The sequence below is a fragment of the Camelus bactrianus genome, chromosome 14 (genome assembly GCF_048773025.1).
Source record: "Camelus bactrianus isolate YW-2024 breed Bactrian camel chromosome 14, ASM4877302v1, whole genome shotgun sequence".
In the NCBI taxonomy this organism is placed as follows: domain Eukaryota; kingdom Metazoa; phylum Chordata; class Mammalia; order Artiodactyla; family Camelidae; genus Camelus; species Camelus bactrianus.
This window is the reverse complement of record NC_133552.1, coordinates 11,625,081-11,913,438: the sequence shown is the minus strand read 5'-3', so window position 1 is coordinate 11,913,438 and position 288,358 is coordinate 11,625,081. Positions and strand designations below refer to the sequence as shown.

At 40.1% G+C, this 288,358-nt stretch overlaps 4 protein-coding genes across 8 annotated transcripts; 2 read left to right on the top strand and 2 right to left on the bottom strand.

Annotated features, from left to right (window-relative positions):
• Nucleotides 1-33,841: 33,841 nt before the first annotated feature.
• Nucleotides 33,842-45,068, bottom strand: NHLRC3 (NHL repeat containing 3). Of its 5 annotated transcripts, none has more exons than XM_045514095.2 (7): nucleotides 44,989-45,068; nucleotides 44,407-44,565; nucleotides 43,960-44,107; nucleotides 41,363-41,563; nucleotides 39,478-39,569; nucleotides 36,762-36,874; nucleotides 33,842-36,106 (listed from the first exon to the last, which is right to left on the bottom strand). In XM_045514095.2, exons 2-7 carry the CDS (start codon nucleotides 44,482-44,484, stop codon nucleotides 35,797-35,799), a joined length of 942 nt encoding a protein of 313 aa, XP_045370051.2. In that variant the 5' UTR covers nucleotides 44,485-44,565; nucleotides 44,989-45,068; the 3' UTR covers nucleotides 33,842-35,796. The 5 variants fall into 5 exon arrangements, with proteins under 5 accessions (XP_045370051.2, XP_045370050.2, XP_010949766.2 ...); XM_045514094.2 differs by having other exon boundaries at nucleotides 41,363-41,509; nucleotides 44,759-45,057; XM_010951464.3 differs by having other exon boundaries at nucleotides 44,759-45,056.
• A 278-nt stretch (nucleotides 45,069-45,346) lies between these two features.
• PROSER1 (proline and serine rich 1) lies at nucleotides 45,347-72,354 on the top strand. Its single transcript, XM_074378092.1, has 13 exons — nucleotides 45,347-46,219; nucleotides 49,370-49,435; nucleotides 51,759-51,827; nucleotides 53,836-53,930; nucleotides 54,890-54,983; nucleotides 56,849-56,959; nucleotides 58,408-58,491; nucleotides 59,941-60,019; nucleotides 60,624-60,719; nucleotides 64,702-64,746; nucleotides 67,954-69,751; nucleotides 70,219-70,369; nucleotides 70,970-72,354. Exons 1-13 carry the CDS (start codon nucleotides 46,175-46,177, stop codon nucleotides 71,090-71,092), a joined length of 2,856 nt encoding a protein of 951 aa, XP_074234193.1. The 5' UTR covers nucleotides 45,347-46,174; the 3' UTR covers nucleotides 71,093-72,354.
• A 152-nt stretch (nucleotides 72,355-72,506) lies between these two features.
• Nucleotides 72,507-100,611, top strand: STOML3 (stomatin like 3). Its single transcript, XM_010951467.3, has 7 exons — nucleotides 72,507-81,009; nucleotides 91,616-91,719; nucleotides 91,801-91,873; nucleotides 94,706-94,788; nucleotides 96,251-96,454; nucleotides 98,068-98,202; nucleotides 99,546-100,611. Exons 1-7 carry the CDS (start codon nucleotides 80,958-80,960, stop codon nucleotides 99,768-99,770), a joined length of 876 nt encoding a protein of 291 aa, XP_010949769.2. The 5' UTR covers nucleotides 72,507-80,957; the 3' UTR covers nucleotides 99,771-100,611.
• A 6,234-nt stretch (nucleotides 100,612-106,845) lies between these two features.
• FREM2 (FRAS1 related extracellular matrix 2) lies at nucleotides 106,846-243,868 on the bottom strand. Its single transcript, XM_074378091.1, has 24 exons — nucleotides 238,390-243,868; nucleotides 233,546-233,635; nucleotides 182,665-182,811; nucleotides 178,023-178,253; nucleotides 165,716-165,841; nucleotides 164,386-164,637; nucleotides 140,193-140,342; nucleotides 138,308-138,517; nucleotides 136,882-137,079; nucleotides 135,936-136,100; nucleotides 135,186-135,368; nucleotides 132,147-132,277; nucleotides 130,390-130,548; nucleotides 128,973-129,276; nucleotides 126,905-127,036; nucleotides 125,443-125,774; nucleotides 120,875-121,067; nucleotides 118,823-118,927; nucleotides 117,340-117,467; nucleotides 117,103-117,237; nucleotides 116,199-116,325; nucleotides 115,132-115,319; nucleotides 114,772-114,918; nucleotides 106,846-113,338 (listed from the first exon to the last, which is right to left on the bottom strand). The coding sequence occupies exons 1-24, from the start codon at nucleotides 243,566-243,568 to the stop codon at nucleotides 112,829-112,831; spliced, it is 9,522 nt and encodes a 3,173-aa protein (XP_074234192.1). The 5' UTR covers nucleotides 243,569-243,868; the 3' UTR covers nucleotides 106,846-112,828.
• Between the last annotated feature and the right edge of the window lie 44,490 nt (nucleotides 243,869-288,358).

Sequence of the window (288,358 nt, the reverse complement as noted above, 5' to 3'; positions counted from 1 at the left end):
GAATGGATTTTCGTGATCATTTCCTAGAAGACTGATCACATGCCACTTCAGCAAAAAATAGGCTAACCCTGGATGCACCTGACAGCTGTAAATGCTCATCTGGTCCAACATTCACTTTAAAGATGAGGAGACTGAGGTCCACAGAAGCTGGATGTTTTCATGCCAATGAATGATGAGTCTGAACATTTTATTTGCACAAAGGGAGATAATTAAAACTATAAAATAGCTTTTACTGGGACATTTAAGATTGGAACATTTGGGGGATTGGAAATTTTTCATCTGTATGCAAACATATACAAACATTTGTGGTGTATGACAGAAAAGGTCCGGAATACACAGACTTATGTGGGTGCACTGAGCAGAATGCTTGAAAAGAGAATGGTCCAAAAATCTAGGCTGTATCATCATGATTGTTGAAGACTACCGTCTTGTACCTACTGAGAGGTGGGAGAATGAAGTAGTTAAGAGGGGGACTTGGGATCCATCCTACTTGGGTCCAATTAGCAGTTCTGCCTCTCGTATCAGTTGTGTGTCCTTGGGCACATAACTTTTGCTCTCTGTACCTCAGTGTCCATATCTGTGTAATGGGATAATAAAAGTTGGTATCTACCTCATACAGGTAGCACTAAATGAATTAATTAAATGTAAAGTGTTTCGAAGGGTGCCTATCCATAATAAGCACGACAAAATAGTAGCATTCTTCTAATGTTTCAAACCCTCACAGTGATGCTGATTGAGGGACTCCAGTTTTCAATTTTAAAGCACTCAGCATCTTATGTGCCGGCAGAATGGAATTTCAGGGAATGGGGCCACAGAGGCAGAGCCCAGGGTTGGGGCTTCCCATGGATGGTCCCTTGGGGCAAAATTGTGCTCCCCAGTGATCTTTTACATTCCTGATTTTATCCTTTTCTTTGAAAAACTCATTTCTAATTCAGTTCTGCTCAAATCTGCTTTTAAAAGTAACCAAACTGATCATTAATGTTCCTTGCTAGGGTCACGGGACAATTTTCCACTGTAACACATGGTAACTGAAACCAACATTCTCATCTTTTGTTCTGAAGAATCTCTCTTCTAACGTGCCCACTGCTTTGTGGTCCTTTTTTTCTCACACAGGCAGCTCCCGACCCCAGCCAGCCAGTATAAATACACCACTTTGCTCTCTCCATATTCCATGTATATTTTAAACAAACCTTTTTTTTCTATAAGCAAAAACTATAATTTTAATAGCTGTGGAGTTACCTGTTTGATAATGACTTTCAGTATCGTCAAATTAAGACCTTTACCAATCTCTGGCAAGATTATGGGATCCTTCTAACCCACTCCACTGCTCAAAATATTTAATTCAAAACAAAAAGAATATTACACGGTTAAAACTCATACAACAAAGTGCAACAAAATTTGGATTTTTTCCCCATGAAGACTAGTTTAGTGGTATTTTGAAATATCACATAGGAAGTTTTATAAGTATAAGTTTTCCCATTTTGGATACACCTTCTGGGAAATTTGTAGCCAAATTTCCCTTTATAGAGCTAAAACTTAACCAGGCTGGCATTAAATTTTCCCTTCTTGTGCAAACTAAGAGAAATCAGCAAATGGAGACTGACACTGACTTTACTAAAGTAGATCACACAATGAATTTCTATGAAAGATAAATTTCTCATTATTGCAACTGTTGGATTAGATCATGCCTGCAGAGTTCCTATGAGAAATTACTACACAAAATTATGCCGACTTGCTGTTTAATATTACTTAAAAAAATTCCAGAGAGGATCTGTCCATTGTTCTAGCCTTAGAGGAGGTAGTGAGGTGTTCAGTAGACTTTACCACATCCAATCACTTATACTCCAACAGCAGTCATACAATGGGTCCAAATATCTACTCCATCTGGATACAAGTGTTTTGTTATGTCAGATCATTTGTGTATGCATCCTAAACATTTGGAGGTAGCTTTCTCCTTGGACACTTGAAACAAAAGGAGACATTCTCCCAGTAGAGGGCTGAAACCAATGTGGTAGTACATGTGCTGGGCATAAGGTTCTGTGACAGTGTTTAGAGTAAAAACTAAATGGACATGAACAGTAGCCCTTTGACTGGTGGCTGGGTCTCTGGGTGTCCAGAACCTCCTGCTTCATTTATTTTTTTAATTTTACTTTTTAGATAGGTCCAGTTGGACTCGTGAACAGAAGGCATGATCTAGTTTTGGCAAGTACCTAAACGGATGATTCACTGGTGCCTTGGCAGGGACTGAGGATGCTTTTTGCTGGAATGGTAGCTGAGAGATGGTAAAGCAGGAGGAAGACTGTGAGATCAGACAAAGATGAAGGAGGAGGAGGAAGAGGATGAGGAGAGGGAAGGGGAGGTGGGAAGGGGATAAAGGAGAAATAGGAGCAGAACGAAGAGGAGAAAAACTTACAGAGAAGGAAGAAGATCTACTGAGTATAAGTTATGAGCCAGATACTCTTGCTACATAAGCTCTTCCTAAAGTCTCTGAGAGAGATGCATTTTTAGCCCCAATTTTATAGAAGAGGCACCAGGGGCTGAAAGTTCGTGAATTTTCACGGGGTCACACTGTGATTTTTCACAGTGATGTTCTTTTTATCTCTGCCTTGGTGACGGACTCCCTGACTTCTTCAGGTAGATTTCTCCTCCCTTCTCTAGGCTCAAAAGCACTTTGGGCACTGACCACACTGCTGGAGGTAGTGGATTATGTTCCTTCCCCCGTGACTGTGCGCACTCAGCGGGCAGGAAGGGTTTCATTCATCCTCCAGTGCTGAGCAGAGAGTAAATGAGCCATAAGCAGGGCAGAGATGAAAGAGAGCTCTGTCAAGTCCAGCAGTCATGTGATGGCTTGCTTGAAAAATTTAACGGTACTCTAACGGAGACTTAACTCATTCTTTATTATGAAAGACCTGCCTTTAATGAATCAAAGAACTAGTTTTGACCTTTTTAACTTAAAAAACAACTGTGTTAGAAAACGCTTTCCCCAAACTTTAAAATATAGTATATCTCTTTACTTTTTATTAAAAAAGTTACTTTTACTATTTTATGTAAACATAAGTAAATCAATTCACCTATTGGACTAAATTCTTACTAATGTTCTGTGCAGCCAATTTAGTTAAAACCACTGAACTTACTTTGCAGATGGCCCAAGGCAGGGAAATGTGCCTTCTCTGTCTCATCTAGAGAAGTATACTGAACCTCAGGTGCCACAATCTGTTGAAATAATATGTTTGTACAAGAGATTATAGAAAATGCCTGCATTTCTTTCCTAGGGCTTCCATAACAAAATACCAAGCCTGGGTGGCTGAATAACAGAAACTTATTTTCTCATAGTTCTGGAGGCCAGAAGTCCAAGATCAAGTTCTAGAGTCCAAGATGGAGGGGTTGGCAGGGCTGGTTTCTTCTGAGGCCTCCCTCCTTGGCTTGTCTTCTTCGACCTGTGTCCTCCATGGCCTTCCCTCTGTATCTTAATTAGGTCTGGGTCCTAATCTCCTCTTCTTATAAGAACACCAATCATATTGGATTAGGGTCCACCCTAATGACCTCATTTAAATTAAGCACCTCTTTAAAAGCCCTATCTCCAAACATAATCATATTCTGAGGCACTAGGGGTTAGAGCTTCAGCATACAAATCCGGTGGGGGTGTGGGGTGGGTGGTGGGAATTCAGCCCACAGTAGTGCTCAATGTCATGTCCATAGCTAACATCCCCTCCAAGGGATGGTTCCCGCAAGAGGAAGCTACAACAGGGCTGAATGTCTCCACCCAGCAGGGCATCCCAGCATCGCCCCCAGGGCACCCTGTGTTGGGTTGCTAGGTTGGCTGAGGTCTGCAAGACGAGATGGAACTTACCTGGATATCCCAAATCTAGATGCGCCTTCTTAAAAGGAATTCAGGGATTCGGTGCAGTGACGCGTCATGTTCTTTTGTGAGTTTGTTCTCCAAACGTATCCCAGTCCCCTGAGCACCAGAGGTTGCATCTATGAATGTAATTGGCAAAACGGTACCTAATAAGCTATTTTATCTTCTTAGAGCTATGAGAAAAATACAGTAATCTGCCCAGCAACGAGCCATGTCCAGGAATTACTGGGCAGCGGCCACTGCTGTGGGGCTTCGCGTCTGTGCTAACAGGGGCACAACCTCCCTGCGCACAGAGAGCCCAGTTCCCCGCGGCACCTGATGCGCAGTATCTCTAATTAGCGACCAGAGGCAGTGTGCAGTATTCTGAAAGCCCTGCTCTGTAGAACTGTCCCCTGAAATGATGGCGTTGTCCTCTGTCTGTCTATGAGTGGTGTCATTAACAAGTTAAAACAAGCCTCTTTTGGCAGATGTTTTTGTTTCACGACTAAGAGGCGGGAGCTCTGTGGATGGCGCTGCGTTTTTATGAGCATCTCTAACTCACGGGCGGAGGCACCGCCGCCCGCCCCTCCCGCCAGGCACAGACAGGCCTACACGGACACGCTCCTGTTGGCCCAAAGCCCTTGCGTCACTGAAATGCCCCACGTGAGGAGAGAGGGGACAAAGGTACCCCTCCCGGCTGGCTGCCGGCTGCTTTCAGCCCTCCCTGGAGGGGCTGGGGGCGAGGGGGACGCACTCACCGGAAGCGACACGATCTACTCATTGCCGCTTCTTGTCCCAGCCTTCGGAAGAGTGAAATCGCCACCAAAATGACCAAAGGTGCTTTGCCACGTCTCCCTCGGGCTTCGCAGCGACTTCTTTTACGGCTGCGGAGATGGTTAGAAGCCTGGTCTCGCCTGGGGTTTCTTCCGCTTTCCATTTCTTCAAAGGAAAACAGAATCTGAGAACTTTCTCAAATGGATTCCAAGTTTAAAACACAGACAAGGTTTGGGAAGAAAAATATATTGACCGGGGGGAAAAAAAAAAGAAGAATTACCCTGAACACTGATTTCCTCCCCAAATTTGTTTGCACATTACTCAGATTTTTCTTGGAATGATGGCAGAATTAGACTAATTTTCAAACATGCATACATTGAAGCCCATGTCTCCCTCCCTACTTATGCTGATTGAAGAGGGTGTCACTGACAACTAACTTCAATCACTTCTGGGGAATAGTTTTATGTTTTTAATGTTCAAAAAATGACATTTTTATTTTAAAATTAATAATATGTCACTTAGGATGCACTTAGAATACAAAGCAAACCAATATACGGATTGGTCTATCAACACTTCTAAGTGGTGCTTTAGAATTATGAATTAAATTGAATTGAGCTCAGTGCAGTCAGAACAGCCGTTGCAAACTCTAAAAATCTCTAAATTACCGTACATTGGAGTAGGGAGTAGTCAGTACTTCACTCACAGTAGTTGGTGAATGATGCTCAAGAGAACGGTGCCTCAAGTTGGCCAGAAACCTGGTGTGAGTGACAGTCAGAGACTGATGGGCAGGAAGCAGTGGCAGCTTTTCCTCTGCCCTTGGGACCTTAGGGAAGTTACCTTAACTCTTCTGCTGCTCTTCCTACTTGACAATATTTTTTCCTATTTTGTATAATTCCTTCCATATACAGCACAATGAAGTCACTTGAGGTGTAGATAGCATCCCTCAGATTTAGAGCTGGTGTAGTCTTCCTCCTGACTATGGACCCTTTTTTCTAGGCAGGTCTATAGAAGAACCACAGGCATCCCCAAACCTGCATCTTCAGAACCAAACTCATTCTCCTCTCTCCCCTGTACCTCACTCTTCTTGTCTCTTAACCTAATAGCTCTATTATACACTCTGAAGTCATCCTGTCTGCTCTGTGTCCCTTGGCTGCAGGCAGTCACTGCATCCTTCTCAAACCCTTCCCTCTCTCTCACACCTACTGCTGCTGACTGGGTTAAAGCGTGTAGTACTTTATTTTGTTTGTGTATTTGTTGAGCTTTTGTGAGAATTGGGCACTAATATTAATAGATTCACACCTTCATTTCATAAACTTTTAGTTACCAGGTATTGCCACAAATGCGGCAGGAACTGTGCTCAGCAATGAGGATTCAGAGATTGCAGACACTAGGCTGACCCTATAGATGTGGAGAAAGGGTTACACAAAGGGAAGATGGGGCAAACCCGTGCATGGTATTTGAGTCTAACTGGTAGATGGGAAGTCGTAGGGGTGCAGAGCCAGGAGGCAGGCTTTGGTGATGTTGGTGTCTGAGTAGAAGTTTGAAGGCTAAGTAGACATTATCAAGGCAAAGAAGTTAAGAAGCATCTTATGAGCAAGAGGAATGGTGTGGACACAGGTCTGGCCATAGAGAAATCACAGTAAGCCTTTACAGCTGTGAGTAGCTCAGCAGCCCTGAAGGATAAGATACGAAGAAAGTGGTATGAGTATCATAAGGGGCATTGAGAGATTTTTATAAGATACGATGGTCTTAGAATGTGTCTTTGAATTCATAGTCCTCTCCCCAAAAGATAGAGCATAATTTTCCTCCTTTCCCTTCTAATGAATAGAACATGGCACAAAATGATGCTAGTGACCCCTGAGGCTGGGTCACCAAGTGGTTAGCTTCTGCAGGACTCTCTCTCTCCTGGATCACTGCTGTAGGGGGAGCCAGTAGCCATGCTGTGAGGATGCTCAAGCAGCCTGTGGGAAGGGCCGTGCAGGGAGGAGCTGGAGCCTCCTGCTGACATCACCTAGCCAGCCACCGGAGAGAGCCACCCTGGAGGCAGATCTGCCAGCCCCAATCAAGCCAACATCTTGATTGCCATCTCTTGAAAGACCTCGAAAGAGAAACCTCCAGCTAAGCCATGCCTGAATTCCTAACCCACAGAAACAATGAGATTAAAAATGTTTGGTATTGTTTTAAGCTGCTATGTTTTAGGATGATTTGTTACGCAGCAAGAGATAACTAATAAAAGGGAGGGCTGATGTGATCAGACTAACATAACAAAAAATGTAATGGTGTTGAGTGATGAAGAAATGACTGATGAGGAGACAGAACGAGACAGTTAGATTAAGTGGCTGTCGCAGTGATTAAGTAGAGACGTGATAAAGACCTGCCTTAAGGTCTTGGCTTTAGGGTCTAAGAGGGAACAATGTTGAGCGATTTAGGCAGGACAAAGCAACATTTAGTGACTGATTAGCAGTGAGATGTGAAGTAAAGGAAAGCACTAAAGATTTGATTCATATTCTTCCCTTAGCAACCAAGGGGATGGTGGCACCATTCCTGAAGATGGAGAACAAAGGAGGAGAAAAAGATTAGTGGAAAGAATAGAGCTTTCATTTTGAACATACTGAGTTCGAAGTGCCTGTGGAAAATCAAAATGAAAATGTCTTACTAGTTATATGGACATGAGAATCTGGACCTCAGGAAAGGTGAATAGACTGAAATGAAATTTGGAATCACAGGAGAGTAGAGTATAACAGATGGCTAATGATAGAACATTGAATCATGTCAACATTTAATGATACACAAAAAGGAGATGGGGACGGGGTGTGAAAGATAAAGCACCAGCAATCAGAAAAACCTGGAGAGAAAGCATAAAAACCAAAAGAGGAAAGACTATAAAGAAAAGGTCGCAATGAACCAAATCAAGAGAATGACGACTGGGTGTCTACTAGATTTAGCCACCAGGAAATTCCTGGTGAACTTGGCAAAGGCAGATTCACTTGGAGTGATGGTGACAGAAGCCAGATTGAAGTGGATCAGAGAACGCCCACAAGGGGAAATGTGGAGGCAATAAACGCAGACTGTACTCTCTGGAAGCTCACTGTGAATGGGAGAAGGGACAGCCTCCCAGCTGCTCCTCTGCCTCGGCTCTGCCTGCCTATTTCCACTTCCCACGGCTTCAGGCGGGATCTCCTCAAGATCCAGATCTGCACAGGCTCCTGATTCAATATAATAGACCTGCTTCTGTGATGTTCTCAAAGCCTTCGCAAGATTGTATTTAAATAAAGGTAAAGGAAAGAATGTAAACTACCAATGCATTTTTGGAAGAAAGGCCAGGAAGGCATGATAGTGACTTAGAGACAGAAAAGCTCAAAGACTGGAAGAATCTATCTGAGTTACTCTCATCCTCTGAAACTCTCAGGACTTGCACACGTGAGGTGAGACAGAAGAGGTAGTAAAGTTCTTGGCTGAAAAGTCGAGAATTAATTTCAAGCCTGCTTCTACACTGGAGGGGCATCCAGGTGTGTTGAAGTTTATTTTCTGTGTGAACAGATCCATGAGATCTTAAAAGAGAATGCCTTCTACACCAGAAGATTAAGAAACGCTCTTGAAAAAAATTGACAAACCCACTAATATTTTTGCAAACTGACCCACCCAATAGACAAGAGGAGAAGGTCAAACATGAAATGAAAGACATACAGGGTCATCATATAATGCGAAGGAGAATTTTTATACCACTTTCTAAATGAACCCTTGTTTTATTACTTTTCATCATGTGAATTAGAGTACAGAGGCAATTTTTAATAGATGTTTGCTAACTATCAGAAATACATACATATTTTCCATTTTTGTGGATCATTTTTCAGGATAAAGTCCTAATTGCTAAAATGTGAGGGCTGAACGCTGTACTGGTAACACTCTAGAAACTAATTATAAATTCTCACCTCGCGTCTGTTTGCTGGAACTGTGTCCTCCTCAGTCTTGCATTTCTAGAATCTTGGTCATCTCTTGGCACTGAAAATGCTTATTTCAAAAAAAGAAAGAAAAGAAAAAAGAAAAGAAAGAGAGGTGGGAAGGAGGGAAGAATGCGTTTTATTTAGCTATAAGAATGACTACCATGATTGCTCTGTTGCTGAACAATGATCTTGCCCTTTGGATGGTCTGCAATGGTGGTCCCAGGGCTAGAACTGTGGCCAGAACTGAGTTTTTATTGTGAAGGGGCCTCAGATTTTCTGCTGTAGAGACTCATCACTGGGAGACCTTGTGTTCAGAAGCATCCCCTGCCCCAGTTAAAATCTGTACCTTGCTGCCTCCCTTCCCCCAAGACCTTCCCCTGGAACAGTCCCTGGAGAAGTCGATACCCCCATTTTCCTTTTATCATGGTGACTCCTGTGTGTGGGGGTGAGGCAGTGAGAAAGAAATGGAGGAAGAGATGGGGCTGGTACAGGAAGGGTAAGAACCAGAGAGACTGGGAGGGACTGCAGGGGAAGTTTTGATTCTAATCTCCACGATCAGAATTCTTTTGCCTTTTAAGTGAGGCTATAATTTATAGTTAGTTTCTAGACTGTTATCAGTACAGCGCTCAGCCCTCACGTTTTAGCAATTACGATCCGAGGGTAGACTTGCTTTCTAGGAATTATTAGGCAATTATCACTTTATTCTACGGATAGCCCATTCTGGATCAAGCTCAGACAATGTCACACTGAAACAGAATTTCACTTGTAACTGTTTGAAAACACTTACTGATTCTCCACAATCTTGACTCCAGGACCTAGTTTAAATAGCCTCAAATTCCTGATAACACGCACTTGCATGTGTTTAAGGCTAATTTTAGCATGTTCTTAATAAAAAGGCTGCTAAACTTATTTCCCAGACACACCAAATCATTTCAGGATTTTATTTTTCCACATATTTCTCCTCTCTGAGGAGAGAGTAGGCACGGTCAGTTCTCAAAATCGGTCCTTGCCAGGGCTCCAGGGAAAGGCTGCAGTGCATCAGAAACCCCCGGCAGGGCAGTCCCCTCAGCGGACGTGGCTTGCACTGCAAGCTTGCTAACTCAGCAGGTGCGGGGAGAGGCACAGACCCCGGCAGGTGCTAATGAAAAAACCTAGAGGAGAACAAAGGGAGCATTCTCTGCACGCCTCAGAACATGTCACCCATTGGATGTGAAGCTTCGTCTGTGAGGCACGGGGGCTTCGTGACAGCCCACTGGGCAGCAAGAGATCAAAGCTGAAATGGGCTCAATGCCCACGATTGTGGCCGTGATGGCCTGAGCGACGGAGCGAGATAAACTCCACCTGGTTCCTGTGTCCTGAAATGCCCACAGCGTGGGGCAGCCCACCTGCCACCTTTCCCCTTCCCGTGTCTAAGTCAGTCGACCTAAAATCTCCCGTGGTTATGCCGTCCTGTTTTAAGACAGGACATGTTCTACATCTCTTGTTTGTTTTCCAGTATTCTGAAGTTATACCTACACATAAACGTGTGTGAGGGGCTGGGAGTGCAAAGATAGAACAGGCTGATTTCCAAAAGACTTACCGATTTAATTCAGTTCCCTCCTACCCACCCCCACCTGCCCCTAACATGTCTGTACATTACACCAGGTTGGGTTTTGGTCCTTCTCCATCTCCACAGGCACACAGGTTTTGCATAGTACATAGATTTCTTAGGTTAAAAAGAAAATAAATCAGATAAATAAGGCACACCAAGGAGAGAGTAATAAATCAGATATTTTTTCCTCCTGTAATGCATTATAAAAGAAGAGCCTGGTGATTGGAGCAGAACAATTCGTCCTGATATAAGACAGCCCCTCCCTCTGCAGGAAACTTAGTAACCTGCCAGCCTCATCGCTGCCCTTCCCACCTCACCAGGCCATCACAGTCCAGCTCTGAGGCTGACGCAACCCTTCTGCCTCACACTCTCTTGGGAGCTGTGTTCTGTCTGGATCACAAGCATCATGTTCAAAAAATAGCACTAGATTTGGAATCAGAAAGCCTGAGCTTGATACGGTGAGCATCTGTTGGTTGCTCTAATATTGTCTGTGTGGCAATTAAAAATATTTCGGTATAAAACCTGTGAGATGACTGGGTACCAATTAATCCTAATGTACAGAATAATTAAGGAGCATTGGAGACTCTCCAATCAAGACTCTACATTCCATTTTAAGAGGTGGTTACTCACTTCACATATCCTTAACCAAAATATACACTAGAGGGTCTACTGAGTAGCATAAAAGATATTAGTAACAATTTGTTCATGGTGAAATGTGTGCTGCTCACAGTGGGGGAGGCCAGTGAGGAATGGTGTGCATCGTTTTCAGGAGTGAAGTGGTAAAAATCCAGCCAGCCCAGCAGCCCTGCCAGGGGCCTGCTGGAAGCCAGGAGCAGGGGTCTTCAACCTGGGCCGCGTGCACCCGGGAGGGTATGAGATTGTCCAAAGGGTGTTAAGGAAATCTACCCCCAGATCCATAAGTGTCTCACAAACTCTTTTCTAAAACTGTTTTACGTGGGGTTCTACCTGTTCCCCCCACCCCTTTTATGGTGCTCTCCTCATATTACGAAAGAGAAGTCCTGGGTCTCACCCAGGACCAATGACATAATTCATGGAACCCAGTGCAAATGAACATGCGGGGCCACTTGTTTCAGAATTATTAAGAATCTCAAGACGACGAGAGCAGAGCATTAAACCAAATGTAGGGCCCTTCCGAGCTGGGGGCTGATACCCAGCACGCCCACCCTGCGCTCGTCCTTGTCAGATCTTCCTACAGCCCGTTCTTTGGGGCTGTGGGGGAGTGGCAGCGTGAAAGGACGGCGGCCACAGATAGAGAAGAACGTCCATGCGTTGGCGTTGGTATTGAGAAGGTACGTAACAAGTACTTTCACAAGTCAGGCTGGCTCTAATGTGCTGCTTTCAACGAAAATGAAAGAGGGCAGAATCCAGTTGTCAGATGAAAGACGATTAAAAATTATTCTGATGACGTATCACTATGTGATTTTTAGCATATGACTGAGGAGGAGTTCAAAGAGGTGACTGACGTTCCCACAACAAAACTCCTTTTATTCCCATCCATTCATTTATGTGAATGGGTTATCTTTGAAATTTGATCTATGAAAATGCTAACTAGGAATAAAATCAACGCTGAGTCCTGTCTCATGTTAGCTGATAAATATACATGAATATATGTAGGTGGATATATATGAAATAAGTATTTCAAATCTCTCAATATCTTATTAAGATGTAATTCTAAAAAAATTTTATTTTCTATTTTAATTTTCTTTGTTAATAATTTTCTAACAAAATATATGTAATGTGTCTATGCCATTTTGGTTAATTTTAATGTAATGATTATAATGACAACTTAGTCTAGCAAGAAAAAAATTCTTAAGCCTTAAAGTCACAGAAACTTTTTTAAAATAAATTTAAATGTATCTACTTATTTTTATTATGATATGATAATCACTAAAACACTTTCAAGCATAAAAATAAAATAAAATAGGATACAAGTCTGTAAAGGAAGTGAAATGGAATTCCAAATTCACGGAGAAAGAGGAATGATAGAAAGTTTCTTATTATTAAAGATGTGGAATCTCAAAAAATTGAATTCATGGATGCAGAGAGTAGAAAGGTAGTTGACAGGGGCCAGGATGAGGTAAGTGGGGAGGTGATGGCCCAGGGGTACAGTTTAGTTGCGCAGGATAATTCTGTAGACCTAATGTACACCTTGGTGATTTTAGTTAGTAATACTGTACTGTATACTTGTAATTTGCTAAGAGAGAAGAGCTTAAGTATTTTCACCACAAACACACACACTCACACACACACACACACACACACACACAGGAATGTTAACTATGTGATGTAATGGAAATGTTAATTAGCTTGATCGTGGTAATCATTTCACAATATATGCATATACCAAAACATCACATTGTATACTGTAAACATGCACAATTTTAATTTGTCAATTGTACCTCAATACAGCTGGGCATAAAAAAGAGACCAAATTCAATGCCTTGTGCATGAACCCCAGAGAAACTTCCTGATCACACTGCTGGGCTCACAAAGTAGCTGCCTGCATTTTTGATGTATTTCTCCCCATGCTTACTATGCTTATGGCTGTACGTCTCTCTACCCCTTGAGATGACAGCTCCTGGGCAAGGGGCCACATGTCTTTGGGTCCCCAGCACGTGTCTAGCACATGGTTAGATGTGATACATGTGTTCTCCACACACGAGCAAGGAACAGTCTCTATACAGTATAACACGTGGAAGAGAGAGCGATACTGCTGTCCGACACACCTACATCCACAACCAGCCCAGCCGTCCATGTCCCCTCTTCAGGCCATCTCTTGATTTGTAATAAAGGGTTACAGGCTTACGCGCTTATTATGGGAATTCAATGAGATAATTTAAATAAAATGCCTAGTATTACAGCCGGCAGCTCTCAGCACGTGCGCACTGCACATGGCTGGTCGGGACCAGTTTGTGTGCAATTCCTACTTGAAAACCTGAGAAGAAATGGCGAAGTGGAGAAATAATGCTCTTAATCCAAACAGATAAATTATCCACTTTTGACCCAGTCCATCTTAATCATGTAAAGTGAACTAAATTCATTGTTTAAAATTTCCTTGGTACAACGTGGTTATCCCACAAGTGGGCACATAGTAACCAGAGGAAGAGCTTTTATATATGAAAGAAGGATCTAAAAATAGACCCGTACGAACCGAAGCACACCAACACTTGTGACCATTCTTAGTTTTCTTATTCCTTAGGATTTTCTTACCATTTTTCTTTCATTTCAAAAGCAGTATCTATGCAAAGCAAGATACTGTCTTCTCTCAAGCCAGTTGCCAGCTAGGAGGTAGACGGGGCTCGTGTTTCCTAAACTTTAAAACTCTGATGATAATTAGCATTTTTAGAGACAGTATTGCGTCCCACAGACATTTTTATCTGCCTCAGAGACACCATATGCATTTATACAAAACAACTGAAAGGCTAGTCTTGTGTTAAAATGTGAGAGCTGGACAGAGAGACCAATGAAAACCATCTCCAGAAGCTCACGAATCAGACCTTTTTAACTGAAGAAGATTCAGAATTGGTGGCTTTCAGCAGATATTAAACCCAGCCCCTGATTTCATCAGACCTGTGCTGTGAAGGGATCTTTCCGACTCGACAGCTACACACCAAGTAAACATGACAGAAATTGTCTTTCCCCTTGTCAGTCAGAAGAGCCATCTGCTCCTGAGCTAAAGCCGTTTTCTATTAAATTCGCCAGCATGCTAATTAAAGAATGACTGGAGGATGGCGAAGTTGCCAGATGCAATGGAGATAGATCACTGTCTTTTCCTATGGTTAGGCAAACGTTTAATTAAACCTGCAGCTGCTGGGTGTGCTCTACCCGCCAACACGGCTCCGTCTCATTCACCTGAGAAAATCATTTCGCATTAGTGTCTTTTCAGAGGTAAAACAACTTCAAACAGACTTTGCTGACATATTTAATGCCTTTGTAGCTGAATTAATTAAGTGCATCAGTAATTACATTAGGGCTACTTGAACCTGACCTTCCTTGGGGCTCCTGTTGTGTCTCCTGGTAGCTAATCAAATGTCCCCTCATTGGTACCCTTATTTGGAGGAATAGAATTGTAGAGAGGCTATGCAGAGGGATAGATGCTCGGCCTGTCTCTATTACGTTTTACTTGGGTGTATGAATTTTAATGCATTTAAAAGGCCTCTTTTGGAAGAAAATTAGAGAAGTCCAAGAGGAGATGGAAAGGAAATGTACTGCCAGGATTTGCTTGTTACGGAAATCTTGCTAACGACTAACAGTCATCAGCCAGTGCTGCGGGCTGGACTGACCACGCTTCAAGAAAAGTTACAGCCGTTTTCTTTTGGAACAGAGTTTTGTTTGAATTTTGGACTGAGGCACATCCTTCTCCTTTCTCATGTGAGCGAACTATTTTGATCATCGGTCGATTTCAGCTGGAAATCATGCTGCACAAAATTCAAAAACAAATCTTAACTCTTAATGGATGCTAACTTCGGGTCAAAATAAAGACCATTGGCTTAACTGAGGATCTTGAAGACTGGATTCCGTCTCTTCCACTGATGCATTTTTAGGTTAATGTCTTAAAGGATCACATACAGAGGGGGAAAAAAAGAGTTTTAAAGCTCAAAGTTTGCTGAGAGCCGAGCTGCAGCTGCAGCCAGCTCTGTCTGCTTGCTTGGCTTGTCCTCTAGGGCTGGAGCAGCAAAGTTGGTGAGATGGTTTGTCTGAAAGAAGTGGTAGGATATGACAGCCAAAGAGAACCATCATCTGCCTGGATCTGCACTGCAGATTTAACCCAAAGAGTTTTGGATTCCATTGGCTCTCTCTTGCCAGTATGCTTGGCATCCTAGCAAGTACTTGCTAAGCACGACCAAACCATCCATTTCTTCAGGCTTTCCAACACAGATGCTGTTTCCCTCCCAGAGGAACCTGGGGAGAAATGCCTCAGTTACCATTCTGAAGGGTCAGATTCACAACGTGCTACAGCCGGGGTGGCACATCGAACTTTGTGGTTTTCTTTCTTGTTGAGGAGCCAGAAGGGACTTTGCTTAGAGAAAACCTGTGATATTGTTAGTTCGATGCAGTAAATCTTTTACCACTCTGGTAATGTGACAGCTGGTGCCTCACCACTAACCCCCAAGCCCCAAATAAAAAAGAGCTTCTGAAGGCACGAGCTGAGAATGCCCAGGAAAGCAGTAGAGGAGTCACAGAGGGGAGGTATGATAGAGTGAGAGTGTAAGGGCAGGGTGCTGTTTTGTGAGCCTGCACCCTGGTATGAGTTTTGATCTGTTTCATCATAATAGCATCAGATTGTATGACTCTGAAATCAGCAGAATTAGCCTTTTCCATTTGAGTTTGTTGTTGTTATTTGCTTTTGTTTTTAAGGAGAACACTTACCACTCTAGAACCATGTCACAGCAATGCTTTGATAGCATGGACCACAACCACTAATGTACTGTTCTTTTCTTTATTTTTCATTAAGGGATAAACCAGTGCAGAAACTAAGAAGGCAGGACACACAGAATTGGCGTGGGATTCCCTTTAAGCAACTTGAAAGGGGAGTGTTAGGTAATCACTCCCTACACAGTCTGTTTTAAGTCAGTCCTCAGGGTGTCCTCCTTTCTAAATATTAATTTGACTTTCCAAATTAAAAGAATCAGACAATCAATTAGGAAGTTACAATTTGACTTGGGCCTTTCTGGTTTCAAACAATAATTTACTACAACCTCTCCACTGGCAGCATTCCAAGAAAATCTATGAATGCAGCTGCCCAGTGTCTTTTGTGGACATATGCTGGACTTCAAGATATCAAACCCAAAGCTCTAAATAGAGATCGGTATGCCTCCTGTTGTTCTTCTGTGAGGATCCAGGTGAATTCTCTCTGGAAAGAAATTGAAAAGCGGAGGAAGGAAATATTCTTTCAAAGACACACAAAGTAAACAGATTCAGATTCTTGAAAACCTAATTCATTAAAAAAAATTAAGTATCTGTGGTGACATAAATGAAGAGCTGTTCATTATCCTGTGAGTCAAGCAAAGAGGAAAAAAAAATTAGTTACCAATGTTAATAGTCTATTACAGGAAAGGAATTGAAAGTGTATCATAACAATATTTTGCTTTTAATTTATAAACATGGCACTTACAGACCCCTGCTTAGGAGGAAATGGGCTTCGGATTGATTTCCCAGCAGTGGGGTTATTCAGATTCACTTTCCTGAGATGACTGGTTGTGACTAAGAATGTAACTTGTGACTTTGTACTGTGACAGGCTGATTGATCTTGGCCTTATTAGTGCCATATACTAACCAGTTGAAATGTACAGTCAAGACAAAGCAATAATTTGCAGAGAAAGTGTTACGTGTATTTGCAGGGAGGTTCCCAGTCATGACTGTCAACAATAGCCAGAGGCAGCTAGTTGTAGGCTGCCGTAACAAAATACCATTGACTGGACGGCTTTGACAATAGAAATTTATTTTCCCACAGTTCTGGAGGCTGGGAAGATCAGGGTACCAGGATGGTCAGTTTCTGATGAGAGCTCTCTTTCTAGTATTCAGACGGCTGATTCTAGCTGTGTTCTCACATAGGAAAGAGAGAGAGATACATGGAGTGTTCTCTGGTGTCTTTTTTCATAAGGATACTAATTCCATCATGAGCCCCGCTACCTCATGATCTCATCTAAACCTGATTAATTCCCAAAGGCCTCATCTCCTAATACCATCACACTGAAGGTGAGGGCTTCAGCATCTGACTATTAGGGGAACACAATTCAGTCCACAGCAGTTAGCACGAAAGACATACGTACAGTCTCAACTCATTTGTGTTCTTATTCTTTTAGTAATTATTCTTGAACACTACTATGAGAATACAGAGAAAGCAAAAATAATGAAGACACACATTTCCTGACCTTGAATAGCTCATAACCTGATGAGGAAGTGAGACATGAAAATCAAAAATTGCAATAGGATGTGAGAAGTATTATAATAAATGTTTGCAAGAGGCAATATGGCAGGGCTCAGTGCAGTAGATTCATTCACCATAAGTGTCTCTGAATTTATTGAGAATCAACTACTTGCTAGGCAATGAACTCAGAGTATAAAAATAAATAAAATCATAGAGTAGTACCTCGGTCTGAGGGATCCAGGGGAGAGTTCCTAGAGACACAATGGGATATGTGCACCTCAGATGATGGGAAAGAATTATCCAGATTATTGAGAGAGGGATGGGCAGCCTCAGCATGAGAAGAGAGTGTGCACGCAGTGGTGTGACATATTGGGCACAGCCCACTGGACGATGCAGGTGGACCACAAGACAGGTGTGAGAACGGCTTGTGTTGAATCAAGGTGGTAAGGATGGGAAAGAGGTGATAAGAAATGGCCAGATTCTGGTTATGTTTTGCAGATAGAGTTACCATTTGGATGTGTGAGAGACGAGTCAAAGACAACCCAAAGATTTTTGTTCTGAGCAACTAGTACAGTAGACTTTTATTCATGTAAATAAAGGTTTGTAGAAGGAAGAGATATGTGGGAAGTGGCTGGCTGAGAATCAGGAGGAGGTTCATTTACTCCACAAGTTCCCCCGAGTGGACTTGGAACTGAAGAGGGATAGAGAGAGACTGAGGAGCTCTTTAGGAGGCAGAACTGATGAAATGTGTGGACTCAGTAGAGGTGGGAGTGGGGGAGAAGGATGAGGAGAAGGTGGTGTCTAGGATGACTTTCTGTGAATTGGAGAGTGAGGTCTTTCCACCATGACCAGGAGCCCCCCAGGGAAAGGAGCTTTTGTGGGGGAGATACCACATTCACATTTTTCACATAAAGGGCCTGGGAGACAATCCAAGTGAAGATGCTGTTAAGGTGTCTCTGCAGCTAAGGAGGAAAAGTGCCAGAAATCTGGGTATTACTCATCAGTGGTGCAAACTGAAGCCACAGGGTGAGTGCGAGGGCGTGTAGAGATGGGAGAGAAGGCAGAGAGAGACAGAAGGAGAGACTTTGTTGAGCAATATTTAAGGAGAAGAACCTAGAGTACCTCAATCCTGACTTATCTACACTTGCATGTTGACAAAAACCACATTTTATCTGTGCAGAATGGTCATTAGAGACTTAGAGATCAACTCAGATTCGTATAATAATAATAAGACAAAGAACTAGGTCTCAGTGATCAAAAGCAAGGTCAATTAAGTTAATTATTCTATGCTGTGTATTTGGGAAATCTAGGCTATCTTAATTTGAGAAAACATTCTAAGACTTTTTATCAAAATATATTACAGGAAAGTATACACATCATGAAAGTAAAATCTGATCATTCTTCATAAACTGAACACAGTCATTTAACCAGAACCCAGAAAAAAAAAATTGTGAATTTACCGACACCTCAGAAGCCCCTCCTTCTGCTCCCACCCGCTTACTACCCTCAAGGTAACAATTACCCTGACTTCTAACAGCTCAGTTTATATACTTTATAAAAAAGAAACCATACATTATCCACTCCTTTGTATCTGTCTTCTATGCTCAACTTTCTGTCTGAGAGATTCATCGACATGTGTGTAGATATATCTATGTAACTATATATCATCCGTTTGTCTTCGTATGGCATTCCATTGAGTGCATCATTCCATGATATGGTTATCAATTTTAGTGTCAGTGGGCATTTAAATGGGTAGCGTCCAGTTTGGAACTACATAACGCGGCTCTTAATATTCTAGGTCGTGCCTTTTGGTGACTATATATAGGAGCAGGCTTGTTGGATCATGAGATATGCCTATACTTAGGTTTGCTTTTCCCAAGTGGTAGTACCCATTCATCCTCAAGCAGCAACTTGTGAGCGCCAGTTGGATTGAAAGTTTTCAAACAGAAGAGAAACTCTTGCAAAGGAATTTCTTCATTGAGAATAAAATGCCCCAATCCCCAAGCTAGTTAACATAATACATTTTTTTCTCATTTTAATTTTCCATGGGCTAAAAGACTAGTGATGGAAATAGAAAGTATTCTAGTACTATGTATATAATTTTTATTAATTCAGTAGTAAGCTACAACGCCCTTGTCTTATATGACTATGACTTTCTCAAAGTTACTGTTTTTCACAAAGTTTATCCTCTCAATTAGCAGTGATGTCATTCATTTGAACTCTTTTTCACTTTATGCTTTTTCTGTTCCAACTCGTATGTTGGCCATGTTGTGTGTCTTGTTGCCTCTGATTTATTACTGGCTTGAGGGCAGAGGTTGTACTTTTAAAACAGTATTACTGTCTATTCCACATGGACTTTTGCTCATAAAGAGAGAGTTTCAGATATTTGTTCAGTGAATAAATAATTTTCACATTTATTGCGATGAGTCTCACTCAGTTATTTCCAGCATCACCATGTGTCGGTATCTCTTTGCCTGAGAAAACAAATGACTAAAGACTCGATTTCATAGAATTTGAGTTTGAAGCTCATCTCCAGCTTGCCCCAGGGAGCAGGGTTGGGGAAGGAATGTAGAGGGAAGACAGAAAGTCAAGCGATTTTTTTTGTTCAGAGGAATGCAGTGCAATATGCTCTCTTGGAGCTCTGGGATTTAAGTATCCAAGGGACGGCTGGCAGCTTGTGGCTGCACACGCAGCACTGTTTGGGAATGCTCATATGGTGTGTGACTGTGCTGTGCCTGCAACTGACAGTGCCATCTGTTCCTTGCTTTATTGAGCAATGAGACTTAGCCTCACTCTCCAAATGAGCACACTTGCATGTACACACACACACACACACACACACACACACACACGCAGAACCCCAATCTCCACCCCAACCTAAACAGAAAGCACTTAATTGACTTTCCACTTTAGGTTTTCATCTCAGCAGGAAATTCAGATGAGTCAGGTATCTGAATACAGCCAGAGTGAGATCCTCCTCTTTCCTGGAGAACTGTGAGGTCCAAGGGGGCTAGGAAACCAGTAATCACCACATGCAAAGCCATTCAGCATGGAAGATGAGTTATAATGACAGATGGCACCAATCAAAAAAAAAAAAAAAGCTTCACAGAAATAAGCATGCTGGAAGGGTATCTGTGGTATCAGTATAGAAATCAGACATGGCAATGTGATAAAACAGCAATAGGCAGTGATAGAAATTTTTTTTTAATGTTAAGAACTATTTTGTTAAGTATACTGTACACCCATTATTTAGAAATAGTAGTTATTTGCTCATATCATCATCATCATCTTCATCATCACCTTCTTCATCAAATACAGAAAAACGGTGGAGCTCAACGTCCCGCACACGCAGCTGTGTTGTAGACCATGTGCTCAGAGCAGAAGCAGAGGGGCTGAGCAACATGATCACTGAGCCATGGGTGCAGAGAACGTATGTCCAGTGTCTTCTGTGATTGTCTCAATTTTATGTCATTTTCTTCTTTCCAAAAAAAATGATTAAATGTATAATAATTTTTGACATTTATTTAATTTTTACACAATTTTAAGTCTTTTCACATAAAAAACTGTCACAAGCCAAGAAGAGTCTTTTTTCAGAACAGGAATCTTTATTTTGGACTCAGAAAATATAGCCATCGTTAACAATCGCCCTGAGAAAATAGGTGTGTATCGGTGTCAATGTACATGTGTGGGTGGAAGCAATGATCATGTTCAACAAGACGCTGGCATAATCTGAAAAAAAAAAAGCCCCATTACAAAACACAGAGAAATACTGGGTAAAATATAACAAGTATTCTTTCAAGTGTATGAACTGAGATTGCAAGACAGCAAGAAGCAGTGGGGCTAAAAGGAAACTGAAAACCTGCAAGGTAAACTCGTAAGCCAACCCAGTGGAAGACCTCTGCTGGGAGGGAAAAAGAAGTTTCAATAACCTCCGGGCCTCCACTGGATGCCCACAGAGGACTGGACCTTGGGTAGCTGGCTGCAAATTTTAAGTCAAATAGGATATTTGCATAGTTTCAAAGTGTCACTCCCCCCATGTAGCACTTTGCAAAGGGAAAAACAAGACATTTACAGAGGAGCTTCTGGGAGACACTGTCTTAGCCAAGTGGTCGTGGCTAACGTGGTAACACCTATATCCTGGCATCAGGTACCCCTCGCTATGGTGCATTGAGAAAGGCGCTTATTTTCTGTCGTATCCTTTCCAGTGATGCAGGACTTCAGCATAATCATGAGAACGCATCGAACAAACCCAACACAAAATAACCAAGCACAGAAAGTGTCAAGGTCATGAAAGACATGGGAAGAAAGAGGCATTGTCACAGATTGGAGAAGACTGAGGAGACGTAACCACTAAATGTAACATGAGATCCTGGACTGGACCCTAGAACAGAAAAAAGACATTATTGAAAACCTGGTAAAATCAGAGAGATTTCTAATTTTATTTATTTTGTTAACTTCAGTTGATAGTATTGTAATGAGGTGGTATTCTTTCTTTTGATAAACATGCTCTGTGCTTATGGAAGACGTTAACATAAAGCAAAAGAGTACATGGTTATGGAAGACGTTCACATAAGGGTGAGGATGTGTGAGAACGCTACACTCTTTTTGCAGTTCTTTAGAGCTAAAATTATCTCCATAAAATTAACTGTTAATAAAAGGGGGAGAAAAAAATAGTTACCAGTGACCCAATCATCTCCTCGTGGTTACAAAGGGGATCAAGAGACAAAAAGAAACACGGAAGATGAAACAGGGAGAAAAAAAGGTCGTAAGTCAACTAGAAGATTCATTAAATTCAACTCATTTGATGGGCTGGCAGGGCCTCATCTTCTTCTTTGACTGTGACAGACTGTGTAAGAAGGTGTGGGGACACAGCACCCGTTCCCTCCTTCCCACCTGCTGCAGTCACCCGTTAGGTGACAAGCCACTGCCACTGGAAGTGAAACCTCCAAAGGAAGAGACTCAGGGAAGCGGGTACCATCAAGTTCCAGGTGGCTTGAAATATCCCGGAAGCAGCTCCTGCCTCCTTTTACAAAACTCTGCCCTGGGCACTGAGAATTTAATGGAACCATAAAAGCAACAGGGCATTAAACGAGCCTCAGACTAAAAAAGGCTGGAAAAGTGGAAGTGGGGAGAAAATACTCAAATTAATCAAGTCCAACTAATGATACATTCAATCGATGTAAATCAATTACTCCAGGTTTTATGTTCTTTAATGCCCTGAGGTTTTTCCCCTTATATTCCAAAAAGAACATAAGAAAATATAAAGCAAAATTTGATAAAAATCCAAAGAAAAGGGACCAATTCACATTTCTCCCATTAATTACTATCTCAAGGAGATGAAAAATTTTTAAAGAAAATTCAAAGAATGCAGTTAGCAAGCTTTATTTAATGACAGCAGTTAGAGATTTCTCATTCTTTACAAGCATAAATGGAGCTTAATAAAATTGACAATATACTTAGTTATAATTCATGTCTAAATACAGCAGATAGTCTGTATCAAGCACATTACTTTGTCTATTATGCAATTAAATTAGGAATCAAAACCACAAAGATAACTCAAATTTCTCATAATTATAAACTTAAAAACAGACTTCAAAGAGGAATCATTAGGGAAGTAAAGTATTTGGAACTGAATTATAATTCAGATACTACCTATGAAAACTTGGATGGAAATTCATTCCATTATGCAATAAAAGAAGAATTTTTAAAGAATGAGCTAAGTGTACACTTAAGAAGTTAGAAAAACAGCAGAATAAACCCAAAGAGAATAGATAGAAAGAATAAGGGCCAAAATAGAAAAAGTAAGGTATTATAGAAAGAATCAACAAAGGCAGTCACTGGTTCTTTGGGAAGAAAAATGGATAGCTCTGGCCATATTGATTTTTTTTTAAGAAGGAAACTGAAATGAGCAAAGTTAGGAATGAAAAGAGGACTGAGTGGGGGTACAGCAGATTTTATAGGAAGAACAAGAGAATGCACATTTAGGGATAGATTTAATCATTTTTTAGATCAAGGAAAGCCCTATGCCTTATTTGCACTTGGCAATTGGTAGAAGTATTGAATGAGCCTGGATTCCTGATGGGAAAGTTAAAATCACAAGGTACTTTCTTCCTCAGTGGGTCATGTTGACTTAAAAGAAGGCAGGATTTCATACAATCATATTTTCATGAAAAAAAAAAGCTTATTAATTTATACAAAAGGAAACTGAAAACCCCAGAGAAATGAATAAATGATTCAACGTCACATATTGACAGTCAACTTTGTTTCAGACTCCAAGCGCACCCTCTTTTCATCACACTCGAGATTGAATTACCGTAAGTAATTGACTGGGTTTACACCACAAGTGTAGGTCGTCACTGAATTGACCTGACTGATCTTTTCTATTCCTTTTAAGGCGAAGGCTCCTATGAGACCGTGTTGCTGATTCCTACGCAGAGGAAATCCGACAATTCCGTGGACTGACACAGTTGAAATGAACGTGTTTACTTCTGTGTATCTGCAAACAGGCAGGCATCCCTCTGCGTAGGACTTTTCTCATTTAGGAGCTGTGCCTTGGGGGCATTTCCTGTGTGTAGGCTGGCAATGTATTGAACGTGCGTGGACATGCTGAGGTCTAAATATACAGAGAAGGTGCAACTTCCAGGGAGGTAGATGACAGACCCAATGGGACACCACATCTGGCAAGGATTTCCACCAATTCTTCACTTCACCCCTGCATCCCCGGCTAGTCATTCTACTAGATGGTGGCCTTTCAAGTTCTGGTGGTCCATGGGTGGCGGAGGAGAGAACACAGGTGGCCTGGGTAGCTCATGCCATTATCAGACTTCTCTGTCCCTTTTCACTCTTCTCCTGATGAGCAACGTTACATCTCTTTATCTTTGTATGTTCACTCGGGAAAAGGTGAATCTGTTTAAGGCGTTGTCTCTGACTTAGCAACAGAGGACTCCTTCGGGCCCCAACAAGTGTCTACTTGGGTTCCTTCTTCCTGTGCTTGCACCAGCCACTCATGAGAGGCTCCCCCTTGATACAGCATTGCTGCTCGTGACTCAGCTCTGAAAAGATGGGAAATCCTGCCCTAAACGCTGTCCTTTTCTCCACCATTGAAGGATCTTGGAATTGAGGTGTGATTGTATTGAGTGAACATTTATTATGTGCATTGTACTGAGGCATTTGAAAGAGCATAATTTTATTCTCTATCACTTTGCAAGCTGATGGAGAATAAGACATAATTAGGGGCAAAACTGGGAAATAAACAATAAATATGTTAAGAATTGACAAAGGGGAGAGGTTATTGCAAGAGGAGAATCTTCAAGAAAGTTTTCAAAATCTGTTAAAAAATAACAGTATGGTCTTGATCATTGATGTCCTATCAAATGCCCCAGTAACACTTTTGTTTAAAACTTGCCTTTCCTATGCTCCGAAACAGGAAAAGTAGTGTTCACTTTTTTTGCTATATTAATTATAAGCTGTTGTTTCTACATAGATGGTTATAGGTCTGACATATCCAATTGATGTAGTAATAAATTTTATGTGCATTTTTCAATTAATGTAAGATTGACTTTAAATTTAATCTCCAGCCATTCCTTGAGGAGTCAGACACTTTACTGATGAGCTGAAATCTCTTTGTCTTCCTTTTCTCGGGTAAAACCATCCATCCTCAGACCTATGAAGGGCTGAAAGGCTGAAGATGCTCTAGTCCATTTTTTGTCTACAGTGAGACGTGTCTTCTACCTGTAGGAATAATACCCTAGAATATTCCCTGCATTACAGACTGTAATGCCCAAATGAATTGGGAGACTGGATACAAAATAACTCTAAAAAATACATATATATGTCATTGAGAGCCATCAATTAAGGAGGATGTGACATTACTGTCAGAGCTACAAGTTGATAAGGCTGATGTCTATTGAGGTTATTCCCTACAGAAGAGAGGGACTTTTTCCAAGTCTGTCCCTGCTAGAAGTGTTTTATATTTTCAGCCTTAGCTGCCTGCCATTACTGTACTAATTAGGTAAGTTCATGCTGCATAATATGTCAACTGTCATGGAAACTAATTTTTCTTCATCCAAATCATTCTTCCCTATCACCTCTCCTCTTTCCTAAATGCTCAACTCTTCTTCATTCTAACCAAGGTTTTCCATGTTTACCCCTTCCCATCCATTAAGTTTCCTTTTCCAACTGTTTCTCCATATCTGTGTGGCTGTTCCTAACACCATACGTATCTCAGCAGCCATGTGTGCTCTGTAATCTTGAATCCTTAGTAATGCCTACTCGCTGCTTTCTCGGCTGCAAATCATGGCTAAAGAAAGTAGAAGGAATCAGAACACCTGACGCATTCACTATTCCTGCTCTCTGATTTCAGTTGGCAGTGAATTCATCCATTTTGCGTTTCCCAGCATCTGCTGCACAACAGCTGCCCAAATCATTTTACTTCCTTTCACTCTCTACCACTCTCTCTCACTCTCTAGATGCGCTCATAGATCAAGGTTATCGAGCAAGTAGCACAATATGTCTGAGATTAATCCACATCCATGGGTGTATCAGAAATGTATTTTTCCTTTTTTTCCCCTCTTTTTCTTTGGAGGTACTGGGGATTGAACTCAGGATCAGTAACATTTCTAAGGAGAGTTTTGTTTGGACACATCCACAGCCATTCATTTACACACTGTTGCAGCTTTCACACTGCAGGGGCAGAGCTGAGTAGTTGGGACAGATTGTATGCCCAATAGTCCAAGATATTTACTAGCTGGCTCGTCACAGAAATTTGCCAGCTCCTGATCTAAATGGTCGAATTTTATGGTATAAAGTTTTTGCATTTATTATTCTTTTGATGTCTGTAGGATCTGGAGAAACAAAACTACTTTCTTTCCTGGTATTAGTAATTTCCTTTTTCCCCTTGGTCAGTATAGCTAGTCAAGGTTTGTCAATTTCATCGATCTTTTCCAATATCTAGTTTTTAGTTGCATTAATTTTGTGTTTTTCTTCTTGATTTCCATGTATTTCTTTATTTTTTCCTCACTAATCTTTGGTTAAATTTGCACCTGTTTCTTTTTAAGGTGGAATCATAAACCATTGATTTTAGATTTTCTTCTTTCCTCACATATTCAAAACTATACATATCTTTCTAACCACTGCTTTAAATGCATCTCACATATTTTGACTTACTGTATTTTCATTTTCATTTACTTCACAGTATTTTCCTACTTCTGCTGTGATTTTTTTTTCTGGGTAGCAGAAGTTATTTACAAATGAAATATTTAATTTCTAAATATTTAGGGATTTTCTTTCCAGATCTTAAATGGGTTTTGATTTCTAATTTAATTCAAATGTAGTCAGAAAAATATATTCTGTATGATTCCAAATCTTCTAAATTTCTTGAGCCCATTCTGTGGCATCACTTGTGGTCTAACTTAGTGACTGTTCCCTGTGCACTTAGAAAGGATGTGTATCCTGTGGTTATTGTACAGTGTTCTCTAAATATCCACTTGGCCAAAGTTGATGGCATTATTCAGATGACCTACGTCTTTACCGATTTTGTGTGTGTGCTAGTTGTTCTATTAGCTGTCGAGAGATGGGTGTTAAAATTTCCAACTCTGGTGGTGGATTTTTCTTTTACTGTCAAATTTTCCTTGGATGTATTTCTAAACTGCTATTAATCATAGCCATTTTGCTTTTTAGCTCTTTCTGATATATCGATCCTTTTATCATATAAGCTTTCTCTCTTTATCCCTGGTAATATTTCTGGCTCCGAAATCTACTCTGACTGACAGTAATATAGCTACTTCAGCTTTCTTACAATTACTGTTTGTAATGAAATATCTTTCTTCTTTCTTTCACTTTTAACTATCCTGTCTTCTTTTATTGTTGAAGTATAGTTGATTTACAATGTTGTGTTAATTTCTGGTGTATGGCATAGTGATTCAGTTCTATATATATATATATATGTTTTTCATTATAGGTTATCACAAAATAGTGATTGTAGTTCCTTGTGTTATACATTAGAACCTTGTTGTTTATTTTATACATAGTAGTTTGCACCTGCTAATCCCAAACTCCTAATTTATCATTCCCCCCTTTTCCCTTTGGTAACCGTAAGTTCATTTTCCATGTCTATGAGTCTCTATCTTGTAAATAAGTAAGTTCATTTGTATCATTAACTATCCTGTCTTTATATATAAAGTTCATCTTTGGTATCCATCTTTTTTATCCAGTCTGACAATCACTAAATTTTCACCAGGTTATTTAAACTATTTACGTATAATGTAACATTTAATACTCTGGGTTTAAGTGTACTGTCATGTTTTCTATGCCCTGTTTGTTCTTTGTCCCTTTTCCCTCTTTTCCAGGCTGCTTTTGGAATTGCCGATTTGTATAGCATTTTACCTTCTTTTACTGGTTTATTCTCTATACATTTGTTTCATTTTCATTTACTTTAGAATTTATAATATTCCTCTTAAAGTTGTCAGCGTCTACTTTCAAATGATATTATACCACTTCTCATATTCTGACAACAGTATGTTTTCATTTCCCCATCTCACCGTTTGATATTTGTCATACTTTTTACTTCTACATGTTATGTAAACATCAATACACTGTTACCAGTTTTGCTTTAAACAGTCATTTATTTTTAAAATAAATATTTTAAAATGTCCTTTATATTTAGCCACAAATTTACCATTTCAGGTCCTTTTTTTCCCTTTATGTAGATCCAAGTTTCCAACTGGCATCCTTTTCTTTCAGACTAAAGATCCTCCTTTAATATTTCTTACAGATTTGATGACAAGGAATATTTTCAGCTTTTATTACTTTGAAATGTCTATTTTTTCTTCACATTTCAAAGAAACATTTGCTGGATGTAGAATTCTAAATTGACCTTTTCCCCCAGCAATTTATAGGCATTCCATTGTCTTGTAATTTGCAGTCATTCTTATGTTTGTTCCCACTATATAATAAATATTCTATTTCCTCCAGTTTTCAAAAACACATTGCTCATCTCCTTCTGAGGCCTTACTAGCATCACCTTTAAAATTCAAATGTTTACAGACAGTCTGTTTACAATGCTGTGTATATTCTCTGGGATGTATGATCTAGGCTTTCCCACGGCGCTCTCTTACTCCCGGGCCCTCACCCGTTGTGCCTTTAATGCCGTACTTTTACCAACAGTCTGTTTGAGACAATCTAAGTTTTTTTTATTATCATGCTCTTCAAAATTTTTCCAGCCTCTGCCTATCATCCAATTGCAAAGGTAATTTCACATTTTTAGGTATATATTATAGCATGACTCCACTTTCAAGAACCAAATCTGTATTAGTTTCCTGCAGCAGCTGTTAGCAAATTATCACAAACTTAGTGGCTTAAAACCACAGAAATGTATTCTTTCATGATACTGGAGGCCAAAAATCCAAAATCAATATCACTGGGCCAAAATCAAGGTCCAGGCAGGGCCACGCCCCGTCTGTAAGTGCCAGAAAAGAACCAGTCCTTGCCTCTTCCAGCCTCTGGTGGCTGCCACATTCCTTGGCTTGCTGTATCACTCCAGTCACTGCCTTCAGGGTCACACTGACATCTTGTCTGTGTGTCAAATCTCCTTCTCCTCCCTCTTACAAGGACACACGTGATTGTACTAGGGTCCAGCCAGACAATCCAGGATAATCTCTTCTCAAAATCCTAACGTAGTCCCATCTAAAAAGTCTTTTTTCATATAAGGTAACATTCACAGGTTTTGGAAATCAAGACCTGGATGTATTTGGGTGGGAGGGAGACATTATTCAAACTATCCCAATCACCTACTAATTTTCTTCAAGTGAAATGGTTGCTATTTTCCCAGCATCACTGAATGTCAGCTGGACACACAAAATTCAGCCTTTGTAAGAAAATACCTTTCAAAAGCATATTTATGGGGAGATGCAGTATAAAAGCAAATTGGAGATGCCTGCGTAAAATGTAATGTAGGATACAGAATAGTTTTGAAGTTTCTTGGACAATTCAAACAAAAGCACAGAACAGAAGTACATACCACCACCTAATGTAATTTTGCCAAAAAAAATATATATATATATATATAAAATCCTAATCTGATGAAGACTCTAGCACTAACTACCAATTTACAGGAATTATAGGAGACAGAGTAACATGTTAACCAAATTCAGATAAAATCAACAAAATCCAGACTCTGGGAAACTATGGAACAGATGGCCAGATTAAAGAAAAATTAAGAAATCAATATATGGAACTTATTTCAACCCCGGCAAACAATTTAAAAAATACACAAGATGAGGTAAAATTAGAACATTGACAAGATTTAATAATATTCAGGAACTATAAAATTTGAAGTCGGTAGCATTGTTTAGAAAAATTATCATCTACACTTTAAAAAACATGCTATCTAAAGATGAAATAATATGATGCTAGAGACTGCAAAATAATCAGTGGGCAGGGAGTAAACACGCAGGGGCGTCAATGGAATGACACTGTCTGTGAGTTGATAACTGTTGAAATATTTCATAATGTATCAGAAAATTGGAAGAAATATTATTTGGAATAACTATTCTGGGGGGTTTTTTGGGGGGAGATAATTAGGCTTATTTACTTATTTATTTTTAATGGAGGCACCGAGGATTGAACCCAGGACCCTGTGCGTGCTGGACATGCACTCTCCCACTGAGCTCTACCCTACCCCACACCGGGAATAAATTTTATTATCTAGGCTTTAAAATACAAATAAAGATGAAAACCAATGTAATCATTAGCAAAGATGTAACAATTAAACCAGTATGAAGCTGCGGTTGTATTTAACTGCCTTCCACCTTGAATTTTAGGATGTTTGAAACAATTATTATAAGTACTTCTGTGGGTACATAACCTATGTGAAACAAGTTTGCGTTGAAACCTGAGTTGTTTCATGTGAAAAATGACTTCTTCTCAGGGGGAAAAAACTAATAGAACAGGTATGTCCCCAGAGGTGAGCTGATAAAGTAAATACACACATACATAAATACTTGAAAGCTTCTTGAGAACTATTTACTTAGCTCTTCACAGACTGGCTTCACTTCCGTTTGGAAAATATTTAACAGAGGGTTCAGCAGTGAAATATTTCAATGTGAAGGCTAATTTTTCATCTTTGAGTTTAGTTTGAAATATTAACAACATTGCCCAAAACGTCACACTGGATAATCCACGAACTTAAGGGATTGACAGAGAATGCAAATTATGCCAATAAACAAGGAAACTGAGTGAAAACAAATTACTTGTCATTAGTATGAAAACCTAGAATCACCTGCTGTGCTGACCAGTACAGTAGCTCATAGCCATCTATGACAATTTAAAGTTAAATTAAAGATAAAGTTGAAAATTCAAGTTCTCATACACATAAGCTACCTTCTAGGGCTCAAAAGCCACAAGCGCTCAGGGCGGCCATGTTGGACAGCAGAAATACAGACCACGCCCACCACCACTTCTATTGGACAGTGCCAGTCTCCATCCAATCAGGAGTGTGTGCACCAAATACTAGTACTTCTTATTTATTGAATTACTGGCTTAAAGACCCTGTCCCCTTCTCACACTTTCCTTGATTTTTCATCATATAAAAATACGAAATTTGCTACATTAAATTTTTGTTTAAGTATGTTTTTTTTTCACCTATAAAAATCCATGCAGTGAAAAATGGGAAAAAAGTTTTGTTCCCTAAAAGTGGAAATATTTTATTGTAAAGAAATTAAAATTCCTTTTGGAGATGGGTGAAACATAATGAACTGTATATAAATGAAACTCTACTGCCCTCTTTGTTTCAAGAATAAAAGTTCTAGGCAAGAAATGATGACCAAGTAAAGTTTTTTCCAATAATAAACATTAAAAAAAACTATAACTTTCATTAACCAACATGTTGTATACATCAGTGCCAAAAGCCATTTTATGAAATTAAGTAATTATTTTTAATAAGATTCCACGAGATTAAAAAAACCTACTTAAATATGAAAATTACCAAGACTTAACAGCAAACATCATGTTAATTGGTGAAGTATCAACATTTCCCTTAAAATCAGAAATAAGATAGATATTCCATATCACTGCTATTATTCAACATTGTTTTGAACAGTGTAGCTAATGTAATGAAATTTTTAAAATCAAGCAAACAATATAAATATTGAAAGATGTATAATTCAGAATCATATACCAAGAGTATCTGTAATAGTTGATTAAATTAGTAAGAGTTTATTAAAGTGAAAAAATATGATATATATAAAAAGAATTGATACTTTTTCCCTATACCACAAAAAGCTAATTAGAAAAGGGGAAAAAAATCCTACTCTACTAGCTACAATTAATAAATGCATAGAATAAACTTGACACAGGAATCTAAATGTGTCTCAAAACAAATGCACAGGATCTAAATTAAAAAAAAATCTTATTAAATGACATAAGACATAAAAACAGAGAGACTTACTTTCCTGGGTACAGAATGTTAAAGCCATAAAAAATATCCATCCTCCTCAAATTAATGTAGGTTAATTCAATATTGAATTTCTCAGGAATAATTTCATCTGCAAGAAAACAGCCAACTAATAGTGGCTTAAGTAAATAAAACATTTAATTATCTCACATAAAAAGAAGTCTGGAGAAAGGAACTACAAGGCCAGTTCAATAGCTTCTCCATCATAAAAACCCTGTCTCCTTCAGCCTTCCTTAAGAATATTGATTTGTTGCTTTATGGTTCCAACAGGGCTGCCACAACTCCAGGCATCACATTCAAGTTCAAGTCAGGGAAGAAGGGAAAAGGTGGTGATGCTAAATATGCCTGCCCTCTTTTTTTTCTTTCTTTTGCAGGGGTGGAGGTCATCAGGTTTATTTATTTGGTTTTTTGATGGGGATTGAACCCAGGACCTCATGCATGCTAAGCACATGCTCTACCACTTGAGCTATATCCTCTCCCCTGCTTTTTTTTAATTAAAAAAAATGATTTTTTCTGGAAGCCCCAGAACTACAGTGGCCAGAACAGCATCACATGGTACCCCTAGATGCTGGCAAGCTGAGGAAGCAAGTACCTAGCTCTTCTGGTCTCTAAGGTGGTGGAAAGTAAGGGAGACAGTTGGAAAGGGGTGTTTACTTAGCCAACCAAGTGTTCATATAGACCACAAATTCTAATCAGAATCTCATTTTTCCATTCAAACTCCTTTGTCTCCCCAAGCAGAGTATAAATTCCTGAAAATTTACCTTGCTCACCATAGTGTTCCTGGGACCTAGCATGTAGTTACCTGTTGGATGGATAAATAGCTTTAATGCAAACCAAAAAAAAAAAATCTGGACTGGGACTGGGTGTGATGCTCTACATGCATGGGCTTGTTTGTATTCACAAGAATACTATGAGGAAAATACTATCACCTCCATTTCCCAAATGAGAAAAATGAAGCAGTCTCGGAACAATGCAGATAGTCAGCGGCAGGGCTCATGGATTCTATAGGTTAAGTGCCTTTTTGTAAATAATCCATTTTTCTTATTTGTAAAAAGAGTCAGCAACTACAAGACAAAATTGTTTAAGGAAAAAATAAATAGTAGAAAGAAAAAGAATAATTCCCTAACACAAACACATTTTCTACTTTATGAAATACACATTCAGGTTACAGTTTAAAAAGTTATTCAATTCTGGCTGTTAGTTTGAATTATTGAAAAGATTTAACCTTTTTTCCCCTTTAAACATCGGAATATCCAATGAAACAGTAAAAATTTCCAACAATCCTTGGAAAACATATCACCTATAAATGAATTTCCTCAAGATGCGAGGAAAGTAAAGAAAAAGAAGGAAAGTTAAAAGTATGGTTACCACTGTCTGTAGCCTCAGATTAAAAAAAAAATCAGAGTATAAAGGTCAACTGATGCTCCCATTAGATTTGAAGAAATGCTTACCATAAGCAGGACTCTGCTGCCCTCTTTTGTATCGAGAATGAAACACAACACAAGTGCCAAAGGGCACCTCCCAGAAAGAGCTGAGAAGTAAGGGTGGTTGTGGCCTGTTTCCCCAACCAGGTCATGAACTGCTAAGGCAGAAGACACTTGCCTAAGTGTCTTCACACATTTATTGTCTCATATATTTTTGTTGAATAAATGGGATCTATTCTGACTTTTGAAAAAAAGACTTTGTTGATTCTAACTAATTTATTTTGGTGAGTCTAAGGAGCAAAAATCTGAGTCTCCAGTTTTAATGCTGGCTATCCAATCTAGCCTGCTTTAAAACCCAGTCATGTTTGAACCCAACAAAAGCAGAACAAAGGTTAGACCTTGACTGCCTTTGGCCCAACAGTCATATTGCTTGAAGCTGTCTTCTAACCTGTTACGTGATCTGCGCACAACGTATACAAGGTCTCCTTAGCTGACCCGTCACACTGCACCCGTTTACCTTGACGGGCAAACGTTCCACTTCAAAGACCCAACGTTACAGTGGAGGTTAAGAAAGACACCCACAGCCTTTGGGTTTCTCAGTTACACACCCTACCTCTTCTCCCCCAGAACAGATCTAGAAAGTAGAGGCACAGAGAGATTCCATTTCTAACACAAAAAATACAGAGCTAGCTAGTAATTAGTATCATTTGTACCCACCCATCATCTTAAAAGCCAAATTAAACCTTCCAAGCAAATGCTAGCTATATTCACAACACACTCCAGCCCTCACTTTACACGTGAATGAAGAGGACACACCCTCAGTATCACCCTGTGAGTTCATGACTGTTGAAATTCTTCCGTGGAATAAGAAATCATAAACTGCTTTTTTAACAATAAAATCAAACATTAATTGGAAAACCAGATAATACTGAGTTTTCTTTCCAAAATTTTAATTTGTATTTTTTAATAGAAAATACAACACATTTCTCATTCAATTAATTTAACCAACTAATCCAAAGGAAAAAAAAGTGGAAAACTGATTACAAGTATACTAACAAAATAAACACGTTTAGCAAGACACATGAAGACAATACTTTCAGCAAGTTTTATAAGAATCTAATATAAAACAAAGTTAAATACAACATTTTTGAAATGACAAAATCAGTTTATGGACCCTGCATTCCTTCAAAGAGACCGTTTCTTGTCCTGGCTTAAAAACAAAACAAATGAAACCTCAAATGACTTTCTTTCACCCAAATCAATTTACTATAATGGCCAAACTGCATGAAGTTCATGAGGATGTGTTTTGATAAAAAGCAGTAAATGCAAAATTAAGGCAAAGCAGACAGCTGGAATCACGTAAATGACACATTTAGAAGGACCTTCGCTAATAAAATGCCTTTAATGTATTTGGAGCTACCGACTCCAAAGGGCACACGTGCACATATCGCATGTCTGGTCCTCACAGCGCTTCCTAAAGGAGGAAAGGCAGGGATGTTCCTATTACACTGAAGAGAATACTAAGGTGACTCATTTAGGTCACACAGCTCCCTCAGTGGCACAAACACACTTCTCAATGGCCTTGAAACACAGGAGAGTTTCCTGTCGGTAGATTTACTTTCCTAACTGCATCGAGATGGGACTCAGCATCAAAACAAGTGTGAGTCCCTTAAGGTCTGGAAAACAGACTCCAGCCATAATGGCTGATGCAGAAAGTCAGCTCGAGACACGCTACACAGTGTCCAGTACAACCCTAGGATGAAGAGGGAGGCTGAGACGAGAAAAGGCGATGATCTGAAAGATCCTAACATGGCAAGGTTCCTTCAAAACCTAGAATAAACCAGAACAAACTGAACCGATGGTCTCAACCGGGAGGCCAACCTTCAGACCAAAGGGATAAAAAGAGATGTAGAGACAGAACGGTAGGGAATTATTCATCTTAATAGCTCCAGGTGCTTGGCACATATCCTCATATAAATAATTCTGAAATTTCTTTGAGGTAGGCAAATGTTAGAATGAACGGAGTTCCTGTTTGGAAAAAAAAAAAAAAAAAGAACGAGGCACTGACGAGAGGGCTTATTTTTAACACTTTTAAAAAAACACCCCTGTGATTTGTAAAAATCCCTTTTGGTAAAGTGCTTACATGCTAGCCACTTATTTAAAACTGAGATTAAGTATTTTGCAGCTAAAGATTTAGCCAAAGGACTAAAGCCAAGTTGGGCTTTTAAAAGAAAGTTTACCTACATTCACAACAAGTGTGCAACTTTTCCTAACTTCTCGACCTGGACCACATTGTTTTCTCATCCTCAGGTTTGCAAGTGGGAGCTCAAACTAGCTCCCCTGCGAAGTCTCCACCATTCAGGTGCTCCTCCTTCCAAAAGTCCCAGGACACTCGTGTGCTGCTGTCGCTGGGCTGTGTGGACTCTGAGCTACTCGAATGCACACAGACAAACCCGGCCTCTTCATCTCTGAACTCTCAGGACCTAGCACTCTGTGAGTACTTGTCAGGCAGGACCCCATGTGACCCCCTCTCTCAAGTGGCTCCCTTCCTATAAAGGGAGTAAAGTGAAGGTTTGTAGTTTTTATATGAAATTCTATAAATTATCCTGCAAACCCATTTTGATTCCTGTCTTTTCACCCCCAGGGAGAATTAGCCAACAAGGCAGATTACTAAGTTACAACAACCTTAGTCCCTCTTTTTCACCCCTTTTTCATTAGTTGCATTTCTTTCATTAAAATATCCTTACACACTGACGAATAAAACTAAGTCACAAGAATGCCAAAAGACATGCTTCTTAATGATATTAAAAACAAATGTTTCTGACACGGGGTCAGGGTAAAATGAAGAAACAAACCCCTATGCCTGAACGTTATTGTAGAGTATTCAGCCACGATTTTGAGAATCCCAACTTCCACGTGAAACATCTTCAGGAAGAGAAACGTATGAACCAAACGAAGAGAAAGAGCTATTCATGGGGACAAATTTTTGTACTTGTTTTGCTCCAATTTCTGCCACGTAGATGGCTCCAGTCTTGGCACTGACGTCTAAGAGATGGGGTGAAACCTGGTCTGCCAGCTGGATGGTGCTGATCACGGAGCAGCGGCCAATGCTCCCCACGGGGGGCGCGGCCGCCACGAGGAGCCGGCTGAGCCTCAGCTGGGCTGCGATCAGGTACTTCCCGTCAGGAGTAAATCTACAGGGAAAGACACCTGCAGAATCAGTCAGTGTAAGACTAACACGGAGGTTTATTTTTTCCACATTTGTATCCCAACAGCATGAAACAGCCTGTAAGCACCTGCTTGCTGAAGGTGTTCTTTCAGGGGGAATTTTAAATTGATCTAATTCTGCTGATGAGGGAACGAGAGATTTGTGATGGGAGACTTAGCCAAAGGTTAGCTTAAATTAAAAAAAAAAATATCATAGTATACAGAAATGAAACTAGTGGAGAATCAGTGTTAGTCTGGGTCTGACACTTTTTTTTTTTTCTGCAGGGGGAAGTAATTAGGTTTACTCATTTATTTTTTTTTTTCATGGAGGTACTGGGGATTGAACCCAGGACCTCGTGCACGCTAAGCATGCACTCTACCCTCCTCCTTCAAGATGTTTTATTTACATTCTGTTTAAAAATAAATGATCTCGAGGGTGGAGGCTGGAGGAGGGTCGAGTACCGCGGGATGTGCTGCCCAGGATGTGAAATGTGATTACATGTTCTCCACATGCTTGTTTCCTTCCTTCCTTTCCCTGCTTAAAAGTTAACAGTAAACATTTCCAACTTGCAGCTAGCTCTTCAGAGAAATGAACATGAACCAAATCCAACAAGCATTTTAAAATAAAAAGAAAACAATTACCTGACTGAAGAAGGTCCCTCTTCTGTGAAACAGTTATTCCATGCTCCTAACCACTCCCCAGAGTCTTTATCAAACACCTGAAGTCTTTTATTGCCTCGGTCAGCGACCCACACCTGAGAACCCAGAAAGACATTCATTGAAAAAGCCCCACATCAGAATGAGAAGAAAGAAAAGAGGAGAGAATGAAGGTCTTTCATTAGTTCCATAAACATGCTCATTCAGTACTTACAGGCACCCCCTCCCAAAGGAGAGGGTCCTCAAAAAGCCCCATTGTCAGGAAACTAAAGAGCAGAAAGGTTAAAGCCTTTGTTCCCAGTGAGCTTACAGGAAGCGGGACAGCCCTGTGTGGGCATCTGTCTTAACCCAGAGCCTCGAATGCTCTGACTACTACACTAGCCATCTGAATAAGGTGGGGTCCTCCACTATAATGCAGAGGATTAGCAGATACTGAGAACTGACAGCATTCATGCATTCATTCATTCGCTCCCCTAACAAGCCTCCGCTGTCTCTGAGCGCTGCCAACTTGCTGGCTGCTGGGCCAGCTGGTAAGACAAGGACACAGAAAAGCAGCCTTGCTCCTTAGGAGCTCAGGCTGATGGGAAACCAGCTGTTCACTTGTATTGCATCCTTGAACCCCCACCTGCTATTTACCAGGGCAGTCCAAAGTGCCAAGCCACTCAAAGAGGAAGCTTGGGAGATTTTAATACCACATAAAGAATGATAACAGGCTGCCAGTAGGTTTAGTCTAGGTTTGCTGTAGGCTGCCATGAGGTATCAAGGAAACTGCTGTTATAAAATAGGAAGGTAGACTGGCTCTAAGTGACATTCTGTGTACTGTATACGATGCTTGCAACCTGGGGCACACATGGTGAAGTGGAATGACACGTGCCTGGGGGTGCAGAAGGAAGTAAGAATGCACTGGAAGGGCAGGCCAACCACACTGCCTCCACTCCTCTCACTGAGGACCCCTGGATTTCTTGGGTTTGTGGGTTCAGGCCTACTCCTTCAGGGCAGCCCTGACTAAGTCTTGGTCAGTGTGTGAGTTTCAACAGCCACTGAGCCCGTCTCCAATCAGAAACCAATGAAGACTCCCTGCATCGCTTTAGAAAGCTCCCTGATCCCTCAGCAAGGTGATTCCTCAAGATCTTTTCCTGCCCTATGATTCTTTACTAAGGGTGAGTTTCCCTAAGGATTTTGAGATTCCTGTCTTTGAGAAGTGACCAAGGAGGAAATACAGTTTGGATCCTTGGAGTGAATGACACTATACATTGTTAGCCTTATTTTTCCTACTCAACAGATTCTGATCATGAGAAATCTTGTTTAAGAAGCAAGTCTAACTTTAGGACTAATAAGCTTTTCATACAGGGTTGAGGTGATGATTAAATGAGCAAATCATGTTAGATGCCCAGAATCGCACTGCTGTTGTTATAAAAACATGAGTGCCCAGAAATTAACACTCCTGTTCTCCTGCGCTTGGTAATGACAGAGTCTCCCCATCACAAGATCGCCAAGGACTCTGCAAAGGACATTCCTCACTGCGGTGAACTGAACTGGGTCTGGGTCAGAAATTTTATCTTGTTCTTATCCCATGAGGGGAGCGTTCACCCAGGCTCAGGAGGGTAACACGTAAAACCCGAATTCTGACCTTCTAATTCCCAGTCTACAAGGTTCACATGTCCAGTTATCTTCCTATCTATGATGGGAAATACTTGAAGATCTTCTGATCAAAACATTCTCATTCCATCAACATAGGAAGCTAAATCATAATCAGAAGGTCGCTTGCCGAACACAGAATCAGAAGTGGAAATGAATTAAAATTCTAATGGCATGAAGCCAAGACAGTCTGACAAATTCACTGTGTACCAAGACATGTGGTCATTTAACAAATACGTAAGATGACAACTGTGTGCGAGGCACTGAGATACAAAGCATAAGGGATTCAGTTCCCGCCCTCACACGGCCGACATGCATTACGGGGGACACTGAAATGATGAAATTACAGCGTGATAGTTACTACAGTGCAGAAGTACGAGGTACTATACAAAAACAGGTGGAGAAACTAATATAAAACCTTCTGGCTGGGGGTTTGGTTATAGGAAGACAACCCCCCGAAAGAGCTATGTATGCTTAAAGGTGTGCAAAAGCAAAAGACGTGGCAGTGGATAGGGGTGGGAAAAAGAGAACTGAAGTAAAACGTGTTGGTTAAAGCTTTCTGTTCTCCAGACAGAGTGGAGCTAGTGAGAGCACGAGCGTGCCTAGGGCACTTCGTTTTTCAAGCTTCCAAGATTAACCTTTTCATCTCCCTCTTGATTAACACATTCTAGAATTAATTCAATTCAATTTTAGAATTTAAAAGATATTTAAACACTGACAGTAGTTTTCCCAGTAGGAAGGCAACTCTTTTTCAGGTAACGTCACTTACATTCGGTTCCATTACTTGCTTTTTCTACTCTTTTAAGGAACATAGATAATTTGTTTTGCTCTTTTTTAGATATTAGGGGAACTTCATTACAGGACTCAAACAGTTATAAGAGAGGGGTATACTCAGCCCCACCCAGAGGAATTGGCCAGAAATACCCAGATACACACATCCACTAACATAGACACACAGCCAGATGTCCAGACATGCATGTGTGCACCAAGATGCATATATACATGTCCCCGCCCCAAAACCACGTTCAGAAATGGTCCAGACACAGTGGCAACATATATTTACCCGGCCAGCTGAATCAACTGTAACGCTGTGAGGTATGTTGAACTTAGCAGGCCCTGTCCCGTTTTCCCCATGCAGCCAAAGGATCATGTAATCTATAAATGGTAAACAGATATGGTTTGAACAACATAGAGAATACCTTAACCCGTTTGCAATGTTCTATTTTATGTCCTAAGTTACAAACTATTCAATTATACCCCCAGCTGATTATGCTTTCCTGGCTTTCTGTTTATACATTCGCTTGTCTAATTTCTATGCTAAAAAAAAAAATTCTATGTTTCAAGCAATTAATCCACTTCTTTGACGACTGTCTCCACTTGAATTTTTCAGAACTTAAAATCATTGTTTACGGTTCATGTTAACCTCTTCCTCAAACTGGTTCTCCTTCGTAACCAACCTGCTATTTGATATTACTATTCCTCTGAGTTTAAAAACTCACATTATGCTTTTATAGGGGGTCTTCTTTATTACCCCTGTAGTGGACTGAAGGTTCCCCCCACCCCCCAAAAACATGTCCGAGTCTCAATCTCCAGAGCTGTGAATGGACCTTATTAGAAACAGGGCCTTTACAGATACAATTAAGTTAGGGATCTTGAGATGAGATGATTCTGGATTCAGAGTGGACCCTGAATCCAACAACTAGTGTCCTTGTAAGAGAAAGGAGAGGGAGATTTGAGACAGAAATAGAGAAGAAAGAAATGTGCAGACAGAGGCGGAGACTGGCGTTATGCTACCATAAGCCGAGGACTGTCTGGAGCCACTGGAAGCTGGAAGAGACAAGGAAGTGCGCTCCCTGGGCGCCTTTAGAGGGAGCGTGGCCTGCCCTATACAGTTCAGACTTCTGGATTCCAAAACCGTGAGATTACGTCTGTTTAAGCCACCAGAAACTAACACAGTTATATTCAATTTGTCTCCTAAATTTGGTTGTTTCTTTCTTGCATAGAATTTTCTGGATTCTTACTTTACCCCCACCTCACCTCCCTTTAACTGTTACCGACCCAATTCAGTCACTGGGTGATAAACTGACTATACAGCCTCCAAATGAAAGCACTTACTGTAACAAGGTCCTGAGGTGCTATTTTGTCTTCTAAAAACTCTGCTTCTGTAACATCACCTGCCACGTCAGACTTTTTATAGGCAAAATTATAGCTTCAAAATCCTTAGATACACTGTCAAGGACACCCCAAATCATATTTTGTGCTATCCAAAGAGCGTCCTAAGCTCCTTTCCTGAAAGACTTGCCAAGTCCCACCTGTAGACCCTGTGCGATTAAAGCCTTGTGGACTGAAGGTTCCCCCCAGGGAGGAATACTCCTCCCATCCCTCTCTTCTCCCCCGACCAAAACCAGTTCGTTCAAGAACTGTTTCCTTCATAACTCTTGCCCTACTTCTCCAGCCAATAATAGTTTCTCCTTCTCCTAACTTTATTTTACTTTAATGATCAATAACATGGAGCAGCATTTAACCGTCTCTTCTATAACAGACCTGCATCCAGAATACTCTTGAGGACCTGGAGCAGGGAATATAATACAACACGTGCTGATCAGTCCACCTGCAGGATATTTTAGCTCCGGGACGCCAGGTTCCTAGCCTCCCCATTCTTAACTGGACAGGATAACCACTGATTGCTCGAGCCCACTCTTCTCACTCTGCCTCCAGTTCATTTCAAAGGGAACACCTAGCTTTTGGAGAAGAATAAGCAGACCTAACAGAATCGTTTATTACTGGCCATCCCACACGCTGTCCTGGTTTTCTCCTAGTAATACACTTGAGCCCTTTACACAAAGCTTTATATACGATGGTTACAATATACACCGAGTATCAGGCAAATTAAATCCAACTTACTAAGTAGTATTCTTACAGTACCACGCAAAATTAAGCCATGTTACCTTGGGATAATTTGATCAGTCTGTTATTCAACCCTCCATCTCCATCCACGATGTAAATATCTCCTGTGTCTTCTACGTATAATTCTGCAGGGTTATCAAACTGCAGGGGATTCAAACCAGTGCCTTTTTTGCCTGGGGTACCCAAAACTTGAACAAGATCACCAAAGGAATTGTATTTTTTAATAGTATGACCATAGGATCCTATAAAGACAGACATGCACATTTCACAAACATAACCACTGTACAAACATTCACATTTCTCGAGTAAGCTGAGAGCAAAAATTTGACAGAATTAAATAGCAATAAAAAGTTTAAAAGCTCAGATAATTAAATGTTATATTTGACAAGCAACAGAGCTTCTTCTTAGTTACAGCCAAATCTATTTATGAACTAAAATCTCAGGTACTCCAAAATAAGTAGGTTCTAAAACCAAGTAAATAACACTAAAAAAAAAATTAACTCACTAAACAAAAGGCTGACGATGTAAAATTGTTGGTATACTAGTTTCTTTTTTAATCTTATGACCCTGAGTATTACTTGTAAAAGAAAATCAGGAAGGAACTGGAAAAGGAACAACTTATTGAAAACTGTTTTTTCAGTCATTCATGGGCAGAGCTCCAATTTCAGTAGCTCAATGAAAAGCTTCTCTATAAAACAGACTTCTGTTTACTTGCTTATAAAGGATATTTATATCTATCCTGGTGTTAATATTTTTTGTTTTTTAATTGAGGTAACACTGGCCTATAACAATATAGACGTTTTAAAACTACATTTTCCCCTACTGAAAACAAATACAAAATTCAACTCATTAGCTTTCCTTTCCTAAAAAAGGGATAAATCTTTCCAAATCATTAGTATCTTATCATCTCACATTAAAATTTATTTGAATTCAAATTACCTTACAAGCAAAAGTACAAAGTAGAATATTAATAAATAGGGAAATAATATAAAGCAGTTCACAGAAATCAACCTGAAGGCACACCACGACCAGCTAACTGGTTGGCATTCAAAGGATGAACTAGGAACAATAAGCTCACTGGAAATAAAGTGGATCAGTTTGCATTATAATCCTATCTTGAAAATAGCATTTATTATTATACTTATTTTGGAGGCTTGAGCCAAAGTTTGTAGCAATAATAAGAGAACAAAACACTAAAGCAAACTTCAAAGTTCCTAAAGAATTGGAAAAAGAAAGAAAATACTGTTAAATAATTTTTTAAAATGGCTGATATGCAGCCATGTTTTCCCTTAAGAGAATTTATTCTTTGAAAAATGGGAAGGAAGAGAAAAACTGTCTTCAGATCTGTGTGGAAAAATAAGCTCTAATGGAGAGAATGAAGAGGTCATGTGTGTTCTTATTTCTGGGAACCAGTGATGTCCATTATAAAAAGGATCACATGAATGGAATGAATTAAAAAGCAAAGGCTTCCTTTAACAGTAAATTCTGAAAAGGGAGGAAAAAAAAAAGCAGCAGCCGCAAAATAATCAAATTTCATTAGAGTCCAACAATGAACTCAGAGGTTAACCTAGATTTTGGGGTTTCACCAGAATCTTACCATCCAAAATACAGCTGGAAATAAACGGATCACAGTCTGAGGCTCAGAAATCTTTTGGGTTCTGAGAACAGATATGGTTAAGGACACTTCTCATAAAAACTGAGACCTCTTTAATTCCAAAATGATATCTGAATTAGCCAGAACTAGGGAAACAGGATGACCTTCAAGCCATGAATATAACTGGGCCAAGGATTACTAGAAATACTGTCTTTAAGATTCCACTCCTTCAAGGACCTACTGTATAGCACAGGAAACTATATCCAACTTCTTGTAATAACATATAATGGAAAAGAATCTGAAAAGAAAAAATATACATGTATGCATATGTATAACTGAATTGCTGTACACCTGAAACATTGTAAATCAATGACACTTCAATAAAAAATAAAATTTTTAAAAATCACATTCCTTCCTGAGATCCTGAGATAATACCAAGCTAATGCTGTCTGGTTTGAAGCCACAACAAACACAAACTGCTGTCTCTGAAAACTTATCGCACAGCTGTCAATTCAATTGTTTTGCAGTACATTTGACTAAAAATATTTGACGGAAGGAAGGTTTCAGACATGCTGCAGCCAGTGGGATTTCAGAAGCATTATCACCAGCAGTTTCTGCAAATCTTGCAAATGGCAAATGGGCAAGAAAGCAGTTCTGGTTTCTCAGCACAATCTCTTTTGAAAGAGAAGTGGTAAAAGAAAATGAGAGCAAGGACTCCATTCATCAGCTTTTAAAAACTTCCGTTTTATAGCATAGGGCTTTACAGCATATAGGATTCATAGAAGACGTTTAGAATTATTTAAACTGAGAAGAGCAGCTGATGCTTTAAAGAGGACAAGTCCCTTGACAAAGGAAAGATCATAATAATTTATAGCCTCCTTTTCTACTAAAGTATGATTTAAAGATTTTTAGAAACAAATGATTTCATGAATCGTTAAAGAAGTTACAATTAGATTCGGCCACTCTGTTTTTAAAACGGACAAGCAAGAACATGGGCAAAGATGATTTCTAGCAAGACAGGTTAATAGATAATACTACACATACCACTTCCTACATCCGTGATCCAGACGGATTGTTCATGTAGTGTACTGGCTGCAAATATACCATGAGGTGTGTCAACTGTATAATTCCAGGCTCGTAGGAAATATCCATCCTCTGTGAACACTAATACCTTTGGGATGTTATCCCCTCTCTGAAGGTATACAAAAATAACCGCTTAGATAGGATCAGTTTTAAGAAAGCGATCTTTATTTTGGCAGAGAGAACAAAAATTAAAGTTAACCGAGAAATTTAGTAACGTTTAAAAAAAACCCAGCTAACCTAACAATATTAATATCTGTCACATTCAAAATCAAAATACTAACTTTAACTCAAAAAACAAATTCCACATTTGCCGTAATATAAACGTATACAGTTACTTCGCACAGTAAAACAGAAAAGCCGTTTTCTTTGTGTTCATAACTTTCTTTTTTTAATCCCAATTTTACTTACTTGGGCTACGTAAACCAATCCGTTTAAGGAGTCAACTGCAACACAAAACGTTGCTCCAGTAAAGTATTCTGAGTACATAGGCCAATCCACATCCAGCCGGTAAAGGATTTCCTCAGCGCGCCAGGAAATTTTAAAGGCAAAGTGGAGATGTGGCGGGAGCTGGGGAAGAAGACAAAATATGGAAAACGCCAGTGTATCACATTACAAATGTTTTTAACTTAGGCAGTTCAGCCCGCTGCAGGTTTCGAGCCGAGCTAGTGTGAGAGCCAGGACCCACCACCTCCTTCCCAAGACCGCCTTCCCAAAGTGCTACCCACACACCTGACGGCTATTTCCTCACTTTCCAACTCACCCGAAAGCCACAAAAACGAGAATGTAAAACCAGAAATGCAAGAAAGAAGCCAGCGCCGGCCACGCAAGCCCAGAATCTCGCCATGACCAGACGGGAAGCCTGGCCAGGCGGATGGGCAGGCGGCTGGTGGCGGCCAGACAGCCCCAGGTCCACGCGGCTCGTCGCTGCACTGAGCCCCTATCTCCAATCCCCCTTCCCTGGAAGCGTCAGAACCATTAGTAAGCACAGACCAGGGGGAAAGAAAATCAGAACTGTGGTTCCGGATTCCGAGCGCCTTCCCGGGCCCCGCCCCCATGTCACGTGCCTCGGGGTTACCCAGTGACCACCTTTCGGGCGGTCCACGCTGTGGCTTTCCCAGTCTGCCAAAATCAGGGCGCCCTTAGATATGCCTTTACCACTCGGCGTTCATTCTTTAAAAACTGAGATTTAACTGTCAAAACTTAGCACAATAAAACCAAAAAAAAATAAAGATGTGACCCTCCAGGAGTGAATGCTAGGCTCTGGGAAGGACTTCAACAGCATCCATTTCCGAGACATCCAGGCTTCCGCTATGGACATCTACATTCCCACACCAGGACCCCGCCATAGGCTCTCAAGTAGAGTGGCCTAAGCTGGCGGCGCACAGTTAAGTTTACTCGGGCGCGACGGGCTCTGCCGAAGGCCCCCGTGAGCCGGGCTAGGGGAGCTGTAGGGATAACCAGGAAGGGCCCCTGGCGTTGTCGGTCGTGCGGTGCTCGGGAGTCCCCCTGGCAGAGACCGTGCCCCCCTTCGCCCGGCTCCCGGTGTTCTCCTGCCGCCGGCCCGCTCCCGGAAGCCGAGGCAGCTGGTAACAAAGAGCCTGCCAGGCCACCGCTGCCGGGGCTGCGGGACCCAGGAGTCCGGCGGAGCTGCTGGGAGTGGGAGCGAGCCGGGCCATGAGGCCAGGTTCGCGGCAGTGAAGGGCGGCAGCCGAGGCGCTGGTGCGGGCCGAGAGACAGGTACCTCCCTGCTCGCCATCCGTGGGACGCGGGGCGCGAGTGCCTCTGCTCTCCCGGCCACTCCACCTGGGAAGGCGGCTTCGCGACGTTCCCCGGCGGCGCCTGGCCTTCAGCGGCAAGGACCGACCTCAGCCCCGGCTCGGAACCCCGGGTTTCTCTGCAGGACTCAGAGAAGACCCGGCTCTTCCCCGCGGGGTCCTGAAGCTTTCTGCAAAGAAGCTGGGGAAGCCTCACGGGTTTTGTTTTTAATAAAAAGTTTTTATAAGTCTCCATTTTTAGAAATTTTTGCAGAGTTTGAAGTGCTCTACCTCTTCGCATCCTTTCTCCTGCTCCTTGAGTCTTTTTTTCCTTCTCAGCTATAAACATTTTTACTATCGGAGCAGACCAGGGATGAACGTTTTGTAATTGAAAGTGTAACTCTTACAACCTCGTGGTCAAGATGGACAAAAAGTCCTTTGAAACGGTGCTGGATGAAATTAGAAAGGTAATTGCACTTAATTCCTTTGATCAGTCTAAAAGCTAAGAATTCTCATGATTTATTCTCTCCGAGGGACTGCTTGCAGATTGTGTAAAGTACGGGTTTTAAGATTGCAAAACTCGTTGGAATTTTAACGTATAGCGTACAAGTTCATGTATTGATACAAAGAGAAATTATGTTAACGTTAAACTTCCTGAGAATCGGTGCGGTATTGCGGGAATTATATTCAGAGAGACCTCGGTTTCGAAGCCCGCTCTGCAAATCTTTAGTAGCTCTTCACTTTCGGATAAATGATTTAACGTTTCTGAACCGATTTCCTCAAATTCTGCGTAACGTAAGAGTGACTGAAAACTCGAGATAATACGTAGAAATTTTCTTTAATGGTAGTTACTATTGTGACGGGTTTTTAAAGTCTGAGGATAAGCAGGCTGCATTTGTTGCCTGGGCCGGAAAAAACGAGTGTCCCAATGAGTAGTATGGCATTAAGTTAAAGTCACAGTCTTAGAAATGGGCTTCATTCAGTAACTTCAATTTCAATTTTTTTTTCCCGCTTTCCACGTTTTTGCTGCTTTTTGAAGCGATTGTACGTAGCCTACTTCCCAGAATAAGCCAGTATTTCAAGCACAAAAAAAAAAAAAATAAGAGTTTACAAAATTAAAACTGGGAAGACTGACTGACCACTCTTATGTTAATACACGGTCCTCTGCTTGAAACTTCCGGGCAGTTCTCTCCCCGTTTTCATACCTTTTAAGACCTTTGATTGACGCGAAAAAGACTTGTTACTTTGGGCTCTGGTGATTATTATTTATTTAAGCTTATGAAATTATTAATACAATTGCCTATGGACATGCTGGTTTTCTTCATTCTCCATAAAGCAAAAAGTTGTTTTCCTTCATCCTTTTTAAAGCTTTTTGCTTTTTCAAATTTGCCTGTTAAGCTAAATTTACATATATGAGGATATTGATTTTTTTGGTAATGAAATTTTGCTTTTGCAAACCCCATTTGGCCAATGAAAATTTACAATAAAATAAATGTCAGCTTGCTAACTATATACTTAGAATTTGCCACAGTTTGTCCATGAGCTGATGATATTAAACTGTTGTTTATGAGAAAGTAATTTGACCAGGTAGATGGGTAGATTTCTACTTTTGGAAGGTCTAAGGTGTCAGTTTGCATATTGTCTCCCTTCTGAATTGTAAAAAGATGACATAGTAAATACTAATGAGGGGAATAGGAAATTTTCCAGAGATGAGAATCAGACTCACAGGAGATAGCAGCTTAAGTCCTTATTTCTGGTCTGGAATCAAAATATGTTTTTTGCTGTCTATGCCAAATAGGTGCATCAGCATTGTCTTAGGCTATTAAAATGGGATAAAAATACAGGCATATGTAAATGTGAGAATTACTGTTGGCTTTTAGGAAATTGCTCTCAAACTTTGTACATGTAATTTGGTTTAAACCAGGTAATCTCTTCCTGAGTGTCCCCAGAGGCCTATAGGTAATACTGGCGGTCACTACTGTCTTTTAGAACAAGGGCAGGTAAGAAGTCACTAGGAAAAGAAATAGAAAGGGAGAAGAAATGGGGGGGAGCAATATTTAATTTGCTTTTTAAGAAGGTGGTAATGGTGGTAGTAATAATAATAATAATAATAATAATAATAATAATAATAATAATAATAATAATAAGTATTAATAACTGAGCACTCAGTGTGCCTGTTCGGAGCACTTTGTCCAGGCGTTATTTGGTTTGATCCTCCTACCAACCCTGAGGTGTCGGTACTGCTATCCCCCTCATTTACCGATGGCAAACCTCGTCTCTGTGAGGTTAACTCGTCAGCTCAGAGTCACCCAGCTAGTGGGGTCCAGTGTTCCAGGGCAGGCAGTCTGACTCCAGAGTGCGCTGCTCTTGTGCCTGAGAGACAGCCGGGCCTCTCAGGTGCTGATGAGAGAGTGACACCTAACTTGGCGTCAAGACAATCGAGGATTTGGGCCAGAAAGTTTTGATTGTGTCCTGTAATGACAGTGATCATCAAACTCCCAAGAAAACATTACCCAGGATACCATTCCCTTCCCTTTTTCAGTGAAAATTCAACGATTTAGGCACCCTGGATGTGTTTCTCTGTTGACTGGTCATAATATTTTCTCCCAGCAGAATGATGCGTGTGAAAAGTACCAATATCGTTGTTTTGAAGTAAAGGCAAAGGGATTAGTTGATTTTTTTTCTTTGTTGGGGGGTGGGGGAATAACTGACCTACAACACCATCCGTATTTCCATACGCTACAAAATGATCACCGCAATAAGTCTAGTTGGCATCTGTCACCATACAAAGGGGATTCGGGAATTTTTAATGATTAGTTGTTAGTCTGGTGTTTCCATCTCTGAGCTTAGCAAGGAGCTGCAAGGAGAGAGCATGTTATTTCAGTGCTGGGTCAAGGCCACGACTTCTCTGAACTTCCTGGTGCTGGAGGCCGTCACTTGCTGCATACCTATTATGTGTCAGATCCACTCCTGACTGTTTTATCCTCCTGGTACCTGAGGCGGGGAGTGAATGGTGGCCCTTTTATGGGTGAGGAGGCTCTCAGGGCAATTGAAATGCCTCTCAAAGGCCACCCTGCCTGTTAGTGTCAGAGCCCTCTTTGGCTCCTGGGTTCTCATATCCCTGGAGAAATACTGAGATCCTGGAGTAGACCTTGTCCTACTTGTATTTCTGTATCATTTAGCACATGTAGCTGCTCAATAAATAATTATCTGAGGAATGAATCATGTCTGATACCTTTAATCTTAAAAATGTCAGTTTGGTTGAATTGGGGTGATTTAAAACTGCAATTACTTTTACAGGAATACTGTGTTAAACTTCTATTAATTGCAAATCTTGTTTATTACAATTTATTCCCCTCCTTTATAGGAGTGAGTAGGAAGGCCCTGGGGAGGGGGGTTTCTGCTGCCTCAGTGTATCCCTTACAGCGTGGACCTGGGAGGGTAGAATGTCACATCACCACGGTGACTTCAGCTGCCTCTGTGTGCTGGGGCTGCAGAAGGTCTGGCACTTTGACTTGCTTAGGCAGTTTTTATACACACACACACACACACACACACACACACACACACTACTGTTCTGCTTACATACACTAATTCTGTTTTTCCGTATTTTTCAGGCTGTTTTGACAGAGTACAAATTAAAAGCAATTGAATATGTGCATGGATATTTCTCTAGTGAACAGGTACTCCCTTATTTGTTTAAGCAAAAGTCTTTTGTTTTTTTGCTTTTTTACACCAATATTCTGATTAATGTCTGTTTGCCTGGTCAGGTTGAGAAGTGCTTTAACTTTGTTGCTGTGTTTATTGAAGAGCTTCAGAAGCTTTCGGTTTTAGCAGAAACCTTGACAGAATGTATAGGGGGGATATTTTATGAACATATCCACTTTCAGCACAATATCATATGCTAACGTGATTTTTTTTAAATGCAGTGTCTACAAAAAGCAGTTCAAAATGTTTATCCTTCTGGGCACAGTATCATACGTTTGTAAACTTCTAATGGTCATCGTACCTAAATTTGAACAGTATTTATAAGTCAGTCATTGCAAAATTCACTACATTTTATAAAACTTGAACAAATGGTGATGTATGTTCTTATATGAAGCCACTACGTAAAAATTTTAGCAATAAGAAAAAAACACAGCATCTAATAAGTAGTATCTATAACTGCCAAAAGGCTAATTTAATTTTAAGCATGGTGGTATAGTGGAAACTTTCACCTAGCTTTGGGGGGAGTGTAGTGATTTAAAAAAATAGGTTCGCATGTATATATACACACACATATGCTGAGAAAGCTGGATTTCCAAGAGATACTTGGAAAACACTTGACAAAGAAATAAAACAGAAACAGAAATGTACATCTGGAGAACAGTTCTGGGAAAGGGTGGGAATGCACACAGGAGAGACAGTGGGTGAATCTAGTGACTGAGTCAGTAAGTGCTCCAACTTTTCCTCTATTTCTCAAGACTTTCAAAACTTGAGTAACTTGAAGCCTGTAATTCTGCCTACCAAATTCCTAAAAGCTACTTTGTGGTTCGCATGTTTGCTGCCTATTTAATGAGTATTTTTCAGCTGTCCCATTACTTTTCAAAATTACCTTATACTTTCTTAGAATTTAAATGTTTCAGAAAGATAAATAATTTCTCATAGCTGATAGATAGCTTTTATTTCCTTCTCTTGTGTTTCTGTGTGTATATGTGAAATTTTGTAGAATATTTCCCATTGTGGAAACCTAATGACTTTGCTAAAAATGTAACGATTTTGCTAAATCTTTAAAAGTCTCATTAAGCTACTTTCTAAGTGTGATCTTCGAATCCTATTTATTACATTGAAGATTCTCCTCTCTATATCAGACATGATAGTTCGTGAAGTTGTGTGGTTGGTGGAGTCCCAGCTAGCATTTACTATGTATAGCAAAAACATTATGCCCTTAAAAGTAAGGACATGCACTTATATCAAATTATACACAAAGTGCACACAAAACTTGTTTGCTATTTGTGTATCTCTCTGTAAGGAGCAAAAACTATTATTACTCTTCTTCACACACCACTCCCATTTCTAGCACTAACCTTGCTTTGTGGAATAATTGAAACCTTAAAACATTTTTAGGAACTCACAATAAAAAAAAATCCATTAACCCAGATTTTATTACCCTCTTGTCTTGAGTCTTTTTTTTTTTTTTTTTTGTGGGGCGTCCTTGGAGGCAGTGAACAGGCTGGTGGTGACCGCGCAGCGACGTCAGTGCTGGGATGGAGCCACCTGCTCCCCCTCACTGGCTGCTGCGCGATGTCTCCCTCCCTTGTCTGGAGCGCACTGGCCATGCTGGGCGGGGGAGAGCCTGGCTCTCTGTGCTCTCAAAATGACTTACCGTTTAGAACCTGCTGGAGGGATTCATGGTGAGAGTACATCTTTAGGGACTAGATCGGGTCTCAGTAAGAGTAGTATGTCCCCCAGATTCAAGTAAAGGAGCAGACGTTAGTAGACCTACATCAAACCCCACCATTGAACACCCTTGGTGATTGATTAAAACTGTCATTCTCCACTAAATTTTTTTAAGTTTTCCATTCATACTATATGTTTACATTCCTAAGCGGACATTTTATCTCCATCTAGTACTTTTCCAACTTCCCTTTTCTTTAGGTACTTTCTTTTTCCTGCCCCTTATGCCTTCCTTTGCCGTTGGACCAGTGCTGACCAAGGCTGTCTGTGCTGGTGGGACATGCTCTCTCTCTGCACAGCCGTGATGGTCGCTGCAGGCTGTGTATGCCTGTTGAGCCTTTCAGATGTGGCTTGTGCCAGTAAGGCGCTGAAGTTTTTATTTGATTTGACTTCAGTTGACTTAAATTTTAGTAGCTGCACAAGGCAGCTGACCTCTGGTGTCAGGCTGATGCCTCATCATCTGGGCACAGGAAGCACACTCTGAATAGTAATTGAAAGTGTGGAAATAAATCTTGTATCAATGTTTGCAAACACATTGTCGTTTGAGCTGAATTAGTTCTTTGCTTCCAGGTGGTTGATTTACTGAGGTATTTCTCCTGGGCTGAGCCTCAGTTGAAGGCAATGAAAGCATTACAGCATGTAAGTAGTTCATTTTTCCTTTGAATGTAGAATTTAAGTAGTTTGAGTTCTCCCCTAGTTTTCTAGAATTCATCTCAAGTTGTATTTTGTTTGCGTTAAAAAAAACTGACCCTAAATTTCATCGTACTTTGATTCTTCAAAATAACTGTGTTAAAAAATTCAAACTTCCCAAACTGTAAATTTAAATTGTATACACCATACTATTAAATTGTACAGGATCCTAACTAGCACATTGGAGTAGGAAATATCTGTAAACAAGCAGAACATCGGATTTGAATTCTTAAGTATTTTTATTTACTTCCTTATATTTTTGTATATCTTCACCCTCTTGTATTTAGTCTTGGGAGAATAGTCAGACCTGTATATACTTACATTTTTTTAGACCAGCACTGTCCAAATGAACTTCCAGTGATGATGGATACATTTTACAGCTGCTCTGTCCAATATGATAACCACTGGCTAGATGTGGCTTTCGTGCACTTGAAAGGTGTCTAGTCTGTCTGAGGAAGGGCATGTTTGAGGAGTTATTTAACTTCCACGTGAGCAGGCGCACGTGTCCCGTGGCTGCTGAATGGGACGTTCAGCCGCGGAGCCCAGCTCTTCTGGGGTCTCCCCGTCAGACGGGGTCCGGCTGTAGGAAGCTCCCTGGGAGTCTCAGGCATTGGGAGCCTGGAGGAAACGGCAGATTCTTGACTTCCTAAACGAATTTGCCTAAGAAAGTGTCTGGGTGTGTCAGTTCTTCCTTTTAATAGTTGCTTTTTTTCTTTTTTACAATGACAACAATAAAGAGGGTTATCTTACTCATCCACCATCAGCTGGGGGTGAAAATCTTTCTCCAAGGACCAAAGAGACAATAGTCTCTTGAAACGGGGAGCAAAGCAGAGAACTTTAGCGAGAAATAATGATGGGGACCTTGTCTTATCAGGACAACAAACTCATGACAAAACTCGGAGGTCTGCCTGCCTGCCCACCTTCCTTAGAATTAAAAATCAGAGGTGAGAATGTTGCACAGGCACAACTTAATGCACTTCTCTGAATTAAATTAAGTCCAGCCTTTTCTGACAAAGTAAGTCTGACTTAACTGTTTTCATACAGAAGACTGGACTTCAACAATTAGGTTACATATGGACATTTTCATAAATTAAGTGAGTTTGATCAGTAGTTCCAAGTTTTCCACAAACATAATAAACTTACATATAAGGAAACCTATCTTTTACAAATATGCAATCTTCTGGTAAAAATTTTGGATGTCAGTTTAAAATCACACAAAGGGGCATATCGTTTTACCAATTCTTTTGGTGGTATAGGAGTAAAAAATGTTTGAAAACTACTCCAAATTCTAGGAATCTCTTGAGTGTTTGTTCTAATTGGTCTCCTTACCTTGACTTTGCTTTTGAATTTCCTCCACTGTTAACGTAAATCTATAAATTGACTTGCTTTTCAAAAATACAGGTACCCTGGTCAAATAAATTATGCAACATCCCACGCAGTCTTGGAGTGTCACAGTGCACATTAACGAGACTCTTTAGAAAGCTCTGCAGTAAAGAAGCCTGTTTAACCCATCTTTTCCTTTTCCCTGACACTGTGACTGGAGTAGCGCTGTTCAGCAGCAGGGACTCTTGCTAGCAGTGCTGACTGTGGCCTACCTGGCCCTCTACCTGAACAGTGCAGTTTTCCCTAACTTCTCAAGCAGTGTGTCTCCCGTATTTGTAACCATCCCCTTTTTATATAGCCTTTCTGAGGAAAGTAGTACATGTACACTTTTTTTCTATAGACGACCCTATTGAGAAATGTGAATAAAAAAGAGCACACAGGAGAACTTAGGTCTTCAATTAGTTACGTTGAAAAAGCCTAATTTTAGTTCACATGGTTGTTAGGGTTTACTTTTGATTAAGCAGTTTTCACCTCAAATAGTTATATTAAGAATATTTAATTATACTTAGCCCAAAAGGTAATTTCTGTATGAAAATGTCTCATGATGAAAATAAAATTATTTTTCTATTAATAGAAAATGGTGGCTGTTCACCCAGCAGAAGTGGTCAATATACTCAACTGTTTTACCTTCAGTAAAGACAAACTAGTTGCTCTTGAACTGTTAGCTTCGTAAGTATTTCTTTTTCTTTTTATCTCATTGGAGAAAATTTGGAAGACTTTTAAAAGATCTTTTAACTCATCAGTGTGTATTAATGTGGTCAGAATTATATTAGTAAGTGGAACTCTGATAAAAGCTGTGAAAGCATGGAGCTGTATTGTTACCGAAGTCACTAGGGAGCTTATTGCATGTGTGTATAACTTACAAAGTAATAAGGCTTCCTGAGATTATTTTGATTTGTCTACATTTCGGTGACTGGCTCTGCCTGCCCACTCTGAGTGGCCTGAAAGGCTCGGCGGGAAAGGGACTTCTGGTTGGATGGGTTCTTCCACATTCTGACAACATATTTCTGTGGCTTAATATGTACTTATTCTTTCTGGACCTTATTTTCTTCAATTGTGAAAATAAGGATCTCACCTGCTTAGTCGGGACGTGAACTTGAACTACTGTTAAGATATGTGAGAGCAGCTGGCGTGGGATTTGAGGAGTGGGTGTGATGACTTGCATAGTGGAAGAGCCTGTAAGTTGCTGTTTATTTACAGCACATGCATTTTTAGGTCCTTTCTATACTTACAGATGACCAGAAAAATACAAAATTAAAAGAAACCATAAGGCAAAACTTCATTTTTAGGTCAGCTATGGCTTATATGCATTTAGCACATGGGTTTGTTTCATTGCCAGTAGCTCTCCTGACACTCATGGAGAGGGTATATTTGAAAGAATCTCAAAATAGTGATTTTTAATGATAGTATTACTGTGTTACTTTCAGGTAGTCAGATGAATGTCAGGTCAGTTGTTATATTTACCATCTTTAGATAAACATGGATAAACATGTTACTTAATTCACCAGTGAAAACTAAATAATCATAGTATTCCCATTATGTCGCAGGGAAAAGCTTACTCGTGTTTATGTGTTAAATACGTGTGTCCAGATTCTTAAATGAAAAGCTAAATTGTATTTCCTTGGTAGAAACATTGTTGATGCACAGAACTCGCGTCCCATTGAAGATTTGTTCAGGGTAAATATGTCTGAGAAGAAACGGTGCAAGAGAGTACTCGAGCAGGTAATCTTCCCAGGGTTGCCGTCTGAATGGCCCGTTGGGTTTTCCGAATGTACCAGTCGTGCTCCTGTGTTAACATTGTTGAGTGACCCGACTGCCACCATGTGCTGGGTGAGGAATGGTACCCTGCAGTCTAAGGAAGAGAAACAGAGCTGGTGACGGGGACACCGGAGGGCGAAGAGATGGCTGGAGAGTGAGCAGCCAGCTGGCCCCTCGGCTTGAGCCCCTGAAGTGTTTGCTCTCCGTCCCTCGGTGGCTTTGCCGTGGCTCCAAGCATCCATCTTTAATTGATGTATCAGGAGCGTGGCTGTTTAAAGGCTCTGGTCGTCAGGCTAATTTTCATCCGACTCATAAGAGATGAATAATAAAGCAGAATTCTAGCTTGTTCACTAAAATCTGTAAGAGTGGAGAAGTGGTACTTGTCCAAGCCTAGAAAACTAGATTTGTCCTCTAAGGCAGTAGTTTCTCAGGACTGTGGTGGCTGGAAACTGAGGTGGTGATTAGAAGCCTGCTGTAGCAGGAGCAGCTGCAGCCCGGCTGGGCTCAGTCCTCGTGCCCTGCACCGAGTCAGGGAGAGGAGAGAACCTTGCCTTCGTCATGAGTTAGCAAAGGCAAGATCTGAGCCCACGTTTCTTTACAGTAATAACTTCTTCACTGATTTTTTTGGACTGAATTCTTTAAGACATCGTGTATTTACTGCTGGCCTTTTCTTCCTCATGAAGCTTTCCGACCGTGTCACTTCCCGTCTCAGAAGTGACCTGGGTCCGAGTATTCTGCCGAGTAGGCTTTTTAATCAATGTAAATTAGTACAACTTTCCTGAAAGGCAGACTTGAAGAGCCTTTAAAATATTCATACGTTTTGACCCCAAAATTCTATTTTTAAGAATTTATTCTAAGGAAATAGATACAAAAATACACATTCGTACAGAAGGGCATTCATCCTGGTACATTTATGGTAGCTAAAAATTGAGGTGATTTTTAGGGTTGGATGTTTAGTAGGGAGCTGGATTATATAGCTAATAGTATGTGTTGTGAATGAATTCATAAAGTCAGTATACTTCTACAATGAAGCATAACATCATGCACACTTGTAAAATATGTATAGAGCACATTTATATATACATTTATAACTTGGTATTCTTATACTACAATATAGATTTATTGGAATATATGTCACCTAATACAGTGTTTTTCATTTATTTCATACATAATGAGCACTAATTCAGTTTGTGTTAGGTACCATTTTAGAACCCGGGGATACAATAATCAGTGAGCCAGACCAAGATCCCATCCCTCAGTGTAGCTCATGATTATGTAACAATATATTGACCACCAGCACCCAGACGACTGTTTTAACTTTTTCAGCAGTAAGCCCCTTGGACACCCAGTGTCCCATGTTACTTGTTTGTGTTTTCCCCACTAAGTTACAGACTTCTTCAGAGCAGAGACCGTGTCTCTTTCACGTCTGCGCACGCTGCCTCGCCTGTCACGTGAGCTTGGCGTCTGTAGAGTCGGACAGTGTTACTTCTTGGTCATTGGAGAAATGAGACGTATTAAATAGTGAATGGATTTTTTTTACACACAATTTACAAAATCCCTTGTGAAGATACCTTTCTATAGGAGTCTGTTGCCTATGACATTAAAGAAATTATGATACCATTTAAATAATTCCATTTAAATGAAGTGGTTTTACTTACTAATTTTGGTTATATTCACCACTGGAAGTGCTGACTGATGTATGATCAGATTGACTGGGATGCTGTTCCTTAATTTATGTTCATTTGTAGGGCTTCTCAATATACAGAATACTTAACTTTATGAGTTTATGTGTTTATTTTTTAACCACCCTCTTCTTTTTTATTTTACAGGCTTTCAAGGGGGGCTGCAAAGCTCCTCATGCTATGATATCTTCTTGTGGAACGATCCCAGGAAATCCATATCCCAAAGGAAAACCTAGTCGCATAAATGGCATTTTTCCAGTAAGCATAGTTTTGTGGCTATGTATGAAACTTCTTGTGGCTAAATATGAAATTGAGCAGAGTTGTGACATTTTTTAAAAATGCCAGTTGATGATACTTCTACAAAGGAAAGGAATTTTACTCTGTCAGCAACTTAATTCATAGATTCACCACTGAATGAAAGTTCATACATAAGCTATGTTACAGTATTTGTGGAAAATGTACAGAAGAATAAGCCATACATAAAAGAGGATAATTTGTTTTGTTTTTCCAAGTATCTTAGAAGCACTGATTTACATGTAGTAATTCCTCAGTTTCACAGTGAAGTCTGTTTGGGAAACTCCGCACGCAGTGTCTCCTCCCTGGAGCATCACATTGCATAATAAAGGCTCTGAGAAGTCCTGTAAGAAACTTGTTTTTATTTCATCCAAGTTTCCTCAAACTTCTTTGTAAAATAACTTTTCCAAAGAATGGTGTATTTTTATTGCACTGTAACAAATAGCTTTAAGACTTAGTGGATTGAAACAGTAAACACTTAACATCTCACGCAGTTTCTCTGAATCAGGAATCTAGGCGTGGCTCTGCCTGGTTCTGGCTCCAGGTTTCTCATCCAAAAGCTTGATTGGCGCACAAGCCCAGGCTTCCAAGGTGGTTCACTTACACACCTGGCAGATCAGTGTTGGTTGTTGGCAGGAGGTCCTTGTTCTCGGCTGGAAGGACTTTTCCATAGTGCTGCGTGAGGACCTCCTGATGTGGCAGCTGACTCCTGCCAAAGCAGATAGCCCCGGAGAAGGCCAGTGGAAGCTGTGTCGTCTCTTGTGGGTCAGCCTTGGGAGTCAAATGCCTTCATTTCTGGGATATCCTGTATTACCACAGGGCTCAGTCCTGTTCATTCAGGGGGAGCTGCACGTAGGAGGTGAGGATCACTGGGGCCATCTTGGAAGCCAGCTTCCAGACTAGTAGGTACCATTTAGAACACACATTCCTAGGGAGACAGTCTAATAGTGGGCAGTGTATTCTGATCTGTTCATTATAGCAGTCTTGAATGAGGTCCGTATGAGCTGCACACTTAATGCTTACAAACACTATTTTTTGTCGCCTATTTCCAGCTGTGTGCAAGGACTCTTGGATTCTTTGAGCATTGTATCCTGTAGCCCTGGAGGTCTAGCTCTGGGTACTCCCCTTGTGCAGGGAAAATTAGAACGTACTTTATCCTGCTTTTCTGTCATCCATGTGTGTCACGTGTTTCCTTCCACTTCTGTCCCTGTTCCGAGGGTTCTGTGCAGAGGAGGGTCGAGGACTGTATCAGGGTCACGCAGCCAGGGCAGGACTGGGTCTACAATCCAGGGCCTTAGACTCCTACCAAGTTACGTCCTTTTCTTCAGTATAGTGCAGTGAGGGTGTTTTTGTTTTATTTGTTTTTGCCTTTTATTTTTTTCAAGTCTCAGGTATCTTTCTTTTTTAAATAGGGAACCCCTTTGAAGAAAGACGGTGAAGAGTGTACCAATGAAGGCAAAGGAATAGCTGCACGGATTCTCGGACCGTCCAAACCAGTATGTTTAGGAGATAAATAATCAAACAAGGCTTAACTCTGACATTTAGTTTTCTGTCTGTTCAAAGCATAAATTTCACTTTTGTGCTGTGAAGCTTAAAGTCTACTAGAAACTCCAGGGAAGTGGATGAATGGTACAGGGAAATGTAGTATAGTTAGTTCCCCATGTTAAGGGCACTTTTGAGGTTTAATGTCTTATTGTAAAGTGAGACCAGTGGAACTGTTTTTGTTTTTTTCTCCAGCCACATTCGTCTGTTCGTTTGGAGAGTTCACATTAACTGAGACCGTGGCTCGGTGGCTGAGTTAGTATTAGTATTAGTTTAATAAGGACGGAGCCAGAAAGTTGAGCGTATTTTCACGGGAGTGATTGGATTGACTGATTGGGATAGAAACTGCACAGGAGAGACAGCCCCACGGGTTGCAGGATTGTTGGAGCTGAAGTGCCAGAGGTCCCCACACAGCCGCCTCGCTGTCCTGCTGCCCACTGACCGGGACTCCCCTGCCAGGTGCTCAGAGCGAAATAGTCACGGATCGTTGTCCTTGCACAGGACCTACCACCTCATCCAGGACTGCATTGTGAGAGCCGGGAAGAGTCTGCGTCCCTGCCCACCAGTGGGTCCACTCTGCTCCCGGGGCGTGGGGCCGAGCTCCCCCGTCCCTGCCCACCAGTGGGTCCTCTCTGCTCCCGGGGCGTGGGGCCGAGCTCCCCCGTCCCTGACCACCAGTGGGTCCTCTCTGCTCCCAGGGCGTGGAGCCAGTTCCCTCGGGTGGGTGCACGTGCTCTCTCTCTCTCTCTGTAGCTAAGAGGACAGCGTTTGGCCTAGCTTTGGCACCTCTAATTCTCTAGAGACCAACCCTCCGCATGTTCTTTGTTACTTATGTAAGTTCTATCAACTATAAGATGAAAGCTTTGTGGATTTCCAAAGGCAAAGCGACCAAGCTACTGAATTCATACAATTCCGGTCTACATTCTAGAGTTGTCAGAATGACAAATGCTAAATGAGTAAGTGCTCGTTTCTTCCAAGAGGAGAGAAGAGGATAAGAATGAGGAGATGAATTCCCAGGAGGATGTTGGAGGTTCCTGAGTAGCTGAGATTCCAAAACCTACTCGCTTTCTTGCGTTACATTGGCGAGATAGGAAATCTTGGATTAACCTAGGTTGGGCCAGGGAGGAATTTCTGTTTAGGATAAGGTATGGCCTTTCATTGGAGATGATTACAACTGAAATAAAAGTCTTTGGCAGGATCTGTCTTTGGAATTTAACAGGCACCACATTTATTAAAGCGAAGAAATTTCCCTCGTGTGCCACGTGCTAGTGCAGTAGCGGTTGCTCTGCTGGGGCGTTTTTGGCCTCTTAGGCCTAAATGCTTTGAAAGACAAATTGTTTTGTTTTGCCAGGAGACTGCTGACCTGACTTTTTCCTAACTGCCATACTTTCCCCCTTCACTAGCCTCCTTCAACCTATAATCCACACAAGCCTGTTCCTTATCCGATACCTCCGTGCCGGCCGCATGCAACTATCGCACCAAGTAAGGAGTTCCATCGCTTTTTACCTGTTTTTCTTTCTGCTCTTTATTTACTAAATCAAAAGTAAGTGTTGGTCTATATACTTTGGAAATCTGGAACTCTTATGAGATACGCTGTCATGAGCTTTATTTTGCCCACAGTCAGCCACCAGTGTCTTGGTCTACAGTGGTGCAACAGAGTTTATGGAGGACACTTTCCTTTTGATAAATTAATTGTACATTACTTTTCATCATTAATTATTTTTATGGGTTTTTGCCTATGGGTGAATCATCTCGAATCCCTTTTGGAGAGTTGGTATTTCAAAGGCATCCTCTAACTTTAAAAGGCCAAGTGTGTATACTTTGACAGAAAAGGCAAATAATTGAAGTCTGGCAGGTTCTGCCCACCATACTCTTCCATGAACTTATGCCTGGAATGAGCCGGCAGTGGGAAACAGAGGTCTCTGTCTTGTTTGATCTACTCTTCACCTATACCTAGACCCAGCCTCCTTGTAAAGTGTACCCACTGTGTAACAGTTTTAGAAACAAATTAGATCGCGGCCCATACAGTTTGACTCAGAATGATGCTCAATTTTATGTATTTGTTTCTATTGCATTTCTACTTCAGGTGCTTATAACAATGCAGGGCTGGTACCATTAGCCAGTGTCATAGCTCCCGGCGTGCCCCCTCCGCCTCCGTATACTCCTAATCCAGTAGCAGCAGGTGAGTTCACGTGATGATGCGTGTCAGACGTCTGTAACCTTCACACGGTCCCCTTGGAGGAGACAGCTGTGTGACATGGTGCTGTCCTAGCAGGGAGCACAGCCCAAGAGCCTGATGATGGATCTGAGCATGACATACAGATCCCACTAGAGCGGCCTTGGCCCCTGTGTGTGAACATGAGCGCGTGGTAGAAACAAGAACCATTGCTCATGAGGAGGAAACTACAGGATGTGGAAAAGCATCGCTGACTTCATGAGTGTCAGCATGGGGGCGTCTTCCTTCTGCCCTGGGGAGGAAAGAAGGTGCTCAGAATGATGCTCAATTTTATTGTTTTAGAGTTTTACATTTTTGCAAAGATAGGAAGAAAGAAGGTGCTCAGAAGGGCTGAAGCCTCCCTAGTATCTCCCCGTTGCCCCTTTTCCTTCGGGTCTGTTGTGAACTGGGATATGAAGTGGAAATATTTTTCTGTATCTTGGCAAATTATTCTCCCAAAAGACTGTGCCCGTTGATACCTGCCAGTGAAGATATATGCGTACGTGGTTTCCCTCAAAATGCGGTATTAACAGTTTGGGGTTTTTTTTGTTGTTTGTTTTTACTTTAGCCAATTTGATAGGGCTGGTTTAGCTGTTGTTTTCTTCTGTGTGTCTTTGCAAAAGTTTAATTTTTATTTCGATTAGTTACTGCTTGACTCTTCTGAATTTTGACTCGTTTAGGAAACCCTTTCCCATCCTGGCAGTGTAAAAATATCATCTGTATTCTCTAATTGCTTTTATAGTGATTCTTTTTAAATATATAGCTTTTAATCTACTTGCCATTTACTTTCGTATATATGTAGGGTAGGGATGGAACTTAAGTTCTATATTAATTTAATTCTGCCCTTCCCAGAGACTCACAGTTACTTAATAGCATTTAATAAATTCTTTTTCTCTTTTTCTAGCCAGAGTGGCTCTGATGTTTGCAGCTGAGTACTCTGATTAAACTTGCAAGACATTTTTTCCAAAATTTGTCATTTTATTTGTTGCCCTTATTTATGGTAACTTTTGCCCTTAGAGTTGTACATTTTTGCAAAGACAGGAAGAAAGAAAGCTGGAACCATGTTATTATTTTGGGTCAGGTATTCTTAACCCTACGTGGTCCAGATAATCTACGTCTTGTAAGACTCTTGGCCCATCTGGAATTTATTTTCATAAAGGGGTGATAGAGCGGTTCACCTTCATTTTTTTCCAGGTAGTAGCCAGTCCGTTCATGTCCGCACCGCTTATTTTAACTGATCTGTTTTCCTTGCTGATTGGATTTCCACGTTTATCTTAAGCTTTCATATAGACACATGGCTCTAATTCTAGGGTCTTTACTTCTGCTCCAGTCTAGTTACTTTATGTTATGATGATGCCATGATACCATGTTGATTTGATTAGCAGACTTATGGTGTGTTGTGATACCTGATAAGGCTAGCTTTCTCTCATTATAGTTTCCTATTTTTCTTAACCATTTTTGGAAATTCGTCCCTCCATCTGAACTTTAAGATCAGTTTATGCAATTAAAAAGAGTTGAATTTATGTATTTATAGTTTTATACTAATTTGGGGAGACGGCATTTTACAAGTTTGACCATTCGGTCATGTGTGTGTCTTTAAGTCTTGTCACATGGCACTGTGTTTTCCCCCGGGCTTACTTAATCTCTTTCGATAAGTGTGTAATTTTCTTCATATAGGTCCTTTGCCTTAGGTTTGTGCCTAGGGATTTTACAGGTATGTGTTTGTTACAATTATAAATGGAATATTTTGTTTCTAGGTGCTTATTACTAATTACCTATTCTTTTTTTTTTTTTTTTTTCTTGGAAGGCTCTTGAATTTTCTGGGTATAAAATAATTTCAGCTGGGTTATACTTTAACTTTTTCCCCCTGGCCTTTGTAAGGATTGATACTGCCCTCACTCCTTGTTGTTTTATTTTACAAAAGTATTTCGCCTATATCTTTATTTTCAGGGTTTTTTAGGGTTTTGTTTATTTGATAAATTAGTTGGTTTATGAATTATATATAGTTGGATTCAGAATTTTAAACCAGTAAAGGAGAGATTTAATAGGAATTTCCTGTAATCATAAAAATTATATATTTGTTTTTAGTCCTTCCATTTTATTTTTGTACTCATTATTCTGTTCCCCAGTTTTTCATTTTCTTTACTTTGGTTTACTTGGGTTAATCAAATTTTTTTTTATTTTTTAGCAATCCTTCTCTCCTTGCCCCTACCCAAACTCCGAATTTCTGTGTGTAGTGTCGCTAGTGATTGCCTTTGCACTCCTGGTGGTTGTCGTGTAGAGAAGCTGCAAACCGCTGCCCTGCACTCCACCATGTGGCTCCCACGCTCTGTCTCCTTTTTCATCAGTTTGTGTGTTCTGATGGGATACTACGCATTTTTCCTTCTGTGCCTCTGAACTTACGGCTTCTTAACTGTTTATTCCTTGATGCCCCATCCTGATATGCTCATTCTAATTTTCCTTTAGCAGAAAACTTCTCTAAGCAGCTTTTTCAAAAAGGGCACACGTGTAGAGTTGTAGAGGAGAAACCCAATTCCAGCTAATTTTCTTTTCTTTATTAGAACCTTGGTTTCCCCTATAAGCTGACAAAGAAAATACTCCTTCTCTTTCGAGTTCACAGATGTCTTTAATCTTGGAGTTCGCACATTTCACCAGGATGTCTGGGTGTGGACCTTATCATTCATCTTCCCTGGAGCCCTCTGAATATGAAAACCCAAGTCTCTAAAGCTTGGGGAAATTTTGTTTTTATATTCCTTTAATTAATGCCTTTTCGTCTGTTCTTTTTTTCTCCTTCTGATACTCTTATTTTGCACTGTTCTAAATTTTTTGGCTGTTCACTTATGATACTCTTTTTTTGTATTTTTGCCATTTTAAATAGTATTTTTTTATTGTTTCTTATTTCCAACTAAGTATTTTAGCTTTCAGCAATGTTATTTCTAATTTTCACCATTTTTGGCATTTATTAATTTGGAGTCACATTTTTATATCTGAAAGTCTTCACCTTCTCTGCTTATTTTCTTGCAGTATTTTATGTGTATGTGTTCTTATTTTGCATTACAGGATTTTAAAGTCCTTTTTTCTTTCTTTCATTGACTCTCCATTGATAGACACCCTTTGTTTAGGTTGTTTATTTGTGCCAAGTCCTTAAACAAGCTGTGACCTTTTTTTGCTGTTGGATTTCCTTTGAACCTTGTGTCCTTCACATTGTTGATTTCTCGGGCAGTTATTGTCAAGCCATGAGAGGTAATTTTCTCCCATTGCATCTTTGACTAACGGGGTGGTTAGGTCCTCTCCCTTGCAGGTGGAGAGGAGTGTGCTTTAGGTTGTTGGTCTCACAGGCTTCAAGTCGGCCTCAGCTAGCGTAGTCCTCCCTGATAGCTCCTGGCACGGGGCCTTTTCTAGAGCTGAGAGCTGCAAGTAGGCAGAGACTCTGTCTATTTGCTTGGTGATCCCCATGGCTTGTGAGACTGGCCCCTCGGATGGCAGTGGGGTCTGCCCTCAGCATCCACCTCCCACCTTCAAGCCTTCCCACTGTAGTAAGCCGCAGTGCCCCAGGAGTGACTGTCCACTTAGCCAGTGACAGCGCCTCCTCTCTGCACGCCTGCTGCTCTTTCTCCTAGATGGCACGCTTGGGACATCGTCTTCTTTCCCGAAAGCTTTCTTAAACATAGCTATAAAGTAACAATGTTTGTTTAAAACCTGATAAGTTAAAGAGAAATGATGGGGATCAAATGCTCAGAATCCTAGCAGTCTTCATATAGTTACTCCTGTGATTTTCATTTCCTTTCTTTTTCCATAGGCATGCATTGCTTTTCCTGACATGGTATACATGTATATCTTGAGTGTTTCTTTTTTTAACCTCAGGCTCTGATTATTATGGTGGCAAATAATTTGACTAAAGCTTGAAATCAACATTTATTTATGTATTTATTTATTTATTTTTACGTAGAAAATGAAGACCTTTCCAGCCAGTCAAAACCCACACAGAGTCAAAGTAAGTACCGAAATTGACCCAGAGAACTCTCCTGGTTGCCTGCTTTGTTACTCACTGAGGACAATTTGTGTTGAGTGTATTTGGAAACTTTAGGCTTCGGGGAAAGTTGCTGATTAAAAAATTTAATCAGTGCTTGCTAAAAGTGGCTTAATATTGGTCCATTTTATACACACAACCTGAAAGGCACATATTAACTGGATTTAAAAATAACCATATGCCTTTGTATCCTGTTAGCAAAACGTTCAGTGCAGTCTAAGTGCTGTGTAGCAGTGTATCCTCATTCACTTTACATTAAGTGATATTGGAAGCCTTGGGTTTTTTTTTTTTTAAATATAAACACATTTCTTTTTTGATAAAAACCGTTTTTGACAAGCACTATGTCAGATACATCTTTTAGATTTAATTATTTTAGTAAGTTTGGGGAGCATAATTTAAGGTAGAAGAGAGAAGAATACAGAGCGCCTGAGCAGAGAGTGGAGCTGGGACTGCAGGTGGGGTGTGGCCTCTATCACGCCTGCAGGTGGCAGCAGCACCGTGACCGTGTGCTCTCCCGCTGGCTGAGGATGTGCGCGGTCAGGAAAGATGCCTTCTGGTGGAGACACACCTGGGACTGTTTCTCGTGTAGCAAAGTAGCACATGAGTCTAATCATTAGGGTCATGGCTAGGAGTCTTAGTGGGAGAATTCCATCCCCTGAGATGTGCCAGCACTGGGCTTTTTAGCTGGCAGTATCTAAGGTGGTCGCATAGCGGGGTGGAAAGGGCACTGAGTGAGGTGTCAGGTCATCCAGTTTTTGATCCTGGCTCTGTCACCACCCAGCTTTGTAACCGTGAGCAGCTCATTTAGCTTCTGTGAAAAGGAGATGAAAGGATCTTCAGCCTTTATACTCAGCCTCATGGATAGAGCTGGTTTTGAAGAGGATAAACAGATCATGTCATCATAAGTACCTTTGTTAGGAAAGGCATACTTTGTTTTCCTTTGCTATGTTATGTTAGCATGATTCAGATTTTTTTTTTTTCCTTTTTGAACCATATTAAGAAACAAAAATAAATACAAGCTAGTGTAGTGCTTAAGGATGTGGCTCTGACAGACCTGGGATCAAATCTTGGTTCCACCACTTCACGGCTGCATGACCCTTTTTTTTTTTTTTTCTTGTGATCACATCTCACTTAATGAGATCTACCATCTTAACAAATGTTTAAGTACATAATAACAGTATTGTTAACTGTAGGCACAATGTTGTACAGCTGATCTCTGCAGCTTATTCATCTTGCACAACTGAAACTCTACCCTTTGAACACCACTAGATAGCAGCATGGGCTTTTAACAAGTTGCTTAATCACATCAAGCCCACAATTGCCCATCTGTAAAATGGGAGTGTTAGTGCCTCTCTCAGGGGGTTATGTGAGGACAAATTAAATGATGTGTGGAAGGTACTTAGCACAGGATCTGACAGTGTTTTATGGTTAGCAACCAAATTAGATGCCAGGAAAGTAATACTCATCCTGGTATATTTTGGGGGGTTTGTTTTTGTGTTCCTGCATTTTAACTGCGGGCAGTATGATTAATAGTGCATGGCTTTTGTGTTATTATAAGAAAAGATCTCCAACAGAGGCTGCTATAAAGAACACTATGGGACAGCTTGGTTTTTACCTTGCCATCTGTTATTAACTGCATGGTCCTCAGCATGAAGTTAAATAAGATAGTGAGTTTTCACATGTTGCCCAACCAATATGAATCTAATAATTTTTGACACATTATTTACAAACACAAAACTGGTTATATATTCCTTGAGCTTCTAGTTCTTGTAAAATAGACTGAATACAAAGGTACAAATCCATTCTCATGTGTACTCTAAAATGATAGCTACTTTCTTGAAACTAAATTATTGCTTATGATATAAACATGGTGCCACCTACAAGCCTTTTGAATTTGAAGTTTATATACATGTATTATATATTACTGTTTGTCAATTCTCCTACCATATTCATTTTTTAGAATAGCTGTAAAGCTTGCTCAGAGCAGTATGGCACCTTTGGCCATCACTTAGTACAGATGTGTGATGTAGACATGGTTTTCTGCTTTTCCTCTGGTCCCTTCTCCACCCGTGATTAACACAGTGCATTACTTCACTGACCATGTCTTCCCTAAGTCAGGATTTCTTATTATGCCTAGATTTAAAAATGTAAGTCTTAGTCCATGAAAATGTCTTTCATGTGATTATCACTGCAAAAGGAATATTCTCTGCTTACGACTGAAGCAGACGGGTGTGAGCACAGCAGTGGCCGGTGGTTGTCGTACTGACACTAGCTGCCTAATCTCACATTCCATTTGGCACAGACAGGATGCTCAGAGTCAAACAGTTTCACTAAACTGATTCAGGGAGGGAACCCAGATCATCCCCAAAATGCTTGTCTTATTTGTAGAGTTTATCATAATAAAAATATTATAGCAAACTCTAGAATTCTTGAGAATAAGTCCTTGGGTGGGTTTGAGAACTGCAGTTGAGGTAATCATGATGTGTGCAGTACAGCAAACATGTTAAATACACAGGTGCTGTGCACTGGGCAAGGTGCCAAGACTCTAAAGATGAATTAGACATGGCTTTTGCCCCTGAAGGAGCTCCTAGGACAAACCAAGTAAAGTTAGAGGTTAAGCCACGTAGAAGAGTCAATATGAGAAAAGGCTTGGGGGGAAAAACTATACAGATTGATAATCTGGAATATTAAGTTCAACTCACAGAGTGGCAGCTAAGACCCCTGGAGAGATGGTCTGAATCCTGGAAGGCCTTGTATGCCCCGAATAGGAAATTGATGTCCTGAAAGCTCTTAAGAGGGGAGGTGACTTGTATTATTACTCTAGATAAGTGGTTTGAGAGAATTGAAGGTAAAGTACACCCAGTTTTTAAAAATTGGGAAACTATGAAAGGAAAGTGTATTTGCTCACTTCTCGAGGCTTCCCCACTGCGAATTGGAGGGCTGCTCTGAGCAGAGGCTAGAACTCAGCTGGATCTATGAGGCTACCTGGTGAAAATCAGGAAAATGGAATCCAGCAATGTATATGTTGCAATAGCCTCTTACACCTGTCACTGATTTTCTGTGATGTTTTTTAAATATTACAAAAAATTTATATATTTCTTTTGAGTTAAAAGTTGACATTTCAGTGTGATGATAAATTCTTGTCTCCCGCCCCCCCCCCCCACCTCCCAGCGTTTTCTACCCCAGCAAGTCAGCTCTTCTCTCCTCATGGCTCCAATCCCTCGACACCTGCTGCAACTCCCGTGCCCACTGCTTCCCCGGTGAAGCCCGTGAATCACCTGTCAGCAGCCGCCACTGCCACCGTCTCCGGGATGAACCTGCCCAGTGCTGTCCTCCCTGTGTTCCCGGGGCAGGTCTCCTCAGCCATTCACACGCCTCAGCCGTCCACGCCCAACCCGACGGTTATCAGAACCCCTTCCTTGCCGGCCGCACCTGTTACTTCCGGCCACAGCGCAACAGCGGCTCCTGTTCCTGCCGTTTTTTCTGGCTTCGTTCCGCTGCCAGGTCCTTCCGCTGCTCCTGCCCCAGCCCCTCAGGCCACGTCTGCGCCTCGGGCCACCTCTGCTTCCAGTGAGACGTTCGCTTCTACTTCTGCCCCTTTCACCGGCCTCCCCTTTTCTGCCTCCTCTACTGCTGCTTCTGCCAACAGCCTAAATTCTGCTTCGTTGTCATCGGTTTTTGCAGGTCTCCCCTTGACCTTAACACCAGCCTCCCAAGGGGTGTCCAACCCGCCTCCTTCTGTAATCACCGGTGGTTCTGCTCCCAGTGTCGCTTGTCCACTTGCTGTGAATAATCCTCTTCTGTCTGCCTTGAAAGGCTTCCTGACATCAAATGATACCAGTCTAATCAACTCTGCCGCTTTACCCTCTGCCGTTACTAGCAGGCTGGCTTCGCTCTCTGCGCTTACTAACCAGAGCTCCGATTCCCCGGCCTCGGCCCCTAACAAGTGCTACGGCCCGCCGGCCGTCCCCGCCCCGCAGAGGTCTTCCACCCCGGGCCTGGCCCTGTTCCCCGGCCTGCCCTCCCAGGCCACCAGCTCCACTTCCACCCCCGCCACTTTGCAGGTGCCGGCTCCTCTAGCCACGCCTGCGGCATCCGCGACCTCAGTGCCCGTTAGCTGTGGCTCCTCGGCCACCCTGCTGCACGGCGCCCACCCCAGTAACTCAGACCTGCGCGTGTCGTCCACCCCTGCCCCCGCTGTCACAACCCTCCCCGTCATGATCAAAACCGAGCCCACGAGTCCCACTCCGTCAGCCTTCAAAGGCCCGTCTCACCCCGCGACCCCCTCCCACGGCACCCTCGGTCTGGCGGGGACTTTGGGCCGGGCGTACACGTCGGCCTCGGTGCCCATCAGTTTGCCTTCTTGCCTTAACCCTGCGCTGTCCGGCCTCTCCAGCCTGAGTGCGCCCCTGAATGTCTCCAACCCCCTGTCCTCCATCGCCCTGCCCCCGCCCGGCTCCTCCGCCCCCATCACTCCCGTCTTCACTGCGCTTCCTCCTTTCACTTCCTTGACCAATAACTTCCCTTTGGCTGGCAACCCGCCTCTCAACCCCGCCGTGTCCCTCCCCGGGGCGCTAATAGCCACCTCGACGGCCCCCGCCACCTCGGCACCCCTCCCTCACCCCAGCTCCACGGGGCCGGCCGCGCTCTCAGGACTCGCTGCCTCCGCGGCGCCGGTGTCTGCGGCGCCCTTCCCGCTCAACCTGTCCACCGCCGTCCCCTCCCTGTTCTCCGTGGCACAGGGGCCCCTGCCCGCCTCCACGCCCTCCTACCCGGGCTTCTCCGTCTCCAACACCCCCAGCGCCGCCCCAGCCCTGCCCTCCTTCCCGGGGCTGCAGGCGCCCTCCACCGTGGCCGCCGTCCCGCCGCTGCCCGTGGCCGCCACCGCGCCTTCGCCAGCTCCCGTCCTCCCCGGATTCGCTTCCGCCTTTAGTTCCAACTTCAACTCCGCGCTTGTCGCCCAGGCCGGGTATGTGGGTACTTTGGAGATGAGGGGAAATCATTCTCTACCTAACTTGTAGTTTATAGGCTTATTTTTTTTAAGTCCTTCAAATGAAAGAATCCAGTTGATGGTGCAGAATTGTATTTTTCTGGGTTGACATGTCAATGCTCAAAAAATGTTTTATGGCCCTTTGACCACGTTAAGATAGATAAAAATATTAATGCCTGCTCAGGTAGTTGTAGGATTTGTATTTGTTAATTTAGCTTGATTGTAAAACGTATTAGATGCAAAACATAGACTCACTGAATTCAGACTAATATACTTTATAATGGAAAGTAAGTTTTCTATCAGTGAGTGGCTGACTTTTATGGTTCCTTCCAACAGAAATTCTACGATTTTTTTTTAACATCTTGAGATAGTATTTGACAAATATAGAAGCAATAGCTTTTATGTCTCACCTGCATTTTGACTTGTTCTTCTGTCTATTGTTTTAGCTTATCATCTGGACTCCAAGCTGCAGGCAGTTCTGTCTTTCCAGGCCTTTTGTCCCTCCCGGGTATCCCAGGGTTTTCCCAGAACCCTTCACAGTCATCCTTGCAGGAGTTACAGCAAAACGCAGCCGCACAGTCAGCATTGTTACAGCAGGTAAGCAGGCAGCGTCAGGCCTGAATAAAACGGTAACGTGTTTATCCTGGCTTCTGTAGTGATGACCTCGCAATGCGGATAGTGATATTCCAACACTGGCAAAAATGGCTCTTAGCAGAATGTCTGGAGATTTGATGACTAATTCTCTGCAAATCGGCAAATGAATCTTGTCTTCCTTCAGAAGGATAACAGTGGTACAATACATTCATCTCTCTGAATTGTTTTTCCTGCTTACAGACTTTTGAATCTCAGTTTGGAGATTTTACAGATGGACTCTTTAGATATGACAGTTAAATTTTAGCTTGTCTTCTACAGTTTAACCTAAAATAATGGTCCATTAAAGCAAATTTTCTCTAGAAAACCTACTGCCTTTTTTTGTTTTGTTTTAGGATATTAAATGTTTTAAAGGCATTTTTATGCAACTCTACCATCTGAAAAAATTTGAGTGTTTCTTAAAAATTCCAGGAGACTGAGCAAAATTACTTGCCCCCGCAGTTTTCTCTTTCCTGTTCTAACTGCCTGTAGTATGGCGCGGTCAGAAGCAAGGAGGCCTGATTGGGTTTGGCACTCTGCTAACCTGTGCGTTCTGCTCCTCGCCAGGTCCACTCAGCCTCAGCCCTGGAAAGCTATCCAGCTCAGCCGGACGGGTTTCCTAGTTATCCTTCAACACCAGGAACACCGTTTTCTTTGCAGCCAGGCCTGTCCCAGAGTGGGTGGCAATGAATATATTGTAATACAGATTCTCCTTTGGAACAACATCGGATGCCTGAGGACTGCAGTGAACAATGTGACAAATGTGAAGTTGGCCAAAAGTCAGGAAATGAGGATGAGAATGAGCCTGGGGAAACTGGGATAAGGGTTTAAAAACATGGTTGCGTTTTTTTAAATAATTTTTTTAGTATGAACACTCCCCTATGTAAATATGCTGACAATAAATTGTATGAAGAATAGTGTTAAGAAAGTGTTTAGGGACTTTTCACCTCCCACCCTATGAGATTTTGAGTCATGTGTGTGATCTGTGTGGGGAGGATACTAAGGAGGAGGTTGAACCCTTCGTAGCCAAATACAGCCTTAAATCTGCCTGTACAGCGTCCACTGACAGAAGTAGTAGTTGTGCCTCAGACTTACGGGTTGCATGTGGCCCTGGGGGACTAACTGCCCTTGGTATGCGTGAGTGGTTCCTGTTGGCATCGCTGGAACTCAGTATCCATACTCCGTACGTATCCACAAAAGGGACCTGAGGCCCACAGTTACTTTTAACTTCTGACGTTAACGATCATACGTACACTGCTGAATTTAACTCAATGTATTTCAGGTAAGTGAAAATGGTGCTTAATACACTCTTCAGAATGACTTTCAGGTGTTTTCAACTACTACATGTATATATATGTCTTCAGAACTACTTTCTTACAGAAATACAAGTAAGGCTTGTGATAATTTGCCTTCAAAACTTGTTTCTTAATCTCAGCAGCATCCAAATGAGTGCGGAACATTGGACTGACCCTTGGGCCACCTCTGTTGCTCAGTGTACTCTGGAAGCTCTTGGTGAATGTTTACAGTCACGGGATGTAGTGTTTCTATTTGTACTTAAAATCAGATGCTTACCTAAAATAATTATGTGACAACGGATAGAGAAGACTTGCCCTGTTAGTAAGTATGCGGTGTGTGCTCTGTTTAAGGATCTGTGGTAGTATATAACACGATTGAATGTCATTGATTTAAGAATAATAACTGCCACATTTGGGGGGACAGGGGAGTAGGGAGAATGATTTCCAATCCTGTGATTAAAAGTGCAAACTATAGAATCTACTATAGTACATTTCAGCGTCTAGAAGTTTTACTTTTATAAAGATGGTGTCTGGAAGATGTTCTAATGTATTTTCCTTCAACCTGGGGAACAAACTTTTTTAAGTATATGAATAAATATTCCTGTACGGTTAGTTTTTAACAATTTTTTAAAATAAACTTTGTGGATACAATAGATAGTTTATATGTTTTGTTTAATTCTTGGATAAGCGTTAATTTTGTGTGTGTCCTAGAGCTAATATGAAGAACATTTTGTATGAATTTAGTTGAAACTCAGTATCTGCTACTGATTGCTCATTCCTTTAAATAATACCTCATGTGAAAGTTATGACCAATACTTGAAACAGACTATTTCTGCCTTTAATTATCTTCAAATATTACCTCATAGTTTATCTTATGCCCGTTCCTAGAAGGTGTTATTTGTCCATTTTTAGTCTATACTCATAAAACCTTTTAGAAATTATATTGTATCGCTTGTATATGTTGTTGACCATTCCCTCAGAAGCAAGCTACCGAGTGGGGAATCTTTCCATAGCGCTGCTTCTGCGAGGCTCGCTTCTGCTGCCCTGTGAGCCTCTTCTCATCATAGCAAAGGAGCCGTACCCTCTTCGCCGTCTAGGTGTGTTCCTGGCGTCCTGCACAAAGGCTTATGTAAAAATGAAGAGAGCATTTTTGGAGCTCTTGCAGTAAGCACTGGGGAGTGGCTTTAGGGATCTCACAACCCTGTCAGACAAGTGCTAGCAACCTAACCAAGTGAAGAAGCCAAGATGTGAGCCACACAGTGAGTTAAATTTGAACCATGTGTTGACTAGCAATACCAGGCCACTTGTACTACCGAGGCCGTGAGCGTACACGGGAGGGCGGTGGGCACCTTCCTGCCTGAGGGAGTCCAGGAAGATTTCTCAGTGACATTCAAGTCTCACTTAGAATTAGCATCCTTTATAAAGGCACAGAGTGCGACAGGCTAGGGTAGTAATGTAAGCATACAGCTGGATGGAGCTGAATGAAGTTTATAGTTTGAGTGAATGTCAAAAGCAAGGGAGGGACCTGAAGTGAACGAGCTTGTGAACCATGCGGAGGAACGTGGCGTTTGCTCTGTGGTCAGCAATTTGGAAAGTTACTAGAAAGCGCTTGGCTGAAGTCACTTAAGCTGCAGCATGTGGGTTGGATTAGAGACGGTAACCCGTATGGTTATTGCAGAGATCCCAAAATGCAGGTGGTGAAGACTGGCATTATGCGCAGGGAATGGAAGCGACCTCTCCAGTCTCTTTCCTTAATGGCCTGTAGTCTATATAGGATTTGCAAACAATCAATTCATACGACTGATGAAACTTCATTTTAAGCCTTACCACTCGATTTCCTAGATGGGTTTAGTCTGTGTATTTGTAAAATAAGTGTCACAGAATTTTAGAAAAGACTACACCAAATCAAACTTAACAAGACTTTGTAGTTTTTAAAGGAGACACAGTAGTAGTAAACAATGTCTAATTTGGGTCAGTTAAAAGATTAAGTATTGGACAGTATTGAGAAGGATGATGTATTAATGTATCCCCAAGACCCTTGTACTCAGGAAGTTCATTACAATAAGGACAAGTTTTTAACTTAAATTTTAATTTATGCCCAGTAAAATTGCATGGCAGAAGTTAAAAGTCATTAGTGTCTTTAACTCCTAATTAGTGAGCAGGGAAAATGGAATAAGGAGAATCATCCAGGATGTCATAGTGGCTTATGGTGAAAAAGAACATGAGAACGAATGTATGTGACTGAAGCATTGTGCTGTACACCAGAAATTGACACAACATTGTAAACTGACTATACTTCGATAAAAAAAAAATTAATTAATTAATTTAATTAAAGAAAAGTAAAATCATCCAGGAGAAGGCACGGAAAAGTGGAAGAAACAAGCACACAGGGAGATGTGAGCCCGATTTGTCTGTGTGTTCGATTCACAACTGTGAATGGAAAGGAAGCCACAGCCTCAGAAGGCTTTTCAGGCTGGTTCAACTGAACAAACTCTTCCAAGAAAGCAGAGAAAGAAACACTCCTCAACTCATTCTTACAGGCCATTATAACCCTGATACCAAGACTCAGGCAAGAATAGTATGAGAAAAAAATTTGCAAGTCAACGTTATTCAAGAAAACAGTAAAACATCATTAAACAAAATATTAGCTACATATATAATTTGTTCTTAAAAAAATGGTATACCATGATCAAGTTGGGCTTATGTGAGAAGTGTGAGGATAAAACACTAAGAAGTCTAAAAGTGCAATTCATCACGTTAGCAAATGGAGAAAAAAACGTTTTCTTGGTCTCTGTATAAAAAACATTTGACCAAATTTAACCGCCATAATGTTTAAAACACACACACACTTAGCAAACTAGGAAAGCAAGGAAACTTGAAAGGAAATACATAAAAGTGTAGCACACCTTATTTTTAATTATGAAATTTAGAACTATCCCATAAAATCAGAGACTGATCAAATAAAATATATTTCAGCCTTGCACTAGCATCCTAGCTAGCACAGTAAGACACAAAAAGTAAAAGGTGTAAGATTGGAAAGGAAACTACCAAGCTTAGTAAGATTTACAGATACATTACATCCAAAAGTCAACTGCAATTTCAGAGAAGAGCAACAGAAAATTTATTTCAAAAAAAACCAACAGACAATGGACTACTATTCAGCGCTAATAAGAAATGAGGTATCAAGCCGTGCGAGGACATGGTGGAACCTTAAACACATATTACTAAGTGAAAGAAGCCAGTCTGAAGAGGCTTCTGTATGATTCCAACTATGTGATAATCTGGAAAAGACAAAACTCTAGACACAGTGAAGAGATCAGTGGTTGCTTGAGACTGGGGCCTGGGCAGGGAAGGATGGGCGAGTAGAGTACAGAGGATCTTCAGAGCAGTGGAAATACCCTGTTTGGTAGATACTGCATTGAGGGATACATGGCATCACACACTTGTTCAAAACCACAGAATGTGAAACACCGAGAGTGAACCCTAAGGTGAGCTGCGGACGCTGGGTGACCGTGATGTGTCAGTGTTGGTTCGTCAGTTGTAGCAAATGCTCCATCTGGTGAAAGACGACAGTGGGGGAGCCTGTGCCTGTGTAGGGGCAGGGGGCATCTGGGAAATCTTTGTGCCTTCCTCAGAACTGCTCTAAAAGAGTCTTCGAAAAAAGAGAGAGAGGAAAACAGTGATGTCACCCAGGAATAAATCCAATAAAATACAAGTAACAACTTCACAGAGAATTTGTTTTACCTTGATGAGAATCAGTAAAGAAAACGTATTTAAGTGGAAGCTGCATGGTTACAAATAGTAGATAATTTAGGAGGCAGAGTTTCTCAATCTATGAATTCAGTACAATTCCGATGAAAATCTCAACAGGTTTTGACAGGTTCTAAATCTTATTCTAAAATGTTACGTGGAAGAGCAAAGAATGACAAATAGCCAAAGCATTTCTACTAAATACCAAGACTTATAAAGCCATGGAAGCTAAGACAGTGCCGTACTGATGGAGGATAACCGAACTGGTAACAGAGCATAATAGAGAACCCACGAACATCCCTTATATGAAAACAACTTACAACAGAGCTAGCCCGGCAGATCAGTTTGTTACCTATAAGATGCCACGATAACTGGTTATTCACGTGGAAGAAAATTAAAATGGATCCCTACCCAACACCATGCACAAAAAGCAGCTGTAGGTGGACAAACGACTTAAATTCAAAGGGAGAAAACTCTAAAAGCTTTCAAAGAAAATATCAGAGAATATCTTTAAGATCATAGAAAGGGAAGGATTTTTAAATGAGGCACACCAAGCACTAAACATTGATGCTTCATATATTTAATATCAAAGGCATTGTAGAAAAGGAGAAAAAATAAGCCACAACTGGGAGAATATATTTGCCACGCATGTAACTGTCGAGTCTATACAGATAAGTATATAGATATAGATAAATATATATAAAGACTACTCATAAATCAGTAAGAAAAAGGAAAAAAATTTATAAAACAAAAGACACATATGTGTGATTCACAGGGAAGAAAACACGCACTGTAAATAGCCATGTGAAAAGTGTTCAGCTTCATTAAAATTCAGGGAAATCTAAATTCGGATTAAAATATCTAAATTTAGATATCTAAAGTCAGATTAAAGCTAAACAATATATTTGTTCAGAGATATATACAGATATGATTACAAAAACTTAAAGCAAGAGAATAATCAACACGATTATGGCTTGAGGTTATGGGGAGGTGGGGGTGAGATTTAGGGAAGAAAAACTCAGAGCTTATGGTGTTGGTAACGTTTTAATTGTGAGGTTGGGTGGTGTATTCATTGTCCATTTTATTCAATAAACACACACACATACACTATATATGTAATTGTACGTATAATTGTAATAATAGTGTACGTGTCATTTCACATGTATCATCAAAATTTCCGTAATAAAGATGTGTCTTCAATAGAATATTTTCTAATAGTCAGAGAATTTAGTTGGTGGGGTGGGCATTCAGGTAGAGATGTTTAGTCAAAAGATAGTTGAAAATATGTGTTTGTAATTCTGGGGAGAGAGTTCTAGGCCAGAGTTTCAGTTTGGGGAGTTATCACCACAACCACCCTTACAGACCTGTGGGCAGAATTCATTGCTTAAAGATGTGGACATTCAAGAATTGGATGAATGAGACTGAATAAGACAGAACGGACGATGTATACTGATGAAAAGTCAATGAAATCAGATCACCTCATCGTTTAAAGAAAAGGGAACATTTTCCTAAAGGAGAAGTGTCAAATGTCCTGTAACACATGTGTGCAGCTTAGCAAGAAATGATGGTGGGTGGCACCTGGCGAAAGAGTGTTCCTGAAACCAGAAGCTTAGGAAAGGAGAGACGCCTGAGGCGAATGGGTTGTTCCAGGGTAGCGTTTGTGCTCTAAGACCAACATTCAGGGAAGATTAAATATACATGTTTTGGGATAACATCCTGTCTGTCAAGAGTGGGAATAGAATTAGGGCTTTTAAAAACACACCCGTCCTATACAGTAGAACATGGTTATTTTATCTATTTTATATATAGTAGTGTGTATCTGCTAATCCCAAACTCCTAATTTATCCCTCCCTCTTACTATATTCAGTATCTTGTAATAACCTATAATGATAGAGAATATGGAAAAGAATAGATATATATATATGAATAACTGAATCACTATGCTGTACACCAGAAATTAACACAACGTTGTGAATCAACTATACATCAATTAAAACACAAAAAAAACAAAACCAAAAAACCCTGAAGCTGTCCTCATTTCGGGACTTTCCCTAGTCGAGGAACTTGAAGTTTAGAAACACACAGAAAAATCTTCATCGGGAGTGCACGCCGGCAATTCCCCGTCTGCTTTATTCCCCTCTCCCTCGTGCCATGATGACGGGGAGAAAATTCCATTAATGTGGCCCACAGTGGTTTAAAGCAGAGGAGGAGGAGGAGACATTTCACATGGGCTTCTGTCTCATTTGCCTCCAGAGGCTCCGGGTTAGGGACTCAGCTTGTCCTAGGTGTTCCTTACTTGTTGAAATCACTCTTGCTTTCTAGGCTGAGATACTTGGAACATTTTGCAGGAAGAAGAAAAACAGTTGCATAGTCATCTTCCAAGGGGATGTATTTGTTGCAAGGGCCCTGGAGGCTCTTCCCAGCGGCCACCAGGGAACAATTATTGTTACTGTTGTTTTGAACCTTGCACCTCAGTGACTGGCGGTGCTGGCGTAAGTGGTGTTTGGCCAATGTTAAGGGGAAATGTATTTAGAAATTAGCTAAACCAGCACTGCCAAAACACTTTGTTTTTGTCTGATCTGGAAGGAAAGTGGCTTCCTGTTCCAGGCAAAGATTGTCTATGAGTAGATGCAAGAAATGATGGAAGCAGGAAGTTTTTCTGTTGCTCTTTCCCTGAGAAGTTAGTCCCAAAGTGGAGACGACATGGTGGTCAAGTGGAGGCTGGGAGGAAACAGAATGGCATCTATGAATGACAGACAGCCCAGAACCAGGGAGGGACCTGCAAGTTTTCAAATTGGCAGCAAACTGGAGAAGCATTAGACAAGAGAGAGAAGAAAATGTTTTGACATATCTAATTAATCACTGAGCAACCTTGAAACAAAAGGGAAAGATGATACTGGGAAAATTAACCCAACATTCCCATTTTAGAAAGAAGAACTGCTGAGTCCTGAGGACTATAGCTCAGCTCCCATTCCTGGTAATAAGAGTTACCATGTATCAATGCCGGTCATTATGATGCAGAAAAATGGGGCACAAGAGGGTGGTCATGTCCCAGGTGTCTGGCGAGTCCCTAGGATGCACCCCGCCAAGTGAGGGTCCTTGTCTTGTGCAGGAAATAATTCAAGAGCGAGCCATAGCAGAGTGCAAGCAGATTTATTCAGAGAGATGCACACTGCATAGACTGAGCGTAGCCATCTCAGAGCACCAGTGTGGAGTTTAGTTTTTATGGGCTCGGTAATTTCACAGGCTAACAAGTGGGAGGATTATTCCAAACACTTTGGGGAAGGAGAGGGTATTCCCAGGAATTGGGCCACTGCCCAGTTTTTGACCTTTTATGGCCAGCCTCAGAACTGTCACAGCGCCTGTGGGTGTACCACTGAGCATGCCAGTACATTACAGTGAGCAGATAATGGAGCCCCAGGTCTACTGGAAGCCAAATCTCCCACCATCTCGGGGCTTGAGGTCTGCAGGGAGTTGAATCTTCCACCATTTGGGGCCTAGTTGGGTTTTAACCAGTTTATGTCCCATCCTCAATTGCTATGTCGTTCTTTTCATGGTTGTGCCCTGCCCTCATCCCTTCTGTCTCAATTACGCTGAGTGTTTTACATGTACTATTTCATACAATTCTCACACGGACAACTCTGGTAAAAATCATTATCATGTCCATTTTACAGATGGAAAAAAAAAAAGAAAGAAAGAAACATGAAAAGTTAAGTTACCTAGTGTCACACAGTGAGTTCATGGCAGGGCCAGAATTTCTTTAAATCCAGGCAACATGAGCCCAGAGCCCGCTTTCTTACCCACTCTGCCTCTGGCATCATTTCTGCATCAAGCCATCACTAAGGATGTACGGGAAGGATGCAGAGGAAAACATTCGAAAGCAGAAAGTCTCTGACTCTGTGTGTACATGTGTGTTTGTTTTAATCTGTTTCTGGTCCCCGGCCTCCTTTCCCCAAGTTCTAATATTCCATATTAATTCTTATAATTACCAACTGTGGCTGACAGCCCTGCCTAGTTATTAGTGTAATTTGAGTTTGTGGAAAAGGCAATTACGATGATCAAGTAGTTGGCAAAAGTAACCCACAATCAGGGAGGTTTTTGAAGATGAAATTGCTCAGAAGAAAGTAACTAGACTGTTGGGACTGGAAAAGACGAGATGACCTGGGAAGTATCAGAGCTTGTTTTGTGTTATTTTGTTTTCACACAAAGGAAAGCAAAATATGATCTGGAATATTGACCTGAGAAAGAGGAAGGTCAGGAAATTAGAAGACTGGTGCTTTCAGCGTTGGAATGAGTGCAAAGTTGCCCTCGTTTTCCAAGTGGTATGATGAGAGGACTCCTGGGACGGGAGCCTGGGGATCCGGATTCAGGAGAGAGCTTTACCATTTGTGAGCTGTTATCTTTGATAAATTACTTATTCATTCATTCAACCAGTGGCCGTTGGACAATGGCTATGTGCCTGCATTGTTCAAATTTTGCAGGTGCCATGGTAAAAAGTAACAGACCTAGTCACTCCCCTTGTGAAAGTTATCATGTAGGACAAGATTCAGCAAATGTTTTCTGTAAAGGGACAGATAGTGAATATCTTGGGTTTTGCAGGACACAGGGTTTCTGCAGCACCTAGCCAACTAGCATAGGTACGTTGCAAAAATGGCCAAAGACAATACAAAAACAGGTGTTACTGTTTTCTGATAACGCTTTGCTTACAAAAACCAGTGGTAGAGCAAACTTGGTTAGCAGGATGTACTTAGCCAACTTCTGATCTAGAGGAAGAAACCAACATTAACCAAATAATTATGCAAAGGTAATATGTGCAAAGGCCCTGTGGCACAGATGACACATACAGACAGATTAGTGGGATTGATGGAAGGCCAATGGGGCTATTGCTAAGTGAGTAAGGGGGGTAACATGTAATTGAGTCTGGAAAGGGAGGGAGAGAGAGTAGCAGGTCTTTTAGGACACTTAGGATTTTAGTCTTTACCATGCTAACAATTGGCAGTCTTTGGATTATTTTAAGCAGGATAGTAATATGATCAGATTCAAGTTCCAAAAGACCACTCACTGCAGTGTGTAGAATGAATTGGATGAAATTTCCTCATCTGAAACATAAGGATGGGTATACTTGCCCTGTGTACCGGACAGCTGATTATGATAAACAAATTGCACACGATACACAGAGTGTTTATAAATATAAATGATGTAGAAAACTACGTAGTGATATTTTACAAGAAGCAACACAATCAGGTCACATATGTGCTTTCCAGTTTTCTCTATGAACAAAGGCAGCCAGAACTCATGAAAGAGATTGTTTTGTTTATGTGAACAGGCTTCCTTCACCAGGGTAACTACTCCTTAGGGTGCTCAGGAAAGAAGAGAAACTTCACTCACTCTCTCATTCTGTCTTTCTCCTCTCCCTTCTCTCACCAAGCACATCTGGGTGCTGCCTGGAGCCCAGGTCTGGGTCCAAACCCATGAAAATTTTCCAAGAATAAAAGCCTCTCAAGAATGCAATGGATCCTGGGGCGTCCTCCCCAGAGAAACAGGATAAAGAGAATTTAGTGGGTAAGTTCCTTTTTCCTGCCTTAGGTTTATTTTATGTATATTAAGCAAAGTGAGAATTGTGATGTTATAGAGAGTTAGAGAGTGAGCACGAGGTGGATTAATGCCTGTTGAGATGGGCTTCAGGTTCATTTTGCGCCCAGGATTTTGGATTCATTGCTTGTTGTGGTTTTATTTGCTTCTTAAAGAGCAGTCTATGACTTGCCCGTTTTCTTAAGTGTTACATAGAATTTGTGTTTATCTTTGCATTCTTTTTTTTTTGTCTTAGATAGCAAAGACATTTTGAACAGGCTAGCATTTACCCATTTTCAAATATCATCTGATGATACTATGATTAAATAGTTGGTTTGAGCTACACTATGTTTGATACTTGGGGAGAAGTTGAAGAAGATAAAACTTAGCCCCTAAGCACCAATGACCACCTTGAATCCTGATGGCTATTCTGTATTGCAATGCATTTTCCTTGCATTATATTTTAAATCCTGTGATAATTCCAAGGTGAATTCTTTTATTACCTCATTTTATGATTGAGAAAACTGAGTCTTAGAGAGTTTAAAAACTGGCTGAAGGTCCAAACAGTGATGATGATGATGATGATGATGATGATGATGAAGACATTACATGTGTGTGTCCTAACCTGTGCTCTACACTTTAATACAAGTTAGACATAGAGGACACATTTGGCATTATCAGTGTGTAAAAGAAAGTATATATTTAGAGGTATCTACCTGAGTTGGAAAAAAGAATGTTCTCTTGAAGGAGGCCTAGGAACACGGATCTGCTGGAGACAGTGAACAGCATTTGGAAGCACAAATGGGAGGTCTCTTCAAGGGTACAATCTTTTTAAAACAGGAAATTTCATGAGACTTTTTTTTCCTTTTTAAAAAAGAATTGTATGTATTTTTTGTCTCAGGGGGAAGGGGAGATAATTAGGTTTATTTACTATTAACGTTTTTTAAGTGGAGGTACTGGCAGTTGAACCCAGGACCTCATGCATGTGAAGTACGCACTCTGCCACTGAGCTGTACCCTCCCCTTCACGAGACTTTTTAGCTTCCCTTTGACAGGCTAAGACAGCAGCTGAGTAAATGGCATGACTGGATCTGTGTCATGGGTGGAGTATTTAAATGTGATCGTGGGTGTCCTTGGTTTTGTTTTTCGACTATAACGAAAACCTGCACTATCGCAGAACAGACAGAAAGGGGGCCTGTATGTTACAACTTCTGACTTCAGATGCTCTTGGTAATCTGTAAGCCGCAATACCAGTCCTTCTGTGAGGCTGGTGGGATACGCATGTCCTTGCCCGCCTCCTTCATGGGAACGTTAGCAAGACGCCATTCAGGTCTTCAAGCTGTACAGAAATTTCCACTCACGAATGTTGAGAGAGTGAAATGAGTAACTTGAGTCCTTGTCCTCACGCCCAGCAGGAGCCCTCTGCAGACGGTGCCTCTGGCTTGTCCCAGCTTTGGAACATCTCTTCCTGACTCCAAATTCAGTGACATCTCGAGGCTAGATCAGAAGCTACAGAATGCTCTCAGGGCTTCCCCCCGGGGCCTCGGTGTTTCTACTACACTGCTGCTCTGTAGCCTTCTTCACAGCATCCCACCCCTTTCTTTGTCTCTCTTTTCTTTTCCTCAAGAGTTAAAGTGAAGTTAATTGGAATCTTGATTGTGTCCATCTTAGACATTCCGCTCAACACTGAAGTGCAGAACAATCTTCCCGGGGAGCTTTTTAAACTCAGATTCTTGGTCCTCAGGTCTAGAAGTTCTCGTCTCTAGGTCTAGGATGGACTTGAGAGTTTGCCTCCAAATGTGTCTCCAAGCTGGTGACGTTGCCATGCTGAGACCACACTTTCAGTTGCCCAGGATCTCTTTTTAGCAAATTCTGTATTTTTCCTTAAAAATGTTCCTGACGCAAGCCGTGTTCATATTTCAGAGAAAAAGGCAGGAGGGCTGATGATTTACAGGTGATGAAAAGAGAGTGTTTCCCCGTGGGGCTTCACCTTAGAGTTTATGTTTGGTGCTTAAAATCCTTGATCCACTAGAGAAAGAACCCGAGAGCTGCTGAGAATCCATTTACTGACTGTGTCTCCACAGGATTGAAAGTGAACAGAGGAGGGGGAAGAATTTGTAACACTCCCTCCCCAGGCCCGGGGAAGGTGATGGTTCTTATTTCACACACCTTGTATTTTTCCCCTAGGATGCATCTGGTTTTTCCTGCTCTAAAAACACAAAGGACATTTTTTTTTTAACTTGACATGGTTAGTTTTGCTTTTAAAATGCTAAAGGTAGCAAAGAATAAGAAAACTGAACAGCAGGAGTCAGTCATGCTTCCATCACTCAGAATTAAGCACTGTTAATATTTTGGTTAATTTTCTTCCAATCTTTTTTCTATGCATATAGTTTTACTGAGTGGGATCATACTGTCCATATAATTTTGGATCCTACTACTTTTATTCTTTCAACAATATTCCATAGCAATGTTCTCATGTTTTTGTAACTTAAAAAAATTTTTTTTTTGATGTGATATTGTGTAGACATGTCACCGTTTGCTGAGTCACCCTTCCATAGCTTTCGGGGTGTTTTTGATCCCGCACTCTTATAAACAACACCATGGTGAGAACATCTGGGCATAAATCTTAGGGAAGAAGTAATTGTACTTGTCGTTATTGGTAGTTATTTCAGACAGAAAAGGCAGGGTGGGGAGAAAGGAGAATGACGCAAAGTAAATATTTTCTCCTTATCTGCCTCCTAGAATGGTGTGCGTGTAGGGGGTCGGGGGTGAGGCTATAAGACAGTTTATATGAAGGAGAAAATGCGAGGACATATGATTTCAGGTTAAATGACTCTCTGGAAAGCAAACAGAATCTCCTCTGATGGATCATTATTTCCAGGCAAGAAACTTCAAACAGAGCAATCAATCAGCCTGTCATGTCGCTGAGCATCACTCTTGATCAGTCAAAGCATTAAGGGTACCACGCACTTCATTCATTCACTAAAGGAGGATGTGGGCGATGAACGTGGGTCTGGAGGACACAAAGGCCGGGCAAGGCACGAAAATCCATGAGGACTTGGTGCTTTCTCTACTGCAGGGGACGTTTCTGTGCCGTTAGCATGTGGCCTAGTCACCGAGACCCAGAAGTGAGAGGCCAAAACACTGCCTCTTGAAAACCTGAATTATGGGTGGGCTAAGAGCCCGTGTGCCAAGCCTGGGCTCCGCATGGCAGGCTTGGGAGTTGCTGCTGCAGCTGACCGGTGGGGATGGCGCCCCACGGGACTCACCCCGAGGCTGCAGGGCCAGCTGCCTCTGGGGGTGGGGGTGGGAATGTGAAGAGCGCCCCCCGAGGGGGCTTTGGCCGTGCTGGCAATGCTTACGCTCTTAAGCAGAAAGGGGGAGTATAAGGTATAAAAAGTATTATTTTTATACCTTTTGGAACATTCTATTCTAAAACATATCTTAAATATTTCTTCAAAAGGCCAAATGGTCAAAAAAAAAAAAAAAGGAAACAATGTAAATGTGTCATGAAATTTATGTAACCGCTAAACTCAGATCATCTTTCTGTATTTAAAATGCAAATCTGACAGTTTAGAAAACTCTTGGGCTTATGGAATTTTGTAGTCATAGGACTAGCTCTGGTGATCACCATCTTGTTCCAATTTGGTAGTTTTGCAGCAAATCTCTCTCTTTCTCTTTCTCTCTGTCTGTCTGTCTGTCTGTCTCTTGAAGGTTTGATCTGAAAGAACTTATAAAGTCAGTGACCAGCCTCACTTTAGCAGGTAGGAACCTGCAGGAGTTAGGGTTTTATTGTAGATTCTCCTTGAAAATGTGGTTCTTGTACCTAGAGAGGAGCTTTCGTCGGCATGGACCCGATTATTCACAACAGACACTTAGAATTCTCTCCGGCAAAACAATAAATAAATAAAAACAAAACAAAACAAAAATGTCCACTGTCAAAGCAAAAGTTAAACCAAACCAAGTTAAACCCGCAAGAAAGAAAAACCTTAGTGAAGCCGATCGCCATAAAAGAGAGAAGTCAAAACTCACAAGTACTCTGAACCAACCCCACTGGAAGGAAGGGGTGTGGGGAGCGTTAAGGCTGGAGAGCACCAGTGGGAAGGTGCTGGAAGGCCTCAGGGGGTGGTCGTAGTCCCATTGTGTTTGCTGAGAAACTTCTCATGTCTTTATGACGGGGGCTGCTTTTACAGCTTGGGGTGTGGGGGCTACTGAAGTTAGGCTCCTACCATCCCATGAGACAGGGGTGCAATCTCCTTAATGGTTACATTTCAAAAGAACGGCTCCCAGGCCCTTGAGCAGGGTAGCCCTGGATTATAACACTGGCCAGAGGCTGTTTAGAAAGATTGACACCTCAAAGGGGCAGAGAAAGAATTTACAAAGAGAAGCGTTCTAAAGGAACGCTCTGAGAAAAGGGAAATGAGGGGGGCCCAGAGTCAAGGAGACTGTTTAACAGCTAGTCAAGCTGAAGGAAATGTTAAGACTGCCTTGACCAAAACATACCTCCAGGAAAATCCTAGGCAGCGGCCTGGCTGCCTCGAGGGCCTCCTGGTGTGGCTGATAACTCCTTTACGTGGAATTTCTTCAGTCCTCACAACTAATTATTATGGGCTTAACAGGAGGACACTAAGACCTCAGCAGGTTGAGTGACTGATGAAATGCCCTGGAGCTGACAAACAGAGGCGTCCCGATTAGGATTCAGGCCCCCGAACGAACGCTCTCCGTCCCTGAGAGACACTGCCTCTGGTCCGTCCGCAGGCGGGCGGTGCGGAAGGTCTTCCGTTCTCTCTCTCCCCTCCTCCTTCTGAGGATGCAGAGCAAGCAGGGAGCGTCCTCTGGTCCATGCCGAGTCATTTATCGAAGTCTGAGATACCTACAACAAGGTGCACAACTCTTAAGTGCTGGGCTTGAGAGACTGACTATACTAACAGGCAATGGCTGGACCATATATAAAAATAGAGCTCGGATCCCCACCCTGCAGCAACTGGCCCGGAAAACCAACCCCTCATCTACCATAACCAGCCCAGGAAGCCAGCCTGCTATACATCAGATTTTTATCTCTAATAACAACCAGGGAAGCTAATCAATAATCTCTCTAACAGTCAGCCCTGAATGGCCAGGACTCGTTTAATAACAGACAGCTTCCCTGCTTTTGGTTCCAGATTCCAACTTAGGACCAAGAAAAGCAAGCCAAACACGTACCCTCCAGCTAATCACATAGGATGCTCTGCTTCTGGTTCATCCACCATTAGCTTCCCCAGGCCAACAGCCTCCAATCAGGACACCGGAAGCTGACCACTTTCTCCACTATGAAGCTTTCCCAGCCCCTCTGCCTGCCTTTGAGTCTCTGTCAAGAAGCAAGTGACAGAGGCTGACACTTTAGTGACAGCAAGCTCTGAATAAGTAGCCTTTGCTTTTCTCCTTTGGCGGGGCTTTGCTTACTTCCACAGGCTCAGTGTGTAAGTCTATGTAATTACTACCATCAAGATATGCCACACTTCTGGCACCCTAAAAAGCACCCTCATCTCTTCCCAGGTAATACCCAATGGCTAAAACTCCACTACCCAGAGACAGCACGACTCTGATGGCAAACATAATAGATTAGTTTTGCCTCATCTTGAAAGAAATGATACAACATTAGTGAAATCATACGGTATGTACTCTTGAACAAGGAATCAGAAAGTACATACTCTTGTGTCTGGCTTATTTTGCCTAATATTCTGTCTATGAGATTCATCTGTACTTTGAATACAGTGGTAGTCTTGTCTTTTTTCTTTCTAAGTAGTATTCCTTTGTATGGACATACCACAATTTTATTTATTCATTCTTCTATCGATGGGCATGGGTGGCTCTTCATTTCTTGGGTTTTATGACTAGAATTGCAATGAATATTCTTGAATATGTTTTTCACCAAAATCAGCACTCATTTCTCCAAGACATTACTTAGAAGTTGAATACCAAGTCATAAAGTGTGTGTTTAGCTTTAATAGATACATCCAAACAGTTTTCCAAGATGATTGTATCAGTTTGCAGCAATGTGAGCTCCGATTGCTCCACAGTCTTGATAAAATGTGGCCTTGTCAGTGTTTTGATGTTTGCCGTTCTGGAAACCGTGTATATAATCTCATTATGAGTTTCATTTTAATTTCCCTGTAATGTACATCATTCTATGCTGGTGTTTTTAAATAATGTCCTAGTACATAGACGACTGTTTCTGCTTAGAGAGAAAATGACTATTTATAGTAACACAGATCTGTGGGCAAGGATCGCATGTGGTGTCTATCCAATATTTAAATACTGTCAACCAACCCAAATTTGGGAAATCAGCAACCAAATCACTTAGCCTGTTTTATGTTCTAAAATTCACCTCCACTTCTAATGCCGCCTAAGTGGGGTTATTGATCTAGAATATTCTTCCCTGCTTCCTAGCTGCACACGAGTTACAAATCTTGCCTTTGTGCTTACCCGCGTCCTAGAGGGTATTTAAGTCCCCTCTGGTGCCATGGGCTGCATCTCAGCTCTAGGAACGAGGCCCCAGGGGCATGTCTCTACAACTGAAGCTCTGTTTTGCCTCACTGCTTAAGTCGATAAAGGTAGATGCGAACTACCGTCAGTTTGTGGAACTTGTGGGTACCGCTTTATTTAAAGAGAGGTTCAGGTGATGGTGACAACACTAACCAGAGAGTTTTCTGGCTGCAAAAGGAAGGGTTGACCTTAGTTGTCTCTAAAGTCCTTCCAGGCGACGTCCCAGCGTCGGCAGCGCTGAGCCCCAGGTTCTGTGCGTAGTTCCCTTTTTGCAGATTGAGGGAAAGCTGTTCCCCAGGCATTTCTGCTGCTCTTCATCACAGGGGCGTGCAGGGGGGACCCCCACTCACTTCACCAGCTGTACACATCCGAGAAGGATGCGCAGCAGAGCAGGGCCTTGTAATCACCCCCGTCCATGTGGTCTCTTTCCCTGCCGGACATGAACTCTTGTCGGAAAGTTCCCCATTCTCCTCTCCTTTGTATCCACGGCTCTTGCAGCACAGTGGCTGGCGTGGAACTGGTAAAATAGGTGTTAAATAGATGAATGAGAAGCCGGGGCAATTTTCTGGGGGTGGCAAAGTCCAGTTCTCCCCCAGGAAGGAATGTGATGATAGCTTTCTGGTATGATGACAATTACCCACTGAGAAACACCCTTCCGTCCGTGGATTGGGATAAAGCAGGAGATGATCAGATGCGCTCTGGGCTTTGTGGCTAACAGGGAGGTGGTACGGCCCCTTTTTTTTCCTTCATCCCCTCAAAGGAATGGCGGAGGGAAGCCTCTGGCAGGATCCTTGTGTAGGCTGAGGTAAAGGGGTACAGGAGGTTTCTGAAGATCCTTTGTAATGCAATCCCAGTATTTCCTTTGAAGCAGAATTGCAATCCTCAAATAGGACCTCTCAGCACAGCATTCTGGTTTTAACTGCAGGAGGGTTGGTGGGGGAGAGAGGAGGGAGAACAAAGGTTGACTGAAAAGACCTGATTTCCCCCAAGATGCAGGAGAAGTGCTTTGTGCTCCCCCCGAGCTGCAGAGCCCTGCAGGGAAGCCCACAGCCCCACTTCAGCCGGCTGCTAATGACACCCCCAGGCTCCACCAGTCCTCCCAGTAACATCGGCCTCGGTCATTCAGATGCTCAAGTGTAAATCTTGGAAGATTACTCGTGTCCTCAGCTCTGTCCTCTCTCGCACATTTAGTACTTAGCAGAGCCTCGCTGGCAGGTAATGGTGCAAGGGCTACTAGGGGCTGCCGGAGCTCCTGTAGGTCAGGGCAGTCTTCTCTGCGACAGGCACTTGCTTATGCAGCTTAGTGTTAAGGCTGTAGCTAGTTTGGGCCTGTCTGGGGCTTGCCCAGGACGCAAAGTGGAGCTGATGTCCTTGCTGGAGGCCCAGCTGCCTGTGTGTGTGCAGCACTGGTGGTCACAGCCTCAACACCCCGAGGCTCCTGAATCCCAAACATGGCAGTGTCAGCGGGGAGGGAACACACCAAAGGGGGCAGGGAACGTGCTGCTTTTTCTGTGGGTTCGTCAAGATGCCAGGGAAGTGCAAATTGTCCGGGAGAGGCGTGTACAGGCACAGTTATTGTTGCCTTGTTTGTAAAGGCACAATTGCAAGGAACACTATTACCCATCTATGGGAGAATGGCTAAATAAACTGAGTTACAAATTTAGGCTAGAAGGCAGTAATTAAGAAGAATGAGATTACATCTGTAAAGACATGGAAATATCTCCAAAATAGATTCAATTTTTTTAAAAAGAAAGTAGAAACTTAGATACAGTGTGATGCCAATTCTCACAAAATCTACAAATCTAAACCAAGTGTTTTCTTGTTCTTTTTTTTTTAAATTGCAGTACAGTCAATTACAATGTGTCAATCTCTGGTGTGCAGCACAATGTCCCAGTCATGCATATACATGCATATGTTCATTTTCATATTTTTTCCATTAAAGGTTATTCCAAGATATTTAAGTTATTTAAGCCAGAAAGAGAAAGAATAAACCAAGTGTTTTGTAACTGCAGATGCATGTATGTAAATACATAGGAACGGGTCTATAAGGACATATACCAAATGGATAACTATGGAAACTTTCTAGATAAAAGTGGACTGAAAAGAGGATGGTCAGGGGGCTTTTAGTTTTGTCTGTATTGCTTGGAGCTTTTTAAACAATGAGCTGTATCATCATTAATAATTTTTAAAAGAACTAATACATAAAATACAACAAAGTTTCGATGAGAAGACACAAAATGTCTTTTTACCCTGCCTAGTGATAGCCTGATCCACCTCAATGTGGATTTTGCAAAGTGATATTTTGGAAATGTAAACTTTGGCCTATGCATTACTGTTATTGAGTATCTTCGTGTGTATTTAAAGCCTGTAAAAGGATATTTGCACTCAAAAGTTTTTAATATGAAATATGTCTCTAAAACTTAGATGCCTTTCGCTTGTGAGAATGTCACAATTGTGAAGACTGAAAAGATCCAGTGAGGACAGGGCACGTGGGAACAGGCCGAGCATCACGGTGCACTGTTGACGAGAGTAAACGTTGGGTCAAACTCTTTGAGGGGCACTTACCATCAACCAAAATTGTAAATATTAATCCCTTAGACCTAACACCTCCACTGCCAGGAATTCGTCCTACACAAGGGCACAAAAACACTCATTAAAAAGGACTCATCACAGCATTACCTGTAAGAGCAAAACCTTAGAACCTTTGCAAATATTCCTAAGTTGGTGTTTGCCAACAAACCAGCAGCAGTAAAATGAATAGATGAGGATGAATCTGAGGTGGTATCAGCGAGGCTCAGTGACTGCTGTAGTTGGATAGGGCAGAGGCAATGGTGACCCTGCACCTCCAGGCTGGACCACAGTGTGCCTGGCTAAGGCGTTATCTGAGACAGAGATGGTGTGGAGTGTTTGTGGCATTACCTGAGCGGAGTCACCCAGCCAATGTGATTAGTTCCAGTGCTTGTGTAGAGAACATGGAATCAACTGGAGGAAGTCAAGGGGTGAGGATGGGACTGGTTACCAAGAAGAGGAGAACAAGAAGGAGCAAGGATTAAAAAGAAGGTGAAACAGTAAATATAAAGAATTCTAAGGTGCAAGGATCAGCTAGACCAGGATGCTTTACAAACAAGAATTCTAAGACTTGAGAAACTATGTAATTGATATGATTCAAGCTACAAAGATTGGGATGGTTGAAGTGTGATTTGAACTTAGTCTCATCTTTTTCCAGGCAATATTTGTGAAGCCCAAACACCCCTGTTATGGTAATATGTGATTAGCAAAAAGACAGCTGATATATTGAGCTGATGTGACAAAATTCCATGAGAAGTCAGAAATGTCAAATATCCATGTCTGGCAAGTCCCCGTAATAGCCATCAATCTGTAACATGGGGATAAGTGTAGTGATACACATTTACTAAGGTGGATAGTAATGTGTGGGTCAGGTACCACGTGTAAATCATCTCGTTTACTCTTCATCAAATCCTTCAAGGTAGGTAATTTCTATGCCCATCCTACAGATGAAGAAACGGATGCTCAGTAAGACTGAGTGTCTGCCCTGAGACCACAGCATTGGTAAATTAGAGAGAGCTCATAGAAACTCGTTCGGAGGGCCCTTCAAAATGTTGTTTACTTTTGCCACATGCTCTCCTCTGGGGATAATAGGACCTACCCGTCTGCCCCAGAGGTTGCCTGGACTGCACCTGGAGAATTCTGGCGGTCCAGGAATCTGTCTTCTAAAGTGGCACCTTGATGATTCTGATGTGGGTAGTTTTACGTGTTTTGAGAATCGTAAGCTGTGGCAACCCTGCGTAAATGTAACGGTAATTGTTATTGACGGCTACGAGGCTTTTCTTGGCAGGGACAGGTCAGTTTTCATCTGAAAACCTGAGTGCATATTGTCCGTGTGTGTGTGTGTGGGGGGGTTTACTGCAGGCATGAGTGTGTGCGGATGCAGGTTGCTTCCCCAGCCCGGTCCGGGCGTGGCCAGGCCCCTGGGCGGTGTCACCGTCCACGCAGCCGCGTGGCTTTTCTAAGAACCACGTCAGTTACAGGCTCGCCTCCCTTCTATTTTCTAGGCATCAAGAGTAAACGGCTCGGGGTGTGTGGCTGGGTCCTGTTTTCCCTTTCTTTGCTGTTGATGATCATTACCTTCCCTGTCTCCATATGGATATGCTTGAAGGTAACACCCTGGGAGATTGATTGGGCTCGTTACCTGAGCTGATAGACCATTAGGACTAAATGCTCTCGCTTAATCTCTTAGGTTATTAAGGAGTACGAACGGGCTGTTGTATTCCGACTGGGACGCATCCAAGCTGACAAGGCCAAGGGACCAGGTATGACGCTGCGGCTGCTTCTGACGAGGGTCGTGGGCACCTGTTACTGCTACCAAAAATTTCCCTGGATGTGTCTGATGAGCAGAAATAAAATCACAGGAAGCGGGGCCCTTGCCTTTCTGCACAATTGAAGGATGTCGTCCTCCTGTGCAAGTTAATGGGAGTGACCACTAGACCACTAGCTTGGGAGTTTGGAAATCTGGACCTGTTTTCTAACACTCTTGAGAGCTTCTGTGAACATGAGCAGAGAGCAGCTCTGGTTATGACGACTGGACGTCACATATTTCCAGGGCCACAGGGAGAATGAAGGAAGATGGAGAGGAGGGGACAAGTGGCTGAGGGAGACAATTATGTTACTCAGGGAGAGTATTCCGGGAGCTGGTTTTTGATTCTCACTCTCCGAAAGAACTAACAGAAAAGTGAAAGACAATTTCCTCTCTTGGCAAGTAGATGAATAGAAACACAAAACTGGAAGGCACTGTACAGTGCCTTTTGTCAGATGTGGTCTTTATTTCCATCCTTTCTCTACAACCTTAGAATAAAAAAAAGTCCCAAACTCTTCATGTCAAAAAAGGATGAGATTTTCTTTTGTGGGGTGTTGAGAGGGGAGAGGTATCCGTACTAAAACTCCCCAGAAGTAAGATATTGATTTAATACTCACAATTTCTCCTGGTGTGTATTTAGTTGAACCTTAAGAAATTGCTAATGTCTGGTTGTTTTTTTAAAGAATGATTTCTTTTTTTTAATTAAAAATTTTTTTTTATTTTGCAGGGAGTAATTTTGTTTATTTATTTATTTATTTATTTATTTACTTATTTATTTACTTACTTACTTATTTAATGTAGGTACTGGGGATTGAACCTAGGACCTTGTGCATGCTAAGCACATACTTCTACCACTGAGGTATACCCTCCTCCCTGCTAATGTCTGTTTTTGACTCACCAAAACGGGAATTTCATATGATAGATTCTAAGATTCTTGAAAGGAGAGGTTATCAAAATAACATCTTGAAAGGAACATGGAAATGAATAGTTAATTCCTATACTTCTCTGATAACATTTGTTTTCTGTCTCCTCATATGATGTATTTGAGTAAAATCATTCTCCTGAACTGTGGGATCTCTGGGGGCAGGAACTTCCTTATTCCCTCTGTGTGCTCTGCGTTTGGCCATGAGGCATGCAGGCACTCAGGTATCTGTTACATAAAAAAATATACGAGAAACTTCAAAAGGAGAAGCCTGTTACAGATACTTAGCCACTTCAAGTAGCATAATCCTACTTGTCTAATAAAGAACCGAAGAGAAAGAGCAAGCATTGCTTACTCTGGATATTTTTATGAGTTTGTCAAAGTACAAGTGTTAGAATCCTCCATCCGAGGAATAACAGAACAAAGTTAACCCCTTCCTCATCGTGTTTCGTTTGATGGGGCCAAGATTATAACTTAGCATAAAACTGGATTTGAGCTAAGCACAAAAGCCACAACTTGAAGGACTCTAGAGAAAAGTCTCTTTTAAATGCATTTCCCCAGAAGGTTTCACCACTAAATGTCCCAGGATAACTACTCTCGTCATATGTGTCTCTGGGGCTAATGAGTTACCTCAGAATGTCATGAGGGCCAGAAGGAAACAGGCCAAATGACTAAGGGAAAACCTCTCCACTTCTGTAAGTAGAAATTATTCTCTAATAATAAAACTATTCGTAATAAGAACTGCTCCTTCTTGAACACTTAAAACATGCCTGGCACTGTGATTTAGTGTTTTATTTCATTGTCTTGTTGACTCATGCTTAATCTGCACTACTGTCTTATGGATATTAGGTAACTGATGCTCAGAAAAATTAGATGAATGTTCCGCAGTCACGCGATAGTAACTGGTAGGGCTGGGTGTTAATTCTCTCTAGTTCTAAGGGCCATGATCTTAGCCAGTGACTTAGGACCAACAACATGAAGTCATCCTCACTACAAGTCTCAGAAAGATTTAGAGACCAACAGAGAGAAAGCACCTTAGCAGCATGTTCTGTTGACGGTACCAGCCCTTGGCATGGTACTCAACCTAAAAAGTTGTTTCTTCTTTGAAAATAAAACCGAAGAGCATAAAATCTTTCTGGTAAATGGAAATGGATTGGTGCCCCCATCTTTCTGGCATGCCTTGTGGTTCTCTTCTTTGTAACTCTTGCTGTAGAGAACATTCAGCAGGGTAAGTTAAGGAGTCATAGGAGCCTCAGTGAGTTTCCTTAGCCTTTCCTTCACCCAGGCCAATACTTTACAACTTGGAGAGAAGCAAAATGTTTATGATTGAAGAATGCCATTGTATGCAAACCAGAAAACAGCCACAGAGAGATGACAAATTTTGTAATACATTGGTTCTAAGGACACTGAAATCCTGGGAAGATTTTAATTCTAACATTCCTTCAGTACTAATGCAGATCAATGAGAATGTTGATAGTCACTGATACTCAAGGTCAAAAGTCTACTGCTTGAATCTTTTATACACATACCTTTAACATGGGAAACCAATTTCCAAAATATCCTTTTAAATAAATGTCAAAGTCAACACTTGGATATAAGTAGGTTGAATTTTTACAAAAGAAAATCTAAAAATTAAATGTCAAGAATTTTTAGTTCTTTTCAAAAGATTTTAATTCCTAGGGAACCACTTTTTTTTTTAAGTCATTGACTGATGGGAGGAAATAATTTCCCCAAAGTGTACATACTGAAGGCCATCTGAAAAGTATTTATAGTCCCATGAAAATAATGTATTTTACAGCCAGGAGACAATGTGTTGAAGTTACTTTCAATAGGGTGAAATTTTAAACCATATTTTTTTTTCCGTAGGTTTGATTCTGATCCTGCCCTGCATAGACGTGTTTGTCAAGGTTGATCTCCGGACTGTTACTTGCAACATTCCTCCACAGGAGGTAATGCTGATCAAAGATATGTTTCTGGAAGTAAACCAACATCTTCCCTATTACATGGACAATTGAGATTTTATAGTAGGTTTTTAAACCATAAAGGGAAGGAGGAACTGAATTCTTAAATATCCGCTTAAGGAATCCTAGGTGGCTCCTGAAACTGCTGGGCTTTTGGTTTCACCAAATGGGAATGAAGCCAAGGGCAAGGGCTGAATTGCTGGAAGATTTGGAGTATCTGGGTGGGAGAAAGTCTGAGAGAAGAGAGAGAAGGGATACAGATGGCAGAGAAGCTGGGATGCAGAATGACAGAGCAGATGCTTGGAAGTCTGATAAATCATTGTACGAAGGGGCTGAAATTAATTCGGTGTATGTCAGTGGCTGGTGATGATATTATCTTCTCCATCACCTTCTCAGAAAATTTCTTAGTAATATCAATATCCCTTGCCTCTCTGCTTTACAATCTTTTGTGTGTTTGGATGCAACTAAGTTGGGGCTGGCGTGGGGAAAGAGCAGACATTGCACAGAGCCCACCTGCAATTGGATTCCAAATAATTATTTTCAATTCCTAAAGTATTTCAACTGAATGATGCAAACCAGTAACTGGGTAATAAGAAAGAGAAACAGACTTACTAATAATCATGCCACTTTCTGATAAACAAAATGATCCAGGAAGAGGAAAGAAAATGTGTGAGAGGGCAAAGAGGATGAGAGGTGGGAAAATCAACATTTATGAGTATATGTTAAGTTTTTCTCTCTGGTCCAGAAAACTCAGTCAAGACCCCACAATGGTGTCTGCTCCTTCTCACGGGAATGGCAGAGTACTTACTTTAGAATTCAGCCCTAATCCTAAGAAAGCATGGGATGCTTAGGGACTATCATGTTTACTATTGCTCCATGGTAAACAGTGCCAGGTGGGAGAAGGTGGTCCTAGGTTCTCCTTCGGTGGTACCGCCAGAAATCTCATTGTCTCCAAAGTACATCGTCCTGTTAAATGCAGAGCCTCTATAAAGCTAAATCGATTTTTCTTTATTGGAACATAGAACATGGTCTCTGGTGCCATCTATGTTTTTTAAGAAGCACTGCTATTCATCAAGCTTGATGAAACAGAACCAGAAAGTTTTCAGGTATCAGGGAAACAGGTTGTTCTTCCTCTATTTACAAGGTAGAATTCTGGCAGGAACTCTACTATTGCATTTTAAAAATGGAAATAACCATTCTCGCCTCTGACTATGGGAAGTAAGACTTCCCTAAGATGAAGTTACAGAGGTAGGTACAGAGCATACCTGTGTAGTAATTTTGTTATCAACTAGGATGATAGTATATTGAAGCCAGGACAGATTTGGGGTGATGCTGGCATAAGTTGCCATTAATGCTCTCCTCCGGTGGACAGGGCTCTGGGGCTGGCTAACCCTTTGTTGAGTATTGTGAAAGTCATAAGCATGTGATTGTCCACGTTCTTGCTCTCCAGATCCTCACCAGAGACTCTGTGACCACTCAAGTGGATGGCGTGGTCTATTACAGAATCTATAGCGCTGTTTCGGCAGTGGCAAATGTCAACGATGTCCACCAAGCCACATTTCTGCTGGCTCAGACCACTCTGAGAAATGTCTTAGGGACACAGACTTTGTCCCAAATCTTAGCTGGCCGAGAAGAGATCGCCCATAGCATCCAGGTAAAGACACCAAGAACCTTCATCTTTAATCTGCTTATTTGATTATCAGTGATAATCAAATATTGGCAGTTCAAGGCACCCCCTCATGGGTGCGCGCGCACACACGCAGCTGCCCTAAACAGATGGGTCTCCGGTTGGGATTTCACTTCTTTATAATCATGAGGTCCAGATTTAAATATCTGAGTGGAAGAGGGGAGCTGTTGGAATTGCGCTCCGTATCCATTTTCTTTGGAATTCAAAATTATGAATTAGCATACACATTAGCCTTTTCCAAAAAGGTTAGAGACCAGATTTCTTTTTAGTTTAGATCACTCTAGAGGAAGGGTTGCCATTTCTCAGGCAGCCCGTGTATTCCTGCGTTTCAGTGGACCATGAAAGTTAGAAGAGGATTTGATTGAGACAGCACAGGACTGTCATTGCTGGGAAATCTGACTTCTTGCAACTAATATCAATAATGATATTAATAGTAATCATAATTATTATGCTGATGAGGATGTAGCGGGGCCATCTCACTTCCGGTAGACCCTAGATTATAGACAATCACATTTCTGCATTTTCCTAAATCAATTACATTTTCATTCTGAGCCTGCCCTCAGTAAGTTACAAGGGAAATTCAACTTTGGTTCTTCTTGGCATCTCCCCCAGTCCCTACGGTGGTGCCAAGTCCCCAGGTTTTACAAGATAATATCAGTTCTGCATGATAACTCTCCATGTCATTTTAAGAACTCCACAAGTTTGACGACTCAGATGTTTCCCCATCGCAGTCAGGTCACTGACTTCTTGTGGTGTCCCCCCATCTCCTGGGGCTCTGCAGGGATCAAGGAAAGGCCAGGGCTCTCTCGCTATATGGCGTCACAGAGATCTCTGCTCTTTCCCTTTGAGGGAACTACCCACCGGATCTCACTGTTTCTCAGGGCATCCTGTCTTATCCCTCCCGCTCCAGGATAACCAGCAAGGTATCTTCAACGGTCTTAAGCTTTCAAAAAGGATAAGGATATCTTGATTTTAGGCTTCTTCTGCTCTAAAAAATATGCCTTGCTCCCTGTTTAAAACTGGCCACAGTGCAGAGGTTAAACAGAGCAAGACAGATAATATCTCCAAAAGCACCCGGTGCTGTTATGTACTGAGTCATTGCTAGGTACTGATAGATAACTTACATGTATTATCTCCAATCCTCATGACAGTCCTGAAGGAAAATCTCTTACAGATGTGAAAACTGAGAATCAGAAAGGTTAAGTAACTGGCCCAATGATTCACAGCAGCAAATGGACAAAAGTCATTGCTGTCTGCTTGATGACAGTGACAAGAAAATTTCGCGTATTTGCACGAAGCTAGACAGACACTTCAGTAGGAACAGTTTGGGGGTGGACCCGCTGAGTGACCACCCATTAAAAGACCTATCAAGTTTTGTTTCTGAATCCATCCTGAGATTTACTTCAGTTCCAGGAAGTGAGCAGTAAGTCCTATTCCCTTCCCACACTGTCTCGCTCCAAATGCTGACCATACAAAAGGAGAGAAGGAAGAGGATTTTCCTGCATATGTAAAATATATTAGGAACCTAGATCACTGCACCTGTTGTCTGATCAGTGTCCTTTCTTTTGATTTGGAAACAGACCTTACTGGACGATGCCACCGAGCTGTGGGGGATCCGGGTGGCCCGAGTGGAAATCAAAGACGTCAGGATCCCCATCCAGCTGCAGAGGTCCATGGCGGCCGAGGCCGAGGCCACCCGGGAAGCCAGGGCCAGGGTAAGGGCGCGTCCGTCTGCACTGGAGGGCGGGCCGCCCAGCCTTGGAGCAGACAAGGGTGGAGCTTGCAAGGAAACTCAGGCTCTCTCAATTATTTTGATAAGAAGAGGGTTCTTTTTCACAGTTTTTACTGAGAATTTACCCCTGAATTAAAAGGTGTTGGGGAACTTAATGTACCTAAAGGAAGCTTGATAATAGGTCTTGGGTCAAGGGTGCTCAGCCATATATCCAGTGGCTTAGCAAGGTGGATCCCCACCTCCGGCCGTACAGCAGAGTCCTCTAGAGAGAAATGAGCAAAGCAGACACCAATTCCCAGGTCTCACCCCTGACTCAGTGAAGCAGAGTCCCCGGTGGGCCCAGGAACCTGCATTTTTATAAAGCTGTTTATTCTGGTGTAGCAACTTGGTGCCTGTCTTTTGAGCATCCTCCTTCTAGTGCGTTAAGTGAACTGGATTTTCAGGAGAAGGGGGGGATGGCTACAACCCAGGTTAGAATTACAAAATGTGAGCACAGCTTGGCCTCGAGTGTTCTTGACTCTGTTGGATCCATAGCCTTCGTGTCTGTGTGGAAGGGTTTCCTGAAGTATCACAAACCAACCAAGATTAGAAACCTTCGTGCACACCTTTGGAATCTTACTTGGGAGTCGAGGAAGGTTTTCTTCTGCTTATCCCTCTGGTTTGTTTGCTGAGCTCCAGCAGCTTCTGAGTAGTGGACCGAGGAGGTGCTTTTACCACACGGGCAGCGAGTGCCCACGGACGGGACAGCCGAGATCCAAGTCATTCTCGGGCACCCTGAGCACCACAAGAGAGCAGGGAACTTAAGAGATTCCCAGTGAGGGTTTGCAGACTGGTCCTTGCTGCTGCTTGTAATCAAGAGTGGGGAGAACCTGAAACAATTCTTAAGAATGAGACAAAGTTAACAGAACAAATTTATAATATCTATGATAAGTAAAAACGACAGAAAAACGCCAACTGGAGGCCTTGCATTTCAGGCTTTTCTGAAAACGAAGGCAGCGAATGGCGAGGCTCCAGGTGATTCAGGAGCATCACTAGTGTGGATGGACCCGTACCTGCTCGGGTTAAAGGCGATGCTTTGATTTTGTTTGAAAATGACACCTAGGGACTCACAGTTTATAAGCTGTCTCCCTGCTTCCTGCAGCCTCCTCCAATGTCTCTAATCACATTAGGATGTGAAACTCTTATCCTTGCCAGAGAATTAAGGAGATGAAACACGTGTGGCCAAGCAGGGGCTGGGAGAGAGTTACCAGGAGAGATCCCGAAAAAGAAAGCGCAGGTCACAGTTGTAAACTTCATTTCTGAAGACTTTTATTTCTGTCGTTTTAGGTCCTGGCAGCAGAAGGGGAAATGAATGCTTCTAAATCTCTGAAGTCAGCCTCCATGGTGCTGGCCGAGTCCCCCATAGCGCTCCAGCTGCGTTACCTGCAGACCTTGACCACCGTCGCCACCGAGAAGAACTCCACCATTGTGTTCCCTCTGCCCATGAATATTCTGGAGGGCATTGGTGGCATCAGCTATGACAACCACAAGAAGGTCCCTAACAGAGCCTGAGGTCCTCCCGCTGCAGCCAGCCCTTGCGTACCCGTTCCTATGGAGAACCCAGTAGTTAGAAGTGTCAAGAATTTCAACACTATTCAGAGTATAACCCCACAGCTGGAATAGCATTAGCAGGGAAACGCTGTAGACGCTCTAGGAAAAGGAAAAGGGGAAAAGAAGGGTTGTGTACTACTTTTATTTTTAAGAACATAAAAGAACTGCATTCTTCTTATTCTAGTCAATGAGTAGGTGTCCCTGACTTACAGCAGGAACCTTCTTGCAGTAGGGGAAGGAAATCTTTGGGTGGCTGTGACTAAGATTTCAGAGTTACTTTTTGATGGGTTTAAGAAGCACTCCAGATAATCTGCAAAGTAACCCAGGCCTCATATGTAGGCTGGCTATTTGCTTTATCATTCCAAAGTAATTATTTGTTAAATTTCCAATAGTTGGAGCAAAACCCCACAGTGCTTAAAATTAGGATTGATTTTGATGGTAAAGACTAAAGAGGCACTGAGGCTCCCAGCTGCAATCTTATCCCTGCCGCCCCCTCCCCAGGCAGACCGCACTCGGCTTTACCTGGGGGTGGTGGCCCATCCCAGCCTCCCGGCACCCTTGTCAGGGGGGCGCACAAGGCATAACGAGGCTGCAAGCTCCAGTCAGTTTATCTGCTCACAAGTGAGAACGCTTGTAGAAGGTCTTGTTGGTTGAAATCACTGGGGAACCTTCGCCTGTGGACCTCATGTTTTCACTCTATCGTGGCTCCCAAGAGCCACGAGTAATCAAGAATTGTTTGTAAATTCTATTCTCCCCCGCTAAACCCCCAAAATCATCAACAACAAAAAACTTATTAAAAATAAAGAAGCCATAGAAAGTGAACGTATTTAATTTGTTGCCACGGTGCAGTTTTCTTTGGGGGTCCATTCTGAGCAATGGGCTAGAACTTTTTTAAGTTTCCATTGATTGACTGTCTGCTACGTGTTACACTGTGCTCAGCCCCTTATAAATACTAAGAAGTGTCCTTTTTCACAGATGATGTCGAGAAGTGATGCCGAGAGGTTGAATAGCTTGTCCATGGTCCTTCAGCTAGTGAGTGTTGGGTTAGGATTTAAAACCACGTCTAACTCCAGAGATCTTGCTCTTAACCATCCTTGAGTTTTACTGGGAGGAGGCGGGTGGGAGAGGCAGTCAGAGCCATTACATTTGCTTTTTTTGCCTTTAATACCGGTCTTTTAGGTTCTAGAAGCCTGGGTGCCCACTATGGTTTTCCACTGTGTCTAGGACTGTGAGAGCATGCACACGTGTGTGTACACCAACTTCCCACACACCTCACGCTGCTTTTCAGGCTCCACACACACTCCCCATGCAACCTCCCACCCTCAGTTCCTCTGCCTCGCTATCCCCACATCCCTGCTCCATCCCTCACGCTCATTCTGTCCACATCCCTGTGTCACTTCTCGGTGTCTGGAAAGAAAGGTGCAGTAGTTACCCTGGGAGGCTCAGGAACAAACAAATTTCAGTGGCTCCACACAAAATAAGTTCATTTCTTTCTCATCCAACAGTCCTGTCGTGAGGGGCTCAGGCAGGTGGTTCTCCTGCATAGGACCTTTCAGGGACCCACATCAGTGCACAAAAGCCTCCCACACCTCCATGGTCGTTCCCCAGACTGGGATTTCCATGCCAGGACTTACTTTGGGAGTCATGTCTTCCTTTCCTTCCATCCTTTCTCTTACATCCTCTGAAGAATTTCCATGATTTCAGTATCTTCCATGTGTACCATCCCTTATTTCCTATGTCTCTTAAACTCAGATAAACATTTCCCACCTTTAATAGTTTGACTTTGTATCTTCCTGCAAACCAGCTCATTCACTGCCCTGAGTGGGGCATGGTTACAGTTATTAGGTATTTATTTTACTAAGATATGGGACATGTCACATCTATTTCTGTACTAGTCAGAGTGATGATGCGAATTCGTGCAAAAGTAAATAGTGCAACAGTAAGGTTGTCTCAGTGGCTTCACACCGGAAGGCTTGTTTCTTACTCTTGTGAAGTTTGATTTGGGCCAGGTGGCCCCTCACGCTCTTGTGACAGCTCTATCTGGAACAAGCAGCCTGAAAGGCTGTTGTGTTCAGAGGGGAGGGATGGAAGCGCACATGTCACTTCATTTCACAGTCCGTGACCCAGAACTGGTCACGTGGCTCTGACAAGGGAGGCTGAGGAATGGAGTGGGAGGGCATGAAATATTCAGTGAGTGTCAACCTCAAACCATACTTGGTGCTCTAAATCAGATTAAATTTGCTCTGAGCCCCACTTATCTGTCTGCTAGGAAACCATCTCAGCCATTATTGGGGATCACCTCCATTTCTTCCATAGGATTATTCAAGAATTCCAAGCCTCTGGTGCTAAAACGTGAGATTCCCTGTTCCTGCTTGTCACAATTGTGACCCTCCTCTGGCAATTCCACGTTGTTGTTGAGCACTGGTCCCAGGATGTGACTATCGGGCCGGGCTGCTCCTGGTGGGCCCTGAGCCCTCACAGAAGTCCTCCCTGTGGGCTGCTGACTCAGTATCACGCATTCCTCTATCCCTCCCTCCAAGGCTGTGAAGGTGAGTGGGACCCTGGTCTCTGCTGCTCTGCCCCATATAGTCTCATTATTAAGGGAACGCTCAACGTTGCAGTTTCAGCATTTCTGCTGCCCTAATACACCATGCTGCTCCATCCCTTCCCTTGCTGGGGTCACTAAGATTGATCACTGAGAAGAGAGCCTGGTGGGGTAAGAAAAAGAGATGTTAATAACAGTGAGTGTCACTCCTACTAACTCACTCAACCCCCAGGCTTACGGTGGCATCACTCAGCCACTCACCGAAGCCTGACTTGGTACCACCTTTGACGTTTGCCTTTCCCTAGGCTTCCCTTCCTAACGTCAGCCTGCCTTGACCTCCAAAAGGTCTAGCATTGGTCCTCCTTTTCTGTTGTCATCTGACCTTTGTTACCTCATATGCAAATGGACATCTAACTGATTTTTCCCTTTTCCAAACTGTCTTCTACATTGTTTTAGTTCATCAAAATACTATTTTTCTATTTTTCTCTTTGTAAAAATATTTAAATACACCTAAAAGTAGAGAGAATATTATAATGAACTCTCATGGACCCATCACTGAGCTTCAACAATTACCAAATTTTGCCTATCTTCTTTGATTTACAAAAATCTTCACCCATTTCCCACCCCCGTGGAGCATTTAAAAGAGCTTTTCAGGCAGCATATCATTTAAACCAGTATGCAATTGAAATCAGCAAGAACTCTGTGTTGTATAATCTTATCTAATACTCAGTTCTTGTTAAAATGTCCCCAGTTGTCTCAAAAGTATCTTTTTACCTGTGCCTTGCTTGAGTAAGAATCCAGAGTTCTCACAGAGACGGCATTTCTTTCATTGGCCTCTTAAATATCACTTAATCTACAACATGCTCACACGCCCCGTCGCTCTCTATGCCATTTGTTTGTTGGAGAAACTAGGTCATTTGTCCTCTAGAATTTCCTCTTTCTGAATTTCGTTGATGTTGTTTAACATGTTTCTCCATCCCCCGCATTTCCCGTAAACTGGTTAATTAGATCTGGAAGCTTGATTCCATTCAGGGTCAGTTTTTGGCAAGAGCCTGCATAGCTGAGCACTTGCTCTCGCATGCCGGCAGGGCACGCTCAGTGGCTGACCACCTCACGCTAAGGGGAGTGGATGGAGTCACCAGCGGCAGGGTTTCCCATCAATGTTTCTCGTAACATTTTTAGCATCTGTTCTGCCCAGATACGTTATTCCCATTGAGTTACAAATGGTATTTTTCTTTTTTCTTTTTTAAATTTAGAATTTTTTAAACAGTTCTTTAGAGACGTATAAAATCATTTGAAAATAATTCCATTTCTGGGTGATTATGTCACAGTTTGATATATGGTTAAATTCCAGGCATTGTTTATTTTATTTTATTTTATTTTCTGTTGAAGTGTAGTTGATTTACAATGCTAGTTTCAGGTGTACAGCAAAGCGATTCAGTTATGCATATACATACATATACAAATGGTATTTTTTCTAATTCAACTTTCTCAGATTTTTCTTTTGAAAATCTCTTATAAAGAAGAACTTTCATTAACTATTTGGTCATTCAACAAAAACTTGAGAATCTACCATATGCTTGATCACTACTAAACTCAGCCAGAATATAAGCTCAGAAAATAATTTTTTATATTGACCATATTCCTTAGTCTCCTCCTATGACCTCAAAGCTGTTCACTGTCCAGCCACAAACTCCCTATCTGTGTCATTCCTTATTTCTAATTATACGTCTAATTGATAAGTTGCTCAAAACTGATCAGACAGTTTATAAATTAAGCCTGCCTTCTGGGTTCTCTTTGTCCAAACCCATCCCATCCTTTAATCTTAATTCTTCTCTGAATCCTTGCTGGGTACACCTGCAGGCCCCTTCCCTGTCTCTCATGGTGCACACGTGCTCTGGTTATTTACTGACGTCTCACACACATGTATTTAACTGATGCTCATCCCTGGAGATCTTCTGGAGTTTTTCATATGCTAAGTTCTGCTCCCTCAGTTGGATGCTGAGCTCCTGGAGGCCTCTTAGTGGACTCAGTCTTATTCATTTAATAATAACATACCCCTCCCTGATATGTAAAATTTAAATGACATGAATCTTCTAAATTTGGTATAGAATCAATCTGGTAGGTTACCAACAAGTGGAATCCAAATGGTGCTGATAAATAACATGAAATTTCAGAAAGATAATGAGGTCCTAGGAGGGCAAACGATGAAAGGAATGCCCCAAAATTTTTCTTTTTAATGAGAGGTGCAGTTTGTAATAACAGGAAGAAATGCAGTTGAGTAGAGAGAATGTAGTATTTCATTTGGAGAATTTTTGTGAACAAATATTTCTTTGAATTCAGCCTAATCTGGGGCCTGGGTTTTATGAAGTCAAGAAAATACGGTAAATTTCTATAGGTCAGAATGAAATAAAACACAAATTTTCTTTCTGAAGTTAGCTCACAAAATAATTGAACCAACCTGGTGGCTTTTTGTTGTTGTTGTTTTGTCTTTTTGTTGAGTTGCTGAAGGAAATAGTAAGGAAATAGATCTCTAGACAGATCTCCTCTTCAATAAAAGTCGGGACTGCTTGACTGATACTGGGAAACATGGAATCTGGGAAAGCATGAGATAAGATTCCAGATGCTCCTGTTACTGGTGTTACAGAGGACCACAAACTTGCCCTCATCTTGCAGGGGTGGGGTCCTACCTCAGCCTTCATCTCTGAACCCATTGGCTTGCTAAATCATCCCGGGAAAGCCATGGCACTCACGATTCAGGCTCTTCTAGTCCAAGAGAGAGAATTCAAGCATAAAATATTTCCAGAAGTTGTTCTATTTTTCTTTAAATCAGCTAAGATAGAAATTTTAAATCTATTTTTATATATAGTGGCTAACATTTTCAAATCTCAAACTCCCAAATTTATCCCTTCCCACGCCCTTTCCCCTGGTAACCATCAGACTGTTTACTATGTCTGTGAGTCTATTTATGTTTTGTAGATGAGTTCATTAGTGTCCTCTTTTAAAAAATTTTTTTGGATTCCATAGATGAGTGATATCATATGGTATTTTTCTTTCTCTTTCTGGATTATTTCACTTAGAATGATGATCTCCAGGTCCATCCATGTTGCTGCAAATGGCATTATTTTATTCCTCTGTTATGTGTTCTAATGCAGCCTATGTGTGTATGACTCACTGTCTTCTGAGTGGTTTCAACTCTGAGGAAGGTCTGGGGAAAGTTTTGGATCTCTTTTTGCACAGACTCGTCTCCAGATACTCTTCCCCTGTTAAGAACTGAGCCTGCATCTCTGACCTGCCCCAGTTTCCTCCAGATATAATCTTCCTCTGTCCAATCATCTTCTCTACCACCTTTGCCACTTTGCAATTAGTCACATTTACACATCCCAGGTGAGATCTTAGCGCCTTGGAATGTGTTGTGGGCTCTTGGGGACAGGATTTTCAAAGATCACTATTGAATTTCCTTCGGGGCCGTTTCCTGGCTTGGCTGGCTGGTAAGGAGGAATCAGCGCAGTGTAGGGCCCCACTCTCCTCCTGATGTCTTTTTTTTCTTGTCAGGTCCACTTTGACTAATTCTGGTTTGGGGGCTTTTCCCTTAAATTGGGTGCCTCTTGGGTAGTTGTGACTCTGGCAGGGAGATCGTGCAACTCACTGTCAGTATCGCCGTGGGGCTGGACCATGACTCTTCCCTTCCCTGGCTCCCTTCCCCAGCTTCCTGAAGGCCAGGCTTTCTCCCCAGCAGCTTGCAAATCCCCTACCCTATACAGACCTTCTCCTTTCTCTTCTACGGTTGCTTCACACATTTCCGTTGCTGATCACAACCTTTTTGCTAAAATGCTGCCATTTCTCCCCCGAGTCTTGGAAGTGCCAGAAGCTTGGACACAAGAATTCTTTTTCCCTATCTCCATCTTCTTTTGTGTATTTTGCCCTTTTCTTGGATTATTCTTCAATAGCCATAAGGAGCTGTCTTTGCATTTCTTTCTGGTATTGAATAGTGGGAGCCACAAATTAAAATAAATCAAATGATTATGGACTTAAGTAAACTTTGCATACAAGTGACTAGTCTCCTTGGCAGGAGAGACACCCCCCCCCCCCCCAGCAATAAATCAGATCAGTTGGTTCATCCTCACCACTGCAACTGGGCCAGTTTTCACGGCTTCACAGGACCTAGTCAACCTGTTCCCTGGGATAAAGGGTCAGTTCCCTAAAGATGCTGTTGCCCCCGGCAGGCCTCTGGCTGTGCCTGCACCTGTTACAACTGCAGGTGGGCACTAGGACCCTGCAGGTAAGTTCTGCTGGGAAGCAGCAGCATTTTACCAGCAGCATCAAGGATGGTAGTGAGAGCACGGGTCTCAGGCTGGAAGCCTGCAGAAGCTCAAGGCTCCGCCAGCAGAATGGAAATAACTGATCCTCACTGCAGACTACAGGGATTCTGTGATCTTAGAATGAACCAAAGTTAAAGGCTACACTACAATAACTTGGCCATTTTCACACTTTTATATTTATATGGGCTTTATTTATACTCAACATGTGATGAATTTTGAAGGAAAACAGATGCAATTATGAAACACAAGTGGTAACAAAAATTACTTTAGATGTAGATTTAAGATGGGATGGCTCCAAATTATTTGCATAATTGAATTCCCAGGGATAAACTTCAATATCCAGCAGATATGCAGTGTCCTAGCAAATATATGAGGAAAAAAAAAGCTTAGACCCTGTTTGTTTTTGAAGAATTCCCATGGGAAAATCACAAAGGCTATTAAGTTCTGTAAATAATTCTATTACACAAAGTCATGCTACTCAGTGGCTAGATAAGTATAAATTTACTGAGTGTTTTAGAGGGCACTTGGTACAGAAGTAGGCACTTAAAATAATTATAAAACACACAACTCCTTGTCCAGGATTAAGTGTTTTTGTATAGACAAACGGGCTTAAAGAATATCTTGCCAAAAACTTGAATTCCTGAAACCACGGAGAAAGTCCCTGCTTTGTAATTTCTTTTTGTAATGTGCTTAATCTGGGCACATACAGAAATTTTCTATTAGTCTTACTAATAATTGCCTTTCTATATTGTAAGTGATTTTTATGATAATGATCTTTATTTTTAATGTTAGCTTTTAAAATTTTACATTTCTCTTTTCTTTCTTCTTTTTTCAAGTACACCACTGATGTTTCCAATGTCACAGATTACCCAAACATCAGAAAGAAGAAATATCTGTAATTGAAATTCACTAGGAGTATATAAGTAGTCATGTGATCCGTGGAGGACACATCGTGGTAGCAGTTTAAGAGTCTTGTGCATTTGATGATGATATTTTTAAACACTTTAATGTTGCTAACAGTTTAATAATTTTCTTGCCGTTTATTTCATTGCAAAGTATTCAATCACCAAAACAACTTCATCTTGTGATCTTTGGCCTTTTATTGTTGCTCAGTTAAATTCTTAAAAGGGATTTTTTTTTTTTTTTTTTTTTTTTTTACATCTTAAATGTCAATGTTGAACTTCCACTGAGAAAATCAAGGCACAGATTGTCTTCACATTATTCAATAGGATGCCTTTGATCTTTTGCAGGAAGTTTTTTTCTTTCTTCCCCTTCATCCAAAAGGCTTAACATTCTCAAAAAAAAAGGGATATTGCACAAATGCTGTGCTCACTTGCCAGCTTTTGGATGAATGAAAATGCTAACGATTTAGTGAAAATGGTAACAGTTTCAAAACTAAAAGGGGAGTATTACTAGCAGAACGGCCCATCTCAGATTTGTCAGAGAGGAAAAAAACAAAAGTCCATGAAAAAAAGAAAGAAAAAAATGAAGAAAGGAAGTAAAGAGGAAAGAAAACAAAGTAAAAGTAGATGTTGCTAGAAGAGCAGTTGTTTTGTATGTTGTTGTATTTGCTCTTTAGCAAAATGCAATACTGAAAAAAACGTAAACAGCAAATGTCAGGGAAGAGGAAATAAATGCACTTGAAAGACAGGGAAGAAAGCAAAACTGTTTAAAAGTTCGTACATTCAATATTCTGATTTTTCTCCCAACAAAATAAATCAAAAGAGTCTCACATTAGCTTAGTATATGTTGGTTTATCAAGTTTAGTTCTAAAGAAAGAAATCAGCTTTCTTTCCTTGTTTAAAAGTTTTCTGTGTAATCTTTCTAGGAAAAATTGTAGGAAAATACCACGCACTTCTGTTTTAAAATCTCTTACTGAAATCAAAATAATTACCAAAATCTCAAGGTTTTTTATTCTTAACTTCAAAGGATATAGAAACAAAGAGAAATAAACAGTGAGGAATATTTTGAACTTACGGATAATATTTTCTAAAAATTCTTATGTCATTACCACATAATACTGGAATCAATTCTAGGAAAAAAATCTTAAGGAAACATATTAACCTTTGAATTAATGTCAAAGAAACTCCCAGGGTAGTATGCTTTCACAAATGACCATGTGTTGACCTTGAAAAATCTTTGTATGAGTGATTTCAGTTAGATAGGTTTTTCATTTCTTTCTAGAAATGAGATGTTTGGTTTTTTAATATGTGTGTGTGTGTAATTATAGTTTCTGGCCAAATTATACATTTCTGGACTGATTGAATATTTGAATTCCATTCATTTGCCATATGGTTAGTGAAGGTACCTGAAGATACCTTCACCCTTTTATTATTGCTATCATGGCTAGAAAATAATGAAAGGTTCAAAGAACCATAATACACCTGTTTTCAAGTTAATACAATTATGTAAATTCTAAACATGTAAGATACTTGCATCTTTAAAATATCTTTTTCTTTTCCTATTAAAGGACTAAATTGGTTTCAAAGTCAATACTAAATAGGTATTTTCAAAATAGTAGCCAAAAATCAAATTCCCAGCTTCTGAAATCTGAATGTCACTACATCTCACTGTTACTGTTACAATCGGACCTAGCTTGATTTGGGGCTGTTTCAGCCCTTAGCACTGATTTGTATGAAGAAAGGCTCTCGGTGGATTTTACGCAGTTCCGCTTTCATTTTTAAAACTGACCTTGGTGTTGGTACCTCGGAAAAGAATTAGAGGCGCAGTGACTTCATAAAGAGGCTCTTTTGTTGCTTACAGAACCACATCCCTTTGTGTTGGGTCTGCAGTTGGTCCTCTTATCGCAGATGTCTTGCAGCAGCAGCAGGGCAGCAGAATTCGAGGGACCTTCTCTCCTATTATTCAGCGTGGTGTTTGTGAGAGGGCAGACTTCAGGAGGTGCTGATGGTGTTAAGGACCAGAAGAAGAGTTTACGTGTTATCGCCTATTCTTGGAATGAAGTGGGCCTCTCTCTGCCATTAAGAGGAAAGGACTACACAGGGCCACCGACATCTCTGCAAGGTACTTTCTCTGTGTGTGAGTTTGCATCACTGACTTGACTGTTAGATCTGTGTTCAGAATGACCCATAACGTGCGGGGGTCTTTAGATGGGGAGGAGTGGGCTCCAGAGCTGATGCTGCAGAGAGCTTTCCAGCCGTGGCTCACAGACAGAGAAGCTCATGCAAATCTCCATCCCTTTAGTTCAGAGCAAGAGCTACATTTGACGGCGACCTGCCTGAAGGCAGGGCGGGCAGCTTGGTTTTCATCCCTCCACGTGGCTAACCCTAGGGGAGCATTCTGTAAACATTAACGGGGGAATTGACTGAAATAGATAAAACCATCGTGAAAACACATTGATGTATTTTCATGCTTCATGCTCATATGCTAAGAGAGCCACTAATGCTTAATCCTTAGTTGTGTGTTTTGTGTTTACCATGCAATGTCAACAAGACCTTGTTTTCACTGGAGTCAGAAGCTTCTGGGTACCTAAGTGGCTTTATCGCTCATCTCCTATCTTCTGTAGGAAGTTATTTTAGGTATTTATTCTGATAGTACCAGAATAGTTCTCTGACAACAAAATATTAAAACTAAGGCTCTATTTTGCTGAACAACACAGCATTGTGTCTGAATTTTTATTCCACAAAAAAGAGTTTTTAAAGATTAAATGTCTATTAAACCACATAGTAAGTAAATAGATATTAAGAAAATGATGCAGAAGTCTAAGTAATTAATACTTAAGAATGCTATATCTGCCTACTTCCCACAGGCTCTCTTTTTTCATGGGGAGGAAGGGAAGAAAGAAGAGAAGAGGAGGGAGAAAGAGAGAAGGAGGTGGGCAGAGGAGAGATTGTTCTTCATTAGGAAAGGACATGCTTTGTATGATGTAAGCTCTCCAATTCATCCAAAGTGGTCTCTTTAGAACAAATCATTGTAGAGAGAAATTTGGTATGAAGCCAACCTGGCCCAAAGACTCAAAACAGACCTCCTGTGATGATGGGTCACTGATGACAATACCAAGTGAGAGAGATCCCCATGAGTGTGGGATGGGCTCTGAAGCACCTTGACCACTTACGTACTATAAAGCTGATTGTGAGTCCCTGCTCTTACAGAATGGAGAAACTGAGTCCAGTGCTAAGTAGTAAAAAAGTCCACACACTATCTGAAGCTGCTCAAGTCACACTCATTCCTATACATGTTATGAGGTAGCCAGCAAAGGAGCTGAGCAAAGCTAAAGAAAAAGGGATCATTAAGAAAGTGTTAACATTTGTTTGATAAACAAACTCCGGGGCTGTACAGCATAGTTACACAAATCCTTTGGGGAAACTTCTGAATTGTAGGTAATGCTTTAAAATTCCGCAGTGGATGGAGACCACAGTCTACCCTATTTTCTAAAAGACTTTGGGAAGTGTAGAGCTGCCCCAAAGAAGAAAGACAACGGTTGGACACTTTTGCCTCTCTCCCAGCACCAGTATAGCTTCCTTTTTTAAGTCAAGAGATGGTTCGTGCTCACAGACACCAGACTGGAAGACTGTTAGTGCCTGCGTGACCTGAGGAGAGGCTGGCCTTCTAAACATCTCCGTTCCACCAGGATGTCCAGCTTGGCCAGGTTGTAACTAGACATGAAAGGGGATCCCAGGTAGCACTGGAGGCTGAGTATTCAGGTATGGTTCTTTTTCTCCTGACCTGATTTTTGTTTGAAATACATTTACTTGCTTTTGGAAGATTGGTCACTAAACTACTGACATTTCCCCTTTCTGACCCCAAATTCTGCTTTTTGATGAAATCACATTTCCCAGAAAGACCTTCCTGAGCAAGCCCACTCACGTTCCTTGGTTTTTAACACTGAAAGCAGTTTTACAAATTGTATTTTTAGATACTGAGACGGACCACACTGCATCAGTTCACCGAACTGGAGACACCAGGGAGTGATGCTTTTTGCTTTGACCAGAGAATATGATCAGTGATGCTGGCCACCTCCAGGATCATCTCTGCAATGACAGGTGCAGGGATTCCTGCTGTTTGAACCAGATGGTGATTAGAAAGCTAATAAAATATCCTCTGGCCAATTTAAGCTTTGGACCTTGTTGTGTGACTATGCACTCTGAAGGTTAACCTCACGTGTCATTGTCAAAATGTTCTTTGATTCTATAAAGTATGTGTAAAAGGCACTTTGGTGAAACACAGTATATTAATAAATACCACATTCTCCCTTCACCATCTGAATGATATTTCTCCGGATCATTTATGGATTCAATACTGCAAAACATCTAGGCTCAGTTCTTAGAGAACATTGTCTTGCAAATGTGAATCTAACTCTACGGCATTTATCATCAAAATGTCACCAACCCTCTCATTTCCCACAAATGAGCACCAATAAAGTATATTATCATGCAAGAACTCTACTGTTTCTCACTATGTACCAAAACAGAGCAGTCTCTCTTCAACAATCTTTTCCAGGCTCAACATATTCTTTGGCTTAATTTAAAATTAAATAAGCAAATAAAACAAGAAGGGTCTGACAAAGATGAGGAACAACCCAAATCCAAGTTAGTGAGTTCCCTTCCCTTGGTTTTTCCTTTCACTCTCTCTCAAGGAGGAGAAAAGGAGATCTGTGGGTCGAGCCAGCCTTGGTCATAATTCAATGCTGTCTTCACCTGTTAGAAAACTTGTCACAATAAACAATGTGTTTATCATTTTTTCCAAGCTACAAGTTAAAATCTTTTTAGTAATAAACTGTTATACAATGAATAAACAATGTGATAATTGCACCTTCAAGATTCATACTAACATAGCAACAAGAGACTCCTCTGAAGATTCTCAAAGAGCCTGTTAGCACCGCTGAATAGGATCGTTTCCACGTGGAAGAGAAAAGGCCTCGGATGTGAAGTGCATTCCTCCGCGCGGTCCATCTATGGCTTCGCGGACCTGTGGCTGCATAGTTGATGCCTTCTGGGCAAGAGGAAAGATGTGGTCTGTGGACCGGACTTGTCCTTTGATGCATGAACGAGTTGGACAGAACTCGAAGTTCACTAGTACAGTCAGATCCTCTGAGCAGCTTTGTCACCGAAGTCCCCGGTTCTCCGAAGCAGTTGGGTTCCTAGGTTTTCTCCTGGGCACTGGAAGAAAAGGCCGAATCCCGCCTGCGGTCGTCAGACCTCAGAGCTGTCGCTGGGGTGGCCCCGCGGGCGCATCATGGGCTCGCTGCTGCCCGCGCCCGCGGGCTTCCTCCGGGCGCGCCTCCCGCGCTTGGACACCATCACCGCCGCCACGGCCGTGACCCCCACGGCCAGCAGTCCCGCCGCGACGCCTCCCGCCACCGTGAGCAGGCGCACCTCCGAGCCGGGGCTGCCGGGCTCCCGGGCGAGGACGCCGTCGGGGGGCACCCTCCCCGGGGCGGCCTGCCTCCTGCTGGTGCGGTCCAGGGCGATGTGCTGGATGTTTGTCCCGCGGTTGTTCTCGGCGCCGATTTCCCACGCCGGCGGCGGCGCGCTCCTGATCTGCCTCCTCTTCCTGCTCCGGGCGGCTGCCTGGGGCGTCCCTCTGCTCCCCAGAGAGTGGTATCGGCGCTCCGCGCTCCGCTTGCCAATGCCCCGGTTGGCGTTGTCTTTGGATCTCACCGTGTAGATGGTGTGTATGTACCATTCTCGGCCCAGCGCCACCTAGAACACACCGCTCTGTTCATCAGAAAATTGCATACTGTGCCAACCTAAAAACTCGCGACTCCTTGCAAGAGAAACGAGTGGCAGAGCTAATAAACAATAATTTAATTTAGTCTGCAGAATTAATCTACCTGAGATGTTTACGTGTGTAGATGTGCAAGGCTTTGCGTAAAGCACTCCAGAATACTCTGCGCAGCTCTTAAGGGAGCATGTGCTGGTAAGTGGTTGGTAAGCTATGACTTGTCAGAGCTGTAGGGAACTCTAGATCACACAGGCTAACTTACTCACTTGAAAAATTAGTAAATGACACGGTTACAGAGAACAAACTAGCGGTTACCAGTGGCGGGGGAGGGGGGACGTCCGAGGGACAAACCACTGGGTGTAAGACAGGCTACAAGGATGTATTCTACGACACCGGGAATACACTCAACATTTTGTAATAACTGTACATGGAGTGTAACCTTTAAAAATCGTATAAAAATTTTAAAAACTGAGTAAATGAGAACACGTAGCATGAAGTGACTGCCCAATGTCCCTGAACTAGTTAGTCTCAGCGGCAGGACAAGAGCTCAGACCTTCTGCAGCTCAGGACTCTTTCCCAGTATGGCTGGCTGCATATTTACACAGAAGGCCATGGAAAGGTCAGTTTTTCTGCTTTTCCAGGGTCTGTGAAAAGAAGGCATTTTCTTACGGCTCCTTGACGCCTTCAGGATTTCGGAGAGGTCAAATGCTTTGAGAGTTAACAATAAAAAAAAAACAAAAACAAAATTTAAAAAAAATCATACTTCAACTTCATGCTTGGAAAAGATTCAGAATAATAGACATGCTTCCTCAAGCTTCCCTCTTTTGGCAGAATAAGGATAACATATTTCTCCAGCCCATCTGGTCTGGACAATTTTTAGTAAATAACCTAAAAGATGTACTTGCTCCCCCAAGGATTCACATCCTTGTGAATACATCTCCAAATCTGTCTCATTTGTCCGCTCAGTGTTGTGGTCTCCTGGGTCTCCTTCTGCCTTCTCTCTCTAGCTTTGGGCTCTCTATCTTGGTCTATGAAGTCTTTAAGAATGGAGATTTCTGGGCTGTGCACAATTGTTTTTCTGAGTCCAGCAGTTCACACGTGATCACTCCAAGAACAGTGGTCATGAAAAGTCAACCGAAAGGAGGTTCTGAGTAAGAAGGGCGGGGTTCCCAAGAATCATCAGATTTAGATTTAGATTCTCGGCTGAATAAGGGTCTTCATGACATATAGACTTTACATAATATTAATATCTGAATAAACATAATAATAGCTAACATTTATAGAATATTCACATTAACTCCGTGCATTATTACGACCACTGCCTTCTACATATGAGATGGCTGAGCCTTCAGACGTGAAGCGACTTGCATGTGGTTACCTAGCTGTTGTAGTGAACGTGTCATTGGCTCACCTGAAAGAGTGGAGTTGAGTCAACTTTAAATCCATCAGATCCAGGCTGATTCACTAAGAGAACAGCTTCCGGGTCATCCACGGCCAGTTTGGCATTAAACAGGACATTTCCAAAACTGGTGGCTTGTGTCTCTGGCTGAGCTTTGTCCTTTAGACAATAAGGAAATGAGGATTGCTGCAGCTAATTACTGCCAACTTTTGCAAGCGCCGAAGGTTTTCCTAATTAGTTTTGTGCAAGTGACCATTACCATAAAATGTCATTTGGTTTCATTCAAAAAGATGCTCTTGTTTAAAAAGTCTAAGACAAAACTGCTTAACTTTGAGTATCTACCTAGTTCATTGTTTGGGTCGAAGCACTTACCACAATTTTAAATCTGTACAAGAGTGAAGGAGAATCGGCCAGGCAGCCATACTCTGCATTCGTTGGACTATATTTGGGAACATAGCCGTCCGCTCCGGTGCACAGGAACACCTTCTCAATGCTGCAGTAAAAGGAATCTCCCAGATTCTGGACAGGATCCACCATGACCCGACCATAAATGGTATCACCTGAAACAGAGACGTGGGAAGGCTATTTCTGTTAAGTGACAAGGTGCGTCTATGTGGCACTGCAAACAGTTTGTGACAATAACGACACTAGAAAGTACTTCCTTCTCTTCCTGATCTGGCATCGAATGTTGAAGAACTTTTTGTGTTAGTTTCACGATCTGGTCCCTTCCCAGGCCTCAGAGGAGACCGCTTTGAGACGACCACAAGTACTGAAGATTTAAGGACCCCCATGCTCAGCTGGTAGTGGGAAGAACCTCAAGGCAATGCCTCTAATTTAACATTCATAACATCCCATTGTAGTTAAAGTCCAGTTTATATAAATAAGTTAGCTGGCGAGATGTAGCCAAATTAGTATAGAATGACACTAAAAAAAGAAAACATCAGTAAAAATCTGAGTTAGCTTTACCTGAGTCAGACAGAGGGTTTAAGGAAACGCCCTGGTATTTAATCACCTATCTCACAGCTATTACCCAACTCCTACCATGTGTGCTAGGCATTTTGTTAGGCTCTGGGAATATACCACTGAGCAAGACAGGTACAACCTTTGGCCGCGAGCTCCATTCTCAGGCAGCTGCAGAACTTGAGGGCACATAAATTAAAAAAAAAAAAAATCCAAGGAAAAAATCCAGAGTTGTTCCAGAAGTCACTTAGATAAGGGAAATAGAGGTTAACTTCCCCAGCATAAAAACCACCCTGTAACATATATCCAACTTCAGTGACCCCCTCCCCCATCCCTGCCAAAATGATAAAGCCAGAGTTATATTTCCAAACCCACAAACAGGTTGTAATGTTCCCCCTCAAACACGAACCCAAGAAAGCAAAGGACGACAGATACAATGGCAAACAGACGGAGCAGACCTCTCATTCGTAAAGTGATACCTTCTGCAAAAGCAACATCGCTCTCTTGCCCAAATCCCATGGATCCGTCAGACAACCAGAGACTTTTCTTGGAGAGAAGGTACATTTGGGTGTTCAAGCTAAACTCAGCAGCCACTGGATCACTGACCTAAAACCAAGTGTAAAAGCGCCTTTTATGTGTTGTTGATGGTTCCGGTGGTGCACACATACATTATCCACAGATACACACATGCCTTGTACACTGACAGGCAGAACACTGAACACTGTGATTTTCATGTCCAACCAAACCAAACCAAACCAACCCAGGGAATTGTGTTACTAGTTTTGTACCTTCTTAAGAAGGCAAAACTGTCATGGTTAGACCATTTTTGAATGGGACTAACCTGCATTGCTTGAGCTCATTTCCACTGGTTTATGGGAATGTGTAAAGGACTTGTGAATATCACAGTCAGTTGATAAATACCAACATTTAGTATAAGTTCTTGGGCAAAAGGTGCCCTCACATTTCTTTTAATACATAATGGCAATTAGGTAATTTGAAGCGGCATAAACTACAGGATATTTATTCTCCCTTGATGATCAAGAACAAGACGAAGAAGTGAAGAACTCTGGGGAAAATTCTCAAATCTCCAAGGCAGCAAACTCCAGGAGGAGACCAGATCACATAAGAAAAAAATAGTAATAATAACCCTTCCATACTCTTAAACTGTGGGTTTTATATTCTGAGCCAACAACCGATAAAGGGCAATTCTTTCCTCCTTCCTTCCTCCCTTGCTCCTTTCCTATCTGACTTCTTTTTTTTTTTTTTCTCAGCCTGCAAGAATTGAAGCCGTTGGGTGAGATTCTTTTTTTTTAACTGATAAAAGTAAACCATGGCTTTAACAAAGTAGGCTTCTCCACAGGAAAAGAACTCTATGAGACACACCTGTTGGAATCGGATGTCAAGGTCAAAAGTGACAGGTTCTCTGGGGTTGCAGGTGACAGGCAACCGGTACTCTTGATGTGCTGGAGTGGTGCATGGCAACAGTTTTACAGTATAGGTCCCCGAGTAGTCACGTACCTTTAAGAAGAGAGGACATTTGGGTTTTTCATTTTAAAAGAATCTGCGGTGCAATCAAAAGCAGCAGAGAAAGAAAATTAAGTGAGAGCCTTAGTCACTTACTGCAAAGTCAGAGACAAAGCTCCATTGCTGGATTGGCTGGTTATAGGTTGGTTCACTTCTTATGAGGCGCAGGGAAAATGTAAGACCTGGATGATCAGCTGATATGATCATGGAGCTTGTGAAGGATGCTAGAAAAGCACCAATAATGATAATGAGATAGTGGCTAAAAGAGTGCATGATAGCTTAGAGTTTTCAAAGTGCCTTATGATATCTTATTTGCATCCATTCTTATAATAAGCCTGCAAAATAGCAGGGTTGGTATAATTATCCTCATTTTGCAGATAAAGAAATTGGGCTGAGAGTGACTGTGTGACTCTCCCGAGATCACACAGCCAGGATGTCTGCCTTCTGATTCCTAACTCAGCGCTTTTTCCACTCCATAATTCTGTCAAAAGAGAATTGTACAGAAATGCTCAAATAGTTCAGGGCTACTTTCCAGGGAGGCAGAGCAGTTCAATAAAGGCGGATGTGAATGCATTTATTGTGCACTGAAACTATGAGCTGAAATTCAGTCTATTAGCATCCACAGAACAGGGCAAACCCAACTTATAAATGGAATCTATTTTTAATTAGATTGACTCAATTGTGGCTAAACAAAGATTCAGCTTATTAGAAAGGTAGACATGTGGAAGGGAACTTTAAAGACCAGGAAATCCTCATTTTCCAGAATGGTCAATTACAATAAAGCAAAATGATTCTTTTTGATTCTGTATTTTGGAGCTCAGTCTCATAAAAATACAGCAAACCTTCTTTCTCTTCCTGAACTGTCAGCCATTGTGTAGCGCTCCCACCCGGAAAAAGGAAAGACACAGAAGACAGGGCATGAACTGTTTTCCCTTCCAATCTGACAGGAGTTGGCACACGGGTAAAATGTGCAAACCAGTTTAATAATGAGAAGAATCAAATAAAAAATCATTTCTAATGAAATGTCCTTTGTATTAAAAGAAAAGCTTAGACATGGGACTTCAGTGACTGCCACGTTGCTGATATTCACAGCACAGTCCATCAAATCAGTGAGATTTCATAGGTGATACTTAAGATAATTAGTTAACATGTCTGACACTTAAGTATAATAATGAAGTGGCACTTCTGACTCCATTGTAAAGGTTTACAGTATCTAGAAAAGAGCTGTGCTTACTGAATGAATGACCTAAAATTCAAATTTTGGGACAACACATTTGAAGCAGGGGATGGGAATGGTGTGGCTCAGCTCTCCGAGGAAGTAAAACTTCACTTTAAATCCACTGAATAGAGTTTTCTTTTATGTGTACTTGAACCGTTTTGTATTTTTGTATTTTGTAGCTTCTAGGACGTAGCTGAACAATTACCAAGCCCTCCTGTAGGCATCTGTGCAGACGCAACTCATTTGAAATTAAGGGCTTCAAAACCCATAGGGAAGCATGCTGAAATATGTGTAATTGTGGGAAAACGGTATCCTGGTTGTGTGGGCAGTGGCTTTTACTGACTGGGCAACGGGGCTTACCCGGATGTGACAGGACAAACAAGCCATGGAATTGAGCCTCCGTCTTGAAGTTCACGACCAGGCGCCCCTCTTCTCCGATGCGCATGCTGGTTGGATAGAGAGAACCTAGGGTGGGGTGGCGCACAAGAGTGGACATATTGGTGACCAGGGACTCCTCATGTACGGGGTTTCTTCCAAAAACAAATTCAGATTCATCTTGTCTTTAAGCATGCTAGCCAAAGGGTATTATCAGAAAAATTCTGAGTGGTCAGAGAGGCAGAAATATTTTTGTTTTCTTTCTTTCTTTTTTTTTTCCCCTAACAAGAAAGTGATGTCTGGAAGGCAGGCAAAATAGAATTAGGTCACATGAATGAGGTCCATGTGAAATATACAGATTGAACACAGCAGGCCAAGATAGGTTTTAAAGCTCTAGGCCACAAGGATGAAGCTGTAAATGGGGAGGCAGGGTGAACTCGTCACATTTTGAAGATTTGGACACATAGGTGGAAACGGGTTTGTGTTCTCCAGAATAATTCCAAATGTTATAGGCTGGATGAAAACTCTGAAGCCTTCCCAAGAAATGTAGCAAGTTGACCAAAGTTGGCTCCAGATACGAGAAGGAAACACAAGAACTTTATGTAGAAGCTGAGAACGAAGAGATGGGTCTGCAGTAAGATGCACTTAAACATACATTTTCTAAGGCAAGATACAGGATGAAAACATCTGAAATGATCGAGAATGATTATTCAGGGTGGTTGTAATATTTTCCACATAGCTTTAAGGGAATTTCAATCTGTTTAAGAGAACCGATTTTGAGATGGCCTCTGAGTATTTCCCTCTGGCTCATAAAAAGTGATGCAGGCATGATGGTCAGACATGCATGGAACCAGAAAAGCAGTGCACGTCTGGAAAGGAGCAGCACTCATTCTACTAGGGGTTAAGTCATTTTACGCTTGTGGATTTTGAATTGCGATTCTGACATTGAGATTGAGACAGTTTTGCAGGCGCTTATGCAGCCCAATACTTAGTGGCATTCACCACCACTGTCGTAAGACATCCAGCCTAAGTATTACAGAACAACAGAATTTTTAAAATATTTGAAGAATATTAGAAGTCTGGTCCATCTTTCATAACAAACTGAGTGCCGAAGGTTAAGAACACGTTTGAGATCACACAGCTAGTTCGCTGTAGACCCAGAACTAGAATTCAGGACACACATTTATACTGGGCTTTAAAATGCATCTCTCTGCTTCAGAAATAAACATGTGCAACTTTTTCTCTTGGGTTCATTCCTTACTTTCAACTGGAACTTCCTCTACCCATTTTCCAAACTCTAGAGATGTGTATAGGTTGTACTGAGTAACACATTAGTGATTAATCACCTTCCAGGTAATTACATTTACCAGTCGCCTATTATGCAGAAATTGAGGTATTGATATGCTTCAGTTAAAATAGTTTTTCTGTGACAAAAATGAAATTTTTTTTCATTTTTATTAGGTAGATTGTTACAATTTGACAGCACATATACAATATATTACATGTAAATACATACACACAATATACTGCACACATTTTAAAAATTTACATATACGTACTGTTCACTGTTTCTAAGAACGTTTAGAGCTTTAGCTTTTTTAACTTACATACTTATCACAGGAATAAAGCCAACCACAAAATAAGAACTAATTCAAAAAGATACATATACCCCGCTACTAACAGCAATATTATTTATAATTGCCAAGCTGTGGAAGCATCCTAAGTGTGCATCAATAGATGAATGGATAAAGAAGATGCGGCATATATATGTAATGGAGTACAACTCACCCATAAAAAAGAACAATATTTTGCCATTTGTGGCCCTTCATTCACTTTTTCTTTTTTTTTTTTCACTTCAAAAACCAGAATTTTATAACTGGCATAAACAAAAAATGAAATTATTTTAAAATAATTTTAAAAATGATAAAAATGATACTGAAAGTTGCTCCTATTTTTTTTACCCACAGTAAAAAAAAAATTCTCTTAAATTATTCAAATAGGTGAGAAAGCTAGGCTTCCAAGACCCTATTCACTCACCTTGGAGTTCGGCTTCTGGGGGGCTGCCAATGCCATCGGTCCACAAGATGGCAGTGTCGTACACGAAAGTTAGACGAAGCTCTGACTTCAGGTCAAAATGCTGCCAGCCTCCCACCCCGACGGGGGAATGGAACACGTAGGAGACATACAGAGGGACTCGAAGAGTCACGTAGGACTGCACTAGGTTTAGGACCTAAAACAATAAAATGATATCTGTCAGCGCGATTCAGTGTTGTTAATTAAACGAGGCTAATTTTCTACAAGCCATTTTCTCCTTTCACTTAACTGAAGATTCTGAGTAATCACTGAGGAAATCATGACAGCATTCACAACACCACTGTCCTCTCCCCTCATTTTAGAGCAATTCAATACTTGTTACTACACTTTCCTTTGCAACAAAAGATAGGCAGCCAAAATCCTTCAGACAAATTCCATAATTCTCAGCCTACTATACTTAAAGTCCTTTTTCCTTCACATACCATCTAACTTACCTACTTAAAGTGGACAAATCAATGGTATTGAATATATTCAGGGAGTTGTGCAATTTTCATCACAATCAACTTCAGGACATTTTCATCACTTCCAAAAGGAACCTGTACCCATTAGCAGTCACCCCCTTATTCCGTCCTCCTGTCCCAGTTCCTGGCAAACACCAGCCTACTTTCTGTCTCTCCGTCCTTGTATATTTTGTACATTTCACATAAATGGAATCATGCGATATATGGTCTTTTGAGATAGGCTTCCTTCACTCAGCATGTTTTCCAGGTTCATGCACACTGTGGCGTGTTTCAGTACTTTCATTGCTGAAGAGCATCGTGTTGTAGGCATTTACCACATTTATTTATCCATTCATCCGCTGATGAATAAACATTTGGGTTATTTCCAGTTTTGGGCTATTATGAATAACACTGTTATAAGGTACTTTTAAATTATTATACAGAGGAGGGGAAATAAAGCAGGAAGGATCTGGAAGCAAGCATGTTTATTAGAGATATGTAATGTTTAAGATTACATGTAATAGTTAAGATGTCTTAGGAATAATTAGTTAAAATGAAATGTCTTGCTTAAAATTTTTACTTTCCTCTTTTGTATTTTGGCTTAAGCAGAAATAGTCTTAATATCAGCTAATGCTAGTTGCAGTCAAACTGCAGAAAACTTAGTAACCCTTCATTTGTTGTTCACAGACAACTATCTTGGATGTTTCAGGTGATCCCTGCAGTTTGGCAACTCTCCCTTGTAAGTTAAATCATCTGCCAGTAGGAGGTTAAGGAAGGCGGAGACCTTTATGAGTCTGTTAGAAAGAGCTTTGTAATCACAAAGGAAAATGCAAGGACCTGGCAATATTTCAAGGCAGTAGAGTTCTCTCCTGAGAACACTGAAGGAAAAACTCCCCTCCTTCATCATGCCGTTCCTGGCAGAAGCAATTGTTTGCAGAGTGATTTCCTTGCTGAGGTGGCGCGTCTAGAAAAGCGCTAGCAGAGGGAACGGGACGTCCGCCGGCGCTTGGCTGGGGCTGTGCGGACCTGGCAGAGAACAAGGAGACCTGGGGCTGGTTCTGCTCTTCTACCAAGAACAGAGGAAGAAGCTTATTTGCCTCTCCTGCAGTTTCACCTGTGACCATAACCGTTCCTCACATTCACCCAATTAAATGACATTTAATGAAATGTCCAGATAAGTGTCATGATGTGGTTAAGAGAACAGGCTGACAAGCGAATTGACTTCGGGCAAGTTCTTTGAATTCTCTTTGCTTCAACTTTCCGATCTCCAAAAAGGGGGTCAAAATTCATACTTGTCTCAGTGTTGCTGTGAGGACAGACTTAGTGGAAATATGTAAGGTACTGACCCATTATGACAGGCATAGAGTAAACATTAAATACATGTTAGATGTTACTATTATCATCATTGTTACTGTTTTCGTTACTACTTTAGATATTTTTTCTTCTTCTCTAGAACCTAAAACTAATGAGGAAAATTAAGAAAATATCTCAAAAGTTGTATCTACTTTAATATATATTTTCTTCTCTCTCACCTATATTTAAATATCACCTATATTTAAGTATCAGTAGTTGGAGGAGAAGTTGAAGTTCAAACTCAAGAAAGTTGGAGGAAACAGGATAGCCTTCCCTGAGCTTCACTCTGAGAGAGTAAGCAACATATTTTATTAGGCTGTATTGCCACTTCGTTTAGACTGAGGCTTTTAGAATTTTATCAGAAGATCCTGAAATTTCAATGATTTGCACCAAATCTGGTCATCCCTATTATGCTGATCATCATGATTATGTTATCAAATTTATTTGCAACAATGCAAAAGCAGAAAAATCCTTTCAGGAGAAACTCAAACCACAAGCTGCCCATCTTCCTCCAGAAGGCAACATAAACCCGGTAAGAATTGGGTGCTTCAATAATTCTTAGATTGCACCCTCTCTTATCTCTGAGTCTCATGTGACACAAACCTTGCAGGCAGGTGAAACTTCACTGAAAGCTAGAGTTGCCAGTTTTCACTTAGGGTAACAACAGTTAAATAGCTCAGCTACAGAAGCAGGGCAGTAACTTCTCTTGTTAGGAATGGTACTGGGAAGAAAAAAACAAAACAAAACACTAAACTTAAAGAATTAAACAGAACTGTGATTGAAAAACTCCAGCAAAGTGTAGTCAGTTTAGCTAAGTGTTTTATCGCGAGAGTTGGTGTAGGAGACAACACATTGAAGGACAGAATTTGCATTCAGAATGCCTTTGCTACACGGGGGAAGTGGGCAGATGTGAGAGGATAAAGCAGGCTGCATGCAAGGTTTTCACTGGAGAAGTTGCATGTATAAAAGACGGAAAAGTACTGCTATTTGCAGAGAAGACAGAAAACATTCTTAAGGGTGAAAACAGACTATAGATGGCATGAGACTCACAGAGAAGCTCTGTGGTCCAAAGTGATTTTTAACAAAGAAGGATCAGAACTCCACTGCAATCCTATTATTGTGTCCCATTTTGTTTATAGAGCCTGTGACTTCAGCAAGATCCTAAAAGAAGAGCGTCCAGAAAGAAAAGAGGAGTGATTTCATAATGGATTGAAAACAAGCTCTGTGGTGAGCAGCTGAAGGAACGCACGTGGTTGACCTTTCAAGGAGAAGGCTGAGGTAGATGTGTTAATATGAGTGTTTTTATTCTGGGGGCAGGACTTCTTTCTTCCACGTTTCTTTCAAGTGGCAAAGACAGGCTGGGGAAGAGGGACTTGGAAGAACGAACACTTAGGAGGGTTTAAGTAACCTGCCCAAGAACACTTCGCTGGAAAACACCGGAGCCAAACTGACGTCTGCATTTGCTTGATTCCAATTTCCAGGCTTTTTCTACTGTTCCCCTCTGTCTTCCTGTTGCTGTTTTTATCTGCGATTTTTACTAACCCATGCAAGTTTCTGGATATTTTGCTGCTTTTAGAGGAGGTGGAAATAAAGTCTCACTCCCTTGGAGTCTAATAGTTCCCAGACGTAACAAATGGCTGCCCACTTGACAGCAGCAGAATTTATCAAGATTGACAGCTTTGCTCTGGGATTAAACTGATAGTTATCAATGACTTTTCTCTTGTTACTACTTGTTTTATATTTCAACACCACAGGAATATAGCACAGAAAAAAATCAAGCCTCACCTTGACTAAATCTTGAAAGATAAGATATATTCTGGGTACCATTCAACATTTTAATTTATAAGCCTACTTATACAAACTCTCTGTTTTAGTCCAGGTAGGACAAAACACGGCTTTGAATTAAAACACTCATTACAAATCTAAGCTATACCCTGCACATTTTAGATTCTTTATTGTAACTGCTAATGGAGACCCTGCTTCCTTATCAGTTTATTTTTTTTATTATTATTTTTTAAATGGAGGTACTGGGGGTTGAACCCAGGACCTCCTGCATGCTGAGCACACACTCTACCACTGAGCTATACTCACCTACTTCCCTACTATTTTAACAATAATTTTGTTGATGCTGATGGTGGTGACCAAGCAGGGGATTGTATGTGTGTGTGTGTGTGTGTGCGTGCGTGCGTTTTATGTGTAAATGTCTGTCTGTGTAGTATGAAGAGGAATTAGTAAACTGTAGAGTAGAAATAATAGTATTTAAACGAAAATACTTTTGCCTATGTTAGAAATGAAGCAACCAGATAAGGAGGAAAAGAAGAGAAAACTAGAAAGAAAAGGGAGGAGAAGTGAGGCTAGAAGGAGAGAAAGATAGAAGGTGGCGGAAGAAGAAAGACAACGAGGAGGGAGAAAAACTAGACTGACCCTGAGGACTGTAAGTCAATCTTCATTTTTAGACGGTTCGTAATACGTCATGGGATCCATGTAAAACATAAGAAATGAAAGTGTTTACTTTAAAGAGAAATTAGTATTTGGATTTTGTAGTATCCAAGTAGATTTGGAGCTTACAGCATGATGATCTGCTTTTTCTTGTTGCCTAATAACCTATATCACCAAGAAGGAAGACGAGAGTTGGGATTTATTCCAAGTCTATGCAACTGAACAAAACCAACTGGTTTACCCAGTGAGCAAAGCTGAGATGCTAGAAGAAACCCGTACCTGCCCATCTGTTCCAATGGTGCCTCCGCAGTCCGTGAGCAGTTCTGACATGTCATAGTAGCTAACAAACTCCCATAAGCAGGCCTCCAGGTTCAGGTTTCGGTAGAAGCGTAAGGTATTGGAACCCCTGATAGATGAGCTGTACTGGTAAGGATACGCCTCTCCAATTATTTCCGGATTTTTTGTAGCATCCGTCAAGAAACCGTGGTGGGTCTTCACTTCGGTATAGTCCAGGAGGTTGGAGCACTTGTGGTTTCCAACCCGAGTGCCGTCAGGGCTGAGGGTGAGCTCGAAGTTGGAAAGCTCCTTGGTGGAGATCACAGGGAGCATGCCTACAAGGAATTTTTGTAATCACCGTGACCAGTCTCACCAACAGCAGCAGGCTTAGGACACTTCATAATCGCTTTATCTCTTGAGAAGACAAGTGCTATAAAATACTGCAGAACAGGGATTATAAAAGTGGTATCTTAGGCCCCCGAGGGTCTCGAGAACTTTTCAGGAGATCTGTAACATTAAAGCTGTTTTCACGACTCTAAGCTATTATTTGACTTTTCCAGGCTTATTTTCTCAGTAGCGCATAGTGGAATTTTCCAGAGGCTACAAAAAATTATATATTGCAATAGATTGAATGCAGAAGCAGATATAAGAATGCAGCTGTCAATTACTATACATAAAATACACAAACAGTAAGTTCTATTGTATAGCACAAATTTACAATTTGGCTTTTTACAGAAGAAGTTTGCCAACCCTTAAACTATACTCTGTAGTGATAGTTTTCAAACTTTTTGGTCTTAGGACACTCTCAAAGTTATTTATCTAATTTATAAAAAGGCTAAAGTTGTCAGATTTTGAAAAAAACCTGGGCAGAAGGAAAACAGAAATACTTAAGAGAAGCAGGGCTTGAAAGCTTAAATTATAAATCGAGCACTTACTGTATGTTTGGTTATTCAGAGTACAAGCATACCTCGGTTTTATTGTGGGTTTTTTCCCTAGACCAACACAATAAAGCAGATATTGCAATAAAGCAAGTCACAAGAATTCTCTGGTTTCCCAGTATATATAAAAGTTATGTTTAAACTCTACTGTAGTCTGTTAAGTGTGTAATAACATTATGTCTAAAAATGTATGTACATTCACTAAAAATACTTAAGTGCTAAAAATGCTAACCATCACCTTTGCCTTCAGTGAGTCATAATCTTTTTGCTGGTGGAGGGTTTGAAATAGTGCAAGAATTACCAAAATACAACACAGAGGCATGAAGTGAGCAGATGCTGTTGGAAAAACGATGCTGATAGACTTGCTCAGAGCAGGGTTGCCACAAAACTTCAATTTCTAAACAACACAGTATCTGTAAAGTGCAATAAAATGAGGGCTGCCCATATTCAGTAAAACAAACCAGGTAATGAATGAGCAGCAGAGAAGCCCAACCACCCCCATGGATCTGCTTACCCGAGTCACCTACCATCTATGTGAGGCATCGTGACTGTGAGCTTGATCAGGTTTGTGTACTCGGAGTCCTCGGGGCCCGTGTAGCGCAGTTTTGCTGAGAAGGGCTCTGCTCCCACTACCCCTGGCACCCGGGGCTGGCAAAGACCTCAAGACAAAATGAAGAGATGCACGCTAAAAGAAGAGAAGAGTGCACATCTACAGAATATCTTAAACATAGGCACTCTTTATCTATGTACTTTAAAACTTTCCATGGACTAAGACATTGCTGAGAGTGGATAGTATTGGAAAGCAGAAGACCATAGTTGGAGAAGTCATCATAGCAGAGAGTTCAGTGGCTACTTCTTAACGTTTTGGGTGTTTTATGCAGCTTGAGAAAAAATAGTTATTGTTCACTGTGTTTTTGTTTGTTTGTTTTTCTTTTTAGTGTTCGCTGTGATTTAATATGTCCTGGGCATCCTTCGTTATGATCATATTCAAGAAATCATTCGAAAAGAGAATGTGAACAGACATAGTGAAAAATAATTGACAGACACAGGAAGAAAGTAATTGTAGTTTAAGTAAATTGGATGTTTACCCTAGAATAATATAGTTATGACCGGTTATAAAATATATATTATTTATATTCAAATAAAACTAAAAATGCACTCATTTTAAAAATAAAAACTAGTCTCCTTAGAGAGCAAAATGTATATGGTAGAGTTTGCTCTATGTATGTAATTTTTTAGAGTATATGGATTGTAAATTATAACTCATTTTATATCTACCTATCTCCCCCAAGAGAGCTGACTTGAACATTTTCCTCCAACATTTGCTTTAAGAGAATTGTGGTATTTTCCTTTTAGTATCATGGAAGAGATTCCCACAATGCTGGATTACAATTTCAAGAAAACTAGGAAATATGTAATTTCTTTTCTGATTCTAGAAAATGTAGGAAATATACAGGGATTTTTCAGAATAGCAATAAAATCAGAATCAGGCCCTGGTGTCTGGGATGTCTGTTTTATTCATTGGAGGGGGCTCATTTTAAAGCATTAATTTATTTTTTTGGTACCAACACAATAGTTTGGTTTTATGAGAAATTTAAAAACCATATATTTTAATCCTAATAAAAGAACATGTTTACTGTATGTGATATCAATAAATATTGATCCTGAATACATAAGGTTGGGAGATGGTTTATATAACCTTTCCTGATGCAATAAATATATTTCTGAAGCATTATATACAAATGGAATTCTTAGAAATAGAATCTTATAAAAGGATACTTATTTTTTAAATCTGATTTAAAAATTCTTCCGCAGAGTAAAGAATTGGTTTATAAAGTGGATTTCCTGTCTTTTCGTGTTGTCTCCAGCCACATCTATTTCCCACCTCCTCTGTGTCTGGGCTCCAACCCTGAACTCAACCTCCCTTGTAATAATAAGGTATGGGCATTTGTGCATAGCTCTCTACCTGGACAATCCTCCCCTCCTGCCCCCAGTGAACTCCTGCTCATCCAACATTACCAGTGGGGGTGCCGTGGCATCACATATGAGCCCCCCTGTCCAGATCTGACCCTTGGGACCATCTGCTTCATCTCCTGATCCCTCTTCCTCTCCCTCACACGCTGCTGACTTCCCTGCTTGGAGTTCCCAGAATATTCCATGCTTTTTCATGCTCCTACGAGTCATGGCTCATGCTTTTCCTCTCTGCTGTTTTCAAGATCCAGCTTAAGTGTCTCCTCTTTGATGGAGCCTTTCCTGATCCGTGCAGGCTACACCTAATCACTGCTACTTGTACACTTCAGTGCTGCCCTGTCCAGACTTAAACTGGAGTATGAACTCCTGGAGGGCAGGAATCTTGCCTTATTTTTCATTTCACAGCAAAAAGCGTGACATATGAGCAGTGATCGAAAAATGCAAAATGATTAAATATTTGTTTTCTCATGAATATTTTTGTGAAAATGGCTTATTTTAAAGCACTTATAGAGGATTATGGAATACATGGGGCACTGGGAGGAATGAACAACCAGAAATTAGACACTGATAACATTCCATGGCGTTCCCACGACCTTTCTGGGATCACGGCTGTGCACTACCTACCTTCTTCTCTGCCGATGGTTACAATAGGGCTCATCAGCTCCAGGCCTTCATCGCCCTCGGTGTTCACAGCGCGGGCCGCACACTGCACCCGGGAGCCAGGTTGGAAGTATATGGAGTCTAAAGTGATCATCTTGGACGACGTGAAAAAGGTGTCAAAGTCCACTTCTCTCATGGGGCTGGTCACGCCATCAGGACCCGCGGGTGCGCTGCTCAGCCATCGGTACCGGGTCAGAGTGTCATTGATGTTCTCACTCGCGCAAATCGAGCCTGTTTTATCATAGTCTGGATATTTAGGGTTGCAAGCCTATGGGGAAAAACTGTGTCAGCGCCAGAGTACCGAACAAAGTGGACATTATTGCTCTCAAGTTCTCTCTACCTTACTGTTGTCACTGCTGCTTTTTCCCCCCAGCTCTACATGCCATTCATGCAACTTTCAAATTCCTTTTCCCAGCCATGCTAGCTAGCTTCTATGAACTCTAAACCTGCATTTCAAAAACGCATTGGGCTTTTCTACATCTAACTTGATACCAGTAAAAGTGATACTCATTTCATCACCTCTTGAATCTTCAGAGGCGTGACCGCTGTTGCCATGGTAACACTCCAGTACCACCCTCCTCTCATGACCTTCTTCTGTGCAAGAGCTCCTGGCTCCCCAACAAATGAAGTCCACACTCCTTAAATATGACACTTCAAGGCCTCTGTAACTTGCACCCCATTACTATTTCTGCTTTGTTAATTCAATAAACATTGACTGTATACCTACGACCTGTAGGTCATTATACCGGGACGGCTGTGATATAAAAACGAATGCTTCCCAGTCTTTGCTCACAAGGGGCTTATAATTTACAGCCAAGAGAAGGCAACTTAAAAAGTAATGATAATATGCCATTTTTATGCTCTTCCTCTAGGTGCAGCCAGCGCAGGAACCACTTCTTCCTGGGGTGACTCTTCCTTATGTGACTCAAACTATTGACAGTCCCCATGACCTTCGCAAGCCTTCCTTCGCAGGGGGAGCTGCCACTCTGTCTCCTGGTCTGTATCATTTTCATGCTGATGATCACATTGCACCCTATAATAGAGTGACTCATTCTAATACATATTTCTCTTCCTTATTTTTAAATTCTTTGCACGCAGAGTTCATATCTTATTTACTTCTGTCTCAGTGACAGACCCTGAGACAGTATGAGACAACATACTATATGCACAGCAGTTCTCAAGCCTCTGTTGGATGAAGGAAGAAAAATGGCAGCTCAACTGGATTAATGTTCTATTTTCCTTTCCAAACTTCGAAGATTAAATCCTGCAGTATTTTTCCACTTTTGTTTTATCATGATGAAGCCTCTACTATATTGGTTAATGTTTACAATATATTAATTTTAAGTAATTATTTTATGCCTTTCCTCAACTTCCTACTCACTGTGATGCAGATGACAGGATAACCAGCCACGGGTCCAGCACTCTCCTTGGCTCTGGAGGTGTCATCATACATCAGTAAGGACACAATTTGAGGGACCGAAGGAAAAGTGACATCTGCCATGCTGTTTATTTCTTCTATATACACAATGGCTTTGGTCATCTGGAAGGAAAAGGTAACGATCTGTGATGACTGAAATATTAGACTCTCGGTGCTTCAATTGTGCAGCCAGTACTCACAATGCTTGGCAAGTCCATGGCATCGTTATAATAAAAATGGTCACACCCAGAGGCCCCGTGGTGTGACAGGCCCTATGTGCCTGGCTCCCTGTGACCCCGGCACCTGGGTCATATCTCATGGTACAGGGGAGGGTACCTGAGCCCAGGGCATCCTGGATTGGCCAGTGGCTCACAAGGTATTTGGGCTTTAATTTTTTCCTCCAAATTGTGATGAAAGTTGCTAAGTCTGTCTTGGACAAAGTGGAGGGCCCCTGAAAAAGTCAATTAGTTAATGGTGGGAAGAAGGCCGAAAGACACTCTGCGAGAAAGCAGATCCTAGAGGTCGTGGGACCACATGGAGCCTGCGGAAGTGGATTCAGTGAAAAGCGAAGCTGTAGATGGGCAGGGGCCAGAGGCACAGGGAGAGGGAGGAGCTGAGTCACAGGCAGAGGGAGGAGCTGAGTCACAGGCAGAGGAGGAACCTATGAGCATCTATTGCTGGTAAGGTGACAAGAACACCTTGCTGATACATTTCCCTTAGCTCCTGAATAATCTTCCAATATCCGATGACACATCACAGTTTCCAAGCCTATGTTTATGTGTGTCTTGTCAAAGGAAGCTTTGATCACTTGAAGTGATTTGTATGAATCTGTGTATTTCTTACTCGAGAGAGTTTAATACAGTGCACCGTATAAATAAAAGACTCATTTCTTATATGATCAGGACCTAAAAATACATTTGAAAAAGATTTTCTGCCCCTACTTCTTGAATTTTAAATAGGACTTGGACAAAAAACTTCAAGGCACTCGAAGTACCATCAAGTAGTAAAGATTACAAAGTAATAAAATGACCTGTACTTAAGGGAAAAAAATCTGCCCAATTTGATCTCCTGCTAATAGTGGAACAAGTAATAAAAGAAATAGAGTAAATGTGAGCACAGATATTATAAACATTGGTCTGTCCCTTGAATCACTTAGTTTTAAAAATTAGGTTTAAGGGTCAAACTTCTATGGAAATTATGTTTATCTTGAAGAAAGTCTGGCTGATGATACAAAAAATATTAAATGAACACAGAAAATGGCACTGTAACATTTGGATCACTGAAGCCCTGGACATCGATTTAACAAAGCTACAATGAGCAGGTGGAAATTTTGAGGGTTGGCAAAATGTTTTATGGGTTAAAATATCTGTTTTAATGAGATGTGGCAACTGAATTAATAGTCTCATCTTTGTACTGAGATGATGGAGGTTAATTCCAGATTTGGTTGTTACTGACTGAAATGGGAAGGGTGAGTGGGCTGTGGGACTCAGAGACTCTCCTCCTTAAGTTTCACAAGCACGATTTTTCAGGAGAGAGACAAGAATTTTTTGATTCTTGTTTCCTAGTGGAAACAAACTTTCTTTACAAGATGAGAAGGGATTATGGGCACCTCCTTTCCATAATGCTTGTATAAAGTCAATCGATTACATTATGTGATGCTCATATGCATTTTCCCTGATAAAAAGCTGGCCACAAATTCATATTCACATTTTATTACTCACCTGTGTCTCTGCAATCATATTTTCATCGGGTTTTAGGTGCACAGTGAAGGCCTCTCTCATCTCTCTCACCCCATCGGAGATTATTTCAATTTCAACAATGTGCTGGGTGTCCCCCTCCTTAAACTCAATTTCTACAAAAGCAAGATCACAGATTGAAATCTTTCACACACGAATATGGGAAGTTTTTGTTAATCTTCTTCGACAATGACCGGCAATGGGAAATACATTGTACACTGTGGCCCAGTATATTTATGTGTATATGTGTGCGTGTGGGTGTGAATAAAATGGAATAAAAAGTTTTAAAAACGTTCCTACTCTTCCTGTATGCATTGCACACCAATATTTTCTATTCCATTCCATTTTATCCAGCGGAAAATTCTAATCAAAGCTACTGAATTGATTTTACCCGCAGTTTGAAAAAATGCTGAGTGATGGAATGGACAATAAACAGTTTTAATACTGGACATAACCAGACATCCTCACCGAGAAGTTCTAAACCAATAAGACGTAAGTCAAATGAATACGATCACAGGTATTATTGAGTGTCAATAGTATTTACACCATATATATACCTAGATAAGCTAGGTATAAAATATCTGACATTTTTAATATCGTGTCAAATTATATTTTAAAAAGACTTCTTTTTGTTGCTGCTGTTAACCTTGGAAATTTACAAAAAATTTTTTTTAGAAAAATGTTAGTGATGTTTTTTTCTCTCACTCCTGTCCCTCCTCACTAAAAATAATTCTTACATTGTCATAAAAATTAAACCCAATATTGAGAACCCTTTTTAACCATTCATTTTACAATTCTTCAAACATTAAAAAGTAATTGATTTTATTGAACTCAGGAATAAGCAGCTGATCATACTTAGATAAACAATTTTGCTGGTTTTACAATGCCTTTTGAGAAGCTGGCGCAGAAAAGAAAATAAGGAATATAATGCATGATCATTCTAATTGGAGAAGATAACACATGCTGCTTTCGGATGTAACGGCAGTTCAGTCACTATAATTCTAAGTTAATAAATCCTTTAAAAAGTAGCACAAGAAAAGTGTCTCCAATGTATTTTTCTTTTACTACTTCTATTTTTTGGCAATTATGGAAATGAATTTTTTTCTTTAAAATTGAGTCAGTAAGCCAGACTCATCTTTAAAATCCATTCTGCCTCTGGGTATAGCCATTTCCACATTAGCCTTAGCCCATTGGGTTTATAAGTCTTAGATTGCTCTCTCCCCGAGAGGGCTTATAGTTCTGGTTCCAGAGGATGAAAATAGCTGATCTCCTCTGGGTCACCAATTCGTTTGGTTTGACCTGCGTGATGCTGTAATGAAGAGTTGGTTTCTAACACTTAAACATCAGGGAACTTCACAGGAACATACAGTTTTTTTTTAGTTTTTTTGCACTTTTCTGCCTGGCATAGTCAGCTGGCTATGACGGTGCAAGCCTGTCTCGGCAGGGAATGGACTTTCTGGCTGAAGAACATTTTCCACCCCTCCATCTCTTCCTCACACTGCCCTCGCTTCACTCATTTTCATGGCTTATCTTAGTCCTCTAAGCATCTGAGTTTTGTAACCCTCTGAATTATACAAACCCAATTTCTAAGAAGTTGAAAACTGAAGTATTTAGGTGCTTAAATTATTGTTTTCTTACAGGATACAGGCTAGTTGTTTTCTGAATCACTTTATAGCCTTTATCTGCCACTTCAGACATTCTTAACACAAAAATGTTTCAACTTTTAATCTATATTCAATTTTTTTTATTGTAAAGGACTGGCCTCAATCTGGACCATAAAAGGAGAAATTTAAATACATTTCAGAAAAGACGATTGCATTTTTATTATAAACAATTATAAATGGCATGTAGACATTTGTAGGATAAAGGAGATGCAGGTTGAGATATTATCTAACTGTTTTTCTGACTTCATTTGTCAGTTTACTATATGCATATACTTTTGTTTCTGTCTTAGCAAAAAGAATTCTTTTATTTCTAAAACAACATTTTCTGTTAAAGGTCATATCATCCATATTTAGAAGGTGTTTCCCTCATGTAAAACATGCTCATTATAGAAATACTTATTTTAGAATTTATAATTTAGTCGCTGATCAGTTTTTTCCTCTCCTTTTGGGTTATAGCAGTTTATCAAAATTTTACCATATATGCAAAGAAAACGCAAGCTCCTTTGTAGAAGATGTTATTTTCCTATTGTCTCATTACCTATATGATGGATTCAGTAATCACTGTCAGTCACTTTCTAAACTTTGTTCTCAAGTTATTAGCAGGTGAAGATGAATGCCTGGAGCTCTATGATCATCAAAACCTAAGACCTTCGGCAGCGAGAGGTGGGAAACCAGAAACAAAGCGGATGAACAGAATTCCGAATAGTGCACAGAGTTAATTCAGACATCAGTTTATATCTATTCTGCCAGTAAATAATTCAGAGAGAGTGAGGAATGAGAGAGAAGAACTGATTTGTTTTATATTCATAAAAGTAAAAGGTGAAATGATCCAAAAGTCTGAAGGAGGAGAGGGACGGGTGAAATGCACTCACAACGAGCTTCTAAGGCCCAGAGAATTCGAGGTTCTGTGGTTGACATTTGTCCCCCTTTTACTGCCCTCCAGAAGCACAAAGTTTTCTAGCTTCAAGCTTTGGATTGTTGGTGTTCTATAAACTAAAATAGACAGTCATCTTGGCTATCATGTAATGTAATAGACTATTCCAGGAAAATTATTATTTAATGTCAGATTGCCATCATGAAGGTAAAAGCCATTGAAAATGAAAGCAGAATCAAAACAGAAGGCCATCCAGCACATTCACTCAAAATTTCCCTAAGTCCTAACACATACACCCTACAAAAAAGGGAAAATCCTGGAAATAAATTCCCTTGACTTTTTTTTTTCCTGAAGGAGATTAATTTAAAGGAGTATGTGTATTTGTATTTCAATTGGATGGATATTTCTCTCCTTTCTCTCGAGAGCTCGGGGCACACACACAGTAAGAGCACGGCCCCTCTGGACACAGGCCCTGGGGCCCCATACCTTCCGACACCGGGTGATAGTCTTCTCCAGAGGCAGCTGAGCCGTCCTTGGTGTGAACTCTCACGATGGAAACCTTCGAAGTGTCTCCTTGGCGAATCACTGGAATCCTTATAATCACCGACTGTCCTGGTTCTTTGGGTTCCCTGACGCTAAATTTGGTTTCTCCAAATTTAATAATGGTCTCTAAAATAGTGGGAAACACAGATAAATTAAATAGTAAGGAGAATGCTTTTTCTCCTTTTCTAGTTTTTTTTTTCCCCCTCCATATGGGAGGAGCTTAATTATATTATACTCCTGGCTTCCCCTTGTCCCATCAATATTACTGGTGAGTGAGTTACAAGAGAGTGAGCATGCGTGGCCCAGATCCTTCCTTGGGAATTAACCAGCCCCCGGGAGTCACATGCTCTGGGCTGTCTGTATGTGCCAAACATTGTACAGGAGCGGGCCACTGAAAGAGGGAGGGGACAGAGGAAATTATTGACCCAGGACTACCTGCACCCAAAGGTACGTGAGGAGGAGTGGGGAGGTAGGAATGTTTGGGATTTAGGTATAAACTGTATTCCTCAACATTAACTCTCAGTTTAAATGGTTTGTTTCATTCTCCATTTATCTTAGTCTTTTTCCTATTTCTCAGTCATTTTAAAAGCCTTGTCAGAAAGAGGGGGTTATTTTCAGAGCCACCTAAAACTTTGTAACACCGATGGATTTCAGTTCCCAAATTACAGCTGAGCACAAGGAATGCCTTCTTACTATCAGCCTCATCTCGGATCCTTATCAGGGTTTCATTTTGTTCACCAACTGCAGCGCCAAAAGGAGAGTTGCTCTGTGGGGTGCCAAGAACCAGACGGAGCTCCTCTACCTCCTCATACAGCACGTCGTCCATCAGCTCCAGGATACAAGGCTTTTCAGTCTCACCTGGAACAGTGATAATGACAGCGGGTCGATCACGTCCCCTGGGCCATCAGGACGCACCTGCAACCAGGTGGTAAGCACCACGAGGGCAGGAACATCACTCTTCTGCCCCTGCTATATCAACAGTGCAAAGAACAGTGCCTGGCACGTAATAAGCCTTCCATTAACATTTGCTGAATGAATGACAAAGTGCGAACATATGGAATGAGAGGCCCCCATTTGTACGGGGAATTTCTTTAACGTCTGTCTTTAAGTTCTGTCACTCACCTTAGAAAAAAACAAGGGAAAAAGAGCAAATTCTGATTTTGTTTACACATTTCTAACGTTATGATCAGGAAGCAAATTTAGCAGCTTTGTACTGGTTGGTCATTGTTATGTTGACTACAGTTCATGGTGCTTGTACAATTATTGTATCAAGTGACTAAGTATTTTAAGACATTGGATACATATGGAAAATGTGGTGTCTATGTCCTTTCATTTCTGCCTATTGAACATTAAGATTGTCCCAGTGTTGTGAAATCTATACGTTTGATATGCCGTCACCTGCTAAATACGTTTTGAGTAACATAGCACGTCACTGGAAACTAATCCATAAGTTGATACAGAAACCAAAAGGACATTCATTCAACCTGTTAAAATCTGCCTCACCTTATTATCATTTTGTGCACATAAAACCATTTTGTAAGCTTGTAAAAATCAAGAACTTGTATTTTCTTGATAGATATTTCACACCCAAAACGTGGCTTCTGCAAATTCCAAATAAAAATCTTAAGCTGTAACTTACCAGGTAGGAAAGTGATGGAGGAGATGTCAGTGTTTGGGCGTTCTTCAAAGTCCATCATCACTTGTGCAGACCCCTGTCGTGTATAGCATCTCACTGAAGACCTGTACTGGGTATCTCCACTCCTGTGGATCATTGCGACTATCTGGCCATCATTTTCATTGCCAGTATATACTCGTTCTTTGAACTGCATCTTAGGCACTGCAAAAAATAGAATAAACGTATGGATCTGACCATTTGCCAGTGGTTTGGCCTTGAGCAAGTCACTTAACTCAGTGTTTTGATTTCCTTCTCTTTGAAATTTTGCTCTGCCTCTTTGGTGGAGTAGGGAGAGGCAATGAAATGCTAAAAAGCAGATAAAACCAGAGACTTTAAGATGTCTGTATCTATGTATGCTGCTTAATCATGAGTTTTTCAGAATTTCCTGATATGAATAATACTAAATATTTGGAACATAATTATAAGCATAGTTTATCCGGACCACATTGGAAAAGTTGACAATGGCTGCAATATTATATATAATATATAGGTGACACTTCTGCCAAGTCAATTCACTATTGGTCTCATTGACAATAGGTTAGATTCCGTCAAGCGATGTGAAGATCATCATGGTAGAAGGCGACTCAGAATTCCCTTGTGATGATGAGTCAGAGAGCCTTGCCATGCACCCAACAGCTGGTTGTCTCAGAACAGTGCTTTTGGCACATCATTAGGGGAATTCAGGAGTGTCTGGGTGTAAGGAGAGGACAGGAAGTGTCTTGTGTTGAGAGTGGAAAGAGATCATTAATACTTAAGAGTTTGTGCAGCCTTATGTGGTTCAATATCTTTACACACAAGATAGTGATAACAAACTCACTTTTTTTTTTAATTTGAGAGGAAGACTAAAAGTTTTCTTCTGAGGCTGTCTAACTATCAGAATACTCGGGATGAAGAAGGAAGACATGGTTAGCTAAGGTATTATTATGGGTTGAACTGTGTCCCCCTGAATATCGTAAGTTGAAGTCCTAATCCCCAGTACCTGAGAATGTGACTCTACAAGAAGATAGGGTATTTACAGAGGTAATCAAGTAAAAATGAGGTCATTAGGGTGGGCCCTAATTCAGTATGACTGGCATCCTTTTTATAAAAGGGAAATTTGGACACAGAGACACACACAGGGAAAAGACGGCCATTGACAAGCCGAGAGAGAGGGGTGCAACAGGTCCTCCCCTCACATCCCTTAGAAGGACGCACTCCTGCTGACACCTGGACCTTGGACTCCTAGCCTCCAGAACTGGGGGACCAGAAACTTCTCAATCTGTAGTACCTTGTTATGGTGGCCCCCACAAACTACTACAGAAATATAAACCCTAGTGTATCCTTTTACTTAACATGTATATAAACTCTAGCTTATCATTTTACTTATCACCGTAAGTTAAAAAGCACTCACAATCTGAGACAGAGTCATTTATGGACACTGTGGTTTTGCTGGGATCCCCCAGGGTAGCATTCACAGGCATTCGAAGCACCAGTTCAAATTTCTCAATTCCTTCCAGCACTGGTTGTCCAAGATCATCCAGGACGATAACACGAACACTCTGCATGTTGACTCCAGGTGCAAAATCTAAATTACGGCTGATTCCCACGTAGTCTGTTCCAGCTATGACAGTAACAGAAGACTTTTTCAGCTGGGGACTGACTAAATTTAAACAAAATTATGTAGATACATTTATAATTCTTTTTTAAAAAATATAGACTAGCAAAACACTACAGACAAGTATGTGGAATGAAATGCAAAAGATTAGTATCTACACTTGGTTATTGAGACGGTAGATCAAAGATCAGATGCTGAACTGTTTTATCTAAGGCTAATGAGTTATCTTAGCTTTTTATTTTAGCTTTCTGTCTTCCAGGTTCTCCATCTTTATCTTGGAATTCTCAAGTAGAGCTCAAATCGTCAGCACACCAATCAAATATTTGATTATCATAAATTATATATGAAATATATATATTTAAGTTTTGTTGCTATTGGTTAAATATATTTATTTTTAGAAGCTACTACAGAACATCTTATTTAAGTGTGTGATTGCCTCCTGGTTAAAGCAACGCATTTCGGACGTAAGCTTTTATCCCACATGTTCATTGCCCCAGGCAAATTGAGCAATCCTTGGTTATCAAAGACATATTTGGTTTTTTGACTTATTATTTTTTCAGGCTGTGGGGTGCAAACTAGTGGTGACAGCTCCATTTATGCCTAAAGACGTTAAGAAAGAAAACTTAATCTGTAGGCAATACATCCAGAAAGACTGGGAGTAGAGGGGGTAGTTCAATATCACTCCTTCGTTTTCATATTTTCTGCTTTTCAGCTCTTACATTTATTTACTTTAGAATATGCAACCATATTTGAGTATGCGTCTTTAATTCATTTTTTAAAATCTCTGAATCTCATTGTGGCTGTTTTTGCATTTTTCTTTTCCTCTGCTTCTTCACCTTTATTTTCATCTCTTTCTTTGATTTGAATTTTCTCTAAAGAAATGACCAATTTGGCTAAACAAATGTTTATTGGACACCGACTACGTACAAAGCACTGTGCTGGTCCCCCAATATTAAACTTAAGGGTGACTTTTAAGATGGGGTGGCCCCTGCTTGCTTCGTGTGGTGAATGTGTGATGTGCGTATGATGTTCATGTGTGTGTGTACCTGTGTGTGTGTACATGAGAAAGAGATAGTTTGTATTTTTGGTCATTTAGATGGGGGAAAAAGGGGAAATTTCTAATCCTATGCTGTCCTAAACTTTACAATCAACCTTTTACCTTTGTAGATTCCAAAATAAAAGGCAAGCGTATGCCGGCGAGGATAGATTGTACAACAAAGTGTAGAAAAATTATTTGATTCTGAAGCATGTGTGAGGACATTTGTTTAAAATGAGGAAGGAGCCAAACTGGAGAGGCATAGTACTGAGAGGTACTTACATGTCACTAGATTTGTGTGCAGGTGGCCAGTGATTACTCTTGTTATGCATATGACGTCATAATAGTCCACGATGTTACATTTCCCAAGTGTAGAGAGTCAACTCATGCAAATGTAGGCATTAGAATTTAGAGTCTTTGACTTACATGCTTATAACTTAGCTGCCGATTCGTGATCCTTAGATGTATTCTCTCACAGTGGTAAATAGAGCCTAGATTTACCTTCTATATAGTAATAATTTCAGAAAAAAATATATTCAATCACACTGTTTGAATAGAAGTGAAGTGTTTTGGCTTTAAGGTATTTATCACGGTAAGTTGAAAATTGTAGAATAATCAAAAGAATTGTTGTAGGAAACCACTCACCATCGGCAGAAGGCGGATCTGTTTTCCGAGATCTCACGGTGACACTAGAAGCCTTGGACAGGTCAGTGCCCGTTCTCCACACCCGCACTTCCACATAGCCCGCACCCTCATCCACAGAATACTGCACTTCGCCGAAGTAGAAGATGGGTTCTGTTAAGAAGGAAAGAGGAAGCATTTCTGTTACTTTTAATTTGTCACATCAAACCCTAAGGATGTGATTCCAAAGAAGAGTTAGCTTCATCTTATCGATTTCCCTGTATCATCATCTTTTTTTCCTTTTAGCAAGACGACGTCTCTTTAGGCTCTAGATTTATAGTTTTCAGATCAAAATGCCTCTGCTGAAAAACAAAAATACATATGGTGAAGTGTCTAATGGAACATTCTTATCTAAGGCATATGAGTTACTCTGTCCCTTGTATGTGGGATTATAAATGGCTTCTAAATGTACTTCCTAAAAGTTTAGCAGGAAAACCAGCACCAAAATGAAGTAAGATCCTAGGGCTGAAGTTTTATGCTCATTTTACTGTCTTCTACTGAGCCATCACTCTGAAGACTATCTGCATAATGACATCTTCTAGTTCATTAGTCCAGTGGATTTGGGTCTGTTATAGCCCCTAGAGAGTTAGTGCCTATTGCCATAACTAGACTGAACACATATGATTATGTGTAGCGAAGAATTTAGGGAGACCAGGACATGATTATAGTTACCTCTGCAGTTTTGGGGGTGCCCTTTACCAACTGACATTCCACTAGAGAAATCATCTCATACCCAAGGGTTTACATTTGTCTTAAACATGTATGAAAATCATGCAACTCAGGTCATTAAAGTAGGACACATGCTTTGGAGACCTTGTATTATTATTCTTCAGTGCTGGTGATGAACTGATCTAACCATCCATTCCCTGCCCGATGCCACTCGTGACCAACAGTTCACCTTGCGAGATAGCTGCCAGGAGTCTGAGAGATAGCAGTTAGCTGACTAATGAAGAAAACCAAGAAATAATTTGTGAGCTTACTTAAAAAAAAAATCCCAAATTTATTCTGGAATGTTTTTAGGCTCACAGAAAGTTGCAGAAACAGTATATAGGGTATACAATTTGCCCATCGTGAGGTTATGTTATAAGCAACCATTAACGACAACATAACGCCATTTGCAGCAACATGGATGCTCCTGGAGAATGTCATTCTAAGTGAAGTAAGCCGGAAAGAGAAAGAAAAATACCATATGAGATGGCTTATATGTAGAATCTAAAACAAACAAAGCATAAAATACAAAACAGAAATAGACTCATAGACATAGAATACAAACTTGTGGTTGCCAAGGGGGCGGGGGGTGGGAAGGGATAGACTGGGATTTCAAAATTGTAGAATAGATAAACAAGATTATACTGTATAGCACAGGGAAATATATACAAGATCTTATGGTAGCTCACAGAGAAAAAAATGTGACAATGAATATATGTATGTTCATGTATAACTGAAAAATTGTGCTCTACACTGGAATTTGACACAACATTGTAAAATGATTATAAGTCAATAAAAAATGTTCAAAAAAATAAAGTGACACAATAAAATAATTAATTAATTAATTAATTAATTGAGTATATTCACATAACAAGGCAAATAGCCCCTCGATTGAAGCCATTTTAGTCGCCTGTGTCTGGTTTCACGAGACTCCAAAGGACTGAATCTAAAAGGTCGTGCAACTCACATGGACAATGTCCCTTCAAACACAAGGCCACGCAAGAGATGACTATCACGTGTCAGAGCAGCTAACTGAGTTACCAAACACAAAGATCAAACAAAGCCCTACAACCATGGCTCACAACCAGAGGAAGCCCATTCTGTGTGCTGCTCAAGCTGAGTAAGGACTCTTGATTTTCCTGCCCCCCCAATAAATTACCTTCGTCAAAACTGGAAAATTGTGTTTTCTCTGTTTCTTCATAGGGGGAGCATGATAAAAAGCATGTAACTCCCTGAAGTCTTGAGTGATGCAAAACCAACCTTGGAAGTTTTGCCTGCATATTTGGGTTCGGGGGCGATAAATCTGCCTACAACATGCTTTTACCTCCTTCCCACCCTTTCAGCTCAGATGGCGCTCAGGCATGTGGGTGTCCGTGTACAGATGAAGGTGTTACCGTATTCACCTCGGCCAAGGTGGGCCTCAGATACAAGCCAATACATTCCTTACATTTCTCACACCTGAGTAGGGGGCAAAGGTGAAGACGGAACCCTGAAGCTTTTGACCAGACGGCCATACCAAGCACATCTGCATGGCTTTTAAAAGGTGCTTATAGTGATTACAGGGGCCTGACCGTCTGCACCCAGCAAGTGATCTGAGCCTCTGCACATTCCTGGCAAACCACGTCATGCACAGATTAGATGTGAGTCATGGGGGAGACCCGTGAAATGCAGGAAGGGGGCCTCCTACTTAATAATGACGCTTCCCACCTTCCCATCTCCCTGCTCCTCCCAGATACACACTAGAGGTGGAGCAGAATAAAGCCATGTGAGTCAGCACAACTGCTAAACACCGGATGGGCTACACAGAGGCAACACTTTGTTCTGCATGGGTTTGTTCAGACTCATTCCATCAACTGTAGATTGGGTTTTTATGTTATAGCTTAATGTGCAGTTCATATAAGGAAAAAAAAAAGAGTTCTGTGTAGTATTCTGAAAACTTTTATCCCAGTTGTCATTAAGAGTGAAGAGTGATGATACTAGTGACCACATGGAGGACATTTATTATGTGTCTGTCATATGTGTTTTGTGCGTGTGTGTGTGTGTGTGTGTGTCAGAGAAAGAGAGAGAGAGGAAGGGGAGAGAGAAGGGTGAAAGGTCATGGCCCATGTGACAATGCAATACAGAATAAGATTTCTGTGAATGAGGCAAACATATTGCCGTCATGTAGTACCTTTTCATCTCCAGTAGAAAGAAAAAGGGGGAATGGAAAAAGGGTTTCAACCCTAACTCTCTCAATTTTTCTACTGCTCCTAATAGAAGGCATTGGAAAAGATGTTTATTTCCTTAAAATTGCTTTTTGAATATCAGTAGATTTAAGTTATCAATGTAATTTCTCTCCCTCTCTGTCCTCTATTCGTGATGACAGGCAAATTAGTCTATTAACCAACTGCAGTCCTTGCAATGAAGGTATAAAGTGATTAATGATGATGAAATTAAAAAATAGTTCAGTAGTTTTTATAAGAAAAATAATTCTTGTTAACTGCCTAGTTTCTTACGCCATGAATACAAAGAAATGGCAAGGCGTTAACACTTCTGTATCTCTTCAGGGTGGCTTTATGAGAATAACTATTGTTATTTCAATTTCTCAACGCCCTGTCATAGTCTCTAATACTTGAGATTTATTTATAATTGTTACCATTTGGACAGAATCTTATGTAATATGAATGACTTGCAAAATCTCACAAAGCAGTGAGTTGATTTACAGATAATCACCTAAGATAATTGGCAAGAGGTCCCTGGACCATTTTAATGTGTGAGAGGGAGAAAAGGGTAAATGAATGGGAACTGTCAACAACTGAAAGATACTTATGTGAAATCCAGAAGAACTGATTGTTCTGGAAAATTATTATCACTTATGAGTAAGCTTTTAGCTCACCTCTCTTTGGTAAGATGGTTATTTGTTTTTGTCTAGGAGATTGGTTTCTCTTAAAAGTTAAGTAAACTGTAGATCTTTGTCTAACAGTTTTGTAAATATCCACATTACAACTTAAATCAGAAAAAAACCCTATTTTGTAATCAGATCTTAAATACACACTATGCCTTGTTAAGTTCACAGTCTTAATAGAGAAAAGAGTCAGTGGCTGATGTTACTATGTGGAATGGAGAGAGTGTTCAAATAAAGCCACGTATCCGACAGCCTACACCCAAAAAATACCATAAAACAGCCATTTGTCATGACTCCACCATCCACAGATGACACTGCAAAACGTTTATTCCCTCTGCAGAGAAAAGGTAAGTTGTATCCAAGTGGTGTGTGAGCAGGGCAAGGGAGGTTTTAAGTTGGCAAGTGAAACAGTGTGAAATTACTAAGGGAAGCCAAACTCTACTGTCTGTATCCTTTGTGGTATTAACGCTTTTAAGTCAAGGGCACAGCTCAAGGCATTGACTATAGAAGAGTCTCTTTTGGTTCATTAAATACTAAGACGCCTTTCAAGGTTGGGGATACTACCAACAGCACAGATAGGATCACGCCTGTTTCTTACACATAGAAAAAGCAAGAAAAAGAAAAAAGAAGCTTAGAAGGCCATGCAACGCGCACACCTGCAATGAAGACAAAGGGAAAATGTTTTAAGTTCTTCTCCGCAGGGAAAAAGCGAACTTTCTTTTTTTTTCCCCCTTTTTTGCTGAGTCTGCGGTGTCTAGATTGATGTTTACAATTACTTTGTGTCTCGCGAGATGAAAGGAGGAGGTGCCAGTGGTAATTGCTACCTGGAGCCAAATCTTATTTACTCACGTGTATCTGGCCCATCAGACAAGGAAGCTTTGTAGCCCTCACTAAGGTGTTTGCTTAGAACTGCATGAAATAAAGGGAAAAAAAAAAAAAAAAACCCAAAACTTGTATGCTGTCTTTGGGCTCGGTGCTGAAATTAAGGCCAAGGAGCCTCCCTAAATGATTTGCAACCGGAGCTCTCTTCTGAGCTTTGCACCTTGATGACTGGCTGCCGACACAGCCCTGTGTCTTGGGCACCTCAGGGTAAACTCCCAAACGGAGGCGATGAGCCAGCACCACTTCCCACCCCCTGATTTCCATCTCTTTGCCGCCGTCCTAGGTGCAGGTGCGGCCACCATCACCTGACACTGAACTCCCCCGACAGCCACTTAGCTGCCGCCAGGCTTTTGACCAAAGAGGCCATCTCCCAAGGCAAATCCCATCAGGGTGATCTGCTGAAAGCCCTGCAGTGTTTCAGTGCTCTTAGGATTGCTCACAGAATTCTTAAAATGGTTCGTAAGACGTGCAGCATCTGGTCTCAGTTTGCCCTCCTTTTGGCCTCCTTTCTACTCAGTAACCCAGTGCCTTGAAAGTCTGAAATGCGGTTCTCCCAGCCTTTGTCGTACCGCTGCTGGTGCTTTGAACACTCCCTCCCTCCTCCTCACGGGGTTTACTCCTGCTCCTTTCAGGTTGCAGTCTAGAAGTCACTTGAGCTGAGGAGCACCCTGCCATCCCCATCAGAGCCCTCACTCCCCGCACAGCCACCCCAGGCTTGTATCCCCACCGTCTGGGAGCCTCTAAGGGAAGGAATTCAGCCCCCTTTCCTCACTGACATTCTTCCAACACTTAGTGTCATCAATGCCTGGCCGTAGGTGCTCAATTAAGGTTTGTGGACTGAATGAACATCGTGTAAAATAGGATTACTGGTTTGTCAGAGCAAAAGAATAATGTGTTTTTGTCGGGGGTGAGTCAGAAGACAACAGTCCTCAGCAGCAGGCAGTGGGAGTGAGAAGGCAGGGTAAGTGCTTGTCTGTGCAGAAAAACGACTGGGTAGGGCTGCCCTTGGAAACCGGAGGAAGTCCACGGGGCGAGGGAGCCAGCCACAAGGAACTCACACACAAGGGGCCTTTTTCTTTCGCTTTTAAAATCCTTTGCCTCCAGGAAGTGCATTAGAACCATCCAAGGAGAGTTAAAGATAGAGATGCTCTGTTTTACCTCCAATTTACTGAATCAGAATTTCCAGTGGGTGCCCCTAGACACCAGTGTTTTCTCTTTTCCTTTCTTATTTTTTAATAGACTGTATTTTTTTTAGAGTACTTCTCAGTTCACAGCAAGATTGGGCAGAAGGTACAGAGATTTCCCGTAGAGCCCTTGGCCTCGCCTATGCATCAGCACCAGGTCTCAACAATCTGCAAGTCATTGTAGCTCATTTCAATGTCTTAAGCAACTGAGTAGATACCACACTAATTGTTTTGAATTCAGCGTTTCACTTGGTCCTCACAACCACCCTATGAAATGTGCATTATATTAGTCCTGTTTTCGCAGATGAGGAAACTAAGAATTAGGGAGATTAAGAGATTTGTCCAAAGTCACACATCAGGGAAATGAAGGATCACGATTTATCCCTAGATAAACCTGTGCCCTTAACTCAGCTAACTAACCTTAATTAAGGCAACCTTAATTAAGGGGTCATAATTAAAAGGTTGTCACAAGATTTTAACAAAGATAATTTTTTTTACCCTGCAATTCAATATGTAGGGATTATCATATAGAAATACTAGCAAGTGTACAAAAATTCACACACAAGTATGTTTATTGTAATTCATTTGTACTGGGGCGCAACTGGAAACAAGCCCAAAATCCATCAGAAGGGGACTGGTTGAATTACTGTTCATTCATAAAATGAAACCAAGCTATGAAGTTGATTTTTTTATCTTTCTTTCTTTTTTTTTTTTTTTAAGGTAAAAAATCTAGTGGAGACACTGATGTTGGTTAAAGACAACTTTCTGATTTACACTCTCTCCTGGGCTTCATTAACAGCAATGAGATTAAAAATTAAAGATATGTCATTTCTTTTTGGTAGCTTTGAAGATTTCTCCTTTATCATTATTATACTTGATTAAAAAAAAGGGAGAACTAAGCTCAAAACAAGATTAGCATCTCTGTGAACTAAAAATGTAACAGAACAACAGAACATCACAGGGGTGAGTGGAGGCAAAAGTGAACAGTTCTGCTGGCCTCTCACGTTTGGAGACAGACTATGATCCAACACTGGAGTCATGGAAACCAAATGAAAACATAATTCAAGAGTGAGAACAGAATATAGATATTTTCAGCCATCAAAGACGAAGAGGCTTTACTCACCTATAGATGCACACTGAGAAATTGCTAAAAGCGCAGAAAAAAAGTGAAGTCAAAGGAAAGAACTGCGGAAGCAAGAAACTGTTGAGCGATCAGCAAAATCTGCTGGTAAACCCAAATGCTGCTTGCACGCTTAGTACTTATAATCGATATTTTCAACTTAATGCTGAAATTAAAACTTGAGACAACAGAGAGGAAGTTACCAACAGTGTTGAGTGGTATCTAAACTACTCAATGTCTTCGTCTTTTTCAAGAGAGTAAACTTTGTTAGGCAGATAGTAGAGAACTAAAATTATGAATTGGCGCCAAAAGAACAGAAACCAGCAGAGAATAAAAGTAACAGAGGATAAAGAAACCTTCTTGACATAACGAGAAGCTGTGGAGAAAAAAAAAAGTAAAGGAAAAATACATACGCAGAACCCCCAAATAAAAAGCCCCAATATATTGCCATAATTAGAATAATGTAAATTTTAACTTTTCTTATTTAAAACAAATTGGATTAAAAAAACCCCCAAAAATACATAAAAAAGCTGTAAACAAAATCTGAGGAAAATATGAAAAAAATATAAAGATATAAGAAGTATATATGATGCCAAATAGGAAAAAAGCAAGGTGGTGTAGCAATATTAACAAAAGTCCAAATACAATTTGAAGCATAATCATTAATACAGAAGAACTCTACATAACACCAAAGAACTACCCACCAAGATTATGTGACAATCTCAAATCTGTATTAAAATATATGAGGCAAAAACTGATAAGATTACAGGAAACTATTGATTAATCTACAATTATAGTGGGTTTTTAAAATCTTACAATGCTCAGAAAATGATAAGTGAGGCAAAACAATTTAGTAGGATATTAAAAAAAATCACAACATAACTTTTGTCTAATGTATGTATCCCCGCCCCGCAAACAAGAGGTTAGTATTCAAAATAAAAACTACCATAAACCTGCAACAAAAATTCTAACAGCAAATGGGAAAATTGAAAAATTATGCAAATATTTAAGTCTCAGAAGAGAACAACATTTTGTTATATGTAAATATCTTAACATGAGACATTATTTAATACTCAAAAGATGAGCAAAACCCAAACAGTTCAACAATATGGGGAGAAAACAGACATTCTTAGACACTGCTGGTAGGAAGGCAAATGGACTCAGTCACTTTGGAGAGATCTTGCAACACCTGGTAGAACTGAGACTGTACATCAGCATGACCCATCAATTCAACCTTTAGGTATATACCCTAGAGACGTTTTGTACGTGCATACTCGGAAACACTTACAAATATGTTTAATGCAACATTATTTACACTTAAAATGTCAGTAGGGAAATGGATAATTAATATCCATCTAAATGCAGAAAATAATCAGATCTTGAAAACAATGCTGACTTGAAAAAAAAAAGCAAGCAAGCAAGTTGAAAGAGAGAGTTATCCAAATTATGATCATTGCTACTTAGGAGGACTATGGCAACTGAATGGTGCCAGAGGGGACTTGATGTTTTATGTATAGTGTTTGATTTCTTTAACTGACCTGAGGCCACCATGAAAAATGGTACATTGGTTAATTTTAGATAGAACATATTATGCTGTATTATTTTTGTATGTTTCTGTACAAAAATTAATTTTTTATTTAAAAATTTTAAATTTTTTACTAAAGTGTGATTGATTTACAATGTTAGTTTCAGGTGTACAGCAATGAGATTCAGTTACACACACACATACATACATATATATATATATTTTCTTTTCAGATTCTTTTCCATTATATATTATTATAAGAAATTGAATACCGCTCCCTGTGATAAACAACAAGGAGGTCCTTGATGTTTATCTAAGAAAAAAATTTTTACAGGAGGAATTTTTACCTCCTTTGCTACACATTTCTTACACACATTAATCTGTTATATATTTACTTTTTTTTAAAATAAGTAGCATTGATTACTTTTGTAAATAGGAAAAACAAGGAAGGAAAAAAAAAACTAGAAGAATTCCTGCTATAAATAGTTTAAAATCATTTTTACTGGGCCTCTTTCTACTTTTCTTTCAAGAAATACTTTAAATAGATAAACATACATTCTTAAGAATGACCACATATTTAGTCTTTAAAAAGCATTTTCAAAATTCTTGCTGAAAAATAAAGTTCAACTATATAAGTTTAAGAGTATGTATCAATTTACAGGCATATTTTGACATTTCTTTTTTCTTGCCAACTATAATTTTCTCAGAAAGAATAAAGAAAAGTCAGTACATGTCTAAAATGCTTATAAGGACTGAATCTTCCCAAGATTTCAGCTGAGAATACGCGATAAGCCTTTCTCCAAAAAAAGATAATATTATCAGAGATTTCACTATCCATCTACTTTCACTTCAAAACTCTGACTTTTGTCTTTTTCAGGGTCAATACAAGCTTAAAATGAAATTTAAATGTCACAATCATCAGTTTTCCACCACCCAGTAATATTTGAAGAAGGCAGGCTTGCTGAATATTCTCTATTTAACACATATTGTTGAGAACCCTCCTCTAGGAGAGTGCTTTTAAAACTCTTTTAATTTTTTTTTCTATCCTGTACAATGTCATATTACATAAACAAGGGAGGGGAAGGAAAAACTGGTCATGAGTCACTAACTGATTTCTCAAACTCAATGGATTAAAATTTATGATTTCCTAAATAGTATTCTTTATGGCATCTGAAAGTGAATATATATGGCAAGTACCAGGGAAATAAATGATACCTTGCGTATGTGAAAAATGATATTTACTACCCCATGTGTATCATAGAAAAAGATCTGAAAACACCCTAAATACTCTTCAATAAGGGATTGTTAAATATGTTACAGCCACACTGAATACTACGTAACCCTTAAAAAGAGTTAGTTTATATATACTGACACAAAAAGTTCTTCATGATATATTGTTATGATAACATGCATAATTCGATCAAGTGGTGTAACAAATATTTATTGAGCATTTTCAGTGTGCCTAAACTGCTTAAGCACTAATAACCCTTTGAGGTAGGTACTGTTGTCATCTCCAGTTTGCAGATGAGGACGCCGAAGTCCAGGAGTTCAAGGATAACCAGTAGGTGGAAAGGAAGTCAGACCGTCTGCCTCAAGCACTAGCACATGTACCAAGAATGACTTCTAACCAAAGTAAAGAGGAAATGTATGCACGTAACTGTGTGTGTAGAAAAGCCACACTGGACTTCCGTGACCTCAAGGGAGAGGCGGTGGGTTTGGTGAGGAAGATAAGCCTACTGCCATTTGGTTAATGTACTTCTGTTTGGTACTTATGTAATAGTTTTGTAATAAACTATTAATGCTAAGCAAGAATTAATCTGTACAACATACCTCCATTAAACATAACCTCAAAATATTAGATTTAAGAAAAGTCTTAATTACAGAGCAGAAAGTGTCTCCCCCCTCCCTCCCTTGTTAAAATCTTTGAAATATTTCTTACTCTTAACAGAGTCTGGCCTCTTTACCAACTGGCTGCAGTATTTCTCAGTGTTGTGGGCGGGTCTGCTCTCCAGGGAGCAATAAGCACGTTCCAAAAATTCATTATCTGAGAGTTCCAAGGTCCTGCAAAGTTTGTGTCTTTCCATTTTCACATATAACCTCCCCCTGGTTGGCAGCTGTCAAGCAAGTCCTGCCTCTCCATGCTTCTCACGTTGTACTTTTCACGCTGTGTCCAAATGCCTCATTCACTCCATCACCTCCCTCATTAGACAGAGGCCTCCCCAAAGGCAGAAATCAAGTATTGTTCATCCACAAACTCCAACGAGAAGCGTGGTGCCTGGCATGTGGGAGGTCGTGAAAAATGTGTGGAGATGTAAGGCTAAGCCTGATACTGCTTCCAGGGTTTCTAATCCAAAGCAATCATTATGGTTCTAAAGCTCATCTTGTGAGAACACACCAACTGACATTAAAGTTAATGCAGGAATAATATTATGATGTGATAGTTACTTTCATTGAGTGTCTGCCTCTGCAGGTCACATCGAATCTGTCTCTAGCATCTTTGTTCTATTGCCTACAGTGCTCCCAACAGCCTTGCAAGGTCGTTAGTTTTATCTGCTGTTTACAAACAAAATTAAATTGAACATTAGGAGATTAATTGTCTCAAGGTCACAAAGCTCATATGCAGTAGAAGCAGGGTTCAAATGTAAGCCCCTAAGACTGTAAAATCTGTGCATGTTCTATCATGTAGTACTCTTCCTGAAAATGATTAACTACCTGGAAAGGTGAACATTTTTAGAATACTTTCTTTAATGATGTATAGTGAGATTCTGTAAAGAGAGAGACACGTAAGAAATATTTAGACTATGTTATAGATCAGTATCCCTCAGTTGCAATGATAAATTTCTTCATTAAAAAAACAAGATCAAACCACTGTAGGAAAAGAAGACAAGATGTCACCTTATGCTTAAACTCTCCATTCATTTAAAATTGTTACTGCACCAAAACCCGTCAATCAGAAGATACACATGTACATTTTCAATCCTGCTGACTAAAGCGAATTTCATAAGCAAGATTTCAGGATCCGTGGAGACTTTGACATCAGGGTGATTTATGTGGGAATCCCAACAGCTGAATTAAGAAAGATCACGGCCAACATGATGTCAGACACGGTCTGTGTGAGGTCTCAGGAATAAAAGCATGTGGTTGACACTCGAAAAATAAATAATCTTGACCACAGACTGTTCGACAATTGACACTTGAAACATGCCTGCAGGCGGCAAAGGAAGGGACTCCAGGATGAACAGCTGAAGCTGTTCCATTTCATGCTGAGAGGAGGTGCTCCTTTTTGGTAAGAATTTGACTTCTTTCTCCTTGTGAGTGGGACTCAGTAGCAGCCGCTAACTCTGCTCCGTTGCTTCCTAGTGGAGGACCTGAAAAGGGTCCTGGGAATCTTCCATCCTCCTGTGATATGGTGGGAAAACAATCCGGGGAACTGTTCTATGAGCCATGAGTGCCGGTCCTCCTTCAGCCACTTCTGAATGCCGGACTTTGGAGAAGTCAACCTCTTTGGTTCTTGGCTTTCTGGTCCACAGTGTGGAGACCACCCAGCCCAGCTGCGTGAAGACCGATCACTCATGGACTTGCAGGTCGAGGCACGTTCCTCCTGTCCCTCTCGGACCGCTGCTCCTCTTGCCCGTGATGATCCGAGTTGGCTGCTATTCCTCTCACTCAACTTCCCTGCAACCTGTTTATGCTGACTGTCTCCCTTCCTTACTGAAAAGAAAACAGTTGCTTCCCCTCCAGGAAAAACAGGAGTTCGAAACCATTCTTTCTCACAAATGGTTTGCAAACTAAGGAGAAACTGCAACCCCAGATGAGAAAAATGGAGGCATGATGGTTTTCATATGACTTCCCATAGCCTGATAAAAGGTACCAGTAATATCCATGCGTCCTAAGATAACACTGTGTTTAATCCTTTAAACTTGTGTTTTAATTTACAGTGCACGAAAGGCTGTTTAATATTTTTAAAAAGAGAAATTAAAAAAACAAAAAGCAAAAAACACAGCACCTCCTGGGGTGGAAGCAGCAGCCCTGGGTTAGGGCTGAGCTGTGTGAGCCAGGTGGTTAAGAGGGAGCTTGGGAAAGAAGTTGGTGATGGACTTGGACAGCTAAATAAATGGCTTTTATGGGGAAAGTTAAAAGCCAATTCAAGGCTATTAGTGTTCAGATAAATAAAATGCCACTAAGAAGCTGTTCTAACATCTATATTCTAACAGCTGACTATAAGCTCGAGCAGACAGAGCTTTCTAGAGCAACGGCAGGGACTCTCTGCAGCCTTCAGGTGGGAGATTAGCCGTCAGTTTTCAGAGGAGGACCTAGGGAAATTCAAATGAACTAGCACGCACATATTTCATTCTTAGAAGTCTTGGCATGTTATAAACACACTCCCTGTATATATATATTTTTTTGATAAATAAAGTTTTATACTTTTGTCTGAATTTTTTAAAAATATTATAAAAATAGCAATAGTAGGAGTGTTGAGAAAGGTAGCCTTGGCCAGCCTGCCTGCCTTCATGCGTTCATCCATCCAGGTGGTGCGTGGTCACTGAACACCTCTCGTGGGCCAGGCAATGGGCTCTGTGCTGAAGACATTGATAAAGATGCAGCCCTCGTCTTGGAAGAGCGCCTGGTCCAGTAGTTGAAGCAGAAGTGAACATGCCCTTGTACTCATCTTGACAATACTAATCACGGTAGCTATACACATGGGTGTTCTAAGTGCCTCACTTATATTAATTTATTTATTCTTCATAACGGTCCTGTGAGGTAAGTGCTGTTACGAGGTACTAAAAGGTTAAGCAACTGTCCCAAGATGATTTATCTTAGAAGGGGGAGCCAGGGTTAGACACCAGACAACATGGCTTCCTAAGACTAGCCTGTGTCTCCATGCATGGAGTGATTCTAAGTGCTTGGCTTGGACTCCTGATTTTATTACGTTACCTGTGTTATAAATCTTTATCTACCTTCTCACTTTTTCTTTTCAACTTAAAATCATCACAAAGAATCTTTCCCTCGATGTTATCACCCTTTAGTCCATGGCCACAAGCACCAATATCTGATCTTAAAGTTTCTGCTTTTTCCCTTTCCCTCGAATACAACTTGAAAGACTATCCATTACCTTCACTTTTCCAGCTCCCATTAACTTTGAAACTCGCTGATACAAGCTTCAACCTCCAAAACACTCCAGAAATACTCTCTCCAAGTTGACTGGTGCCCTTCTCTTCTCAGCATTCAACCCCATGTTGCAAATCTTTGCCCTTTTTTTTTTTTTTTTAATCTCTGCAGAATTTAACACTGTGGACCACACCTGTCTTCCTGAATCTTCATCCTCTTCTCTTTATGATATCACTCTCCTCTGCGTCTTCCCTCATTCCTCTTAGTTCTCCCATGACCTTTATTGTGGGTGTTTTCTTTTAAAGGACTAAATAAGAAGGCCATAAAACACTTAGCACATTACCTGCACATAGTAAGTGCTCAGCTGGGCTGAGTTATTATTATTATTAGCAGTCAGATATCTGAGGCTAATTCATATCCAGGTGAGGTATGAGACAACGGAGTGGGCGGACTTTCCAAGCAGCACTAGAGCAGAGGGTGAGTGGACAGCCGCAAGTGCTTGGGACTGTAGAGAATTTGGCACGGCTGGTGTGCCACTCGGGGTGAGGCGATGGGGGCCGGGAGAAAACCGGAGGTAATAGCCAGGTCATGTGTGCTAAGCTAAGGGGCGGGAACCTTGTTCTAGAATTTATCACATGAGAGGGAAGCTCAGTTTTAAGAAAGGGAAGGATGTGATTCAAACATCATTGAAGGGGTCTGGAGGATGGATACACTGTGGTGGGGGGTGGGCGGTGAGCACTAGCGGCAGAGAGATTAGTGAGCAACTGCAGGATCTAGGCCAGATAGGAAGCTGGCTCGGACAAGGTGGTGGCAGTTCAGATGGGCAAAGATAGTGAGGATGTAACATTCAGAGATACAAAGGAGACAGAATCAAGGATGTGGGGTGCAGAGTGGGAGGTAGGAGTCTAGTCGTGGCAGAACTATTCACCAAGGTTAGGAAAACAGGAGGAAAACCAGGTTAGAGCAAGAACTGCTCTCATTTTTGTTTTTCTTGATCTGCTTTGATTTCTTTCAGAAACTAAGGAACTAGGGCCATGGTGACTCACATACCTTTATATTACTTTCACTGTTTCAAAAGAAAAAGAAGAAAAAGACACCATACATAACTAAATTACTGGGTCTCCCATCATTACAACACAAGAGTTTAATGGCATCTCCCTCTTCACAGAAATGTCAAGGGATGTCATGTTTTGAACAAGGTAACGAAGCTCACCTCAGACAATTAATCAAACATCTCCTGCTAATAGTTTATTTGTCCTCTGAGTATACTGAACTAGCTCCAGTCCTGTGCTAGTTAAGGTGTACTAACATTTCAAAGAATTTCCAAACATGCACTCTGGACCACTGTCAGTTAAGACATGCAAGCTAGATTCTCTGGAAGTGTAACAATCCCCTGGAAAGCGGGCATGAATCTCTGTACCTCTCTCAAGCTTTTTATGTCGTGTAGGTAGCATTTCACCAGCTGACTGAGCCGGAGGTCGCACACCACTGATGCACAAAGTGTAAAAGCAGCTCCTATACTATTAAAAAAAATTGTTTTAAATTACTGAAGTCTAGTCAGTTTACACTGTTGTGTCAGTCTCTGGTGCGCAGCGTCACATTTCAGTCATACATACACATACATATATTCCTTTTCATGTTCTTTTTCATGATAGATTGCTGCAAGATACTGAATATAGCTCCCTGTGCTGTACAGTATAAACTTGCTGTTAATCTATTTTATGTATAGTAGTTAGTATCTGCAAATCTCGAACTCCTAATTTATCCCTTCCCATGCCTTTTCCCCCCTGGTAACCGTAAGTTTGTTCTTTATGTCTGTGAGCCTGTTTCTGTTTTGTAAATAAGTTCAGTTGTGTCATTTTTTTAGATTCCACATATGAGTGATCTCATATGGCATTTTTTCTTTCTCTTTCTGGCTTTCTTCACTTACAATGATGATCTCCAGGTCCATCCATGCTGCTGCAAATAGCATCAATACTATTTATAACTTTATTTTGGACTTACAGGATTGCCTCGCAGCACTGATTGTACAGGGCTTTATGGCTTTGGCTTTTTAAAGCTTTCCCTGGCAATGAGTGCCATCCTGAAAATTACCCCTCTGAATAAGTGTGAGTCTTAATCAACAAAAAAAGAAGAAGAATGAGCTTCTTGTTGGCATTTTGAAGCACAGAGTTTTAGCTTTGTGGCATCCTTCCGGGGACTGTGAAGCAGACTCTTGGTGAAACAGCCTCAGGGAAATTGAAGCTGAGATATATTTCAGCCCTAAGAAGTGTAAAAAGAAAGCTATTTTTCTCTCACAATGTCAATATTCCGACTCTTCTGACTTATTTTTTTTAAGTGCTGCCTATTGAAGCTCTACCAACCAATTTATTTCTTGTCACAGGACTGTGTTTAATTCAGTGACTGCTGACCTGTGCTGTGATTTGGGTCATCTGGACAGTGCAGTTGTCTTCACAATTAAGAGACTGTCCCAGCCTGGGGGCACATGTGACAATACACATCAGTGAGTCAGCCTTCTTGCTTCTTTGTGTGGCTTTTCTGGACCCTCGGGTCGCACTGGGTGCCCCATTGAAAGCACCCGTTGCACACGGAGCCTGGTTTTGTCAGTTGCCATTTTGTATCTGTTTGCCTGTTTCCCTGTTGGAATCCTCTGTAGGCTGGGCCAGCCTTGCTCACCATGGTGTCTTTGGTGCCGTGGGGAGTGGCCACGACTCAGGGGGGTGCTACGAAGTGGTACACTGTGCTGATGTGAATATATACGGAGTGAGGGCAAGACAAATGCTCGGTCACATCTGGTGCACTAGAGATGCTCAGCAAATGCTTTAAATACAGAAATCTCTGAATATGTATTATATCCATTGTCTGTTTCACTCTGGCAGAATGAAGACCTGTTTCTTAGAGCAAGGATGAAGAGATGCTTTATTTCTCCAGAAGTATGAAGGGAAAGTTTTAGCCATAAATTTTAAGTGCTTCAAACTGTTACTAATGGCCTAAAGAAAAGAGGGTAGTGTTTTCAGTTTTAGCTACATTTTACACGCCTCACATAGATTATTACTGGGATTGTTTGTAGCATGATGTCGTCCGCTGGTTTTATCCAACGATACCTACTACCCATACAATTTACCGGGTAATCTTGTATCTCTCAAGGTCAGTAGCAAGTGTCTCCACATCATTTAAAGGAAGATTTAAGGCCAATGACAAAAAAAATATGTTTATGATTTATAAACTAGGAATAAAGGGAGAAAAAAAAGAGATTCAAGTGTCTGCCTCTGTTGGGCAGAATGGAGACCTGCTTCCTCAAGAAATCATGAAACCTCTCTCACTCCTGTGAAAGGTTACATCTATCTGTGAAGAGAAAGGAAGGTACAGGGAACCTGGTGCCTCCGTCGGGACCACTAACTCAAGAACTACTTCCGGTTGGTGGCAAGTTTCTTTAGGAAGCAAACTAGCAGGTTTCACATTTCCATGGTGACCAATTGATATATCGACAGGGTCAGAAAATAGTATATATATATTCCAAAATGTTTTTCTTAATTTTTCATTCTAATACAATAAAAGGAGAAGCTATGTCTGTTTAGTAATGGATTTTATGAAGTATATGTTCTCAGCAACAGGCCATTGGTACACAGTGCACTGTCTGGACTTAATAAATACTCAGACCTCTGTGATTTCACAGTAGTATTTCATAGCCTCTGGCTTCTGTTTACATCAAGGAACTTGCAGGTCAAGACTTCAAACCTTTTGCTTTCAGCCAAGTTGCAGCTTTGGTTTACCGGCATTCTCTTTGCACTTCATGATTTCAACAAAAGAATATACTCAACCTCTGTTGCTGGTGAATAATTTGGAATTTCTGATGCGAACACTAACAATTACTAACAATTAGAGATCTTTTCTAATTATTCAACCTCATATATTTTATTGTTTTTCATTGTAATATCTCTTTTAATGATTTTAAGTGTACAAACTCTGGAGTCTAGTATCTGAGAAGTTGCTTCTCAGATTGATGTGTTTTCTTAGCACTAAAATGGAATTCCTCTATGACTGAGATATTGAGGTTCCTATAAATATTTAGTGATCAGGGTTTGAGTGATAATAAATGAGCAATATTTTTTATCCTTTGACATTTACAAGATGGTCTTACATGGTCAGCATTTACTCTCCTATGTGGAAAAGACGGGAGTCAGGCAGATAGCGTTACCAGGAAAAAGACAAAACAAACACCAGACGGCATTTCTCCATAAGGACTTGACAAGACAGCCCAAACCCAGTCCTTCAGAAGGGCAACCCCTTCCACTGGGCAATTTGCTAAATGATGTGGGAAAACAATCCTTTTCCTTGTGCAACTGAAGTGCCAGACTCCACTAATATACTCCCCTAATGATCCTGGTGGAATTATAATTGATAAAAGGTGAACCAAAATTGTTCCCGTACAAGTCAGCCTCATATCTGTAACTACTAACATTTAAAGTCTCCTAGGACGCTCTGGGGCTGCAGGCACAGGAACGTATACAGCTTGTATCATCCTGTAAAGTTCTCTGTCAGGATGCCTCGTGCTGCTTTTCAGCATCACAGTGTAGAATACATAAGAAATATGCACGCTGCCAGTCCACCGCAAGGTGGCCAGCCCAGCGGCTGGTGCCACGGACTCTGTGCTCAGCCTGGCTAGATACCTCTCAGCTCTCTGACCTGGAGCAGGTTGCCTAACTGCTCACGGATAACAACTGAGGCACAACGTGACCATGCTCATAGTCTGTGTGACTGTGTTAGATGAAATCATTCAAGTAAAAGGCTTAGCACACCTACGCTATTTTACATATAATAGTTACCTGTGACTATATATTATAGTCATTATTATATGACATATAGGATATCTGTGGAGCCATGAGAAATAGAGACATGAGTTCGTTTAATGCCATGAACACTATGATCCTATTCAATACTGCAACCTTAATATCTGAGAACTGCCCTAGCAGACGCCACACCTGCAAGTTTACACTCCATGAATTTGAAAGCTGATTTCTGGGTGAACTGGCCCTCTGTCCTGGCACAGTTCCCTGTGCTCACTTTCTTGTGAGCTGTAAGGTCATTCTTCAATGCAAATTATACAAAATGGTTAGCTGTTCTCATAAAGCAGGCTGGAGCCTTCGCCTTTTCTGGTAATAGCGGTGACTGTTTTCCTGCGACTGGCAGGAGAGGTTCAGGTGGCTGCTTGCCAGGCTGGCGTGTGTGAAGAGGAACAAAGCTCTTAACGCCTTTCCTGCTGGGAGCAGTACACTGTATCAGCAGTTTCAAAGAGACCAGGGGAGTTTGCAGCAGCAGAGCAGCACGGTCCTTTTGAGCCCGCGACCGTAGCAGGTTGAATCAAATGTAGCCCCACTGCTAATGAACCCACTCCTGTCGCCTCAGACCCTTGCTCCCTTGCCTTTATTTTAATATGTGTCCCTGCATCCCAGCCCCGTGTGGAGCTGCTCCTGGTTTACAGCTGGCCTGCTGGGCTCTGAGTCCAGGCAGGTCCAGCATAACGTAGGGAACACTGGGGTCCTCCCAAGTCCCAGCCTGGGAAGTCTCCCTCCTCCGGACCCTCTTACTCACATTTAGTGAATGACACACTCATTCGCATTCACAAATGCTCTTTCTTCCTACCTTCTCCTGCTCATGAGTTTGTTAAAAATGAATTAATCCCATAATTTCAAAACCCCTCTCTGAAACCAGTGCAACAAGAAAATAAATGATGAGAAGTGATTCTTTATCACAGAATGGTTTATGTTTAACCGGAAGGAGGTACAAACCAAGGGAACTAAACTACACTATTGTAGTTTTTACTTATTTAAAAAAGAAGCAACATTTAAAATCAGTTTGTTTTATAGGCCAAGAGGTATGCTTACTGTCAACTCCAATAATGTACTCGATTTTCTACATTTCCACAATTTTCTTGTTATATAACGATACTTAATTACTATTTGCAACTAACAGCCAAAACAACCTGCATATTAACGTTTAGTAGAAATATATTCTAATAACCTTTCATTATTCCACTTTATTTTTTAGATTTATCTTAAATATACGTGAAACCCGTTGCGCAGTAACTTACACTTTTCACCCTCTCTTTCTTCTTAAGTTCTCATGTATCCTTTTTGTTTAAAAAAATTGAAGTATAGTTGATTCACAATGTTGTATTGGTTTCTGGCATACAGCATAGTGATTCAGTTATACATATAAATATTCTTTTTCATTATAGATTATTATAAACTATTGAATGTAGTTCTCTGCTATACTCTAGGACCTTGCTGTTTATCTATTTTGTATATAGTAGTGTGTATCGGCTAATCCTAAACTCCCAATTTATCCCTCCCCACTCGTTTCCCCTTTGGTAACTATAAGTTTGTTTTCTACATCTGTGAGTTTTTGTTTTGTAAATAAGTCCATTTGTGTCATTCTTTTAGATTTCACATATAAGTGATATCATATGATATTTGTCTTTCTCTGTCTGACTTACTTCACTTAGTATGATAATCTCTAGGTCCATCTATGTTGCTGCAAATGGCATTATTTCATTCTTTTTTTGGCTGAGTAGTATTCCATTATATATACATATACATACATATATATACATACATACAATGGATCTATATAGATACCATATCTTCTTTATCCAGTCATCTGTCGATGGACATTTAGGCTGCTTCCATGTCTTGGCTATTGTAAATAGTGCTGCTATGAACAATAGGGTGTATATATCTTTTTGAATTGGAGTTGTCTCCAGATGTATGCCCAGGAATGGGATTGCTGGATCATACGCTAACTTGACTTTCAGTTTTCTAAGGAATCTCCATAATGTTCTCCACAGCAGCTGCACCAAATTACCTTCCCACCAACAGTGTAGGAGGGCTTCCTTTTCTCCACACCCTCTCCAGCATTGGTTGTTTGTGGACTTTTTCATGATGTCCATTCTGACCAGTGTGAGATGATACTTCATTGTAGATTTGATTTACATTTCTCTGATGATTAGTGATATTATCTGTATGTCTTCATTGGAGAAATGTCTGTTTGGGTCCTCTACTCATGTTTGACTGATTTTGTTGTTGTTGTTGTTGTTGTTGTTGTTGTTATTGAGTTGTATGAGCTGTGTGTACATCCTTGTCAGTCACATAGTTTGCAAATATTTCCTCCCAGTCTATAGGCTGTCTTTGTGTTTTGCTTATGGTTTCTTTTGCTGTGCAATAGCTTATAAGTTTAATTAGGTCTCATTTGTTTCTTTTTGTTTTCATTTCTATTGCCTGGGTAGCCTGCCCTAGGAGAACATTGTTGTGATTTATGTCAGAGAATGCACTGCGCGTGTTCTTTTCCATGTATCCTCTTGATTTCAGCCATCACCATCAGATGCGAGGCTTACAAATCTCTAACTCCAGCTCTGTCAGTTCCATATTTATCAAGGCCTGTTGCCCTGGTAACCTGAACTTGGCATGTTTAAACAGAGTTTCTTATCTTCTCCCAACTTCCTTTCCCTAGACTGGTTCCCTCTCTTAACTTCCTATAATAAATGGGTTCTCCATTCTTTGAACTTATCAAGCACAAATGTTTTTAGATACATATTTTTAAAATTTCCCTCCTCCTTCTTCCTTACATGAGGTCCAAGTCATAGCAGGGTTTTTCCTAGACAGTGGCTTGTTGCCTTTCCAGTTCCAAAGTCCTCACCCTACTCATCCATTTCCTGTTTTGGTTCCTTTCCTGTTCACTTATACTGCTAGCTAATTAATAACCTCCAAACACCGCTCTGACTATTGCACCCTTTTATCCAGAAGCTTTCGGGTGCTCCCACCGAACAAACTCAGAACTTCTTATCTTATTCAAGGGCATCCACAGTGCGCTTCCAACCTATTTTTTCAGAGTCAGCTGTCGATGACTCCCAACTTTTCTTCTGTTTAGCTAGTTTTTAAAGTGCTGTCATACACATGCTACTTGGTTCTCATGAATATTCTGTAAATTAAGAAATTCAGGTGATAATATGCTCAAATGAGAACAGGTACAAGAAGACAAGTGGATTGGCGAAGGTTCCTTGACTAGAAAGCAGCAAAAGTGCACCCAGAGCCTAGATCTCCCAACCCCTAACCCTAGAAGCTGGGCACTGAACCGTCCTCAGAAAAGGCAACCCGACTGGACTGGATTGCCCACTGTTCCCAAGTCTTCTTCTCCCTCTTGCTTTCACGTGCACAATCTTGGAATATTTTGCATTCTTCTCCATTCATTCTAAATCCGTCCCATCTATTAAAGCCTTTATCTGTTCCTCCTCTGGCTCATAGAGTGATCACGCACTTGCTTTCAATCACACTCTGTCTTCTTCTGTCTCCTTTGTACTGTTTCAAATTATTATTGAAATAAATTATTCTCCTTTAATCTTTTATGGACTTAGCTTTTCCCCCCAAATAGATTTTAAGCATTGTGAGATCCTGGCTTATGTCTTAAATGACTTGATCGTCCCCATCTGTGACACTGAGTAAATGCACGACATATTTGCTGTGTGTGTGGTATGTGAGATTAGATTTCTTTTTTAAATGTAAGACATTTCATATATGTTCTCTTTTATCTTACTTTGGTTTTCAAAGGATATGTTATCTATATCATTAAACTAGCATCCTTCTCATGTGGAAAAACTGGTATGATCATTATTATTCAGTGCATTCTTGCAACGCCTCCCACAGACTAGAAACCCATTAAACACCCATTGGCTTTCATTAAATCCTTAGCTCTACCAACTACATTAAACAGTCTGTTAATGGCTGCAGTGCATTGATATTCTGAGCAGTTAGAAACTCATTTTTCCATTTCTTGACTTTTAGTATTGTTCTGGCTCAAGCATACTAAATACAGAATGTAACTTTGTTTCATCAAGTTGTTAGTTTACTCAAATACAAATAATAGTATCCAGGAATAAAAAGGATTGTGACCAAGTCTTTCTTTCAGCCCTGTACCAATGAATAGAACGGATTTGACCCACACATCATAGCACGATGTATTTTTCTAGCACTAGAAATGTTTTCTTCTCTATGGTCCTCCTGCTGTTGAGAAAGCTTTTCTGATGTCAGTAAGCTTTTGAATGGCACTGAATTACCACCGGGCTCACCATGCTGCCTTTTATATGCCCTTGGTTTATATCTACCAGCATGGTAATTTTTCCAGGGTGGTGGAGGAAGCCAGCCACTTCAGCTAAAACCCCTGTGGGCTGGCAAACAAAAGCGGAAAATGGATTCAGCTTAAACGTTCCTTAATTAACTTCTAAAGACTGACAGCAAAGATTAGTGAAATACTGTTAGCACTGACTTAACACTCATCCTAATGAACAAAGGCTGAGGTATTAAATCGTAACCTTCACTGAAGTACTGAGGACTGAACCCAATCATGTTTCGGAGATCTGCACAAAATGAGAGCACTGTTCTTATGTCAGCATGTTGCTCATGTGTAAGTCTCTTCCAAACACAATGAAGATTTTAGCTGTTTCTTAAAGATCTAACACAGAGTCAATCAGGACGCTATTTCTGTCCTCTGAGCCCCTGTTCTACAATTAAGAGCTAGTACAGAGAAAACCTGCGGTCCCAGCTGGGATTTTCAAACATTTGCACCTAAGAAAAGTCACTTTTGGTCCAGGGCTTGGTCCTCCACTTTTGCAAGCACAGAAATTGCATCCTTTAACTTCACTGAGGAATAATCTAGCTTTGGAGAATCAATTCCTTTTTTAAAAGTCGGATTGCTCCGAGTTACAAAGTTACAAAGGATTTGTTTCATTTCAGTCAGGGGACACTTGGTTGGTTGATAGGTCATGTGGTACACCCACTGCCACAGAGATGGACGCAGCAATCAGGGCAGAAAGTGCTGGAAAGCCCTTCCCTGGTGGGTTATTTTCAACTTTCTGAGTTTTCAGATTATTTGGTATCAAAGTCTTTTAAATCTCCTCCAGCTTCTCTCTGAACCAAAAGATTTGTCCACCCAGTTTGTTCCTCTTTCATCTACTAAGAGGAGAAATTCAAGAAGGCAAGAAAAATATTCAAGTACTGGGGGTCCCGTCTCTCAGTTTACTGCTCTCACTTCCCCCACAAGATTCCCCATGATCTTTCCTCTTGCTCTCTCTTTTCTCATAAGAAAGCACAAACTGTCTCAAAGACCCTTTTGCTCCTTTTTCTGTTCAGAAAAAGAGATTATTTTATGGTAATTAGGTTTCCATCAGGAAGAATTGTCTAGGATACACCATCTCCTTCTGGGGGCAGACAGCTAGCTGCCCGTTGGGCTTAATTTTCCATATAATTGTTACCTTTCTAGATCTTCATTTAATAGCCTTGTCTGATGGGTTTCTTTGTTAATCGAGTTCAAACACGAAGATCCAAGTTACAAAAGATAAGCTTTTACAGTCAAAGCAAAACCAGTAAAAACGTAAGTTGTTAATTAAAATTGCTTCTATTCTTCACCATGTAATTTAAAAAAATTAATCACCTAAGGGTAAATGGCATCGTACAAGAAACTGTACAGAGGGAAGAACACACGGGGGCGTGACTTTGCCCTTTCAAAACACTAAATCAAGAAAGACAAATTGATTGACGCAGCCAAGGTAGAAACTTAATCCCACTATAAAATCGAGTATAAAATAAACGTTCACGTTAAAATTCATTCACACTCTCTTCTTTCTGTTTAGAAAGTTGTGCCTGACGTTGGCCTGCCTGGGAGGAGGAATAACTGCCAGGTGACTCGGTACTTACCATCGTCTTTGTCGGGGACGATCGTCACCTGAGCCCCTGGGAACTCTGGTCCGATTCTGCCCCCCATGGGCGTGCTCAGGAGAACGTGGAACGTTTCCTCCTCTTCATACAAGGAGTCGTCGATGATGACAACCCGACACATTTTCTCCCGCTCGTCTTTGTCAAAGCGGATAACGCTGGTGTGGTCCTCGGGCCGGGATATGTAGTCAGAATAGGACAACACGGATGTCGGCACAGTTCCTCTCGCCGTTCCTGGCGGCAGAGAGAACCCAAAGGGGTTTCTATAGAACATATTACAAAGGTATTTCTGGAAACAATTACTTTCACCTGCAGCGTCTGAATGGTCCATCATATCTATGAACACCCCTGGAAACTGCAACAGCTCTTACCTCCTGTTCTGGCATCACGAGTCGCCTTCATTATGGTCTCCAACATACGATGGCTATTACAGTTCAAGTGTTTTCTCCTCTACTTCCTGCCAGTGGTCTTTCGGAACAACACAATAATACAGAATAATAGCTCCTGCTGTTCAAATGCTTACTGTGTGCAGGCAAAGTGCCAAGCGCTTCACATGCGTTGCCTCCTTAATCCTCTTAACCACTCTACTCGGTTTTACACTTTTGGCACCTGAGGTTTACAGAAGTCAAACCACTTGCTCTGGGACCCAGAGCTCAAGGCTGATCCTCAAATTTGCATTTTGACCACCATTCTTTACCGCCTTCAAACTCATTTACATTAATGACAATTTTAATGAAAGTTTGCTCAGGTATCCACTGCATCTATGACCTTTTCTTTTAAATTCTTAGAAAAGTCTACTTGCTTCTTAGAATGGTGCTTAGTCTATTAATGAATATTAAGTATTAATTTTAGTTTTGTATTATATAAAATCACCTTTCAGGGGATTCTTACTCTATGAGCAAAACAAGCATTTTGAAATTTGGTTGAAATAAGTTTCAAATTAGTTTCTTGTCCTTGGGGATGCATTTCTTTGCCTCGTTTTTCTTGTTGTTCTTTTTAATAACAACCTCCTTCTATGGAGCAGGCTTGGGTGAGGGAAGGGGACTTCGATTTCCTGCAGTCTTCAAAGCCTGAGTATTACACTGAGTAACCGAGCAGATCAGAAACGTTTTCACAAGCATCAGAGCCCTTCCAGGTCCTCAGAGACGTAACAGTGAAACAAGACTCCTGCATAAAAGCTTCTTTTTTTTCTTTATGAAAATTGTACTAATAAAGTGTAACTTTCATGGCATAATTTTATGACTCCAGCATGTTAAAGAGACTTATTTATACATCTGTGGGGACATTTTAGGTCATTTGCGAATCGAGCTACCTTGTCGTGTGTAGCAGATCACCATCAGCTCCCGGCTCACGTCTCCACTTCTCCTGACGGGAATGAACAGTTCGCCAATGTCCTCTTCGATGGAGTACTCAGACTGGGGGATGAATACAGTCGATTCTAAGGAGAAAACACAGTTAATTTTGCTCAGCCTTTCATTAAATGGAATAGTCCTGTGCAAATTAAAATTGCTCCAATGATCGATCATTTCCCTTTGAATATTCGTTTAGAGTAGCCATTGTGAGGGGCAGGACGGAGAAGTGGGGAGAAGTACACATAAATGTGTAGGCTCTGGACCAGTGAATTCCTAATCTAGACATAAAACCCAACATTGCTTTTGTCTCCAGTAATTGCTTTTTTCCTCAGTTAGTAAGTGCTGTTGACACACTTCCTTTAAATTCAGCTTTATTCTCTTGGCTCAGGTCACCACCTTCCAATGGAGTAGTTGGCTTTTAGAGGCAGAAGAAATCTCAGAAGTCATCTTGTCTCATGTGTTACTTGGTGAGGAAACTTGGAACCATAGAGTTGAAATTATTTGTCAATGACTCCTACTGGTCAAGTTAGAATTAACACTCAGATCATGTAATGTCTACTCTCTTATTTTTTTTTTTACCCCAAATGTGTTCCTTTTGAATTAATGATTAAAAGTATAATAATGCGTTGTTTGACACTTGGTATTTTTGTTCGTTGTTTTTTAAATAGCCATCCCTTTAGAATTGACAAACCTATGTTATCAGCTGTAAGGAACCCATTTGTGGTTTCCCTCCTCCTCTAGAGGAATAACCATGACACAAGAGTATACAACCTCATATTTATATAACAGTGTAAGTCTCAGTGATTCATTTTTCAGGTAGCAGAAAGGTACACCAAATAGTAACAACGACATAAATTGTTGAAAGATACGGTTCAATGTAAAACTACATTTAGTTCAATAAAACATTTAGTTCAATAGTTTGACATGATAACCCTCAAACAGTTGCTTTGATATTAACCTGGGGGTCTGTTTCACTGAAAGTCTCATGTGCACACAGAAAATGCCTCATGGTTATTTTTAAAACAGTAAACCACACTGCTTTGGAGGATTATAAAAGACGCTGGAACAGCAGACACCGGTCCTCAGGGTCTATGTCCCATCCCTCTCCACTCTGCCCCGTGCCCCAGGAGCTGCCTACTATGAACCACATCAAAGGTTTCCCGTGAGCTCTGGCTTCCCGTTGGGTCAGCCAAACAGGGAGCACGGGGAGGACGTGGAGGGTGAGAGCAGAGTGAGGTCGCACTGGCTCCCCTGGCTCCCCTCAGGGTTCCAGACCTGGCTGTGCCCCACCAAGTGAGGGTCACAGTGCCCACCGGCTGCCCTGGCTCACTCCCTGGATCAGCAAACTTCTTCCCTTTCCCGAGGTCTAGGGGTGGTGATGGTGCCCCTCTCACTAGCCATGGGGCACTTGACTACATCCACTGGTTTCCCAATTCCCGAATAGTCATGTTATTAAATTCTAGTTTAAAATGACTATTTCTGAATGTGCCAATCGTTTGCTCCTGTGACTGATACATTGTTTAAAAAATATAATGTGTAGAAAATACATATTAATAATTTATAGAAGCATTACATAAAATATATATGCATAATATACATAATATGTCCATGAATATAATAGCTATATGACATAATAGAAAAACATATAATATGTCAAATTCCATTAGCGCATGAGATGGAAACCACAGCAGCCTCCGGGAAGGTGTTTACCAAGACACAAAGCAAAGGTGATGTTGTAGAAATAGCCAACTTTCTACTAAGTAAGTAGAGACACAGAAAAACATGCCTGCAGGGACGTCCTCTCAAATGTTAACAGTGGTTATTTTCACGTGGTGGGGCTACAGTGACTTTTATTTCTTTAAATCTCTGAATTTTTGCCATGAACGTGTGTTACTTTTATCTTTTCAGATTGGTTTTTATTATTTTTTTCTTTTGAAAGACAAAGCTGAAAGTGAACGCATTCTTTATTAGTCGATGTGACCACACTGTAAGGAGTGCTTTGATTTGCAGCTGCTGTTTTTATTTTTCGGTTTTGACTGTGCTGTGACTTAGGCAAAAAATGACATCTATTCTCAGAAATAAAATAGTTGTAGCTACGCTTGAAAGATGCCCCTTTTCTCAATTATACTAAACAGATAAAAAAAAAAAAAAAGACTCTGCTAAAAATATGATAGAAAAATAGATCTCCTGAAAACCTTTGCTGTAATAGAACAAAGAAAGGGAAGAAAATGCAGTGCATGGATGAAGGCACTGAGTGTTCGTCTTTAGACAGTCTGGCACACTCAGAACCAACTCAAAAGATATTCTGGCGCATCTCCAGGCAACTATGGTGCCCTCAGACTGGCCAGCAACTGGTACAGAATACGGAGCCTGTCACTGATATGTTTGAACATGGATGGACTGCTCTCTTACATTTCAATGGTTTATTACTGTTTTTACTATGAAATAGACATAGTAATATGGGCTAATTAAACAGGAATTGAAAAAAAATGAGAATAATGAAAATATATCTAAGTCACATGATGGGAAGTATTACGAGTTCACATCAGGAAGCCACAATGTCCAAAAATTATTCTTTGGCAGCATGCAAACATGTTGGTTAAACTGGATCTTTAGGTAATCTTTGTTTATCTCATTAAATGTTTGTGAATGTAGAAACTTTCAGAAAGTTTTCCATCACTAAAATCGTTTCATTTTGCATCACCTTTTTTCTTAACCATCTTTTGGTGCCAGACATGTTCAGACGTGTGCTGTCCTTTGAACAAGTGCTTATAATTTTTTCTTTCTCTTAAGACACTGACCCATGTTTCATGGAAACAGAGCTCAAAAAGCAGAAGCTCTGACACTCATTGAAGTTGAAGCTCTTGTGTGCTTTATCATTTTGGTGTCACTGGCCGCAGCTGACTATCATTTCCTTAAATCTGGACCTTTCATTCTGGCTCACGCATGTCAAAATATCAGGTAGCCAGTGATCTCCTTATGTCAACATGTTCAGCGGTACAGAAAATAATAAAATAATAATGTTTTGGCTTCATATATTAATCAGCCTATGTCATCTGAGTTCTACATCATGAAACAGGGTTGGTTCAGTCAGCAAACGAAAGTTTGCCTTTTCCGTGTATCCAATAAGATTAGGGTTCTTGAGATGTAAGTTCTAGTTTCTTTAGAATGGTACGTTAACACTCTGCTATGTTTAATAGTAGAGTTTAATAGGTTCATATTATGATACTATATATCATGTAGTATTTATATATATATCATATACCTCATATAGTATTAATCTAATCTGGTCCCACTAAAAATGATTGCAGAGATCAAATATTTTAATCCACTTGCTCATGGCTGTATTTGGGTATCATGAAGATGCTAGACAGTCCATTTCAATCAGAAATTTGCAGATACAATCACATAGAATTGGAAAGGGATCTTTATAGAAAATAATAAGATTTAGTTCTTACATATTTTCCTCTTAACAGAAATGAAAATGTTTAATTTTCAGTAATATTTTTATATGCTTCTGAGAGTGAGGAAAAGTAGTGTAATTTCTGACAGTTAGGGAAAGTTGTCTTTAACCTAGGTCAGAGACTTCTGTGGATGCTGACTGCTCCTCCTGTCGTCATACATAGCAGTCTGGATTGTTAAATGTAACAATTTAGTGGAATGTAATCACCTAATGATATGATGCTTCAGGGTCAGTGTGCCTTCTTCACTCTGACGCCTGGGGATGCTCTATAAATATTTGTTGAACACGCAGACACATCACACAGGGCTAAAGTAGTCTTGACTATTTTCCTAGAACACTTGCTTTTATTTACCTATAGGTATGCATTTGAGGCTTGATAGATAAATGTAAAAAATAATAGAATAAACGTAGAAAAAATTACTTTTTCTTTTTTCATATATATGAGAATAGGTGAAACAATGTTGCTACGGTAAAGTTTACTGTTTAATTGTGATCTTGGTTATTATTTCTTTCATTATTTCTTCATGCGAAATGACAGGCGACTGTATAACTCAGAGGAAATGGAAGAGCTCTGGAGGAACTACATATATATATATTCAAACACTGGCTGGGGGACTTTGAGAAAATGAATTCTTTGAGCCTCAGATATTTCATCTGGAAATTGACATATAAATCCCAGAGTTGTAAGCATAAAGTTTAAATGAATAAGATTGTAAAGGTCCTAATACAGTGTCTGGCTTACAGTGGGCACTCAAATACGGCCACCTACTCTCTTGCCCTTGGCCCGTGGAGCAGTCCTTTTGGACTTCCCTGGGTTAGGTTAGAAAACAGGACAGGAGGAATGACGGTGACCTGACATTTTCTTGAAGCCCTTCTAGTCTCATGGAAATCTGCTGTCTGCTTTTGATCACAGTCCAGCCCAGCTGCAGAGAATCTTCTAATGGAAGACAATTGCTACCATCCAATGGAATTTCACAGGGGAGCGTCCATCCCCTGAGATGCAGTGTCATTTCACCCATCTCTGCCAATGCTAAAAGAAAGTCAAATAAAACAGCTTCCAAGTGGCTGGCTTAGGCAGGGACTAAAGGATGGCTCAGTTTCTTGAGTTCCTCATCCAGAAAACGAGTTTTAACATTTCATGCAGGTTAAAACTCCTCCCACTTGGAACTTTCTATGTGCACAGGCAAAAGATGTAGATTGTGGAATCAAAGTGAAACAAGGGAGGGCAGCAAAGTGGTAGAGAAGGAGGAAGGAGAGAAGTAAAAGTCACGACAACAAAGAGCAGGTTTTCCGCGGGCGGGCACCCTGGGGCGGCAAACTTCTGCAGGCATGGGAGGTAGGACACAGAGAGGTTCCCGTCTCCGCTCAGAGCTCTGTTCTCTGCTTATTCTAGCTCTCCTCTTTGTACCACAGGCTTCAATGGATGAGGGAATTGAATTTATTGACTTACTTAATCAATGACTAAACCCATTTGTCTAGGAAGTTATTGACAGCCATGACCGTGGCAGAATGGTGTATTCTCTCTTTGTGCTCCCACGGCATTTGGTTGAGTAGTACAAAAAGCCCCTTTGCAGCCCTCCATTTTCATGCGACAAAGTAAGTCCTGTTCTGGACAAAAATGTGGGCTTCCGAAGCCCCATCTGATAGTTGAACTGAGCTCTGTGGCCCTTCCATGACGGGCAGGGGCAGGTCCTAGCACGGCTGTGAGAACTGCACGTGGCCACTTGGGAGCTTTGGCTCCGTTCTCCCCGCGGCCACCCCAGGGCTGTCAGGGGTGAGGATGGGGCGCACCTTCACCAGGCTTCCGCTGCCCTTCGAGGCGGCCTGCACTCTGCACAGATGATGCAGAAAACACGCCGACTGTACCCACTCTTCAGAGAGGGGTCAAACAAGCCATGGTTCCCAGCCAGAGAGTCGCAAACATCTGGAGGCACGAGAGGCAAGACAGAGCGTCCATGTGGGGACTGAGTAGTGACTCAGGTCAAGTAAGTCAGCAACTAAGTGTGGTGTGTGTATTACTTCTGCAGTGGCTGTAGATATTCATTTAATGGATAAAGTACATAGTCATTTAAAAACTTACTTAAGTCATGACTATGTAATTTAAAAAATATAAATGGAGGGAGAGTATTATAAGAGTATAATTACAAACATGTGAGACTCCGGGATGTATGCATGTACATGTTTGTGTGTGTGTATATAGAGTTTATGCTAACACATTTTTTGTCATACAATTTGGGAACCAATGTTCTAAAATTTGTCGCATGTGAACTTGAGAGCATCCTATAAACATCAAGTAAAGCACCTAAAGTGGTACGCATGCCTGAAAGGTAGCAAAGGACTGAATGAAAGAATGTCTACACTGTGTTAATCACACTGTCAGGCACAAAGCAATGCTCGATGAGTTTCAGTTATTATCACCACCAGCACCCCTTGTGGGTGAGCAAGGTACTGGCAAAAGAGTGTACCTGCCTGTGTTTATACAACCTGGCTCGAAAGTAAAAGCAGCTCCCAGCCTAAGGTAAAGCAGAGCTGGTTACTCCCTCTTCTTGCTCCCATAACGCTTTGTTCAGTCTTTGCTACCCCACATTCTGTTGCCATCACTTATTTACAGGGCTCTCTTGCCCATTGGGTCATATGCTCTTTGATAGAAGGGATTGCATCCTATTGTCTTTGCATCACCAAGGCACAGTGCTGTGCTCAGCACAAGTGTGTGCTGGATACATTTTTAATACGTGCAAAAAGATCTCATAACAAATCTAGAATTATTATTCAGAAAGAGAGCTTATAACAAGTTCCTAGAGCTAGTGAATTCATAAGTGAAGAGTTACAAGAGCGTAGAAAGAATCAAATTTTTGAAATGGTTGGGAAAGTGATCCTTTGTGGAAAGAAGAAAGACTGTTTAATCTCCTGTTGTGAAATCTAACATTGTAATTTATGACACTAGAAATAACAATAATATTTGTGTTCTGCTTTATGTTTTATGAAACTTTCATAAGAATGCTGCAACATGAGATTAATTTTCTTACTTTGTGCATTAGGAAACTAAAACTTAATAAAAGCTGTTTGATTTGATTAAGGTCATACAAGTAGAAATGGTAGAGATGGGAATCAAACCTAAGGCTTGTAATTTCAAGGCCACTGGTCTTCAGCAAGATATGGGACACTCCAGGCACTTGTCATTCCAGAGCACTTGTCAGTCATCATAGTGATGATGGTGGCCTGGAATGAACAGGGCTGAACTTCCTCTAGAAAACGCCAGGACAACTTAGATCATCATTACATAAAATTACATTACAGCAAATTTTTACTTGGTAGTTTTCAAGAATACAGATTATAGTAAAGCAAGAACCTTCAATATGCTGCATACAAGAGACCCACTTTAGGGAGAAGGACACATATAGATTGAGAGTGAAAGGATGGAAAAGGATATTCCATGCAAATGGAAAAGCCAAAAAAGCAGGTGTTGCAGTACTGATTTCAGACAAAATAGACTTTAAAACAAAGGCCATAAAGAAAGAAAAAGAAGGACATTTTATAATGATTAAAGGAGTGATACAAGATGAGGATATTACACTCGTTAATATATATGCACCCAATATAGGAGCACCTAAGTACATACAAGAATTACTAACAGAGATAAAGGGGGATATTGATGGGAATACAATCATAGTTGGAGATTTTAACACTGCATTAACATCACTAGACAGATCTTCCAGACAGAAAATAAACAAGGCAACAGAGAAATTAAATACTACAATAGAAAAACTAGATTTGGTGGATATTTTCAGAACATTACACCCCCCAAAAATAGGATATACATTCTTTTCAAGTGCACATGGAACTTTTTCCAGGATCGATCATGTACTTGGGCACAAAAGAAACCTCAACAATTTTAAGAAGATAGAAATTATCTCAAGCATCTTCACTGACCACAATGCCATGAAACTGGAAATCAACAACAGAGAAACAAAGGAGAAAAAAAGGAAAGCATGGACATTAAACAATATGTTATTGAAAAAACAATGGATCAGTGAGGAAATCAAAGCTGAAATTAAAAAATACCTTGAGACAAATGATAATGAAAGCACAACCACTCGAAACCTATGAGACACAGCAAAGGCAGTGCTAAGAGGGAAGTTTATAGCGATACAGGCCTTCCTCAAAAAAGAAGAACAATCTCAAATAAACAATTTAACCCACCACCTGAATGAATTAGAAAAAGAAGAACAAAAAGCTCCAAAAAGCAGCAGAAGGAAGGAAATAATAAAGATCAGAGAGGAATTAAATACGATAGAGATTAACAAGACCATAGAAAAAATCAACCAAACCAAAAGCTGGTTTTTTGAAAAAGTAAATAAAATCGACAAACCTCTGGCCAAACTCACAAAGAAGAAAAAAGAGAGAGCACAAATTAGCAAAATAAGAAAGGAAAATGGAGAAATTACAACAAACAAAATAGAAATACAGAATATCATACGAGAATATTATGAAAAACTATATGGAACCAAACTGGATAACCTAGAGGAGATGGACAAGTTTCTGGAAACATACTGTCCACCAAGACTGAATCAAGAAGAATCTGAACACTTGAACAATCCGATCACTAGAAAGGAAATAGAAATAGCAATTAAAAACCTCCCTACAAATAAAAGTCCAGGACCGGGCGGCTTCACCGGGGAATTCTACCAAACATACAAAGAACTCATACCAGTCCTTCTCAAACTCTTCCAGACGATTGAAAAGGAGGGAATACTCCCAAACTCATTCTATGAAGCCACCATCACCCTGATACCAAAACCAGGCAAAGACACTACAAAAAAAAGAGAATTATAGGCCAATATCACTGATGAACATAGACGCCAAAATCCTCACCAAAATTTTAGCAAATAGAATCCAACAACACATAAAAAAGATTATACATCATGACCAAGTGGGGTTCATCCCAGGGACACAAGGCTGGTTCAACATACGCAAATCAATCAGTGTAATACATCACATCAACAAGAGAAAGGACAAAAACCACATGATCATCTCAATCGATGCAGAAAAAGCATTTGATAAAATTCAACACCCATTTATGATAAAAACTCTCGCCAAAGTGGGTATAGAGGGAACATATCTCAACATAATAAAAGCTATATATGACAAACCTACAGCCAGCATAGTACTCAACGGTGGAAAACTCAAAAGCTTCCCACTAAAATCTGGGACAAGACAAGGATGCCCACTATCACCACTCCTATTCAACATAGTCCTGGAAGTCCTAGCCACAGCAGTCAGGCAAGAGAAAGAAATAAAAGGGATCCAAATTGGAAAAGAAGAGGTAAAAGTGTCATTATATGCTGATGACATGCTACTATATATAGAAAACCCTAAAAGGTCCACACAAAAGCTACTAGAGCTGATTGAAGAATTCAGCAAGGTAGCAGGTTACAAAATTAACGTTCAAAAATCAGTTGCATTTCTTTACACTAACGATAAATCAACAGAAGAAGAAAGTAAAGAAACAATCCCCTTTAAAATAGCACCCAAAGTAATAAAATATCTGGGAATAAATCTAACCAAGGAGGTGAAAGAATTATACACAGAAAACTATAAACCACTAATGAAGGAAATTAAAGAAGACTTTAAAAAATGGAAAGATATTCCATGCTCTTGGATTGGAAGAATCAATATTGTTAAAATGGTCACACTGCCCAAGGCAATCTACAGATTTAATGCAATCCCTATCCAATTACCCAGGACATATTTCACAGAACTAGAAAAAATCATAATAAAATTCATATGGAACCATCAAAGACCTAGAATTGCCAAAGCATTACTGAAGAGAAAGAAAGAGGCTGGAGGAATAACTCTCCCAGACTTCAGACAATACTATAGAGCTACAGTCATCAAGACAGCATGGTATTGGTACCAAAACAGACATATAGACCAATGGAACGGAATGGAGAGCCCAGAAATGAACCCACAAACTTTTGGTCAACTCATCTTTGACAAAGGAGGCAAGAATATACATTGTAATAAAGACAGTCTCTTCAGCAAATGGTGTTGGGAAAACTGGACAGCAGCATGTAAAACAATGAAGCTAGAACACTCCCTTACACCATATACAAAAATCAACTCAAAATGGATTAAAGACTTAAACATAAGACAAGATACAATAAACCTCCTAGAGGAAAACATAGGCAAAACATTATCTGACATACATTTCAAAAATTTTCTCCTAGAAGAAATAAAAGCAAGAATAAACAAATGGGACCTAATGAAACTTACAAGCTTCTGCACAGCAAAGGAAACCAGAAATAAAACAAGAAGGAAACCTACGGAATGGGAGAAAATTTTTGCAAGTGAAACCAACAAAGGCTTGATCTCCAGAATATATAAGCAGCTCATACGACTCAATAAGAAAAAAATAAACAACCCAATCCAAAAATGGGCAGAAGACCTAAACAAGCAATTCTCCAAGGAAGACATACAAATGATCAAAAAGCACATGAAAAAATGCTCAATATCACTAATTATCAGAGAAATGCAAATCAAAACTACAATGAGGTATCACCTCACACCAGTCAGAATGGCCGTCATTCGAAAATCCACAAATGACAAATGCTGGAGAGGCTGTGGAGAAAGGGGAACCCTCCTACACTGCTGGTGGGAATGCAGTTTGGTGCAGCCACTGTGGAAAACAGTGTGGAGATTCCTCAAAACACTAGGAATAGACTTACCATATGACCCAGGAATCCCACTCCTGGGCTTGTATCCAGAAGGAAATCTACTTCAGGATGACACCTGCACCCCAATGTTCATAGCAGCACTATTTACAATAGCCAAAACATGGAAACAGCCTAAATGTCCATCAGCAGGTGACTGGATAAAGAAGATGTGGTATATTTATACAATGGAATACTACTCAGCCATAAAAACCGACAACATAATGCCATTTGCAGCAACATGGATGCTCCTGGAGAATGTCATTCTAAGTGAAGTAAGCCAGAAAGAGAAAGACAAATACCATATGAGATCACTCATATGTGGAATCTAAAAAACAAAAACAAAAACAAACAAACAAACAAACAAAAACAAAGCGTAAATAAAGGACAGAAATAGACTCACAGACAGAGAATACAGACTTGTGGTTACCGGGGGGGTGGAGGGTGGGAAGGGATAGACTGGGATTTCAAAATTGTAGAATAGACTACACTGTATAGCACAGGGAAATATACACAAAATGTTATGATAACTCACAGAGAAAAAAATGTGACAATGAGTGTGTATATGTCCATGAATAACTGAAAAATTGTGCTGAACACTGGAATTTGATGCAACATTGTAAAATGATTATAAATCAATAAAAAAATGTTAAAAAAAAAAGAATACAGATTATATAAGGAGTGTGTGTGTGTGTGTGTGTGTGTGTGTGTGTGCGTGCATATGACTATTGTGTGTATTTTGTTTCTAAAATCCCACTTCTCACACTTACTATGGGTGTAGAGTAGTGTGTGTATGTCACCCTGGGCTTGTAAGTAGGAAGGCACAAATGAGTTTAAGTGTCTTATTCCTTAAGGTAAAGTAGGGTGATTATACCAATGGGCAAATAAAATATCAAGAAATGGCTTCAAACAAACTCTTAACTAATGGGCCAGTTTATATGTATTAAAGCTGTCACGGGCTTGTTCCAGAGAGAGAAGCTTTATCAAGCTAGCACTTACCCCAAAGACCAGAAGAAAATTTACTTGTTTATTCTTAGATATTGCAGATAAAATTAAATGTAATTAAATGCTAACTGTTCTTTAATGGAAATCATAAACATAACTAACCTTCATATTTAAAGGCAGAGAAGTTAGTTAAGCAAACAGAGCTGAAACTCCACTTTCTTACCCTCTCTCTTTAATTATGCTCCATCTTGAAACCCAGAGATTTCCACATACATCTCTATTTCATGTACTGAGTAGATTGTATCTTTACAGAACATTTAAGAGTTCTCTGACTGACAAAATAAAGTAGGCTGGCAGTTTCAAAGAAAGTCATGTCTGTCTTCTGACAGCATTTCAGCTTTAGAGGAGTCTCTCCAAGCTTTGTCTACATGCCAGCCCTCAAAAAGCCAGCTCAACCTTTTTTTTTTTTTCTCCTGGCTGCATTGAGACAAGTCAGGACTGTAGAAATATAGCAGGGGGAGGGGAAAGGTCAAATTACACTCAAAAGCAGTGAGATTCACTTTAAACACCAGCCAAGGGTGTGCATTGACAAGAAAATGTAATCTAACAGAAAGTAAGAGCAATGATTCCCAACATTTTTTACCAAGGAGTGGGGGTGGGTTGGGTGGGCATTATGTAATAAATGTGCAAACATATGGCAGAATGAAAAGTTTTGGCTGGCGAATATAGGAAGAAGCTTGAATAATTAAGTGTTACATGGAGAACAAATTAATCCCCAAATGGTCTAGTTTCTAAAGCATTTGTTTAAAGACATTTTCAAAAGATATTTAAAAGACTTTAAAAAGTCATGAAATAATGCTAAAAAAACAAGGTGAGTGATGTCAGTTCAAAGGATAGAATTATAATAAGAGAAAGAACATGTTGATAATCCTATGCATATTTGTAGTTCATTTACTCGAAAAAATACAGCTTCCCTTCATTAATTTTTGGGTTCCCTCTGCCAACAGCATAACTGAGAATACTGAACCGTTCTTCTAGAAAGTTCTCTCTATAGAAAATCCAAACATTGGGTTTAAAACTTCCTTCATAAGGTGTTTTGTCCTGAAAATCCAACAGCAACAACACAGGCGAGTTGGCGGTAGCTCTTACCGTCTCCTGGGTCCACGATCTCCACCGTGGTCACCGTGGGGAATTCCAGGGTGGCCAGCACGGGCTCCGAGAGGACCACCTGGAAGGTCTCGGACTGCTCGTGCTCCCCGTCACTTGTGATCCGCACTCTCCACGTGGCCCTGGTCTGGCCCGGGTTGAACTGCACTTGTTTTTGTGCTTTGCCCTTGAAGTCTTTGTCTCTTTTTGCCGTCCCGTCTCTTGTGCCAATACCTTCACGGAAACACAGCATCATCTTTTTAGGCTTATCTTCAGTTGGGTTATTAAGGTTTTCCTTGTTGTGAACTTTTTGTGGGTCATTTTATCCTGCAGTGCAAGGCTAATGCTGCCTTGATTCCGTGTAATGGATAATGGGGTATGGGTCCCCAACAGAAGTGTTCTGCTGGAGACGTTCAACAGTACATGACTCTGTTCAACTCTTGCACCGTTACGGTCTTGCTATATGTTCTTTGCACTCACTAGGTTGGTGTTAGCACCTCTTGTAAAACAAGACAGTGTAAATTGATATTCACGTTCTGAAACAGTCTTACACCTACGTATTCATACACTCTGAATCTCTTCACATTTACTTTTTTTTGCATATGTTGTATTGCATGGGTCATATTTTAAAAACTTAAGAAAAATTCTCTAACTGGAAAATATAGTAAGAGACTCTGTGAGTCAAATAATTCTCTGATAATCTAAGTTGTGAGTGGCCAAGCATAATAACAAAAAATTGTAATATTCTCTAAACATTTCATGGAACTAGGGCCCTTAAAAGAATGTAATTCAGTGTTTGTCAACATGAGCATTGCCAGGTTTTCTTTGAGGAACAGTCCAGAATTCCATGAAACCATGTGGACAGAAATAAAGAGCTAAATGTATATGGTTACTATGTGTCTGACTGACTCTGGTGGTTCATTAGGTCAATTTTAAGTTAGCTGGGAAGGTTGAAGGAGCTCTGAGTCTCCAAGTACACTACAAGAGGACCTTTCTTTACAATTATCATGCCACATACTCAAATCACAACACATATCATCTATTAAGCAGAAAGAATCAACAAATTCAACATCATAGAAAAATCGTAAAATTAGAGTTAGTACTTGCTATGGTCTATCTTCAAGTACTGCATCAGAACCTCTCCATGAGTCAGGTTAATAGAACAATTTCCATTTTCAAATATGTTCCTTTACACACCGGCAATTTTCAGAGAAGTTGGTAGGAAAGACAGACTTTAGAAAGGAAAAACAAAATCTTGCGACCATTAGTGTTAAAAAGTCTGAAAATACTTTGTAACATTTCTCATTTAATTGAAAAAATTATCTTATCCTTAGAAAATGTCCTTTTGTTCTTCAAACTAGAAGCGATGCTGCACCAAGTAAGATCCATTCAACCACAAATGTTCACTGAGTGTCTACTATGTGCCAGGATTTAAGTGCTGGGGCTGAAACAGATAACAGAACAGATGAAACCTCTGCCCTCGTGGTGTTTATGAAAGATTAATTTGAATATTTATTTCTTCATCTCAGTATATCACTGACTGTTGGTTTCATCTTCAAATGAAGATGAAAATAAATATTTCTTCTAGATCTCAGAAAAATAACTGAGATATAAATATTGCATTTGTTTTAATAGAAAGTAAAGCATGATTTATTTAATGGCAAGAGGGAAAAGAGCATAGAACTGGGAATTCCAGCACTATATATCGTTTTTTTTTTTTTGGCTGTTTCCTCCCCAGACAACTCCGTCCCAACGAAAAGTCATTCCTTTACGTCATATTCTTTTTTTTTAATTGAAGTATAGTCAGTTACAATGAGTCAATTTCTGGTGTACAGCTTAATGTCCCAGTCATGCATATATATACATATATTCATTTTCATATTCTTTTTCATTAAAGGTTATTACAAGATATTGAATATAGTTACCTAAGCTACATAGAAGAAATTTGTTTTGTAATCTATTTTTACATATAGAGGTTAACCTTTGCAAATCTCAAACTCCCAAATTTACCCTTTCCCACCCCCTTTCCCCCAGTAATCATAAAACTGTTCACCACGTCTGCGAGTCTGTTTCTGTTTTGTAGATGAGTTCATTAGCCAGCACGACATATCTTGTTGAACGTTGCTGACTTCCTGTCAGCTCTCTGGCTCCTAATGCACACAGAGTGCTTGTCAACACCTCTCGGCTCCACCGCAATTCACTGCCAAGGTGATGATGGAAGGACTCATTCTCGCTGAGGTTCCAGCACACATGCAGCTCATTGACCCGTCTATCCCCAGCGGTATGGCCAGCAAAAGAATCTTTTATTTGGTCCCTGACAGCTACTGCCCACTTTCCTGTTTTGTTTTGTTTCATCAACAAGGCATTATTTTTCTAGGGATTCAAAAGGCAGTGAAAAACAAAAAGGACTCAGTTTAATACAAAGAATGTCCACTGGTTCCAACTAAGTCATTCTTCTAAGTGATAATCAGGTCATCCAATCTAATAAAATAGTAAGTTGCAAAGCCAAATCGCAGTTGTTACTGCTAAAAGCACCCAGAATTTTTTCAGTGGATTTTACATGAGATTCTCAACTGGATGTGAAGTATAAACAGACAATATCTTTGTTTCGTCAAACAAAGAGGAATGGACTTCTATTTAGTGAAAAAAGACTGTCGTCTTCAACTGTTTGATATGCTGCTCAAACGTGAGATAAACAGCGAAGGGCAAGTCATCTTTTTTAAAAGGTAAAATAAGACCCAGATGGAGTACTAAATTTGCTTGGGGTCAAAAATAAAAATTCCGCTTTTCTAATTAACACATGGTACTTATTCTAAGTGCAGGGCTAGCCCACCTTGTTGCTTAAAGTGTGGTCCATGGGCCAGCAGCACAAGCAGATCTGCAAACTTGTTAGAAATTCAGAATTTCAAGCCCTACCCCAAACCTAATGAATCAGAATGAACATTTCAGCAAGATCCGCATGTAAGTCTTGCGTGTGTTAAAGTCTGAGGGTCGATAGACGGTTACTAAACACATCCCACCTCCATGAGTTCCTTTTACACAGGGGCCCCATTTTAGTAAAGGATTAAGAAATGGCGTGTAGACTTGGGAGGAGACAGGTTAGTCCACACTCATGTAATGTGGTAGAGGAGACAGTCACACACACTCAATGTCCAGAAATTGCTTGCCCTTGAAGATATAAAGAAATATTCAGCTGGCAAACCATACATATTGTAAAAAATAGTATTAGATGGGGCAAGAAGAATTCTGGAAATTAAAAAGCTAACCAATTGGGCTTCGACTTATGCTTCTTTTTTTTCAAAAGACTAATTTAGTAAACAAACCGTATTACTTTGATTTACTCAGTGACTGCAATTTCATCTTTTGCTGTGGGCACAGAAAAATGGCATGGAGGTTAATCAAGGAAATTTCGGAAAGAGAAATTAGATTTTAATCCTGCCTTGGCCACCTAGCAGCTATGGAATCAAAGGCGAGTTATTAACTTCCTCTGTTATAGAGGATTTAAGAAGCATTATGGTGTAGTAGTTAAGAGAGTCAGTCCTGGAACCAAATCTCACCTCTGTCTGTTAGTAGCGGTGTGACTTTGGGGATGTGACAACCTGTCTGTCTTCTTACCTGTGTAATAGGGGATACAGCGACCCGCTTCTCCTGGGGCTATGTAAGGTATTGAGGGCCAGTCCTGGCCCGTAATCAGAACTCAATAACTGTTAGCTATCAGTATTATCACTTCACAGTCCATTACCTGACACAGAGTCTGGCACTTAACAACTGGTATCAAGAAAATACTAGTTGAGTCAGTGAATAAAGGATTGTAAAGAGTAAAAGAGATGAATAAAGTACTTAATGTGCTTAGCAGAATATCTTGTATTTAGTAAATGTTCAGTAACTGGGAGTAGTAAGATCTTTGAAATTCGAACCCTTTTGTGAGCTGCTAATACAGATTTAATTTATTAATGGATTATACTGGCTACAGATTGAATGATCATCTTTGAGATAATGTATATACAAAATTCATGATTTATTTAAAAGGGTCAAAGAGCACAAAATGGCTAGTAGTTAACACCTTACTGTTAGTTTCCAAGAAAAGTCACAACATATATCTTTATGAAGTGCTTTTACATAGTGCTGGGGTTCTTGAAACTTTTAGTGACCTACCAGAACATTCGAACACAACAGAGAGTAAATTACACTTCAAAGCTTAATAGGCCACTGAATAGTTTTTTGTTTACTTATTGTTAGAGTAGTCTTCATAAATTGATATTTCAGCAGAATTTTATTTTATAGATAAATTATAGATTTGCCTAAGCCTAGCCTAAGATCTAGTGACATTTAAATTTTTTTAGCTTATGAGTGATTACTACCATTTTGTAAGATTATTTTAAATCAGAGAAAGACCACATGCAGGTAGAGGGTTTGAAACGACATATATTTTGGTTACATATTTCTTATTTTTGCAGCTTTTGTCTCTACAATGTAGCCTCAACGCAAAACTTTTTGGCATGTTTCTTTAGCAGTTAAAGAAACTTTCATTGTCAATTTCTCCCTAAGCTTTAAAACTAGAGCTTTAAACATATTTTAATCATTGCAAAACTGAGCTTTTGCTAGAAAAATGTCATTTTGAGACAGAAGTGCAAATTAAACTTACTTATAAATGAAGTCTCTCCCAAGTAACCTCTACGTTTAAGAACGACATCTAGAAATTTGGAGTCCTCGTTGACCAAGTAATACTCCTTTTCAAAAGAGATCCAAGCCCAATTCAGACGAAAGTGCTGCTTGGTTAACTTGTTTCCACCTGAAAAATAAGAATGGAAAGCCCCAAATTAGTGCTTTCCGGAATGAATGACCTCAGCAATTCCAAAGATGACTTTAATGATGCAATATTAAGAATTCCTAGAGCTACTAGGTTTGATACAAAACCTAGGATACATACATGGAGACACAGCTTATGGTCCAGCGACTGTTATACAGAAATACAAGAGCTGACAAAATTCTTCGCAAAAATCCCGCCATCTTAGCAGGGAAAGTGGGTCGGGGGAAGGAGCACGGAAGTACCAGAAGCAATTTTGTTTAATCATAAAAGCAAGTTTCCACGTTGCAGGATGACGCACTTCCCACAAGGTGCCGCTGGAGAGCAAGTTTTTCTATAAAGCGAGCTGCAAGGCTTTTTTGTGATGTTAAACACACACTCACAACTTCACAAATACCTTTTTCTGGTTCACTGAGCAACTGGGTGGAAGGCTTTCATTATAACCACTTAAGGAAAAACAAATATCCCGTCTCCACCTCCCTTCCCCACCATATTCCACTCCATTCCTCAGAGCAAACAGACAGGTCTTTTCATTGATTCCATTCTACTCCGAAGATAAGCCTTTCTCCTCCTACTTTCCCACCAAAATGGAGCTGGCTGCCTCTCGGGAGAAAATAAACCTTGTGTGTGATCTCTCTAATGTGAAGGCTGCTCTGCTAGGCAAATGAAAACAGAAGTTGTTATCAGCTGATCACCCTGCGTGTCCCCCTCTACTTTCTTTGATCTAACCCAATTATTTCAGAGTAAGGTGGGGTTCATGAACAAAGGTATCAATAATTTTTTTTAAGTCTTTCTGTAAAACAGTGGGAAAAAAGCCCACTGTTTTAATAAACACAGCTAGAGGCGCAATTTTAATTCCAGTTTCTTCTCTTCTGAGTTCACATCGAGTTCCTTAGAGAAAAAGAGACAAGACAGGAAAACGTTGAGGTTTTCATAGACTGAGGGCAAAAAAATCTACACAAGGGAAAACATAGTGAGTGAACAGACATGAAAACATGTGTATCTTGGCTAGAAATTTTTTAAAAATTGCAGTGACTTTGAGTTATGAATTGACATTTACTGAAGATTAAATACTCAGTACAGCCAAGCTTATGTAAGGAAATTGGTTTTCTTGTTTACTGCTGTTTGAATTGTAAATTAGCACGAACCATTGAGACTGGTACATGGCAATGTGTGCAAGACACAAAAAGATGTCCATGCCATTGGATCTTGTAAGTCCTTCTGAGATTTTTGCTTCAAGAAAAGAAAAAAACATATTTGTAAGGAACTATTCATTGCAATATTTTCTACATTAGCCCCCAAACCGAAAATCTTAGCGTTTACTATATTGTGATACATAAAATCAATGAAATAGTATTTGGTCATTAAATAATAAATATGCAAATCTCGTTGAAATATTTGAAACACTTAAAATACAGAAACAAATGGTATTGATGCTGTGAATGTAGCTATGAAAAATAAGACATTACAAATATGGAGCTGCTTCCTGTGTTTTAAACTGATAAGGATTACAGACCTTTCGTTTTTAGCTAAAATTTTTAATATAGAATATAAATAATTTGGAAAAACAAGTTCATTCCTCATTTTGTCTTTAAGAACTTATGAAGTCTAACATGTCCTCGGCACTGGGTGCTGATCTGGGGACGTGGGGTCATGGGCTGGGGGCTCCTCACGCTGGAGTCCACAGCCCACTTCACAACTTATCTGCTGTCTGACTTTGAGCAGGCGTCTTCCCTAGACCTCTGTTTCCTCACTCGGAGGGTCAAAAGAGGGTAAAATTAATTGATGCCTGAGTCTGCTGTGAAGATCAAGTGAGATACCCGTACATTCACGCAGTAGAGTGCAGGACATGGATAGCATCCTTCAACAAATGTTAGCGCGCTCCCCTCGCCGCACCACGCATGCTCAAATCCATCCTGCACGCCCACGGCCAGACTAGTCATCTGCCTAAATCCACCTGTACTCAGTTCTCCTTTGCCCCGTCTCCCTACAGCAGGTTCGCACATCAGGTCAGGCCATCCTTGGCAGACTCCCGGTTTCACCTGCCCTGCCCTCATTCCCGTTGCCTCTAATCTGAACACTGAGGTCCAGCCAAGGGTCCTGCTGCCCTGTGGGTTTGCCACCCCGACTCTTCCTGTCACTTCTGTCCTCTGGCCTGAAACGATGACCCCATCACTCCTCTGCTTGCACCTCTACTCCTCCAAGGCTCCCTGTACCGCCTCCTTCATGAAGCTTCCTGCAGCGACTCCAGCCCTCTCATCTCTTTGTGGTTCTGCAGCTTTTTCAGCTACTGATTATTTTGTGCAGCTTTGCACATTAGCAGATATCCTCTCATACTGTTTAATGGCGCACATTTACTAATTGTACTAATTTTTTGTCAGAGATTGAGAGTGGCCATTCATTCTTTTTCCATTGCCAGCACTTGGTCTTACTGTCTTTAAAAATACTTCTTTTTACATTATTGTGTTTAGGTTCTATTACTTGGAACATTTCTTCTAGAAAGTAATAAACAAGAATAGGATAGCATTTAATCAATTAATACATAAGACGTTTCTGATTTCTCAACTAATCATTACTCGAAAACAACGTTATGCCACACTTCTATCTCATTTAGATTGTGGCTCTACCAAGTCCCAGATTTTATTCCCATTCCTTGTCCGTCTGAACACCTTCAGCTTCGCATCCCATCACGTCTCCACGGAGAGAAATACCCATTCACATCCAAGTTCTCACTGTTTTCTGAATGTGGTGGGTGCTTTTGCGTGTGGGAAATCTTCTGCCCAAAATATCTTTGCTTTCTTACTCCTCCTAGCAATCTGTTTGGGTCCAGCTCACCTGCCTACAGCCAGGAAGCCTGGCTTCGGATGCTGTGTGTACCCCTTCTGTATCTGCAACCCGAGTAATCCTAACTCTTTATCTTCATGGATATACTGCCATTAACTGCCTTCCTGAGCATCCCAGGACGGGAACTAGTCAAATTCATCCTTCTAGTCCCCAAATCCAATGCAGTGCCTAAAACGTGAGGTCTAAAGACTTATTTCTTGATGAGAAAGCTTATGGTATAAGTATGATTTTTAGTAATAAATTGGCTACTTTGTGACTCCTGTTTGATTCTTTATTTCATAACAGTTCTCAGTTTATACAAACAAAGCACATATTACAGTTTTACCTGACTTGTGATGAATAACCTCTGACCTATTCACTAACTCTTGTGATTAGCAAGTGAATTTGATTATAGTTCTGTGTACTTTCCTTCTGACTCTTTCTTACCCCATATCCAAGAACAAAATCACTAAGCATACAGGTCCTCTATTTCTCTAAATTTTGAGTTTTTAGCTATTTTAAAGATCTAATTTTAACTCTTTCCTAAAATGTTCCAGAAAATATTAGTCTTTTTCTGAACAGTACATGTTTTAAGAATATTGACTCAATGAGGTCTTCCCTCACGCAGCCCCAGCATTCTCCAGCTCCTTTATTCTGGGTAATTTTTCCCTTCAGTGCTTTCCAAATCCTCATACCCTGTTTATGTTATCTTTTTTGTTAGTTCACTCTGTCTCCTCCCATTGTAACGCATGATCCACGGAGGCAGGGAGTTCATTTTACTTACTGTTAGAAAAATGCTGATTTAATGAATTAGACACTCTAATGTCTTGGTTAAAAGTAGTGCTTCATTTATCAGGTCATATAAATGTCCTACATAAATGTACCATATCTCTTTTAAGTCTTTTTTTTTTTAAACCTGAAATTGTTTTTAATGATACTTTCTAAAATGTCTTGCAAACTTCTATTTCACGAACAGTATGTAAAGATTTTGTGATTACCTATGAATGGGAATTATTGGAATTTGTGTTTATCTAAATGTTTATTGATGCCTAAATGCCTGTTCAACCCTTCTGTTCCATTTTGAAGTTGCATGGATGGTCTCAGGGATAGCTAATCTCATCTCTACTCCAGATTTATAAAACTTATTTTCCGATTGGCGCTCTTGTTCTGGAACAATGAGGGTGCTAGGTTACTGATTAATCAGGGATTTTAAGTGACACACAGTACAAGTTCGCCAAGGATTTTATATGTCCACCACTTTCAGATTTTTATTTGACATAAAATTCATAAACAACACGGAGAAACTTTGCTTTGCAAGACAGTGACGTACTCCAGGTAATTGTCTTCAGTGCTCAGTTTTCACTTTACATCAGGGATTTTAAAGTAGATATTTTACTAGAGAATATGAAGTTAAATGTATAAAGCTTAACCCTGAGTAGAATTAAATACTATGTAATGATCTGATTTCTACAAATGTAACTCCTGCTGTATTTCAGAACGTGTAAAATCTTAGAAACTACTTACTATGCAGAAGTGATACAAAGATCTGAGGAACTAGGCTGAAGTTTATTGTAACTCTCATGACTAAAACTGGCCTCGCACAATGGAAGTCCGCATTTTATCTAAAGAACGGAAGGACACATTATTTATTCACTTATTACCTATCGTGCAAATTCCTCTAAAACCTCAAAATATGGGAATAATCAATGTTGACACGTTTAATCAACTACAGCAACAGCTTACTGAGTGCGAAATTTTAGATGAAGTCAAACAACTTAAAAAACCAACAGATTTTTAATTCAGTGTGATTCTTTGCTTTTCTAAAATAGATTCTGTCACTACGATGCACAAGGAGCTAGTCTCAATGTTTCACTGGAAACAAGCTAAAGTCTGTTAACGTGTGTCGGAAATCCACACAACAGGTGCCTGACAGCTGATAACTACACTCCCAAATGCTTTGTCCCCAAACCCTGACACTCCAGCCATTAAGGTTTTGATGAAAAGACCTCTTTTGAACTTTTCCAGCTGGCCTTTAGCAGTCTTCATCTTCTTTTTCAATGGGAATACAACAGTTTTTTGTTTTTGTTTTATTTAGAATAACAAAGACCTACAACCTTCAATTAGCCCTCCCTAGAACACAGGGGGCTGCCTGGTTTCTGTAAAGACAAAGCATGCTTTTTCAATACGAAACTCATGCTTAACTAAAGGGTAATTTCTGGCTGTATTTAGCTTTGACAATTTTTTCAAAATTTTTTGACAATTTTTTCTTTCTTGGAGGAAGGTTGGTTACCAGTAGAACATAATTGTATTAGTCATATTTTGCCAGCCTGCTCAGACTTTCTAGCTTGGTACTATTCCATTTGCCCAGCATAGAGTTCAGCCTGGAAACTGACCTGGAAATCACATATACAGCTATTTTAAAAAGTTGGATATCAACCTTAAAATCAGCAATAGAAATTGATATTTATAGTAGAAAAGATTAAGATAATATTATCTAATTTATTGGGAAAATTCGATAATTTGATTTTTCGGCCGTCTTGCTCTCTTCGAAGGTAAGAACAGTGATTAGCAACCATGCAAATACCATCAGCATCAATATTATTAATTATTGTGAGATTCAAAAACTAAAGCTAAAATAAGAGATTTGTTTCATTGCCTTTTCTCTACTAGGATGATCTTCTGAATTTTGCTTGGCCTTAGAATCTTCCATGAGAGAGTCCCTGAGAGCTTCTGCGATCCTGTCTTCTGGCCCTTAGAGTCAGGTAGAGTTTACTGCTTACTGAAAACCACCAGGTGCAAAGCTGAAGCCAACTGGCTCTTAACACGCCACCCTCCCCAGGAGCTGACATTCAACTATGGGAAGTGACACAAGTACGTAGATCATGTGTTAGAGCTAGAGGTTGACAAGGGCTAGGAGAGAGGCACTGAGAATGAGTTGGGGGAGTTCACCTGAGCAGATCAAAGACAAGTTCATGGAAGAGATAGTGTTTTAATGGAGACTTAAGTACAGGTATTTGGATACTCAGAGGGAGGGTGGGGGAAAGTGTTCCTGGAAGATTAAGTATAAGATCAGAGATAAGAAATCTAGTAAAAAGGGAACTTCAAAGAATTTGATAGGAGCTCAGGACATTTACTCAATATTTACTTCCTTCTCCTCTTCCTATTGGAGTATTTGGATAGTAAAGGCAAAGAGGGAGTGGTCAAGATGCATCCAAAATCTGCCCTGGGAGGGAGGGTGGTGGTGCTAATCCTGACCCCAGACACCCAGAGATGAATAGCCTTGACCTGAAAGCCAATGGAAGCCTCCATGACTGAAGAGCCGAGAGACAGACCCAGAAAAGTCAACAGGTTTTATAATTTTACAGACTACTTAATAACTACAGTGATGTAGCCCAATAATCTTTTCCAAAACTGCTGTAATGCAACTTCTGATAATTGGTGTATTGTTTTCTTCCTCCATTCTGTACACACCCACACCCATTTCCACCAATATACATTCTGAAAAAGAGACAGCACAGCCCAAGGGGTCAGATCACAAAGACATACAAAGAATATACACAGAAACGTATAGAAGGAGAAGTGACAGGACAAAAGACCCAGAGGTGGAGAGAAGTAGGCACAGCACACGTTGACCTCTAGGGATACACACACTCATGTAGTGGTCTTTGAGGCCATTCTCAGGCACTTATAATACATCTTGCCCAAGGAAAAAGCACACATGGAGCTGTGATATCTTGGTGGTTGTCACATAAGCCACATGGAATCAAGCTCAAGTATGGATCATTTCATACTCTACCCTCTATTCTCCTGTAGGCTCTAAAGATAAGAAGTTGCCAAGTGATGGAGGTGGAGATGGGACTGATGAATATACCAACATTCACCTCGAAGCAAGAGTGTCACCATACGTGTAGTTTTGTTCTTTAGGGACACGATGTGATCACACACATACCCATAGTAAGTATACAGTGGGTACTCACACATGAGGTTCCAAAGGCTTGAATTCCTATTCATCTACCACATCAGAGGTTAACATCCAGCCTGCTAGGATTGTTTTGTTTAATTTTATTATTTTTTTATTATTTTTTATTGTTTAAATTTTTTTTAACATTTTTTATTGATTTATAATCACTGCTAGGATTGTTTTTATACTTCTTCTGCATAATCAGATTACCTCCTTTAGGTCAGTATTCTAGTTACAGGCAACTCCAGCTTAACTTTAATTTGCTTTAACTTAATTTACAAACGAGTGCTATTGAATAGAAGCAAAAATGATGATGTGAGCACTTTTCCCTCTATTGTCAGCAAGCCCCCTTGTGTTAATGCATAGTGTGGCTGACAGATGGTGAGAATTAAGTGGGAAAAATAAGAGTATGAAGGTCAGTTTTAAAATATTTGAGACTGAATCATAGAGAAATTAACACAAGTTAAGGGTACGACCCTCTTGTTTTGTGGATGCATTGGGGGCCATAGCCAAACTCAAGGAATGCTGGGAGGGGAACGCTGCTTCCAGGCTGAATGATGGCTCCATCAGGACCACAGCTGGGCCAGAGTGGGCAAGCCTGAGCCTGCAGGGATCCTCCACCGTTCTCCAAGCAGGGCCCCCTCCCCCACCTCCATCCCTAAACAAAAAAGGAATGTGCTGATTTTCAGCCCCTGTAACAAAATGAAGACAAAAAAAGGGGGGGGAGGGGGGAAACCATGTGTTTCTATCTCCTAACCTAGGGATTAAAAATATTTCCTTAATCAAACCTTATTTAATTGTGCAATACTTTGCTTTCTTAATTAGGAGTTTAAACCCAGTGGAATGAATGTCTTCACTGTTGGGTTGCATGCCCAGGATAAGGAATTCAGATGTACCTCTCCAGAGGACAAAGGACAAAGCAAACGTATAATTTCAAGGTGAACTCTCATTTACAACATGCCTATTACTAGCCGATCACGTGCAGCCTAAATTAAAAGCTAGCACAGTCGTTTTAATGCAGTAATCTGAGTAACTAAGGAAACTATTTTTTGAAAATGAAAGTCGGATTCTGTCTTCTGAAAAAAAAACACAAACTAACTCAGGAAATAATGATGTGGTTGAAAAACACAAATAAAAACTCCAAGTATTTTAGGGTAAGAATGAACCCTAGACTGAATGTTTTCTCTCTGCCCCATTTTCTCAAGATCCAGAAAAGTTGAGATTTGAATACGATTACAAGGCAGGTATTTGCAAAAGAGGAATAAATTCCCAGGGGTTTTTCACTCCTTGTCTGGTGATTTTTCCATTTAACAGACTACAATCTCAAATATTGTACTTAAGCATAAGATCATAAACATTGTGTGTCTAAAATGATATGAAATTATAAAGTGTGTGTATATATATATATGTATATGTATGTGTGTGTGTGTGTGTGTGTGTGTATATATATAAATAAAATTTGCGGGGGAGGAATTCACTTTTTTCTTTTTAATGCAGCCCAGAAATCATTTTCTATCATTTTCTCCCATTTACAAATAGGAGGAAAAAAAAAAAAACCAACCTTGTCATACATTTAAAGAAACAATAACTACGTTATCAAATGCTGAGTTGAGTTTGTCAAGAAGATCCGCACCCTCTCCTGTCTCCCAGGAAAGGAAAAAATACAAAACAAAACACCTGGTGCAGCATGATTTCATGCATGCACTGCCTGAGGCAACGTATAAATTTATTAGATCTCTGGCAACACATTCTTAAAATAAACTTAATAGCCTTCAGGTTTGTGTTCAAACCAGAGCCTAATTCCTTTTGTGGCGCCAGACGTCTCCCCACCCCCGACCCCAAGGAGACGCTGCAGGGAAATGAAAGCAAACTTCTTCCCCCTGCACCTCTCAGAGTAACCGGTTTAGCACCATTTAGTTAATGCCCTGTGAAGTGAGGCTGGGTCCTAAATCCTATTTGTAGAGCAGCACCATGCGCGTTACTGTAAGACACAGCCATTACAGTGGACAAGGATTAGAGTTTGAACTCTACTTTGGATTAACTTTTGAATGTGTGCTACCTTGAGACAAAAATATAAAAAGGGGAGAAAAAGTTTTCAGCCGTAAAATCAAGATTTGGAAATTTTAGATGTCTAGGTTTAAAATTGAAGAGAAATATATGGAATCATCTCACATCTTGTTACCTGGCCATTGCTCCTGTGACAAACTAAGAAATCATTGTCACTGATGTCTGTCAAGGAAAGAAGGAGAGAGGGAAGGAGGGAGGGAGAGAGAGAATGGAGAATACCATCAATGTCATGTGTTTGTTTTCACAGTTTCTTTGCATTTATTTCAGATTAATTTTTCAAAGCTAGTTTTTGTGCTTAACTTGTGTCTTATTTAATTAGTTGAACTTTTTGGTGACTGCTCTGATCCCCTTAAAATTATGCCAGAGCTACAAATACACCCCTCCTTGGTGACTTCACCCTCTCCAATTAATATAAAAGCCATTTATTTACATACATAGCTGCCAAGAGAGAGAGAAAAAAAAAAAAAACAGTAAGTATAAAGGCAAGTTGGTATGGTCTTCGAGCCCCAGACCTTGTAGGGAAATGATTTAGGCAACACACAGCAGTGTGTCTGAACAGAGCTCTGTGCAAACACACGTGTGATGAGGTTTTGTGATGGCTCACGTTTAATGCCCTTCTGTAAGACTTAGACTCTAGTAAGGAGGGTAAACCAAAGCCCATATATAAATTATAATATAAAATGTAAGGTGAAACGGTGAATATACAGCACCTGGGGCTCAGGGGTGGACGATGGAAACTTGGGGTAGAGAAAGACAGAATCTGAATTCTGCTTTAAGAAATACTAATTTGGTAGAATTATTCAAGGACTCAATAAAAAGATGAACTAGGAACCAAAGATATTACTCACAAATTAGGTTTTTGCCAGTGGACGATATGATACAAATGAGCCTCTAAATACTGCCATAAGGAAAATAAAAGTTTTGTCCACAGTAAAATAAAAATTTTTAGAATATTAAAATTTACCCAAGAACAAATAAAATGGCTAGCCAAAATACCCACCATAAGCAGCCAATATCATGAATCCTTGAACTGGCAGGTTGGACACAGACTTCTGCCAAACTGCCACATTGAAGAACTTCTTTTTATTAAAATTCTTTTGGCAACTAACTTTGTATGGATGGAAGTCAAGAAAGAAGAAGGACTCTATCTTCCACTGAATTTTAGCAAGCATACCTACAGTCTACATTTGTTATTCTTTAATTTTCTTTCTTTTTTTTCTTTTTTAAAAATTGAAGTGTAGTCCATTTACAGCATTATATTAGTTTCAGGTGTACAACGTAGTGATTCAATATTTTTATAGATTATACTCCATTTAAAGGAATTATAAAATATTGGCTATGGCCCCTGTTCTGTACAGTATATCCTTATAGCTTTATTTTGTACATAGTAGTTTGTGCCTCTCAGTCCACTCTCTCTGTCTTGCCTCTCCTGCTTCCCTCTCCACACTGGTGACCACTAGTTTGTTCTCCATATCTGTGAGTCTCTTTCTATTTTGTTATATTCATTTGTTTCATTCTTTTAGGTTCCACATATAAGTGATAATATACAGTATTTGTCTTTCTCTGTCTGAATTATTTCACTAAGCACAGTACCCTCCAGGTCCATCCATGCTGTTGCAAATGGCAACATTTCATTCTCTTTTATGGCTGAGTAATATTCTGCTGTATATCTATATCTATAGAATATTACTATATATATATACACATATACACACACCACATCTTCCTTATCCAGTCATCTGTTGATGGACACTTAGGTTGCTTCCATATCTTGGTATTATAAATAGTGCTGCTATGAACATTGGGGTGTATGTATCTTTGTGAATTAATGTTTTCATTTTCTTCTGATTTATTCCCAGGAGTGGAATTGCTGGATCATCAGGTAGGTCTATTTTTAGTTTTTTGAGGAGCAGCCTGCACCTTTTAACAAGTATATTTTAGAAAGGCACTGATGTCTTTTTAAAACTTGGAAAAATCTAGTGTTCTGTTTGAAAAATAATTTACAACTTGGACACTCTTGTTTTCAAACTAAAAATATCTTTCTGGTTAGAAAAAGTTTATATGTTTAGTTCACTACTTCTGTCTGTTTAAACAAAATTACTTGTTTGCTGGGGGAAAATATATTATTAGCAGTTATTATAGTATTATTAGTTATTATTAGTAATCAGGAGCCATTAATAACAGCAATGAAGAGGTATTCCAGTAATCCTTCAATGGGCTTCTAGGCTAAAAACTTTTAAGTAGATATTATCAGCAAGCTTTAGGAATAATTACCATAGTAAGTATTATATATAATAAATCAGGGTAAGAAACGAAGACCTTTTATGAAGATCCAAAATGTAGGCAGTCTATGTACTCAGGGCTTTGAAAATCAGGCCTTATTTAAAGGTACATAAATTCTGAAATTCTAACAGTTTTTGTTTTTAGTTCTTAAGAAAATTGTGTACAAGAAGATACTCTAAGAGTATATTTATTTTGAGGAACAAAAAGAAGCAATACTTGGATTTCTTGGAGGAATTTTGGATCTACACGTCTATTTGGTAAAAGTCCAAATGCGTAGGACAGGTAAAGGTTGCTCTCTCTCTCTCTCTCTCAACTTAGAAAAAATGAGAATCAGTACAACAACATTCTCTTTTAGGCCAAGATAAACCACATTTTTTTCACTTGGTTAATATGCAATGCTGATGGCATTTTTGTAATATTCTGAGGATTTGAGACAATGATTACTACAGAGAATTCGTGGGTTGCAGAGAAGCCTTCAGAGGCATATGTTGACTTTACAACTCCTAATATAGTCTAAACCAACAGTTCTCTTTGGGGGCCGGGGGGTTAATGATTTTGTCCTCATGGGGACACTTGGCGATGTTGGGAGACATTTTTGGTCGTCACAATAGAGGAGAGGGAAGGATGTTACTGGTGTCTAGTGGGGAGAGGCCAGGGACCCTGAAATGTATGGGAAAGGCAGAATTAGACTGGACATAAAGAATTAGAATCACTTGGCCCCAAGTGTCCATCCCGTCAAACATTATATTCTGACACATCAACATACATAACCTAATACAAACATGTTATCTGACTTTTCTCCATATATTCCATGTTTTCTAATGAATTGATGATACATATTGTCAGATAATAAACCTGCCTTCTCCTTTTACATTAATATATAGAAATTTCCAAACCCATCATCGATGCGGAAAGTTTCTGGTACGAAGAGTTTACTCTCTTGTTGCAGGAAGTGGTTTTGCCAGTAGCTTTCCTACTCAGTCAAAGTTCATGGCTGATCCTCCGGGAAGTTAGGAGTGAAGGAAGTTAGGGGAGAGATGCACAAACTATGTCAAAGTGCCAGGGTATGCAGGACTTAGATTTTGGTATGAAATCAAATACGTGGGCAACGATTTCCCTTCCAGAGCTTTTCAGCAGACTAGGCTTCACTGGAACAGCTGAGGTCATTTTAGGAAGGCAATGCTGGGCACTGAGCACGGGTCGTCCAGCTTTCCATGCTTTTTTGTAGCTGAAGGGAGAAACACTACTCATTCAAACGCATGCGCACGCGCACACACACACACACACACACACAATTTTCTTTTGCTTTTACAAAGAATGAAAATATTGCCCAAAATTCTCTCCAAAAATATAGAATACACAGCTCTTTACATGGTCTTCCACTGAACAATTTAGAGAACCATCTCCCTGACTATGGTTTTTCAAAACTTATTTTTCCCCCCACTTTTTAAAATTCAAGTATAGTTGATTTGCAATATTGTAATAATTTCTGGTGTACAGCATAGTGATTCAGTTTTATACATATATATATATTCACACACACACACACACACACACACACACACACATATTCTTTTTCATATTCTTTTCCATTACAGGTTACTCCAAGCCATTGAATATAGTTCAGTGTGCTGTATGGTAGGACTTTGTTGTTTATCTATTCAGCACATAGCAGTTTGCATCTGCCAATTCCAAACTCCCAATAACTATAAATTGAGGATAGATATTATGTTTTAAAAAAATCACTGAGTCAATTGGAGGAGAAATATACTGGGATTAAGCTACGTAAACAGAATTCTTTATGGCTGCAATTCTTAGGGCCTTTAATATGGGACTGTGCACTGGGCATGTGCAAGGAAGGGACAGAGCGCGCAGTGTTTCTCAATCTCACTTCACCAGGGAACCCATTCCTGAAGCCATCAAGCGAGACTCCGTTCTACACGATGAACTTTGGGATAAGTTGGCTTCAATATAAACCATTTAAAATCCAGATATGAGCCGAGAGGCTTGTGCAGTACCAATCACATCCAAGTAATGTAGTTTTTAATCATTTGTATTGAACACCAAAAGTTAGAATCATACTTCATAATCTTGAGGAGCAAAAACCAATAAAATGAAGGGATTTCCTTCTATCAGCTATGTAAACTCTGGTTCAAGGCACTTCCATTTCCTAATCCAAGGAAAAATAAATATGTTTGTTGTAGAATGCCAAGAAAAGGAAATCAAATTCAAGCAAATACAGCTGATCACTGGTACACTTGTTCCTAAGGCCCACATTTATTGTTGGAGACACATGCTTGGCTATTTTTGTGGCTTAGCGCTAGAGTGCCCCAGCTCTGTTTTTTAATTAGTCAAATGTGGGATCAGATGTCAAAAGAGGCAGAGATTAGGATTTTGGCCAGTTCCAAAAAAACACGGCTAAAATCACCAACAATGTACAACGAGCCATGTCAGCCTCCCGTTTTCAGTTGGACCTCACTCCCTGCGGACATTTGAACCCTATGATCTGCCCAACTCTGATAAGGGGTTTAAAGGCTTACTAAGAAGAATGCTTCTGAAGCTATTAAAACAACCAGCACGGGAAGAACAGACTTAGCTGGGTTTTGGAAAGAGGATCACGCTGAAACCAAAACTTTAAGGTTAATAAACAGATATAAAAAAAGAAAACTCTGAAAGCACATTGTTCCCCCGTCTGTACTTCCTCCTCACCCTGATCAGTAACTGCTTCCCATGAGACTATCAGTAAATGCAACAGCTCTGTACTCATCAATTTCAGAAGGAAACAGAAAAACGTCTTAGAGTCACTGATTCCCATCTCGACTGATGGCTGTAATGATATTAGCCAGCTCTGCTGGAAAATATCTTTTATCCACTGGAGAATCAAATACAAGCGAAAATTATGAACTAACTTCACTACTGGGTTCTATAGGTATATATACATATATCAAGACATATATACATATATTCAAGAAATGAAACTGAAAATCTTTACAAGATTTAAGAAAATACACACAAACAAAATACCAGACCATGAGCACTTTTTAAAGAATAATAGGAAAACTATCTTTTAGGACTAGAGAGGATTCTCAGAATGCTTTCTTAAAAATCTTATAAATGTCCTTTAGTACCTTACTGATAGCAAAGGGAATGAAACAATGGGGAGCATGGATGCTTCTTCTGTTTTTGGCTCTCCTGTCTCTCTTTTTCTCAGTATGGAATGGTCAGCAGAGGTGGGGGGTGGGAACTGCAACAAGGCAACACCTGATAGAAATGATAGGAGCTGGACTAAATGAATTTGAACAAGGGGAGATGGACTGAACTGCCCAAGCTTGGGGTCAAGTCTGAAGTAAGATATCTGGACTAGTTTGAAAGGCTACACCCGGCCCCGTGCTTGGAGCCCTTCTCTGGCTTCCTTCCACCGAGGACTCAGGCAATGCTGCCAGGTAGGCAGGGCTTGTCTCTGGGCATCCTGTGTCCTGGTAATCTCCTCCTCTACACCTTTGTTCTCCAGAGGAGTCAATCACCTTTGGTTATTCAAAGCTCTCACTCCTTTCATGCCAGCCCTCCAGCCCTGCCATTTTCCTTATTTCTTCCCTCAATTTTAATCTCCTTTACCTGAAAACCATCAGTGTTAAATAAGTTCTCTTAATTAATTCAGCCTAAAATATACGTATCTTTCTCTTTTCAAGACTTATTTATTTTTTATAAATGAGGGGCTTCTTGACATCAGATATTTTTATCATAATGGAGATATTTTAAAGCATGTATTCCAATAATTGCTGCCTACTCTGGACCATTATTTTTAGCTCTACTCAAGAGTAAATTCATAAAATCACATGGTTGTTTTCCCTTCATCCTCCTGACACCACCCACTGGCCAGCCCCCATCCCTCGTTTCCATCCCTTCTAGGGGGAGGGTTTTGGTTAGAAAAGTGACCTGGGTATTGAAAATGTAAATGCGAGCATTTGTATGTGTTATGGCAAAGTCAGGATCAGAACCTTATCACTCTTTATGCTCAATACATCTAAACAGCATTGTGGATCTTCCAGTGGGAACAGTTTGAAGACATTTATAGTGTACAGGTTTCTCTTCTTACGAACTTATTTGTGGACCTTATCAAAAAGTTAAATAGGCTTGGGATTTTGTCATTGAAGGAAAATAAAAGTACATAAGTTATGGAGCCTATGTTTAATGTTTCTAGTTAGCATAAGTGGTTGAAAGGCTCGGGACAGATGAGCAGAGATCAATGCAACTATAAGGGTTCTACAAAAAATACACTTGTCCATCTAATAATGAGCATTTCAGCTGTACTCATTGAAGCATGATTTCCTGATCTGTGTGGTACAGGGATCATGAGAGTGAGAAATGGGATCAGATTCTTCATATAGAGGTATTATGAGGACGACAGTACCAGAATATGACTTTGGCACAGGGACCAAAACAGCAGCTATCCGTGAGGAGTCAGGACAGGAAAATGGGGGAAATGAGGGAAGTAAACACGTGCAAATTTTCCTAATTTCGCTGACAAATTTCTTTTGAGAATATGGCTGATATCCCAGCCGTGACCTAGTCAGCATCCTGGTTTCAATCTGCAGCCATGATATGCTGGAGAAAAAAAGTCATTGGGTCAGCTTTCCAACTTAGACTTCTCAGGCCAATAAAGGAAAAGAAGGGAGCAAACTATGAGAAATACTTTAAAATTTAAAATTTTGTTTCTTCATAAATATTTTTAAGAAGGGACAAGATACGTGAAAAGCACACAAGAAAGACAGAAGTGAGCCTGGTGTTTTCAGGGAGGTGATTAACCATCTCTTGACTTTTAGAAGCAATGACACCCAGAATGAAAAATAAAGAATAATGCTATGAAGTAAAAATCAGGGAATATACTCATAGCTTTTAATAAGTATGAGATGCAAGTTCAAGTACCTTTTTTTTTTTTAATGAGGTGTGTTTCAGGATTGCTTCTGCAGCCCAGATTGGGACTTTTTTTTTTAATAAAAATGTATTGCAAAATGTGAATAGCACGCTCAACAAAGTTCTTCTTTTTATTACTAGTAAAATATTAAAACTATTAAACTATGAAAATATTTTATTAGCTTATACTAAAATATTAAAACTATTAAAAGCATACTTCAACAGAATTTAAAATAATTGAATCAGATTAAAGCCTGCTTAATGTATGAATATTTACCCCCCCAAATCATTCAGATTCTCTGTACTATATACTTCTCAATTTCTATTTTCTAAAACAGTTCTATTTTCTGAGCAGGCATTACCTTTACAGTTGAGGATTATTGGAACCATTCATCCTAATTAGTATTTTAATGGCTGTGAAGCTGTTTGCCTTAGAGAAAAACAATATATAATCCAAATGTATACAGTTTGACTTCTAGTGAGAAACAGATGATTCAGTGAACTTCAATGTCATGTTAGTTTACATAAAATTAAATAAATAATGACTGTGATTATTTGTTATCACATGGCCTCTGGGAGTAAAAGTACTGTTGAAAATCTGCTTAATCACCTGGGTAAAGAAGGTGGCATTCCTTTTTAATTGAAGAGTTGGCTTCTTTTCTATAGAATTATTTGGGATTATTTTAAATTCAGTAAGTAGCTAGAGTCATTCAAAGAAAAACTGGGGTTTGCCACTAATCTGTAAACTGGAGCTATAACAACAAAATATTTTAGATGCTTTTCTTCTGACTTCACAGATGGTAGTAGTTTATATTCTTAGCTGACACTCTTTAAGTCCAAGAACACCTTTCTGTTTGCTCTGTTCACTTTATCTTTTTTCCACCTCTCCCTTTCCATATCTATAAGAATTAGGGGAATTTGTCTCTGTATGTTTTGCTTCAGAAGTATTTCACTGGTCTTCAGCAATATTTGCCTTTAATTGTTTCTATCAAAAATGTACATACATCGCTGGCCGTTTTGTTAAGCCATTTATTGTACAAGTAGCTACCATGGACTAGACACTGTGCTAGGTGCGCGGCTATGTACATAAAAAGCCAGGTCATGGTGTAGTAAGGGAAAAGACAGAGAGAGAAATCTTTACTGCTCGGTTTGGTAAGGACTGTGAAATCAGAGAGTAAAGGATGGTTTAGAGGAGGGACACACACAGGCTTGAAGACTCCGGAACGCAGTTATGAACGGCTGTTACTGCACGACTCTGCGATAAAGCAATGCGGCGCGGCTTATCAAGAAGCCCAAGGCTTTCTATACTTATGCTGAACAGCCTTCATTATGCCCTTTGAGTTTCTGGGCTTTTTTTTAAATAGAGTTTTCTCTGTCTTCCACGATTGTAAATTGTTCACCGTCACTCATGTTATTAATGCTCCCCTCTGGTGGTTGACCCTCTGCGCCCATCCGAATATTATCCTTGAAACCCGCCGGGGGCCTGGAATAACCAGACACCTGAACCCCACAGGCTCTGGGTGAACCAAAGATGAGAAACCTCACCACACAAAGTGTTTTGGTGGAAATAGTGTAATGATGAAGAATCGATAATCCAGAGTGAGAAAAACCCAGGCGGGAAACTGACTCAAGTATGCCAGGTAGAAAGTGAGCGGAGGCCTCCCTGGATTGTACGTCTTAACTGGAGACTTGAACAACCGGAGACCCCCTCCCCCAGCGTGGGGACGTATCTGGGAGGAGGTGGGTGGGATGGGGTGTGTATTTAGTGGCATCCGTTTCACTCATCAGAAGCTTGTTTTGCTTACTTGCTCCTTTTCATCTGTGCTCCGTATAGCTAAGTTTGCCAAGGACGTTGAATATTAGAACGTGAAAAGTTACAGTATTTGATGTCCCAGCTAAATGTCTAAGTTATCCTAGAAAGTCTAGTTCAGTGTTGTGACTGGGCCATTTCCACCAACAGTATGATTGCCACGGCCCTGACGATGATTTAACAGTTGCAGTAATTCACAGGTGTTGGTTTTTGCCGGTATAGAAGGTGGAGACCAAGCTGAATCCTCATTTAAGTCCTAAACTCCAAATTCATTGGAAGAACTATTGTCATGCAGTAAAGAGTAAGGTTTGAGGCTCATGGTTAGAAGATTACACATAGAACACACACAGATCCTTCCACCCTCTTTGGAAGTCCCACAAAAATTATCATCCTGTGAATATTAAAATGGCATCATCTCCCAAGAACAAAGAGAACAGGAAAGAATGCAAAGCGATAACATTTGAGATCTGGAAAGCAGATGGACAAGTGTGGCAAACTTAGAAGATCAGAGAAAGTGAGAAATCAAATCAGCATCAGGAAAAGCCTGAGGACCTAACTTGCGTTTAAAAAACAGGCTCAGACTGTGGAACCAGGTAGCTCCCCAGAGCTGGTCTCTGTTTTGTCCCCAGGGCCAAGTTCACATTCTGGCACCCTTTCTAGTCCAGATTAATTTCTGTACATGAGGAATCTGATCCCTTTCTTCACTTTCATGGTCTCTGTTCCATATAAATTAGGGAACCCCGCCTCATGGAGCGCAGCAGAAACACTCGTTATTAGATGTGCCAGTGCGTAGCTTTGCAGAACTCTTATGGTTACATCCATCTCTACTCTTCCATCCCTAATGGGTCTTTAAAACACTTACACTGAGTAGGAACTCTAAACGTAGGCTCTGTGACCGGGAGAGATACCTGAAACCTGAACAGTTGAGAACACTGTAAGGAAGAAATGTTGACCAATAGGAAAATGACTGCCTTATGGTTATTGTAAATAAAGGGCCTCCTTTGCCTTATTTTAGGTCAATAGTTCAAAAAGCTAAAGCTCTAATCTGTTCTTAGAAACAATAATTAGTGCATATATGTAAATAAAACAAATGTGCAGTACACTGTATATATGTATATACATGCAATATAATGTGTATGTGCAGTTAAACTGTAATAATTCTACCTAATAAAACTGAAAAAGGAGAAAAAATATAATAAAAAATTTAAAAAAACATATTTATTCATAGTGTATTTCCAGCTTCGGATTAACACGCATTTTTTCATTGATCAATATTTATTAGATGAACAGAAAAAAGAATCAGAAAATCTTCAGTGCCTCCTCTACCTCTGGACAAGCAGATAAGACTTCAGCCCCAGATTTACACACTTCGGCTTTGGAAACTTTTCCACTGGTATTTTGATTAAATGATTCCCATTTTCACATCTTCAGAAAAATGCCTGAGAAAGTAGTGCCTGCATAACATTCTGTGTGGATAATTACCCTCTGTGACTGATGAAGACAGCTGCTTCAACTCAAGTAAGGGAATGAAAACAAGCCTTCCTGAAGGTTAAGAGTCAGGGAGCCCATTAAGTGAAGTGCTATTAAGGTAACAGCTATCTCAGGTTTGTGATGTTTCCTAGGAAAAACTAAAAGCAAGTGTCCTCAGTACCTTCATTCACTTCTGACAATGACTTGCTGGGGATAACGGAGGTCCATGCTTTTAGCTGTTTGCCATGTGCTGCATTTTACATACTCAAGAGCTGATTTCAATTGTTCTTGTATACTGATTTTTCAGAAAAATTTACCGAGCTCCAAACTGGTGGTAATTTACAGACTCACTTCAGGCCATAAATGAAGATCTTTGTTGGGGAGAAATTCTGCTTGTTTGTAACTTGGTATTCATAGTATTTCTTCTATATTTTAAGATGTGTTAAAAGGGCACAAAATACTTTTATCACTTACTCATCTTTATATTTCTTTTTTATTTTATTTTCTGTATTTTTTAATTAAAGTGTAGTCAGTTTACAATGTTGTATCAATTTCTGGCATACAGCACAATGCTTCAGTCATACATGAACATACATATATTTGTTTTCATACTCTTTTTCACTGTAAGCTACTACAAGATATCAAATATAGTTCCCTGTGCTCTGTACAGTATAAACCTGTTCATCTATTTTTATACCATCTTTGTATTTCTTAATGTCTAGCAGTGCTTCCCCCACTGGCCCCCTCCCAGTGCTGCCCCAGGCACGAGTCTTGCTTATGTCTTTTGTGGCCATACTGCTTTCTTTTAGGAGAGTATGGTTTAATGGGAGAAACATGTTTTGGAGTTGGACAGCTAGGGTTTGAATCCCAGCTCTGCCAATTACTCTCTGTGACTTCAGATAGCTTATTCAATCTCTCTGTGCCTCAGTTTCCTAACTTGTAATAGGATTTGGAGTCAGTGAGTATAAAATAAAAGTATATATTTTAAAATAATATTATGGAATTTTTTTTTTTTTTGTATGTGTGGGTGACCTGTATGTATGTAAGAGGGTTGCGTTGCTGAATGGTAAAACTTTATTTCAGGCAGTGGTTCTTGACTTGGAGTAATTTTGCCCATCAGCAGACATTTGGCAATGTCTGGAGGCATTTTTTATTGTCATGACATAGGGGAAGGGCATGCTACTGGCATCTCAAGATTAAAGGACACGAATACCTCCAAACACTCTAAAATTAACAAGATTAGTTCCCAACACAACAAGAAGTGCGTTTCAGCAGAGTACTTCCTTGCTGGGCGCTCTCTGCATCTGGGACATTCAGTAGCACCCCTGGCTTCTACGCACTGGGTACCAGTAGCATCCCTCCTTCTCCAATCATGACAGAAACGTTCTCAGAACTTTCAAGTGTCCCCAGAAACTAGCAAACTGTGGGTTCTGTCTTATATCTGCAAAGTGAATAAAAATTTTTAATGGATAAGCTTTTTTCCTAAACATTAAACTATAATTGTATCTACATTAAGATAGCAGCAGAGACGGAACCAGGAAAAAAAAAAAAAGAGTTGCAAGTCCAGTCCTCATTTCCAGCTTCTAACACTAACCACTAATAATGGGGCAAGGTTCCAAATGAATGCCTTGCATAAAAGTTTCCTAAAACATTAACATATAAGAACTCAATTTTTAAGCTGATCACATACAACTGTGTTTCTATTTGCAATTAAAATTTTAATTATCATCAATGTCTACTGATACCCACAGGGCAAATAACACTACTAAATTTTTCATCACGACAGGTGTTGTAATGAAATCAGAGAACCAAATACAGAATGATCCATTTGTTTCTTTATGAGGAAGAATGTTTGCAAATAGGATAGTATGACTTTCTTTGCTTCTTTTGTAAAGAATAAAGCACAGAGAGCAATATGGTCATTAGATTCACCTATTGGCTCCAATTAATCATATCAACAATTCAAGTATTTTCAAGTTCATCTGAGAAGCCATAGCTCCTAATAATGCACATTTTGGCTAAGCCCCATTTCCAATTGTGCATGATTAAAATCTCAGCTTACTTGCACTCTCATTTTTCACTTTGCTACAATTCTTTACTGTTTATTAATCAAAATAATGTATGTCTATTATGTGAAACTGCATTATGTAATGAAAATGTCATTTTAAAATCGTTTTTTCTCTAAAGCTTTTAAGTATTTGAACAAACTAACTCTGCTACTTAAACTACTTGTTTATTTATACAAAACATATTAATTGAGGACCTATTAAAATAGAGTATTATAATTCACAACTAAAAGTTTCCTTAGAGTTTGTAAGAACACAATTACAAGTTTTGGTAAAAGGACAGATTTTGTTTGGCTTTGAATTGCCATAAAGAATCAGTGACTAAAGCAGAGCACAAGGAGTCTTGCCCGCTTCCCTCATTTACCCACGTCCACATCTAAGCCGCCACCAAGTCCTCACTGTCTCTGGAATTCAACCCCCGTCCCCCCTTTTCATTTGCCAGGGCAACTTCTTATTTCAGCCCCACATAATCTTTCTGCAATGGGTTTCTCCCTGATATAGCTGCTTCCCATGTCACACTCTGCTACCCCACCCCCATCCTCCACTCAGCTCCCAACCATCTCCGCAAAACGCTAGCCTGTATTGTATCATTCCCACGTGAAAATCCTTCCCCAGCTCCCTGGTGACTTGAGGACAAAAGCCAAAATCTTAAAATGACGTTATGCCAGACAATCTCTGGCAACCTGCATTTCGCCATAAATATCTGAAAGAAATGTGGACATTGTCTTACTTTTTCCTTCAGATTTGTCTTGGGCACTGTTTTGAATTAAAAAAAAAAGTCTAAATGGTAAAAACATGTACATTCACCAGGTAGCACTAAAATAACGACTGTTTAGGGAACTTCTTGGATTCCTCATTGTTCAAAAGCTAAAGCTAACTCATTATTTATTCATTCAACAAACCTTGAAAATGTGAGATGTGCAAGGGGCTGTTTTAGGGATGGACGATACAAAGATGAAGGAGACATGGCCCCTGAGGAAAGATGAACAGGAGTACCAACTACGGAAATGCTCACGCATTATACACACACACACACACACACACACACACACACACACAGGGGTCTCGTGGGGAGGGAAGCACAAAGAGATTGCTTAACGGTTTCCAAGAGGAGATCTTAACTGCAGCTGAATCTGCCAAGACAAAGGGGACTTAGTTTAAATACAGCAGCGAGAGAGCCTACTAAATGCAGAGGCCACTGAAAGTAAGCTGTAAAACAGAAAACAAATGAAAAGCAATTATAGACGCAGGAACAAAAATAAACAGTTTACATGTGAGTTACCTATCTGTGTATCTTCTGTTAAAAGTTAACGCTACCTCTTGGTTAATGGAATTTCCATCAAAAGGAAATGTGTTGGTTTTTAGCATCAGTATAAATTTCTTCCCATGACTGGTTTTGTGTGTGTGTGTGTGTGTGTGTGTGTGTGTGTGTGTTTACATTTAGTGAACTACAGAGAAAGTAAGAGAAAAATAACACAATAATTTCATGATGCTTTTTCAGTATTTATTGAAACTAGGAATATCCACTGATTATTTGCTTTGTCTTCCTAATGGTTGTTGAGGTTTAACCACGAATCTATGGATCTACTTATCCCACTAGCCACATGCTTAAAACAGTCTTGATATATAATATTCTGTTGCATACCTAACGATGGATAGAGAGAACATATTGTCATACATAATTATTTTGGGAGGAGCGTGTAAAAATTGGAAATATTTCAATGTAAACCATCAAAAAGTTTTCACATTCTGCAATAAAGTAAAAATAACAATAAATTATAAGTACCATTTCTTTAGCGTTTCAAAAACAATGTCTGCTCCCTGGTCACAGAAAGCAGTTTTGATGATGTACAGTTTAATAAAATCATGATATTTCTAAATAAGTTCCCTTCACAGATCAGTCTCTCAATCCCTCGTTCTGTCATCTGAGGCTCGTTTGTTTCCTTTTGAAACAATTTTGTAGCACCCTAAGGCCAGAAAACATAAACCAGTTAGAACCACTTACTAAAAAAAAAAAAAAAAAAAATCATTCTTTCAAATAGGTTACTTTCTAGTTAAAAATTATCTTTCAAGGTTTGAGATATCTTGTATCATTAAGTGAACCTCTGAGGCAAAGAAAAGCTTGCCTGAGTAAACAGTACAATCTAGTCTAGTCCTGAGTGCTTGCAACTAGGGCAGTCGGAACACGCTGAAGTGGTTTCAGGCAGCCAAAGGGAACCGTATTCTGTACCCTACATTCTGCTATTGACTGCTCTTCTCTGCTCCCTGGAGAAATGGGGACTCCAATTTGTACACCAACAGCATCTCTGTGACTTTGGGGTGGTGGTAGTGGTGGGGTCAGGTGAACTAAATCCTACTGTCCTGTCCTCATCACCTGGAAAGATGGGTGGAGACTGCTGCTCCGATGGGGAGGCAGAGAGAATCAGTCAGTGTTCCCTAAGCGCGCAGGTGCTCACAGCTCCCGCCCGTGCTCACTTGCCTGGAGCAATGTTTCCAACAGCAGAAACTCAGCTTCTGGGTCTATTCTAAAAGCCACTCCGTTCCTTCTCTGATTAATCAAAACATTTTTGGACTGTTCACTATTGCGTGTTAAGCTGTTCAGCAACAACTATTTAAGTTGTCCTAAGCAGTTCCTGAGTCAGCAGTTTTAAAAGCTCTTGCTCTGGTTTCCTGCTGTGGTGACACGTAATTACTATTTTGATAAATGGAGGGATTTTTTGTTTTTGTTTTTGTTTTCTTAACCAAGCGTAAATACTGAAAATATTTAGGATGATGAAGGAGTGGTTATCTTTTTCACAGATATAATCAGAGAAAGCCATCAAAGAGGGCAGATAATTCCTTCCTTTAATGAACTTCATTTTCCGACAGAGCCATTACTGGATATATATGTGGCTGTCACAGACCTCGGCTTATCAAAATTTGACCACGTAATTTCTAAACTAAGGGGCATATTTATAATTTGGACTATGGGAATTATTATACATTGGAATGATTTTAACATCTAATACATAAGGGTGAGTCTCAATTTCTAATAATTTATATTTAGTATGAAGATACTGGAACTCTCCATAAAAGGAAAAGTAGTGAGGCTGAATTTTCTAAATATACTTCAACAAAAATGATATATCACTTCAGATTGAATGCAGAATCAGATATGAAAACCAGACTTTTTATTAAGCCAAATATTAAAGAGATTTTTATAATGTATAGCAATGCCACTCTTATTAAGATTTTTATTTAGGAATATATAGTCATTATTAATAAAAATGTTTTAAAACATACAGGTTTATTATTATATTTAAATGAATTAACAAATGAATACTTCATTTTCTTGGTTTAAATTATAGACTATATTAATAGATTTATCTCCCCCCCAAAGCTCTTTGAGGTCCTCAAGAATTCTTTAAGGGTGAAAAGAATTTCTAGTTTCAAAAAAAATCTGAGAATGGCTGCTACACAATATACATGAACAATTTAATCACAAAGGCTTAACAAAGATTAAGGAAAAGTCTTTAAACTGTTTGTATAGATAAAATACTTCATCGCTGCAAAAGAAAGAAATATGCTGTGTCCTACAGATTGATCTGAGCTTCTCTTTTCTCCTATTGCCCTGTGCCTCCTGCCAGGCTCAAAAATATATGCTGAGCATGCGAAGTTCAGAAAACATGTGGTTATTGAAAAAAAATAGGACAACACGTGCTATTTCTTACAAAATCAAAACTGTTTACTTGGTTTTTATAAGAACATTAAACAGGTAACCATAAAGTCTAGTTTCTAAAGTAAATGTTGCTTTTCTTGGATTAACTTATACAACCTGTTTATTAGGCTTTCTAAACATTTGTTTAGATGAGATTTTTTTTTTCTGGCTTGAGACTAGATTTATTTTTATTATTAATTGGGTAGTAAAAACAGTTCTCTAAAAGCTACTTTGTCAAAAGCAGGCAGCTTACGTTTCCATAAGATAAATATTAGAGGTATTTTGACTAATAATTTTTTTAAAACAGTAAAACAAAAGGAAGAGATTTGAACTGAAGAATGACACTCTGCCTCTGTTTCAAAATCACATGCCATTAATCCACATATGGATTAAAGATTCTTGAAAACTTTTAAAAAATATTACAAGATAAATCTTCTACTGTAATGGCTTCCGAACACATTTCATCAGTGGTTAGGGAAATCATTTTAGTGGGTAGGTTGCAACCAACGTTTTAACAAAAGTAGACTAGAAACCGTCTGTTTCCTGTAGATAGAAAGGCTAAGTAGGGTTTCTGGAAAACCGCTGTGCCCTTTGTACCCCCGTTCTATTAGAGGCAAATATTTCTGTGCATTTGAGGTTATCTATCGTCCTCCACCGTTCTGCCTTCATTGAATCTGCCCATCCTCAGGAAAACCATGGCCCCTAAGGTTCTCTCTAACAGAGGCTGCTCTGTTCCTACTACCCACACAACTCATGAAATGAGGAGGAGGTACTGGTCTATTCCTTACTCCTCAGTGTCTCTTAGAAACTGGTGGGTTCTACTGCCATTTCTTGAAAACCAGTTCCCTCCTTGGATCCCATATTTCAGCCCAGATGCTTCGAGATGCTCTTCCTCTTTACTTGATGATTCTAGCAGCTGCCTGACAGTTGCCCTCTCTCCATCATCCGTTGCCATCCTCCATCCAGGTAACTCAAATACTCTGTAATGAAGCCTGCCCTGTATCATCCTTGTCAGAGCTCCTCTTCTGGTGTCACTTCCTTCCCTAATAGTTCTCTAACCATTGTCAGTTACTGAAAGACTATCCCAATGATACAGGAATATTTCTCACAATTCACCAAACCAGTGCGGCCACCCCCCTTCCCCAGGATTCTAAGCTCTTCTGGAGGGTCCCCAAACCACGTTTGACAGTGTTCTCTACAGATTCACTGTCAAGTCCATACTGAATCTTCACTGAGATTTGGCAATTTTTTTTTATTAATTTCTTGTTAACTCCTTTAAATGAATAAATCCAAAAAGAAAATTATGGATCTTTTAGTTTAGACAATATTCATAACAGATGAGAACTTTGAAGAAGAAAAACTTACAGAAAATTAAGTTGCATAAGAATAATTTTATAGGCATTTTGGTGGATTTGGCTAGGTTTTACACTTTAAAAACCCAGAGGAGAATAGCGTCTTTGATCCTTCCCTCCTTTAATATACAAACAATAATATTTCTGGCTATTTTTCTCATCTTATCTGCACCTATAAAATGAAGGCAAGGAGCCTTATCTAGATGACAAATCACAGGTCAATAAAAGTGCTTTAGACTTGTAAGAATAAGCTGTGAACACATCTCACATCACATAGGTGCAAATAATAGGTTTGAGGAGGGCGGGGAGTGAGGGTGAGCTGCCTGAGGAATAGATCAAACATAATTCTTCTACTTTGTTCTTGCAACTCTTTCCAAGAAAGTGCCAAGCCTTAATGAGAATCTCCAGCAACGCAGCATTCCTTTCTCCCAGAATGGGATACTGATTTGCACTGATGGAGAAGCAACAGCTCTTAGAAATCCCTGTATCAAGCACGTAAATGCCCTTATTAATTGCCATGGTGCCAAGTTCACCTTCCCCGTATATATTCCATATGTGAAGTCCTTAGATTCTGTTTGCATTTTTACCACTGAATAATGGTTGACAGAATCACTTTATAAACAAAAAGAAAAGTTATTCATAAAGAAGTTAAATGTATAACAATCCACCTCCCTTCCCCTTTTTTCATTAAACAAATGCACCGTAAGCGTACTGGGACCGGCCAACAGAAAATAAGACGATTGCAGTTCTAGCAAAGAGCGTCACCCCACACCTAGACCCAGGGCTACCATGAGAGGTACGTGACCATGGACTCTTGGTTTATTGAACATGAAGCAAAGGCAGTGCTCTAACACTGCTTCTAAATTCTTGGCCATCAGGATTCACACCCCTCATCTCTCCTAAACAACTATGCTAATAATTGTACAAAAAAAGAGAATGTTTTTGCTCTCTTATCTACTTCATAGGCTTGTAGCTTTGGTCTTACAGTGGTCTCTGTTTTATCATTTAACACATCTGGATGAAACCATAGTTAGCCAACATATGATACTTTATGTTTACTGCCAGGCCACAGATAATATTACTGTTTCTCCTGATGTTACTAATTCAGTATGTGAAACAAAATTTTAAATATTCTATAATTATGTATGTTTGAAAGAAGCATACTGGCCATGGTTTGACCACAAACATTGAACTACTGTGTATGATAAAGCCCACATTTAACACTTGTACAAAGGTCTACAGAAAGGTCAGTCCATGTAACCCAATACTGTATTCATCCCAACGCATCCCCGCAAATGACTATAGGATCTTTAAAGAAGTATTCATGGGTAACAAAAGTTGAGTGAGAATTAAATCCAAATCCTTTAGTAAGACTGAAGATGCCAGAAATAAAAGTAGCTCAATTTCCTAGTTTGGTCAAGAATTTAGTGATAATTATTAAAATAAAAACTTAAAAAACTGAAATCCTGGTGATGTTGCAATAACGGAAATTATATGCTACGATGTTCCTAAGGCTGTGACAAAATTATCTTATCTTTTTAGCCAGTTTTGTAGCAAAACACTTCAAGAAGAACATACATATTCTTATCTCGATATTGTCTCAAAAGTAAAATAATCCAGAAGGGAAATTTCACATGCACCAAAAATTCATCATTCTCTCCCACAGTGTGCCTACGTGGAAGACAAATCCTATGGCACACTAATTGGTGTTACTTGCAAAAGAAAATGTCTGTGATCAAGACAGAGTATGGGAAGTGCTGAGTTAAAGGTTTCTTTTGTTCAGAACTCTCAAACTATAATGACTCTCTACACAGTAGTTCCCAAACATAGAATTTACCATGAAACTTCATGGAATATCTCATGAGCTTAGTGTCTTGTAAACCATATTCATGGAAATGATAGGGTGGGAAGTCTTGGTGAATATTCCATCTCAAACACAAAGCCTTTGTTACGAGATCTTCTAAATAACCTAAGTGGAGACCACCAAAGCTCATGCTCAGTGTATATTCTCTCCTGAAGCATTAATCTTGTTTGGTGAAAAATGGTTAACACTGGCAGTCCTGCTAATGACAACATGTTGCCTGGTCCTTATCAGAGACTCAGAAAACCACCAGGTAGAAAAGTATAAAGAAAGAAAAAGAATATACAATGTTCTGCATTATCTATAATATCATGTGTTCACCAGAGTTAAGCTCATCTGGGTCTTCTAGTCTTGAACATACCATTAACTATCAGTGTGAATCTAAGTATATCCTAAACCTCTACTTGCCTAATTTTCTTCATCCAAGATATGGGCCAACCTCACGTCCAATATGTATTTATAAGGTTAATCTGACTTGGCGAAAACTTTTGGCAATGTTACTGGTGTGTAGCTGGCTGCACATACGCCATGCTCATGTAACAAGCTTGGATTAACTGATAATTATAATTAAAGAGGAATATAATTAATTGTATAGTTGTGAATGGTTCCACTTTTTCCATCACTAAAATTACATTATAAAATTATGAAATATTATTGGCAGAAGCAAAACAGGTCTGAAGAAAGAAAGATACTGCAAGACCATGCAGCTCAGGAAGCATGAGGACATAGCCACACTCGTCACACGGACGATAACTGCTGCCATTGCGATGAACTCGGTGTCCGTGAACTCATTTAGTCACTAGATTTTATTGACAGGTTTCTCTGTGCTCAGGGCGATGCTAGGTGCTAGATAAAATGGTGAATGAATGTGGTCCCTGCCTGGAATATTTTATCTATAAAAGAAGAGTTTTCAAATGCATTTGAAGAGTAGAACATTGATCTTCCTTCCTTCCTTCCTTCCTTCCTTCCTTCCTTCCTTCCTTCCTTCCTTCCTTCCTTTCTCCCTCCCTTCCTTCCTTTTCTCTTCCTTCCTTTCTTTCTTTCTTTCTTTCTTTCTTTCTTTCTTTCTTTCTTTCTTTCTTTCTTTCTTTCTTTCTTTCTTTCTTTCTTTCTTTCTTTCTTTCTTTTTACTGCGTTTTAAATAAATGAATAGAACAATACCTGACCCGGAGTGTTCTTTTTAAACTACTTATATCCATGATATGGTAAAGCTTTCTATCCTTTAGACTTGAATCTAAGATCTGAACACCTAGGATTTAGAGGTGTTTAGGTGCAGCAGATGAAAATTTCTGGGTGAGTACAGCTGAAATTGTACCTAAAGCATAAAAACTGCCTCCAATAAGCTTTGGGGAGTTAAAACAATACTTTCTTTGCGCCTTAATTAAAGTCAGGAAAGAATCTTATTTTCTCAGGCTTGACAATCACCACCTTTCATTTCAACCATTTTAATTAAAATACTTAGCAACTTGGCAGAAGTCTTAACCGATTAATAACTACCACTTAGCTCTTTTAGAAACATCTATCGGATTCCAGATTAAGGTGCAGCAACAGCTGTAAGTTCATTATATGCATAATGGGTAAATATTTTTATTTCTTCCTCCCACAATCACACGTCTATGCTAAAACATCACATAAAAACAGTTTGGGCAACAGGATAGGGTGGGGAAAGAAGCTGTAATTTCTCTGTCTAGGTTTCCCATGGCCATAATCTTTACAAGTGCAGGGGAAAAAAACAATAAAGAAGGAATGTTTTCTCACCTCTCTTTTTTTGGGGGAGGGGGTAGTGGTAATTAGGTTTATTTATTTAATTCCTTATTTAATGGAGGTACTGGGGATGGAACCCAGGACCTCGTGCATGCTAGGCATGCGCTCTACCACTGAGCTATACCTTATCCCACCTTCCCCTCTCTTTTGGATGCACTCTTCAGTGTTTCTCAGAGTTATCTGGGATCGTGAGCCGCTCTCAACCTTTATTTACCAACTCCTCCCCCATGCACGCATGGTAGGAGCCATTTACAAATTCATGCCTCCAATCCTATATTAACTATATTTTCTTATTTTCTGTATTCTTGATGTTCTGGAGTCTGGGGCTTTGCTCCCAGCAACATGCTTTTCATATGCAAACCAGCCAGTCCACAGCATGCACTCCGCACCAACTCCTCCACAGGGTGCTTACACTCCAGGGGGCAATATTCCTCTGCCTTAATCATCCCAGTCATCCAGGCAGCAGACAGCTAGAGATGGTCTCTGTACCCCAGAGACTGCCGAAAATTTTGAAACCAGCCAGTCCTAAGCCTGCTCATCCTGCTTTGCCTTGCTCGTGGGAACAAGAGTCAAGTCTCCTCCCCTTGCTCCCTGTGACCCCTAACCAACCCCGGTGGTTCCCTGTGTGGCCCCATGTGGCATGGTGTACCCCCTCCTCTTGGGAACTGTCAGCAACAAGCTATCTTTCTAATGGGCAGTTGCATCCTAGTCTGTTGGCCTCACCAGATCTGAATAATTATAAAACCTACATTCAAAATAGGCCCAGACTTCAGTGAGTTCCATATGAAATTTCACACCTGCTGCCTCATCTCATTCAGAGACATCTCCATCCTGACGCGTTGAAAGCAGAACTTTTCATTTTCCCCAAGTCACTTCCCACACGCCGGCAAAAAGCCTTGCCATTTATCCAATTACTTGAGCTTGGAAAAAAAAGAAACAACCCAAATCAGTTCTCTATAGATCGGCAGAAGTAAATTAGATTAATTCTTTTAGTTGCTTAGAAACCTTCCATGATCCCCACTGTATTTTAGATGGAGTTCCCGGTTCCTAAGACGGTTAGCGGCTCTGATGACTTGGCTTCAGCCCACCTTCCCTCTCCTTCCCCCGACTTCAGCTACCTCACTCTTCTTTTAGTTCTGAAGAAGTGAGGCTCTTTTCGACATCAGGCCTTTGCAGAAATGGCCTGCATTGTTCCTTCTGAGTGGCTCCTTTTCTTCCAAGTCTTCCCCGGGGCTAAATCCTTCTCACCTATTAGAGCTCAGCTTGACTGCAGTTTAACGAGGGCCTTCCCTGGCCTTGGCTGGGAAAGTCGACAGACCTCCTACACTGGCCCATCTTCCCATTATTCTCCGCCTCGCCCACTGTTTGTTTCCTTTTATTTTTAGATCGCTCTTCACAATCTATAACCATTTAAAAATTTTACCTGTTTGCCTGTCCACTGTTTGTTTTACCATGAAACCAATGATTCTTTACATTTAACTCATTGCTCTAAACCCCACAGCTGGTATTGTACTGGACACAAAATTGTCAGATGGAAACAGTTAATGAATAAAAAAATGAACAATAAATGAGTATGTGTCTGCATTTCCATTTATACACCCCGATTACTGGCTGTGGCTAATGTAACACATGCTGGGGGTTATGTACAATTCCCCAAAAATCCTAGTTACAACTTCATCTCTTTCTTTTCTTCCCTAAAAAGCATATTTCAAAACAAGTATAACTTACACTGAAAACCTATCTATTCCAAGACTCTTTTTCCCCAGCAACATCCATGGCTACAGACGTGGAGCCAGTCACCCAGGTCTGTCCACTAAAGCACTTTCTGGTTCATGGGAGAGCATGTGGCCTTAGCTGGTACCATTAAGGTCAATCTCTGATTTTCATGAGAGCTGCTGCTACAAAAAGCTTGCTTGTCCCATTGGACTTGACTGTGGTTGGTGTGAGATGGGAGTGCTGCAGCCATCTTGTCACCATGTGGCCTTGGGGGATGAAGCCAACTAGCAAAGGTGAGCCGAGCCAAATTGAGAAACCAAAAGACCTCAGGCCCTCATGATGTTAGGTCTAAAATCACCCCTGAAGTCAGCCTCTCCTGGCTTTTAATTACATGAGCAAAAACATTTATTTTTGACTTAAACTTCAGTTGTTTTGTTCAATCACTTTCAACAGAAAGAACCCTGGCAGGCACCAATGAATGATGATGCTACCATTATGGGGATAATTTGTATTTTACATAAAAAATTAAATTGCTTTAAAAACCATGAGCTCTTGAAATGACAACTTTGATCAGCACCCACCTCCCCCAGTTTGAAGCGCTACCTCAGTGTGGATTCTGTCATATGCTGGCTGCGGGATCTTGGCTAAGTTACTTTATTTTTCTGAGTCGCTGTGTTTTTAAACCACAAAATATTTTCTCTTAGAATGTTCCAATGGGCATGAAGTGTGACACTGCATAAGGCTCATAGCAGATATCAAGCCAAGGTTCGTTCCCTTCCACAGGCAGAGCCGACTTCCCATTCCTTCTTGCTGTACCTCCCACTGCCATCCCCAACTAGTTAGAGATACAATTTTAACACACAGGATGGAAGGGAGAGGCTTCTAAGCGGCAATTCTGAAGCATGGATGTACTGGGTCATCCAACTCAGCAAGTGAGAAAATCGAAGAGAAACACACGCCTAACTCCAGAAACATTAGAACCGTAATGAAGACAGTGTAGCAGAGCGAATGAGAACAAGGCGTCAGACTGTGCTAGGCTTGTAACCTGCCTCTACTACTTATGATCTGATCTGGGCAAATTATTTAATTGTACCTCGGTCTCTTCCCTTGTGAAAATGGAAGCAAATAATGGGGTCTTCTCACAGGGTGGTTGTGAGAAGTAAATCAGCTATTATCTACAAAGTGCTTAGAGCAATTCCTAGATTCCAGCCCTACAGATAATGATCAGAATAATTATTTTCCCAATTCTGTCAGGGTGGTACATAGCTCGTGCCACGCTTGACGCGTGCTAAGGAAGTCAATTCATGTCATACAATAGATGCTTTCAGGCACTGGGGATTAATTCTTTCATGAGAACTTGGTTGAGAAGGAATAGACATAGAAAGAGTTCAATAGATATTAGCTATCATGGAAATTTTCTTCAGGAGATCGTGAAGGGGCGATTATGTCACGCCACACACAGAGCAAGGATCCTAAAAACCCTTTCCACATCTTTTCAACCGAAAGTTCTTTCTCCCCATCCCTAACCCCAATTCACAAAATGCTAACAAAGGAAATTTCCTCTATATAAGTAGTTTTGTCAAAAGTTTCTTCTTATGTTTGGCAAAATGAAAAACGTATGCATGTGTTAACAAGCTCTGCTTGCTTACTATGTGCCAGACACAGATATTAACAGATTTAAGATGAATAAACACGCTGCCTGCAGCACACCCCCACAGGCATCTCCAGCTGGGTTTTAAATACTTCAAAGCTTAAATTTTCAACATTCAGCAAAACTTTTTTTTTTTTTTTTTTTGCAGACCTGTTCAACAGACTGTCAGAAGTGAGTAACATAAAGTTTTTGAAATCTCATGTTTGATACTAACTCTGGGTCATAGATTGAATCTCCAAGGTCAAACAGACAGGCAGGAGGATGGAAAAATATTACCATATGTAAACCCTGCTCGATTATCTTTGCATCATCTTTTTAAAACAGAGGTTCTCAAAATGTGCTTCCAATGTTAGTAGCCCTGGCATTGCCTGAGCCCCACCCCAGATCTCCTGAATCAGATACCCTGGAGGTGGGGCCTTTTAATTTGTGTTTTAGCAAGTCCTACAGGTTATTTTGATACATGCTAAAATTTGAGAACTGCTTCTCAAGCAATATAGACTCAGCTTAGTCAGTTAAATCAGTGTTAAAAAAAAAGAGGTCAGAATTCCAGGCAGGATTTAGAACTTATTTTCTCTAAGTCAGTGTTTCTCAATCTTGGCTGCATATTAAAATTACTTGAGGAGTTTAAAAAAAAAAAAAAAAAAAAAAAAACAACCAAATGTTGGTGTCCCAGTTCCAGAGATTCAAATTTCTGGAACTGGCTTGGGCTTCAGGACTTTTAAAAATTCCCCAGGCGATTCTGATTCCTGGCTGGGGCTGAGAATTTATTCTGAGTCACAGGTGGTATTCAAGAAGGATGGAAACTGTCATCGTCTTCAAACTTGGTATTTTCAGGGCTTTGTTTTCTGGCACTAGTATTTTTTAGTACCTCAAGGAGATAATGAGTCTGTATTTATTCCACTAAAATGCAAAGGTAAACACTACTTAGTTTATTATTACTTAGAATAAAATTTGGCAAATGATTGGACCCTTCAGTGCTAAAATGGTATTAAGAGTTAGACTCATCTCAGAAACGAGTTATTACAAAGTTAATACTTTTTTCCTCCACAGCTTCAGAATCTGTTGATATTTTATTGCTTGAATATGCATAGGTTGGCCAATTATTCTTTCTCATAAAATCTGTTGTTAACCTGCCTTTTGGATCAGCACCAGCTGATGTCATCTGTAATTCACCCATCCTTGGTCTGGCACGGGGCATGGGGCTGTTCTGCATAAAGGATCAGCTTGCAGTGGTCCCACAGCAAATGCCCCCACTGACGATCCCGCTGTGTGGCTCATGTCACTTCCCTACCCCAGGGGGCGACCTCGGCCACCCCTGCTCTCCTTCTGGTCCGCTGTCTTCATCCAGGGCTGCTCCTGTCCTGCTGGTTGCTCTCTGTCACCTTCCCGGCCCCCTATCTGGGCTCCCTTCCCTCTGACATCTTAGTTTGTCTGACTTTCCTCAAGTTCTGGACTTTAACTTCAATGCACTGCCAGCCAATATGAATTTTTTTTTCTTCTGGACCTACCAAACACACAATTACTTTATAGTCATAGTGTCTTTTCATCAAATTCATGAACAGAAATATCTGTTTACTTCCACATTTTAGGATACCCTGAGTTAATACCGGATCCATGTTGAGGCGAGTAATAATACATCTTAGAAATAGGACTCCTCCTTTTGGACCCCAACCCTCTGGGCACCCTAACGTCTCCCCCCGCATCCTAGGGAAGTCAAAGGGCTCCATGATGTCTAGACTCAGTCTTTCTCTCTCCCTTTTGAACCAGATTGCTCAATTCTGGTTTCTTTAGTGTCTGTCATTTGCCTCATAAAGTATTTGCAAAACACTGTGCAGAATCTTCAATTCAATCTAATTCATTTGTACTGAAGACTTAAGCTTTTTGCCCCTTAGGCTGTGAGCTGCAGATCTACCTTTACTCTGGTCCAAAGCAGCCTCAGAAGTCCTGCCTGGGGACATGGGACACTCCAGATATCTAAGTTTATAGGATGTGATTCAGACAACTTTCTTCAATTCATGTGGAATTAAAGCTTTTGTATGTCAGCGTCTACCCAGAATAGAGGTGCAATTAGTATCTGCTCGAGCACATGTAAGTCCTACATGTTTAAGCCCTGTGGCTTGCACATACCAAGAATTCAACAAAATTTTGTCCAATTAAATTGACTACATTCAGTGTCAATCTCTCTAGACAAATCCGTCTCCATTCTAGTTGACAGCGGGCCAATTGATTTTTCTTTGGAGTTGAATTGTCAAGTATCAACAGGATAGTAGTAAATAAGGATTAAGAAAATAGAAAATACATCAAAGAAAAGTTACAACGCTGTTTGTACATGCCTCATATCCCTAAGTAAGGGGGAAATCCTACCACTGAGACTAGCTCTGGGCCAAATGATACAACAGGCTGGGAAGAAAACTGGCCTCGTTACGCTTCCCCTTTTAATGACCTTCTTTGCTATGCTTTTCCCTTCTTTCCTGCCCCTGAAATACTCATTGTATTCAGTAAACTGCTGATAAATCTTCTCCTGAGGACTTGTGATGTCTGAATTTTACCTGGGGGATTCTTGATGACTTTTGCATATGAACCTCGAAGAAACTGATTCTAATGATGGATTTCAGGTATTATGGCAGGCAGTGGGTGAGACATTTTTGCATAGAAGGACCTGTCTTGAGTCTCTTGAATTCTACCAACATGTGGACAAATCTAGACTTGACTCATCACTTGGTTTATTCCCTATAAACAGGATTACTTTGATAGGTAGAATAATGGCCCCTCAAAGATGTCCTCATGCTAAACCCTGGGGAATCTGTGAATATTTTCCTTTACAAGGCAAATGGGGAATTAAGATTGCATACTGATTAAGATTGCTAATGAGTTGACTGTGAGATAGAAAGATTATCCTAGATTATCTGGATGAGCACAATATAATCACAAGGGTCCTTTTAAGTGAAAGTGTGAAGCAGAAGGTCAGCATTAGAGAGATTTTTGAAGAGGCTACACGGCTAGCTTTGAAGAGGGAAGACAGGGCCACAAGCCAAGTCATGCAGGCAGGCTCTAAGAACTGGAAACACAGCTCTGCCAATGCCTTGATTTTAACCTAGTCAGACCCATATTAAAACTCTGATCTCCACACCATAAAATAATAAATTTTGTGTTGTTTTAAGTCACTAAGTTTCTGGTAATTTGTTATCCAGCAATAAGAAGTGAATACAGTAACTGAGAAATTTATTTCAATTCTTTGAGTCTCACTCTCTTCATAAGTAAAATGGGGATAATAAAAATCACTGATTGCTCTTTGGATAATCCAGTATGGTAGCTAGGGGTAAATTGCTGGTTATGTACGAAGTGTAACAGCTCCCTGTCTCTTCTGTCTGCAGGCCCGCTACCAACCTGCCACTACAAATTTTGCAATGATGGCTACATTCAAAATTGAGGTTATGTAATTAACAGCTAATTGTCTATTAGATGTAATAGACTTATCTCTTAAATGTATCAATGTAAATTTTTATAGTGAAGGAAAGAGAGACTGGTAAAATAAGAGGTGTCAGCAAATACTGAAGAAACTCTGTTACGTACAGCTTACCAATGTAAAATGACTTCTGAGCTAGCAGATGCTCTGAAGAAGCATGCCAGGAATTCAAAGTTCAAAAGATCATTATAAACCATACTTTCTTTCCATTAATACTAAAAAGGGAAAAGGAATGCTAAGGGGGGTCTTGGTCTCATCAGCTCTTAAAAACAGCAAGACTGCAGCTTGATTCCACCTGTTAGCCTGGAAGAGAGAATGCAGATGGGTCCAAAAATATTTTAAAGATATTTAGACGATTGAAGGGCTAGACCTACCAGTAAAAGAAATGAGGATGACAGAGACATTGCATCGGATACAGACACCTCACTGCTGTGAGAATTAAATGCCAAATCAAATTACCATTCAGGAGTAATTCAGAAGGTAACAAAGTATCTTCAGCCTCTTTTCATAGGATTGCTTAAGAGGCCAATTTTGGAACTGGTAGCAGGAAAATGTTATTAACTTACTAAGGTGTAAAACTGGTTACCAAATAGTGACATCCTAGGGTCCCACAGGAGAAGTCTGTGTGTGTGAGCGTGTGTGTGTGTGTGTGTGTGTGTGTGTGTGTGTGTGTGTGTGTACTGGCCTGTCTCAAAGTAACTGATGGGCTAAAAATAGAAATATACATAAAATGCTTTCTGAATTCTACTTAATAAAGATACTAAATCATCATTAAAATACTAGAAGGGGTCTATCTGTGTATATTATCCCTAAGGAAGAAATAAGGATATGGAAGAACCTGTATTAAGCGGTCTTGGTAGATTCTATGCTCTTTTTAATCCATGTTTTTATAATTGTGAATGGACTCAATTCATTTCAGTCTTTTCATGGAAAAGTGCTTTCAAATTTGAAAATTATTTTTAATTTTTAAATAAGTCATAAGACTGAAAAACTGTGCCTACATGAGTGTAATAAACTGGTGACTTGATCAACACATTAAAAAATTGACTCTTCTATTTAAAAGACAATCCTTTCTCTGAAATCTCAAAATCAAATGCTGTATTGTTTCTACAATTTGAAAGGCCCTGTAAACATGGTCTTCACCACAATCACTGTATAAATTCATACAGTGAATATTTAATTAAGCAGGTAAAACAGAGACTCATTTATTTCTAGCCACCTTTATCACATCACTTAGCAACAACATTTATTTAGAAGAACCTCTGCTGTAAAATGTTTTGCTAATCTACTTTATCCTTTACAGTCCTACTTTTTGCCCAAATTAAATGAAACAGATGTCAGGTATCACTGAATTGACTTCGTACATTTTCTTATGGATGTTGACTTTCCCCACATACATACTTGAGGTAGAGATGGGAATAGGGAGGGGAAAGGGTGAGCAGTTTTCTTGGCTTTGTCAAAATGCTGTAGGAAAAGGGGAGTGAAGTGAGTCTATTAAGAGTATAAGTTCATTCAGTTCTCAGTGTTGTCTAGACCATAAATCAATAAGATTCGGTGTGCTTATTATAATAACTAAATCAAAGAAATTACAGCATCTATAAAACTGAAATGTCTAAAAGCTAAACCTCTAACCTAGAAACATCCAGGCATATACACATAAGAAGAGGAACTCCATCTTATAACAAGGAAGACAATGAGTTTGATGTCACCGTGAAAGCCGACACAAAGAATATTGGGAAAGTATATGTTCATATACACCTGTGTGTGTTTGAAAGCTAGCTAGAAGAAGAGACAAGCTTTTATTTTCCATTCTTTCCAACTGGTAAGACTATTCTATTTTGCCTTAGATTCTTCTCCTGCCTTCCAAAGATACTCCACATACAACCTTAAGAGAAAATCGAAACCAGCAAGTATTTACCGTCGATATTTATTCACAACTTCATCCCGTAAATATTTGCTGACCTCCTACAAAGTGCCATGTGGAGACTAAGCCCTGGACAAGGAGACAGGAATATACATAAACAACACTACTGATGCTGAGAGCAATTTTCTAACAATTAAGGACACAAATCATTGAATAATGACCAATCTTAGGGCAAAGTCATCGGAAGGGGTTGTTCCTGTGTCAAATCATGGCCCGGGGAAGGTATCCTTTAGCTTGTGAAATCTGTGTTAAATAAAAGATGACATCAAAACAAAAGATTATAAATTAGTGATTTGTTGAGTAATTTGTACTAAAACATTATATTGTAAGCACTGCTTTATATAAAATATTTATTTATATAATAATACAAATATTTATATACTATGTTATACTGTGTAGTATATTAACAACCTTCTTATACTATGCTATTATTATTTGTGCTGTCACTTACCTCACTTGGTAAGTAATTATATTCATGAATATATATATTCACATTCATAAGTATGTATATATATAATTTTACAATTGACAATGATGTAAATTATTACATAAATCAATTTATGGATATATAAATCAATATTTTGAGTATTGTCCCTGGATACAAATGTAAGTAGTTTACAGGAACATGGAGGAAGTGATGTCTGACCTTAATCAACAACAGGGGCAGAAGTTAGGGAGAAAACATACTATTGGGCTAAAACCCTTGCAGGAGCAGTGGAAGGATGCCTGGGAGGGAAGGAAAGGCACATGGCATGTGCGGGAATCCTGAAAAGGCTCTGTGACTGGATGGATTAGACTCGGCCAACTACGAGTCTGAATTTTATTCTGTGCCAAGCAAGAGACCATTGAGAATTAGAAAGTAAAGATGATATCAGAGGATTTGCACTTTAGAAAATTAACTGTGGGAGCAGAAGGAAGAACAGAAGTTTTTTAAAAAAAAGATAATTAGTATTTTTAGGTAACTATGGAAACAGTGTATATCTGAATCAGAGGAGAAAATGACAAGAGATGAAGAGCTCCATTAGGAGAATCACATTGGAATAAAGGCATTCATTCACTCAACAAACATTTATGGATCAACTATATGCTCTAGGCACTGAGGATGCATCAGAGAAAAACAAAGGTGGAAAACAGAGATAGTTCAAAACCCAGAGAGGGTTCTCATGGATATCACACTATATTCTAGCTGGGGAAAATGGCTAACGTGCATGCCACTCATTATTTTAAGCAGTTTGCATTCATTAAATCATTTAAGATAAACCTCAGTGTGATTCTAATGGAAGCAAGAGCCATAAAGTTAGTGAAGGCATCTGATTCAACATAAATTCAGGAAGCAGGTAAAATGGACAGATTTAGTAACTGGATGGACATGCATGGTGAAATAAAATGGTCCTTGAGGTTTAGGGAGCAAGAGAAGGTTTTTTTTTTTTTTTTCCCAATAGTTAATGACAATTTCTTAAATGGTTAAATATAACCTCTCTTTCTTAATTCTATAGCAATGATGCAATGCATTTAATCGTGGGCTATTTCCGTGTAAAGTAATGCAAGAGAAGGATTGTGGGGGCACAAAATGGTTCTTCCCTGCCTCTTGGATTTCTGAAGTCTGCTGACCAGTTTTACCACTTTGTTTTCAAGTTCTGAAGTGGCTCTCTTGAGCTATGCTTGAAAACACTGTTTTCAGTGTTCTCAACTCCTGCCTCTCCCAGCTGTGGAAGTGGCGTTCAAGGCAACAGGTAGGGCTTTAGCGAGATGGAATGAATAGACCTTCCTGGGCAGGGGAAAGCAGCAGAGAAATGGAGGGAGCTGGCCTTTCTGCTCTCTGTCTGGAGGGAAGCGGCCAGAGCTCTCTTGAAACAAAAAGAGGAGAAATGTGTCCTCGCTTCCTTCATCAGAAGATACCACGAGGGTGCTGTTCTCCAAGCGTACTTCAAATGAACGTAAAGAATACAAAGTAGTTCTCAACTGAAAACTAAACATAGCTAATGGAATTATTTTTCCCTTAATCGTTTCCTTTTAATTTCTTAATACCAAGAATACTAATAGTCTTTGCAAAAAGCAAATCTTATGTGAAATGGCATTTAGCCATAATTGAATAACTTATTCTGGAACCTTCTACCATAACAATATAAGAATTCTAAACATAAACCATTTCAAGGCACACTGTTTTTGTATCCCGATATTTATCTTCTCAAGAAAAAAATTGCTTATGTACCATGATTTGGCAATTGATTTTTGATTCTTAGGGACAGAAATGGATAATAAATGGATGATTTTAGTAAATTTACACTAACAGTTTAAAACAAAATGTTAAGGAATATTTTTACCCCCTCATTTACACAAACATTATTGCTCCTAGGAAATGTACATTCTGAGATCAATCTACATTTGTGAAGAAAGAACAAAAGCATCCATATTATTTGTGCGCATGGTTCACACATTCATCACTTTATCACAATAGATGTCAGTTTTCCTTACTTTTAATCAGGATTGAGTACGACATTCGTCCCTTTGACTTCAGTGGAATATTTCAGAAAGACCCGTGGCTTTAATTCTTATCAGGTAGAAACAAATAAATAAAGCTGTTAAATAAAATCTACATACAACCCAATCATTATTCATAAGAACCTTGGAGGGACAAGATTTTAAAAAGCAGACGATTTTCTCATCATACCACAGGAAAATAAGATTTTACATTTTTACTACATGGAATCAAGAAGTATCTGTTTACTACAAATCATTTGTACAAGCAACATTCAGTGGTTAAGGAACAAATTAGAAGCTACATATATATACACACATTATATATAATATATATATATTATATATATACACACACATGACACTTATTTCCCAATGACCTAGAGGGAGAATTTCAAAATACACGCTTTTATTACTTAAATTCACTAATTTCCTCAAAGATGCATTTATTTAATTGCTTTTTCTTTATAATACTGACTACCTGGAGCATCTGTCAGCCGTGTGAGTGCAGCGTTCTATACTAAATGTATTTAGGTGATTCCAAGACCTGAACAAACATGGTATCTTATCACTATCTTCAGCTGATATTACACTTGCAATCAAAACCGTCCTTTGAGCCTCACAATTGCTAAATCCAGATGTTTACTCAAAGCAGGTTACTATATTTAACCTTCAAGTTTATACAACTTTTGCCTCCAGTGAGAGAAATAAAACCTGAGCAGTGGGCTGGAGAGGCGCAGTGCTCGCCCTTCCATGATTTGACCCAAGGGAAAACTCATTATTATTAGATTAATGAAAATCTTAGCTTAGCTACTTACTAATGGTCAAATAACTTTGGAAGCATTCTTTGCCTTTAAACTCAGCATTGAAGAAGTATTCATTATTTTTCAGTTTTCATCCCTGTATCCCCCAGCTCTCCACCAAGAACAGACAGTCAAGCTGTATACACAGCTGCTGTGAGAAAGAAAAAAAAAAAAAAAAAAAAGGAAGAAAGGAAGAAAGAAAAGGGCAGAAGGAGAAGGGAGGGAGGGAAAATAAGCAAGAAAAAAAAAGAAGGTAAAACAGAAAAGCTCCGGAAACTCTCATTGTGTGCAGCAGCAAACTGTACAGTTGTTACTACGCAGCAGGACCTGTGCGGCAGGAATGGTCTTATTTCCATGAATCATCTTACTTAAATGTTCGAAAGAACCTATTAGCTAAGTACTGTCATTGTCCCACTTTACACATGACACCAAGGCGAAGAAGTGCTCGGTGACTTGGTTCAGGGTCACATCACCCATCTAACCGCAAAGCCTGTGCCCCTCACTTCGATGGAGAGGCAGATAAGCAGGGTCAGGAGGTCGGCCTTCCTGTGTACACATTTCAAGGAAGTAAGACATCTCATCATTAATATGTTTGAAATGAACATAACTTCCTCCCTTAAACTTCTTCCATGCCCCTCTACTCTTTTCCACCTCGATGAATGGCAACACCACGCTCCGCTGGCCAGGAAACCCAGAATCATGCTTACATTCTCTTTTTTCCTTATCCCCTAATCCAGTCCACCAATAAGTCCTACAGATGGAGATGTGAAATCACACAAGCCTGTTCTCTCCACTGCACGACTGTCTTCCTGCATCAGCCTCCCCTCAGTGTCCCTGTTTTCTCCTTGATGCCTCCTCTTGACTCTACAGCTACAAGAGTCATCATCTGAAGACATAAATTGGAACATGTCGCTCGCTCCCTTGCTTTAAAGCAAGTTGTGGGGGTGGGGGAGGGTATAACTCAGCGGTAGAGTATGTGCTCAGCATGCATGACGTCCTGGGTTCAATCCCCAGTACCTCCCTTTAAATAAATAAGTAAATAAATAGCCTAACTACCTGCCCCCACCAAAAAATAAAACACTTTGCAGGGGGCAGGGGCTTCTCCTTCCCTTACAACAAAAGTTACATTGCTGCCCTGGGTTTATAAGGCTCTGCACCATCTGGCTCCAGTCTAGCTCTCCAGCATCGTTTTGTCCCACTCTCTGGTTTGCTAGTTGAGCTCCAGGCTTGTTGGTGCCCTTCTGATCACTTGAACACACAAAGCTCGATGCCTTCGCACATGCTTTTCCCTCTGCCTGGAACGTTCCTTCCTCCCTTCTTCCTGTGGCAGCTTTACCTCATCCTAAGTCTAAGCTGAAATATCACCTTTCAGAGGCCTTTCTTGACAGCTGCATCTCTACCTTGGATCTAATTATAATCTCCACAATATTTTAAATAATGTATAAATGTTTTATTTGTCTTCTGCTTTATCATCCATACCTATCAGAGCCTCAGGGCAAAGATCACGACTGGTATGTTCATCACTGTTTCCCCAGATCCCAGTAGATACCTGAAACGTAGTGGGTGCTCCAAAAATACTTGTTAAACAAGTCAATAAGTAAATGAATAGGGAAACTCTTTTTACCAAGTAAGTGTTGCCATAGAAACCCTGAACCTTCTCTTCATTGCACTCTGGTTCTCTGTTGTATTCTTAGAGGTTCTAGCAAACATAGGAACATACTCATTACAACTGTGTACCAGACCACTGAGCAGCACCTTGCATTCCTGCCAGCCACCCAGGGCAAACTTAAAGAGACAGATGGGATGTTTTCCAGTTATGTAATATATACGACAAGTAAATATTTGATTTGAGATTACGGTATTTTAATCACTTACGAAAGATTTGCTTAGTTTTCAAAAGGTGATTATCATTTGTTTTGAGAGTAAACACAGAATCGTGCTAACCCTCTAAAAACATATCTAATAAGGATTCATACTCATGGGAAGATTTAATGATTTAAGAAAAGTTTCCTCTGAACTAAAGCAGATAAAAGCAGTACCTCCAAATGACATATACTTTTGGAATGAACTGAAAGACTAATAAAGTTTAGTTTACACTTCGCTATTTAAAAGGCACGGTTTCTTCCATGGACACGGTACAGGTATTTTATAGACTCATGCTTTTTTTTAAAGGTAAGGATCTGGCATAGAAAGACCTGGATGACTTGAACGGTTCTGATAGCTCAACGAAAGAAGAAAGGCTCACAAACGTTATGCCACTGTGGCCAACACCTCTTCCCAGGGTCGGCATTCTAGTCGATCCGTGCTCTCATACAGATTAAAAATACTTGTCTCAGTGCCTGCCATTACTTCACCCTCTTATTATAACTCCCTAAGGCACTCGTATCTTTCCCCTGGTTCTCATGTCACTAGCAATTAATTTTATTGCCAAGAACGCTTGCTTTTTTCTCTAAGCTGAATATGTCTGTATAATCTTCTAATGCTTGTACTCAGACCTCGTTTTCCGACTTACTGCACTTACTTATATTTTTCCAGCGCTTGCTTTAAATTCAAGCTAATTATCAAGAATGACTTTGCCTTAAACCCTGACGTTGGTTGTCACCTTCCAGCAAAAACATGTGCTCCTTCTAGCTACCGTGAAGAGCTTCCAGTCTCCTTGGGTCTGAGTATTCAATTGTCAAGTATGGAGTAAAAATTTGAAAGCTTTGTCCTTAACTGACATTTCATACACAGAAATCACTTTGCAGCTTCTTCTACTACGTCAAGAAGCTATTTATATCTTTTAATAGCATGTGAATTAAGGATGCTGGCAGATGGAAAACTGGGCACCCCGAGGCACAATCAAAGACAGTGGCAACACATGTCTGGCTACGGACCAGACACATCGTCATGGCCCAACACGTATGTCACATCTGACATCCCAGTTTCAGTGCCAAAACCGGGAGACAGACTACCTAAGACGGCATGCCCATGTCATGCGGGAGCTCAAGTGAGGAAGCAGCAAGCCAGTGTTCACAATGGAGAAAAAAGGAGAGCGCCTTCTGCGTGGTGCACCAAGGCAGATGATCACATAGCCTAGTTCTTCCTTCTGCCCATCAAGAAGTAGCTTGAATCTGCTGCTGAGGCTTTGAGACTTGAGTCAAGCAAACAAACAAGAGACATACAAATGTATACAATGCCTTTGAATTTCAGTGATTTATAGAAAATGTCTATTTCTCTTTAAGTTTTAAAATTGTGTAATAATTTATATATTATGCTGGTAACTTTTTTTTTCCCCTGAAAAGAATTCTTTAAGAATAATGTGAGCTCCGAGCTGGTGGTTCCTGTGAATCATTTCGATCTTAGGTGTATTTCACGGAAGGTTTCAAAGGCATTTTCAGAGCGGTTTGTTTCATGTGTTAAAAAATGTGAAAGCTTTACTAAAAAAATCTTTCTTGGTGCCACAGGGATTTAAATTAATGCTAGGATAAGAGAATGCTCTAAAGGAATGCAGAGGGTCCCTTGGAAATTGTTTATAGGAGCTTTTCTTAAAATACTATTTAACTGATCCTTATATTAGAGCTTCTTTTTCCCATTTGTCTATTCATTTACTTTAATATTTGTTAAATATTTACTGTGCGTTCACCTCCTGGTCGACACTGTGGTAGAAAGATCAGTGACACGTTTTTGATTTGAAAAAGTTCCTTCTCTGCTAATGGAGCTCTTCACATTAGCAAACAGTCAGACTACAACAGTCTTACTGTTAATAAAGGTAGGGACAGAAGCACAAAAAAGGGCGGGACTAACTCTGTCATCAAGATGTTGGGAGCAGCTCCGGAGAGGGGATGACATTTGAAGGGAAGGTTGAAGGGTTATTAACAGTCATTAGGGCTGAGGGTGGGGCATACCTGGAATAGTTACTTGAGATGAGCTTTTACATCACAATGAAGAGCTGGAGGGGCCCCTGGGAGAGAAAACAAAGAAGGGACGGGAGCTCTGGCACGTGAGCTTACGCTACAGGAAAGTGACAGCGCGTTAAGTGCTGAGGAGAAATCAGATAAAAAATGCTCTGCTATGAAGGGGGTAAAAGAATGCGTGCTTTTTGCTCCCCACAAAACTCCAGGGTACTAGATCTGGAATTTGAATTAGAAGAGGCAATTATCAAAGGAGGATATATTTCCCAAGTCTGTATTATCATCATCATCATCATCATCACTATATGGAGTTACCCTTGAGAAGACATAAAGGGTGAAAATAAAAGAAATGGAGGTTGCTTTAGCTAAATCCATGGGTGACAGATGCTCATATACAAAAGCTCCTTCCACGAAGCCACAGGTAACAGGAGCACGTCTCGTAAGTCCGATTTTGACTTTATAGGTTGTTACTGTGAGTCTGCATGTGTTGACTGGCCCTAGAATTCCTGGATGGATGACCTATCTTGACATAACCTTCTCATGTTTGTCACTAATGTTCCAATAAACATATTTCATTACTAAATGATCACGTTAAGAATTACCCTATGGCAGACGTTTTAATTATGAATTTAAGGGCTACATAACGTTTTGTCGTGTTGCCGTCATTACTAAAAAGCTTTTTCTATTTTTATTGACATTTAGAATAATTTCCAGATTGCTATTTTTAACACGATGAGACATGTGTGCCTGTTACTTTTTGCTTCTTTTGAGCCATCTCTCAAGACATGGAACGTTATAGCCTTCATGACTGCAACTACGTATTCACAGATGGTTTTCCAACTTCATTTTCTCAGTATACAAGGTCAAAAGTAGTTTAGAAGCATACCTGTTTCATCATAATCCCTGAAGTGATTTTTTTTTAAACAAGTTTCTTTGTAATTTAATTGATAAAATAAGTATAAAATGTTACCTGAAGGCTGATTTAACTTACGTTTAATTTAACTTTAGAAAGACTAAATATTTTTCCTCATGTAGTTAGGAAAATTACAGGATGATATCAGGAAAGAATGCTATAAATGTTGGGATACAGGGACCTTTAACGTATTCTAAAATAAAAATGTACAGAACTTTGCATTCATCAGCTGATCCTGCTCTGACCTCATTCTCATCTACTAAACATTCCTGAAAATTCAGTCCAGAGAACTCAGAAAAATTCAAGTCTTCCTCCCTCCTATGTCCATCCTGAATAAGTATCAAAGTTACTGTTTGGGGAAAAAAGTCTGGGATTCATATTTGCCTCTAGCTGCCTCGTTGTGCAACTAGAGGGAGATCAGTTATCGGTATCTGTGACGCTGTTTCTTCACCAAATAAAAATAATAATTTTTTGATCATGCTCACGGGGAACTATGAGGGCAAAATTGCATAAAGAAAAATAAATAATAAATCATATATAGGTTTAAGATTGAATTGAAAGAATTCCGCTATATGAGGACCTATGTGCATGAAGTGTGTGTGTGTATGTGTGTGTGTATACATGTGCTATATTAAACAACATTCATTGAGCCCAAACACAGTAGCACTCCGTAAGGTGAAAACCCTGACTTTACCTATTTTTCAAATAGTGTACTCTTTAGTCCTGTCGTTTGGTAATTGCTTCAAAGTCGTCAAAAACTAAAAAGCAGTAACTCTCTCCTAAGCATCCTCCCATTAGGGCCATCCCATTAGTAGTGAATGGTCCTAATCTGTTACTACATTAGAACAGAAGAACTCGGTGGCTAGCCAGGTTCTTAGGATAATATAAAGAAATCTAGAAGAAAAGATGTTAGTTTTCTGTTCCCCTCAATCTCCTCTCCCCATCTTCAGTGCTGATGTTAAAAGCTATATCTTATTTTTAAGGTGATCTGAGGATTATATTTGCTCCAGTCATTTTCCTTAGACAGTCACTATCCTAAAATCGATCGGGTTGGCTTGAAGAAAGTGAATTTAGTGGACTGGAAGGAGAGTTGGTAGTAGCGAGTTCTTGGTTTTATGCCGCGGTGTCTTGACTTGCTTCCCAGACGTGACATGCTAGAAGCATCTTGTATATTTCATGGGATGGTTCATGGGTAGGCTGACTATAATCATATAAAGATAATAAATCACCACAGTTGAATTCAGTAACCAAACCCTCCCGTCCAGAAAGCCTGTCATCACTTAGATGGGAAGAGTAACTACCATCCAAGCTCTGGTACTTCCTGGATGGATGGGCATGTCTGGGGAAGTTTCCTGGCTACTCTGAGACCTAGATTCTGCCAACTGAGAAACAAGGGTGATTTTTGTTCTTAAGATTCAAGGACCTGCCATCATTCCTGAGACATACATATCTTTGAGAAATGTCAAATGATACCATAAATGTGTCTTCACAAACATGTTTTCTAGTTCATGAAATTTACATTGGTAAGTTTGGAGATTTTGAAAATAAGTGTTCATATTAGTCTATAAAATAGATTTTTTCTAGAGTATATTTTGCTAAAATTATTGACTGTACTACTAGAAGATATAATAGGTCAGAAAAAATTCAAAATTCTTAGTATAATATTATTTTTATAGAAAGGAAGAGTATCTTTATTTTTTTCTTTTATCACAAATATTGCAATTTTTTTTTTTTTTTTTTACTTCTGTTTGGCAAAATACCTCACATTTCCCAGAGAGGACATTCACTCAAGATACTCTGTAAGTTTAAATAGCGCTGCACTTCTCATTTAAATATTAGAATATGTTACAAGACAATGCAAAAATCTTTGAAAAAGTATCAGATTAAAACTATTTTGAAGTATATATGTGACGTTTTGTTTTTTAATTTTGCAGATCTCTGTGCTCACTCTGTCACAGGGACGTGTTCTTGCATCAGGGGAATTAAGGTAAATTCTATCCCACGGTTTGTTTGCCAGCATCTCCCCGAGCCCTGTAAGTAATGCCACGTCAGCTAGGAGAAGCGTAAAGGACAATCTCTCTGGTATTTTTCTCTCTCACATGAAATTCTAGCTCTGAAAAGGCTCTTGAAGTGATTTAGTTCCTATTTCCATAAACACAATCTTCAGAGGCTCAGCCACATTTTCAGTAAATCCCAAAATAAACCCAGTCTCCTCAGCTAGTCATTCTTCACTTAATATTTTGAAATATGATACAGCATGTTTTCCAAAGTTTGAATACAGACCAAAATTTTAAAGTGAATGCTACCATTCCATTCAACTAAGGAAAGAAATGTGCAGAATAATAGGATGTATAAGAAAGCAAGCAAGAGAGAAAAAGCAAAAGATAAAAAGGGTAGAGGCGATAATGTCTTGGAATTGTAGTCACTGGATTTCAAACTTTTTTGGGTAATTTTGAAGAAAATCATACTTTTGCTACTGAGGTTTATTCAGACATTCTCACAGGTATATGTGGTAGTTTGAGCCAATAATTTAGTCCTTAACCAATAATTTAAGTCCTTAATAAGGATTTGAATTATTTCAGAGCCTCACTCTGAAGTTTACTTACAGTAGAATTTCCCATTTGGGCAGCAACATTCAACAAGCAGATTATGTTTTCCTTCTCAGAACTTGGTTTCATACTAAGATTCATTGAACAATATGTAGAATACAAAAGTATGATTTGGCTACTAAAAAAGTAAAGGCACGAAACATATTAAATTTATAGTAGAAATCTTATAGCTGAACCCACTTTAACACACTTCTTTTGGCCTCTCTAGTACACACTAGCAGATGTCGTCTTTCAGAGATGTGATCCTGTTACATCCAACAATATTTTAAACAAGCGCTATTCGATGCTTCAAAAACTAGGAAGAGGAAGCATGTAACTTTTTGAGGTCGATGAGAGAATAATGTGCCGTTTTTATAAACCATCCTAAGGAAAGCAGATGACTGGGTCCTGTTCACACAGCACACATTCTTGCTAAGGTTCTTCGGCTTCTCCTGAGAGTGTTTGAGAACACAACATCTTTACATTCAATCTAGAAGTGGCCAGCTTTTCTCCTGGTCTACAGGGTTAGGGAGAGATCTGAGGGCTGTGAGAGGCAGGCAGGGCTCTGGGGGAGCAATGACGATAAATTACTGGGGAGACTTAGGTCACAGGTCGTATTCTAGTCTCTGCAGTATTCAGACATCACCAAGGAAAAGTTTTGCTAGACTAAGTCACAAAATCCCCCAAACGAGGATAATCATTAGACACATTGAGCTTGGTGAGGTGAACCATCCATTTCTTTAGCACAGATTTCTCAGTGAATGCAATGAATTATCCATCAGCACGAGTCCACATAGCACCCAAGCAAATTAGAAAAATGCACCCTCTTTGGGCAGAAGCAGCGAAGTAGACAATGTGGCTTACAAGTGGGGCTGGGCTGGTTCCAACATCCTCTTGTCACCTCAAGCAGGCAGCTTTACACAGAGCATCATATGAACAACTGGACATGGGGATCCTATTCATATAGAGCTTTCCCTTCAGTGCTTTACAAATAGTAAGGCAAGAATACCGTAACTAGAACATGTATTCACAATCACTGCAGAGTAGTACTGTGTCAGATTGAGAATGTAAGATTGTCTATAGCAAATACCAAGTTCACCCAGTATAAATTCAGGTAAGCATAAAATATTTGATACCATTTCCTTGTACTAAAGTTGCCAAAGAGCAATGAGTAAAAGTCACTCTCCCTGTTTATGCCAACAGCAGAGTGGACACTTACCACCATCTTCAACTGTAAAATGGAATACGTCACTTGTAGCATTAGCCCCTTCTCTTAAAACATAGCATATTTTCATATCGTCAATGTCAGCTAGAAAATAACCAAAGAACAAGATGATTAATTACTAGGGCAAAACAGGTGACTCATTATGTATGGTAAATCCTATTGGCTATTACTTTTCTGAACCATGTTTAGATCTCCTTCATCTCCTAAGGGAAACGGTGCTATCTCATTTCTCATATCTCTAAGCCCCTTGATTTCAGCTGTCCCTTGGAAATCAGATCCCTTACACAGATAGAGTGTAAGAGTTAGTTTATAATAATAGCAAGGTGTTGTCCCTCCCAATGGTATTTGCATGTTCATGCACCAAAGGAGTGGCTATCTAAATAGGGAATACGAGGTTCCGTGACAGGTGGTAAGGGAGATATTTTGAGGCATGGCAAATTTCCTGGCACTACTTAAGTCACACCCCTTTGCCTCCCTGTAGGACTAGCCCTAAGAGAAAAGAGGCGCCTCTGCTCTACCTCAGGCTAAATTTCCTCACCTCTTGTGGTATAGAAGACTGTAAGCTCTCCAAATTTTTAAGAGGAAAATGAAGGAAATTTTTTTTTTAATCTCACAGATTGAAATTACTATCACGACCCAATGCCAAAAAAAAAAACAAAAAAAAAAAACTTAGAACAGAAAACATCAAATAAAAGCTGAAACCCTTCTTCAGAATGAAAATTTGTTCTGCCTCAGAAATGCCTTTTCTGTTGTTTTCTGTTCCAGCTATCGAATTCACTGGCATAGTTTGTTTTCAGTATTGACTACAGCACAGTTTAAGAAACTGATTCATCTATTTTATGTTTCTCTCCTTCATGATGCCACACAGACAATATAATAAAACAAATATTCTGTTCCATGATACTCACAATGGACTGCCATTTGATCTGAGCCAGTCAGTAAGTGGTTATTTCCAAGGCTACCTAAAATCAAGATCCTGGCTAAAAATTGCTTCAAACAATGGAATGTAATATTGGTCTCATGTGTGCTCTTCGTCTCCTAAGATAGCCCTCATAAGCTCATGCTACGGGGCTGAAAGGCATTATATATAAGACAATGATTTCATGAGAACAGTCGCAGGAGAGGCAAGGCATTAGAATCAACAAACTGCTCCATGAATTTCCGTAGCCCCACTTCGTAGATGTGAAACGTACGCTGTCCCTTGGCTCCCACAGTTTTGAAAGATGACTTGCACTTGCTCATCACCAGGGGGAAAATCAGATTTAAGAGCTGACAGTATCTTCTTGCTGACGGACATATCCAAAGGGGAAGCAAGTTCAAGATATTTTGTTCTTTTTTAGCATTTCATTTCTAACTCTACTATAATAATTTCCTCAATTTCTGCCTCTTTCTGCATGGCTACCTTTTGTAGAAGATTGAAACTTTCTGGCTTTTTTTTTTTTTTTCCCCATCTTAACTTCCCATAGTCCTTTGCTCAGGGTCTAATATTCAGTAAAGGCTCAGATATTTCTTAATGTAAAATGAAAGAGCCCAGAGGTCTGGAGGCCCACACCAGCATCTCTCCGACTGCACAGATGGTGTTTCTGCAGGGGTAGGGAGTGAAGCCCCTGCACAGCTCTTTACCTGTTTACTCTCACAGTGCTTAACTTTTCCAACCTTTGATTTACCAGTTAAGGAATGAAGTGAACTCTGTTCTGACTAGAGGTCTTTAGCATGAAGATACCATCTTCTGGCCACGGGGGCAAGATCTTTGTCCAATGTTCCCATTCCTCCTTTAATTTTTAAGAAAAATCTAAAGGCTCTCCTCCAAGAAAGGAAAAACCTCCAATCTCTGTATCAATATTTTCTTGTATTTAGGAGCTAGTTTCATTGAAATAAATTACTACTTCAAGACTGACTTGTAAGAACTTTTCTTTTTTAAAGTAACGAGAACATGAATTCAGTTATAAGACATTCAAGTGTCAATTTTTCCCTCCAGGTTAGGTCTGAGCTATTGATTAGATGAAACAAAAGCTAAAACGCTTTTCACATTAATAATGCATGATTCCAAAGGGGGGCTTTTTAAAATGTCAAGTAAGGAAAGACTTTGATCATAACGCTGTTATACTACAGATATCTCTAAAAATAAAATAAACGTATCCTAAAAAGATACATAAACACTCTCTTCTTAAGGCACAGAAGTACTAGGAAGAGTAAAATCCAGGTAGTCAAAATGTTATCTTCTTGAAGTAAACATTTACCAATTAACTAGTTCACCTTCTCAATGTTCTACATGCATCAAATTTATTTCAATTTATCTACACAATCATTTCATGCTTTGTTTTTTTTTAAGTCTAAATTCATCGACACTCCTGGTACCCACTGTCTAGTTACCTATGGAGAAATTTCTTAAAGTGATAATTCTGAAATTAGCCCCCACAAGATATTATTATGTATTTATCATAGGGAGAAAAAGAGTCCAGGTACTTGAGACAAGCGATTTAGACCTGGGGTAGAGGAGGTTCGGTGAGGAGCATCTTGCCAAAGAGGCAAAGTCTGAAACAACTAAATAATTTCCTTAACTTGTCTAATTCTATCTTGTTAACTTTTTCTGATAGTGAAAATTAATAAGTTATAGAAATAATCTTTTTTTTTCCCTCCTAGGGACTATTCAGTCAATCTATTTGGCAATAACTTCCCCAGCCATATGTGCTAAGTTGACTTAATTCAGTGCATTGAAAATCCATCAAAATATAACTAAGCTCATCCTTTCACGACAAAACAAAAACAACTAAAAAGACAGGACAGTCTTCACTTTAGACACGGCTTTTACTTCCGCTACAGCAAGAGCAGCCATGGTGGCTCTATGATGGAACTTTCTCCATTTTTACTCACTTATCTAATGTCCGTAAATTACTGCTCTGAACCAAACTCCAGCCTCAACATGTTAAAATGGGTCCCGTGTGATTAAACACCAACAACTTTCCCAGTCAATATTTGGGTTCTTATTGGAGTGTGATAATCTCTTAAAAAGGTAGTCTTAAAAATTTATCTTCAATTTTTATAATAAACTTACAACTACTCTATATTTACAAGTGACTATAAAAAGTAATCACGGTGACTCCAAGTCAGTGAGAGAGACAGAGCAACAGCCTGTAATGAAATAGCATGATTTTTATGGCTCAATATTTAGGAAATAATATTCCAATATTTTCAGCTCTTGGACTTGGTCCACAGAATTTAAATTAAATCATTTACTTACTGTCATCCAAAAATTCCTTTTTAAAAAAAAAAAAAGTCTCTAAAATGAGATTTATTTTTTCTGGTCAGAGGAGTGGTTTGCAGTAACACTTTCAGTCCTCTAATATATTCCTTTCATCATCTTCACTTTCCATGAAAATAAACCAGTCTAAGATTGCACGCATCTCTATCCTAGGAAAGCTTTCACACACAAGTTTCCTGCTGGTCTGGCATGACACTTGGCACTCTGAGGTTTTCCTGTCCCTGCAGGCCCTAGGATATATTCAGGCTTTCAGCCAAGAGTCAGGAGGTTGGAGTGTGGGGCTATTTGCCAGTATCCAAAACAGAGAAGCAGTTTAGTTTCACACTACACTTTGTGACATCCACGTTTATTAAAGCATTTGTTATCTAAGAGCACAACACTGCTGCAGGAAAGGAATACCCCCAGTGGGATGCCCTAGGGTTTAACTCCATCTCCATCCACAGAGCCCGCATAGGACAGATCTGGTTTCCATTCTGACAAGGATGAGACTTTCACGAAAGCCACCCAAAGCTCTTTGTAATAAAAGTCGCACGTTCTAGAAAGCAGAGCTCTAACTCCCAGGCCAGCAGGTTGAATGGACTTCCCCCTTCAGTCACTGAGAAACTGCCCAGGTCACCTGCCCTTCCTGTCTCAGACTGTGTCCACACACAAAGAAAACTGAGGTTAGAAAAAAATGCTTTAGCCTCAAGAATGCAGATGGTTGAGGCAATGGTGTTTGTTACTGTGTTTGAAACAGGGCAGAGGGAGGTTTGAGATGAGAAAATAATTTCCTCCTGTGACTACTAATCTTGTTAACATATCTTCCGATTCTTAACAATGAAATGGATATGTATTTTGATAACAGACTTACTGTCTTCTTGTACATCCTTAAGTATACTTTCTTTTTTGTGTGTATGGGTCATAGTAACACTCCTTGTACATATAATAGTTATAAATCTAGATAGGTGTTTACCTCTTATGCCTTTGGACAGGTGTTAGCCTAAGGAATGAAAACCTATAAATATGATACAATCTACAAAGTAAATATAAATACATCTTTTTGTTTTTGTTACGAAGTTCCTAACAACTGTAACAGTTTTAGCACAATCTTCTTAAAAAACAATCAAAGTAATATACATTTGAAGGCTCTAATTGAATGGTGGGGTGATGATAATAATAATAATGTGGATACACGGAATTTAGAGCTCACATCTTTCTCTAAGTTGCTAAGATGCCTCATGAACTGTCTGCAGCATACACAACAGGCTGCTCAGAGGACAAACAGAGGAGAGCCAGGAAGCCTGCTTCAAATTTAATTCACCTATGTCTAGCTCCTCCTTTGGCAGCCTACCTTGTCATTTTTAAAATACAATTTTCTTTCTAATGAAGGTCATTGCAGTGGGACATATGGCAAGAAGGGAAATGTCCTCCCAGGAAAGAGAGTCCCTGTATTTTCCCCACCCCTTTAGTTTCCTTTCTTTCCTTTCCCTTGGACTCCAATCTGATGCTCTACTTATGAAGTTCTCAGTGACAACCATATCTCAAGATATAAGACAGGAATGCCCTTTGATTATGAGGAAAGAAAAGTGAAGCATACCTTGTGTAAACTGAGCCACACTGTGGTTGCCTTTGCCCAGGTTGAGGAGATACCCATGTCGGGGGGCCTCTGTCACAATGAACCTAAGAGAAAAACGTAAGCTGTCTCGGTCCTCTGCTTTCAACACTTTGCTTGTGATCATGAACCCCAAGTGGCCCGTGGCCAGAGTGCGAAGTGTGGAGGCCCCTTTGTTTACTGCAATTTGGGGGACACTGTTGTCAACTGCTAAAATCTGGATCTTCATCACTTGGGGTCTCCTTGTTTCAAATACTGTATCAGGAAAAACATAGAACTCTGCATGGGAACCGTCAGTCACGGTGAAGGAGAAGCTGTCTTCTCTTGACTCGGTGCCATCATGTCTGTAGCTGATTAAGTTTTCATTCAAGTCTTGCTTGGTAAATATCATGACGGGTCTCGTATTGTTGAACAGGAGCTGACCATGGACAGGCACCTGGGTAATAGTGAATTTCAGGAGTTTGTCTGGAGTATCTCTGTCTTCCACAGTGAGCTCAAAGGGAGTAATCAGCTTGTTTTCACCTTCGCTGACAACCAGGCTATGGATGGTGACCACTGGCTTTTTGTTGTCCACATCACTGATGGAGATACGGAATGTCCGGAAGACGGGGTTATGGCCGTCAGTGACTTGAAACTCAAAGCTGTCCATCCTCACCTCATCATCAGCTGTGTGGATGTAGTAGATTTTGTTGCCAGCCAGTTGGAGCTGAGTGAAAGATGTGATGGACACTCCAGGTTGGTCTGTGCATTCTAAGTGACCTCTCATGGGAGCCCTGGTGATGGTAAAAACTAAGTTTTCATCTGGACTGTTCAAGTCACTAGTGCTTAGCAGGTCTGTTGTGAGGGTGGCCTTACCACCTTCTTTCAAGGATACCCCCTTACTTATCACATCAGGGAAGACAATATCAAGGCTCCCAACAGACACATAAAAGTAGCGATCTATGAGGGCGTTTATTCCATCCGTCACATCAAATTTAATTAGATCCCGAATGCCCTCTTGCCCAAAATGGATGTACTGAATTAAATTCCTGTCCACCTCATCCTGGGTAAAATTCATGCCCAGTGTGATATTTTCAAAGACACCTGTAGGTTTTTGTCTCTGCAGTAAGCCATGTCCTGGCCCATAACGAATAATATAAACCAAGGATTTGTCATCAGAATCTAAATCAGTTGCCATCAATATTTTGTTGTTGATTATTTTGGTTTCTCCAATTTCCACTTCCAGGCCATTGTTGATGGCCATTCTGGGGGTCTCATCATCAACAGGGATAACCAGAATCAGGACCGTCTTCTCCACAGAGTGCTTCCCATCCGTCAGTTTAATCACAAAACTGTCTTCTTGGGTTTCAGAGTCGTCGTGCTCATAAATAATGCTGGAGCTCTCTATGATCTGGTCCAAGGTGAAGCTTTCTACCAAAACCGTGCCATTTATCAGCTGGCTCATGATGTGACCATGGGCAGGAAACCTGGTGATAGTGAAAGTTAAGTCGTCCCGGGGAATGTCAGCATCAGCAGCATTGAGGATGGGTGTATCGACCACCAGACTCATGCCTTCCATCACCATAAATTCTCTTAGAAACATTTCTGGCAGTTCATCGTTGGTGGGAATGATTACAATGGGGAAGAAATGTCTCTCTGAAAAGTTAATGCCATCAGAACAACGAAATACAAACCGGTCTTCCACAGGTTCTACGCCTCTGTGGATGCTCTGGACATAGTTTATATGACCTTGCTTGAGATCTTTCAGCGTGAAAGCACTTATGGCAACTCCTGCTCGTGATTTTTCGGAGCCTGGGGCTGGAGAGATGTTTTCAGCATAACCGGAGGTAGGCTGAATGACGATGGTGCACAAGATGTCATCGTTGAGGGAGTCAACGTCTTCAGCACTTATGTGCATGGAGGTTATCACACTTTTATCGCCTTCCATTACTATAAACCGTTCACCTATAGAAATTTCTGGGGCCTGGCTGTCAACCGGGAGGATGGTCACCCACACGGTAACTCCCTGGATTGTATTACTGCCTATTCTCCATTCCTGAGACATATCTGACAGACTCAGGTTAAAAGAGTCCCCTTTGGGCATTAGGCCTATCTCACCACTAGTGTGGGCGTAGATGACAGAGCCCTCCAGGATGTCCTTTTGGGTGAACTGCTCTGCTGGAACTCCATTGACCAGGACTTCTCCATATAAGGGAGGATCTTCCAAGAGGAAAGTCAACATCAAATCATCAGTGTCCTCATCAGTCCCCTTGATAACATTGGCAGTGATTTCAGTAGCCCCATTTTCTAAAACGTCTAGGTAGGACCCCAGAGTGCCTGCAGGAAGGCTCATTATGGGTACCTCATCATCCACGGGCCGCACATTCACTCTGAGAGTGATGGGCACCACATGGTGTCTGTCGCTGACCTCCAAGGAGCAGCTATCAGTCAGAGATTCATCCCCATCATGGGCATAGGAAATCTGACCCTGTTTTATGTCCTCCAAGTGGAAAATCCCACCCACATGCAACATCTGTCCAGACACCCTCATATGGCCATGTTTGGGCGCCTGTGTGAGAGTGAAGGTGATGTAGGCTACATCAGTGTCTACATCATTCACACCCAGCTCAGTCTCACTCAGGATGTGGTGGCCCTTCTCCTGAACAGTGAAGCCGGTGTTGAGGATCTCAGGTGGCTGGTTGTCCACTGGCTGCAAATAAAGGGTGAAGGTGCCTGGAGCCACATTCCCTGCTCGGTCCTCCACATGGAATTGAAACTGGGCCACTCGGGCAGCCACTCCCAGTTCTTGATCTGGAGGTTTGTAAGCAATTTTATGGTGATTGATCTGGGCTTGTGTAAAATGGGCCACCACCACTGAAGGGTTGTCTGTCAGGACCAAGGTGCCCAATGGAGCTGGTGAGTGGTTTTCATCTGTGTCCATTGGGGGTTGTGTCACTGTGTAATGGAGTTCTCGGTCATCTGTGTCCAGGTCAGTGTAGCGCAGCCACTTTTTCCTCAGTGGTGTGAGCTGGGATTCCTGTACCACCATCCGAAGGGGACAGCCGCTGCCCAACTCTGGAGGGAGGCGATCCACAGGATGGATGCGTATCATAAATCTCTGTAGCCCAGACTGATTTGGGGGGTCATGGTTATCCTGGACTCGAAACGTGAAGTGGTCCGTTACTGGCCCAGGACTGTGGGGCCCAGAGTGCCGGTAGAACAGCCTCCCCTCCGTTATGTCCTGCTGCCGCCACTCTGTGACTGTTTTCTCATAGAACGCTCCCTGCTTCCTCCAAGGGCCCCTGATAAGCTCCTCTTCCTCCTGGGGAGGATGGGCTTGGCGGAGAAGCAGATGACCAGTAGTTGAGGAGGGTGACTCCAGCACAAAGAGCAGCAGAGAGTCATCTGAGTCCATGTCAGTTGCACTCAGAGCTTGGGGCAGGATGGGCACGGTTTCACCCTCTGCCAGTGTCAGCCCCGTGTTGGCATTGAGGACTGGCGGCTGGTCATCCACAGGCACTAAGGTGATAGGGAACAGGAATTGCACCTGGTGTCTGCGTCCTCCATCCACCATTTGAAGCACCAGGTTGTCACTCAGTGAGCCGTCTTTGTCATCGTGATGGTAGACCACTTGGCCAGCGGCTAGCTCAGCTACTGTAAAGGTCTTAGGAGAGGAGTTGCCCCTGGAGGCACCCAGAAGGACAAGGTGGCCATGCCGGAGCCCAGCCACCACCTCCAGCTGAACTGCCTCTAGGTCATCCTCATCGCTGATGACCAAGTTTTGTGGTCCACTGCCCGCGGGGCCAGTGAGGGGCCGAGACTGGCCCTCATAAAGAATGAGACCAGTGTTCCGGGTGACCACTGGTGCCAGAGTGTTCATGGGCTTCACCACTACCATGAAGGCAAAAGGATCCGAGGCTGCTCCTTCTGGGTCCACTACCTCCAGCTCCAGTTCAAAGAGACGTTCCTGGTCAGAGTCCTCCGAGGGGGGCTGGTAGGCAATCTTCAGGAGATGCAAATCCCTCTGAGTGAAGGAAGAGAGGGGCAGGCTGCGGTCATCAGTACTCACCAGGCAGCCCTGGCCAGGCTGCAACGGAGAGGTGAGGTTGAAGATCAGCAGGTCAGGGCTGGACTCAGCATCCTCAGCCGCCAGCATGTCCGGCGTCAGGGCAGTCAGCACAAACTGATCCACCTCCACCATCATCATGGCCACAAAACTGGGCTTGGGTGCAGTGTTCTCAGCGCCTCCTCGGATTCTCACCAGCACTTGGAAGTGCTCGCGCTTCAAAGCAGGGCTGCCCACAGGAGATCCCCGCGGGTGCAGCTCCACCACCATGGGCACCCAGTCCCTGTTTGGAGAGCGGCTGGGGGCTGTGTGGCGGTAGCGCACGCCTAGCTCCTGGAACGCTCTGCAGTCCATCAGGAGAGGCTCCTGGGTGCCCCCCTCGCGGGCACGTCCCGGGAACTGCGGGTAACGGAGGAGTTCCCCATAGCGAGGCAGCGCACCCAGGCCGGACAGGATGCCCACGCGACACTCCTCAGTCTCGGGCTGGTAGGCGAACTCCAGGGTCCGGGAGTCCAGGGCATTGCTGGTCCCCAGCAGCTCCTCCACGACCAGAGGCAAGTTCCGAGTCACAACCTCCAGCTGGGTGAAGACCACCTCCACCTCCAGTACCAAAGGTAGCACTGCCGCCCCTCCTGGGGCGTCATAGCGCAACTGCAGCCGGATGCGATCCCGCGAAGGGCTGCGCGCGCCCAGATGAGAGTAGCGCACCTCTCCAGCACCGAAGTCGCACGGGAAGCGCTTGGGACTCAGGCGGCCGGGCCGCTGGGCCAGCGCATCGCTGTCTAGCACGGTCACTGCGCAGCGATCCCCCGGCTGCACCTGCAGCACCAGGTCCTGCAACGGGTCCAGCCAGACCTCACGGCCGAAGGGCACCCGCAGCCCCCGGTTCGCCAGCACTATGGCCTCTTGGGCGGGGACCCCTGCTACGCCCGCCAGATCCGGGGACAGCAACGCCCGGCCGGGGGTAGCGGGCTGTGCCGAGACGCGGCTTACCAGTAACAGGAGAAGCAGCAGGAGCAGCAGCAGCCGGGGCGGCGGCGGAGGCATTGGCTGAAAGCTGGTGGGGTTGGCTGCGTGGAGCACGCAGGCGGTGATCCCGGGGGTCCGGGCCCCGCGCATAGTCCAGGTGTTAAGGCTCAGACGGCTCAGTCTGAGAGCGCAGGCAGTCCGGAGCAAGGAGCGAGAGAGCCGTCCGCAAAGTGCCAGGAACTCCGCACGCTGCCCGCGGGGTCCTGCTGCAGCCAAGGCTGGACCAGAAGGATGAGAGAGTGGCTCAGCGCCGTCCCGGCTGGAGCAGCAGCGGAGGCTGGGCTGTCCCGCCGCGTCCAGCTCAGCGGCTCGCGGCTCCGTCCCGCGGAGAACTGAGCCCCTCCACTTCTTCCCGGGTCCCGGGACACTGAGCTTTGAGGGAAATCCCTCCCCTCGTACCCTCTTACTCCAGTCCTCCCAGGAGGCCAATCGTCGGTCCCGAGAGGAGGCCCCGAGTCAAGGGTTGGGTAGCGGCTTCTGCCAATCAGCTCCCACCGGCCGAGGCGGGGAAACCGCGCGGAGGGGAGGAGACACAAGGCGCAACAGGTTGTCCTGGAAGTGGGGGTACTGGCCCCGCTCTGGGCTGCTGGGGCTGGGGCTCCGGCAGCGGAGCCAGAACACGCCGCCCGGCTGGACTCACTTTTTCAGCTGCTTGTGATCCAGGAATACCCCATTTTAGCTCCCATCCCCCAAATTCCATGGGATCCCGAGCAGGGAATGGTTATTTCTCACTGAAACTTGCAAACCCGAGAGGAAAGTTAGACGCAATGTCGCCTGAGTTTGAATCAAACCCAGAGATGTTTAGGGAGACACTCTGGGGGCCTATATGCATAAGAAGGAAAGCAGGAATTCAAAGCCAGTCTAGAGGAGGTTGCGCCCCCTCCTCGCCCTGCCCCCGCCCGCTGCTGACTCCTCGTAAGTTACAATGAGTCCAGGCCTCGGATTGGTGAGATTTTAACAAGCCCCTCCTTTGCAACCAAATTTCACAGTAAAAGGGGAAAAAGGGCACTTGAAATGAGTGACAAATGCAGTCTGATAGGAATCGCGAGAGTCGCACCAAAGGATAATTTCTAGGGAATGTGGCCCCAGGCGCCTCCAAAGCCGCCGCTGCTGGGGTAGCTGTCACTAGAGACGTTTCTGTCCCTTCGCAGTAATTAGACTAAGCCCAAACTAAACCCGCTCGGCAGCATCACATTTCTTGGCATGCCGAGAGAATTGATAAAATATCCGGAGGGCGAACTAAAATAGGTTAGCTCCCTTCAGTCAGCCGGCTCTGAGGTCAGAACTCGAGCTCCTCCTGCCCCCTTGCGTTTGTCTGGTTTCAGAAGCGCGCAGAGCTGTCTGAAAGGTTTTCTAACTGCGCCCCACCCCCCCAACAACCCCTCACGATGAAAATCTAACCATTTTCCAAATTAGTTCCTTGGGCAGTCTTGCTTATCCCGAGCAAGATGTTTTACTCTGGGACATGTTCTTTCCTTTCTAATAATACAAATCAGATAATTAATTGGAATATAAGATTGAAATCATGGCCATCCTGCCCTTTTCTGCTTAAAGGTATTTTTGATTTGGGGGGAAAATGAATGTAAGACACTGTTAAGCCTTTTTACATTTCAGTCCAAACTGAAGGTATAAGATGCATATGAGGATACACTTCAGTAAGAAGCATTTATTCCTTTAAACCTTTTGTGTCTTTATCCTGCACTCCTCCCAGTGCAGGGTTTTGACCCCTGCCTGAGGCATTGAGAGCTATTTTTCAGGCCACAGTACAAACTCTGTACAGAAGTATTGCTGAGAAATGTCAGAGTCGGCTCCAGGAAGCTATGAAAAAATAAAGCTAAATTATATTTTATTCCAGTGTCTGTCCCTGGGAGTCAAAAGGGAGACAGAGTAATTTCAATGAGCCACTTATCCAAACAAATCACATTTAGTTAATTGAATGTTATTTCAGTTTACTCTGTATATTTTGTACTTTTAGGGAACTTGGAACTCCCACTTACCATTGATGCATACATTTCACAATTTAGTACAAAAATGAACATTCAGGAACTTACAAGGGATGCGACCAGTTTTTTAAAACATATGAAAAAATCCCTATCCAGCTTTTCATCAATTTCCAATCTGCTTTGACATTATTATTTTATAACTTAGTAAGCTTATTTATTCTTGCATACAGAATTCAAATTGTAGTGACAAGGAAAAAATCGATTATGTCCCGTTCACAAATAACACAAGTGGGAAGATGCCAAGTGAAGTAAGACATCAAGTTCAGAATATGGTCCTTTATACATTGTATTTCAAATTCTGATTATGTGTTTTGACTGAAAAATATCAACTGGAAGCAAAGTGGTCCTTAGCCGACATAAGCATTGTGATTCTGGGTATGTTCTGACCAGAGCCAGACGATCAGCCTGACCCCTGATGCTTCCCACTGGCTCCAGGGGTTTCCTTTCTTCCTTTTAAAGTCCAACGCTGTTTGACTTGCAAGCAATGATAAGATCAGCATTTGAGGTATGGCAATGTGCCTGAAGGGCAGAGTTCAATATTTTGTTTCATCGTAAGAAGAATAGAGGTCCACGTGTGTTTTCAAGTAGCCTAAGGGAATCAATAAATTACGATCTTTTGTGACTTTTTAATTTAGCCTGCCCTGATTGAAGTGATGGAATAATTCTTTGGAATTATTATCATTATTTGGTAAATGTCTTAGTTACTTTTTTTTTTTTCAATTACATAGAAGGTAACACATACTGTCATTTGCTTAAATGTATTTTGTCCTGATGATCACTGAAAAACAGTAAAATATGAAATTCTCATCTGAATGCAAATATTATGGATGGTGATAATCTCTCATTAGGATAAAAACTCCATGTTAAGAGATTTTTATACTTAAGTTAGCAAGGAAATATTTTATGGCCAACATTCTCAATATGATAAGAGAAAAAATAAGTTGACAAACTTGTAACTTTTTAAAATCTGAGCTTAATTCTTCAGTTCTTGTTTTCTTAAGGTTTTTAAACTTGCTGTATATATTCTGGGGAAAATATCCTTTACAATAAATTCTTAAATTTGTTTATGAAAAACACACCAAAATGTCTCTTCAAATCAACTTAAAGCTAAATTTATTGATTGTTAAAACTCAAATGATGTCTGACCTAAGGTTAAGCACCAGAGAACTTGTCTCCAAAAATAAAAGAAGCAACATGATGAATTTAAGATGCAGACAAGATATTCAGGTAGAAATTGAACAGGAGGTCTGGGACTCTAAAGTCAGACTGTAGCTAAAGATATACCTGGTTACATTTTACCTTCCAACACTGTTGGTGGGAATGAAAATTGGTGCAGTCACTATGGAAAACAGTATGGAAGTTCCTTAAAAAATAAAACTAGAGTTACCATATGACCCAGCAATCCCACTCCCAAGTGTATATTTGGAAAATATGAAAACTAATTTGAAAAGATACATGCACCCCAGTGTTCATAGCATCACTATTTACAATAGCCAAGACATGGAAGCAACCTAAATGTCCATTAGCAGATGAATAGGTAAAGAAGATGTGGTATATATATCCAATGGAACATTACTCAGCCATGAAAAGAATGAAATAATGCCATTTGCAACAACATGGATGGACTTAAAGATTATCACACTAAGTGAAGTAAATCAGACAGAGAATCAGACCAATATGTGATACCACTTAAATGTGGGATCTAAAAAAAGATACAAATGAACTTATTTACAAAACAGAAACAGACTCACAGGCATAGAAAACACACCTATGGCTACCAAAAGGGAAAAGTGGGGCAAGGGATAAATTAGGGATTTGCAATTAACAGATACACACTACTATATAAAATAGATAAACAACAAGGATCTACTGTATAGCACAGGGAACTATATGCAATATACTATAAAACCTATAGTGGAAAAGAATCTGAAAAAGTATCTGTAAATTTAGGTATAACTAAATCTTTGCTGTACACTTGAAACATTGTAAATCAACTATACTTCAAAAGAAATTTTTTTTAAAGATATACCTGGTTACATATTGAATGTTACAGTTTCAGGGTTTGTTTCACTTTTCTTATGTTCCTTACTGGCTTAAAATACTCCAGTAGAGGAGATTGCCTCGTTAGTGCCTTAAAAGTACTTACAGATGAGTGAAGCTTTATGTCAAGCATCTCTAATAGTTCTCAATGGAATTTTATTCTTTGATAGCTTTAAAAACCATGGCTTCCTATAAATACCAAACTGAACTGATTTCAGAGCAGTGCTGAAGGGATAAACAACAACCTGGACTGACTGACCCAGAGCTGGGGTACAGCCTTGGCTCTGACATCCATCATGTGACTTGCAGCAACTCCCTCTGTTCTGCAACTATGGTCGCCTCAACTGTAAACCAAGGGATTCAGTCTTCGTGGACAAATTCCCCTTTGGTAACCCTTTGGGTTTTGATGCTTGGTGCCATAAGACCTGTGTCACACAGTATGGCCTGTGTGATGTCAAATGTTCCCTTTCCCATGGAATCTTCATTCAGCTACTTAACTTGGCACAAGCTACGCATCTTTGACTCTTTTGCCCCCCTCTTCTCTCTGCCTCATGTGCCTTTGCTTGTGTTTCTCATATGAGACCACTCTTAACTATCTGTTGTGATATTGTCATTGTGGTCCTGCGCCCATCACTAATTTGAAAGCATCTCGAGCATGCAGCCTGAATCTTGCTCATCCTTTACCTCCGTAAAGACACTAATGAATATTCCTTCCATGAAATGAGATCACATTTTATTCTTTCCAAAACAATCTCACTTGAAACAACCCCGCCAGATTTCACAACAGCTCTGGGAGGTAACTAGGTGTATTATTCGATTTTCTTAGTAGAAGACAAGAGAAATTGACTGGCTGAATGAAGCAAAAAGGAAATGAAAAGGTATTGGATTGTTGTCATAATTTCTCAGAAAGTGATAGCATAAGGCTCAGAAAAGTGTGCATGAACCAAAAAGCGTGGCTACCAGAAGCAAGGCTATGTTTTGCAGTGGTCTCGTAGGGGAGGCACCGCAGCCACCACTGGACAATGGACCCTGCAGGTGACACCCCCACTACAGCCAACACTGGGTGTGAGGCAGCCGCTCTGGAAACATTGCTGCTGCTGCTCTGGGATTCAAGATGTCACCACAGCCTCGGACCAAGTGAATTCTCTCTCTGTCACTGTAAATTCAAACATCCCAGCAGGACTGGATTATCCCAGCTTAAGTCATGGGCCCACCCCCTAGCTGCCAAGGGCACGGGGCACATGTGAGTCTGGCCTTTCTGGCCTCCTGGCTCTCCTAACTGCTGAGATTCACACTGCAGGAATTTCTCACTTAGAAGAAAGTTGCACTTTCCAGGAAGCCAAACACAAGCACTGCTCGTCGTAGCAGATTAAGTGTCAATATTACCATTTGATGGTTGAGAAACCTGAGACACAGCAGAGTTCACTGTTTTTTTTTTTTTTTCCAAGTTCATGCAATTAATGACAAAATTAGAGTTAAATAAATTCAATAAAATGAAAAAAAGATGAATTGCAATTCAGGTCATCTGACTACTGCTAATTTATTCTCTCTTTTACATTCTGAAACATGCCACTTTTAACCTTTTAAGCATCTTAGGCAAGACCTTCCTACTGCTTTTACTCAGCAAAAGGGTTACTGAGCACTGCAGACGGGAAGTGGTTCACAATAGCTTTTCCTTCCGACAGACTTTCTAATGGGGGCAACTGGACGTACACACTTGGAAAGCTACTCAATCCATGCAATTGTGAAAATCCTTCTTGTTGAGGAAGTCATCAATGGTGGAGGGAGAGGAGAGAGTCCAGGTCCCTGAGGCTGGCAAGGCCCTGAGCTGAGTCAGCGGTAAGAACCCAGTGTGGCTCGAGGTCCAGCATAAAAGCCTTGACAGGACACCTTTTAAAATAGTTAGTTTTCCCCAAAATTTGGCTGCATCATGTTAAAATCTTTTTTTAAGCCAATGATCCTGGGGCATGAATAGCTGTGGATTTTCCACCCGCAAGTTTCCAAGCAAAACTCAGGATGAAGTAGAATTTAAACACAGTTTAAACGAGACCACCACTCAGCTGAACCCAAAAGAACTAAACTAAAGAACAAATAAGGGAAAAAGCTCTTCTCTTACTGGGGTTTAAATATTTTTTAAAAAATTTTGTGAGATGACTTCTGTAGGTTTCTTACTGCAATCCTATTTTTGACTTTTATTAATAGGCCTCCATTGAAGGAATATACAATGTGAGATTTCACAAAAGCCGCTCTGTAATGGGGTGCTTTCTCCTGTCTAACTTCTCCCATGAATTAAGTTCTGTAAAATAGAGTAAACTAAGAGGTGAATTTAAAGAAATAAAAAGAAATCCATTTAATTTTAATATGAGAAGATAAATGCACACACTTCGAGAGGGAAAAAACCCCGCTTACTTGAATAACTTCAAGACAGAATTATAAAGTTGTAACAGAGAAACAATTACTGATTTGTTTTCAGAAATTAGTATTTAAAATGATTCAGTTCTTGAGAATGATTTCATTAGCAGGTCACAAACATTTCCAGAAAATATTTCCTTTTCTCTCCTTTTCCATTTATGAGACAAGCTCTAGACCCCGTTTTTCAGCCATTCTCTAGCGCTGACCTAGAAAGACGCCAGCCTTGCTCCTGCCAGCACCCTCCTAGGCTCCCAAGCAGTATTCCCAAGTTGCTCTCTCCAGGCTCAGCCCTGCGGTCTTTTGGCAAGTACCCCAAACTCTGTTCCCCATCCCGTGCCTTCCTGTGCAGGCTTCAGCATTTAACTTTCCCCATCTGGGATAAAGATGGTCATTTGGCTGCAGCTGGAAATCCTCCAATGACAGAAAGCTTGCTACTCAGGTGACAGTCTGGTTTATCACTGAAAGCTGTAATTATTAGAAAGTCCATCCATCCATACAGCTGTACGCTGCCTCCTTGTGATGTCCATCTCTTTCCTCCTCTGGCGTGAAATGGATTCTATCTACTCCTTCTTCCACATGACAGGTCTCCAGGTATTTGAGGTCAGCAATCACATCCCCACCGTGTTATCTTTTCTCCTGACTAAATATCGCTGCTTCGCTCAACTGGTTTTTTTTTTTTTTTTTTTTTTGGTGACATGTTTCTCAGAGCCCTTGCCACTTTGTGTGCTCTGTTTATCAGTGTCTCTTTTAAAAGGTGGCACCAAGACCTAAGCACAATAGTTTTCTTGGGATTGCATAACTGATAAGCAACTAAGCTGGGCTTTGAACCCAAGTAATGTAGATCCGGTGACTGGGTTCTTCTATTCCAGATAACTTTGTCTGCCAACACAGTGCCTCCATTATTTGTGGTTCAAGGATATTTCAAAGTAAAATAAGCTACATTATCCTGCGGAACATAATTTAAAACAGCGGAAGGAAATTAACTGGAAAGCTTCCCGGCTCCATTTTTACCTCTGACGTTCTCAGAGAGGCAAGGCAACAGCAACAGAAATTAAAAAGGAAAAGAAAAAAAAAAAAAAAAAAAAGGAATGTTAAGTTATAGAGAATGTATATACTGTTACCACCCTTTTTGGAAAGGAGTTAGTTTATTGCTGGTATATTAGTTAGTTGCCAATGAGGAGATGATATTTTTTTGAAATAGTTACTGCAATTTCAAGAACTTATCCTAGGAACTAATTCAGAGTCGATCTGAGTGGGTAGACTTAATGGACCCAAAGAACTGGAACTCAGCATGACCTAAGCAAGAGAATTTTGCCCCAAGTTTTATCCAAAAGAGCATGCAGTTACATACATGTGTGTGTGTACACACCCACCTCTACCATACTGTCAGCAAAGGGAAGAGGGTTGTCATTTTACATGCAAGGCTGTTATGCTTCTTTCCTCGAGTCCTGGTATAAAACTGTGATGCTCAAAGATTTTCATAATGAGCTCTGGTCATGGAGAGCTGTCTCAAGCTCCAGTGAGCATTTTTCTTCCAGCTCTTTGCACTATTATTTTAGACTTTGAAATAATATAATCACAATATTTTTAAATGCATAATTTGGCACTTAAATTCTAGAAGTTGTTTTTTTCTTTTAATTATGTAGAGAAACGAATAGTTTTTGGCACATGCATACTCACTCGTCCTAATGCCTCAGGATTCCTGCATGTTGATATCTGTCTGTGTAGTTGAGGACAGCTTTCCAGTGCGGGGTGGGTGGTTTTTATAAAAATATGCAGTTAAGCTAGGTGAGTCTTAACTCAGAAATGTGTGTGTGTGTGTGTGTGTGTGTGTGTGTATCTTTGGGGTCTGTGTTTTATCTAGAAACATGTTCTTTTATAAACATCCTGATGAATATATGATATTGCAGATGATCTTTTTTCACCTGAGGCCATGATGAAATATCTGACTGTAACTACTTACTGCTTCTGTTCCCCAGAGAATGCAATTCACAATGCTCATAATACTGTGGTTTTACAGACAGGCTGCTGTGCGCTCAGAAATAATACCTTAGTCACTGGTTCTGCTGTGCTGGCTCCTGACTGTAGCAGAGCTATTAAAGGAATAACAGAAATACATTCGTGTATAAGATAAAAACATATGTATCATAGAAATATAAAAAGTTTGTAAAAGATTCCTTACTTTGAGATAATATCACTATGATGTCATCTGGGAGTTTTTGTGACTGAAATTGCCAGTGTATTACAGCTATAATTATCAACGTATTTCACAAGTGTTCTGGGTAATATTAGGTAGGGGAAAACCAAGCTATTAAAAGAATGAATGAATGCCTCCAAATGAAAGTAGATTCTAAATACGGTTTCTTTTTTGGAGTATGTTGCATATTTCCAATGCTGGTGATACGACTGGAGGAAACCAGTTGTTGGATATCAGAATCCACTGGACTCTTCCAACAAAATACAATTTATTCTTTTTCCAATATTTTTGAAATGCCATATTCAAATTTGAATAATATTAGGAAAAATTCAACCATTTTATGACTCTGATTTATATAAGTTCTCCTAAAGTAGCAATTAAAATCAGGCAATCCAGGAGAGGTGTATCAAACAGACTATTCCACTTTGCTGGGGGCAGGCATCACCAGCAGCCATGCATTCCGTGGAAAACGCTAGTCACGTGGGGCAAAGGTTCTGAGTTCTGTGCTTGTCTCTCCCTAGCCCGGCCTCAGTGCTTCACACTGAGTTAGAAGCATTTAATTACGCATCCAAAACAATTAATAGGTGCATCCTTCTGTACATGGAAAGAGCAAAACTGTTGAGATAATTTTTACTGGAGAGTCAATTCTGAGTTCTTTCTTTTTGTACCTTTTTTCTTTACCTCACAATTTAGAATAATCATCCAAAAAACACCTGATGAGTGACTGTCTGTGTCACACACTGTTCTACCCAAAATGATAAAGTTACTTAATTAACCCTCACCTTTGCTTCTTATGAGAGCTCAGACATTCTCAACCCAGGGTGATTTTTGCCCCCAGGGGACATCTGGCAATGTTGGGAGACATTTTTGGCTTTTACGACTTGGGGAATGGGTGTGGTGTTTTTTTATATCTAGTGGGCAGAGGCCAGGGATATTGCCAAGCATCCTACAGTGCACAAGATATCCCTTGGACAACAAATAATTTTCTGGCCCAAGTAGCAAGAATACCATCCTTGGGGAGCCCTGCTTTACCCTTGTACATGGGATGCTGTTGTGCCCTGCACAGGGCCCCAGGGTGCACCTCCCTCCCAGCTGCTTTGAGCGTTGGCTGATAACACTCATGCCTTCTCCATACTCTGAGAGTTGCCCTCAGCCAAATAGGAACCACTTCAATGGACAAGTTAAGACTCCCCTCTACCCAGTCACTACCAGGCCAAGGTCAGTGACAGCGCCCCCTTGCCTCCAGTTGGGACCGACTCTGTGGAGTAATTCATTCTTTAGAGCTCTCCCGAGGCATCGCACTGAAGTTAGTTTGTAGTTGAGACTACATTCTTGCTTAGATTTCCAACCCTGCGCTGCCCTGTTTCCGTCACTCCCGATCTCATGAGAGTTCTTTCTCAACAGATCACTTGAATTAGAAATGTCTGTCTCAGGCTCTGCTCCCAGGGAACCCAACCCAAGACAATGTGATTTGGATAAAATCAGATGCTACGGTATGGGTTCCAAACTTTCAGCTCTCTAAGTGGCTTGGTGACGACTTGACTTAGCAACCTGAGCTTCTTCCGATTCCACCTGATGATGGGTCAGCGTTAGATCATATGTTCACTGAAATACCGTTGTCTCTGAATCACTTCCTCTCGCTCATGGACCCATTCTCCTATCCTAGAAAACCAGAAGCGGTTGTTAAATTTAAGTAAAATTTACCCCCAGCTCTTTTGAGAGTCTCTGCCAGTGTCCCACATATAATCACAATCTCTTTGAGAAGGACCTTTTCACTCCCTTTGCTACTGCTGCCCTCTGTGACATCTGATTTTTTTTTTACCCAGAGGTCCCCATCCCAGAACCTCCCAGGTGACAATATAATTCTGTCTTTCTACCTCCCATGCATCCACCCACCCACCCATCCCTGCACGCATCCAAGTGTTTATTCAACAAATGCCGCGGGTATATTTTCTTGCCAGGCAAGGGAGTACACATATCACAAGCACAGATTCACCCCTTGCTCAAAAGATAGTGTCCAGATGAGAAAACAGACCATTGCCACAGAGGCTATCAAAACTATGAGGCGACCACTCAGCAGAAGAAACAGAAAAGCACAGAGCTGAGTGCACTGATTCTGCAGCAAGGGGAACCATGTTGGTCGGGCACAGTCTCTGGGAGCAAGACTCTTGATCTTATACCTGGTTTAGGAAAAGACGTGTTCAGAGTTTGGCAGAATCTCAGGCGTGTGAATGACTTGACGTCATCCGTGGAAATGTACTCAGATCAGACTGCCGTGGATTGGTTGGTTCTCAGAGAAGAGTATGGAAGACTGAGTCTGAGTTGATTTCCGGTTGGTGGGGAGCTGTTACTAATTGACTGGCTTATGAAAGTATGTTCCCTGAGGCAGGTTGTCATGGATTAAACCAGTTTTAAAGTTCTGGTAGTTACTTATTACTACGGCTATAAAACAATTAGTCTTTTTCTAGGAATATAGAATTTTTAAAAAATTCTCAAATGAAATTCACCTCAGGATGGGGTCTATAAAGCATCCGATGCCTCACCTACTTGGGATTTGTAGGGGTTCAGGAAACTTTCCAGAGGAGGCAACACTCAAAACAGAAGGAGAAATAGGAGTAGTCATATATTATGTAAGGAAATAAATCCCTCTCTCCCATTTCCTCCTTAGGCTATTTTGAGTTGACTTTCCATTAATTACATCTAAAATTCTTACTAATTGAGGATAAAAATTAACTCTCATTAAATAGTACCATTGAATGAAAAGGCATTTATTACCTAATCCAGCTGATGGAAACACGTGTTCTGTGCTAGGTAGAGATGGAAAACCTTCTAGAATTATTAGAGATACTCTTCCATCAGAATATGTTCTAACTTAACCCTTACATATTTTTTGCCTTTATTTTTATATTTACACTTGTAATCCTTGCTAAAATTTGTTTCAGTCTTCAGTATATTTGTGAGTTAAGTGTTTAAGGAAAAAAAGATGAGGACCGAGGCCTTTGTTTTTCGATTTTCTGTATCTTAGTTACCATATAAAGTTGAATTAGCATCAAACGTTGGGAACAGGATTTGCTTCTGATTGCTTAGCTCTAAAATCTCTTTCAATGATCAGCCTGGGAAGACAGTTGTTAGACTAGAGTCAACACTTTTTAGCACAAGGATGTAACAGTCTGAAAATCCTAGGTTTTAGATGGATCATAGATGAGTATCTTTTCTAAAATTGGGCATTTCTTAAGGTATTATACCCATCATTGAGTATTAACTATTGCTATTCAGGATGGAAAGTGAGATGAGTAACAGAAACTCAACTGTATCAGTGAGAGAGTCACATCACATACCACAAGACGCACAGCCAGGAGACAGAGAGATACATAAATAAATAGTTTTTGAGAGAAAAAGATTCCAGAAACTATTGGAAGTAAAGTTTTTACTTCAATAAAACCAAAAAGCTGGAGACAGAAGGGAAGGGAGAGACCCCAGCAGTCAGTGGGCGTCAGACCATCCATCACTACTGGGGAGAGAGGACTCACTCTGAATCGTAACAAGCAAGGGCCAGAGTCCAGGGTTCCTGCAGGTTTGGGAGGGTGACCCTTTCTGGGGAGAAGAGGTTACTGTTACTGTAGTTCTATTTTACCCCCCTAGGCTAGCATAGCAGTAGCACAATTTACAGTCTTATGTTTCTCATCAATACATTTTTCAGCTAATGCTTTCCTTGTATTTCTAAACAAGATGGTTTTTTGATTTCTGATTTGGACTTGTGTGGCCCTTGTTATTTCTTCTTTATGGCAGTAATTGACTCATTTTTGCACAGCATTCACCCTTATGGCAATTTTATCAAGGCTATTTACTTGCCTATAAAAATGCATATCTGCTCATTCACTCAAAAGTTTCTCTGTGGGGAGTTCATGGATAGGGACTTCCCACCCCCCAAGTTCATCCATGGGGTCCAGGAGTTTGTGGATCTTAGAGTTAAAACACCTGCTCTAGAGGAACCAAAAGAAGAAGGCAAACAGAAGGCTAAAGACTAAAGTTTCAACACAGGGGTTAAAGTGGAATAGAGCCTGGAAACAAAAAGGAGTGATACAGAGAGCCAGTAACAGAATCTTTTCAGATTTAACCCCTCTGCTGAATCATAAAATGCACCCCATATCATCTTGGCTTCCTCTGATTCTCCGTCCTTCCTTTCCTTCCCAAGTTTTGAATTTTAAACTAAGTTTGATGATGTCAGAACATTCCTAGTAAATAACCTTTGATTCTTTGTAAGTGTATTCAACTCAAACTGCTGTAGACATTCAAATAGAAAGGAAAAGTGGGAAGATCCAGTGTGGCAATAGCATGAGCTTTTCCAACAGGGAGAAAGTTGCCTTTTGTTACCCAGCTTGTGTTAACCTTGGTGTTTTCATTCATTTACTCCATGACTGTGGGCAAGTTACTTAACTTCAGGTCTGTTGCCTTTCATACAAAATGGGAAAACCTTCGTTTTACATCACCTGGTAGCTGGCACTATGTGTCTATCTTTGATTCTCAAAGTTTTGAAGACTAAGAATTCTGGTGGTACTACTGCAGGCAAAATACCACTCGTACATATTTGACATAATTCGCTCTTGGGCAGATTTTATTATGCAGACAGCAGAATGGCACACCATCAAGTCTGAACACGTAGAGCACAGTAATTTTCTCTCCAGCCCTGCATGTGTCTTTCTACTTCAGGCTGACGAAAAGCAATGCTGACACTTTGAAAAGTAGATACATGTTTCTAGAGACAGACAAAATGCAGATTGCCACGTGCAAACTGCATAGGACGCAGTAAATGCTTGTTGATTAACTGAGTTTGCAGACTGTTAGTTACCTGGGTTGCAAAGCCACTCCTTGGTTCCGGGCACCAGTCTTGACTTTGTGTTGTTCACTGACTCAGGCATGAAAGGCTCTGAGCTTATTTTGTTGAATTAAATTAAACCAAACTGAACTAAACGAAGCAAAGCAAATGTAAGGAGACCTTACAACTTAGCACAAATGGATGGTAAACAAGCAAATGGCAAGTTTTACCAGCATTATGAAAGAGTGCAAGATACCCCCAGGAGCACGATGTTTGTGACTTTACTAAAAATTCCCCCACGTATCAGTGTCTTCTTTTTCTTTTTCTTTTAGATCCCACATATGAGTGATCTCACATGGTATTTTTCTTTCTCTTTCTGGCTTACTTCACTTAGAATGACGATCTCCAGGTCCATCCAAACAGACTCGCAGATGTAGTAAACAATCTTACGGTTACTGGGGGAAAGGGATAAATTTGGGAGTTTGTGATTTGCAAATATTAACTACTATATATAAAACTAGATTTAAAAATATCCTCTGTATAACACAGGGAGCTATATTTAATATTTTGTAATAACCTTTAATGAAAAAGTATATGAAATTGAATCTATGTATATATATGTATGATTGGGACACTATGCTGCACACCAGAAATTGACACAATGTAACTGACTATACTCCAATTAAAAAAAAAACAATAAAAAAATTCTCCCACTTATCTTGTGGAAATGCAATGACATCTAGGGATTTAACGACACATTCCATAATTCAAATAAAAAGAAAGAACAAATTTTGCACATTGTAAAGATAGGACTGTTTTTGCTCCTGTTTTGGGATCTAACACCGTAGAAGGAGTGTGGTGTCCACAGACAGCAGCTGGTCTGACACTAGTGGCAGTGGGGGGGGGGGGGCGTGCGGGCGCTAGAGGGTTCAGCGAGGAGATTTCAGTATTTCAGGGGAGAAATTGCAAGTGAGTCAAGGAAGAGTAGAAAGGATCAAAAGACTTTAGGAAAAGGCATTTATGTAAAAAAAAATAAATTTGAGAGTAATAAGGCCACTGAATTATCATGCAGTTTAAAGAATTGAGAAAAGTTAGCCAACACTCTAAGTTTTTCCCTGGGTCTTTGGGGACACGGCGGTACTACTTTCAGTGACAGAATGACAGGAACATGACAACAGAGAGTGGCCGGGAAGGGAAGGCACTCCCATTTACTGAACACCATTCATTTAATTTTCCTATGATGTTCCCGATGCTGTTCCAAAGGTCACATGTCAAAGGCCATTCAAACCATGCCCATTTCAAACCGTGTTCTTTCGTAGGAGACATTTGGAAGTTGTGGATATAGGAGAACTTTGGTATTGTACCACTGAACTTTGTAATCTCTTAAATTCCCAATTTCCTCATAATACTGATCTTGAAGTTGATTGGGAGAATTAAGTAAGTCATGAGTATCACACTTGACATGAGATGTTGACGAGGTAAACATCATTCACCTTTCCCACTTTCTTGCTGAAGTCCTCTCTAAGGTAATATTTAGTCAACATAAGACTCACACTACTCAACCTGGCATTATATATGGGGGGGGGTGTGTATGTGTATGCGTGTGTGTGTCCACTGAATATATTTCATAGATTAAACTGAGAGAGTTTAAAGAGAGAGAAGGTTTTTGTCTGTTTGTGCCAGGAAAATGCCTGGCACATAATAGATGCTCAATAAATATGCACTGATTAAAGAATTAGGTCTAGTTTTGTTAATTCTTGTATTGACTTTATAGTGTCTTGAATTAATGGAAAACAAAACAGAACCTTATTGGTATTGCTTATAATTCCATCACACCCTAATATCTGGGGGGGCTAGCCAGCATCCAAAACAGAACAGGGCCCACGTAGACGCTGTTCCTACTTATATCTTCCAGGTGTTACATGGATTGTTATGAATTTCCACATTTCTTTCAGAGAGAGATGGAATATAAAAAAAGAAGGAATAAATATACGCATGGGTGGCACCTAAGGGGGAATAAGATGCATTAGAAAGGTAGCCGCAGCCGAGGGCATGGGGCAAGCCTGGGATGCAGAGACGAGTTCAAGCCCACTCCTCCATCCCGTCTTCAGACTCCGCACACGCCTGAGCGGAAGGGCAATGGTGTCTCAGAAATATATTCCATTTTGGCGAATGGAAAGGCTCTTCATGTTTTCAAAAGCTAAACAGAAGCTGACCCACCTCCTCCCACCCTCCACACAAATTTAGGGCTGGAACACCTCTGTTGTCAACAATGCTGACTTTGTCCTAGTGCCCTGTGAGAAAAGGTACATTCTAGACTTCTTTGCAGGAAGGAAGGAAGAAATCTTCTGAGTAAGGAAAGTGCCCCCCCGGGCTCACAGCATGGGAACTAAGCTTTGGAACAGAGAAAGATGAGGTGAAAGTCCCATTTTCACAAGGGAAAAAGAATGTTTCTCTTGACCCTCTTGTTCATCTTTCTGTTCCTAGAACCTGCAATATGTCAGACACACAGTGTTCAGAACTTTTGTGAGTGAATACGTCGCACCTTGTGGTCCCCGCCCCCTTGAGTGAGTACGGGGGAGCAGTTAGAGCATCTCATTTCAAGTTTCTTGTATAAAACCACTATCAAATGAGGAAGAGCACTATGGAGTGCTGGAAAGCCCTCCAGAAAGGCAAGTTGCATGTGAATGTGAGGATTTAAAGCTAGAGTTAATACTTGCAGTGAAAAAAAAAAAATGTGTTTTCTATTTGAACTTTTTGGGAGAGGAACTTCCCACCCAGCTTTCATGTGAAGACCAAATTCGCTCAGTGATTACTGCCAGAGAGGAAAAGGTTACATTTGCTTCCGTCGAAGTTTTTCTGCATCAGTTTTCTTTTTATCTCAGCTGTGAGAGTTACTGCCTGTAAACAGCTGGGGTCTTGCCCAGGCCTTCAGTTCAGTGATTCATACAGCTTCTCATTGTGAGAAGAAGGTTTGGATCCGATTTTGTAATCAGCCCCCTTTCTTTGCTAAGCATGGTTGGCAGATAAATCAGAGCCCTTAGAAGAAAAGGCAGTGGAAACTTCGGTCCCCTGCTCTCATCTTCCAGAGAGAGTAAGAAGGGAGATACTACACGCCTGTTTGTTTAAAGCATATTTTCAGAGCCCTTACAGAAGAGGTCAGAACCCATGAGGCTGTTTTATTTTTGAGTTTTCTTTCTCTAATCTATTCATTGATAAAGAGCAGAGCTCAGGATAAGCTATCAAGAGTTTCCAGATGGAAAAGTCTAGATGAATCAAGATTTAAAAGAGGGTAATTAATACAGATGTTTTGTTAATCTGCTTGTTAATACAGATGTTTTCCCTTCTCCACCCCCAACCTCACCTGTTTTTCAAGAAGGTAATAAAACATGATAAAACTTCAATCTTGTTGTCATCATTAAAGTTCAAGGTAGCGTTGCAGACAGATTTTTGGGAAAGGGAGAGCCTGGATCTTTGAATAATGCCTTCGTTTTCAGGGTTTATGCCATATATACAAAGTGAACTTTCAATCTCAAGTTTCAGTTTAAATTCTAGGTTCTGAGTGAGGGTTCCCAGGAGCTAAAGAATGAGTATATAAAGAGAATGAGTTAAGGTGTTTTATGCTAATATATATTGCCTTTCTGGTTTCTAACATAATCAATTTTCACATATCCCTATCTTTTTCTGTATTCTTCATTTTACTATAGTAATCCATGCATGTGAAACTATAGTATTACGGTGATTTCTTTAAGATCTTACAAACACCAAAAATTACTTAAAATACTCAATTTTCAAAAATAAGTAGTCTTTTTTTTTAAGCCTCTCTTCTATCTCTAGTTCATCCAGTCTTTCAAAGGCCCCTGGATAAAACCAATCATAGCGTAATGCCATGACCATGGAGGCTTGGCCCTCAGACAGGCTGTGACTTCAACAGTAGCTGCCAGTGAAGGGAGGCATTTAATAATGAGCAGGTCTAGAGGCACTAGAAATACATATATTATAGGTCTCCTTCCAGTATTTTAACTAAATTAAATCTCCTAAAAGGGTATGAAAGTTTCAGATTCAAATTTAACAGGAACCAAGTTGGATATGTGGGTCTAAATGTAGTAGGTTACATCTCAGCCCAAGGCGTCAACTCCAGAGTGGGAAATGGACCTACAGTTAAGCATAAGCCGAAGCACACGGACTGGGCACATGCGGAAGGCGTGTATGTGTGCAAGGCGGGGGCGGGAGGAAGCCGGGCAGGGATGTGATTGGAGAAGAGGGTGACAAGTGAGGGATATGCATAGACTTAGGGCAGCAAGATGAATTATTTATTCTCTGCTCCTGCATGTAGGTGTGTAAGCCCAGACTCCCATGATGAAGACTGGCTAAGGGTTCAAGCTGAGCAAAGTCTGAAAGTTCAATAAAGTGAACGCCTACCGATGAGAGGAGCTGGAGAAATTAGGCACTGATTCATCCATCCTGGAAGCAACCCAGGTCAGGACAAATGTCCGGGTTGGGTGTGTCTCTGGGTGCGTATGAGAATGCCCTCCCTCCACACATCCTTGGTTTTTAATGTCCTTCAACCCACTCCACACAATCAAGTCAAATATAAATGTAGACATTGTGACTGTCTCAAGTGTGCCAGAACAGAACACATAACAGTACATGAAATAGACAACCCTACATTTTGTACCTTTTGTTTTGTGACAACATAACATTTTCACCAAAATAGGAACTAAAAGTCATGATACCCCACAAGTGTCATCTTATAGAAATGTTTACTGTTATTGCATTAGCCTACGTTCTGTTAATTATGAAGATTCCTCTTTAAGTTGGAGTTTGAGTGGAGGATGCTACCGACCAGACCCAAAGAAAGCAGAATCTCTACTCGATGGCAGACTCCTGATTGTCACAAATTCCATTTTTTCCTTCTTGGTCAGGTATAAAAAACACATTTTGCAGCTTTCCTTGAAATTAAGTTGCTTCTGTGTGACTGAGTTTGACCACAGGTTGCGGGCAGAGGTAAGGTACTTAATTTCCAACCCTGGTGATGAAACCCCATGTGAGACCCTCCTCACTGTCTCCCAAGTGGGGATGTGAAAAGATGAAAGTAGTGATCACTTTGCTGATTCATTGCTTGGACCACATCTAACTACAGGTGATCAAAAAATACAGTTACAGGAAAGAGGCAGCTATACGTTATTCTTTTGGGTGGACTGGCAAACAAGAGATCTGAATCTTAAAACCAAATGCAAATACCATATATTACCTAGGAAATTAGTGATTTATTGCTGCACTACACACTACCCCACACTTAGTGGTTAAAAACAACAAACATTTGCTATCTACAGTTACTGTGGTTCAGGAATCTGGGAGTGGCTTAGCTGTGTAGTTCCAGCTCAGCGTCTCAGATGAGATTACAATAAAAATGACAGTCAGGACTGTAGTCCTCTAAAGTCACTGAGGCTGGAGGGTCAAATTCCAAAAAAGGCTCTCTCACATGGCTGTTGGCTAGAGGTCTGAGTTTCTCGCTATGGGACTCTTGCTAGGCCTGTTTACAACATGGCAACCATTTTTCACAGATCAAGGCATCCCAGAGAGAGAGAGAGAGAGAGAGACAGAAAAGCCGTGATGTCTTTTATAACCCACTCTTAGAAGGGATATACCACATGCAATACAATTCTGACTCTAACTTCCTTGAGTTTGGTTAAATTTCACAAGTTCAGGGCACAGTCTGCTACAAGGCTGCTCTCAACTTCAGATGTCAGGTCGTCTGCACTTCTGATCAAACGGCTACAAATCTGTGGGTTCCTACTATCCTCTCAGTTCAATAATTCACTAGAAAGATTCATAGGAAGGAAAGCACTACATCATTTTATAATATTCCAATTATGTTTATATTTTACATAGATACATGTAATTATAATATATAATTATATTTATACATTTATATTATGAAAATAATATGTTTTGTTATAGAGGATATGAATCAAAGATAGCTAAATGCAGAGATGTAAAAGGCAAGATCAGGGAGGTTAGGAAAATGTTTTATTACACAGCACCTCACTTCTACCATATTCTACTTTCATGTGGACCAACCCGGATACAATTTGGGAGGAGGTTACACAAGAGCATAAGCCCACCTTAGAAGCTGCCCATTGCACCTAATATATCAAAATAAAAGTATCCATACATTCTACTTGCATTTATTGCAGAGCGCTACTGGAGGTATTAAAGCATTCTCATGCAGTAGACAGTTCATAAATTTTGGGGGGTACAAATTGGAATATAGCAAATAATAATGTGATTTTTTTTTCTTCTGGAAAAATAAATGATGTTTAATTTAAAATTAGTTTAAACACTTAGTTTGCAGATGCCAGTACTTAAGAAAAAACTAACAAGACATATGAATTTCTCTGGATGGGGTAAATTTTTTTCTAATAACATTATATTGAATATAAACCAAGAAAAGAAATGCTCAGTACAAAAGCTTCATAATCTATTCCAAGACAAATAAAGGAGGGACAAAGATCAAATTTTTTTAAAAAGTAGGATCTTTTCTTTTACTTGGTCCTCATTTTTAGATCAATATGTCTGAGTTAGGGGAAATTTTTCTGCTTGGTACAATCAGTTTTCCTTCCTTCCTAATATGACATAGAAATTAACTTTAGGCATAATCTTTGCCCACTTAATTTCAAAGTTAAAAGATTTAAAGAAAGCTTAAGAACAACCGGAATTAATCTTTAACCAAGGTGAAATAGCAACTCAGTCATGTGGCTCAATAATTAATGAACACAGCCCATTTAAATAAATATGGTATCTTTCTTTATTCATGAATTTAAACCAAATGACTGTGGATGCTATCATATCAGATACTTAGAAAATTTAACTATGTCCCATCTGAAGATTAAATTCAGTTTATTTTGTTCCCTATTTATATATTTTTGTGGTCCTCTGAAATGAACCTTTTCCTCACTGGAGCTTAATGGCATAAACCTTTGTTTAAGTCTGTTGACTCTTCTTTTGATAAGTGGTCTTTGAAAATGGCCTAAAGGACCAGAAGACAGTATGTTGTTTTATAGAAGTTATTTCTTATCTTTACCTTTATTGATGAATAGCAGGATTATTTTAAAGTCAAAATCAGATTCTTTGCCCTTTTTCCTTTGTGCAAGAAAGTGGACGATGCAATAAAAGTTTCTCAAGAAATACAACTTTAGGATTGAGAGTTGCCTTTTTAGGGAGTTATCTAAAAACATAAACCAGCTTATTTTTAAATCATCTTGGATCAAATCTCAGCAATTGTCTGGCAGCATAGATGAAACATGGATAGAAGACATTAGGAGGCCAGCAGGGCATGTAGGAATTATTTTATTTAGATTCATAAGAAGGCAAAGATCAAGAGCATTTAAAAATAAATCGAGCAGGCAGTGGGAGAACCAGACAATTATGACTTGATGACAAAAGAGGTATTTTGTTGCCTGGATATTCAGATAACAGATTATTAGGTCCCATGAAGACAGGATTCATGTATCAAAGTTCTCAATTTAACTGTAGTCATTGAGCTGTTTAGATTTAGTAGATTCTGAGCTATATCGCTATCCATCTCTCCAAGGTTTCATTGCTACCGATTTAAAGAAATTCAAGTCTAGTCCAAGACTTTAAAAACTTATGGAAAATCTCAGTCTTTCATCAGTTTTCATTCTGATGAAATCTGAGAGTCTGCCGAGGAGATAGATCAGTCTACAAGTGTGTGATAGGATGAATTGCAGTAGCATTGATAGAAAAGAGTTGGGTCGAAAAACTACTTTAAAATACAACCCAACTCTGGACAGGAGAACTATTCTCATAAGGGAAGATTAAGTGATGATAATCTGGGTGATGACTCAGACTGTTTAAAAAATCACTAAGATAAACAATCTCTTGATCACTTACTATATATAAGGTTCTCTACTTTGCTTAATGAAGAAACAGAGACATAAAAAACACTTTTGTGTCTTTGAAGGTATTTAAACAGTGTGTAAAAAGACACATCATGAGTAAAAATAATCGGAAGTGAAGTGAATGATACTGGAAATGTCCGTAGTATACGGAAGGTTACTGTTTGAGTAAGTCTAAATGTAGAGTAATCTCTGAAGTAAGAGAGGACAGTCCTCTGAATAAAGGGAGGAAAGAGCTGATATTTACACCAGTTCAGTTGGAACAGAGGAAATCTGAAGGTAAGTCAGGCCAAAAGCCTGCTTAAAAGTAGGCGTGGAGCAAATTTAACGTGATTAATGAAGTGAAGAAATTTAGTCTGTTTACTTAAGATAAATGAGCTAAGTTCTCAAAGATGAGTATTTTAGAAGACTAATAAATTGCAACCTTCAGAACGAGCTGTAGGTATAGAAATGGAAGCACGGAAAACAGGAAGCTACTGGAGTGGTTTGAGATGAAAAGCACTTAACTTGTGTGCTGGTAATTATAAGGTGAATCATATAAAATTACTAATATTTGACCATTTTTGACCTACATAAATAAAAACTTCATATGGTTCAATCTAATAAGGTGAAGAATTAGTAACATTTAATATTTGAACAAAATATGTGTAGGTGGCTTGGGAAAAAGATGCTACCACAAACAGAAATAAGAAAATTAGGGAAGGAAAGCCAAGTGGTATACTTTTTCGGTGAAGGCTGGGAGAATGAATGGTATCTCTGAGGAAGGGAAGGTGGGTGAGAAAACAATAAGATCAAAGATCTAGGCTTAAAAGTGAAGGGGCTGATGGAGAAGAAGTGCTCAGAAGTAGAAGGGGAAGTGGACTGATTCAGTGGGATCACACACGATGTGAAATGAACACTAGTCATTGGATTTGATGATTAAAAGATAATCATAATCTTTGGGGAAGCTAACTTAGTAGCGGGATGGGGATAAAGCCAGACTGTTTAGGAAAAAGGAGCTCATGGATAAAGGTGGTGGTAGCGTTCTATGAACAAGGGGACAGTACCAGCCTATCAGTCTAGCTGGTCAACAGAAGCAAAATCCATGGCACTCCATGACTTCCATGCCCCACCTCGGCTGTCAGGCCCGAAGTTCACATCCAGGTGCAGAAGCCTGTGGAGGGAGTTGGAGAGGCTGCCAGGGCCCTTGGATCAGGAGCGGAGATAACCTGACAGAAGCTGGCACACCACCTCTAGCCTGGAAGGAATTCTGCCCTGTTCCTGGCTTTTGTGTAGCCAAAACAACAGAATTTTAGTCAAATGCCATCCAAAGCAATAATCATAACTCAGTAAATGAACTTATTAATTCCAATTTATACAATTTCCTTGTAAGACATTCTCACATTTTTGGTTATGTGGTTGTCACTTCTCTTCCTATCATGTACATATATAGATGTATATATGTATGTGTATGTGTATATATAGTTCTATGGTTCGGGTTGCTGAAAACTCTTTGGAGAAGGTTTTAGTATAGGAGGGTCTACATCAGCACCATGTGGAAATCACAGGTAAAGCTTATCCAATCTGGAGAGTATGAAGATAATAAGAAAATTAATTAGATCACATTCACATTGCCCTATTCAACTGAATATTGAATCCTGATTTCAATTCCCTGAAATGTTTTAGGGGCTCCTATGTAAAGACTATTTTCACAAATCATTTTTTCCCTAATATTTATAACTTTAGTATTGAAACTAAACTTTTCATTTAGACTCAAATTAAACTTTAGTACTGCATAAACATAGCGGAGCATTAACAGAAATTTTCTCCTGGTAGCCATTGCACAGAAGTAGGACCCTACAGATTTTTGCTCTTCTGTGCGTAATACCCACTGGGAGGCCCAAGAACTAGAAGACTGTGGGATCTGCCTCCTGAGTCACAGGGACCTCGTCTGTCAGGGAGATGTCTCAGGACAAGCCTGGGCCAGAGCCAGCAGGGGTGGGTGGGAGACAGAGGGCATTCTCAGTGCTTATAATAACTGCATTTTTCTATAATAGGCTTATTTGATTTTTTTTTTAACTTTTTGATGGATTTAGAAAGTAAGACACGAAGAAGATAGATTTAACACTTTCTTAGCGTAAAATGAAAGAGTTGAGAATAGGATATGACATTTTACCATGAATAATATCGTTAGAGCTTACTGTTGTGAAGAAAAATGTAAAGGGTCCAGAGATAAGTAACACAATTGTCTTTGGTTTTTGAAGAGTTTATAATCTAAGGGCCCAGCCAGGGCAAATCAGTATAAACAAAAGCCATGGAAATCATGGTGAGGAAAAATGCAATTTCAAATAAACTAACAAAAAAGGAACAGGTTTCTTTTGTCTTTCAGTAGGGGAATAGGTGGGTCACTAATCATAACTGTGCCATTCGTTCAACAGAATCTACTCAGTGCCTACTGGATACCAGTGCTCCAGGCACTGGAAATGCAATAATGGAAAAACCCCTGCCCTGGTGGAATATAACATATACACCTCTGTTGTTCCTTCTGTGTGCCAGGGACCAGGAACACAGAAGTGGGTGTTTCTGAGTCTTAACATCACAGTGCCAGAGGCAAATGGACTTATAGACACTCAAGTAAGTGCAATCATTTCTCAGGTGATGTCATTGGAAGAGACATTTTCTGGATGCTCAGAAAATACATATGGTGCAGGACTTTGACTTAACTCTTGTTTGTTTCAGTTTTGAGGTTGGCAAGTAGCCCAATGGCCTAAAGAAGTTGTTAGAACATCTGTGCGGGACTTCTGTTTATGTTTCCTAGTGGGTAGTGTCGGTTTAGCCACTGGGAATCAAGTCATTCTTTTATTTGATCTGTGTTTAAAAGTGCCCTCTAGGAATAACAAATGGGGAAGTTAGTTTTATGAACCCTATTTGACTATTGCAAGATTTTCAGATCCTTTGGTATGCGCATACTGAGTAAAAAGCTCCTTTTAACAATCATGTCATAACAAAGATGTGTTTGGTTGGTTGTTTTGTGCACAAGAAAGATGCTGATTACTACCAGAACAAAGGCTGATTAATTCCACCGCAATCTACAGCTCATCACCAGGTCATACTCTTTTGGTCACATAACCATCACCAGTCTTTTTAGCTAGACATATGTGTCTGCCAGATTTTTATCCAGTCTGTTATCAAAGAGAAGAACTAAGCATCATAAAATGGCTCATTCCAACCTTTTTTTTTCAATGGACTTCAAACAATTCCTTTAGACAGTATTTGATCTCTTTTTTTTTTTTGGTACAGTTCCACAAACCAAATAAAAATACAACTATTCTAATTTTACATAAGGCATTCATAGCTATTGTTTAGTTCTTACAATTATTTTGGAAAACAAATCATGTGTCTTGGTTACAAGAAACAGCTGCCACCTGAAAAGGAGAAGATTGCTGCTGCTTTTTGCTCTTGGCATTAGATCAAGGTTTCCATTCTTTTCCCAATAACTTTCTCATGGATTAAAATGACATGATGAAAACCATTCCATAATAAATAATGATTTCTTCCATGACTGTTTTATTGGTGTTCTGGTAGAAACAAAACCTTCATTTGGTCAGTGTTGTGTTTGTTGTTTTTCTTTTTTAAGTGATTGGGATTTAAATATCAGGTCTCTTGGCCTTTGCACTGAATGGGCAAATGTGATGACAGGCAAAACTCTTGGTACCTTAGCGCATATCAACACAGTGCACCACAATTACGCAAGTGGTCATTGTATTCTTCACCATCAGTGCACGCAGAACTAAGAATGCTATTAATGCAAAAGTAGACACACAATCCAGCTGTCTTTTATTATGCTGCACATTGAAAGAAAGATTTGCCAGAAATGTAAAATAATGCCAATTTTCTTGGTTTTTTTTTTTGTTTTAGAAAATGTAGTCATTTTTCATGAAAATATGTTTACTTATGTTACCATCTCATTGTATCTTAAAGTAATACACTCAGATAAAAATTTCTCAGATTTAATTTTCAATATGGTAAATATAAAAAAGATATAACCTACACAAACAAGAGGTCTTTGAGAGCCTCAATAAATTTTAAGAGATTTTTAAAAATTGAAGTATAGTTAATTTACATGTTAGTTTCTGATGTACAGCATAGTGATTCAGTTACACCTACATATACTTTTTCACAGTCTTTTAAATTATGGGTTATTACAAAATACTGAATGTAGTTCCCTGTGCTATTTAAGAGCATTTTTTAAGAGCATAAAGGGGCCATGAGGCTCAAAAAGTACAGAATTGATTTTCTACAATGTTATGCAGTAAAAACCAGGAAAAAGATTTTTTTAAAGGTTGAGAAAATCTGGAGGTATCATTGTCTAGAATTGTGTCAGATCTGTGTAAGCAACTGGAACATTGGTTAGGATGGCACTCTGGCCTTTGTACTGGGAGTTCCTGACATCTCGCTAAGGCATAATTCAGATAGTAGAGATATTCATGTACAATTCAGGAAAATAATTTAAGTGAGCCAATGTCACGTAGTGTGAGCTTGTGGAAGCTGGAGTCAGAATGCCTGAATTCGAATCCTCCCTTCGTCCTAAACTACTTGTGAAATCACTGGACAAATTATTTTATTTCTACATGTCTCGGTTCCTTCATTTGTAAAGCAGAAATAAAAATATTGTTTGAATGATCACTTAGCTGAATGGTTACGGGGATTGGATGACATAAAGGTAATTAGAGGTGTGACTACATCATAGTGACCATTCATTCAGTGTTACCCATTATTTTGCTTCTTCCTGTCCTTTCCCATTTAATAGGTTCCTCTGCCTGCCTTCAGTATCTAGTATTTTAGTTGATCATTTAATTGACAAAAATAATTTTTTTTTTTAATTGCTGAAACATTTCTTCTCTAATGAACTCCAAATGTGCATACCAGTACACTTACAGGAAGTTTTTAGGATGTCAGTAACCAGTACTTCAGATAAACAAATCTGGAAATTTCCAACATGTTAATTCCAATAAAACAACATTATGTAAACCAGGCTTCTGGGAGTCACACACATGCACACCAACTTAATAAGCAGAGAAACACTGCTTAATATGTAAATCCTTTATTATTTAATGCTCATAAATCTTTATTAATAGGTTAGGGCCTTGAGACATTTTTTTTGGGTTAGGGAGTTATTGGAAACCACCCAGGATTTATAATACCAGAAGGGGAAAATTCTTTCGACAGTGGCAAGGACGAAAAGATTAACATAGCAAGTAGGGATTTTGTAAAGAAGGTTTTTCATGTTAGGATTTACATTAAACAAACTAGCCATGTGTTTACCATTTTCTGCCTTTACTCCCAGAGTGCTTTTTACTCCTTGTACTTCTCCTGTCCAAGTGTCGTCACATTGGCAGAACTGAATGTCTTGATTGTAAGAATTAAATACTTTTCCTTACTTTACACCAGAGGAGATATGTCAGGAAAGAAAACAACCTCAGGAAATGATCTTTATATAATTGACCTTTAAACATGAGTCTTTTGATTTGTCTTGCTTCATAGAATCTGCCCACAACCAAACTTTCAGGCATAAAAACTTCTGCTACTTTACCGGAATGAGAGAAAAATGAGATTTTGTGCATCATGGGGAGAACATGACTTCAGAAATTTGTGGTAAGGTCTGTCAAGGTTCATTCTACAGGTAAGACAACCCCATGAAGACATAAGGGGTTCTTAATAGAGCAGGCCAGATGCATGGATGTTGTGGGCTAGATATACAGCTAGACAGACTTATATTATTTTATGCTACTAATATATTAGAAACGGAAAGAGTTCTGTGCCTCAAGCCATCATTCTCTCAAGTGAACTTAGACCTTAGACGACTACCAGATTTCTAAGGAGAAAAATAAGAGTGTATTGTCATCTCCATTGGTGTTATAAATCTGAATTCGGAAGAAGCAACAACAGTTAAGTCAGTCTTCCTATTGTCTAGTTGATGGAATTTGTCAGGGATTTATTATATAAAGTATTTTCTAAGGATCCTAAAATATTTTATTATTAGTTGATTATTCCACAAAAGTGTGGCTTTTAAAATTCCCTTTGCCTGAACCTTATTCCTTACTTTTATTTCCTGATGTTTAGATGTTCAATTCACATCTGTCATCTGTTTTTTTTACTCCTTTCTTTGCGTATTTCCTTTTCTTTGATCTTTTCTCTACTGTCCCTTCATATTCATTTATTTATATTCCTACTAATTTTGCCATCTATTTTTATACCCTAAGTGCTGGCCAAGTTTCTTCTTTCTTTTCCTCTTATCTAGCCATTAAGAAAGTATTTAGTGATAATTAGTTTAGATACAGAATTGTATTACAGAAGCAATTTTAAATGTTTTCCTCTGAATTAGAAAAAAGAGAGGCATGGTTTGAGACTGGGAAAATATTAGAAATAGTTTCATTTGTGTGTCAATGGAAGAAAATTTCTTTCAGAATATGAATAAAGGTGACTCTAATTTTCTAACATTTCTCAATAGTGTAAGTATTTGCATCCTGACACTCATTTTGTATTTGAGAGTTTAATAAGCAAATAATCAAAACTTAGTCATAAAGAATTTATACTCCTAGTAACTAATGAGTATTCAATAAATGTTTGAACTGAACTGAATTGTTTGTTGAAGTAAGAAAAGAAATTCCATGTGGGCAGTCTTCAAGTATACTACTCTCCCAGAGCTCCAGGTCGAGGTTCAAATGCAAATACTTAAGCTCAAATGGAGTGATGAATGGCTCTCATTGCATAAACAAATAAGCTAGGATTCCTGAACTACTACTTTATGTAATTGCCTTAAAGCCTGTGAAAGTTATGCCCTAAAAGACTCTATTGCAATTTTCTTACTTAGTTATTGTATATTTGTTACAACAAATGAATTTTTTTAAAGAGCATTTTCTTGCTTATGACTGTCTGATTACAAAATATTAAGAAGTTTTGTGTAAAAGATTTGTATGTATAGTTATTAACCTCCATTAATACAAAGCTCTCTGAAATGATTTTAAGTAAACATATTTTTTAAAAATGTCCATGATCTCAGGGCGTTTCTTCTCTAGGATGCAATTATAGCAAACTCTTTGTCACTAAAATGAGGGGCTGAGATAGACGTTTTATATAACAGTATTAACATTGTCATTTGGTATGCATGCCTGGTATCAGAAAGGGTTCAGTCAGAGAAGCTGAAGCAATAGGGGATATATATTGGACATGTATTGCAAGGAATTGGTTTATGTAGTCACGGGGATGGTAGGCAAGTCGCCCATGGATAAGACAGGTTGTCAGGACAATCAGGCTGGAACTCTGGAGCTGAAGCTGCTATCCATAGGTAGAGTTTTTTCTTTATGCAAGCTTCAGCTCTGCTCTTGAGGCCTGCCAACGGATTGAATCAGGCCCTCCCAGATTATTTACTCAAACTCAACTGATTATGAACTTTAATCACATCTACAAAATACCTTCAGGGCAACTAGATTAATGTTTGATTGAATAATTGGGCATTGTAGCTTAGCCCAGTAGACATCAAAAGCCATTACATCCAGAAACACTTCACTTTTTACATTAAATTACCTGCCCCTAAGCCTTATATATTGCCTTTAGTGTGGGGTTTTGTTTTGTTTTTTTGTCCTTTTGCCTTTTTATAGTTCTATATTGTACTGATTTAAAACACAAGATTTTTTTCAAAAGTGCTTATTTCTCCCAATTAAGAACAGTTGTTGAAAGCCTGCTCACTTGGCTCATAATACTGCATCCCAGCTAGACAGCATGCTCATTAACTCAGAACACATTATTAAGTCTCTACTGAAGCCTTATGTCCCATTGGCTTGATAAATAAAACTAAATATAGGGTCAGTCACTTTTTTCTTGAGATTTATAATAAAAAATTGTACATACATACCTAAACTTAATACAATTTCTCATATTTTTATAAAAAAAGTCTTATGCATATACTTAAAGAGTAATGAAGAAAGACTTGTATCCACTGTGTGTTTCTAGGAAGCATCTGAAGTTTGTATTATATGTGGCCATCAAAAATCATTCAGTCCTTAACATTTATTGAATGTTTACAGTGTAGAGAAGTGGGCTCAAGCTATTAAGGAATTTACAGACTAACTGGAGAGACAGATCATATTCATTTGAAAGATAAATAAAAATGAATTCAAAGACACATGCAAAAAAGTCCAAGTACAAATTTCTCAGGTCACTATGAAGTTATAATTGCAGTTGTGGTAAAAATTTAATAGCATAACAGTAAGTAATGCAAACACTTAGAGGTTTTTTGTTTCTTTGTTGTCATCTATGAGCCATGCCATCTTCTTAGCATCTTGAAGGGCATTTGTAATAAACATTATTGTATCTATTAATAGTGAGAATCATCCAAGGGCAGAAGGTCAAAATAGTTACCCCAATCAACTGTCAGCTAATCATATTACAAAGATTAGGACAAAAATCTTCTACATCAATAGCATTTGTACCACAGTTCACGTGAGAGCTGTGTGTCTCAGGAATTCGCTTAGAAATTCAAGACATTTTTACACAGCAGTTATTCAATAAATTCTCTGATCTATTTTAATTCATGGAAGCACTGCTTTTATTAAGCAATTGTTAATGCCCCATGTTTCACAAATTACACTCTGTTCCATCTTTAACTTGCCCCCAACACACGCACACACACACACACACACACACACACACACAATCACCCATAAGCGTTCTTCCTTTATGGCTTCTACATGACTTCTTGATATTCTCTATATTTTCCTCCTTGTATAATACTCTGCTGAAATCTCATTTCTTCCATAAAGTATTTACTCTAAAGTCTATGTACAGCATGGCTATTATATGGGTTTTATATTTGGTATTAATCTTATTTTGGTTTGGTGACTTACTCATATAAATATAGTTATATCTATTCTTTCTCTAATAAAAATACTTAATAGGTGCTTTTAGTGATGGTAATGTTTTGGTATCTATGTCATGCTAAAATTACTACTGTATTTACAGAATTTAAATTACTAGCTTATGCTTGCATATGTATTTAAACATCATTCCCTTTGGGCAGATACTGGATTTCCTGTATACTTGACATTGAAGGTTATAAAAGTAATGTATAAGGATAAAGACACCAAAAATGATTAATATAAATTTCTATACATGGAGAGAAGAAGGAACTTTCTGGGTGACAGAAATATTTGATTTGCTTAGAGTGTGGTTTACATGGATTTTATATTTGTCAAAACTCATCAAAAATTACATTTAGACTTTCAAATTTCACTACATGCAAAGTACACCTTAGTAAAAATTTATACTTGTGAAAGAGTGGGATGCTAGAATTGTTAAAGCGAAAGGGAGAGAAATCTTATCCAAATGTGTATTATTGAGCTGTTCCAAACCACACAATTTGGAGAAACACTGGAAAGGAATTTTTTAGATTGAAATGGTCTGGCTTCTCAGTCTTCCATTCTGGTTTTGTTTTACTCTAAATGTTAATTTGCTTTTGTCAACAGCAATATTAAGAGGGGCTTTCTGAGTTGAGGAGACACATCCAGGATATGATGGAGGAATGAAAATTAGGTCCACTGGTTTTGATGTTTAGAATATGTTTATTTCATAAGTAACATTTTTCAAAATTATGGTATCTAGTTGGCTGCATATAAAAATCTAGTAAAATAGACATTTGTAATGAGCATATATGTTTATAAAAATATCACTTTCTTAAATTTAAAAATATTTTAATTAACATATAAAACTAGGGCAGAGAAATGTTTGCCAGGAACATTTATAGCTAGAAGACATCGCTTATCTTTATCCCTCTGCTTAGAATACTTTCCTCTTGGTTTTCTTTCTGGCAAGTCCTTAATCATTCTTTAAAGACAAAGAAAATATTACTTTCTGTTAAGTACCTTAGATTTTCCTTGGGGTAACCACATCTCTGCTCCCCCTAAATTCCCTTATTTTTATCAGAGAGCACATGTCATATTTGTATGAAATTGTGTTGGATCACCTCTGTTTCCCAATTAAGCAGGAAGACTGTATCCTGTTTACCTCTTGTGTTTCCATAGGCCTGTATATTTTGCTTGGGACAGAGCAGATAATTCAAAATATCTTGAATTAATAAAAATTTTTCATTGAAAAACATATTAAGGATGATTGTTACATTCTTCCTAACCAGCATTGACCAACCAGCATTGACTAAAATAGAACGCCTCAAAATGATAAGTTTTTTGTGTGTGTGTGAAAAAGCTTGACATAAAAGGAGAAAGTGGATGTTTGGCTCTTGAGTCAGATTATAAAAGAGCTCTTGATTGATAATTCAGTTCAAACACATATATTTCTCACAGTAAAAATATATTCTTTAAAAATACGTCATCTTGTTCCCTTTCCACTCTCCTCCCTGAACTCTGTGCTGTAAATCACCAGACCGAACCCAGCAGGCTCTCATTTTTCCCTATGCTTGGCATTCTCTTCTTTGCTTAGGACGCATACACTCATCTTCAAGACTATTGTCCAATATCGTCTCCTCCCTGGAATACTTATCTGTGTCTTCCTCTAATATCCAGTGATACTTGGACATATTTCTATTAGAGCCTTGTCACTTTGTGTTTATTTAATTACTCATTACTACTATCAGATGGTGAGTATCTTAAAGATCAGCAAATACTTGTTATAATTTGAAGAGTCAATGGGCACTGATGTCTACCCTCAATATGCAAACTAAATAACTAGGAGATAAAATTCACAGCAAGGTGAATTCCCTCTCAATCTACATGAGCCTAAAAAAAAGCAAGAGGTGAAACTTGAATATAATTATATAAACTAACCTTGATTGCTCTTTGGATTATAAAACCTTATCAATTTATTGTTGTATCACTAAGGTCAAGCACGTTGCTTGACATATAGCACAAATCAATAAATAGTTACTGAGTCTTATAGTTACGGGGGAAAAGCGGGTAGGAAGGAATAAGTTTGGGAATTTGAGATTTGCAAATGTTAGCCACTATATATAAAAATGAATTAAAAAAACCCCCAAGTTTCTTCTGCATAGCACAGGAAACTATATTCAATATCTTGTAATAATAACCTTTAAGGAAAAAGAATAGGAAAACAAATACATGTATGTCTATATATGACTGGGACGTTGTGCTGCACATCAGAAATTGACACATTGTAACTGACTGTATGTCAGTAAAAATAAATGAATAAATAAATAAATAAATAGTTACTGAATTAGTAGACACATATGCCAGGTTATATCTGAGATTCTTATGGTTGATTTGTGTCATAATCTTGCTTAACATATTCCCATGGCATGTAAATGCACCCATAATGTCTACGTGCCTGTCAGTTCTACCACTAGCTTGAAAATTTCACCAGGGGAGGGGCCATGCTTAGCTAACTGTTGGTTCTCCAGGACTTACTGATTTTTAACTATTTTTTGAATATTGTTACATGCTGAAGCCCTAGGCATTTACAGAATAGGGTTTTACTTTGATATAAAAGAAAAAAATTTCTACTTACATCTTTTATTCTAGTGAAAAACATTTTCTTTTTAATGATTGGATTAATTAATAATTGAATTAATGAACCCATTAAGTGGTTTACTTGACATATTGAGACAGGGATAACAATATTTTCAATCAAGTATCTTGATACTCACATAATAAGATAAAACATGATATTTATACACATTATCTCTAAGCAGATGTTTAAATATTTTAGAAGCTGAGAGTTAATTTAATTCATCCAGAAAAATGTTTTCGTAGAGCCCAACATAGCGTTTAATATTCTTATGATTGAGTTGAAGAAAGTAATTTACTCAGTGGCAAAATTTACATTCAGAGTTACAAAAAACAACCCCCCAAACCAAAATCAGAAATATGATCTTTATCTTGAATGTTTTGAGTTTTCCTCTAATACAGATAAAGTCACGAATAAGTGTTATCTACACCTATTATGGCTATGCATCCTTAAAATTCTTTTCTCTTGTCGATGTTCTTGATGAACTTCATTGGAAAATAAGAGAGTTTCTATTTTGATTTTTCTCATCTAAGGAAGAAAGGAGAGAATCATATGGTTCATATGGTTGCATCTTGTTAAGCTCAGAAAGCAGAAATATGTTGAAGATAATTTAAAATATTTGTACCACATAGCCTGGGATCTGTTGGAGTAAAGAAATCTGTCAAATTTAAATAAATAAATCCATCTAAAAAAGTGAATTTTCACTCTTTTATGAAAAGGGAAGAGGAGCCAGGTGTTTGCTTCTGTGCGTCTTGAATGCTGACAGTAGAACGCAGAGCCATGGGATGGCTTTGGATCGAAAACGTGGACATCTGGCATCGTTTTCCCAGCTCTCTACTCTTTCCTTCCATCTGATTCATCTACATGAACCTTTCTGAGGTGTTTTTGGAATATGCTGCTCCTTATAGAATGTCTCTGAGGGTTCCTAATTGACTTAAAAACAAAATTCTACTTAATGAGCTCAAGTAGTATAATCCATGCTTCTGGATGCTTAGGCTCCTTGTCATTAAAAAAAGAAAAAGAGAGAAAAACAAGATTATTAGTTGCAATAACCTAGGGGAAAGATTGTGGCCTCAGAATCCACTTCTCCCCTCTTTCATCTATTCCTTATAGTTTTTAGGGTTAACTGCAATGAACTTTTGTAATTCTGTCACTTAAGTTGTGTTCAGTACCATCAGATATCTAACCAAAACGTAAATTTATTTTCAATAGATTTAAAACTTTAATTTTGTTCAATTAAATTTGCATTTAAGAAATCAGACTGGCAGAATAAATTATTTTCATTGACCGTTTTTTAATAAATTAAATAGAAATAAAACAGTTTTATTGATGACTGTATCTGAGTTAACTCAAACTTGGTTAAAATTTTACATTATAAGATATTTTATATTTTTTAAGAGACTAATAAATTCATATCAAATGTAAATACCTATCTGTAGTTTTGATGATGATTTAATAGCAACATGTGGATTAAAGGCTTCCCTGTCTCCTCGATAGGGACGTGTAGTGTATTCAGATTAGCAAAGTATGTTAAAAATAAGTGGTATTTTTATTGTATATAGGTTTTGCTTCATTTGGAATTACACTTAGAGTTTTCTATAAAAAAGATAATCAATGTTTGTATCAAATGTCTTATCACTCAACTGGGTTAGAGCAGACACAAACATTATTTACCAAATACCTGCTGGTAACTATTCTGAAAATGCATTTCCTGTATTGAACTACCCTCAGTGTTCTCAGCCACCAAAGTCTCGTAACGTGGAGTTAAAGTTTAATAGGTCTGTGTTGATAACATGCATTGATGGAGAGTGGCCTGACCTGCTCAACTTGTTCTTAATGACAAACCGTTCGGAGTAGAAGACCAGCCAGACATCGGCAGTCTCCCAAAGAGCTGGACGCACATTGGCATGTCTTTCTGTTCACTAGCCACCTGCACTTTAAATGGGCAATCCCTTTGAACACTGTTGAAATTCCTTTAAGTAAAGTCTATGTCGATATGTGTGCGGTTTAAATTTATTACAAATCTCAAAGATTACAAAAAATGTAATCCTTATTTAGCCTGGGCTTTTGGATGTTATATGATTCACAGAGCTTTATTTCAGCAATTGCACTTGAGAGAAAAAGATTAGCTTTGCTGGACTACCATTTATCTCTCTGATATGTATTTATTTAATCAGGCTTGTGCCAGTAGAAAAAAAATCCTGACTAGTAAATGTTGAGAAAACAGCAATGACAATGACAACCACAACAGGGCATATTATTATAGAACAAATATATATTAAGTAGAAGGTTTTGGCTCTAGTCCATCATAAATTGTTTCTTGCTCTGAATACATTCTAAAGTGGTTTTTATCAAAGTTTTCTAAACATGGAGCTATTGATCATTTTTTCTCATTATTAATTTCTATACAAGATTATGTTTAAATTTAAAATAGAATCAACTTAATTTACATAATTTTAAAAATTCTGTGGGACATGCCCAAAATTCCTCCTGGCAATGATTCTCTGAGAATAATCCTGAGATGTCTCAGAGATTTGCTTCAGGTCAGAACATGTGCCCATCAGCGAATCAATGATAAGGTTTCCACTTTGTACCAAGTAACGGAGGAACCAGCAAATGGCTCCTTCCCCTAAAAGGTTCTGCACAAATTAAGATGCAGCCATAAAAGAAGCGTAGAACTGGCCTCATCACTGGGGACCAGCTTGCTTCTAGATTTGCTCCCAGGGAGAAGAGATAGGGCATGCTTGATTTATTCTTACTGAACACATCACTCTGATCAAGTCATTCCCCTTGGGATGGGCAGAGTAATGGGGAGGAGCAAGTCCAGATGTTCCCAGGTAAATGCCCTAAGAATTCTCATGGAAAATACTTTTTCCCTACCAGCAAAGGATTGTGGGTGCCAGGCTTTGCCCCGCCCACCTTAATGATTTATAATTAGAATCCACCACATGCTTGTTTTTTCTTTCCTTTTCCTTTCTATTTCTTCCTTTCTAGGGGACCAGTAAAGAGTCATCAACTTAGTATTTCTAAAAGCTTTGCCTCACATATAAGCGTTTGACAATATTCTTATATTTCTGTGTTGAAGGGTAAAGGTGCCAAGCTGTCCTGTGATACTCTAAGGCAGCAGTCTTTCCCATCCACTGCAGGAAATTTTAACAGTCTTCAGAGGCTCCAACCTTCATCAGATACTTCATCAGATCTTCTAAGGGGTATGCGATAGCAGAAGGTTAGAAACCAGTATCCTCTAGGGAAGGCTGTATCTTGCTGACACCTTGCTTATAGTAAACACCACTATTCTCTTTCCCCAAGGACAGACTGTCCTGGGAGAGTAAAGCTCTATTTTAGTCCCCAGTTGATTTGCTGCTGTCATGTCACATGAGTGTCTTGGAGTTATCTCAATCCTACTCACATCACCAAATTGCCCTATAGCTGTCTGCACAGAAAATTGATAAATCTGCTGCATCCTTGTTGAACCTTGTTTGAGACTGATCTGTTACCTAGGGGGGGATGTGCGTAGAGGGGCTTCTCCAACTTTCTGCCAAATCCTCCTTTTATGGGGCCATCTCTCTGACTCTAAGCAGGTTCAACATTTTTGGATTCTTCAATCTAATGAGATTGAGAATGGGGCTGGGGATGTGGGGAAAGGACGACCCATAGATGAGGTACTGCTGCATGTTTTCTTTTTATTGTTATTCAACAAACATTTCTTGGCCATTTGATATGTGCCAAGCACTGTCCTGGGCTCTAGGAATGTTAAGACAAATAAGACATGAAGCTCATATTCAGTTTGGGAAAGGGGTGAATTATAAACATCATCTAATTTTTCATGTTGCCTTGTTGGGCCAAAGTCAAGTCCATGATGTATTTCCAGTGAGTACAAAACCCAACAGAAAGGATAAGAAATGGAAAATTGGAACTTTTCAACACTTAAATAATGTTATTTATGAGGACAAGGATAAAAATCTTCCAAACTAGAATAAACAGGTAGAAAGAAATATCCTTGCAATATACTTCATTGTTGTAAAGTCTTTATATTTTATGTGTGAGGATAAAACATGACAGGTTTCCTGTTTTAACATTCTGGTTATTTCCCTCATATAAAAAAAATTACAACAATCTAAAAAATGAATAATAATGAGGGAATTACCAAACACTTGAGGTTCCAGGGACAATGGCATCCCACATGCGGGTAGCTTGAGCCAAAGATTTAACATTTTTGGGTGCAAGTTAGGAAGTAAATAAAATTTTCTAACATGGAAGAATGAACAGGTGCAGTGTGTCTCACAAATAAATTCCCATCTCAAGCCTTGCTCTTTTCTTGTTTTTTACATAAAGGCCACCAAAAGTCATCACATTCCCACTCACTAGTTAATTTCTGACTTAAATTTCTATTTTTCATTTTGTCATTTGTCCCCCAATATTTGCAGAGCTTGGGGCAGAGCACAACTAAAGAGCCACAGCTGACACGGAAGTTCTGCTGATGGTCCAATGAGGTTTAGATGAACAACAAAAAGACATTCATAATTTATAATTATTATTTATTCTACAAGATTTATTGTTGATGTCATTTTAGCAAAATCACTAATTGTGTTGTTGTAATCTATATTTTCATGTGAATTATGTTCTATTGTCAGTAATGATGTCAGGGAGTAAAGAAACAAAATAATTAGACAGCATTACATCCTAGAAGCAAAGTCAATATTCAAAAAAAATCTGAATGAAGTCCAAGTCTTCAGGAATGTTGCTAATGTAGTCTGCCTGGAATTTTGCCTAAAATCTGTAGTTCATCTCTATCATTCTCGTCTGATTATTACTGCCTCTTGCAAAGCTGCATTGCTCCAGACTTATCTTCTCAAGTGTAATCCACTGACAAGTGAGACTTAATTTTTTTAAAAAAAAGACTAAACTTTCTGTGAAATCAAAGACAAAAAAGTGATCACAATTAGTTGAAAGGAAAGAATATGTGTCTGAAATTACTATTAATATAGTATCTGTGAGATCACTCATGTATTCATGGCATGTGTGTATTACCTTCCAATGTGATTTCTCCTATTAAGTGAAAAAAATGTTTTATATTTGATCCAAAATATTTTCTGTGAGCAAAATAACTCCAAGTTAAAAAAAAAAAATACGGTGGTGGATGAATAGGAAATTTGAAGAGAGATGCCAATTGGACCAGCTCCATTGTTCATTAAGTTTGGTACAACATTCATTACAATATTAACTCTTGGAGTCAAGTATATTTGTTATGATTTAGATTGCCATGTATCTGTGTTACAACAGGATGACTTGGGCTATCTCTGATAATTGCAGAATTCAGACAGTGCCCATGAAACCTACAAGGAAAGTCTGGGAGTGGGTCAGGGAAATTGTCATTTGTGCAACTTCCATTAGAAGCCGGATATGTATTAGACTTGTTAACATAAGCTGTCTCATTTCATTTAACAGTAATCAATGGAACCCATAGATTTAACAGTCAGAACACATATGGGTGGTCATTTTGGTTGCAAGGATCAGCAAATCTCTATGGCTAGGAAAAGTCTAGTAGTTCCTGGGAATTTAAGAAAAAAATACTGTATAAAACCTTTAGCAACGATTTCTATATCACCTCTCTACTCTGCCTTGACAAAGACTCAGCCTTCTTAGGCTCCGCCTTTCCTGGATCTCTTGTCACTTCTCTGTCAGTTGTCAGAGCAAACAAATCATTCTCTACTTTGTTTATATTTTCTCTATCTAAAGCTTCTACTTATTTATTCAGCTCATCCATAATCATTATATGACATACTTTTTTTCTTTATAATCTTTTAGTTTTTTTTTCCAGTTACTAAATTCTTTTTGCAAGTCTCTTTTCAATTTTCCAAGAAGAAGCAATCTCATTGACTTAGTTTTTTCTTATTGGGCAGAATTTTTTGAACTTAGGTTACCTCATTACCATTGGCAAGCCTATGGATCAGTTATCTTAAAGTCAGATGCCCAACACTGGTACTATCGGCAAGGATCATGAGAGGGTGCCAAAACAATTCAATGGGACAAAATTCGTCTCCTCAAAAAATGGTGCTGAGAGAACTGGATATCCACATTCAAAAGAATGACTTTAGACCCTTTCCTCACACCATATACAAAGATTAACTCAAAATGGATAAAAGGCCTAAATGTAAGAGGTAAAGCTATAAAACTTTTGAAAGAAAATACAGGTAAAAATTTGTAGTCTTTGAGTAGGCAATGGTTTCCTAGATGTGAAAACCCAAACTACAAGCCAGAAAAAATAAAATGGACATCATCAGGATTGAAATCTTTCGTACTTCAAAGGGCATCATTAAGAAAGTGAAAAAACAACCTACAGAGTGGGAGAACATATTTGCAAATCACATAATCTTATAAGGGGCTTGTATCTAGAATATATGAAGAACTCTTATAGCCGATTAATAAAAAGAAAGATAACCCAACTGAAAAATGGGCGAAAGTTATGAAGAGACATTTCTCCAAAGAAGATAATACAAATAGCCAGTAAGCACAAGAAAAATGTTCAATGTTGTTCGCCAGCAGGGAAACCCAAATCAAATTCAAAATGAGATACCAGTTCACACCCACTAGGATGGCTGTAATAAAAAAGGAAGTAACGAGTGCTGATGAGGAAGTGGAGGTATTGGAGTCTTTATACACGGCTGGTAGGAGTGTAATATGATGCAACCATTTAAAGACACAGTTTGGCAGTTCTACAAAAAATTAAACATACGTTACAATGTGATCCAGTAATACTTCTCTAGGCATATATCCAAGAGAATTGAAAGCACACATCCACATAAAAACTTCTGTGTCGGTGTCATAGCAGCATTAATCATGATAGCCGAAAGATGGAAGCAATCCAAACGCCCATCAACTGATGGATAGATACATAAAGGTGGTATATCTATATAATAACGCATCTTCAGTAATAAAAAGAAATGATGGACTGGTACATGCTACAACTTGGATGAACCTTGAAAACAGTATGCAAAGTGAAAGAAGCCAGTCACCAAGGATCACGTATGTAGTTGATTATGTAACTTCATTTATATTAAGTGTCCTAAATAGAGAAATCTGCAGATACAGAAAGTAGGTTAATGGTTGCCTAGGTCTAGGGGAGGTGGGGAGGGGTAATAAGGATGACAACCGAAGTGTATGGTGTTTCTTTTTGGGATAATGAAAAACTTCTAAATTTGATAGTGGTGGTGGTTGCACAACTCTGAACATGATGAAAGCCACGGAATTACACATTTTAAGTAAGTGAATGGTCTGGTATGTGCATTGTAACTCAATAAAGCTGATTTTTATAAATCACCGTCTTCAAAGATTATATTTAAATCCATTTCTCCTCCAGTTGCCATCATAAAGGCAGCCACCCAAACTAGAAACTTGAAGTGCATCTTAAATTCTTTCTTCTTTCTCATCCTTTAGTCTACTTAGACCACTTTCATTCATTTTCTAAGTCTTTTAGATTCAGCCTCTTTAATGTCTCTAAATCCCTCCTTTCCACTCCATTTTTATTCCCATTGCTTGAATTCAAGCTGTAATCATTTATTCCCTGGATTACTGCCTCCTTCTTCTGTCTTTTTTTTTTCCATTTTTCTCTAATCTGGCTTCTTCGATGCTACTGTGGTGATGATCTTTCTACATCAGTGTGATTATGTCCATAGTAACTGCTTAATATGGCGTCAATGGCTCCTTAGAGCTTTCAGGATAAAGTTCAAAATTGCTTTGCTGAACATGCATGGCTCTTCATAAGCTGACAATCCTCATCTCTCTACTTCCCCAAGCTAACCCATCTCTCTAGCCAAGTGGAACTACTTGCAACATCTTGAACTTGCCATTTGGTTTTAAATCTGCAGGTCCTAGCACATTTACAAGGTCAATATATCTTTGTTGAATAAATAAGTAAAATAAATGAGAATTCATTACAGATGTAAATAGTACTATATTCACACATTAGAAATTCTCCTCTTATAAGTAATAGTTTAATAGCTAGAGTCTTTAGACTCCAGGCCCCACTAAGTCAAGCGTTATGTGTGTTGAGTATTTTTTTCTTTATACGTTACTAGATGACACACTTGAACAACTGTCTTTCTTTTCAATGGGAGTGCCTTCCAGTGCCTAAAGAAAGAATTGCCCTGAGACCCAGAGACTCTATAACTAGGACTGAAAAGTCAACAGCAAATATCATGTAATCTCTGTTCTTATCACAACAGAGTGAGGCCCTTTGAAAAACATTCCCAAATGTTTATGTTACCCTTGTGCTCTCAGCGTGGAAATACACACAGTTACGCACACACTCAGACTCTTCCTGACACACATAGCTTGTGCCCACACACAAGCACACACAACGTTTTTGGTATGAAGTAGTTTTTCTCAAAGCCATAGTTCAAAAAGCTACGTCGTTCTTCTCTAGATGTCTGGGAAAAGTTCTGAGAAACGATGGCATCAACCAATAAACTTGACCTTGTTTAGCCCTTTAGAGAAAGCAAACTTAAAAAAAAAAATTACAATGGTTCATTTAATTATCATTGTTTGGATCTACTGAGCACATTTGAATGAGCTGAATGTGAAACTGCAGAAAATGAGTATGAAATTTACCAATTTTTTAGAATTTAAAAATTAAATTGGAAATTCAGAATATTATCATTCTTAGACACTTACACCTTTTAAATATTTTTTTACACATGGAAATAATTAGCTTGAGACAGTGCATATTCTCACAGCAGGGAATCTGGAGAAAATAAAATCTTAAAAAAGCGGTCAGTCCAACTTAATAAAGGGGACTGTTTTAATACTATGTGAAACTGGTACTTCCAGATTCCAGCAACATAGATGAGTTGCAAAGCAATGAACCAACTGATTTAAAAAATTATCTGATTCAGTTCCAAGACAGAAATTTGTTCTACTCACAAAATTTTCAGTTTACATCCATGTTTTGTCCTTTTTTACTTTGATGCTCGCTTAAAAAAATGGACCTTTGAATATCAATAATTTTTAATCTTCTCATTTATTTTTCTCACAAGTTTCATAATTCTGAAATGGGCGCACATTTTCCTAACACTTCAGAATGCTCACATAATTATGATCTCTGTGTGCCTCTTCCTAACAGAGAAATCAAACAACTAGCAACATGTATTATCTACACAATCAACCACCCTCCTGCTGTCCATCCAGCACTCATGTGTCATGCACCGCTGTGCACTGGGAATAAAAAAAAATATGAAATAGGACCTTTCTGGAGGTCTGATGCAAACGCAGATTCACATAATGCCCTTTGTAGATGGTAAGAGATTTGCGGATAAATTATTATGCAGCACAACCAAACGAATAAATGTCTTTACCCTCATGAAACTGGCATTTTAGTTGGAAGAGTCAGATAATAATCAAAGATGGGCTTAAGTATATGAAAAAAGTAAAGATGGGCATTCACAGGGGTGTGGTGAGCCTGTGCATGTGTGTGTGTGTGTGTGTGTGTTACACTTTAAATTATGTAGTCAGGACAGACTTCTCTGACAAGGTGGCATTTGACCCGAGTGAAATGATGGAGTGACCCACGTGGATACCTGGGGGAAGACGGCTCAAGAAGAAAGAACAGTGCGTGTAAAGTCCCAAGGCGAGCCTCGTGCTTAGAATGTTCTAAAAGCAGGTGCAGCAGAGTAAATGCGGAGCTGAGTTGCCGACAGCAGGCGACAAGGAAACCAGGGATCACAGAGAAGGAAAGACAAAAGACAAGGACCCAGCAGGGAGAGTCCCTGCCGTCCCTGGTCCAGTCATGCCTGAAGCCAGGGCTCCCCTACGGGCGGTAAAAGGCCACTGCATCATTAAGCTGGTTTGAATTGGATACCTTTGCATATAAAGGACTGCTGCTCTATCTCTAAATATTTGAAATCCAGCAATTCCCAAAGATGCATATAAACTGCTTGATGGCTGACATTTCTAGATAATTCTGAAGCTCCCAGACACAGGCATGAACTCCAAATCTCATTTCTCTGCCTCAATTTCTCTCTCCTTCCAGCCCTAAAATGCAGCTATCTTATTTTTATAACACAAACAGGATCTGGAAAGGAAGCGTAAATGATGGCGCCTACAGCAGGGCATTTATCGGTAGATGGGTGGAAAGAATGAACAAATGAATGAATTCTTATGCTAATTTTTAAGAGTACTATCCATTCAAAAAAGAAAGCAGTATTATTATTCTTTCTCTTAGGAAACCATTCATGAACTTACTATAAATCTGTGTTAACACGGAAAACACTGGTTAATGCTTACGGGGTATCCATATTTCTTGCTAATATGCGGTTGCCCTGGTCCACTGCAGGTCCTCCGTGATAGTAACAGGACCAGGAGGGTGATGGATTTTATGGGCGAAGGAACTCTCCCATAAAATATATTTTCCTCTCACAATAATTTATTTTTTAAAATGGTGGTAAAATATGCATATTATAAATTTGGCCATTTTCAGTGTACAATTCAGTGACATTAAGTATATTCACACTATTGTGGAACCATCATCACTGTCCAGCTTCAGAACTGTTTTTACTTCACGTAACGTGGTGTCCTCAGGGTTTATCCATGTTATAGCAGGTGTCAGAATTTCCTTTCTTTTTAAGGCTGAATAATATTCCCTTGTATGTATAGACCACAGTTTCTTTATCCATCCACCACCTGTGGACACTTGGCTTGTTTTCACCTTTTGGCTATTGCGAACAATTCAGTTTTAAATTTTTTCTCATAGTCATTTTTATACCCTTTTCATTTTTTTGGTATTTGTATTTTTCTTTTTAACTCATTGGCATTAAACTCTGAATCAAATGAAACGATACCTCATTTATTTTAAGGGAATGATTTTAGGAAGTAAATATCAAAAATAATTCCTGTTGGCAATTAGCAAATCTATTGCAAAGTATACATAATCCACTTGTTTCATTCAAACAACCCATTAGAGCTAGTCATGGAAACAAAACTTCATCTGCTAAGAATCTCTGAATATGATATAACTAGTCTTGGAATCTTGAACTGAAAAAAAAAAAATCAGACCACCCAAGATAAATTAAATAACATTTAATTATTGAAAGGGATTTTAATGAATCATTTGTTGGGGGAGGGCTATTTGTTCTTGCTAGGCTGGTTTTCAGCAGAAAACACAGTTTCTTCTGAGTCTAGAGCCTGATTGGTTAGCACAAATCTTTCCTTGGACTCATGCACATATAAACAAGTGATAATAGTAATTGTTATAAATGCAAGCTACAACTGTTTGTTACCTACCATGTGCCAGTTACCACATTACCGTACAAAACACACTCGATCTGCAAAGCTGCTGCTTACAATCGTCATTGTGTCTGAATCTGCTGCTGTCCACCGATGCTCTTCACAATTAAGTAACAGCACTCCCGAGTTTTAGGGGAACATATGACTGCCAGTCAGAATCCACTCTCAAGCCCCTCTCAGCCCCACTGGAATGTATATATACACAGACACGGCCCTACTGCCTGTCCTGTATCAGGAGTTCACGCCTTTTGATCACAGACTTGTATTCGGTTGTGGAGTTTGTTTATGCATTCTCCTATTGATAGATAACAGGGCTTTCTGGTTTTTTGGATATTGTGAAAAAAAACTGCTGCCAAAATTTGTGTGTTTTGTGACTGTGTTTTCCTTTGTGTTTGAAATGATGGAGACTATTGTGGTGGGACTACTAGGGGGCAAAGGCTGCTCATCCCACAGCTCATGACGCCTCTGCTGGTACCCAAGGAGAGCATCCGATCACCCACATAGCGGGCCAGGAATTGCATCCCTAGTCCTGTTCTGCCAGCCTCCTGCCCCAGGATTGGGAGTCATTTACCCCCATTCCATATTGTTCCCATCTGCAATACAACCCCCGTCTGCTAGAACCAGAAGATTCACTTCTCACATTTGAAGCTGCAGTTTCCCTGCTTCTCTAGGCTGCGTATTGATTTATGGCCAGAA

Bases quoted from the DNA above. Each gene is read 5' to 3' on its own strand.
- PROSER1 (XM_074378092.1), top strand. From the start codon at position 46,175: ATGGACAAAAAGTCCTTTGAAACGGTGCTGGATGAAATTAGAAAG. The intron at 60,020-60,623 runs GTAAGGAGTTCC...TTTCTACTTCAG, and splicing joins GCATGCAACTATCGCACCAA to GTGCTTATAACAATGCAGGG. The intron at 60,720-64,701 runs GTGAGTTCACGT...ATTTTTACGTAG, and splicing joins TCCTAATCCAGTAGCAGCAG to AAAATGAAGACCTTTCCAGC.
- NHLRC3 (XM_010951464.3), bottom strand. From the start codon at position 44,842: ATGGCGAGATTCTGGGCTTGCGTGGCCGGCGCTGGCTTCTTTCTTGCA. The intron at 44,566-44,758 runs GTGAGTTGGAAA...CTTCTTCCCCAG, and splicing joins CTCGTTTTTGTGGCTTTCGG to CTCCCGCCACATCTCCACTT. The intron at 44,108-44,406 runs GTAAGTAAAATT...GTATACCTTCAG, and splicing joins GATTGGTTTACGTAGCCCAA to AGAGGGGATAACATCCCAAA.
- FREM2 (XM_074378091.1), bottom strand. From the start codon at position 243,568: ATGCGCGGGGCCCGGACCCCCGGGATCACCGCCTGCGTGCTCCACGCA. The intron at 135,369-135,935 runs GTAAGAAGGCAT...CCACTATTTTAG, and splicing joins GATCCGAGATGAGGCTGATA to AGACCATTATTAAATTTGGA. The intron at 113,339-114,771 runs GTGAGCCAATGA...GGTGTGTTCTAG, and splicing joins ACTCAACTCCACTCTTTCAG to GTGGCGCTGGGCCGAGAATG.
- STOML3 (XM_010951467.3), top strand. From the start codon at position 80,958: ATGGATCCTGGGGCGTCCTCCCCAGAGAAACAGGATAAAGAGAATTTA. The intron at 91,720-91,800 runs GTAACACCCTGG...TTAATCTCTTAG, and splicing joins CCATATGGATATGCTTGAAG to GTTATTAAGGAGTACGAACG. The intron at 94,789-96,250 runs GTAATGCTGATC...CTTGCTCTCCAG, and splicing joins GCAACATTCCTCCACAGGAG to ATCCTCACCAGAGACTCTGT.